The 239,669-nt window shown below is 33.2% G+C and overlaps 2 long non-coding RNA genes and 1 other non-coding gene across 13 annotated transcripts; 2 read left to right on the plus strand and 1 right to left on the minus strand.

Moving 5' to 3' along the window:
* Window positions 1–381: 381 nt before the first annotated feature.
* On the minus strand, window positions 382–157,343 carry LOC118193129 (uncharacterized). 9 transcript variants are annotated; one of them, XR_015038677.1, is made up of 5 exons: window positions 75,915–76,113; window positions 60,420–60,463; window positions 45,955–46,144; window positions 35,445–35,506; window positions 23,113–26,133 (listed from the first exon to the last, which is right to left on the minus strand). It is a non-coding gene; the product is annotated as an uncharacterized LOC118193129 (long non-coding RNA). The 9 variants fall into 9 exon arrangements; XR_015038678.1 differs by lacking the exons at window positions 23,113–26,133; window positions 35,445–35,506 and adding an exon at window positions 382–858; XR_015038679.1 differs by lacking the exons at window positions 23,113–26,133; window positions 35,445–35,506 and adding an exon at window positions 20,695–21,768.
* On the plus strand, window positions 47,439–130,153 carry LOC118186765 (uncharacterized). 3 transcript variants are annotated; one of them, XR_015038684.1, is made up of 4 exons: window positions 47,439–47,704; window positions 82,416–82,565; window positions 113,811–113,885; window positions 129,892–130,152. It is a non-coding gene; the product is annotated as an uncharacterized LOC118186765 (long non-coding RNA). The 3 variants fall into 3 exon arrangements; XR_004757831.2 differs by lacking the exon at window positions 47,439–47,704 and adding an exon at window positions 64,265–64,409 and having other exon boundaries at window positions 129,892–130,153; XR_015038685.1 differs by lacking the exon at window positions 47,439–47,704 and adding an exon at window positions 78,465–78,616 and having other exon boundaries at window positions 129,892–130,153.
* A 48,566-nt stretch (window positions 157,344–205,909) lies between the features above and the next one.
* TRNAT-AGU (transfer RNA threonine (anticodon AGU)) lies at window positions 205,910–205,984 on the plus strand. The gene has a single exon. It is a non-coding gene; the product is annotated as a tRNA-Thr (tRNA).
* The last annotated feature ends 33,685 nt before the right edge of the window (window positions 205,985–239,669 follow it).

Raw genomic sequence — 239,669 nt, forward strand, 5'->3', positions numbered from 1 at the left:
TAATTGATCAATTCAAAAACAGAAATTGTTCTTAAATCACTTAACACTATTATTAAAATGAAATCGAATTCTATGTTGTATTACAACATTGTTCTTAAAATTTAACAACAAATTAAACGAATTTTTGTTCAAAATCCACTTACCTCACAAAGTGGATAATTTTCACCAACCATATGCAAATTTGAGTTGTTAGAATACACTTAGAACAGTCACTATCTTCACTAGCTCTCCGGCTAGGCTTTTGACCAACAATATGTGTTCTATTAAACTTAATATGTTTCACAAACAATAATCAATCAACAAATGGACTGTATTCCTACACTTTTATTTCATTACACTAATTATAAATAATATGTCAGCGATGCGAAATAATTGATACAAAATAAGCGAGCCATTCTACATGGCTGTCACAAACACAATTCTCTCAATCAATAATCTTGTTGCCACACATAAAGTTCAAAACTAAAGGAAGAAAGCAAAAGGAATTTACGCTGTTTGCAGCAATAAAGTGAAGCAAACGATACTCACATAAACAATGATCAAGCTTCTAGAATGTTTAGAAAATATTATATTGCGATGGAACAGCACATTTAACCCTAATTATAGCTGAGGCTAATCATAACTGATCCCTAAAGCAAGCGAAAGAAATATGAGCATTATTTTCTCCATATTTAAACATACCTCAATACAAAGCCAAATTCCTTTAACTTTTAATTATTTTTATTTTATACATTTATTTTTATGATCAATACATCAATAATTCTTCTTTTAAATGCTTCCCAATGGTTATCTTTCTTCTGATGATCCTACTCATCTCTGTCTCTTTTTTAAATGTAGAATCTCGAGAGAGCTGATTACCTAAACAGGTGAAAACAGGATAGTTTGGATAATTAGTTTTAAAGTTTAAAAATTATTTATTTTAAGTAAACCATTTGTTTTAGAATAACATGTTATTTATTTCAACAAATTTATTTAAAAATCAAACTTTTCACGCTAGCATTAAATTGTAGTTTTCATCAAAAGAAAAACATATAATAGCCATAGCACATATTTGTAACTGTTAAGCTTTGCTGAATTTTTAATATGTCTTTAATTCAAAGCAAAATTATTTTGTACGTAAGTGCTTAGGAATAATACGCACATAAAACAGACTATTTTCCCTACTCTCAAAGACTGAAGTCGATTTCGTAACAAGACGTAATTTCTAAATGTTAAAAAGAATTTGTTTAAATTAAACTATTTTGGATAACGTATACTTAAATTTGTCTAAATCATGTGCAAAAAACGAAACGACTCTATTTAAGGCATAAATGTGACCGAAATTCAAAAATATTTCTATGCGTGATAAGACATTAAAGTATCAGAAATTTCTCTTCCTTGAATTTCATTATTAAAAAATTAATTTATGTACAATAAAATGTATGTTGGATGTTATTAAAATCTTGATTCAAACATGACTGCCTGGAAGTTGTAGTAGTTAGTGCAGCTTGGTTGTCAACTTGAAACAAATATAGGTTTGACTCCATACAATTAGTCGTATATAATTAGCATTGCAATGACTCAATGAAGAGAATTTATACACGTTAAACATTTTTTACAGAAAATATTTCAGAATACAGTGTTTTAGTTCTGCAACGGAAAGAACGATTGGTAAAATCACACAAAATCCATTAACTGCCGAGCAGAACCAACTTATAATGCTGTACAAAATTAAAAAAAAGCATCTGCTGGTTGTTTATGTAACATTTGCTATTTTAGTTTATGCAAAATGTTATTAAAATGTGTTTAAAAATTATGCAATGATCTGATTGATGTTGCGCTTTTTAATTTCTAATTTAGATTAAATAAATAGCTTCGCGTTTTCAATAACAAAAGCCGATAAAGTTTCCGCATACTTGAAAATTCCATATTAAGTCCTTCGAAAAAGACTCGTTGTCAAAACGTGCAATGAAAATTAATGCAAATTATCACATTGTAAGGCAAAAGTTGATCGACACACAAATTGCATTTCTCAGTAAGTAAATAAGTATGATAAACGGAAAGAAAATAGTTCTAGGTTGTTTTAATATCTGAAGTACTCCGAAGCAAAGTATTTAAAATGATTAAATGCAATGAGGGGTACCGATGTGATATAAACTTTTGCACTTTAAATGGGTGTACTGGTGGCGCCACTAAGAATTTCGTCCAGGGCAGAGACAAGCTGGAGACTGCATATATCGATTATGAAACAATCGATTGAAATGTACCATTGTTTCTGGAAATATATATGTATCTTTGACCGAGAGGGTTAAGAAATAATAGTGACGGCACAGGTAATAAAAAGAGAAAATTGCGGCTATAGATAACAAGAAGAGTGTCATTTTTTGTGGCCAATAAAAAGAGGCAATTATTTTTGTTCCTGCGTATGCTGACTATAAAAATTTAATAACTTATTTTTCAATACTTATGTAGTATTTAGTTAAGAAGGTATACGTGTGATTCCCACTAACTTTTATTATATATCTACGGTTTGCAATTTCGTTAAAAAATATGCTATAATGCTCTCATTATAAGTATAGAAAACATGCTCTCTAGAGATGAAATGATAATTTTTCTTAGAAGATTTAAATTAATTTAAGAGTTTACATCAAGAAATTTCAGATATTTTTACAAACCTGCATCAGAAGAATGAAATTTCCTGTTGCATTTCATTGCAGCTTAAACAATGGTTACTTAAAACAGAGAAGTTACAGGATACAAAAATTACTATTTTTTACTTGGACATAAAAGTAATAACCATGTTACGCTTTAGCATGAAAATGTATATTGTTTTTTATTATTAAAGTAAAGATATTTCTTCTGTAATATTCTTGCAGTCTGAAGTTTTGCTTGTTTTAGTTGTTTATTTAAGTTTTTACATATATAAAGTTTAGATATTTTTATAAACTTGTATTAGTGGAATGAAGCTTCCTGTTATACCTCAGCAAAAATTACTTGAAACAAGAAGTTACGCGGTGCAAAAGTTAATGCTGTTATTAACTTGTAAATGTTTTAATAGTTTTATGCTCTTCAGCATGTAAATGCACGTTTCTATTTAAAGATAAAAAGAATGAAAGTTTCTTGCAATCTAAAGTTTTGTTCATTTCAGAAATTTGTTTTAATTTAGATGTCATGCACTATTCTGAGATACGATATTATAATAAACTTGATTTACGTACACTATTTTATGTTTTAAATATTGCTATTGTAGCCGTAGCGCTTTCTAGGTAGTCATGGATATAAAAAAAAACTTGCAATCAGATAATGAAAACGAATATTAAAAATGTTTAAATAGTGCGTGCGTCCATAAGAAAGTAAGCGAGATAACTAAATACTTATGGTGGGAAAAGAGTACTGAGTATTTTTTGCGTCCTTTCAAAACAGAATCATTTCATAACAGGAAGAATAAAGTAAATGTCCGCAGTCTTTTCATTTTATACTAATATTTTCATTAAAGTTATGTGGGTTTTAGTGAATATCATGAATATTCAAGTAAATATTAAGAGTTTGAAACATTTTCAAGTTTAAGCAAGTGATCCCAATTTATCTGCCTGAATGCGGCAGATCATATGAGGATTATCTTCGAACTTTCTAGAGTAAACTGGGTCATATTTATGTAACATCACGAGAAAATGGGTATGCAATCAGTCTTTCACTGGGATTTGAAATTAAGTCGAATTAACAAGGCATAATCTCGCCATGAAATCTCACAGCGAACTATATGACTTTCTCTGTCAGTCCCAGAACCCAGAATTGTGTATTAACAACAATTAAGTGAAACAGTTTACAATACTTAAAATAGTTCATCAACTCGTAAATCAATTATGAGTTTATTTTAATAATATTAGATTGCTGACAAAAGATGAAAAGAATTCCTGAATTAATATCATTAAATTGATAACTGTTTTAACTTAAAGTACTTATATTCACCGATAAAAGCACTTACTTTGTATCGTGTCTATTTAAATTAGTTAGATAATGATTTGCATTGTTAAACTTTATTCTGAAGCAATGCATTCAAGAATCTTTTTACTTTAGAGGTTTCTTCCAGCATAAACCTATATTTCAAAACATAATGTATAACAGATGAGTCATTTGTTTTCAAGGTAAAAATTCACAATCTGTGGTATCAAAATAAGATTTATTTTTGTATGGTTAAAGAAATTCATAGATTACACTAAATAAAAGCTGTTAGTATTATTGTACTGGTAAGAGAATTATGTTCCACCAAAAATTCAATTCGCTCCAACAAAGACATTTTGGCCTACTCCCCAATGGTTGAATAGTGGCTCATTACCAGCGACTAGTGCGTTCCAAGAGCTACTAGGTTTACATGATACAACGGATAGTCGCGAATACGATGTAAGTTTAAAGGATCTAAATGTCGAAAAATGTAATTAATAAATTAATTCGAAACGATTTCATCAGCTCTAAATAAACTAATAATAGTAGTAATAATATAATTTTTCACTAATGATATTTTAAACGTATTTTTCCTTCCTCTATCTTGCATGTATAAATATGCCGCCCTGGTCTGAATGATGGTTAATAAAGCCGTCTGTCATATCATTAGATCGAAGTTCGAATCCAGCTAAAGGCATGGATGTTTGTAAATATCTAATGTTTTTGTCGTATGGAGGCACTTAAAGTTGGTCAAGCCGAAAGACTCCTCCAGGGAATAGTGGCAGGGAAGGAAGGGAGGTACGAGACTCTCGGCTTTCGTAACACAGGGTATCCTCTGTCAAAACTGGTTGCGAAATATACGCTTTGACAACTCTGGTTTCTCTTCGCACACCAGTTAATAAATTTTTCGCCTTACACTGACTAAGCATCTTGACAAATTCAGTGAAAAAAGGAATACATATTTCAAGCATACTATTTTCTGAACTGATAAAACTGTTAGTAAACGTTTCAAATGACTTCTTGACATCTTTCCTGCATAGTTTGATTAAAAGTTATTATCTCATCACAAAATTAATTTTAAGAGAATTATAGGGTGATTGAAATAAATTTTACCGAAACTATGCGTAGAATACGAAGCGTAAAGTAACATAAATAATACAACAAGTACATAATTTCGCCTTTTGAAAATACACGGCCCACCAGCGGCCGAGCGGTAAAGTCGCTGAACATTGGTAGTTTGGTCCGAGGTTCGAATCCCGCGAACGGGCTGGCTGTATTGGCGTTTTCGTGGTTTTCCCCATGTGTACCGTGTATACGAGCCAGTTACCCTTAGAAAATCCTCCACGAAGGCGTCCTTCCCCTTAGGCAGATAGCCCTAGTGTGTTTTGCCATAATTAAATACACCTTTTGAAAATACTTTGTAATCCGCGATATAGTTGAACCCTAAATGTATTGCTCATATTTTCAGTCTGAAAAAAGGAAACTAATTAAGCAATAAACAAATAAAAACTCGATATTTATGTCACCTTTGAGGGAAACGAAAACATGCACAAATAAAACTGATGGAACCAAAGCGTAAACATACAATTTAGAAATAAATTCTTCTCCGTGTCACATGACACAGAATAATAAAATGTGAGGCGGAATATTTTTATACATAAAATCCCAATTCTGAAAATGTAACCTAATACCTTCTTCTTGCGAAATTTTGCATACCGAAACTTTCCACAGTAGAAACTTCAATTTGCGGCATTTGACAGATGGGAAAACGGAGAATAGTCTACTAATGCCAGTTTATTCGCTTCCGGGAAATGTTTCCAAAATCCTTTTTAGTCACAGATAAAAATCTAACCTTTTTTTCCCCGGCTAAATTCGGACTAAAATGTAAATATTTAAGTAGTAAAAACAAATCTGGAAGTTTTATATGTAGTACTGATTTTCATTCATGAAAGAAATACTTAAAAGAGCTTACTGCTGTCAAAAGGAAATGTTAGAGGCACTCAGTTTTCATTCATGTTTGACCATTTTATCGTCTGTTTGAAAAATATTTTGAAATGAGGTATGAAGCTTGGCAGGAAAACAAAAAATGTTTCGGACAGCGTATAGAGGCTGAGAGCTTCATAACGTACAACACTTTTAAAAACCATTTAAGCATACTGCATACTAAGTACCTTACGTATTTTGATTTATAGCCCTATACAGATGATATTTTAAGAGTACTGATCTACTTGGAAGCAGCAGTATTTTTACTTTGATGCAGTAGCTATTTTTATGTTGTTTAAATAGTAATAGGTTAATTAGGTACTAATAGAAGTTATCGTAAGTATCAACTTATTTTACCATTTTCCTGGCGCATGGTTTTCCACATCCAGCAGCTATTTAGCGTCAGATTCTGAAAATAATAAAAAAATATTCACATATTTTCCCCCTCCCTCAGTGCGTTCAGAGAACGAGCTCCCCTAAATTTTAAAATAGTTCCGTACACTTAGTGATCGTTTTCGTCTTACTAACGAAGACGAATCATCGTAAACTACCTACGAAGGTCACGCCGAACCTTTCCTTTCTAGCTGTTGGATTTTATGCCAGCCTTGTACAGCAACCGACCAATCAAAGCGAAGCAAACGTGAACTGACATTCAATTTAGGATTTTGCTGAGAAAACTACACATTCACCTTCTTTAACTATCTAAGACTGATTTGTGGCTTATAAGGAAAAGCTTAGACAATAATAAGAAAAAGTGAGATTCAAGTTACAGGTAAGTAAAAATGAAGGTATCTTATTAGATGTTATGCGATGTTAATATTACTATGCATTCATATTGGAATGTAGGTATTTTATAAAGAGATAATGTTATGATAATTACCTGTAGTTTATTCATGCCTACTTTTCATTTGCTTTGCTTGTACTGTAATCGCGTCCTTTGGAAATTAAATGATTCGTATAATTTTTCCCTCTCGATTTTCGGACTATAAAATTAGCGAAAGAAAGGAGGGAGGAGAATTTTCGGGAATATATGTTTTTCATTTAGATTTAAGTTCTAAAACGGCAATAACTTAACCGTAACGGCTAAAAATAACCTATCAGTAACATATTTAAGTGCATCTGTATGGAAGACTATATGGAAGTGCGTTTGTATGTATCAAGGGACAGACCTCGCAATGTTGCAGATGATAATTAGATTCTATTTATTCATTCATGCCAAAAAGAAACTATAACGGGGATAGCTAAGATAAAAGGTGTCCTTGTGAATGATGCCTTTATGAAAGCTAGAACACGATGAAGTACTTGAAAGTTATTGTACATAAGAGATTACGAAAGCGAGTCGTAAATAAAAATAGAATTTTAGCGTATATATGAAATATATCCTGAAAATTTTCTTTTGGTATTTTTCCCTTGTCTTTTGGGAAAAGTCATAACCTCAATAAATATATACATTTTCGTTGAAATTTGAAGACCCAGGTAATTCTGTAGATATTCTTGATGGCTTTTTTCTTCAATTAAAAGAAAGTAAAAGTTATCAAGAAGAATAATTTAAGAAAAATTTATTTCATTAACTCTAAAATTTAATCACTTATGGTTTTAAGCTACTCCATTAAATGATGAAACATCTTTATGTTACATTGACATAATGTATAGACTTAGTTTCTTTTGATAATGCTCTTTCATTTTGGCCTCTCTTAAAAATTCAAGTTGTCTCATGCATGATCACTTGCAACCATTTATTTAATAAACAAATAATTTAAATACTTGGCCTTCAGATAAAATGCAGCGCATCGACATTGTTTTCATCTTATCGAAGATTATGACGGGTTAGGAGTTGTTAGCTTGAGCGTTACCCATTTCCTTATTGATGACGTCATATTAATTATTCGGTCACTATATACGTAATTTTTTTCCTGTGACAGTAAATTGTGGCAACGGATCCCGGAAGTTATGGAACAAGCACTCAATTCGGTCAACAACGGGCGCGGCCACTTTTAAATATATGCACAAATCGACGTGACAGCACTATTCTGGTTTTGAGATGATTCTAACTTACCCACTGGTAGGTTCAAGGTTCAGAAGAGGGAATAAACTGTATTATTTTGTTTTGTGATCTAATTATTTAACTTATTGGGGTTTTAAAGCAAAATAAGGCTTTAGATCTAAAAATAAAATGAAGACATGAAAACACAATCATTGGAAAACAACATTCAGAAGTTTCAGATGATAACTGCCTTATTTGGTTCACGGAAAACATGTCCAACAAATATAGCATATATCAATAATTATCTTCTCATGCGCTTGCGTATTTCATTGGTTGCAGCAAACCCTATATTCCAAAGCAGATTTAATCGTTATTAACTGTTAACGTTAGTAAACATTATAAACCAATAAAAGATTAATTTTACGTACAATTCTTAATACCTTTTACTTTGCTACATAAAGAAATAAAAAAAATAAATGAAATGCATAAAATCTGCATTAGTAAGTTATTGCATTTTAAGAATTAAGTTTTATTAAATTTAGATTATTCAACAGTACGCTATTGATATGAAATGTGACTTATTTTCTTAAAAATTATTTAGTCCTTCTGTCCGTCTGTCACTTTAGTCATTCGTTCTTTGTAAATATGATTTTAAATGTATTCGCAAACTGATAAAATAGGCTATCCAGAAATCAAAAGATGCATTGATTGCAATAAAATTCTGAATTTATGCAATGAAACTCCAGTTTTAATCAATTATGAACTTAAAAAAATATGTTTTGCAGATTTCAGTCATGACTGGCATAATCAACTCCGTACGTATAATTCTTTTATTCAAAGCACAGTAAGAAATGCATTAACTGCGATCTGAAATCTTCAGATTACATGAAGAAGACAGAAAAATGATAAACTTCAGAAAATTTAAAAAAAAAAAAAAAAAGATATAAAATATATGAAAAAGTGTAGTGTTTTGCTTCTAAACTTAAATAAAAATTATGCCTAATTTTAACCAAATGAGTAATTATATGAAACAGATCACAGAGAAGTCAAATTTTGTAAGAAAATTATTCAAGACAGTGAAGTTATGTAATAATAAAAGCACAAGGAAAAGCCGGAGCAGTGTCGATGCTTGTTTAGATCCATATTGAAGAAGAATTTTGATTGCGTAGTATGTTAATAATGTTAACTTGGTAATATCTAAAGAACTTGGCTATCGAGGCAGTTTTAATTCCATTTTTATTTGCAATTGATATTTGTGGCCGCAATCACTTGGCACTCTAGTCGTGCCTTTCCACAGAAGATTTACATTTTTGATATTGTTGAGATAGAAAGCAAGCCAGCGAAATTACATCTTAGCACAGTAGAGAGCAAAGCTGAAGTTCGTATTTATGAAAGATAGAAGCACGCGAAGAGAAAAGTTTTAGTTTGCAATTTGGTAATTGGTCAAGAGGCATCTGCATTAAGGGTTACGTAAGATCGCATGATTAATTTGAATGACACGGTTTAGACGTAAGCGCTATTTTTAGGACAGACAGATGAAGTTTCCAAATGAAATAGAAAATTAAAGAGGTTATAGTGAATTAAATTTAGAAGTTTGCTTTCATATTTTTAATCTTACATATATACGCATATGATTTAGGATATTTTTGTTGCAAAAAATTTCGTTCTAAAAAATAATATATATTATATAAAACATACTTAAATTCAGCTTGTCACACAGATCTTAGTTACGCTTGGGACCAAAAAATATTGAAATAATAAAAGAACCAAAAGTTAGCCCCGATTTAAACATTCATTATTAACATTTATCAGAAAAATCAAGAGAAAAGATATCTTCATAATGATGAGCAGAACTTTGAAGACTGTTAAGAATAGTAATCTTGTGTGCCTAGAAGCAGATGTAAAAAATGTGTGCTGAAATTCAGAAGAAAAAAAATCCTGTAAGACATCAATTAAACATAAAGTAGGTAAAATCAGATATACTTGCAATAACAACAAGACTTGAAGATCTGTTGTTTTTTAAAGTTGAATATTAGAGTTCTTAAGATTGTTTTATAGCCGGAATCCTGAAGTGCTGTTATGAATCATTAAATTAGAAACTGCCATGTACAATTCCCTGCTACAAAAGATTATTATAATGTTTTGTACTGGTTAACACTGATCTCAAAGAAAAGTCTATTTAAAATCAACTGGATTGTCAATTTGCAACCACCGCGTATAAATTTCATTCAACAGCATTAAGGGCCATACGATATCATCTACCAAAAATAAAAGGCATGGTATAATAAAAGTAATTTAAGTGAAGCAAGCTCATTAGATCTTTAGTATTCTGACAAGCTGCTTAATTACAGAAGTATTTTCCTTATAACAGCGAAGAGTTGGTTATTTTTATAATCTCTATTTCTAATGAAACTTGATGCTGAACTACACGCGCCTGTTTCCATGGGAACGAAAGAATAGTTTTTTTTTTTTTTTGTTTTTTTTCATATGTGAACCTTGTATTTTTTTATTATTCTTATTATTTTAGAACTAGATTTTATTACGCATTAAACTTTTTCCATTTCCAAAAGAACTAAAATTTTGTTTAAAAAGAACTGCTATTTCTCTCTTCAATAATTCTAGTAATTCATAGAACAGAAATAAAATAACTGTTTTCCAGTAAACATTTAATTTAGTTTTTAAGGCACGTGGATGAAGCGCTAATTTGGCAAATATTGTGTGGTTGTCTTTCATTCCTTGTTCGATAGGTTCATTTGCTTAATTTATCGCTGATGATCGCTATCGTTAGTGTTAATTACTTAATGATTGTTTCCAATTACTATAAGAGCGTTAATTAAGAAATCTTAGAATTAATACTTATAAGGGCAAATAATATTAATGCGATGCGTTAATTTAAAAGATTTATGTTAGCTAACAGGTTATTTTTATGTTAATTCTTTATTTACTTTCCCTTTCTTCCACCAGCCTTCACCAGAATACAACTTAGTTTGAATTCAAAGAGCGAGCAAATTTGTGGTTTAGGAACAGTATTGTGCACTCTCTCGAACTACAATATGTTATCCTAAGATGATAAGCCAGCCAGTTAGTCGGATATTGGATTTGGTGAGTGAATTTTGTATTAGAGTGCCTGGTTAGAATGGCCATCAAGTGGAGCCGAGTCGGTTTTGTTATCATTAACTTTCTGTTTCAATAACTTAAATACTTCAATTCTTGACACTCCACAAGTAGCTTTGCTTTAGCCACTTTTAGTTGTGTTGTAAGAATAATTTTAATAAACGTTTTCGCTATGTTACTCTTGCTTATGAAGCTTACGTTTTGATTATGCTATTACTGTTACTTATGAAGTTTCATATCCTCCTGTCTGTTTGTGATAGATGATAATTCATCGGATCGAGGAAGATTAAGGAAGATTTGCTTTATTTAATTAGGCAAAGCACAGGAGGGCTATCTGCCTAACAGGACGGATACCTTTGTGGAGAGTTTTCGTTGGGAAGCTAAACGTTACACATGGAAAAAACTACGGAGACGCCCATGCAGCAAATTCGTTTACCGGGAATTTAACCATGGTCGAACTACTAGTGTTGAGCCACTTTACCGCGCGCCCGCTATTGTGTAGCTTAATTAAAGTATAGATAGTAAGTTTACTCTTACAAACGCATGATACTTTTGAGTTATTCCTTACGGTATAAAAAAATACATGCGCACACAACAACTAATACAGTTAGAAATTTATCTTAAAAGAAAGTTTAAACGCGAACTGTCAAAATCTGAAACTTGAAATTCAGTGATGTAAAAAAAAAAGGCGAAAACAGAAACTAATGTTTAAATATATTTTCAATTCGTCTCTTAGAAAAAAACAGTAAAGGCTGATGGAAAATGAAAATAGTGATTCTAACCAATTCTAATAATTCTATAAAATAATAATGATAAGATTTGCTTAACTTCTTAAATTACGAACAATGCTCTTTCTAATCCTCTTGATAAAGTCGTAGTTACAATCTATTGTTTTCTTACATGTTATATTATTTAATTTTTGAAACAAATAAAAATTAAATACAAAACAACAGCAATAGCTATATTGCAAATAACAAATTAAAAACGAGTTCTGAACTATTTAATTTATTCATTTTTAATCTATTCGTTTCTTCAGCAAGTTATTAATTGTAACAAAAGAACAATTAAAAGAGAAAAATTATTTTATTTATTTCACACTAAATATTTAAAAACTAACGCAAGTAAACAAATTTACTGCCAAGTATAATTCTGTATGCAGGAAAATAGTTTTTCTTTATCACTGTTCACGCAGTTACATACAGAAGCATATTCTTGTGAAGAATATTAATTGCAAATAATTTTAAATATCTCATTGCTAGAAATGTATATATATAGGAATTTTTGTGAAATATTTTAAACAATAATGGATTTGCAAATCAATCAAAACTCCATCTTCTAAATGCTATTATCATTATGGTTAATATAGCTTTTATTATTTGACTTCTTAATGATATGATTTTTTTCCAAGCATCGTTAACAATAGCAGAACGTCTAAGATGGCCAAAGAGCAAGTTTCTTTTCCATTTTCTGAAACCTGAATTCAGTATTTCTGCTTGTAACTGCATAAATTTACGATAATTTTCTATATTGCATCTAATAAAACCCAGTTTTGTAAACGAATTGCTTTGGTCAGGAAGAAGTGTAGTTACATTTTTCTGAAAATTGTTAAAAATTATTATTAATAATAATTATAAAATATCGTAATCTCTCATCCAGATGTAATAGTGATTAGTATCTCTGACTGCCGTGCCAAAGGGCTAATGGTTCGAATGTCGGAGACAGCATGTGCTGCACGTCTGTCTGATCTCGATCTGAAAAGCACTAAGTATGTATTTCTTCCTGCTGATACAACTTCTATCATACAGTCTTTAAACCAAGATATATGGATGTTTATAAGCGTATAGAGTCTGTGTGGCAAAGGGCCATTCATAATATATGGAAGCCGAATCATCTCGAAAGGTTTGTGGTAAGAAAAGAGGGACTCTTGGACCGCACACTGGGGTCTCTGAGAATTTTAAGCGGAGTAAGCAAAACCCGGGGGTATTTTATATGACTACTTGGATTCACGGGTGTCAGCCTTGTTTCAACCTGTACCTGTAAGCATTATAAGCCAAAATATTAAAGCTTTTTTTTGAAGCAAAACTATAAAATCTCTTGCAGTCTATTACCGCTATATTTTAAGAACATTATTTTACGAACAAAAATTTACAAAAATTATTTTTTTTTACCACAGCTTTTTTTTCAGTATCTGTCAAGTGATAAAAGTGCTCGTTGTTTTCCACAAAAAAGAGGAAATACTATTAATTAATGGTTCTGCTTTTTATTACGAGTAAAAATAGAACCCGATAACTAGGACTTACGATATTTATGTTTTGTGCGTGTTTGCGTTTTAACCGAAAAAAAAAAGAATGCATATATTGCTGCTGCAGAAATAAAATGGATTATCTATGAAACCTATGAAGGGAATGTTGTAACCATCGATGTTTGTGGGAAATAAATTTAAATGTTTCGAAATGGCGAAATTGATGATAACGACTAACTGCCCTCATGGAGAGAAGAATAGGAAAGATTCAGTTGAAATACACAGCTGGCGGTTGCATTTGATAAACTGTGAAGAAAAGCAGTTAGCAGAATGATATTTATTTTAAATTTCGTTATAATGGAAGTATGATATAACACTTTAGGTAATTTTGAAGGTAGAGCACATACAGAAATCAATATTCTGAGTATCTGCTTCTGGCATCAACAGCAACTAGTATATGGATGGACGTGAAGTCGAACAAATATCGGATGGCAGTTACGAGTATTACAGTTCACACGACTTCTCATGTTCTGTGCGAGAGTTCATTTGTCGCAATGATTGATTCCTGTCGCCTGTTGTCGTTCCAGTCTTTCTGCGACCATTAACCAAACACTTTCAGTTGGTGAGAGGTCTGGAGAATGCGCGAGGCTACACAAGAGTCGAACATCTAGTGTATTGACGCTTCAGATATCATTTAATGGAAAGACCATTGCCATAACCTCTCTTCGGAATAGGCTCTGGCAACCATTGTTCCATGTAATATGGACAAGACACCAACAACCATTGCCATAATAACAAGCACGAAAATACTTAGGATGACTCGCGTTTTGTTTGGAGCTACATCCAGCCCATTTTTTGGTTGCCGCTACTATCAAACATCACATAAATACCTTTAAAGAAACAAATCAGAAGCTTTTCAGGCTGAACTGTCAGTCATAAAAGCAGCAACTGAAATTGCCCTTCTCAATAATCTCAACGAGTTTACCTCAAAATTTGACTACCAAGCAGCTATTTTAGCGATTAAGAATCCACTTTCTTCCTCTACAATATTTTCTTGCATAAATTTTCTACTTGCTTTAATTCCAAATACAAAATTGGTCAAAAGATGTAGTGGCCATTTCGGTAATGATGAAGCATACATTAGCAAAATAAGCAGCTGTTAGTCAAGATGGTATTGTGTAGTCTTCCCATGGCCTCGTTCAACACTAAAATACCAAGCAAAACAAGTCGCTTTAAAATATTGGCAATGCATGTGGAGTAATGTTTCCCAAGGAAGACGCACAAATAATTTAATTTCAAATGTAAGTTTCTGTACTCGGATTCTTCATTAAATTACTATATAACAGGTCATGGCCGCCTCCCCACCTATATCTACTCACGAAATGTGGCAAGCTCCGAAATCTGTGTATATTGGGAACAGGACACTTCTGATCATGGAAGACTCTTTGATCGGTGTCCGCCGATAACATCGCGGCAAAATCATCGCGGGCGAAAACGTCGCAGAGAAAACAACGCAAGGCGAAAACGTCGTGCTACAAAACATCGTGGGAGAAAACATCGCAAAGAGAAAACATCGCAGTTCTAAAACATCGTGGTACAAAATATCGTCGTCGAAAATAAAGCGGTTCAAAAACTTCGCAGTTTAAAAACATCGTCGTCGAAAATATCGCGGCAAAAAATAATGTATCAACAAATCATCGCAGGACGATAACATCGCAGACCTGCTTTTTTCAGGCTTTAATAATTGTAAATGGATATTCCCATAATGATTTGTGAGCGCGAGATGGAAAGAAAGATAATTTTTACTTTCATATTTTTTATTAACTAATCAATTCTTGCTAAAAAAGTAAGAAGGAAACTTAATACTTAAGAATAAACTAAAGCAGAAGAAGAAATAATTTTCATTAAGAGTATTAGATTGACAAAAGTGAAGAAAATAATCTCATAATTAGCAATTTTTTATAGATAAGTTCATGCAGTTACGTAGCTTCCTTTTTCTAAACATTTTTAGATTATACTTTTAATGAAAAATTACCAGTACAAACTTTATAAAAAATGATTTATTAATGACCTTTGTTAGTTAACTATGTCAGTTTAAAATTATATTAAGTGCTATAAGTTGCCTTAATTTTCTATGCTTAAATTTCCTTCTTACTTTTTCAGCAAAAATTTATTAGTTAATAAAAAATATGAAAGTAAAGAATATCCTTCTTTCCATCTTGCGCTCACAAATCATTATGGAAATATCCATTTACAATTATTAAAGCCTGAAAAAAAGCATGTCTGCGATGTTATCGTCATGCGATGATTTGTAGATACTTTATTTTTTACCGCGATATTTTCGACGACGATGTTTTTAAACTGCGAAATTTTTTAACCGCTTTATTTTGGACGACGATATTTTGTATCACGATGTTTTAGAACTGCGATGTTTTCTCTTTGCGATGTTTTCTCCCACGATGTTTTGTATCACGACGTTTTCGCCTTGCGTTGTTTTCTCCGCGACGTTTTTGTCCGCGATGTTTTTGCCGCAATGTTTTCGGCTGTAACCCTTTCATCAGCCCCCGGTGCCTCTCCATCAAAACTGGGTTAGAAATGTACAGTTAGTGCCGTGGGAATACCTATACAACCACTGGTATGCTCTAGTATCCCGCCCACTTCTGTCTGTTCTATGTATTGAAAATTACAGAACAGTATGAGCAGCATGAAGTCTTGCAATGTCCTGCTGAAATGTGGGGAAATTAAAGTCCTCGAAGATATAACACAGCTACAGGAATTAAAAGCTCAGCAATTTTAGAATGACTGATTAAAGTACCACATACGCGTAACTGAGGTGAATAGGATGTGTATTCAATGACAATCAATCCAAATAACTGGCGACGTGGTATGACGATGAAGAAAGCAAGCTTCCAACGTTCAAGGTTCCTCCACATAGGGATTCGACCACCATGATACTTGTAAGCAAAAGCCTGATTCATTAGAAAAGACGGCGTGGTGCCACTGGTGTGCGCATGTACGTCATTGAAAGTACAATTACAGGCATTGCTTTCTGTGCTGTAGCGTCAACAGAATCCGAAGCAGACGTTATCGCAACATACATGCTCATACTTGATGTTGTCCAACACTCCTAATTTCATGACCCAGGGTACGTGACGTAACTGTACGATCTCAAATACCCTGCGTAGAAGGTATTGTTTGTCTGTGGTAAGCAAACGCCACTAAGATCCTACACATCATTCTGTGTGCCCTCTTTAACCAATCAACTACAAATTCGCATAACAGTCACTAGATCTCAAACAATGCAAACAGCGAATGCGCAATGCAATAAACCGGAATCTCAGTATGCTACGATTTTCTCACCATCGAATTTTGATATGTGCTGATATGAGCTGCTTCTTGCACGAGACATTTCACGAACTTCAACTTCAACACTATTTCCAAATGAAAAATCACCATTTTAACCTAGCTTTCCATACTGCTTTCGAGTTATCAATTACTCTTGCTTGTAATGCATGCATGCAGTGAAATCCTTGTAATTTGCATATCCTAGTATAATCTATCTTTTAGGCAAATTTCAGGTTTGTTGTGCATTTACTTCAATGGTGTAGCAATTTTAATGCTCAGCAGTGTACTTGAAGACTTGAAAAATAAATATGTATATCTCTTATGGTACTAATTAAAGTAATATTTTCTTAGTGTATTACTTCGAATTTAAACCTTAAATTTTTAAGACATAAATTTATAGTGGCACTCAAAGCGAATATTTTAGCATCTTATTTCTTGAAAAGTAAGGTAATTAATTTTTATAAATATATATTAAAGAAAATAAAATGTTTCTTACTTTTCACTACCTAGTATTAAACCTATTATTATTATACCTATTTTTAAATGTTATGCATAGACATTAGGTTATTTCGAAACAGAAGACGTGAAAAATGAGCAGTACCCTCGCCGGGACTCGAACCTCGGACCTCTCGAATCCGCACCGATTGTGGTGGCTATTACACCACGAAGGCATGCTAAGAAGGCGGGAGAAATACCTTATAATTATTATATTTTCAATTTTCCAGATTTAAAGTTCTACTACAGCTTAAGTTCAAGGGCGGCTTAGATTTGAAGTAATATGATATTTAACATTTTCAAGCACCTGATACACATTAAGTACGTAAGAAACATAAAGATGTAATCGAGATTCTTAGATTATAAATTCGCTGAGGGACAAATAATAGCTTAAGTCTTAAACATTCAAACTAAACTGTACATTCTTCCTCTTATTCATTAAAATTTTGAACTAAATCCAATTGTCTCATGCTTTTACCAAAGGGATTCTGTGACAGGTCAACCGAATTTAAAAGCAAAATAAATGCTATACGTGCTGAAAAGATCCTGAAGCGTATTCACTTATTTTAATCCAACTGTGGGAAAAGAAGGGAACTTTTGAATAATTGATGTTCAAATTAGTCTTCGCTAAAAATCCTTCATCAAAAATTCATTACCCTTATAAGCCTTGTCAAACGTAATTGATCAGAGCTCATCCCAACGAAGTCGGCGCTCAGATTACCGAAGGAACGCCCCCTCACGCTGTATCAATTTCTTCTCCATCTTATCAAAGTTAAGTCGCGTGTATTTGTTTTCTGCCGTACTATCACCAACTGATCAACATTAAAGAGTTTATCACTTCATTCCAATGCATAAAACCGGAGAAAGGAGAAAAGAGTTAGTCGAACAAAATGAAAGGAGTAGACTTCCGCGTGAGTAGCGAAAACCATATCTGAAGGTATATGAAATTTTACAAGTTTAAATAGAAAGTATCCAAAAAGTTAAAATTATGCGGAGAAGAAGCTGAGGTTTTCGAACCTCTATGCCCACTTCGAAGATCATACCTCTATACCCTCTTTGCTACTAGAAAAGTGACAATTAACCAGGCCGAAATACAAAGCAGTATATTAGTTCAGTGAACGGAAGAAAAGGTGAAAGTTGATTTCGTCTTGAAATTTAGAAATATTATCTTTGTGCGATAATTCCAAATCATTAATTAAATCTATGCTATTTTTTGTCATTTATTACATATTTTTAAATGAGTAATACTGGAACTTATACTTTTAAAATTAAAGGGCGACGACTACTCTGTTAAAATATTAGAAGAAAGTCATTACAATATCCTACTCTCTTTGTGATGCCAAGTTTATAAATTTATTATTTTTTTACATCTCAAAACTTGAAAAAAAATTTTTCATTTATTTATAAAAATAACTACAGTTCACCAATAAAGCTAGTCAGTCTGCCTGTCTCTGAAATTCGGTCTTTGTTTAATTTTCGATTATATAGAAATGTGCTGCTTACCCTAAGATTAACGTTGCTAGAAACAGGCATTATATTTTAACCTTAAGACCGTGTTTAAGGCATACTGAAAACATTAGGTAAGGTATAAGGTATCAATTTCCAAATTAACTGATATAGATCAGAAAGTATTTCCCTTAAAACAAACGCTGCAGCGTCTGTTAACATTATTTAAATAATGAAATCATATATTCCTAAAGCGTGGAATTTCAAATAATAAAACGTGTTTGTTAAACATATTTTTTTTTCTATTATCAAATATTCATAACACTTGAAATAATGCATAAACAAAGCGAAAGGGAGAAGTTAAGATCTATATATTTCTAAACAGAGAGATAAGAGAAACGAAATGTTAAACTTAAGTCACTAAAATATAAAGCTTAATATATATAAACTGTCCGCAGCAAATAACACTGAAGCAATTTTCAAATCATGTATATTAAGCACACGCATTTTACGATTTCAGTCGTTTTGGATAAAGAATCTGAGTTCACTGATTCTTAAACAATATTCAATGGTTGGTGTCCTTTCCTCATTAAGACGTTTCATTACTACCTCAATGATTACTGCGCGCATTTTGTCAGGCATGGTAAAGGATTATGACGGATACATAATTCAAAAAAGGATCGAAAAATTCCTGTTTCAAACCTCTTTAAAGTTTTCATACGATGACGCAGGTTTCGCTACCTCACGAATGTCTCTTATGTCTAATAATGGAAACAGTAATTGTGAATATTTTGCAGTGTAGTATCTATAGTAGCTAACAGAGATCCAATAAGCTACTAAGTTACTCTTTGACCTTCCATTTTTGACAATTTGGAAATGTCTTTGCTGTTTTCAGATTAGCCTGATGTATACCAGTTTCAGTTCTAATGTGATCTTTTCATGTTAGACAGCTTCTAATTTCGCTTTAATGTCTTCAATTTTTTACAATTTTATTTATTTAGTTAAAATTAACTGCATTAGTTAAAATATTTTTGCAGCGGAATGTGAATTTTTCAGAAGCATGGTATTTCATTCTAGACCGCATAACCCGTCCTCCTTTTCTTATGATATGTGTTCTTAGTGAGTTTTCATTGCTACATTTTAATCTGAACTCCTTCATCTTTTCCTTCACCTCAGTCCTTTCCAGAATATGCATAATAGAAGAGTATTTAAGGAGAGGACGAAAGGATTAATGGTAGAGATTTTATAGATTAGCCAATACAGACTTTGCGATAGATTGTTTATTACATCTCCATTTATAAATTGAGATTCGGAGACAGAGATGAACTTCAGTTGGCTGATTGCTGTTTAAGACAAAGCACGCGAGAGATCTTTACATTGAAGCCAAGCCTTTAGAGAACACTTTCCGAAGGAAAATGGTTCGTATTTACTTTACCAATGAGTTCGCAAGAAATCGAACATGGATTTAACTATTAGTTCAGTGATCTTATTTAAGCGGCAAGCGAGTAGATGATCTACCGAAATTAAAAATTTTATTGGAGAGAAAGTTTTTTTAGAATCAATGACAATTTTAAGAGAAAATTTGCGTTAGGTTACGAGAACAGAAAAATTTTATGTTAAGATAAAATCATAACTATTAATAAATTTTTATAGCAATAATTTAAATGTGGGTTGTTTACTTTCGTTAATAATGGTAAGCATCATTACTAAGGACTTTACCAGGAAAGGACGGAAATCTTGTCCTACTACCAACTGTTTCTAGCTGTTAATAAGATACTTAATTTCAGCAGTATTTCATTGTACCATTCAAAAGCAATTTCCTGACACACTCAGCAACTTCAAAAATATTTAGGGTAACTACAATAAGCGGTAGTAATTCAGCTCATCAGCATTTGCTGGTAGTAACTCGACATAAACTCGATTTTTGAAAAACACGACAAGAAAAGGAATCTGACGCAATAAGCCGTAATACACAATGTGCTTCATCTTCATTAACGGTAGACAAACAACATTTTCAAGTAGTTATGTGTTTTCAGTATACAGTCTCTATTGTCTAGCATAAATGGGCCTGAATGGTGGTCAGGTAACCGAGAATATCGGATAATAAGATAATACTTGTATTACTGAAGAAATGTTATTACAGTAGGTCTCCTGAGCAGAAAGCATTTAATTAAAACCTGGCGTGAAAGAAAAGACACATATAATAATTGCAGATTGAAATTGGTGTACAGTTTTACAATTTTAAACCTAAAAATCTACAATAATAAAATAATATCATTAGGAAAAAAAGATACATCCATTGCGATATACACTGCACAGCATAAAAGTTATACTATAAAGAAGAAATGTATTATGATGGATATTAAAGGAAACGATAGCATACTTTATAAAGTTCAAGAAATTGCTCTGCGAAAAAACTACTCAATATCATGGTCAAGGGAGTGGTTAGCTGATATTACACTTGCTATTTTCAGAATTGTGACCTATTTTAAAGAAACGCGAACAATACATCTTGAGTAAAATATGCAGTATAACAGTAATAATAATAATATTTCTAGTATTTTGATTTTCAATTTTGATGATATGTCGTATAAAACGAAGTATCCGATAGCCAAAGATCGAATAATGGGAGGGAATTGCATTAAAAAAATAAATGATGAATTTCACTACTCTATCAGGCACTAAATGTGTTCCAATACATTCTGACTCTCATCGGCTTTTGTATATCTTTCAATGAAATTCATTTCATTTTTTTCGTTCAATAAAATAAATTTCCATTATAATAAAATTCCTCCCCTGTTTCCTCTTTTCACTCAATTCTTTTGTCTTTTTCTGAAAACTGCATATACTATTGCAAATTCTTTTTATTGGCAAATTACATGTTGTTGTCGTTGTGACATATTCCACTTGTATGACAATGATATCAGATCAAATCAACGAAAGTATTGCCGCCAAGAACGCAAGTTTTGCGCCTATCGTTGGCTTAGGCCTCAAGCACCTTATAGATAATATTACGAATTCTCCCAACTCCGTTCCAGGTTTGAAGGAGAATACAGAAGGATCCGAAGGCTTTCTGAATCTCTTCTCCTTCCATCAACATCTTGAGAGAACTTTCGGCTTGACAGTACTTTAAGTGCTCCAGCGCCGCAATCATACAAACATCCATGCCTTCTCCTGGATTCGAATCTGTGTCTAAGGCTAAGCTGCCAGCTCCTTTATCACCATGCCAATAAGGCTGCTGTAAATCATATAAACAATAATAAATTTCGCTCCATGAGATTACATTACTATCTGTTTTGAAAACTATACAGAAATATAAATACATATGGCAGTTATATAATTTTTAGAAATTTCGTAACGATGTATCAAATAACTACATCTGGAACAATTTGCTTTCTTCTCAGAAGCCATTCCTACTCATAGTATATTTCAAGTCATAACATTCACAGATATTTACACAAAGCCTCATGATTTAACTTTCATCAAGTATTTTGTCCACAAAGTAATTTGGAAGATTATTGCAGGAGTAAAAAGCAATCGATAATACTGATTGCATCCAAAGTCAACGGCCCGCCAGCGGCCGAGCGGTAAAGTCGCTGAACACTGGTAGTTCGGTCCGAGGTTCGAATCCCGCAAACGGGCTGGCTGCATAGGCGTTTTCGTGGTTTTCCTCATGTGTAACATGTATACGATCCAGTTTTCCTTGGAAAGTCCTCCACGAAGGCATATCTCCCCTTAGGCAGATAGCCCTCGAGGCTTTGCCATAATCACACACATCCAAAGTTAACGATAGTTATGCTTGAAAAACACAGAGAGGGGCTAAGAGCCACGAAATCTCATGCTATTAACAGTCCTCGGGCAGTTTTTAACATTAGTCTCTGGAAGGACTTAATTTTTGCCATATAGTCAATTACCGCTTAATTGGAAGTGGATTATTCGAGTTGCGGTTTAATAGAACTATCATTTTTTCCTAATTTATTGCAGAATGATAGAAAAATTACTCTCACAAACCGGTAGCGTAAAACAAAACTGTCTACGGAAAGTGCAAAAGGTAAAGAAAATGCGTAATGTAGCAGCAAAGATAGGAAATAATCTTATTGTATTTGGGAGTTTTTTTATTCACAACAATACATAGTTTAATTTTACTTAAATCTGAGTCTATATATGTATATTATGATTCTAGTTTAGATAAAGTATTAAATGTAGGTGAAATAAATTATATATATGCATATAGCTTTTTACGCGAGTTTGAGCTCGAAGATATCGTTCACATGGTGGTACAAACATTCTTTTTTAATCGCCTTTACAATTTAATTTCTTCATTTCTAATAAGGTTTATTTTTTTATATACAGTTATTTACAGTTTATGTTTTATTTACATTTTCTTTGAATACTTATTTAATTTGCTCAACTAAATGAAATAAACTCTCCTGATCAAATATCCCTGCTTGAAAAATAAAGTTAAAATGTAAGTAGTATGGATTATTACTTTTAATTCGTGTCTTAACGGCCCTTGGATTAAGTGTAGACGTAGATTTTAATACAACCAAGTAAATCGGGAGTTAACAAACATTGTACTGTTGATTGCTTAAAAGCCGGTCTGCTTTGGATCAGCAGTATGCTACCTTTAATAATAGAGGAAATGAGAAAAAAGACAATATTACTGAGAAAAACGGAAGGAAGAGAAAATAATGAATTTGTCAGTATGTAAGTTTCCATTCTTCTTTGTTGGTAAGCTAAATTGTTTGCTTTTGTCAACAACAACAGTATCTTATTCAAATATGACAGGAAATGTTAAAAATGTTATGCTACTATTTAAAACTGTTGTAAGAAATAAAATGTTCCCTTAAAATATTTACATGCATTTTATGGTAGAAAATGGGAAAAATATAGTCACATATATTTTGTATATTTATGATACTCGGATTTCTTAAATTTTACAATATTTCTAACCTTCATGATTCAACTGCAAGTTCTTCAAACTATAGCAAATTTCAAAAGATTTTCCAGTACAATTATAAAACAAATTCTTTGTGAAAGTGAAGCTACGCATTTCCAGCTCTCGCTAATTAAGAATTTGTAATATTCTAGCTAAACTCGATTTCCTTGTAAGCTAGAATACTGAAGACCGACTACCGACTGTTTGCTGAGTTCTTGTAAGTAACAAGTCCATAGAAGGGTTAAATTACATTTTATTCCAAATCAAAATGAATTAACATTTGGCCCATCTCGAGCGTACAATAAGCCTTCAGTTCGGCTTTAACTCAAAATAGAAAATGTAAAACTTATCTAATGCTAAATTAAATTAAACAAGCTGCACAGAATCAACTAACGGAATTGGCCCTTATTTAAAGGTCACCGGCTTGTACTAGTAGGCATGTAGCAGTACGCCATAGAATAGTAATAAGCTTAGACTAGCAGCAACAACGCGGCCGAAGGGCAGAACACGCTTTCCTGAAGCGACCTAGAATTCAGCTTATATAGCTTATATACTCGTTTCTACCACCTCATTTGCATAAATCGTAATCGTAAAAACTCATTCTGGTAGGAAAACGTAGGTGTGAAATTAGAATGCATAGAAAAGGTTTCTTCCAAAATAAAAATAAGTGTTAGAAAATTAAAGTAAAACCCTACAGATTAATTTTACAATGTCTAATTTAAGATCTCTTGTTCATTAACAATAAAGCAAATCAAGAATAATTTTCTGGAGCCCATTATATAAAATGATTACGATCATTTGCGGACATTTGTAAACCGATATAATAATACTTTTAAAATCAAAATTATCCTCCATTAATTTAGAACCTTGACGCACGCTTTTTAAGATCAACTTTTCTCTTTTCAGTTATCTTCAAACCAAAATTTTTCTGTTGAAGAATTTCTTGAAGAATTTGTAATAGTAATTGTAATGTAAATCATTTTATGCCTAGAATGGTGAAATAGATAAACAAAATTCTGAGACTTTTTATACATTTGAGAGCAATATATAATATTTTGAACTGAAATTAATTTACAAATTAGATCGAAAACATTATGTCATGATAGCGTCTAATTTCGAGTTAAAATATTTATAAATAACTAAGCAATATTTACTACGCGTTGGGAAAATAAAATTCATTATTTAAGTGTGCATAAAAATAATTTGTTTCGGAACACTAACTTCTTTACAGTTCTGAAAAATAACTATGCTTTAAAACTAACTTTTTTTCTCTTGATCTTCTATTTTTATATTCGAAATTTATCTTTCAAATATAGAAATTCGTACCACAAATTAAATAAAGACACATCGACAAATAAAGAATATTGTTAGGCATTGCGTTGTCGACCAGGGAAAGTCTTCCAGTTAAAAACTATACGCAGAATAAAAACGAAACAGAATTATCAATGCAATGAGCATTCTGCTGGAGGATGGAATAGCAATGCAGAGGCATTTTTTAGTCGAACGATGTATAAAACTAAAATTGTGGAAACACTATTGTCCAAAACTAAAAGCCAACGACAAATGCCGAATTGTGTTTCAGAAGTTAACGGAGTGTCAAAGGACTGTTTTACAACTAATCATATGATATGTGACACTAAGAACATTATTTATTGGTTCTACTAAATAATGTAAATATTTATAAAAATTATCAGTTATGATACATTATGAAATATAATTAGCTATAATTTCAAAATAATAAAATTAAAGTGCATGCAATATTTTAAAATCTCTAAGTTTTTACACAGATAGCCCGAGCCAGCACAAGTGTGAGGCACTTGCTTCAGGTGAACAGATAGAAGGGGCTTCAGTTTAACCATGAAAATTTTAAAGAAAATTACAGTTGTTTAGCAAAAATCGCGATACAGTTTGAAAATCAAAACCATCAAGAAGCTTTGTTTCAAGACATCATGTTTAAAGTACCAAAACTTCATTAACATTATCTGTGATAGTTTACAAGCATTATACTCATTCTTGATAAATCCTTAAGTTTCTAGGTTATGTCAAATACACTGGTGGACAATTGTTAAGGACGGATCACAAACGGCTGTATAGCGAGTTATAAAGTGTGTTTGGATGCCAAATGAAATAAAATAATGCAAGAATACTAGGGCATAGCAATAAAGATATCTGTACATTGTGTCAAATGCTAGAGAAAAAAAGCAGTTAACGAGAAGCAGTGTTAAATACTAGTATATTATGTAACATAATATAATTTAATCTTAATATAACAATATATACATATAACAACACAGAATCAACATAACAAACAGAAAAATTATTCTTAAATTCTTCAGACGTCTTAAAATACATACGTCTGAAGATTATTCAATAAAATTATCAAAATATTATGCTATTATTTCACTGCAGTCGTTTTCTACAATGTATGTTTTTATCCCAGAATTTCCAATGTTTGGTTTGGTTAGTTGATTAAGCAGCACAACGGATACTTTCCTCCTGGGACGGACACCTTCGTGGAGGAATTTTGGAGAAAAATTGGTTCTTATCCACGATACATATGGGGAAAATCACGAAACATTCCATGCAGCCAAAACCGTTCGACGTAATTTGAGCTCAGGTCGAACTATCAGTGTTCAGCAAATTTACCGCTCAGTCTCTGGTGGTCTGGAAAGAGATTAAGAATTTTGGATTATAAATAATACAACTGAGTTAAGAGAAAAATTAACGGCGCCAATTTGTTTTCAGAAGTTCTGTGGTTTCACAGTATTGTATACATTATGTTCCAACATTAATATTTATTATTGCTACTAAAGTTCTGAAATTGATTTACATTTGATAGTGAGCTTCATAGATTAAACTTACATAAGGAATAATATATTGATCACATCAGTCATTCTCTTCTATCTCTTTTAAATTTGAACTGCAGCTCTTTGTGTTTTTACTTAACCAAAATAAGCTTTCCAATTGTTGCCTAATATTTGTTTCAACAAATCTAAGGTACGGAAGTTTGCTGGATTGGTATCGGAGCATTAAACACGAATGTCTAAAAACTAAATGTACCTATATAGCAGGTCTCGAGCTAGGAGTTTTGCAGGCCCATGTTATCTCTGCGGGTTCTGTATAACAAAAAATGAAAACTAAAAACGTGTGTTACCTTAATAACGAATTCTATCAATCTAATTGCTATGTCAAAAGTATAATCCATTATCTGCATAAAATTATAAAGAGCGTCCCCAGTTGTTACAATTCATAACATAAAATTGTACAAGAATTTCGATTTCGTTGGTTATGGCAAAGCTAACTAGGGCTATTTGGCTAAGGGCACAGATGCCTTGCAAAGACAGGTTATTTAAAGCAGGAGAGATGAAAAATGAGTAATGCCCTCGCCGGCACTCGAACCACGGACCTTTCGATACGCGCCGATTGTGTTGGTCATTACACCACTAAGGCATACTAAGAAGGCGGGAGAATTTCCCCCTTTTAAAGAGCGACTGGGGATTAAGGGACCCAATCGCCAAATCCTGGTGGTGAAGAATCATCATCCATTACTTTTTTTAGTTTGGGCATAAATGTAGAGACATTAGGTTATTTGAAGCAGGAGAGATGAAAAATGAGCAATGCCCTCGCCGGAACTCGAACCATGAGCCTCTCGGTATGCGCCGAGTGTGCTGGCCATTACACCACAAATGTAATTCTAAAAAAGCAGGAGAAATACCTTACAGCCTTCGTGGAGGACTTTCTAAGGGAAACTGGCTCTTATACAAGTTACATATGTTGCAAACCACGAAAAGGCCCACGCAGCCAGCCCGTTCGCCTGGAATCGAAGCTACCAGTGTTCAGGAATTTTACCGCTCGGTTGCTCGTGGGCCCAGGAATTTTGTAAATCATTATTTAATTTATTATTTTGTAAATTTAATCTCTTGTTCTCATTAAAATAAATGATAAATTATTTTTCTTCTTTTAGTGCATTAATTATCGTATTAATTTTAAATAAAAGCTCAGTTTTCAAAAACGTTTTAAATATTTTTTTCGTACAAAGTTTGGCATGGGCCATTTTTCATTATAAAGTTTGCTGTGGGTCGAACATACACATTCAGATTTTGTCCCTATGTATCCACATGAATTTTCTTTCAAAACTCTGCACTTGGATTTATTCACGGTTATTTTTGGATAAACTGTAATATAATTGTCGCTTAGCAAGATAAATAGAATCACCATCCGAAATTTATTTTCTGTTGAGACGTAAAGAGAGAAGGTAAGAATTTTCGTGTTTGTTTCATTGTTTATAATGAAAAAACAAAATGATAAAATGATTCCTTTTTTAACAAAGATATAAGCAAGAGAATTCAAAATATTCAATTTTGTTATCGGAAGAATTAAAACAAACTGTCCCGGTTTATTCTCTGAGGCAACTCGTATTAAAATTGCAAAAACACCGATAATCACTGATATTAGTGATATCCAAAAAATATTTTTTCATGCTATTAATAATCAAGTAAATTCTCATTTTTTTATTAAACTATTACAAAACATTATTAACGTTTACTAACTCCCGTTGATACATTACTAACGTTAACTGTCATATTATACACTTTTCAACTGAAATTTACATTTATAAAATCAAATTTTAGACACGTATTCAACATTGTTGTTTCAGATCAAGACTGCCATTTAGCCTAACTGTGTTTCTATTTATTATTATATTCTTCATACATAAATTTTTCTTCATTAAAGAGCACAAATCATCTGATATAATGAAACTGTTTGTCGGCATGAGCAGTTAATGGAAAACGATTTTATCTATCTTCAGAAAAAGACTTTTACTCATATTCCCAAAATCTTATCAAACCTTAGAGTAATTCAGAGTTCTGGTTTGGATTTTGAAGCAGGATTATTCTACAGAAATTCCAACAAAAAGTTGCGTAAAGGAATTACTTAAATATGAAAATGGTTTAACAAGAATTAAAATAAAGAAAATTAGACAATAATAATAAAAATTGCAAATTTGGGCATTTATTAGAGACTTGCAGCATAATCGGATATTAGAGAAATCTTAGAAAATCCTTTAAATTTTGATAAAATAACTCCATAAATTAGCGTCGTATTAGTGTTACCGTACTATGTGTAATGCATACATAAATTAGCGTGCAGGAAAGAAAAGTGCTTGATAAGTTTCTAGTTATTAGCTTCCTACATTCTCTTCACACTCCCTCTTACACGGATATACCGATAAATCGCATAGTACGTGCTCTAAGTCAGCATTCATTAATGTTGCTGTACAAGAAGATCCAATTAAGTGGACCAAGGGTCATTCATCTTTTGAAATGATACAGCTGCTTTTACTATTCGGGACTTCCGTTTGCATCCCTCGAACATCTGGTGACTTATCAGTTTTGAAGCGCCGCACCTGAATTTCTGAATAACCTGCCAAAGATTGTCAGTTGTATCTTAACTTATAATCTCCTATTCTAGCTGCAAAAATACCAGTCATTTTTATGAATGACAGAAGAAACGTCATAAATGCAGACGCAGAAAATACTTTTCTGAAATTAAAGTAGAAGAATACTTTTTTATTTTTCTTACGGATTTATAGAACTCCCCTATTCTGATTTCGAAAAAATATTAAAATGTATATTCAGTTTTATGAACAGCAAGTGCCTTTAAATTAATACACATTGAAAATCAAAACTGGAAATTCGCTTTGTACGAAAAATATTATTCAAAGCCTTGTATGTATCTTCTCATTATATCTTAGATTCTTCGAAATAAACTTCTCACACTTAATAAACTTCTCACTTTCGAATTTCACACAAGTAAAATTTTCATAACAGTATCTCACTGTAGCTCATATACTGAGAACACTTTTCACTTTGCAAGTCATTTGCGTTCTCATTTGACGTCACAGCCTGCAAGAATTTGCAAAAATTCCTTATTAATCGTTTTCGCTTTTGATGTCGGAATTTTCTCCACCTGAATTAAAGCGTTCTCTTTAAGAAATAAATTTTATTCAAACCGCAATCTCTTTCACAATTTGGTTTTCAATTTTACTGAACATTTGCATATAAGTATCATTACTATTCCCATATCCTCAAGACACTTTATTTCATTTTCTTTGCCCCCAGGTTTGCGACAGTATGTGACTCATATTTGTCCTCAGACATACTATGACTTCAGCACCATGCCACCAAAAATACGGCCTTCGGTCTATCACACCCTGGTACTTAGTCGAAGAGGTCATAGCATTTCTCTGACTTAAGACAGTTCGAAGTCTTAAGAAATAAAATTTAGAATCGGATGAACGTTTCGGTGACCTGAAAAGCAGCCTTATTCATGCATCCAGTGTCTTGATTCTTACTGCCCACTACTCTCAGCTAGTTGACCGACAGGAACCGGACCCAGATACAAGATCCAGGTTTATCTGCTGCTGCCGCAAGGCTTGCCCAGCCGCTGGATCTGAATGCAAATCAATACAGAAATGCTGAGATAGATAAAACATCAAATGATTCCTATCTTTTTTTCTTACTTTTTGCTTGTGAGTGTGTGTTGCAGAACCAGTTGGCTGCACTGAGTAAATCTTATATAATAAATGGCGTAGAATAAGTATCAATTACAAGGTCTAATAAAAGCTGGCTTAATGAATTTCCATTTTAGATGATACAATTGCAGTCTGATCGCGAAGTTGATTCGAATTTCACATAGTTTACTTAAAACACGCGAATTAAGATACCTAATTAGAAAACGTGGTTGAAAATTCTTATGAATTTCTGAAATAAAAATGGATTTTAATAAGTTTTACACAAATAGTGACATTAACATTTTAACATTTTACATTATACACCAAACTTGCAGATCATAAGAAAAATTTTTAAAGTCGATTATGGAGTAAACTAACGCATATGGAACTTGAAACAATATGTATAAAACTATCACCACAAACCTTAAGAAAGCTGTAGAAGAAAGAATAGCTAACAAATCGCTTACCTTTTTAAATGGAATATAAAGTCTTTGATAGGGAATTCTGAAAATTTTGTGGGAATCTAAAAGCTCTCTCCTCCGATTTTAGTAAGGTTATGGAATACTCAGTAAAGCTAACCTAACAGCTTGCATGACGGCGGAAAGGACTGATTTTTGTTCACTGTTCGATGGAACGGAAAGCATTTGGTTTCATTAAGAAAGTCTCGGTTGAGAGCAAACTAGCATTTAACCGTTCAATATTCCCACACTATTTTGACAGTAAAAATGGGAAAAATATAAAATTTAAGAAAAGTGGGATTAACTAAAGATAATTTTAAAGTTTTTCATTGTTATTAAAATAAGATAGAGACGAACTGATGAAAATAGGACTTGTCTATTAAGACTAATGAATCCACTAAGGCATCAATAGCTCACATATCACCTTAGCAAATATTTATTTTTTAAATCAAAAACTGTTACGAGTCCTTTAAATGTGCTCACAAAGTTCGTCAAGCTTTCCCTCTAAGACCATTGTTTCTTAATTTATTAACGGAGTCTATCAATAATCATGCGGCTAAAACTCCGAAGTATCAGCAGTTCGTGCCGAGAATTCGACCCGGCGCCATCAAGTGGTTCATGCTCTTGAATATATCCTATTGAATAGGAAAGGTTCAGGATATGCCTGCATAAGATTTTAGTGGAATTGCTCATGTATAATGTATATACAGCCCAGTTTGACTCAGAAAGAACTCCACAAAAGCATTCTTCACCATAGGCAGATAATCCTAGCTTGTATTTTTTTTTTTTTGTCATATTCAAATAACTCTTGAAGTCTTAAATAATTTTAGTCTATGTTTTTGGATTCTTTTGAGTAGTGCAAGTGCTGTAAAGCAAAGAAAAAGTTTTTTTTGGAAACACTAGAGGGAAAAACCCTTATATTTGAGCAGATTTGCGTTTTGTTAAAGAGGCATCTAGATGTGAAACGTTATTGCGATATCAAACAGTAATTAAAAAATATGCTACCCATTCTGAATCGACACCAAAGATAAATATTTTTCGATTTCAGAAGCCTAGAACTAGAACCTCAGAGTACAAACTGATTGAAAAATATTAACAAATTCCATCGATTTCTATTACCCCCCCCCGTTTCTCATATACTATGCTTACACTCAGTGTAAATTCAGACATGGCGTTTGGTATTCATTTAGCAATGTTGAGAAAGTTGTTTGTAGTATCACTGGGTGAGCCAATCTAAAGCAGCCACAGAATGGTAATTACGTGGCGATAAAAAAATTAAAATGGTAAATACTTTTCGCCAGAAGCGGTAGGATGTACTATGTAGCGATGAAACATGGTCTCATAGAAATTTGTTAAATAGTTATCCGTGAGTATTGCTGTACTTCCGGATCTAAATTGTCTTCTATTGACGGGATCATCAAGAGGGAGATCTTCATTCATCCTAACCTATACACACAATTTGAAGTTTACCCTTCCCACTTCACAAATGTAGCATTTCTTAGACACTTGCAAGTAAGTTTCATCACGTTCATTTGTTCCCATGTCTGACAATATACGTTTCTCCCCACTTCTGGAGTATCACTTCTGACAACTAGCTCATCGAACTTCCCTGTCTCTAACAGCCATACTCTTTCCTTTTCCCTTCCCTGTCAACTTTTTGTGTTCTCTATGATCTTTCTAACCTCCCTACTTATAACACTTACGTACACACATATTATATACATACATATACAGACTCGCGCATGCAGACACTATTATAAAAGGAAAGGGTTCGTAGTTTCTACATTTGAACCGTAAAGCACGCAATGGAAACTTAATGACAATGTATCCATGGTTACAGGAAACGACACACGATTACGTCGATATGAAAACATTGTCCAAATCATCAGTATCACGTTGTTACTTTTCGACACTATTATCTTTTGGAATTTTTTTTATTTATGTCGCTATCGTTTCTGCTCATATAACGGCAATGTCAGTGAAAGTGCTCTTCTCCAATATCATATCATGAACTTGTTTCCTGATAAAGAAAGTAGGCGCCAAGATAAAGAATGGGCCCGGAAATCTTAGGTACAGGTTTGGGCTGTCACTATCTTTGCACACCTCTTTGTCGCGGGAATGAAGGAATCTGATTTTGGAACTGTATTTCCAACCATATAATTGGAATGTTTTTCTTTTTTTCCGAAATAATTTTGGTTATATAACATCCATTTCGGATTGGAAAGTAGTTTTTATATTCTCTTAAGAGTCAAAGGGGAAAGTATAATTTATTATCCCCTTCTATGTTGATTCTAAATTTAAGAACAAATTTTCAAAGCAGGAAAAAAGATTATTCCGATTTTACTAAATTTACAATAAAACAAAATAAATAATAGAATGAGTAGTTGGAATTACGCATCAAAACCTTTGATTAAGTACAAATGTTATTTTTTGAAGGAAGAAAAAATAATGTGATTAACATTCTTCTACATAATATAAATTATGTATATTAATATCAATTAATTTTACTTAACATGAACGTTGTTTCCTAATTAATAAAATTTTAAGTTTTCATGACAAAAAATAAATATATAAGTAAAATTTTAATAAAAAGAGGGAATATAACTCAGCGCTGTATTTTGCATAGAGTAACTTACGACCGACTAACGACAACTTCGGAACGAGAAAATGACAAATTCGTTGCGGTTTTTGCCGGAGAAATACAAACTAGTAGCTGTCACGAAACGCAAAAGTAACGGTAGAAAAAGTATCATTTTTACAATTAACGACACCGTATAGCAAACATTTCTTGCACAAACACTGGAGTTTTGCAATGGCGCGAGATTCTGCATGGCAGAAAAGAGGATAAGACGTTAAAACTCTGTATGAGGACCAGGAAAAAAAACCCCACATAGATGAAATATTTCGAACATCGAACATTGAAGCGGCGGTACAATGACAAAAAAAAAAGCAGGAAATGAAACAAAAGACGGTTCCTACTGGAGATTGAAACGGATCAATGTCTCATACCAAAATCGAGCATTAGTCTTTCAATGCGAGCATGCCACCGAGCTACATCGAACCATATTAGTAGCATCGAGCCATACTAGCTATATGATATTGTTATGGTAGCAAATTGTTAATTTTCTACCATACTACATCGACCTACTATATCTACCTACGTACTACCAAACTACATGTACTAATCGACCATACTACATCGAACGGGGTTACAGAGCTTTTCTAATACAAAGTCGCTAACCTCCAAGATAATGGACTTCGAGCAGATAATTTATATGACTATTTTACTTGGGCAAATAAAACTGCGTAGTAATGCGTTCTTTGACTCTTTATTCTGAGATGTTATTCTTTGTTTTGTGGCTACTTTTACATCAGAAAACCTGCAGAATCTGTCAGATCAGATTCGGCCTTTCTACGCAATGTTTAAATTCTGCTAAATGTTGAAATTCATGCATTCACCATTCAACTAAATATTCACAAAATTTGACACATTTCAAGTGCCTTTAATTAAACATCAAGATCAAATAGGAAAATTAAAATAATTATCTGAGAATTTTCTTATAAGTCTAAAAAATAATTCCAAAGAAATAATTTAATTCTACTACTCAAACAGAAATATAGTAAATACATTATGCAGAAGAAATTCCTTTTACACCCTTTTCGACGTAAGTAAAAGTTAAGCAAAGTAATCAGCAGATGTATGAAAATACAAACTTCAATAGAATTGGAAAAAAAAAATAAAAATCTTGTAATCATTAGAGCACTATATACACAGTTCCTAAGATCGTTAAGGGAATTTTAAACTCAGCTGTTGACCTTTTTAATTTGGCTTAAGAAAACCTGACATTTTACTTCTTCGTTAGCACTTTTATACATGGTCGTATTTTCAATAATATGCTCTTTGTTTTCATCATTTAGAGTTAGTGATATTCACCTGTATCACAAAAAGGAAACTAAGAATTTCTTGAAAGAGTTTAAATCTGCACTTGCCGTACTCATTCAAAATTGATCATTTATTCTTTCTGAGTAACGTTTTTGAAACAGAATAGTTGTATATTTTTACCATTACGTTAAGTATTAATTACTATCTGTTTTGTTTTCAAGAATATGAAATTATATCTTCATTGAATAGTGTCACAGACTCATCGAGTAGCTCAGTAGTGTCACAGTGTTCATTACAGTCTTTTCCTAAGTTGCAGCTATCAGTAACGATGAATTGGATGCCTCAGCCAGTAATTGTACTCTTTCAGATTTCAATCTAGACAAGTAAGAAAAAAATTTGTTGTTATTGTCAGATTGATTGTATTAAGAACGAGATTCAATTTTTGTTTAATTCACGATAGCTTCTTTTCTTTGAATGTGTGACAATATTCTGTCTCCAACAGCAGAAGGCTGTGACGTTGTCTAAATGTTTACTATGACTTTCAAATCATAATCTTTAACTTACGATTCGATATGTAGCCTTTTCTGTTGCTATTTGTTATAATAAAGCCAATATTAAGCTAATCTGGACGACTAAAAGACAGTTAATTATGGTAATTATGGACGACTAAGAGGCATTTAATTATTTAATTACGGTGTTTAAAGTTGATTCTGAAAACTTTATTTAGCATTCTGACTTGCGTTTTTGAATACAGAACCTTTGTGTTTCTAAGAAAATGGAAGAATGGAAGATATTATCTCAGTTCTTATCAAAGCACCTGAAGAAATGTTGTATCGACTTCCACTTCTCTCACGATCAAAACTGCACCTGCGCTTACTTAAACTTAAATCGTAGACTCAAAGGGCAAATTCGGTCGATCAAATACGCCTAAATTATTTTTCTTTCGTGTTGTGAGATGGGTTTCCGTACACTAAGTGACTTAAAAGTAACTGAAATTGAAAGCATGAATTATTTAACCATAAAATTTATATAGTTCCGCATTCAGATCAACTAGAGTATATTTATTGCGGAAAAGAAGCAAACATAAAATCGCTTACTTAAATTATTTGTAACATATTACCTATAAATCCCTAGTCAATGGCTGTAAAAGCTGTAAAGGGTAGTGGATTATCTACCTCTTAACTGAAAAAAAATTAAATATTGTTATTGGACTTGAAAAATTTCTACAGTCACTATAAACACTGTACATTTACAGACGAACTCTTTTGCAGAAAAGTTGGTTGCAACGAATTTATAGCTTTACTAGCTTATTTCAATGTTCCATGAATTTTAATTTAAATACAGTGTTAAGCCCACCATAGATAAGACGCCTAAATTTCAGTAGTTGCACGTGAGTGTGAATCTCGAAAGATTCTGGCTGGCTGCAGAACTGCTTCATAACATTTCATCACAACGTGGCTTGTAAATCGGCTAGTATTCGAAAAGGCAGAAACCTTCATAAAATTGTCCTAGCATACAGATGCTCTTTTTCTTATAAAGACGGTTGTCATAGACTATTAGCCTGAGACTAAAAGGTGTCCACCTAGCTCACTTCTGATATTCAGAGAGTGAATTTTATTTATTAAAGCATATAATTCCCTATTTGCTTTATCGAGTTACTTAGCAGTTAAAAGTAGACTGTGTGTTGTATTTGTTCAAACAGAAAAGTTACTGAAATTCAGCAAACAGAGATGTCTAGTTTTTGTTAAATTTTAGTTGTAAGACGTGGTTTAAATAAAACTTTTAAAGTTAAGTTTAACATTTTGTTTGTGTTACTGAACTTTATTTTCTCTTTATTTGTAAAGGCGATAATTCGTCATATTAAAGAAAGGGTAAACAGGTGTAGTTAGATATATAACTAGACTTAGGTACTAAATCAAAGTTATGATTGCTTTATTAGCATATTCTTCTTAGTTCTTTCATATCTTCTTATGCTCATGTCTTCTTGAGAGAAACAAGCAAAACGTATTATATGATGATGAAGCTTTATTTACTGAACCTACAAGTGTTCAAGTGGGTCTGGAGGATCATAAGGTCATTGCTAGCTTGGCTTGTGGACTTGAGTGAGCTTTGCTGAAGCTCTTTCTAAATTTTCTCTACTTTTTCTTCCGAACAACGTAGCGATCCAGGACTTGTTCCTTTACATAAATAAATACCCACTATCTTAAAACTGTCGATAAGTTAGATTAGGTTAATTAATTAGGGCAAAGCATAAAATGCCACCCTGACTAAGGGAAGGAATGCCTTAACGGAGGACCTTCTAAGGAAAACTGGCTCATATTAACATTGTACACACAACAAAAACTGTCATGTAGTCAGCCCGTTTGCCAGGAAACTCGGGAATTACTTCCGCATTCCTGACAGTTATGATTTGTAAATCTGAAACACCTATTACGCAAATGAACTACTGTCTGTTAATATAGGAATAATCTGATTAATGAAAATGATACATCAGGAGAATGAGAAAAATCTGAAAATTATATAGTTTTTGGCTTGTGTTAGGGGCTAAACATTCTGGGCTAAACCGGTAAGAATTCGTTCCAGAAGGTTCTCCATCCGTCCATGGCATATCCAAACTTTTGTCGCCAAATGGGCGATTTCTCGCCAAATGGGGCAACCCTGCCTTCCTTTGTCATTTTATAGCAACTCTAAAACTGCTTTGCTGGGAAGCTATCTTACCGCGCCTGTACATTTCGTAACAATAACAATATTTTCAGAAAAGTCACTTCTAAGGTTTTTTTTTTTTATTGTTTTATAGCACTGTCCCATTGGAGATTATATATATTATAATGGAGCGTGCACTGTTTGCCTCTATATTTTTTACGAATTTTACACTTTCGGTTCATTTCAGTACCATCTTTTTTTGTATTAATTAATGCAAGGGGTATTTTGCATTTTTTCCCACGGAAATTTTTTGCATCCATTTTTAGATGTGGTTCATCAAGTAAACTTAGCATCAATGGTCTCTTTTTTTAAATTTTATTTCCAATTTACTGTTGAAAAAAACTCTTTAGTTTTGCTCTCCATGAGTCTTTATATAAAATGTATTCCTCTTTTACCTTTCTTTTGTTACATAATTATTTCCTACTTGCTATTCGCAAAATTGAAGAACTTGTAAACGCGTTTTAGATAAAGTTATTACCTCTTTCCGCTTCCGAATTTTTTATTATTGATTTTTGTCATTTCTTGTTGCTTATAAATCCTTTTTATGCAACGACAGCTTTCTTTAAAGTTATTTATTATGGTATATGTTTTAAACTAGCAACATCTATAACACGACAATTCTCAGAAACCGAGTTTGCCAGAAAACTGGTGTTCATACTCTCAATCTGTAGATATATGTAAATATACAGCAATCATTGCTGCTATATTAATGAAGATAGTAATCACTGTGGATATATTATGATGGGCAAGAGTTGTAAAGGATGTTTTAGTAAAATCTATGTTTACTGATACCACAACAGCTCACGAACGTCAAATACAGAATTGGCATTCCAGACAGTTGGGCATAAGCATCTCTGCAGCTGTGTGTTCACGTGATAGCCACGTTTTGTGTCATCCAGGTGTTCTCCGCTTAGCTGAAATACACTGAGATTTGCGCGTTCGTTTCAGGTGGAATTTAGGCGTATAATGTTTTCTTTCCCTACAAATGCTGATTATAAATCAAAATTAGGCCCTTAGTATGCAGCTGAGTGTGGCATATGCTTTTATTTGATGCAATGAAGACTAATAGTGGATAGCCAGAAAGTATTCTTGACAAAAATCAGTTTAGAAACATATGAACATAAATGTTAGCGATCAGGCTGCTGAGTTTTTATATTTGAGATTCCAAGCTTCTAATTAAGAACTTAAACAAAATTCGAAAATATTAACTGATGATCGTTAAATTGCATACATTATGATTTTCATTTTTTTAATAAATATTGAGATCTTAGTGTATTGAAGTGTATTGTACGATTATGAAATGAAATTTTTTGCTTTGATTTCATTACAAGGAAATCAAATACTCAGTACAAGGAAACAAAAATAGGAAATGTAATTTGTTTACTTTAGGTTAATTAAGAAAAACTGCTGATTAATGAAAATTTTCAGCTTTGAGCATTAAAACGACATTTAAGCAATAATCTATTACTTAAAATTTAGACATGGTTTAGTATAAATATCGCTAAATGTTAAAAAAAATGTAACTCGATACTTCAAAATTGGTTAAGAGCGGATGAACCTGGATGTTTTTAGAGTTAAGTATAGAGACATGTTTACTTGTCTCTTTAGGAAAAGAGAGAGAGGAAGGGGAAGAGGGAAAAAAGGGAAGAGGAATTACAATAATAAAATAAATAAATAAACAAAATAACATTCGAATAAACAAGTAAGCTTTTGGTATAGACTCATTTAAGGGAGTTAGGGCATTTAAAGTTTCAAAATGTCATCATTATACAAGAAGTATGTCTTCCTCGGTTCGGCTGGTTAGCGTGATCGACAGATTTCTGTCCTTGTATCGTGAAAAGTGAGGTCTCGAATTCTCTCCTCTCTTGTCTTGTTGTTTTATATAAACTGCAGAATGTAACATTATAAATTTTTGAAATTTACAAAAGGAATGCTTTTCTCTGCATAGCAATACATACGCACAGATAAATTTACATTAATAGTTTAGGGTTAAATTATGCCTAAGAATAGCTAAATGGTATTCACTTAATAATACAACTAACTAATCACTAATTTTACCATACTGAACACTAATACAGAGGTTAAAAGTAAAAGTCGGACACTTGTATTCTTATATTTTATTTCAATTTTCAGCGTAAAAAAAAAATAAAATGTAAAACAACTTTTATAAGCAAACGCTTGAATAGATATCGATTTATCATAAACAAAAGATTATGCCACTAATTAAAAACATTTTAAAGCTTATAAAAAGTGAAACTCGTCTTAAAATATAAGTTGGGTAGCTTATAATTTTGTGATTTTCTTTCTTAAAATGCAAAACTTTCTAATTTTTTTATGAGTTTATTGTTTTTTCTTAATCAGTTTAAATTTTCTTTGCTTGCTAATTTTTGTTTTGATGGATTTTAATAGGAATAGAGAAATTGCAAAATATTAAAACGAATTCATTCAGTAGTACATGACGTAATCGAGACATTTATGACAAGAAAACAGAATTGAAAATAAATTAAAACAGGCAAGCAAAGTATATATACAGACTATGAAGAGTGTTGAATCGTACAAAAAATTTAAAAAAAAATTAAGTTCTAAACCAGCTGTGGAAGTAGAAACGCATTTTGAAATAGGAGTTAATCTAGAAACAATAAGAATGTTCTAAGTAAGAAAAAAGTAATTTCAGTGGATGAGTTGCTAGAGGAAAAAACTTTTTGCGAGCAAGATCAACTGTCTGAAAGATTTTAATTTGCAAAACTTCATAAAAATAAAAACGTTTAGTTTTGGAGGACAGTTTTATTTGAGGGCGAATGCAAGTTTATTATCACCTGTTCGAATGGGCAACCTATATTTAGAGAAGGCTAAAAGAAGAGTTAAAAAAATTCAATAAAATATACTCTTAAACTTGGTATTGGATCGATATAATATGGAGATCAATGTCAGCTGCTGGACCACGTAAATTTCAAATCGTTCGTGGCATAACTGATTAAATAAATATTTACAAATTCTGAAAGGAAATGGGAAACAGAATGCTTAAAAGTTGGTATAGATGGTTGTTTTCAGTTTCATGAAGACAACGATACGAAACATAAAGCCTTCAATATTAGACCATAGTTGCTTTATAAATGCCCATATGTCATAAATACACTCTCTCAATTTCCAGGAATAAATGCAGTTGAAAATTTATGATCATATATAGATCACAAGTTAAAAAACATCATGCCATATCCAATTCAAAAAGCATTAAAAGAGGAATGGTCAATATTATTTTTAATTTTTAAAACTTATTCCGCTCAGTGAAGAACATATTAAAAGATATTAGAACGCAAATAAAGATTTAAGGTTTACTGACCAAGAAACAAATTTCTTGTAAATAATTCGAATCAATTTTGAACATAAATTATGTCCGTGTTTCGATTTTGAGATTACTTTTCATTGTTTGTTGAACTTTTGTTTTTAAACTGAATGCAAAAGATTTTATTTTACAGTTGTTTTTGAATTTATGTGTATAATTAGCTCATAGAGTAAATAAAAATAACCAAAATTTTGCTTTAATCTTTTTCATTTTATTATAAATCTTTTCATAAAGTGTAAAAAAGTAGGTTTACGAATTTCACTTTGAGCCATTGTATGTCAGATCAAATTGCTTAGCAGTATTGAAGATCCGTGAAAAATATTTGAATATATGATCCTTGAATCGATGATTGGTGCTGTAGGTGATGATTCGTGCTACAGACTGGGAAAGGTTTATCAATTACTACAATACAAATTCAGTCGAACTTCCACTCAGGGCGCTTCGCTTTAGCGGACACTTCATTATTGCTTCATTAAATTACGGCAAAGCACTGGAAGGCTACCAGCCTAAGGGAAGAGGTGTATTTATGGAGGATTTTTCTAAGAGAAACTGGCTCGTACTCGTATTATACATTAAAGTCGAAATACTACGAAGCGTTCAGCAACTTTAATGCTCGGCCACTGGTGGATCTACTCTCCGGACTATCAAAATAGGAAAGTAGTGCCTTCCCCATTTAACGGATGTTCTCTGATGATGGACAAATCCTTGTTCCCGCTGACAAGAGTTTTGATTGTATTACTTATACTAATTTTTGATTGTATTACTTATACTGATTTTAATTTTTATGACAATTTTTCTTTTAAATAATTTAAATATGTCACATATTTTATATTTCTCATTTATTGCCTAATAATGACTTTTTTGTTTGTATTGCAATATCTGGCACAAAATCTTACAAGGTTATTTGCACCAAACCAATGGCTTAAGCGGAGATTAAGTTATACGTTAAAAGACTGCGTGCATGCAGTTTATAGTTTAGGGTGGATAAAACGAGAATAAAAACAGATTACAATTTATGGTAAAAGCACTTTTAAGCTCTTTTAAAACTGGAAGAATTTATGATGAGGTTGTTTCCTATTAAGTTTTCTAAATCCACTTTGAAACAATTAAGATGTTTTTGGGGAAAATATTTATAACTATGTCATTCTAGTAAAATACGATGAACTGTCAGAACTGCATTGCATGTTTCGCAAAGTGGATTCCTTTCGCCTTCCAGAAGATAAGTCATAAGTCAGGCAACAGTGATCAATTCTCAAACCGGTTAAGAGTACTTCTTCCCTTCTAATTGAAATAGACGGCCAGCATTCAATAGTGGGTTTAAAAACTCATACTTATTGTTTGGTTGGTCATTCTAATGCATCTGTTATTTATTCAGAATTTTATGTTTGATCAACGTTCTGATATTTCTGAGTAGGATCTGAAAATTAGACTCGTAGTAGCAGCCTTAGCTGTAATATCTGCTTGTTCATTTGTAGAAACATTAGGTATTTTTTGGAAGCAGACAAGATGAAAAATGAGCAATGGCCTTCGCCGGGAATCGAAGCACGAACCTCTGGAATACCGGCCCAGCAGAAAAACTACAACACGGAGGCACGCTAGGAAGACGGAAGAAGCATTATACATTCTCTTTTATGATGGCGTGGCCAAGATCCAGGCATAGAATATCTGATATCCCCGACATTTTAGAATCTGATACTATACGTAGGATCTTTCAATGACGTTAAAGCAATCAAAGAACTTGTGCAGATAATGAAATTCCTGCAACATTGTTTTGAGAGGAAGTTAAAAACTTGAAAAACCACAGTAAATTCAGAAGTGAAAACCAAGCTTGTGGGTGTAACCAAAAACCAGCAATTTTTTCCCCACTGCAAAAGTTGTCCCAACATGATCTTGAGATTTTGATCTATCTGTATAGAGAGGGATATAATTTCTGTATTTAGGTCTATGTTTCGCAAAGATATGCCTGTAAATGATATTACTTGTATCAGATTTATCCCAACGTTGGAAAGTATCCAAGAGGTTAAACTTTCCAGTCCTCTCAAGCTGGAATCTGAATGAAATTCTCCATTTGTGTATCGACAAATGTATTTGTGATCGTGTGTGATTTGTGTATCTCCATTTGTGTATGTTTTGGTACATCCCATTAGACATATTGTACTGCTCTAGTAAGGTGCCTATTCTTAGAACAAATGATGGTATACACGATGAACGTGCCTGCTACATACGAGAGTATGAATCATTGAGTACATGAAAACTAATAGGATTCTTGATTTGCGACATGATTTTAAAATACTGTTTGAGATGTTCAAGTCTTAAATGCAGTGAAATGAATCGTTGAGTAAGTGAAAAAGGATGGGAATCTTGATTTGTGAAGTGACTTTAAACTAGTTCTTGAGATGTTCACGTTTTAAATGCAAGGGAGTATCATTGCATTTCACATACAGGCTTTCCACGGGAGTTGTTATAAAGGCACCGGTGCAAATCCGTAGAACTTTGGGATGTACAGGATCAAGTTTTTCCAGCACAGACGACCTTGCCGACCCGTAATGACTGACTCTTTAGTCAAGTAAGGATAAGAGCTGTAGAGCGGATAAGGGCTATAGGTATACGAAACACTGAGTTGAGATTGGCTCCCCAGAAAGTATTCGGCAAGACCTTTCGAAGTATTCATAATTTTAAACATTGCTTTTTTAGAGAAATGATGTGGGGAAAGTAAGTAAGCTTGTGGTCGAACAGCACTCCCAGGAATTTTATCTTCCTTTCTACAGGAATCACTATGTCCTAGAAATAAAGTTCGGGGTTAAGGTAAAGAATTTTCTTACGATAAAAATTGGCCTACCAGGAGTTATGCTTCCGACATTCTTCGCCTATTCCACCCATTGACACCCCCACCACGTTGTCGCAACAAAACAGGACTTGGGGTTATAATGAAACACAGTTTACAATTTATCAGCATGTTAATTAGATATAGAGACACTCATTAAACTCATTTAGTGATCTATGTCGCCTTCGCATCCAAATTTAGATTAAAACTGAATCCTTAAGTTTGAAGCCGTAACTTAATTAATTATATTTTATTTAATTAGTTCAGCTAAAGCTTTCCTAGCATAATATTTAAATAATTTGAGAGTTTTAGTCAAAAAATCTCAAACTGTCAATTTCGTTGTCCATTTTCTCTTAAACACCACGAAATCCACAAAAATATATATTTAACATCAAGAATAAAGAAGGCCCATCAACAGCCGAACAGTGAAGTCGCTGAACTCTGATCGTTCTACCTGGGTTCGATTCGAAGCGAACGGGCTGCCTTCATGGACGTTTTCGCGTTTCCCTCGTGTGTAACGAGAATACGAGCCAGTTTCTTTTAGAAAGTCGTTCACGAAGGAATCTCAGTCCTAGACATATAGTCCTCGTGTGCTTAATTCGAAACATGGATTAAAAAAAGGAAGTTAAAATATGTTGTTTAATGGTACTGGGATGTGTTCTATTGTACAGTCTGTCTGGTGAGATGTTTGTTTATAACTAAATATCTAATAAACCTTAAATAAGGAAACATTACCCATTAGCAAATTTTGCTAATGTTTGAACTCAAAGATTCTTATATGAGTAAGACGCGACCACGTTCTTAACGTTATATTTGTAAAATATATTTTAAAGTACCTTTCCCATGTTATGTTAAAGTTTTGGTGATTTTTCATTTGCACTGTCATATTACGCATCAGTGTCGAAACATTTAAAATACTGATGCTTGTTAAGTTATTGGATTTTTTTTATATTGACACCAATATGCGGGTTACATATGTGAAATAAAGGCATAATTGTACATTATTTAAAAACGTGCTTTTGAACCTTACATTAAGAGCAATTAATTCATTAAAAATAAGTTAATTAAAACTAAGCAAAAACTAACATTTGAAATACTGCGGACATTTCGACATAGTTATACATTTTTATTCTGACTAGCCGTAGACTCAATTTAATTAACTACATTCTCAATGATCTTAAGAATCTTGTAGAGACATTAGGATGTTTTGGAAGCATCAGATGTGAATAATGAGCAATGCTCTCGCCGGGACTCAAACCTCAGACCTCTCGAATACGCGTAGAGTGTGATGACTATTACACCACGAAGGCATGCTAAGAAGGTGGGAGAAATACTCCCCCTTTTAAAGGAGACTGGGGATTAGGGGACGAATCGCCAAATCCTGGTGGTGGAGAATCATCATCTACTAACTTTTTTACTTCGGGCGCCACTGTACAGACATTAGGTTATTTCTAAGCAGGACAGATGAAAAATGAGCAATGCCCTCCCCGGGACTCGAACTACGGACCTCTCGAATACGCATTGAGTGTGCTGACTACTACACCGCGAAATCATACTAAGAAGCTGGGAGAAACAGCTTATATAAATTGAACTGGTGCACAATTTGAAATGTCATAATAGAATTCAGCGCATTAAAATTAACTAAGCTGGCTGCTTTGGGATTATCATTTTGCTGCCTTTCAAGGTAATCGATCAATATACTATTCATATAAGAATGTCTGTGCGTATATATCGTTACACAGAGGAAAACATTCCTTCAGAGCATTTTAGAAATTTCTAAAATATGCTGCTAGTATAAAAATAAAAGGTAAGAGGTGAGAGGACTAAAAATAAATAAATAAAAAGTGTTGAGAGTTTTCAGATTTTATAATACGCACAAACGGACTTTTTTTTCATTTACAGACACATACATGTTTCGAGAGCATTCGCGCTAACTCTACATTGAACTAAAAATATTTTAAAACAAGATATCTTTAGAATTTCCGATAGAGAGTCACGCGCGCTGGAGATAAAAATGTCCCCCCCCCCGTACGGTGTTGCGACTGCTTGCTTTGAAATTGTTGAGTTTTTTTTAATCAAAATGCGCTCAAGTTTTACAAAATATGAAATAAACAGTAAAACAAATTCCAAATTTGGTGACCATGTTTTATCACAATGCGAGAAACTTGCATACATTCATGTAGCTTCTTCATTATTTAGTTTCTTTAAATATAATACAGGAAGATAATATTTGGTGGCAACAATTTGAAAAGTGATACAGCCATTTATAGTGATTCGACGCAAAATGCTGTTTCAAGATTAATAGCCTCTCTGGGCTAACGCTTATTTTGTCTAATAAATAATAAAAAATAAATTTAAAAATTTTTTAAATATGATCCTTTCGCAGTTAAGCGCACCAGAACGAAAAGCTACCAATAGTACCAACCAGCTGTGATGGGAAGGGCACTGAAATACATTGCACAACAATATTTTGAAACTTTAAGGCCTTGTAATTGTTATAAAAGGACCCATTGAAAAATGCTTACGAAATGTTTTTGGTAAGGCCTACAAGCAGAGATAGGTCACTACTATTAACTCTAGGAACACTGAGGTTCCTTTCCTCGTTACGGTATTATGTTAGGTAAACCTAATGTATTTTTCCCACAATCTAATAAATGCAATCCACTCTATTAGAGTACTCATTTGCGAACCATTTTGAGCAATATTCAACATATTATTAAAAGTTAATGATTGTTAAGAATACCATAACAATCTACTCACCTAGTCTGATACATTGCTAATACTGCTCACCAGTGGGGAAGCAGGAAAGTCACTAAACCCTGATAGTTCTGTTCGGGGTTCGAATCCTGGCGAACGGGCTGGTTGCATGGGAATTTTCTTGGTTTACCCCATGTGTTACATGGATGCGAACTAGTTTCCCTTATAAAGTCCTTCCCGAAGACATCGATTCCTAGAAAAAGTACTCTAATGATAAAATAATAAAAAATAAATATGTATAGCTATTTAAACAGCTAACTGATAGTTGCAAGTTAATTCATAATTATTGGAATAATATACACACAGTTATATAGCGAGAAAAATAATATTTCAAAACTTTTCGCGACCCAACAAAAATTGTCTCCCAACTCACACTTTGAGAACCACTGATCTACAACATCTTAAATTAAAACCTCACATTGTCCACAATATTTGCAAAGAAGAAATCAATAATAAAACACAACGATCTAGTAGCTTATTTTAATTTTTATTAAAAATTCATTTATAAAATTGAAATCTTTGCAATAATTATTAAATCATTTGCTATCCTGGAGCAAAGAAGGAAGATAATCTGCTAAGAAGCTAAAAGATAAAATGATTAATGAATGTAAAGATTTATCTTTACAGCCTTATGTTGTAGAATAGCTTTCTTGGAAAACATGTATATTCTAATCTCTCTCTTATCAATAACGATTGCCCAAACTGTCCCTTCATTTTATTTGATGCTAAACTATTGCATGGATCAGATGAATGCAGCAAAAGAATCAGCGTTAATTACAGACGTCGCTGAAAAACATTATTGTTCAGTGAGTTGTTATAATGATGATTCTAGATTAAAAATATTCGTTAAGTTAGAACAAAACATACAGACCGCAGGATATGGCGAATTTTCGCCTGAAGTTATAAAGCATTCTGTTAAAAGTTACGGCACAAAATTCCCTTCCGTGCGGCTACTGAAAAAATGAAGAGTTTCCGAACTATAAAGACTAGATTGTTTTTTTTAATTAAGACACATATAGAGACTTTTTTATCACCTGAAAATTTTCGTACCCGTCATCTGCATCACCTCCTTCCTAATTATTTAATAAATCAAACAAGGATTGTTCTGAGAAAATATATCTTTCCAATGTCATATTTATCATAAGTGAATGAACGATGCTTAACATGCATCTCAGCCGAAGCTTCCAAAAATTAGGAAATGAGAAAATAGAAATTAGGCAGTCAGGAATTTATATAAAATCAGAACACAGAAAACCTTGAGAATTACGAAAAGAAAATTGAAAAGGTTATCGAAAGATGAGACATCTTTGAAGAGAAGTCGATAATGACGGTTATATCGAATTTGATTGCAGCCAAAAGAACATGATACTAGAAACCAGAAGCAGTATAACTTATTAAGAATTTGAATTTTATGTTTGATTGAAATTTCCTTTGTTTGCCGAAAAATAAATTTCACGAATCTCTTATGTTGATTCTAATACGAGAAGAGCGATAATTTTTATAGGAAGGAATCTGTAAATCCACCCTCTTCACCCCGCCCCCTTACTTTGCTTTGGGAGACCATGTGCCACTTCATCATCATGCGGCAACGGAAAGAAATAAAACAGCTGCCTGGCTGTGATCAACATTCTACACAAGGCATGTCAAGCTCGGTATTTCAAGTGGGCCAAATAGTTGTCAGTTCACACTAGTGCCAGCCGCAGTAAAAAAAATAATAAATATTTTCATATTTATTGATGTAGTGAGTATAAAAGTAAGTAAATACTACATAAAATCTTATTTAATACAGTAGTTGTTTTTAAAATAGAAAGCACATAAGGAAAGTTGGATAGTAGATGGGTACCTATTATTTCTTTCCCGACACCTGCCATCTTTCTCTTACAACCAGCTTTCGGACGCCTGCAGACATGCTGCTTTCACTAGCATTTTCGAGAACAGATGTCAGATGAATGTCTGCTAACCTGGATCTCGCTGAGGACTTGTTCCTTTTCATGAGTGAGAAAAAGCTGCTCACTCTGATACGTACAACCGAACAGGCAAATCATATACGACACAAAATTTTCAGCTTTCTGGGAGACCGTGAAGGCATGTATTTGTAAATTTTAAGAATACCTACGTGACTAAAATTTTGCTTTAGTTTTGAGCTGTACTGAATTTCTGTTAATTCCATCTATAAATGGGATGACTCTTTATCAGCATCGGTCGAAAACTTGTTTTTTTAAGGAGAGCATCTTAAGTTTCTTTAACACCGAAGGTTGTATATATGCCTTAATATTCAGTGAAATTTCAATTTTTATTAATATGTTATAATTATATACTTTTTATTATTTTTGTCGCAGAAATGGAGGGCGGCAGAAAAGAAGGTCTGTTCGTACCTGCGTCACTTCTAGTGACTACAATTTGCTATTTTTAATGGGCTGGCTTAACATTCATGCGTATTTCATGAAGCTTAACATTCATGCGTATGATTAGGATACATTCCAACTTTGCTTGGTATCAATATTACGCTTTCTGTGGCAACTGTTTCTACCGTTTTGTTCATTCTATAGATATATTTATGATGTGGTGTATTAAAAAAATATATAAAGAATGGATTTCCAGACTACATCTATGTATCATCTCTCGTGCATGCATGAGAGTTATTTTAGTTCTTTAAAACAATTTGGAAAGCGAAGTTATTTCCCATTATCGATATTATAAGAGTAGAAAAACACGTTTGAAGGTCCAAAAGTCTTCCAAGCAGAATTGAGTATAACTACCTTGAAAGTTCTTTTATCCACTGAAGTTTGAAAGCTGTGATTCTAGTGAATTTTTTTTTATTTGCAGATGCTCACATTTGTAATCGATCTTGTATGATTTTTCATAGTAATATGAGTAAAGCAATTCAGCATCATTAAATGTCAGTTTTTGTTTTTAATCTTCTCTTACATTCCTTTTATTTTTAAAACAAGAAGAAACTATGTTGATGTCCGTTTTAAGTCACATCATAGGTGTCATGTATTTTGTTATGCATTTTTACACAACATTAATAAAAAAGACAAAGCATCACGTGATAAGGCGATGTATTTATTAACTTTTATTTCTTCAATATTAAGTTCCCAAAAAGTATATTATTTAATTATAGTTATCTGAAGAATTTGAAAAGAAAGATGAGATGTTGGGATTTTGAGAAGCACTCTTTCTCATGGATTTAATTAAATTATATGCTTGTTAAGGGTAATTTAATGAAACATGTAGCCTCTGTTTACTCAAGAAAAGCAAAAAATTAGTAAACATTTTTCCTCAATATCTCCAGGATCAACCAGTTTATAAGTCAAGAGATCATTTTAACTCCAATAAAAAGCAAAGAAGATAAAAAGAACACGAGATTATGAACTTTGGATCCCACATTTTGCAAACTCTACCTATGAGTTTTCATTCATTCATTTCTTATCATGGTACTCACACAACTGCATACACATAACACAAGCGAATCAGATGCACAATATCAACACTTTTATTGTTTATCTGATAAGTTTCATGTAGCAACATCTCTTATGTAATTTCTCAGATCATATTACTGTGTTAAAATTATGCCGCTACTGTATTAATAAAAATGAGTTGTTCTAAGGGACAGTTTTTAACAATTTTAAATAGATAGCTATTCAAGACGTAAGAGCAACAAGCCGACGTGGAAAATAAAACAGACAAATTGACAACGCCGAATACAAGGTTGTCGATTTGTCTGTTTTAGATAGCTATTCAGTTTATAAGGTATTTTCTCCCTCCTTCCAGCATGCCATCGTAGTGTAACCGGTAGCACACTCGGCGTCCAGGTTCGAGTCTCGGCCAAGGCATTGCTCATTTTTCATATCTCCAGCTTCAAAAACACCTAATGACTCTAAACGTTTTTATTACTGTTTATATCTAAATATATCATTTTGCGATTTGAATGTGCTGAATGGTTGATAGATAAGGTGTTGATCTATATGTTGCCAGATTTCTGCTGTTTTTGGGTCTATTAGAGTGCTAGAAGTGTAGTTGAAAATCATGAATTTTCATATGTTGTATTCTTAAACAGTTAAAAACGATTTTTACCTTAGAAATAATTTAACGAATTTGTATATATGTTAGATGAAGATTTTTCTCATTCAATTTTGACATAAATTCTTGTTTACGCCAATATGGAATTCTGGCATTTCAAAGCGTGATCATCTGTTTAATTCTAAACTAACGAAACAGATGTGAAGTATAGCAAAAATAATGAATGAAGTATAAAAATAATACTATTTTAGACAAAGCTCAGTTGAAAGCAAGTTAAAGGAAAGAATATATATATATATATTTCATATAAGGATTTTTTTTTTCTTTTTTTAATAAAAGCAACTACAGCCATTTCTTCGTTATCAAGGAAAAATGCATTCTAAGCGAGCTGTGATTTAGAGTAAGATGTAATGAAATAAAAGATTTTGAGCTCACCTTAAATATTAGTTACTTAAAAAAGATCGCAGCTCAATTGGGCTTAACTTTTTGAAGAATTTCAGAGTGCATATGATTTTTTTCAAAGAATGTAAGTAGCTTTAACATACGTATAAAATGAACTTGAGAAAGTAAGCTATTTAATACAGGAATAAAGACAACAAAAGACGTCTTTTTTAAAAATATTTTTAGCTGTTAATAAAACAGAGTGAAACAAAACTGCAAAAGCTTGGTATCTTTAATTACTTAAATTATTCTAAAATTTTAAAACTTAATACATTTTTTAACTTTATATATTGATTTTGTCAAATTAGTATTCTGATTCAAATCTCTTGAACTAAATCAGGGAGTGGATTCAGTTCAAATGGATTATTTGATTATGACAATGCATATTAGGGCTATCTGCATAAAAGATGGATATCTTCTTGAAGGATTTTCTATGGGAAATTGATAGTATTCACATTACGCAAATAAAAAAACCATGAAAACATCTTTGTAGCCAGCTCGTGAGTTGGGGCTTGAACCTGGGTAGAACTACCAGTGCTTGGAGGTTTTATTCCCTAGTTATCACTCAAATTCAGTTGTAAAGTTTCCTAATACTGCAGATCTTGAGAGACTATGTTTCCAACAAGAGGAAGCAATTCCATACATTACCAAAGAATCTATGACCGTTCTTCAGCATATGTTTTCCGATGACATGCTTTCTATATGAGAAGACGTCCCATGGCCGACATGTTCTCCATATTTGTCAGCATGCGAATGTTTCCTCCGGGTTTGTCTGAAGTTTCAAATGCATAGTCGCAAGTATAGGAGCCGTGACGAAATAAGAGTTATATTAAAGGAAGCAATCACCTCTGCATTCAATTAACGTGGTCCAAAGGACGAAAAATATTTGAAAAAGTTGTCATTCAAAATATAAGAAACTGAAATAAAAAATTATGTTGGTTTCAATATTAAAATTCGCTAGTTTTCAGAGTATTTATTAAAATTGCTGATTAATATGCTTACAGGAATAGTAAAATGTTCCTGCCGAAAGAAGAATCTAACTCGATTCTATTCAACCTACTAGTAGATGAATCCTCAAGTCATTGATCTACCGAAAGTATCTTATCTCATTCAATGTTCGTATCATTTGTAGAGTTGTTAAATACTGATTAATAATAAACTCATATTTTTAACTACAATAAAATATGTCACTTATTCACTCAGTTTTCAGTTTTAAAATTTACTCAGTTTTCAGTTTTTGTCATGATTTTAAGTTGAACAGTTTGGCAGCGTTTTACCAAATAAATAAATATAAGACAATACATGAAATTTTTCAATAAATGCTGCTTTGAGAATTGTGAAAGGTGCTACTGAATTCAGATTAATCCAAAGCAGTTTAATAAAATCGACCTAAAAGTGGTTTTTCATGCATTTTCACCAAACTGCCTCAAGAACAGCCCTGGAACCAAGAAGTAAGTTTTAAAAATACTATCTAAACTTCTGAAAATTAATTAATTACAATTAATTATGTTTTTAATTTTTCAATTCGTTAAACTATATTTTAAATATTTATTCATTTTAAATTTCTTTAATTCATTTAATATAGAAGTGACTGACTTTAACACACAAAGCACGCTTACTTTCAATAGCTAATATAGCATTTAATATGTAGTAGTATTATTAGGCTTAACGCCTTCAGGTTTTTAACTGCATTCCTTATTCCCAAAAATGTCAAAATTAATTCTAAAAATTCAGGATCCCGAAGAGGCACCTAACGGGCCAATGATATGATTTCAGAGTAGTTGTGCATTTAGAATCAATAAATATTGCTATGAAATTTTAATACATACATTCTATATTCGAATTTGTTAATGTCATTGAATATGATGCTAACAATAGCAAGCAAATACACTGTTTGCAAGTAAGATATGTTCCCTTAAGAATTTTTGCACACATTTTTATGTATTTTCATTCAGGAAACAGTAATACGAGTCCCGTTACTGAATTTTTCTCGCAGATCTATAAATCACAAAATGAATATGGAATTTTTGTATCAAGTATTTCTAACATTACACAATTTTTAATTTACCCTGAATTTATAGGTCATCTCTATTGCATCGCTGCTGCTACTCTGTACTTCTAGATAGTAATATGCAACTGAAAATTTATCAAAACTACATAATATTCTTTACACATAAGTATACCATTTCTCTTCGCTTATTTTTCGCACTTTTGACACAGTTTATTACCAGTTTAAATTCAAGGTGCTAAAAATATGCCTTTTATTTTTTAAGCAGAACTTCCAAAAATTTTTAGATTTTTTTTTGTGATAGTAGTGCTTATTTTTAAAGGACATCTTAATCAAAAGAAGGCGTCATGATTTTTTAGCATGTAAGTGTTTCATTTATTCTAGGTATAAATACCCTAAAAAAAACCAAAATTGAATAAGAATTTATACTGAAATAATCGAACAGGAAACACTGAAAACTGGAATAATTAATTCTGATTTCTGCTATAATAAATCAAAATATTAGCATTCCTAATTTTCTTGAGCTATATATAATCACTAGTACTGTTCTACTTAGCGGATTCATAAACCTCGTCTTTTCCAGCCTGTTATCAGATTAACTGAATCAGAACCATCCAAGGAATTAAAAATTCCATTCTTTTAAAGTTTCTCATTTTCTGTAGTGAAATTAGTTTTCACATCTTTATGATCTATTCATTAATTCTTTAAGGACTTATCTACTGCAATTTAAGTCATAGTGTTGCTACCTCTGGGTACCTGAGGGAATCTTTGAACTCCATCTTTAAAAGGTTTATTAACTAAAATATATAAAAGCTAATAGACTGAAGTTAACCAAGGAACCATAATATATTCTTTCGTCCTCCTTGGTCAGTTTCTTTATTCCTCCATTTAGATGGCTTACTTAATACATCTAATGTAGTATTTTAGATGAAAAGAAAACAATCTTGATTATAATCCCTCCACGAAATATGTCACGAATCTAAACGTGGAAAAAATACATTTAGAAATATGGTGCGTACAATGAATAGACTATAAATGCATGATAAAATAAGTACAACAGAAACGGACTATGTACTGGGTGTGTGGGTGCGCATGCATTACTGTTAGATTTTCTTAAATACTCACTTAGAGCATGAACAGCAAAAAGAAAATGTGAATCGAAGAGTGTAGAATGCATGGATAGAGAATCTAGCTATGTCAAATGGGCATCTCAAATTCTTACCTACCAATAGTAATGTGAATACGAGTCGGTATAGTTTGAAGAGCTACGCGCTTTGCCATAATCGAGACAATTCAGATCAGTCCAGTACTTCAAGGAATCCTTTTGGTATGAACTGGATTGAAAAAAATTTACAAAATGTAAAAATATATAATCGTCTTGAAGAGCAATTAATCCATCGGAGATTACTAGAGATTTGAGCTAAGACACCAACGTGATTGCAGGTTAATCGAATATATTAACTGTCAGACTGTCCATCTAGGAAGTAAAGATGGCAGTATTAGGTAAGGTATTAAATCCATCAAAAGGCTGAACTAAGAACCTGAAAACTCTGTATAGGAAAGATTTAAATTACAAATGTCAAATACGACATAAATTAACTTATGTTACACTAGCGAATTTTCTCTTCCTTAAAAATGGTCTCTGATAGATTAAAAAAAAGTTTTCTAACTAGCGGAGCACGGAGATATTAGCTTTACTTTCCAAAATTTTATTCATTCTTCATCAAACTGGCTTTTAACCCTCCTGCTTGGGAAAAAAAACATTGACGGCTCAAAAAATAAATAAACAAATAAATAAATAAAAATAAAATAAAAAAATAAAAAATAAGATAAAATAAAATAAAATACAACTAATTGCTACGAAAATTATTTTTGAAAGTATGAAATCTTAATTTCTTCTTATCTTTCTAATTTGAAATATTACACAGAGTATTTAATTAAGATGTATAAGATGTATAAGGAAGTTGTATTTGAAGAGCTACAAAGTGCTGCAAATTTGATTCCGCTTGATCGTACCTCGGCGAGTGTTACTAAGAGGCTATCGAGAATATGTTCACCCCTCCCCTTTTAATGTTAAGGATGTAACGATCAACCCGCTTCAAAGGAGTGGCCTTTATTATCTCATGTCTTATCAAGAGTTAATAAATTATATGCGAATTCTTCTAGAGTGTCTAACTGTCAAAAGTGTTTATTCTGCTTATTAACATTTCTTTCCTAGACGCTGCATCTCTATTACGAAAATGCGAAATAGTCTAAGAACCTAAGCAAATTATCAGTTTAGTTTATTATTAGAACTGGGTTCAAAATGACCGGTAGCAATATACTTCACGGCCATTTTATACTCTGCTACAATGTTACAGTAAATATTTACAAATGCATTAAATAAAAGTTTCTTCGTGATATTTTTATATGAAAATATGCAGAGTGTAACATAGCTCTATGTTTGCACTTTTTCATTCATATGTCAGCTAAAATTTATAATTGCAAAGTACTGAATTATTTTGTCTTCGGAATTTCTTCCTCCAGACAGCCAAGCTCTGTACAAAAATTAAAAATGAGATTTCTCATTTTTAATCTAAGTTTGGTAACCTAAATGAAACAATCTGAATACGAGAAATTTATAGTTTTCACTTTATAGTAATCACCAAAATAAATAAATAATGTGTTATTATTTATTACGTAAAAGGCATAGACAAAGGTGAAAAGAGTGACATATGTCTCGAGTAGGCACCAGATTATCTAAAAGCGTAAGAAATTAATTTAAAACTAGCACATTGTAAACAAATAAATCAATTATTAATGAATATTTAACATAAATTGATTAAAAAAGTAAAAAGATAATAAGAAAGCAATCATGCTCTATCCATTTAGAAAATCTGCAGCTCTTCTATAGGGTGTTATAAAAAATTATTATAAAAAATTATAATTCTTATCTTTGAAACAAAGCTCCAAAATTTGATCAGAAAATTTTAACTCAGAAAGTTCCAGAGCATTCTGTATTTGTAAAACCTCATTGCATTTTTTACACGCATGGTGTCACAATACAGATAATTACTGAACCCATCTAGCAGTTGAAAAATCTGTGATTCGAGTCCTGGCGAGAGCACAGTTGATTTTTCACACTTTCTGGCTGCACGAAGTCTAAACAAAATGTCTGTATAGTGGCGCCCGAACTAAAAATTAAGTCATCAGCTACCTACATATGGTCGACAGGGTCTGGTCCCTTACCCCAGTTGCTCTTTAAATGGTGGAAAATATTACGATTCATCGCTTCGTCTCTTGTTTGCTCTCGTGGTGTAATTTGCTATCACGTCAAAATAGAAACTAAAAGAGGCATAATTCCAACCATGATGGGGACAAAGTTCAATTTGCAGGTTTCCTGCTTTGAAAATCTTGAAACCTTTACATATTTAGTAATTAAAGATGTGCGGTGTGTAAGTATACAAATATCTCCTTCGTTACTGAAATGTTTCTAAATGACACAGGAAGACATTTTCATGAAAAAATAATAAATTATATATTACTTTGACCCTATAAATCATGACAGTTCTAAATAAGTTAAACATACTGCTAGTAAAATCCTTACTAACAGTACTTTGTATTTTATTGTTTTACTCCGTGAACTAACAGTTTTAATCCCTGAATACTGTTACGTAACAGTATTCAGGGATTTAGAATTTTCATGTTTGAAGTAAACAATAAACATATGAAAACTATAGGAAAATGCAAGATATCGCATTGATGCAGTCCTTTCAACGAATGGCTAAAAGGTCTACAATCTATAAAACGATTTCGTTTTGTTGCCACATAATAAGATGGGGGAAATCACAAAAACGTGTTTATGCTGAGACAGTTTAATCAGTAATGAGGGACAGTTTTGCATTCATAAAGCTGAGAAATGTTAGGTTATAAATTGAGGAAATAAATGCATTTGAAAACAAAAATTGTTTGCTGAAACGGACAGGAATGAGCAAGTATCTAGTGAATGATTTCGTCGGATATATTGTCATATATAACTTCTGAATAAATTACTGACCGGTTGTGTATAAATTACTTGGTTACAAAAATTTTACACAATAATCGCAGATGATAAAAATGTGAAATCTGTATCATTAAATAGTTTTCTTGTTATAGTTTCTAGCACCATGTTGTAGAAAACGTCAAAGATTAGTTAGTAACGAAAACGTGTCGATGAAAGAAAAAGCTAAATGTGTTTTGAGACTGGATTTGAATTTACACTAGCTCCAACCGAACAGAACGCAATTAAAAGGGTTTTTCAAACAGATTTTCAGGAAACAGATATGAATTAGAGCCATTTATAATACAGGAATGTATAGACACCACTAGCGTTTTCTAGTTCCAAATGAAAAGAACAAGGGGCTCGTGCGAGCCTCCTATAGCTCACTAGTAATTAAACAGTCATGACATACTTTCGATTTTTCATTTTTAAAGGCTGGCTGATCACGCAAAATATTTTAAGCTTTTTAAAGTTTCGATTTCCTGTAAACTACTTCATGTGTGCCTGCAGTGGTTACAGAAGCATAAAAGATCTTGCTGTGTTTTCTAAGTTTTCTTAAATATTCGATTGTTCGAAGAACCTAATATTTTTACCGCTAAACCAAGTAAATATGTTAAGCATGTTAGATCGGTAAGTTTTTACAATCTCAAAATTGCAACTAATAAACTGAGGATTTTAGAGGCTAAATGTTAACTACTAGTCACACAAAATCATAAATCAGCGAATAGAAGATGCACAATTTCATTGAATTTGAAATTTAATAGAAAATACTAAATAACTCTGATCAAAAAATAAAATTGTTTTAAATTTTGTTCTATAAGGAAATGCTTCTGTTTTAACTACGTCATAGTATTTTCACATATTTCTTGTATCTTAGCAGAAATCGTTGGGTATTCATAACATAAAGCAAGAAAGACTTAATATGATGCATTTACATCTTGTTCAATAAAAAGTGCTTAAAGAGGTCGCAATTTACTAAATTCAAATTACTTTTAGTATTCAAACGTAGTTTTAAAAAGAACGTAAGGATTATTACGGCGGACAAGGAAATAAATCTAATTCCCCCCCCCTCTAGATTTTATTATTACGCTTCTGCGAATAAAAACAAGCTATACAATTTTTATCTGTCGCGACATTTATAGAATTTAAAGTTATCCTATGACGCATTCGACGAACAATTATAGCACTTAAGTTTCAGTGCAGAATTCGGAATGAACTTAAGCGTCTTTGTTGGAATGCCGCAGACCACTTTTACTGCCAGTGAGACAGAACTTATGAGGAAAACATATTGTTAACTCTTCAGTAATAATGTTGTATTTTCTTGTCAGTTCTGAATATTTTTCTTTGCAGAGAAGATGACATTTGAAGTTCTGATAAGCAGGCAATTTTCAGAATTTCGTGCTTATGAACGAATAAGAAATTACATAAAGTGAAAAAAAGACAAGAAGTATTGTTATTATATATTAAATGATAAGCTTACAGCAGGCTGGAAAAAATGAAAACGTTTGCTCTGGCTGCAGATTAAAACGTAAATTCTCAATCTGATTTTATGTGAAGCATATGCATATTCTAATCCAACAAGAACTATACGAAAGTACGCGAATGATTAAGGTTATTCACAGCAGGAATCAGGGCAAAGTACTACTGTAAAAATATACATAATGCGTAGTATATTACGCCTTTTAGAGAGCAATTAGTATAGAAGAGTCTAACATGGTAGATTTGACAATGATAGCTTTTACACACTCCTTTCAAGATCTAATATCACTAAAAGCTGGTATTTTCTGCAACCCATGAAACCTGAAAAATTACCAGATTTTTTCTTGAAGAAATTTTTGTTTTCAGGGAATCCATAAAGATTTAAGCATCTCATATGTTCAGAAATCTAATAAGTGCTTTTTTTTTTTTGTTTTTTGTAAAAGTACAGAATATATCCCAGTTTCTTAGTAATACCCCAATAGTGTGAGGAAAGCAGTTTAAGCCACGTATGAAATTTGATGTGTCCTACCTTCCATTTCTACAAAATACTTCCAGGACGCCTTGATCGGTAGTGGTTAGTGGTGTTGGCTGCCGTATCGTTGAGACCGTATTCAAATCTCGGAGAATGCCTGGATGATTTTAGTTTCTTTGCAGCAGGGAGGTACTTAAAATACATGGCAAGCCAAAAGTCCTGTAGAGTAATTTGGCGGTAGGGGACCCTTGGATTCGTCCACCGACAGATTTTCTCTCAAAAATCAGGACGGACTTGACAAAGGCGTACTGTCACCTTTCAGGTGCCGAAGGCTCATACCAACGAACAAGTAGACAATACCAAAAGAAAAAGGGGCTCGTGCGAGCCTCCTATAGCTAGTAATTAAACAGTCATGACATGCTTTCGAGTTTTCATTTTTTCATTTTTCATCACGCAAAATATTTTAACCTTTTTAAAGTTTCGATTCCCTGTAAGCTACTTTACGTGTGCCTGCAGTGGTTACAGAAGTATAAAAGATCTTGCTGTGTTTTCTAAGTTTTCTTAAATATTCGATTGTTCGAAGAACCTAATATTTTTACCGCTAAACCAAGTAAATATGTTAAATATGTTAGATCAGTAAGTTTTTACAATCTCAAAATTGCAACTAATAAACTGAGGATTTTAGAGGCTAAATGTTAACTACTAGTCACACAAAATCATAAATCAGAGAATAGAAGATGCACAATTTCATTAAATCTATATATATACAAGGTAAAAAGAATATTCATAATGCTTCCGCTAAAAAATTGCTTTGATACTGTGGTTCCAGTGAAAAAATTTTTCAGTGGTTCCAGTGAAAAAATTTTTCAATATAAGTAAAATAAAGTGCAATGAAAAGTGTAAATACTGAATGTACAATATTATCACTAGAATATTTACAAACAAAAAGCGTATTAAAAACTCAAATCTAATTGGAAGTTACATGTTGATCAGTGTAAGGCAAGCTTTAAAAAATAGAATAAAAGTGTGACATAAGACATAAGCAAAAATAAAAAAAATAAAAAAGGGGCAAATGGTAAATTAGCCCAATTCGAATCTCATTACTGACTCTTCAGGGGAAATTTATAATGATTTTCAAATCCAGATAATTTCATATCGCGTTTCGTCAAAACAGACAATTGAAACTGTACACGAAACTTTTTGAATATTAACAAAAAAACTTATATATATATATATATATATATATGCATAGTCAAATAATTAGGCAACCCCCACCAGCGGTCAGATGGATAAAAAATCATTGACCGCTGGAAGTTCGACCTTGGTTTAATCTCCTTTTATAAGCTGCGGTAAGAGAAAAGATGAAGGGCAAGAGTTAGTAGCCATTGATAGCCGAGGGGTAAAATTACGGTACACTGAAAGCAGTTTGACCAGCTTTCAAATCCGAACTAACGGTCTGTATGGGATATTTTGTCGTTTTTCTTATAGTTAACGAGAATATAGAACGGCTTCTCGTGGAAAATCTCAGCTCTGGTAATGACCATGTGCTTAAGACCGCTGAATATTTCTAGTAAGGCCCGATTCGAACGCAGGAGAAGTAGCTGGTTGGTTGATTTTCGTGGCTTTGCTCCAAGTGTTTCACACGAATACGAGACAGCTTACTCTAGAATATTCCAAGTTGTCCTTCACCATAAGCAGCTAACCCTCGTGTGCTTTTTCATATTCAAATAACCCCAGAAAATCTTCACAAACGCATCCCTTCTTTTAGACAGATAGCCTTCGTTTGCTTTTATATAATCAATCTAATCTAACCCATTAAGATGTAAGATTTTACGAAATATTCAGATATTCTCTACCTTGGTCAGAATATTTTAAAATAACTGAAATATTTTGTAGTAAATGTGGCACTAGAAGTTTTTGCCACATATTTTAACACCTTAGATGGAATCAAATTTTTGTAAGTACTTGGTTCATTACCAAATAGTTTGAAAATATTTTTAAAGATGCATACAAACTCTTAACTATACCTCAAAATTTCGAACAGCTTGTTCTCAGCGGAATACATGTAATGCTGAAAAAAAAAAAAAAAAACAGGTTATCATATGTCAGTGAAAACTACTAAATTCTGATTACCAGGACGATGCTCAAAGTACCTAGACTGAGAAATTTATTTTTCAAATCATTCATGAAATTCAGTTAAAAAAAACTTCATTTGAAAATACGTTCTTAAAATAGATGCAAGTTTGAAGTATTAAAGTTGAATTCCAAAAATGTCCTTCAAATATTTTAAAGTCAATAAAATTTGTATGAAATCAAAATTTCTAAATTATTTCTTATTGGTCTGTATAATAAAAATTGAAATTCAGTAAAAATGTAAGAGGAAGAAGAGGTTAACAAGTGAATTTTGTATAAAATAATATATCATGCAAAAACGTATAGTTTATTAATTTAAAATTGAAACAGTTTACCACGTTATGATATTGCCGATAATATTGCAATTGATTTTGAATCCGTTTGTTTATAACTGGCATAAATCAGTTAGGTAATCATCAGAATAAAAAATTTGCTCCCATCAAATTTTGGATAACAGCATTAGTTATCCTAAATTTCTGATTTTGCTTTCTGATTTTTGATTAGCCAAGCTTTCTGATTAGCCAAAAGGGTATGCTGAGTAGTTTAAGAGTGTAGATGTACTGTTACTTATAACCTTTTTAATAGTGACCCTTTTAGTGTAGAGTGAGTTACTTGAAAGCCTTTTAATAGTGATTTGTGCACATTGTGTCACATTATACTCTTTTTAACGTACATTCTTTTTCTGCTGCTTTTGTTCTATTAAAAAAATCACTTCGAAATCCTCATTTATCCAAGGTATTATGATTGATTGTATTATTGCTTCTGCACACAAAGAAATAGGTCTCATTTTGTTAAAATACTAGTTAATTTTTATTTAGATTTTTAAGGGACAACTCTTAAAGCTTACGATAATATTATGATATTCTTGCTTTAAAAGTTAGCGTAATAGTCTTTGTCAGAACCTGCTTTTATTCCTAAATCAATTTTACGAAATGCTGAACAGATTTTATATATTTTGTCAGAATGGTAAATGTTTAGGATTACTATCGAAAAATGTTTTTGAAATGTATTGAAGAGAGATTTAAAAAATCGGAATAGTTTATTCCCTATTCCTTTACTACATATATTTTTTAGGTTTAATTCTGATTTTTTTTGGCTATTTATTGAATTATTAAACATTAGTTTATAAGTTAGATCCGATACACACCATTTAAGTTCCTCTAATAAGATGTCCTTTTAATTTTTTCAAGAGGTGCTCCCCCTGTATTAAAAATTTCACCTCAAAAGTAAGTCAGTGCTATCTGTGCTTTAAAAATTCACAAGAGAAAGTATCTTTCTCCCTATGAGCCCTTCAGAGGCCGAGTCGTAAATTCGCTAAACACTGGTAGTTGGACTTGGATTCGATTCCGGGCGAACGGGTTGGTTACAGGGCATTTTTGTTGTTCTCCCATATGTTATGTGGATACAAACCAGTTTCCATCAGAAAGTCCTCCACTAAGGCATCCCTCCTGTTAGCATATAGCCCTCACATTCTTTACCATAATCAAATAAACCAAATCAAATTTTCTCACTATGAAAAGTGCAAAATGTCATGTGTTCGACGAATTGACAGGTACGGAAGAAGTTACTAAAGTATATTTTTTTCAAATACAGGACATTCTTCAATGAGTTGATAATCTGTGACTTCATACAAAGATTTTTTTACTTGGGTTGAATGTTTACATAATTTTTCTCATAACAAGTTAAGAATAGGTATATAAAAACTAAATAAAGTATTTTTAAATACACCGCACGCTCGAGAAGATTCGCTGTTTGATAATTTGAAATGCCATGAAGCGTTTCATCTCAGAACGTATGCTGAATGTTCACTTTTCCAAGATAAAGTAATTTAAGTAGACATAAGAACTCATAAAAGTGCTTGCTTTTAAATTTAATATGAGTAAAAGGAGTTTAATCAAGCAGATAACTTCAAGTGTAATAAAACGTCTCATCGCAGAAACTTGAGCTGATGGTTCAGAAATATTTTTTAGAAAAAAAGAACCTTTCACTGCACCACATTCATGTCTAACATGGAATCTTACGAGCACAATAAGCTCAGAAACATGGGCCCACACGACACATGTTTCTTAAAATAACGAACTCAGAGGTATGCTATTTCTCTAACGAATTTTCTCAAAGCAGAGAATAATCAAAACATAGTTGTTTTTCCAGATATCTGAGACCGCAGCTTGTTGAAAAATTGGAGAATAATTTATCTTTTTTGCAATAGAGTTCATCTGTTAAAATGAACCAGTTAATTCCTGACGGACAAGCGCATTAAGCTGATTTTCTTTTCTGAAGAGCGCCTTGGTTATTATGACGGGGGAAAATTAAAAACTCGGAAAAAAAGCCACCATGTTGTTGTAGTTGTAGTGACTTATCTCACTTGTCTGACTGTAGCATCAGCCCAAGCCCACAGCCCACGAAATTCATCCTGGCAAGGAGTGCTAGATTGCGCCCGTCGTTAGCAAGAGCCTTGAGCCCCGTACAGGTGACAGTACGACTTTTGCTCAATACCGCCATTAATTTTGATGAAGAGCGCCCCAGGGAACGAGTCCGAGGGTCTCCCAGCCCTCTTCTCCTCTCAAGACGACTTTCGACTCACCGCATGTTTAGAGTGTCTTCATGCAGCGTAGACTCTACATTTACAAACATGCATGGCTTTTCAGGGATTCGAATCCGGGCGCTTCGGTACGGCAGTCAGCGTCGCTAACCACTGTACTGGTTGAGCGGCTGTTGTTGTTTGTTGATGTTACTTATCCTTTTGATCTACATTAGAGTGTAGATCAACACCGCGAATTCCCCTGGCCAAGAGGAAGGGAATACCTGTCTTTGGTCAACATGTTGAGGATCTTATTAGTGGTATGGTAGTATGACTTTTGCTCAGCTTCATCATAATTTTGGTGACGAACAACTTAAAGGACAGAACTCGAGGATGTCTTATTCGCTATTACTAAACTTTCAAGGTGACTTTTAGCTGGATGAATTTTTAAAACCTTCCACAATACTATACATTTACAGACATCCATGCCTTCAGATACAGTTACAATACACATCCCTTCTTTTTACGAGTAAAAATGGGATGGATCTTGAATTATCGTAATTGCAAATAATGTGAAATTACAGCAAAATTTTGCTTACGGAAGTAGATTTTCTTTCACGTCACACAAATACTTCTAGGTCTATAATGATAGACATTAACATCACTGAATGTACAGTATTTTGCGTTATTTGAAGGATCAGCCATTGTTCAGTGAAGTGAATAAACAAATATGTGTTTCGTCAAGAATGATTTCAATAACTAGCCTTCAGTTAAATTCATTGGCTTGAAAGCTAAAATGTACTCTTTCCTAATTTTGAAAGACTGGGGTAGGGGAGTCTTTTGGTAAAAGCATATTATGAGGAAAAAAAGACTATTAAAATATGAAAACTAGAGATTACTATCTCGAAAGAAGCCTACTCAGAGAAAATATATATGTACAGATACATACATATTATATATATATATATATATATATATATATATATATATATATAATATGTATGTATCTTGGGAGAAGCACGGGAGATTTACACGGCAAGAATAAAAAATTACATTATCGCTTTATCGCATTATCTAAGAGATAATGATGAAAATCGTTACCTCATCGACGATAAGTTTTGTTTATCCCATTATGACGTCAAGAGAAAGTCGGAAACATGCAGTTTAATATTATTGATTTAAACTGAGAACTTATGATTTTCTCCGCGCATATTTTGATCTTTAAAGTCTTCTAATATCAGTTTCTTGCATATACTTTGAAATGTAGGTTCTTAAGGCACCTGTTTAAGTTTTCTTAACAACTTTTCGTGCTTGGGTCTATGCTTTCCATGCATTATCTCAATTTAATCATTTTAATTTTCGTGTACGTATTTTTTTTGATTGTTTAATTAAAACAACTAATTTAATTTTTGTTGTGTATATGCGATTTTGATTGATAGAAGTCGTGTATGAGATTTTGCTAATACTTTTTTTTACTAACTTCACTTTGTGTTTATTTAATTCTTTTTTAATGATTTTTCTTGCTTGTATATGGATTCTTACGGATTATAATTTTGTCTCTACGCCATTTCCTTGATTCTTTAAAGATAGCAACTAATTTAATTTTTCTTGTATATATGTGAATTTTATTGATATAAGTCATGTTTGAGATTTTGTAAATATTTCTTTTTACTAACTTTACTTACTGTTTGTGTTTATTTAATTTTTCTTTAGTGATTGGTCTTGAGTGTCTATAGATTCTTACTGATTAGAATTTTGTCTCCACAAGTCTTTAAGTTTTGCCTATGAATTTAGATTTTATAATTAAGAACTTTAACTACCTTAACTGATTATTCTCGTAAGCATACTAAAATTTAGGAACTGTCAATTTCTTACACCAATTTATTGTACTTAATACAATTCTACAGACTCTTTTTTCCATATAATATATTTGATTGATAATTAAAAAAAGCAACCGATTTTTATTTATACTAGTCCCAATTTTTTAATTATAAATTTTTAATTTTTTGTGTGCTATGAAGTGCACCTAGATAGCGGCATTGGCAGTCCAAACAAAAAAATAATGATTCATACGTGTTGCGGTAAAGTTACAACAATATTTGTTATCAGTCTGTTACCTGTCTCTCGATTGCTCCATTTCCTCACTTGATTCGTTTTCAGTTTACTGTGCAACTTCCTTTAGTTAAATTGCGCCACTCTTCATTTGTATGTGTATATCATTAACTGTTAGTTATCTGAGATTTCTTCCCTTCTCATTACAATTCCATTACATATATAATGTATTTCTCCCCCATTCTTAGCATGCCTTCGTGGTGTAATGGTCAGCACACTCGGTGCGTATTCGAGAGGTCCGTGGTTCGAGTTCCGGCGAGGGCATTGCTCATTTTTGCCTAATGTCCTGCTCTCCTGCCTAAAAATACCTAATGTCTCTACACATTCTTCTCATTTCTTCTTTCTCATTACATTAATGGTACTTCGAAAAATTTCAACCAGTGTTACTCATGATAGTGCAAAATTCAGTTTCTTACTTGAGCATCCAGCAGCCAATAGTACTTGTATAATGTTTTAACAAACAAGAGGATTCAATCAAATTTCTTTATTTTGGCAAAGCTCACACAAGTCATTTTTCATAGGATTTCTTACTACTGAAATATTTACCAAAGGGACTTTCATAAAATCGTATATCTCCCCACTTTGAATTTAAACTGTATTAAAAATGTTGGAAATATTTCCTTTTCTTTGGGTGTTTGCAGAATCTTCCACATGACGAAGTGGCTTAAATGTTTGAGACACATTTTCATTCTGATGTTAAAAAGAAAACAGAGCAAGTACTAAGCACTGGTGCAGTGCAGAATTCATTTGCACTAGAAACGGTCAAGCTCAATATTGAGACTCTAATAGCTAATAACAGCCATCCATATAGAGAAAGGCCGGAATAAAGAAACATCAGTCTTTGGATAATACTATCTGTAGGAAATATTCGCAGCTGGTTTAAGACCTTTCTTACGCGAAAAAAAAAAGCAAAAGAAAATAGTGCCGGGAGCAGCCTGTAAAGAAAAATCAATAACTTTGCTACATAGGCTTACACTACAATCGTGTTATATTTATGTGCTCAGTTGCCTTACAAATAACCTTTGAATAAAATATGTTTTCTATTTTTATTTGTTTATTTACTTGATTTATGTTGCTTTGTTGTAGTTTTAAGGCACTTTTTGCATAAGGGATTTCTAATACATGCAAGCTGCTTGCTTCAAAGAATTTAATTTATAACGTGTTCAAGATGCATTTTGTTCTCCACCATTATATGAAAAAATAAGGAATTAGGCTGTACAGTTACTATTATTTTGCATTAATGAGATACTTATAATTTCAGCCTAAAATCAGTTAGAGAGCATTTAAGTTGAGGCTTTGAGATTGTAAAACAGGACGCGTTTCTGCCTCTCGAGGCCACATTACTTAGTTTTGACAGCTCTGATAAGATTCTAATTAATTTAGCTTTGCGTTATAGCTGCCGTCATTTAAATTGCTACGACGGTGAAAAGTTCTGAGCCAACTTAGATTTAAATTAAGCTGTGTATTCTTTGACTACTAGGTTAAATTTTAAATTTTAAATTTGACTGTTTCTTTAGTTTCATCGCTACAAGTGAGCATAAGAAGTGTCTTTATATTCAAGTTATGTTTTAATAAAAAGGTTGTTTTAAACTTTTTCAAGTCCATGTAGAAATTTTAGACACAGCGATAATTCTCTTAACGTCTGTTAGGAGTACTTTATGCTCCCAAAGAAAGTCAAACCCTATTAAAAGGCAAGGAATACTAAACGTGTTTAAAGACACATCTTACTTGTCTGACTGCTTCCTAAATAAATAAATAAATATCTTACTTGTGCCCGCAAATAGGATGCCAACTTTGTTATGGCATGAATTTCTACAAATTTTAAAGGATTTTATAAGATTTCAGGAGCATCATATTTTTTATCGGATTATGTATATAATTCTTAAGTTGTTTTCCGTTAGAATTTCTGAAAAAATACTATTTAAAGTAATCTAAATTAGAACATTGTACTTTGATTAACTTTCTTTTTTGTTGTGCTTAAAGTGTACACGAAATTATCATTTACAAAATCCTTTGTTGTTTATCAGTACTAATAAGAAGTTTAGGCACCGAACGAATTTTTTATAAATTAAAAAAGGGGTTTCCTTTATGAAGGAAATCTTTGTTCATACAAAATAATGTAAAAAAAAGTTTTCCAGTTTAAAGGTCATCTTGACATAAAATAATGGTATTGAATACTTTCCAGAATTTGATAGTTTGTAAAAGTAAATTTCAATTAAATATTTTACTAAAATATAAATAAATAAAAATATTTTTTATTTACTTACACATTAAAAATTAACTTGTGCTATTGTTCGTTTCTGTTATACATTGTCTTATATATCAGAGTCACACTTCAACTGAACTTCAGATGAGATTTAAAGAAAATGTAAAATAAGTGAAAATGAATTTATAAACAAAAATAATATTTATAAATTTGACCATAATACTGTGCACTATGAGAAAAATGCAAACGAACAAAAGTATGTAACCATCAATCTTGAAATTATTACATTGGCGTTTGAGCTGAGATGATACAAAAAGAAAATATTATACGAAATGACATACGTGAATTAGGCAATAACTAGTATATTGATTATATGAAATGAAATACTTCCGCTGTACGAAATGAAACCATTAACTTTGAAATTTGCACTGAGAATCATCGAAAGTGAAATCACGAAAACGAGTTATATTAAATGAAATATGTACTAAGATTAAAGCTGTGCAAATCAACTTCTAGAACCGCACTTATCAAACTTTGTCAGTTGCACATGAATGTGGAAGTAATTACATATCGTATTTAAGCTTGCAATTTTATTTCGAAGAGATAGTTATGTTTAATATACTTCGTAAGTGACAGTTAAAATTTTCCATAAACCTCTGGATCATCATTGGTGGGGAAACTTTTTCCCAGATTCGGTTTTCGCGGTAGGTGGCTGCATGAGAATTTCGTGCCCTTATGTTGTGTGTTGTTGTGATTTCTCTCATTTGTCTGACTGTAACATCAGAACAAGTCCACGAAATTAATCGTGGCAAGAAGTGCAAGATTACACTTGTCGTTGGCAAGAGCTCTGAGCACTATGCAGGCGACAGTACGACTTCAATTTTAATGGTGAGCCCCCAGGGGAGGGACGGGCCCTAGGTTCTCCTACCCCTCTTTCAATACCAAAACCTCTTGAGAACACTTTCGACTCGCCGCATATTTTGAGTGCCCCGATGCCGCACGAACGCTATACATTTGCAAACATCCATGCCTTTCACGGGATTCGAACTCGTGTCCTTGGGTATCGCAGTAGGCTCATCTAATCACTATACCGTCTGGGCGACTCGTGTTCCTTATGCGTAACGTACGTACAAGTCAGTTCTCCGTGGAAAGCCCTCCACTTAGGTACCTTTCTCTCAAGACAGAAACCTTCGTATGCTTTCCCATAGTTAATAATAAAAATCTGACGTGGACACCATTCGACTTCCTGGCCCGGCCTTCTAAATTACACTTAGTTTTTGTTGCAACAATAAACTGATATTAAATATTGTTATATATTTACAACAATAATAAACTGATATTAAATATTGCTAGATATTTACAACAATAATAAACTGATATTAAATATTGTTATATATTTACAACAATAATAAACTGATATTAAATATTGTTAGATATTTACAACAATAATAAGCTGATATTAAATATTGTTAAATTATTTGTTGTTAGACTAATTGCATATATAATCTGTCAGTATGCGTGTAGTTAGATTTATTTGTCGAAAATTAATTATTTTTAAATTTGACTTTACCAAAATATGAATATTTTCATCATTTAAAACATTTTTGTAATTGAAAGTAAATATCTATAATGAATGATTGAGAAAATAAAGGCCGGGTAATCACTTTTAAGCCGAGTAAGGGAGTGAGTATGTACATAATATATATATATATATATGTGTGTGTGTGTGTGTGTGTGTGTGTGTGTGTATGTGTGTGTGTGCGTAATATAGTATGAAAAGAAAATAAGAAACATGTAATTGAAAAATTCCTGCTCTTAAGCTGCAAAGGATTGAATTAAAAGCAATTAGTATAAAACGAAATATTAAAAAAAAATTTTTTTTAATATTTCTTTTTGTAGTTGTTGCTATATATATATATATACACAGACATGTCTGGTTCTACCAAATGCAATAAAAGAAGGAGGTGCGCAACTAGATGCTATAGCAGTGCCATATACAAAATATCAACTTTCTACGGCTAATTGTTTTTGAGTTATGCCAGATATATACATACATACGAACGTACGTACCGAAGTCAAGAAAAAAAAAAACTCTTTTGAATACATTTTACAGTCGATTTTGGAAAACAAAAGTGTCCTTTAGAATGCCCGTACGTACAGAAATCCCGCAAAAATCGTCCAAATGGATTCGGGAATTGTCAGAATTGATATTTCCGTTGAAATATGATACCCGAAAATTTTCGAAAATTACGGTGCTTCTTTACTTCGTGCAAGTAAATAAAAAAAATATACAATTCGAAACATATTAACAAAATCTGAAATTTGCAAACTGAGTTGAAGTCAAGAAACTGGGCAAATTTAAAAGTATAAAAATGAGCAGCAAAATGACGGCATTATTTAAAACTGCTTTAGAAAAGAAGAAATTGAGCTACTTCTTGTTGGGTCTACAATTCTTATCATTAAAGTTTCCATTAATCAGATTTTCTAATGAGTTAATCAATTTTATCTCACTTCGTTGAGTACGCTTTGATTGACTTGACCTTACTTAGCTTATAAACTCTATAATATTTGAATTGTGTAACAGGAAGAACCCGTTGACGTATTTATTAGCATGTCAAGATATAGTTCGAAGGCCAAATAAGAGATCAAATGTAGCGATAGCTTTGCAATGTTGTTATTCCTTCCCTTCTCGGAATTGTCACTAAAACCACGGTTAGAGTAAGCCGACAAACGCTAACGCATAAGAAAAAGGGGTTATCAATCAAAATGGCAGCATATCTGAAATATTTCTCTTAATGAAGTGCGAGGAGAATAGCATACGAATAGCGAAGGTTAGAGTAAACATTGTAATGTTATTTCTACCACTCAATTTGCATGGATACCAGATAAAGTCGTCAAATTGGACTCTTTTTCATTTGCCCCCTCTTTGATAACTTAATTTCGTAAATATGTCTTTTAAGCAGTTTCATTGATAATGTAAACACATTCCGTGAAAGAAAAAATCCACTAAATTACCTATACATGTAAACTGGGCCGGTTTAATATTTTTAGAGGCCCTAAGACTTTGCTGACCTTACATGCATTTACGATGTAACGGTTGTATTTTCTCTATCCTCTTCTCGGTCTTGGTTTGTCTGCATCATAAATTTGTGGCGCCTCGTTTCCTTGTGTCTCTGAGCACTTGCTTGTTTTGCTTAATGATTAATTCAATTCTGAATTTAATGTAATTGTATTCATGTCAATCTAGATTGTCAGGGAAATACTTGTATGTGTTTCTATAGTTATCAAATCATAAATGTATATTTCATTTTAGTAAATCTTGAAAAATAGATAGCGTCAATTGTTGTAGTTGATAAGCAACTGATTTCATTTATGAGTGCTTATTATCCAGAAATAGTTTACTTTGAGAGAAGATAAGAGAATGAAATAAATTTAGCATTTTTAATAAGAGAACGAAATACATTTAGCTGTATGATTTAATAAATATTAGTTGTAAATAAATGAGAAGAGATTTTTATAAACATGAAAATCCTTTTCATCGATCTTTTCTAAAACATACACATATTAATCTTACATTCCGTACAGTTCCGAGAATCGTCTTTAATTTTGTTTTGTATATGTTAGGCTAAAAAAGCGAAGTTATTGCGAGTTTTACAGAAAAATAAAACGCGTTTAATTAAAAGTATTTCTTGTTTATAATTAAAACAATATCTCATTTTAAACCAATGGCTAAGAAATATCTTTCCTTGTATCGAAAGTTTTCCGCTGATTTAATGTTTTAGTGTAAAACCGAAAATAACTATTAATGGGAGTTCCTATTATTTATGTAATCTAACAATTTAGAGAACTCCCGTTTTTCTGAGAGCCATTAATGAGAGTTTCCAGAAATTATATAGTTAGAAAATGACTTGTGAAAAAAACCTATTTCCAGAGAAAGTTATCAAGACTCCAGGAAGGCGAACTGTTAATTGTTTGCTTTCCTCAGAGAAATTCAGTCTGGTGAAATACATAAATCGCTAAAATACACTGAATATTTTCATAGATGAAGCAAATGAAGTTTTGCAAGTTGGGGGGGGGGTGAGAAAACGAAAGTGATTATTAATACTTCTTAGCTATTACCTCCTTGCCACTGCTCAGACCACTTCATTTTCAATTTTACGCAAACCAAAATTCTTTTCTAGGTCTTCGGAATAAAAATTAAAGGTAAGACGCTTTAAAAATAAAATTATTTTAAATGTTGTCTTTTCGAATTTGACAGGTACTTAAAGCATTTTATTGTCACAGTTTTCAGGGAAAAGTATGCTATATCAAACTGTGAAGAATTTTTTCTTGGGGTGGATATCATTTTCTATATAATCTGATATTTCGTCCAGAGCGTACGTTTTGTTGGACAGTTTGTATCCAGAAAACTTATTCCAAACTATGCCTGATTCAGCAGAGAGGGGAAAAGTAAAGTAATTCATAACAACAGGATTACTGAGAAAATTAGGATAGCGATTTTGACGGAGATCTTGGTTAAACGCGGATTTATGGATCTTCATTTTAAGTGCATAATAAACAGCAAACAATGATGCCAGCGTACATAAAAAAGAACATAATGTAGAAAAATGTTAATGAGACACAGAAAAGATTAGTGTACTGTGCAAGAAGAGAAGTAGAAATTTCAAATTTTAGACAAGAAGTAAAGAGTTATTATAGTCTATAAACTGTCCAAAGCAACAGATTGGCAAGTTCTACAGTTGAAAATAAGAATATCAGAGTAACTGAACATGTCAAATCAATTAGACTGACCACAGATAAGAAGTTAAGCTGGATATATCTTAAAACCAGAGCTTAGACTTCAGCTCAAATTATCGGAAGGATGTTAAGAACAGAACTGAAATCTCACCAAAAATCACCCTTCTCACCATTATTATTAATCATTATCTGAATCTTAATGTCAATCCAGACATAGTTCTTATGTGAAACGGTACGTTTCAGAACATGGAGCTTCAGAACACGGAGTATAATTCTATGACCAAAATATCGCAAATTCGTATAGATGTGGGAGAGGAAGTAATAGTAAATATTTCTTTTAGATGTACTCTCACGGCACAGTTCCACTACCTGTGCCTTCAAAATACACTGCTAGCCATTAAAATTGCAACACATGGAAGAAATGATCTGAGTAACGTCAAAATCAGATGAAAGGAAGAAGAGGTTCTTATATGCAAATGATTAGTATTTCAGCGAATTTAAACAACGCAGTAGAGAGAAACGACATCTGAAGCACCGCATAAAACAAAAGTTGTATAGTAGATTTCTTATTCGGAAAGCGCTAAAGCGCTTTGAAGGTCGGAGTTTGATCTGAATATCGTGTAAAAAGCTCGAGTGAAAAGACGAAATGCTTGCCAGCAAATGTCGGATCGTTGTCTATCGAGAGTGTGGATTATCGTTCCGTGATATCGCCCGTCGCACTAGTCGACATCCAACCACTGTCATGCCAATATGGAATCAGTGGATGTCATGCGAATATGGAATCTGTTCATTCATACTGAACAGAGTTCAGGATCTCAACGCCCTCCCATGAATAACACCCGAGAAGATAGGTATATTGTGAGGTCAGACCTGCAAAACCATACAACCACATCACGGACCATTAGTCAGGAAATATGCATGTCTGCAGTACGCCCAGTAACCGTTCGTACGGTTCGTCGAAGTTTGCAGCAGCGTGAACTATCAGCACGGCGACCATTACTTCGGCTTCCCTTGGGAATGTAGCATAAAGAGAGAAGGCTAGTCTGGTGCGCCGACCGACAAAGCTGGATTCAGGAATGGCATAATGTCGTCTTTTCAGACTAGTCCTGGTTTTGCGTGCAGTACTCTGATGGCCGTATACTTGTCTGGAAGCTCCAAGAGACCACATTTCGCCTGCTTGCATTCGATATCGGCATAGGGGCCGTGCACCTTGTGTGATGGTTTGAGCAGCTATTGGGTACACAACAAGCACATCGCCAGTTCCGATCGACGGTAGTTTGAACGCAAATTGGTCCATTTCTGACATCTTTAGTCCAGTGGTTGTTCCCCATCTTCGAGGCCTGCCAAACGCCATCTTCCAACAAGATAATGCAAGACTACATGTTGCACGTCTTTTCCTGACCTTCAACGATATACAAGTGACAAGTGACATTGGACGTGGGCACTGTCCCTTTACCATAACGGTTAATCAGTACAGCACCATGTTCACCATTATATAGAGCAGGCCAGATGGTATGGCCATACGTGGGCCTCGCACATGACGCCCAGACCCAGCTCCCGGACCATCCGATGGGCAGTCGAACAGACCAAAAATGTCCCCGGGAATGCACTCCCACTCAACTGCCCGGACCCAGCATATATTGAGTTTAAAATTAATAGATACATGTCCATACAAGTGCAAGTGGCAGAGTGTGTTATAAAATAATGGCATTGCTTACATAGGCTTACAGTGCTATGGCTTCAGGTTACATGGGAGAACATATCTGGTAGTAAACAAACATATATGACATGACATATGACATACATACATAGGATTACCTAAATACATACATAAACTTGCATTAAGTTACATTACTTACGTTATAATTAACTGAGGATATACACTATACATATTGCAAAATTAACATAAACAATGCTACAGTACATTTACATTTCGCTGTCATAATTGCATTAGAAATTTAATCTTACACATTATATATTATACTTAAATTTACGCCCTAATCTTATACCATACATCTGAACATGCATTGTACCTATGGCATGCATACATATTATTGCAGAAATGCCTACAAAATCTTGCAGTATATTACCTAAAGAACTTATTTACAGAACGTATTTTCAGTATTGTATGCTGTGCTTATGTTCCCCAGGATGGGCATTATACATTGCTATTATACATTACTTACGTTATAATTTACGTCATCGATATACAGGATACTCGATTGCTGCCCCAGTCTGCACAGTCTCCAGATCTTTCACCCATTGAAAACTGACCCATCAAAGCTAATACGGTTGATGAAGTGTGGCACAGACTTGAAGCAGCATGGAATGAGTTGCCCGTTTCTGTCATTCAAGCCCAGTTTGACTCCACGCCTATCCGTGTAAGGGCCGTTCGAACCCCTGTAAACCCCCAAATTGCTTACAAATTTAATCATTTTGTCTTCATGCCATAACGTACATAAGATATCTTTTTTGTATTTGCTTTCCTTCATGGTGCTGCAATTGAAATGGGCAGCAGTGTAATATAAATATTTTTCTTAAGTATGTAGTGAAAAGGAAGCAGTTCTATAAGCGAAAAATAAACATATTAATAAATCATTCGCCAAGAGAGAGAAATTTTGTTCCTTATGAAAAGAGAAATGGTTTCTACTTCTCTTTTCATAATAAAAAATAAGGAAATAAAATTAGGCATTTTATTTCGCAGCAGGAGACGTGAAAAATCATCGATAGATTGGCCAGAATTCGGTTGCTCGCTGATTCCGAGCCTCCCGATTGCTAGCTGGACATGACAATAACACTACGAAAACATGCGATAAGGAGGGAGAAAATATCTTACCTTGTGTTCCATTGAAAGGGCGACTGGGAAGGCGGAGACTGGTGGTGGCTAATTATCGTCCACCATACCCTCTTTCGGGTATTATTGTAGAAACTATCAAGCATTTAATTTCGGAGATAGGGTCGTGATTAATCTGAGATACCCTCGCTCAGATTCGAACTCCTGATTTCCCAACTGGTAGCCGGACATGCTTCCAATTACACCACAAGGCATGCAGTAAAGAGGAAAAACATATCTGCTGGTCCAAGATACACCGAATCTACAGTAACAGAAATCGCTCAGGTTCAGTTTATCTTGAGTAACCCTAATATCGCCTCATTTACTTTGGGCCCGGTTTATCTTGGGCCTCCTGTACCTTACAGAGAAAGCATTAGGCTCTCAGTTTCAGCTGGGCTGGCAAAATATTTATATATGCTGGTCATTCATACGAGAGATCTAGGCAAATATTAAAAAACTTTTCTGAGCAATAATGTACTTAAGCTTATGTAAATAAGAAAGTTACAAATGTGAAAACTTATTAGTAGCTACTTGCGGGTATATGGTATGTTCATAATAATTTGCTCTCTGTTCAAATAATTATCTATTATTATAAGAAATGTTTATGAGGTTTCGACGGAAAGATTAAAGTAGATAAGACCTTAACGGACTAATCGTAAAATGGACTGGATGTGACAAACAAAATAGGACTTTAAGTATTAAATAAAGTAATGAATGACAGTGCTAATAATGTGAATTAAAAACGGACTGAAATAATATGTGTATTTAATTGTGTTATGCGTCTGTGTGTGAGTGTTATACGTATTTAATGTATGCGATGTGTATTAAATGTCTCTGTTTATGTGATGTAATGCTGCAGTTAATGTATGTAATAAATACTCTATTTTTGTGGTTAAGTCTGAAAGTCTACGCGGAGTGCCGGGGGGGGGGACCTCTTCCAGTAGTAAGGTCTGAAGAATGGAGGTATGAAATATTCTTACCTCCAATGGGAGCAGCGTAGTGATGGAACACTCCGATCGAAGTAGGTTATCTACCTTTGTGGTGATGGTTGGAATCGCAGGGCTGAGGCGGCTTGTGAGCTCCCTGGGGTCCGTTGGAGTGCCGAACATTTAGATATGTGGCAATACGGGGCTATACCAGGTCTCATTATCATTATCCAAAACTTATTTGAATCTTAATCTTTCTACGCTGATTCTTCGAATATCTTCTCTAATAAAAAATGCTAATGGCGTAGTCATTGTCATCGTAAAATCTGTTTACAAAATTACATTGTATATTTTTATGGGTAATGTAGCAGCTGTTTAAAGACGTCGTAAACCGTAAATTTCAAAAATAGGTGTTGTAAAACAGTAATGGTGAAAACGTAACAGGCATGCTAGTGCGACACACAAGATTTTATGAGCAGCTGATACCAATTATTTTTCCTATTTGAATACAGTTCTGTTTTTGTAATCGTTCTGTGCCTGAACAGTCGGTGCTCTTTGCTTTGACTAAAGTGCACAAATTAACCTATGCCTTCAGTTTCAGAGTTATCCGTTAAAGCTCAGCAATGAAATGTTATCCATATTATATATTATTATTAATATGGATAACGTTAATGGTTAATATTGTTTCTTCCAGTTTATTATGAGACTGTTATTAAAAACAGAGATATTTTTTTCCGGATTGTTTTTAAGCTCAAAGGCCATTTTGCATATCGTTTTCTCTATTGAAAATAACTGATATTTTCTTTATTTTCATTCATTTCATAATTTTTGCATACTTGAAATATCCCGCGTATTTAATTAATTGCATTCTGAAATTATTTTAATGAATATTTTCATTATATTATTATTCTATTTCTCTTTCCTTCATATTTCACACGTGGAATAATTTAGCATTTCTGTGAAATAACAATACACATAGGTGAAGTGTTGTTCATTTCACCTATGTGTAAACACTTCACCTATGTGTATTGATTTAATAAATTAATTCAAAGAATATTTCTTTTTCCTTACAAATAAAATAAAGCCATAATATCAGTTTAACGAATTTTCCGAATTTTCGCCATACCAAAAGCAAGAGATTCGCTAAAACAGAGCTGAATGCTATGCTAAAAATGCTAAAACAAAGCTTGTTTAGTATTATGAATTACAGTGATATTTGCGTTACCAATAAACAAAATACACAATGAATAATAAATAGAGTAAATTATATAAGTATTATCACTATGCTAAAGCAAAGCATGCTTGAAATCGCTTTGAATTTCAGGGACGTATGCACTGTATTAACAGTAAGTTACATGTACAGAAATTAATGACATAGTAAATTACATAAAAAGAAAAGACTTGAAAACATTAAAACATAACATATTACACTGACTCTCACATTTTTTCTTATGTATTAATTATTATTACTATTATTAATATTATTATCATCTTCATTAGCCGAGCTTTAATTTTACTCGAAGTAGAAGGAATCCTAATTTTCTTGAAACCGAGAATCTTTAACCCATTAGCCGCTGGTGTTGCGTTGACGCAACGGTCAAAACAAATGCATATATAAATATAACTACCTAAGATATTTTATACCAGCAGATGATTCTGTGTAGAGAATATTATGAAGATTATTTCTGTAAAAAAAATATTTGCCTTCAACAATCAATTTGTTTATAATAATTAATCTCATACTTTAAGCAAAATTTAATCAACTTTTTCGACCGGATATTTTTGCTGAAAATATTTAACGAAAAAATTGTCGTCTTTATGAGTGATCTATTTTTAGACAAGGTCACCGTTCATCAGAACATTACATCAGTCAGATGTTTATATTTCTGTTGCGAAGGAATGGAAAACAGGTGTTGCGTTAACGCAACGTCAGCAGAAAACGGGTAGTCAATCTTTTTTTTTTAACTCATTCCTTTCGATGTTCTGGTTGTTTAAAAATGCCTAGAATGAGGTATCTTACATTATAAGAAGCCCTTTAAAGATTTTTTGATGAAGAAACAGATGATGATAATGTTAATAATGACCAGAATGAAACTGATATTGTTGTTCCCCCAGAAGTTGCAGAGGCTAGTGACGAAGAAGAAAGGAATGGCAATGTTTTAAATAATGATATTGATATTTTACCAAATGATACTGCTGTAAAAGTTGAAATTCACGTATGAAGTAAGTTTCAGCCTTCTAAAAGCAGTTATAGTCATACTAAAAAGTTTAAAAAGCAGACGACTGAGATCTTGAAGTGGATAAAAAAAAGGAACTGTTAGTTATGTCTCAGGAAGAACATGAAGAAAGAGATAGAAGAGAAATTATAAAAGACAAAACACGAGGTAAAACCAGTGCACAGATTTTCGATTTTCGTTTTGGTTTAGACATTTAATCTCTTCTCGTTGAACAAACAAATATATACGCTCAAAAAAAAAAAAAAAAAAAAAAGCCCAGAATTTATTGCATCTGAAGCCTCTATATGAGAAGATTTTTTGGAATATTATTGCTTACAAGATAAAAAGAAATACAATGTATATTTTAATATTAAATTAATTACAAGTAAAGTGATTTGTAGATTTAGAAAACGTTATAAAGCTGAAAAGTAATCCTGCGCTCCACTCAAAAGAAACATCACACGAGTACAATCCTACTCACTAGACATCCGTAGTCTTATTCCGCTGACGTTGCGCAAACGCAACACTCTTTTTCCCCAGGTAAAAGCATTTTTTTTAAATTTTCAATGTAAATTTATGTTATAAATGCTTAATTTAATATTTGTTATTATTTTCATGAGAAAAGAAACGTTTCTTGTAGTTTTGGCGGTTAATGGGTTAACCCAAAAATTGTTTCCTGAATGCGAATCATGAATTTTCAAATTTTGAATCTTCCGAATCATTGGTATAAGAATGGAACAATTAAAAAGAAGTAAATGTAATAAAAGTTTTAATTAAAGCAAAATTTGAAATCTGTATTTGATGAAAAACATATTTCGGATAAATTAAATTAATAAATAAATTTATTTAGTGTTTCATTGTTCTTTTATTGCTTTAAATTGTAGTTTAACTTAAATTCTCTTGAAGTACTAGGAAAGTCACTAAATTTTAAACATTTCCTTTTATTTTCGACAGTGAAATGTGGAATTCCTTCATTACAAAAAACATTATTTTTTAAAATTAAAACCAGCTCAAATGGGAACCGGTGGCCCCCGCCCCCAATATCAAGATTTCATTCACTTACTAACCTTACTAATAATGTAGATGTCGTCTGAGGATAAAATATCTTAAAATTCCAGTTGAAACGTTTCAGCTGAACATTTCCTGTTGAAATTCCCAGAGTTACAGCACTCTATATATTAAATATTTCGTTTCATTTTTCACATCATTTATTAGTCCAAAGGGACAATTTGCCTATTATTATCGTTTTGGCATTTTGCGTTAGTTCACTATAAATGTGCGATTCGCTTTTCACCAAATATTAGCACCCTGTATTATATTTAAAGAAATTAAATAATGAAGAATCTGCATAAATGTATGTATTTTTCTCGCATTGTGATAAAACGACGGTACCTAGAGCCATCCAATTTTGAATAAAGTACGTTTCCACCCGAATATGGACATCTGGAAACCCAAATTTGGAATATGGAATTTGTTTTATTATCTATTTCATATTTTGTAAAACTTGATAAAAATAATTGATTGTAACTAATTTCTGATTAATAAACTCAACGATTTAAAAGCGAGCAATGGCAACACTCTACAGGAAAAAAACACCTTTTTATCTCCAGCTCGCGGAACTGCGTATCAGAAATTCTAAAGATATGCTCATGTTAAATTTATTTTGCGATATTGCTGTTGGACTGAATTTTATGGTTTAAGTGCGAAGAACATGATATTTAATAAATAAAGGTAACACACAAAACGTTAAAAAAAAGCCCCTTTGGACGTAATTTAAATCTGAAAGCTTTACATTTTTTTTACTTTATTATTATTATCTTTCACTTTCTTAATTTTTGGGAATAAAAAGAAACTAAATGTTGATCTGCAGCATCGAAATTCCTTACTATTACCAATCAATGTGTCTTTCTTCATTATTGTTTTATATGAAGCAAGCTCAAATGTTTGAGTATCAAACAGGTGTAAAATATTTCTCCCTCTGTAGCCAAAAACCCCAAAGTCGCATCCATGCACGCAAATAATTGTTTGTAAGCGTGTCTGCAAAGTCTCCACGAAATGAATCTGGTAGCCACGAACTAAAAATTCAGAAAAGAGGTCATAACGCCCATCTGCACGCTATATTTACGAATATGTTTGTCCTTCTTTTCGACTAACATCAGTATTTCTACGATTTCAACAATATTAAGTTCAGTGAAACAGAATTTTTCAACCAGTCATAATGAAATCTCCTTTGTTTCATGAAATTTTAATGCTTGCTACTAACTAAATTTTGTTTCCAATGATGTAAAAAGAAACATAATATTTTTACACGGCAGATAGGCTCTGAAAACATGCAAAAGTAAACTATTAGGGCATTCAAAAAGTATGTTAAACTTGAATTTCAGTTGTAGGTAAAGAAAATTTCATTGAGCATTGATCTGCGATACAGCATGACAAGGATATATTACACTACTTTTCAGCATAATTACCCCGTCTCTGCTGACACTTATCTGAACATTCAACCAATCATTCAGTTCCTCGTGAACAGAAATCTACTTTCTTGTCATGGAATCATCGCATGAATTATCAGCACAGTGTGTTCTGTTGATGGTCTTCCTTGTGTTACCGGCAACAATTCAGCCGTATTAGAACCGCTGAAAACATTTAACTAGGCTGAATGTGACAATGCTTTTAATACACTCTCATAATTTCCATACATTTCTATGTATATTTAAAATGTTTTGGCCACACAAATCACATTGTTTCTCTTTCTTCAACCTTAGTTTAAACAACCTTAGTTTAGAGTAAGTTTCCAGTTAATATGCCAATTTGCTATTGTGCTATGATGCACCTCTTATCATTCCTATTATGAAATTACTTCTGCAGCAAGGGTGTTGACATAAACTTTATTCTGTACACGATCTGTTCTTTTGGAATTCTTTTAGCCAAGAATGATAACTGCATCTTAAAGCTGAATCTCCCAAAATTAATAAATAAATAAATAAAATAAAAAAAGATCAAGTGGGATTTTAGGAGCAGGAAATCTTGAAAAAGTTATTGTACCATCTCTCGGTGTCGAGCACGAGATCTTTAATGTGTCAAACCGATATGATAGCTGTTAAAACCCAAGAACACATGTGAGTAATGTGCTAACTCCTTACATTCTTCACAAACTTAAGAGCGGCTGAGAAGAGATGGTGCCCCCCAGTGGATCAACCCTATCTTGGAGACGAGTTATTATTCGATATTTTAATTCTAAAGCCAAACGTAGAGAAAAGAGGAGGTTCTAAAAACGAAAAACACTTGAAAATATATTGTGTTTTTGCTAGGAGTCAAAAGAAGAAATCTTCTGTAAAATGTAGCGGATGAAGGCACTCCTTCGATATGTTTCTGCATTGCAACTGTTACCATGTCGATTCGGCACACCGAAGATCCTGTATTTAATTTCAAGATAAGTCACAAGGAATTCTTTAAGAATCTTTACACCTAAAACTTCTTAAGATCTCTATATCTTAGAAAGAAGAAGTCTTATTTAACAAAAAAGTAATAATTAAATGCATTTATACCTAGAGTATTATTACAAATTCCCTTAAAACTCAACTTCATTTCCAATTTAGAACTAAAATAAGAAGATCCTTGCCGCTGCGAAAAATTAATGAGGAAGTTTCAATGATATGTTTTGTACTCTCACACTTACTATACATTTAGCATTTAGTATCATTGCCCATAAAGTTTGCGTGCCTGTATTTAAGTATATAATGCACATTATTGCCATGAAAGCAGTCCCTTAATATGAAGTTCGTTACTTACTAACATTTTCTCGATACACATTATATTCTTGCGTGTCTTTCGAATCATAAATAGTCTGTCGAAGTAAAGGAAACCACTTACTGTCTTCCGCAACTTTATTTTGATCGGAGAGGTAGACGCTTTTTTTGAGTAAATATTATGAAGTCATGGATTAAGAATGTTACCTTTACGTTCAATTCGATAGCAAAGACACGTCATTTTTCTTTTAATATATAGACGTTCTATTGGTTACTTGCATTATAGTGACAGAGAACGGATAACCAACTTCCTGTAAATGTCAATAACCGATTTTTAGAGCTGAACAAAGTCTGAATCGAACTTTTTATGTAAGACGTGGGTGGTTAAAAAAAATCTGTTCATACAATAAAACCGGGAAAATAAAAATCTGTAAATGTCAATTTAGCGTCACTGAAAACCATAAAGCATTGAATCGTGATTCATCGTAGTTTTAAAGAGAAAATGAAGAGCATACTGATGTGTAGTTTACATTTTGATTTCATTTTTCTAAAAGTAATGTTTTCTAAAAGTAAGTTTTTTTATTTCCTCATAGAGTCTGTCAGATGCAGTTTGAAAGAAGCCAACTGACAGATTGTTGCATTCTTATTACAGAATCACTATTAGAATTATTATAACTTCTACGTGTGAAATTCAACCTAGATGTTATCCTAATGGCTCATTACAGAGTCATCTGAACTGCTTGGTAAGTTAACATCTTATAACTACATAACTGTAAACACAAACACAAGTTAAATGCTTTTAAATATTATTTATTTATTTACTGCTGGTGAATAACTAAAGTGATTGACTTATCGTTACACAAAATTACAAGATAGGCTACTTGCTGTGGTTACTAAGACTCAAATTACTTACAACAGAATCTTAAATTCAAACCTACAGCACCTAGTCAGCTGCACTATCAATAAAATTCGTAAACCACTTATCATGGGGCAGCGATTACTAAGTTTAGTCACTCAAAAACATAGCCAGGAGATACTGCTAAGTCAAATACGGTGGAAAACGCAATAGCTTTGCGGCCAAGATTAACCTCATACTTTTAAATTATGTTGCAGGCCATTAAATTTGCATAAAATATTGGTCTGAGAAAATATTATATCAAGAGAAAAGAAAGATAGGATAAAACTTAACTTAAATCTAACTATTAGTTTAACTTAATAATTGTCATATGGGTAGAATTATTTTAAATGGACTAGAATTATTTTAAATAATTTTAGTCTGTAAGGAATCATCGTATTACCACAGAGAGCTGTCCTGATGTAAGTGGTAGCATGTCCAGTAGGTATTGAAAGATCTCTGGTTCGAATCCCTGTTACTACTGTGTCCCTGTTACTGGGAACTGTGGATTTTTCACGTTTTCCGCTTCCAAAAGCCTAGTACTCTCTAAACGACTACGCTGTAAATGAATAAAATAGCAAGCAACGAATGTCACCAGAATCTAGTCACTTAACTTTGATACGACTTGGTTACGAATTGCTGAAGATTTAAGTCCACTTTGTCTTATTTATACGCTTCTTAACCTAGAACATATTTGGAATAGGTTCTGCTGAAAGGAGCAAAGGATAGAAAAACGAAAAGCAAAATCGTTTGGATAGGAATTTAACGCAAACGAAACTAGCTTTAATATAAACAGTTTTATCATGCTTCCGTTATACGTGAAAAATCACTGTTTACATATGTTCTTGCATCGGTTGCCCTGGAGTGCTTAAATTAAATTCCTTGTGAAGTCTTCCACGCCGATTCTGAAGCAAACGAATTGCGATGCGTAATCAAAACTAGCATCAAAAAAATTTTTGTTTTCGGCGGAAAACTTTACCAACAAACTAAAGGCCTTGCTAGATGGGAGAAGTCAGTAACTTTCTCCCATCTTCTGTGATGTATTTACGTGCAATAGCTATACTGAGCGAAAGATTTTACATATGTTTAGTTTTCCCTTTTGGGTACAGCATATTAATGTCAAATTTATTGCTTGGGATACTGATCTCCTAAATTCTCTTTTTGCACTCTAGTCCCAAATTCACAAATTTCTTTTTAAGCCGAACCCGACCTAAGTTTCTTTTCTTAGAAGTAACGGTTAGGAAATCTGATAACAAAATTCTCAAGATAGTTTTTCGAAAGCCATTTGCTTATGCTCGCGTTCACTTAACCACTAACTCTGCTACTTTGACAACCTTCTTGACCGAGTCCATAAATATTGTTCTTCCTGAAACAAATGTTTTTGAAATGGCATATTTGTTCTTCATGTGGTCAAGCTTTCCCGCTTATTTTGCTCTTAGAGGAAAAAACAACCATACTTTCAGTAGTAAATATCAATGTAAGTTTTACTTACTCTGAAAGAAAAACTGCATTTAACAGAATTTTACGTTCCTATTACGAAACAGCTATGCTTAAGAAAAATGGTGAAGATAAATAAATAAATAAATAAGTTGTAACTTCTAAGGTGTTTAACTAAGAACCGCTTGTCGCCATACTTAACGGCTGACCTTAAGAAATTATCTGTGATGTTTGGTGGGTTATCGGCTTTGTTAATGTTTACTATGAATACACAAGATAAACTCATGATAAAATCTAACACAGAACTTTATTAGTTACTGTTTGTGGAAATACAACTGAAAGCAGTAACAAAATAAATGATACTACTTTTCATAGACTGTCAACTACAGTGACTAGCTTTAAGCTATAGTTATGACATGATTTCAATTCCAAAAACCTATTCAGATTTACAACACAGTTTTGATCATAAGAAAACAAAACCAAGTAACTTTCTAAAACTTATTGTATAACATTTCATTTAAGATGACTAAGAATTGAATTTATGTTGGTTCTTCCCTTTGCACCTCTTTTCGTCACGTCCTCTCTCAGTCCAGAGGGCTATGCAGATTTTATGGCAAGAGGCATAAGTTAAAATGAGAAGATGAATCGTAACCGGTATGAAATGTAGTAGAGACTTTGCTATTTCCACAGCTGCTGCTTACTTATAGAAAGAAAACTACCATATTGATCAGAATACACAAGAAATAAAAAAATTTCGCGCAATTATTAAATGCTGTAAATTAATTGAGCTGCATCTGTGCTACCTACTTATGTTGCAGCTTTGTTGGCTTATTATAATGTAAAATTTGAGTCAGCTGCAGTTATCGAGAAGACTTTAATGTGTGCTGTATTATTTAAATTTAATTTCACTAATGGTGAGGAAATAATGTTTTAAGTTAACTTTTCATAAAGTTGACTTTTGTAAGATTTAAGTTAATTTAGCGTTGTCTTGGGTCCACAGTCATAACTCAGCAAAGGCGATAACTCGCAGACACATAGAGGTAACTTCTAAGAATGAGCAATTAACAGAAGTAGTTAATTAGATAGATGAATATACATAGATGGACAGACATCCTTGTATGTTTAACCGAACTCTGTAATTTTCGGCCGCATAACCTTCTACTCTGTGAGAGGCGGCGGTGCAACGAGGCGAATTTCACTTCGCTGGCGGTTAAGATTACCGACAGATTAAGCCGTCCATTCATCATAAGTACTGTCGTAAACAAATACAGTAATCTATAAAAAATTACTGAATTATTTACTTTATTTGATAAAGTTTTAAAAATCATTTAAATAATTGGAAAAATTAAGAATCAGAAAATAATTAAAAAGTGCTCATTACTTTAGATATGGTACTAAACATGAGTTAATTACTTATTATGAAACTTACTGTCAGAAAGTTTTAAAAGAAAATTATAAATAAATCAGAAGAAAATGAATATTTTTCAAGTATACAAGCTTGCACACCGAGCTGTAGACACCGAGAACAAAATCAGTTATTGCTCGGTTTGTTTTGAAACATTCTGGAATGATGTATGAAAGATCCACAGGTTTTCTTGAGGACTACAATAAATTCCTAGGCATCATAGTTTCTAAAATTTAAGTATACTTTACGAACGTGCTTTATATTTTATTTCCAAAAATACATAACCATGTAGTTTTGGAACCATGCAAAGGTAAGAGAGAGAACTACAGAGCTATGTAATTGCAACTTAAATTATTTTAAAAATGAAAGACTAGTTTGAATTATGTAATCCTGAAACGTAAATTAAGGCTATCTGGTTATATAAAAGGATGGCTTCGTTGAGAACTTTCTAAGGTTCAAACACGAACTGCTTGAGCGCCGAATGCACGATCTAAAAGGAACTGATAGGCCAATTTGTTTTCCTTAACGAAATGCTTTTTTTACTAAATTTTAAATTATATTTGCTAAATATTCGTCAAAAATAATTAAACACTAGTAATAATGAACCAAAAGAAAAATTCCAATTTATATTTATTTTCAATCTGAAATTTAAAAGTTGTTATATGCAAGAAATTTCTGTTGGTTATATTTTTCTAGTTCATGCACATTGGCAGCTAAATATTATATTTTCAGAAAAACATTTATTTCAAATAATTCTAAAACATTATATTACTTATTCAGAAGTCAAACAACAAAAATCAGCGTTATATTTACAAAATAACGCTGATTTTTGTTGTTTGACTTCTGAAGTAGTATTTATTCGGCGTGTTATTGTGTCTTAATTATTATATTACTTACTAAACAATTTATATAAACTAAAAATAAACAAATTACGAAAACTTTCCAAGTGGGACAAAATTTGAGAATAAATAATAACAACCTATTCTCACTCTTTTATTCATTAAATTTTTCTTTGACGCATTTAAAAATGCATTTGTATGTCAATAATTATAAACTTCTTGATTTCTTACAACAGCTTACAGCTACACCATTTCATGGGGTTTCGATTTTGATGACGTTTGTAACCTTGAAGAAAATTTTCTAGAAATTATCATCAGCACGAATCGTAGATGTTTCTCCGTCATTCCTGTTCTTTTCTTAGATTTATTTAGGTTCAACTACGGTAATAATAATAATAATAATAATAATAAATCTGTTCACATATAAATATACTCCCAAGCAAAGCGATTATGCTTTTTTGAAATATTTGTAGCTGATGACTATTTATTTTTTAAGTACGAAAGAATTTAATCAAATCTGTATCTTCCGGCCTTTGAATAAGATTTATATCAGAATACTTGTAGATTTTCTGCGGCGTGTCTTGCGTTTGTTTTAATGGTAATGAAAATAATGTAAAAATGGACTCCAAATTATTGAGTTCTTAAAATTCTTGTAAGGATAATGCTGATTAATTTACGGGAAATGTATTTGCGGGTCGTGTAAAGTTGCTTCGGGGTCGCATGCGGCACACGGATCACCAGTTTGAGACCGCTATTCTAAACAAAACTCTTCCATAGAAAGCCCGTTAAAACTTCATTTCTCTGTAAACTACTGTTATTCATTCCCTTTAATCTACCGGGAATATTTACGAGGTCAAAACTAATTATTGCATTAAAATAAAATATTTAAAAAGCTGAAAATAATTTTTAAGTTATTTAATTTTGGTTCAAACCTGCGAAGTAGCATTCGCCTACGGCCACTGTTATTAGCGATCCTGATTGCAAGAGTCGAAATTTGAATTTTATTCAAAACTCGGTTAGGGCAAGGGAAGGAAAAAGAGAAAAGAAAAGACGTACGTTAAGCATATTTCCATTTGGTAAATAAGCGTATGTGTAATCAACATTAAAACGCATTTTTTTTACTATCCTAAATTCTAAATTTAATTTCAATCCAATCAATTCTAAATTTCAAACCCAAATCTAATTTATTCTAAAATATGCATCTTTGCATACAGACAATGACTAGCGATTAATGAATCTCGGTGAATGTTCCATAAATCAAACTAGTGACCAAAGCTGAAAATGGAAAAGTAAAACGCAAAATACTCTGTAACATTCATTTGCAAGATGAAGAAGATAGTCTTTCAAATAAATTTCACCATCAAAAGTTTTCATTAACACATTAGCTCTGGTCTTAACAATGCTTAACCTCTCCACATGTTAACAGAGGCTAAATTAAAGCTTCTGGGGGTGGGAATATGAAACTGATATTCTATTGAGTGCATATTTATCATGTACAAATTTTCTACATACCATAAAGTGAATGCCTTGAAGAGGGATACTTTTCATTAAAAAAATATTATAAACAAACACGCAGTATACTTAAATATACTGGGTGTTTGTTTTTAAACTGACACTGCTCAGAGCCATCTGTAAACTCGATGTAGAATGCCACAAAATTTGATAGGGGAAATAATTACGACATGGGAAAAATGATTCCATGAAAAAACAATTAGTTTCGAAGGTTGCTGATCGGGTAAAATGTTGCGATTTTCTAGACTACACTGCCGAAAGGTTTCATTGTTTGGTTTATTTAATTACGGCAAAGCACTCGAGGGCTATCTGCCTAAGAGGAGTGATGCCATCGTGCAGGACATTCTAAGGGAAACTGGCTCAGATACACTTTACGCATAGAGTAAACAATGGAAACGACAATGTAGCCAGCCCGTTAGCTGGGATTCGAACTCCGAGCCGAACTACTAGTAGTGGATTTTATCGCTCAGCCTGTGGTGGGCCCTGAAAGGTTTCATGCAGGTAAAGTTTTGAATTTCAGATGCTCGGCTACGTAAAGGATTAGAGTGTCAGTAATTCAGTCTCTCACTTTCCCTCGTATTACTTGTGAAGTTGTTTTATCTTCATCAATCAAACGCAACTATCGCTCTTGTTTAGTTTAGAAGTCGTAACAACCTATGTAAAGGTCCCTGTATCAATTAATACATTGAAAGGCATGATTCAGATGTTTAGAGAAAAAGGATCCTTAGAAGTTTGTCTCGGGAGATTGCGGTAACCGGTGTCAGAACAAACAGTTACTGAAGTCGTGACTGCAATCGTTGACGGCACCCATGGGATCATTGCTGGTAGCAGCAGTACTCGGGGAATGTCGCGACAACTGGATTTGAATCTTTCAACTGTATGGCGTGGTATCTTCGTGGAAAAATTTCACTTCTATCCATACAAGATAAAACTAATTTTCAGCTGGTCGCGTTACAAACTGAGAAGTCTACAAATTTGACAGTCTTTTTCCCTGAGGAGGGGAGAGGGGTGAAAGCTAGTCCTTCTTTTCTCTACCCTCTCCTCCTTATCTGAAGGGAGAAATGTACTATTTTATCTTGAAGTAGTGATAAAAATATTTTCTTGATTTCATATTATGACCTTTGAAATTTTTGAAGTACGTGAATAAAAATTATATAAAAGAATTTAATAAGGAGCAAAAACATTATTCCCCCTCTGTTATTCAGTAATATCTACGTAGTTCGTCAAAATGAAGATTTAAAAGCCCGATCTTATTCGTCAGATTCTTGTCGTGTAACTTTCGTTATTTGCTATGAGACAGGTGTCGAGATATTAGAAGTTCTGTTTGTTTTGACTGTTCGAATGTAGGTCAAAATTTGCTTCAGCTTGCGTTACCAAAATACTCAAACTCCAAAACGACCCTGAAAAGAAAGATGATTTTCATTCTTAGTAGCTTAAAACGTATAAGTAAAGTAGTAATTAGTATTCTCATGGGACGTTAGGTATTTTGGAGTAAGCTCACAAGTACTTAAAGTAAATACGTTGCGCGTTGTAGAATAATGATTAGTTCAAGAAATTAAATGTTATTTATGAATGAGCTAATCCTGCCTGCATGATCTGCAGTTGATACAAAAATGTGGCTTTGTTGTTGACGTTGTAACATTCTCAAGGTCAGAAGTAGCAAGGACATTTCAAGAACATAACGTCAAGAATGTCTTAAAATGACATTAAAAATATCGATACAAATTATTTCATGAAAATATTTTAAACATTTTAAAATAGCTCGTGTTAACAGTTAAGCTGTCACTCATGATGAAGATCCCATTGATTATAAAAAATTGTGAATATTGTAAAGTTAATGATTGTTTATTTCTATAGCATGGCTATATCATGTACTCAGGAAGAAATCATATAAAATAAATATAAGGAAAAATACACAAAATTATTTAATAACATTTTTAAATCAATAATATTTTTTTAAGATATGTAAACTTTTTATGGCGAAAGGGCAATATAAATAAGTAAAACTCTCGAATGCAAGAAAAAACAATAAAAAAAATTACGAAGCATGCAAAATTTCCTTAAAAGATATAGTATAAAGAAGCCACTCGCAAAATTTAAAAGATTTTAATTTTCTCTTCCAAGGCATTGAAAATTTGAATGTGCCAGCATAGCTTATAGAACCGCTGGACTGCGATATATTTCATCTTGGTTTTATGATTCACTGAAGCAGGAAGTTCAAGCACAATCGTTATTCAGAAGACATGCGTAAGCTACGTTTTATAATTTAAAAGTCTTCTGTGGGAAATATACCAAAATAAAAGTTTTTACTGAACAACATTACTAACGTTTTCCTCTTCTTACCTAGCAGAATCAAGCTTTAGTCAAGCCAACAATTTAATAGGGAAAACAAGAAACGCGTTGGATATTTTTCAACTAGGTTATTTAAAAATTAAGGCATGCAATTTTATGCCTAATATTAAAACATTGTGTCAGTACATAAAGCATCACATTAATTAAAATCGAACTTATGTTCAGTTAGAATCTGTGATTTGGTTTCTAAAAACTTGTTCATATTTGTAAAATTAAAAATTATAATAATACAAAAAATATTAAAATTAAATTAATAAACGATTTTTCTCAAAACTTTTGTTCGTATTCTTAGCCTAACTGTTATTAAGTATTTTATGTGCAGTTATTTGTATTGTAATTATGCTGTATATTACAAAGAAAAATATAAGGGGGTTCAATGGAAAAAAATCATTCTTTTAAAAGGCGTCGATTTTAGGAAAAGGGTTGGGAATCCCTGCTGCAGATCATAAAAGATGTCTAAAATAAAGATTAGAGCAGGGGTGGGCAAACGTTTTCGGTCGCGGGCCAAGAAATATTTTTCTAAAATTTTAAAAACAATATACAAGTATTACATATTAAATATGTTAATGAGATGAATGAAACTGGGATTTCATTTTTATAATTTCCTTATATTGAGGTTCGAAGTGATATGTACTGATTCTAAAGAACGAGGCTAAATGCTCATCTTTCAATCTACTTCTGAAATAATTATTTCTGAAGTTTATAGTTAAAAAGACTTGTTCACATATATAAGATGAATCAGACATAGCACTGATTTTCTGGGCGTGAGATATTAAATTTGGGAAACTTACATTCGATAATGATTTGTAAAAATCTAACTTAGACATATTTAGAAACAACTGCTTGAGATGATTGTTAGATTGCAACTCAATTAATTCAAGCTGCAACTAGGACCTCACTGCTTCACAATTTACTATGAAAGGTATGGTAAAAATATCCAGTTCTGTTTGAATGGCGTTGAAATCTGCGTTCGAACTCAAAATGCAGTTTTTTCAAGTCATCTTCATAACTCTTAAGCTTCTCTTCATTTACTGAGGGTAGAGAATTTAACCTCGGGAAAGGAGACATGTCGCTCTTAGCTAGCTGCCCAGCAAACAGATTAAGTTTTAAGTTAAGATAATTTAAACTATTAAGTTTTTTCTAAGAGGTCTAATTCACCTATATTGGATTCCCATATGTCTGCTCGAGAAAGAGGTAACACTTGTTGGCGCCAATCTACAGCTATAACTAACAAAGAACTTCCCCTTTTAACATTTTACCGATTGAAAGCTGTCTGTGCTTGCTATTTCCGTCGATTTATGTTTTGTAGAACAAAAATAGAGAAAGTAAAAAGGATGATCAGTCCTTTGAAAAAAAGGAAGAAAAAGGTAATATTTAAACAAAGTAGAAAAGAATATGGATATATAATACATAAATAATATACTTCTTTTGATTTGCCTCGGACCGGCAAATTAAAATTCTATCGGCGGGCCGGATAGAAACTTTCGGCAGGCCAGAGTTAGCCCGCCCCTGGATTAGAGCATAAAATCTTATTATTAATATGAGATTCTATTTTTTCCAATAGTTAAGTATTAACAGAATTATTTCACGATACGCAATGGAACAAATTTTTAAGATAAATTTTTTGGAAAACTAGGGGTTTGGAGTAAACACCCATAAATTATTATTGACTTAGGAGCTATTTAATACTAAGCGTATACGGATACCGGAAGCGTATTCGGTACACATGTGCACATCACTTTTCAGTTTCACTTATAATTAGGTACTAAATGTCAAATTTCCAAAAAGCACATTAAGTGCCAAATTCGTGTACAAGATTACTTGTAGAGACAGTTGTATATAAAAAATGGCCTTCGTTAAGGAAATTTTTAACCTGAGGGGCTTTCAAATTGTTACTGAGAAAGTTATTAAAGACGCTTATACAATATATTATCAGAAGTAGCAACTTCTTCGAATCAACCCAGCCATTTGCATTTGAGAATGGTGTTGCTATAAATAAGCAGCATAACAATGAGAGAAAATTTTTGAGCTTTGTAGAAACTACAGATAAGATGAATATAGATATTAATCGTGAAAGACCTAACTGTACGCTTTTAATAACAAGATATAAGGATTAAATGCTTATAGAAATTTGTAGTTAATGAAAATAGACTTGGAATTTAAAAAAAAAAAATTGCCATAAAAGATAAATAGGGGAGAAAAAAGTTCGGCAGTTTGAAGATCTGTTCCTTAACGGCAATAAGCGCTTACTTAATTTAAGATTTCTTTTTGGCCAAAATTAATCAAGTCGAAAACTAATTAACTGTTTTACAAATTTCTTGTGGAAGCTTTTCGGGTGTACGCATTTAGAAAGCATATTATTTTCTATGCAGATGATTAAGTTCTCGCCATAATAAGTGAAACTTCTGAATGCGTTTCAGAAGCTTCGCTGTAAAATCAAATGTACCAAAGAGAAGTTTTAAATTTTTTAAGAGCCCGATGTGTTTACACGTTTTTAAATTAACAGAATATAATTAATTTCTGTAGTAATCCGAATGTCGGCCTGAAAAAGTTTTTTTAAGTTATCATCTCATTTCATTTTTAATATTCCAGAGCTGCCTAAGAGAATGAATGCTGTTTGAAGATCAAAGGTGAAATGGAAGACGATTTTCAGACCTTGCAAAGCAAAATATTAGAGAACTACTGCCACTGACAGTTTGATCTTTGCTAGTGTTTGTCCCCTGCAATGATCTTATGAAAAATTAGCCTTTGGCTGAGAGGTACTACTTTAGAAAAAACTAGCTAAAAATTTGAAAATGCACTGGGCACGTAATAATTATCTGTCCTGCGTGTTTGCAGAATAATGCTTTAGATAGAGACTTAGACATCAACTATGTCATTGGTATCAAAATCATCACGTCTCATAATTTCTAGCAGAGTCTCGAAAATTCGAAACTTTACGAAATTAAGTAAATCATAATTATATTTTTAGACTATTCACTCAAACACCCATTCGCATTTTTCTTAGCTGTAAATGATGAAAGTTTTCTATCTCTGACGAACTCCTTTCCAATTTTCAAGATTTCGTGTACTAGCAGATATAAGAAAAACAATCAAGCAGCGTGTCACTTCTAATTTTTCTTATGTCGAGACATAACTGCGCCATGCAGAGTAGAAACGGAGTTGTGCTATAATTGTTTAGTATGAGTGCTGTAATTGAGTATTTCATTCGTTGATATCCTGCAGTTGACTGCAAGCGAGACATTAAAGTACTTATGCAACTTCACCAAATTCAGTCTGACTTTCCCAATCCGAAAAATTTTTTTAATCTTTGAATTTTGAAAAAATAAAAACAAAAACAAATAAAAAATTGAAGAGCAAAATTAACAAAATTAAAGAGCAAAATTAAATCGTTAAGATTAATTTCAAGTTAATCCCATCATATGCTTATATACAAAATTCAGAACGAAATAGAAGAGCTGAGCGTAATAATTGCAGCTTTTATTTAGTTAACTCAAGTTGTTTGCCGCTATGATAAAAAATTTGCCATCGATTTTTAAGCTACCTAATGATAAGATTTCGAATTCAAATTTTGTTCACACGCTTTGACTGTTGATGACAATATAAAATTGCTGATGACAATAATATAACCTTTTCAAAATTCGACTTAGTTTCTAAATATGTCTTTTTTTTCTTTAACTTAATATTAAAACGATTTAGCACACATACCTTCGTTTAACGCACAAACTAAAAATGCAAATTTTTTTTGTTTGCACCGTCGAACAGAGTCGAAAACAGCTTTTAAATGAAAATTTGAAAGTAGGTTCTGATGATTTTACGAATGCTTTAAATTCGTTACATTTTTTTCAACTATTTTTTTTTAAATTTCAATATATAAAAAATGTATCAGTTAGAAAGCTTTGAAATTTTTACAGATTATGCGATTTAGTACAATTTAAAAAATATATGCTAATTAAAAAAGGAAACTATCTGTTCTTCATTAAGACACAATAACACGCCGAATAAATACTGATTCAGAAGTCAAACAACAAAAATCAGCGTTAATTCACAAAATTTTCACAGGACTAGTTTCGATGGTTTTACCGAACCATCATCTTCAGCTGCAAAACCGCAAATGAACAAGATAGGAAATAATGTTTAGATAAGATAAGAAAGCCTGGACAAGAATAAGCAAGTGGCGCCATCTGTTGGCGAAACCAGAACTAAAACATAATTTCTCTAAAAGCCGAAGGCAAATTTGGATTGGAATTAGGATCGTTAACTAGAACAGAAAGATTTTTATGAATGTGAAATGCCTCTAGAAAATCCAGTTCTCCAATGGAAGATGTTTTTTGAATAATTTTGGCAGCAGAAAAATTGAAAGTGTGATTTTCGGACCAACAATGTTGAGCAACAGAAGACTTCTGTGTTTCCTTTTTTCTAACATATGCCTCATGTTCTTTGACGCGAAATTTTAAGGCCCTCTTAGTTTGGCCAATGTAAATTAAACCGCACTAGCAAGGAATCCTATAAATACCCCAGGAATTCATATCCGGAATGGGGTCCTTGAGTATAGAAGTTGGAATTTTATTGATGGGAGAGTAAACAACCCGAAAGTTAAATTTCTGCAAAATATGTGCAACTTTATAGCTAATTGAGCTATAAAGCTCAATTAGCTATAGCTCAATTAGCTATAAATATAAAGCTCAATTAGCTATAGCTCAATTAGCTATAAATAGCTCAATTAGCTATAAATAGCTCAATTAGCTATAAAGTTGCACATATTTTGCAGAAATTTAACTTTCGGGTTGTTTACTCTCCCATCAATAAAATTCCAACTTCTATACTCAAGGACCCCATTCCGGATATGAATTCCTGGGGTATTTATAGGATTCCTTGCCAGTGCGGTTTAATTTACATTGGCCAAACTAAGAGAGCCTTAAAATTTCGCGTCAAAGAACATGAGGCATATGTTAGAAAAAAGGAAACACAGAAGTCTTCTGTTGCTCAACATTGTTGGTCCGAAAATCACACTTTCAATTTTTCTGCTGCCAAAATTATTCAAAAAACATCTTCCATTGGAGAACTGGATTTTCTAGAGGCATTTCACATTCATAAAAATCTTTCTGTTCTAGTTAACGATCCTAATTCCAATCCAAATTTGCCTTCGGCTTTTAGAGAAATTATGTTTTAGTTCTGGTTTCGCCAACAGATGGCGCCACTTGCTTATTCTTGTCCAGGCTTTCTTATCTTATCTAAACATTATTTCCTATCTTGTTCATTTGCGGTTTTGCAGCTGAAGGTGATGGTTCGGTAAAACCATCGAAACTAGTCCTGTGAAAATTTTGTGAATTAACTCTGATTTTTGTTGTTTGACTTCTGAATCAGTATCTGTTCTTCCTTTAGCTTGGAAAACAGTTTCAAGTCATTATATCATTATGTCACTTTAATCAGTGAATTCAGTTTGTTTTTCGATTTCGCGCAAGTTGTTAAAGGATATAAATCAGCGAACACAATGATTTGAAGTGAGAGTAATTGTTTGCTGTTCAGTTTTGCTTATAGTTTAGAGCATGTTTGTAGACTTCTAAATTAAAGAAGTAGGGATTAAAACTCATTCCTGAGGAATTAAACTTGACGTAACAGAACTTTTGGAAGTAAAAGAATGATTAATCTTCATTCAAAAAAGATTTTTCAGTTGAATACTTTGACTAGCAACGTGTCTTCGAGACTAAAAAGATGAAAATAAATTAAAAAATAAGAAAGGTTTTATAAAATAAGCTTTTATATAAGACCCATAAAATAATTAATGAACTAAAAGTAGAAAAGTAATTTGTCACAAAGTTTAATGGGTAAAAGACATTAAATGTTTCTCTTTATAAAATTCATCTACGAATAATAAAGACGTAGGTGCCTAAATAACGAAATCTAATAATCGAATTGCATTGTCAAAAGTATAAGCCACTAACCTTTCAACGGTGCCCCACGTTCTTTGTTTTTCGTGCTACAAAGCTGTTAATGAGTTTTGCAAGGAGAATTGCTTAATATCTTAGTCCCATTAAACTACATGATAAATTCATTTTAGTTTATTGATTATTTTATGAGTTTTAAATAAAAGCTTATTTTATAAAAACATTTTACTTATTTATCACATATGCGTTCTAGATTAAAAAGACAAAAATCGGGAGAAAAAATATAACAGTAAATGCGCGCTCTGAAGATTGTCAGTTGACGCAGCTGATGTCCTTGACTTTCTATATGGATTTCATTATTGCTGCTTATTGGCGCTTTTACTGAAGTCTATATTCGTTTCACTTCTCGAAAATAACTGCTGAAGAGTGCTTCTATAACATACTCTTCTGGCATTCAGATATTCTGAATTTTTATTAGTTTGTAAATATATTTGTGCTTTCGATGAGTTCAAAATTCATGCTTCATCAGAACAAGCAACGGAAAACAAATTTCAAATGAAAAAAACTAATAAAATTTGCAAATTTATCTTTATTATTTTGTAAAAAAAAAAGGTAAATATGAACCATGAAATTAATAATAAAAAAATAATGCAAGTTTATGTATAAGCCTATTCAATTTGTCAGCAACTGCTATATAATATGGAAGCTCTAAATATGTACCCCACTTTATATAAAAATATACACACTTAGTCGCAAAAATGTTTATACGGTTAAAAACTTAAAAAAAAAAAAGAAAAAAAAAAAAAGAAAAAAAAAGAAGAAGAAGAAAAGGAAAGAAAAAGAAAATCAGCTTTTTCGAAAAATATTTATTTGATTGTTTAAATATTATATCCTATGTACAAAGATTATCACTAAAGTAATTAAGCATTCAAAACTCCTAATGAATTTCAGATTTCATTCTTGTGATCATCAATAAAGTCTGCATGCGGCTAACAAAAGTGAAGTAATTGTAAAAAACAAAAGGCTGATATCTTATTTATGCGTTTATATCATTTAAAGTAGTGTGTTTCAGATACGGAAGCTTAAATATTTCAGATGTTAAGCGAATATGAGAAATAAAAGAGCAGAAGGGCCAATTGCTGTAATGAAACTGATAACTAAATTACGAAATCAAAAGCTTCCGTGCAGAAAATTGAATTAGCACTCGGCAAAGACTGCTGTGCAAACAGTAAGACAATTTTTTTTAAAAAAACTGGTATTTTTGAAAGCAATCCACAAAATTGAAGACCGAGAAGTTAAATGATCAAGAAAGGACGCAAACAGAAAACGCAAAATAGAAATGTAAACTTTAAACTAAACCTAAGGTAAATAATCAGCCGAAGCTGCACAGAAATATTTAACGCGTAGTTGGCTCTTGGCCCTACGACCGACGTAGACTAACCGGCACTTAATATGCATGGCCCGTAAAACAGCAAAATTAAATGACAGAGGAACAACGTGGTCAAAAGGGAGGACAATCTCTGTCTGAAATAACGCAAACAACAATTTAAAATAGTATCTTTCTGTCCTTACTTTGCATAACACTCGAAACTGAAACCTCATTCTGGCAAGAAAGCGTGGGATGAAAACAAGAGCAATAGGGAAGATTTCTTCAAAATAAAATTAACTGTTAAATAAATTAAATAAATCCCCACAACTTATTTGTAGTAAAATTGAAATCTTACGAACAGCCTATCAACTTCACTAAATTTTGTCTTGAAGCTGCGAACAAGCTCACAGAAAAAGAAAATTCGATATTCAAATTCACCAGCTTGGAGCACCACGACAGTTTTCAGCACCTCAGGAAAGCTCTTTAAACATTCCTTTCTCACGCAGGCGGTTAAGAAGAAGTGGGCCCACTTTTTGACTACCAAAAAGTGCTGTCATAAAACTCCGCAATGCAAACATCTGACGTTCTTTCTCGTCAGTGGGTCAAGGACGAACAATAATTCGAAATGCGCTTGCTATATGGCGCAATATATAAACATTGCGATGCATTTTAATGCTCGCCTATGTAATGCGGAGTTGATTGATGCATCCTTGAAAGTAAGGATTTTATAAGAACGGAGTAGTCGCTAAAATTTCCGGATTTCAGATTGAAACATGAAGGCTAAGAGATCAGAATTTTGAGAGCTTTGGAGAAAACTGAATTGATTTTTTTTTTTCTTTTGGTTTTTATTTTGCTGTATAGATGGTGCTGTGCACTTTATGATTTCACGTCTGCTATTTATTTGATTCTTCTTTCCACCCTCCTAAATATGTTTTCTCTTTGAAGGCGGGAACTTGAATCAATTGCCATCGAAAGCGGCCGAGTTTTATACACAAAAAATATGCCAAAATTAGTTTATCCCCTTATATTTATACTAAAATGATATTATACTACAGAAAATTGCTTACGTAGTATATACCGAAGAGGAAGAAAGTCTTCTTGAAGGACTATCAAACAGAAAGGATAGTTATTCATCCTATACATGGGACAAAAAAAAAAAAAAACATGCAGCCTTGAGAACAGGCTATGTTATGAGAAACTGATAGAACTACAATAGATAGAACTACAACTAGGCCAGTGGTTGTCTTAACGGAAAACGTTGCACATGCTAATGGCTTCCCGGTAGGCTTTTGTGTGAAGAAGCTCGCAATTTCATAAAATGTATTTAAATTCGAATATTTCACTACACGCCACACAGCATACTAATGCATCGTGACATACCGATAGCAAATCGCCGCCCTGATAGTCGAAAAACAATTCAGTAAAATTCGACTTTACTGAAATTCCCATAACGAAATTGTTCTTAACCGAAAACTGTGAAGTGAACTAAGACAGAATCGAAATCCGATCATTTTACTACCGGGAATTGCAATTTTTAAATAAACTCATTTTTCAGTTTCTCATCATTTAGAAGTAAATACATATTTTACAACATAAATAAATAAACACAATATTACGCAAAACTTTTGTGGAATGAAACTATCCTGGGAAATCTCCTGAGTCTCTCCTCTCCTGAGAATTTTCAGTACCAATATTCTGTTCTGAATTATATCGATTAAAACTTTTACTGTAGTATTTTGCCTGAATGAGACTAAACTAATAAAATGGAAGCATAAGTTATTTAAAAAGTATCATGAATCTTACAACAGATCTCAAATGAATATTTGCCATTCTGAGAGTAACAGAGCTTTCTTATTTTTCAAGATGGTGGGACAAAAGTTGTCAGGTGCCGCTTAATTGTGTTCTCTCACAGAAAAAATCGAAATTTTGTGTAAATATAGATACCTATTACTTCCATTGTGTGATTTAAATTATAAAGTGTAAATTTTAAAATTTATTTTAATCTAAATGTATTGAAAATAACCTTATCACCAAAAATAATGTGTACAAGAATAATGATTTCTTCCTTTTGGGGGGGGGGTGGCTATAACCCTGACCATGGCTTATCCAAAAAAATTTAATATGCTATCCAAGATTGGTTTCTATGAGTTAGTTCGGGTAAAATGGTTTACTATAGTGTAACCATATCATGTGTGACATCGCAGCAATTTACGTGTAAAGATCGTTTTTGAAACAGTATGTAAGAAACATTGTTATAAATCGGAATGAAAAATTTTATTTAAAGAACAAAACTATTATGGGATAAGATTTTTTATTTTAAATCGTATTGTTATTTTGTTTCGTATCTACAAGGGTCAGTTAGAAAAAAGTTCCGTTGACAGAGGACATTTGACACAGAAGGCATATAGAGAAAATCATATCATATTAATAAGTCTTTCTATGGTTTAAAACGTTCAAGAAAATTGAGCTTTTTTCAGCATGTAAGGTATGGTTTTTATCCTTTCTTTGAATACAAGGATCATGAAACCTGTAAATGTCTTTTGTTAATTTTTTATATTGATGAAAGAGCTTGCCATTGCATAGAATTGCAAGAAATTTCTGCAATTCCATTGCAAGAAATTGCCATTGCAAGAAATTTCTTTTTGTGAACCAGTAATAGTTATAGGCGATGAGACGTGGGTATTCCAAGTGAACCATGAGTGAAATCAGCAATCCATAGAGTGGAGCATGTATCACCATTAAGCAAAAAACTGAATCAGGCATCTTCTCTCAGAAGCTTATATTTCTGTTCTTAGAAAAACATATTTTCTTGTTCAACTCTTGGTTACAAACTAAATATCAACTAAGACGTCTACCAGAAGAAACCACATCGGGCGATCCAGAGTAAAAGGCGTAATCAAGGCATTGTGTATGGGTCAAACTGATCACCAGCAGGCAACTCAGAGCCAAGCGATTTATATATTTTCTTACACTTCAAAGCATTCTTAAATGGCTGGCGTTTCTTCGGTGGAGTCGTTGTCATAGAAAGAAGACTATATATGGTTTAAGGCCCAAATATCCATTAAATATTATGTAGTGCGAATATAGAATAGGATCTCCTTTCAGTGGTATCCAAACATGAAATCGTGCACCTTTATGCAGATCAATCATTATTTGTCAATACAGAATATTGTCAACAGTGACTTAGCATAACAATGTGGGCGCTTTATGAAAAGCTGCCCTACGAGGTTAAAAACTGATCTTCATAAAGGTGCTGATACTTTAATGTAGGAGCACCATTCTGAAAGCTGTTAAGGATCACTGAACAAACTACATAAAGTAGTCCGCATGTTATTGACGGAATATCGTTATATGATTTTCCCTGTAAAACCTGGAGCTTCTGCCAGACATTAATGCCGCTTAGACGGGATAATGGTTGTGACGCTAACTGACGTGCCGAATTTCAGAGTATTTCGAATTTCAGAGAAGGCATGGATGTTTGTAAGCGCATAGTGCCTGCGCTGCAAGAGAGCATTCAAAATACAATGCGAGCTTAAATCCTTTTGAGAAGTCTTTGGTAGAGAAGGAGTCCGAGGGGTGGGAGTCCGTCGGATTGCACCGGGAGCGTTCTCCCTCGGAAAATTAGAGCTAGCAAATCCCATCGATACATAATATGCCTACCTGGGAGCTCAGGTGCGAGGTTTACTTCAACCTGTACCTATCAGGCATTAATAATAGTTGAAACTACTCAGAAAATAAATTTAAGATATTTCAGAAAGAAAGAGAGAAGGAGAAGGTTAGGTTACATTATTTTAATATGGCAAAGTCACGAAAGTTATTTTCCTAGTGGAAATGATGCCTCTTTGGAAGATCTCTGTGGAAAACTGGCTCGTAGCCATGTTAGAAATGGGGAAAATCACAAAAACCGACCATACAGCCAGTCTGTTCACCTGAATTCGGACCCAAACTAGGTTGAACTACAAGTAGATAGTGGTCTTAAACGGGGCTACTGATAAGGCTGAGAAGAAAAGAAACCGTTTCGCCCTTCCCAAATCGTCAATAATAAATTCACCTTTTGAATGTCTTACATATATATCCTAAAATTATTTTGTCTTGTATCTGTTCAGCATGCAAAACTCTATATAAAGCGAGAAGATAAAACATTTTCAGTGTATGGAAATATCTTTTTGTTGTGAAGCTACCTTTTACCTTAGAAGGTATTTTCTCCCGCCTTCCTAGCGTGCCTTCGTGGTGTAATGGTTCTGCACGCTGAGCCGGCATTCCAGAGGTCCGTGGTTCGATTCCCGGCGAAGACGTTGCTCATTTTCATCTCTTCGGCTTCCAAAAAATCCTAATGTATCTGCAGTGGCGCACGAACTAAAAGAGTTGTGGATGATGACCCTCCACACCCAAGATTTGGCGTTTGGGTCCCCTAAAAACCCCAGTCGCCTTTTAAAAGGGGGAGTATATAAAATATTTTCTCCCGCCTTCCTAGCGTGTATTCCTGGTGTAGTGGTTCTGCACGCTGGGTCGGTATTCCAGAGGTCCGTGGTTCAATTCTCGGCGAAGGCGTTACTAATTTTTTATCTTGCCTGCTTCCAAAAATATCCTAATGTCTCTACACCCTCATCCAAAAAAAGGAAAAAAAAAGTGGTCCTAGAATCTTATACACCATATTATTTCTTCTGCTACACTGTGCAAAATAACTTCGAGTAAGTGGTTCAGGGATGGAAGAAGAGTGTAATGCGGGTGAGAACAGTTTCAGTTTACACGTGTACAGAACCAAAGATGGATAAATACAACTTAAATACTGCTAATGGACTTCAAACGTGAACAGTTAATGAGATAGTAGGTATTTACAATGCAGGTAAAGGTATACTTTGTACAATCAGTTTTATAATACAATAAGTGTGACAGTAAACATTTAACAGAGTTACAGATGCCAGAAGTTAACACATTAAGTAAGGCAACATACACAATTATTCAAAGCTAAATTAGATTACATTATATTAATGTAAAGCTAAGTAATATTTATATATGTATGTATGTATATATATGTGATGTACCAGCTTTAGTCGTAGCTTAAATTATCAGACGATAAGTTTAAAAAACAGGATCCATTTATTATTATTCAGGAGAAATAGCAGTTACAAAATCAGATATCCGGAGTAAATAAAAAGAATTACTAATAAGTTTTTGTATGAAGTTTACTGCGTCTTGTCATTTAAGAAAAAGCCCCGATATTCTTTTGCGAGTCTTTTTATAGCCTCTGGAAAGGCGGAGCTTTCAAGAAATGACGTCAGCCAACACAGTTCGCTTTAAATAATTCCAGAACATTCTATAACTGTACGTGTACAAAAGGCGGGAAAAACAACTTGACTACGGGCTGTGGATTTAATTCCACGTACTTTCAAATAAGAGAACGTCGCCATTAAAAATGAAAAGAACATACAGTTAGAATTTTAAGTGTATTCTTGACTATCGAAATTTTATTATTATATATATATATATATATATATATATATATATATATATATATATATATAATGATCTCCGGAATGGTCCAAACCCACCGCAATCTACACTGATATGTCAGAAGGAGAATGTGGCCCTGGCAGTGGATATTGTACACTACATAGAAACCAGATCCAAAAGACCTGTAAAAAAAAGCTCAAGGAGCGCAACTCAGTTTTCCAGGGTGAGTTGGTTGCATAAAAAACTGAATTTGCCTATGCATTGGTTCTAATTATTCCAGTATATACAGACTCTGGCTCTAACTTTCAGGTAATCAAAGTACCTACTGTAAAAATCCACTCGTGAAGGCCACACAAATTCTTCTAATAAATATACCAGACTACCGTAGGACCAAACTTTTTTCCAGCGGGTACCTGCCCAAACAGGAATACTAAAGAACGAAATGACATATGCAACAACCAAGAGAGCATCAGTCACCAAGCCCCATGTACACACACTTGATATGCCCCTCCTGGGCTCTTTCTTAAAAGCCTAATTCGAAAGAGAATTATTGAAGCGTTGGCAACATATATGGGAAATAGAGAATACCGCAGAAGAGTCTACGGAATTTTTGAAATAGTAGATCAGCTTCTAAGAAGTAATTCACTTTACTCAGTTTCTAACAGTGTATGGGCCCTCCATAACTTACCTGCATCGCTTTAGACGACGTGAAAGAACCAGTGTTCATGCGGGATGGCAGGAGGTTCGGATCACTATGCATTCATTTGCAGAGCGACTGTAGAACATCAGCTTAAACAGTCACCAGTGAGCATGTTTGTGCATGGGGTAGAAAAATCGTTATGCTTTGAAAAGCATACGCTACCGCTTCGGTATTTAACATAGTATCTCAAACAGCCTGGAATAACTTTCAGCCGAAGCAATTGTTCACGTTGCAATCCTCGTCGTCATATATATGTCATGTACTTGCGCTTAATGTATGTTATTTAAGTTAACGTTTTCTGTTCTTTTCTATTTATTATTTCCATTTGTCTTATTGCTTTTTCAAGATTTTTTCTTAAAATTTTTATATAACATGTGTGTGTGGGGGGTATATATATCCACACAAACATGTTATATAAAAAATGCATAGTGATCCAATTGTCCGAAGTATGGAATGACCCTTGACTCTTTTGTTATCGTCAGAGATCAACATTGGACTCATTGTAAATCAAAAGTAGCGTCAGTCACCATTACGAGATTATTCCGTAATCTCATTTGGAACTTTGCGAACTCTCTGGTTGCCGCCAGATCTAATGGAAGAATTCTTGCTAGAACTTGCATACTGTCCTTCAGATTATAGCGAAACCAGAGATGAACTCTAGTGTATAACCTGGTATATAACCTTATGATCCAGTATATAACCTAGTACCCTAATATATGCCCTAGTACATAACCTTTCAGAAATTAGCATCCAGACTCTGGAGAGCATCCAAGCGGGCGCAGACCCCGCGATCCCAGTAAGATGAGAACATTCAAATAAGTAATTTTATCTGCCAAAAATAATATGCCTTCGGATTCACTTTCTATCAGCAACCTTTCTCGCTGCCGTCAAAAGGCATTTTGAGCAAGCAGGAAGAGTTTCGATAGCATTTGGGTCCATTCGAGCGCCACTATACATTTCAAATATTCCGAAATGAAAAAACATAACTTTGCCTATTTAACTCTACTACTCACTAGCTCATTTTGAGTTGCTGGAACCCAAGTTATAGCCTTAGCATAAATCGAAATATTTTATGAACACATAAACAGATGAAAAAAATTAAAACATTTATTGGCAACTTTTGATTTAACAACTAGGTAAAATTATTTCAAGTTGAAAGCTTATTCAACTTGAAGGTCAGTCATTTCTTATGCTTAACTTCTAATAACCATTGGCTATACACAAATAGTTCTTTCCGCTTCTATCTTTGGAGGCACGATTTATTAATATAATTTTAACTGGTCTTAACCAGGAAAGTATTAACCAAATCTTGCGTAAAATAGCAGCAGTTTTGTTATGTTTACACTGCTTCACGTCTGATTCTTCACAGTACAGCTGAGTAAATAACTTACGTAATACCTCAGTAACTTAGGTGACATTGGCTACGGTTACTATGTTTACGTTTGCATCTTCTTTCATTTATGGCAGATCATCAATATACTTTTGAAGTGGATAATACACTTTAGAAAATTAAACCAAAAATGAATTTAGGAATTTGAAAACTTAACTGGTTAATGAAATTCGAAATGAAGGCTCACAAATTCAGATGCAAATATGGGACTGAAATTCAGCGATGCCATCGGAATATATGACACAAATAAATAAATTAGTTTAATAGAGCTTCTATCTTGAATTGCAGTTAACTTAATTAAAAAACTGTTTGTTTTAAAATAAATTTCTGAAGAAAATTAAGGTGAACTTTTTTTTTCAGTAGATAGTTTTCCATATATTTACATGTCTTTTGAAGCTAACATTCTTCTAGTTCCGTACTTCCGTTCCATAAATCTTACTCCGTTTTTCATAACAGTACTTAAGCATTATTCTGTCAACCGTGAGAATTGGCTACCATCCTAGTTCGGCTATCTTCGTGAAAGTCACCATAGTTAGGTTACCATTGTAAAGGCTATCATCCTGAAAGTGGTTACCCTCATGAAAGTTGGCTACCAGCGTGATATTTGCGGAGATTTCGCAAAAAATATGCCAATCATTTCTGTAGACCTGCTGCAGGAAATAATGCCTACTTTATCAGGTTCAATGTTTCTTCTAACCTTCTTCGGAAACATACAATGACCTGACTAGAACAGAGAGCTTACTAAAGCTATGTTCACTAATTGTAGTAAGTAGACAGGATACAGACGAAGGGTATACAAAACCCTTTATTTTTTTCTTTATATACAATGACTTCCGTACTTCGGAATACAATGACCCTCCACTCGGGGTCTAACTTAAAAGATATCAAAATAAAACTAAACTCTAATTTAACTTTAGAATAAGATTGGCCTTATAATAACAGAAAGCGTATGTAGCACAGAGACTGTGAACACTACAATACGTTTAATTTATCAAGAGGATTAAAACCTCTGGCCTGGAAGGCAAAGTAGCAACTGCGTAACTTCTAAGGTAAGCGGCCTGCTTCGAACTCACGGCTTCCTCTCCTCTCTGCTTGGCAAAAAGGCCACACTTAAATACTTGGCGTTCGCCAGACAACTTTGCATAAACTCCTTCACGCTTATAATTCTGGCCGGAAGTAGAAAATAAGAAGTGATAGTAAAGATTTAAAATAAAATAAACGTTAGTAAAACTTAAGATCCTTACATACTTCCCGCCAGAGTTAATTAGTTTGAAACTGAGGTCTAAAACGACCTTGTTGAAAACTTTTAGCTCTAGAAACTAACGCGAGGCCAAACTTTTACAAACATAACTTAGCTAGAAACTAGAAAATTTTAAAAGAAAGAAATTTGTTACAATAGCAGCTCCCGGAATATACAACAATCTTTTTTCTTTTTCATCTGTACTGCATCAAAACAGGAGCTTTATTCAATTCTGGTTCCTTCCAGAGATCTGGAAGGAAAACTAGTTTAATGAAATGTTACAGAATGACATTGCAAATAACATATAGAATATACTTTTCTTAACATTCTTATTTCATTCATGACTATTTTAATTATCTCTCCCCGTGCTCTCTGACATGTGTTGTAAAAACACCAAACACGAATGTGTTTCTGTCTATGTGTTCAACACTTCCTCCTACAATCAAAACACTAATGTGTTAAAATTCAACATACGAGACCTCTTAACACACCCTAATTTCAACTCTAGACCCTGAGGTACTATTCTGAAAGTGGCTAACTCTAAAGTGTAGCGTCAGAGAGCCTAACTACATCATTCAACCTTTAACACATATTCACCATGATTTAATCTTTACAGTCACACGAATAACAAATTTTTTTAACATTACTTTCACTTTTACCATATCACGGTATTTCTAAACATTCAAAATAACAGTTCACATGTATACAAGAACATATCAAGATGCCGTTAATTTTACACATTTGAAAACATACATTAGTAGTACATTGTTAACTTCTATTCTTTTCAAAGCAAGTGCCAATTCTTTCTACATTGAAATAATACTACATTTCAAAAAGTCTTTCAAACTAAAACTTCTTTCTTGTTAGAATGTTTTAAATAAAATTTATACAATAACTTTTTACAATATTTAAGTCTTTATACAACGCTATTATACATCAACTTTAGTTTTACGCGCGAGTAATTGAAAAACATAATAAGAAAATCGGTCACAACTCATTTCTCGCCCTTTTGGCGATAAAGGTACACCTCGCATGAGGTAAAACTTCTTGATATCTGCCACTTGCAGTAAGAATGAAAGATTAACTTAAGTTTGTAAAGTAACATAAAATTTTACTTATCTTTGTAATATTCAGACATCCTTTTCTGGGCCCAGTCTTTAAAGGTGCTGCAGACCGTAGCTTGGTTGATCCTCCTTCTTGTACGGGCTCGCCCTTCAGTGCTTTCCTCTGGAAGCTTCCGTTTTTCACCACTACGGCCACCCTTGAACATCTTCCTTCTGTCCTCTGCTTGTGGTCTTGGCCGTTTGAAGGCAGCTGGTCTTGGTGGAACCGGGAAAATTCTGTCGTGATCCTGCTTGGACCTCGTTGTTGGCCGTTCAAATTTTTCTTGTACTTTTTCCTCCGCCGCTGATGGCCCTTCCGCAGTTCGGCGACTTTTGCTGCGGAGAGTTCTGTCGGATGAGTCAATCTTCCGTTTCACAGCCGGGTTATAGTTGCCGTCCTTTCTCCCGGTCTTTTCCACATACGTCGTCCTTCTCCCTTCTTCATTCTGGGGGTGTTCGTGAACTCTGTTTTTTGGACGGTGGAACGGCTTCTTTTTCTTTGTACCTTCAATTTTTCCGCGGGGCAATTTTCTTTTCACTTGCTTCTGTCTCTCATTGGCTTGCCCTTGTACTTGTCGTTTTCCCACCTCTGGAACTTGTACCTGCGGTGTCTGCCGTCCCGGATCCTGCAAAAGATCTGAAAAGATTTGCATTTTATTACGGTCATAGAATGGTTTTATCTGGTCAATGTTTGCGGAACAGGTTTCACCATTTCTTGCCTTTAATACTACAACAGCGTGAGTTATTTTTTCTATAACATATGGTCCTTCAAAGCGTGGGAAAAATTTGGCAGTTTTATCTTCTGGTGCTGAAGAAAGTGAATGCTTAATTTTTAGTACTTCATCCCCTACTTTATAAGTTACTCCCCGTCGTTTCAAGTCATAATACAATTTTTGTTTTCTTTGTGCTACTTCTGTATTCTTTTTTGCTTCTTTTATTAGTTTTTCTATATCACCCATTTTAAATTCTGGGGCTCTTTGTTGCACATAAAATAGTTTATCTAACGGTGTTATAATCTTTCTGCCTAGAAATAACTCAGCAGGAGTTTTTCCCGTTGTATCATGTTTTGCGGTCCTAAGGGCGAAAGCAAATTCATTGACATAGTTATCCCAGCTTTTATGAAAATTTTTAACATAACTACGGATAATTTTCACTATATTTCTGTTGACCCGTTCCGCTATATTTGATTGCGGCCGATACGGGACCATTTTTAAATGACGTATGCTTAGTTTTTGGCACATGTCTTCAAATATATTACTTACAAATTGAGGACCATTATCCGATATAACTTTTAGGGGCGCCCCGTATTTTAAAATATATTTATTTAAAATAGAATCGGTAACTAATTTCGCGGAGGCTCGTTTTAAGGGAACAATTTCGGTCCATTTACTAAAATGATCAACTATAACAAGGAGATAGCGACTTTTGTTTAACTGACTTTTTGGGAAAGGGCCCAATAAATCGATGCCGATTATTTCATTTGGAAATTCGGATTTAATACTATTTAGAAACCCGGCCGGGCGGAAATTAATATAATTAACGGCTTGACATGTTGGGCAGGACTGGACATACGCCCTTGTTAACTTTTGCAGTTCAGGAAAGTAGACTGCCTCGCGTACGCGTTGAGTAGTTTTTCGAATACCAGCATGAGAAGCTAAAGGGCTGTCATGGAGCTCTTGCAGGATATTTAATCTAAGACTAGCTGGGATAACAGGTCGAAATTCGTTGTTGGAATTCGTAGTTTTTGTATAAAATAATAGACCATCTATTAGTTCGTAATGGGCCGCCCTATTTCTTATCGCCACAATATCTTGGTGGCTAAAATTTTCAGGATCCTTCAAATACTCATAAATACTTCCAAACTCAGGATCCTTACCCAGTTCGGTTATTACAGTTTCTCGGGAATTTATTGTACACGCTGTCAGCATTGCAACTTTTACGGTATTACCCTGTTCGTCTAATTTAATTCGTGACAGGGCATCTGCTACGATATTTTCCTTTCCGGGGGTATGCTTGATTACCAGATTATATTCTTGCAGCTTGAGTGCCCATCTTATTAACCTTGGGGATAAATTTTTTCCAGAGTACAATCTAGTTACCGCCGCATGATCAGAATATACTGTTATCGGCGCCTTTCCAAAATAGACTCGGAACTTTTGCACTGCTAACAGAACTGCAAGTGCCTCTCTCTCGGTCGCGGAATAGTTTCTTTGTGTTTGATTTAAAGTTCAGCTAAAAAATGCTACTGGCTGCTGATTTTGCGAAAGTACCGCTCCTACCGCATAATCCGAAGCATCCGCTGAAATTTCTAAATTTTCATCCTTTTCAGGAAATTTCAACACAGGGGCTTGCGTTAATGCTTGTTTTAATTTTTCGAAAGCACTATTGGCTTCGGCCGTCCACGAGAATCTTGCCTTTTTCCTTTTTAATTTTAACAATGGCTCAGCGATAGCCGCAAAATCTTTTATAAAGGACCTATAATATGAACAAAGTCCTAGAAAAGAAGAGAGCTTCTTTGCCGTGTTTGGAGTCGGATACTTTTGTACAGCGATTATTTTTGATTCATCTGTCTCGATCCCTTTTTGCGATATTTTGTAACCTAAATATTTTAATTCAGGGGCTGCAAATTTGCATTTTTCGACATTAACTTTTAGACCGGCCTCATTTAATAAAGAAAACACCTGTCTTAAATCCTGTACATGTTGGTCTAGATTATCACTAGTAATAATGATATCGTCTAAATAGATAAATGTGGACTTTCCGAGAACAGGTCTTAACACAATGTCCATGCATCGCTGAAATGTTGCTGGGGCGCCTGAAAGGCCAAACGGCATTCGCAAAAATGCATAAGTGCCAGACTTGGTTATAAAAGCAGTCTTAGGCACGTCCTCAGGCCTGATCCCTATTTGAAAATAACCATTCGTTAAGTCTAAAGTTGTCATAAATTTGGTTGATTTTATGTTCCTTAAAATTTCTTCTATAATCGGTAAGGGATATACCGGATATTTCGTTATGGAATTTAATTTACGGTAATCAATAGCGAATCTCCACCTTTTTGGATGCTCCAAAGGATAATCATTATTTTTCTTACATAAAACCACCGGACTAGCATAACTACTTGAGATAGGCGTTACGATCTTTTTACGTAGCATATCGGTAATATGCCATTCTATAATTTTTTCCTTATTCTTATCATACCGGTATGGTTTTTGACGAACCGGCAATGCATCTCCGGTGTCAATACTATGGTTAGTAACCTGGGTAAATCCTGGAATATCACTAAATAAGGAAGCAAATTCACTTACCACTTGTCGGATTCTATCTTGCTCGTCGTTAGGCAGGTGGTCGAGATTTAACCTTGGCGGTTCAACCTTTTCTACACGCACTGGTTTCATCGTCAGCTTAAGAGACGCTTCATTAAAATCCAGTGTAGCTTGTGCGTCTGAAAGAAAGTCTATTCCTAGTATTAAGTGTGCTTGCAAATTCTTTACTATAAAAAACATCACCTTTACTTGTTCGTCCTTGATACGGATGTACAAAGGTACTTTACCTACGCACTTACATTGTTCTCCTTGCGCCGCTAATACTGTTGTATTATCCGCATTATATATGCGGTATTTGCGAAAATACTTTCTAAAAAAGACTTCTGCCACACAGGAACACTGCGCGCCGGTATCCAGGAGTGCGGTGGCCGGGATATTATTTACCAAGACTTCAATCTTCGGAAGAGTTAAATTTTTCACCATTACTGTATTTAACTTGTAGGAAGAGGGGTTTTCGTGGCCTTCGGATTTCCGCACCCTCTCGTCAGCAGAAATCCGTTTTAGTTTAAATTATTTTTTCTTTCGGTGCTTTCCTTCTTTCTCCACTGGCCTTGAGACTTTTTTTCTGGGTTGCTATTGAACTGTCGACGTTCGCCGGCTGTTTTTGAATGCTCGGGTTTCCTTGCCCACTGATTCGCTTTTTCTCCGTAGCCATGTGCTTGAGTTTGCTGTAGTCTTGGCGTACCAAATTGGTTTCGCTGTTGATATTGGCGTCTTCTTTCGACGTCCGCCGTTCTTCTACTTTCAAACTGGATTGCTAGCTCAAATAATTTTTCCAGTGTAGTCGGATTTCTCAATTCAATAAAGTCTTGCACTTGGGGTAGTAACCTCGGCAAAATCACTTGAATTATTTCAGGATCCGGACGGTTTCCATACAAGAGCTTGAAAACGTGAATTTTTCTTAAAATAAACCTGGAGAGGTTTTCCATTCTTTGTTGATATATACTGAAAAGTTCTGTTTCTAATTTCGCACGATCCCTTACAACAGGGAAGGCTTTTAGTAGGGCAGTCTTGAAATTTTCGTAGGTATAGGTGGGACTTCCTGCTTGACCCAAGAGACTTCTGCCGATACATTTGAACCAGTTAAGCGCTTGGCCCCTCAAAGCGCTGGTAGCTAAGGTAACTTTTTGAAACTCGTGCACGGGGTAGAGCATGAAGTGGTCATCCAATTTTTCCAAAAAACTGGTTACCTGTGAGTTTCCATTAAACGTTGCTTCTGGTTTCATCGAAGCGCGCATGGTCTGGACAATATACCCAAATCCTTCCAGGGCGGCAGCTGGCATTTCTGGATTCTGAGCTGTTTCTGCAGGCAGCACAGGTTCTTCTTGAAACTCGGCCATGGTTATTCTTCGTCGGGCGCCACTATCAGGTTCAATGTTTCTTCTAACCTTCTTCGGAAACATACAATGACCTGACTAGAACAGAGAGCTTACTAAAGCTATGTTCACTAATTGTAGTAAGTAGACAGGATACAGACGAAGGGTATACAAAACCCTTTATTTTTTTCTTTATATACAATGACTTCCGTACTTCGGAATACAATGACCCTCCACTCGGGGTCTAACTTAAAAGATATCAAAATAAAACTAAACTCTAATTTAACTTTAGAATAAGATTGGCCTTATAATAACAGAAAGCGTATGTAGCACAGAGACTGTGAACACTACAATACGTTTAATTTATCAAGAGGATTAAAACCTCTGGCCTGGAAGGCAAAGTAGCAACTGCGTAACTTCTAAGGTAAGCGGCCTGCTTCGAACTCACGGCTTCCTCTCCTCTCTGCTTGGCAAAAAGGCCACACTTAAATACTTGGCGTTCGCCAGACAACTTTGCATAAACTCCTTCACGCTTATAATTCTGGCCGGAAGTAGAAAATAAGAAGTGATAGTAAAGATTTAAAATAAAATAAACGTTAGTAAAACTTAAGATCCTTACAACTTATTTAATAAATAGCCAGTATTTAACCCATTTCGTTTATGCTGCGATACATCACAAGCGATTAGAAATATGACGACCTGTAAAACTAACATTACTAGGATATGTAAAATATATCCTAGTTTAACAGATCTTCATATCCTTAATCGCTTGTTTATCAATTCAAGATAATACAAATACCTCATCCAGCAACTGATTCAAGCTATCGAAAAGAATCCTATACTCAGAAGTGGACACGTTCATAGTGGATGTTGCTGACACATTACGGATACTAAGCATTTATCTTGCGAAAGCCAGCAGTGTGCTTTTCTAAATTTGATTTAGATTTTTGCAATCATTTCTTACGGTAATGTAGTTCAGGAGTACTAGTTATAAATTACATTATGTAAAACATAGAAAACAAAATTCACTTTGTTTTAATCATTTTATTTATTGATTAATATGATTTTAATTTATATATTAATCATTTTATTTATTGATTAATATGATTTTAATTTATATATTAATCATTTTATTTATTAATTTAAAAGCGTTTCGCTAAGTGGACTCGTGCATCGTAGCTTAATAGAATTTTTTCCTCATAATTCCACTTTCATATCTTAGAACTTCGCTCAGTTCTCATATGTAAAGATTAACAGTGCGTATAACATAGTCATTTGACTTCTTGCTCATGTTCATTGATGACGTAAAATTGTATGCTATAAAATGATAAACCATTATAAAAGAACAGCAGACGATCGTCTTTTCCGTTAGTCATGCATATGATGTATTAATTATTAGGAATTAATATTTAATTTAGATGGCTACCTCTAAAAAGAAATACAAAATGTTTCAAATTTTGTTTTTAAAAAAGTCTATATTTACCTTTATCTTATTCTAAATCAGTTTCTTTCTATTAAAAAGCTTATACGTGCGTAATGTTTAACGCTTTCTTTGTTCCGTAATGTAGTTTCATAGTTTAGTCACTGAAATAATTATAAAAGTGATAAATTTAAAGGCTTGTGCTAAAGTTTGTTTCATGAAGAGAAATTTGTATTATGATATTAAAGAAATTTATTTTATATTTTACTGTTTCATTTTATCAAATGATTAATAGTTCACACACACACATATATAGGTATATATCATATACATATATATTTTTAGGAATTTGGAACTTACAATTGAACATTTTCGGAGTAAAGACTAGTTCATTGGGATTGTTCCATTCAACATCTAAAGGTAAGAAGAAAAAAAAATTTTTTTTTTGGGGGGGAGAACTTTGAATACTTGTTAGATTTTAAAAAGTGGAATTTCAGAAAGAAAAGTTTTTGAAATTACCTCCTTATAATATAATAAAAAAATAATATTAATACAGGTGATGAACATTGATAAATAGCGAAATGTTAATTGACATTCAATAATCAGTAATTAATGTATAAAATATTAAGTTTGAAATACGAGACGATATTTGAATAATGATTTTGTAAAGATGTTATGAAATATGATGCAAAACACTAGTTTTCTCCTCTATTTGCGACATTATTTGTAGTGTATTACGTAAATATTTGAAATAATTTAGGAGCCTTAACTTTATCTTTAGGCTTGCAAGATGTATCTTTGTGATATTTGGAAGAAAACATTTGGAACTAAACGAACTTTAGTGTGACACAAGAAAACTCATGACATAAAACCTGTCCATTGTATAGAATGTGATGCCTCGTTTCACAGAATCAGTCATCGCGTGCGTCATATGGCGACTGTACATGGTGATAGTAAACTATTTTCCTGTAATAAATGTGTAAAGTTATTTTCTATAAAGGATCATTGCAAACAGCATCAGAAATCATGCGTTCCTCATAAGCAACAGAAGGCTGGTGGCGGAGATTCGTTGAAGTGTAAAAGGCCCAAGTCTGACAGTGGAATACATTTTGAAAATCCATGCAATTTCACTAAAGCTCTGATTGATACTTTAGTTGTTCATCAAATAAATCCGAAGGATAATGAAAACGGAGATGTGAATATTTTTCTACAAAATTCAATTGATAAAGTACAGCAGATTTTACTTTCTGAAAGACAGGAAAAAAGAAGCATTAAGGGGGACGCCGCACTTGAAGCATGTTTGCAGAGACGTAGCTCCAACGAATTTGAATACTGCATTTCATTTTTTAGGAGTGATTGTTTTGTTAGTCTACCAGAATCTGAATTCAGGGGTAATCTTAGTGAAGGTTATGAAAAGATTTTGCCAAGCTTTAAAAGCTTTAAAAGAAAAGCAAGTGGATGAGTACTGAATTACATAATCGGTTTCATTGTTAATGTCGCTAAATTTCAGCCGCTTTCTGCATCTAGTTATATACCCAAACCTCGAAAGATTTCAATTAAGGGAACGGTTATTGATGTTAAAAATAATGACCAAAAGTGCTTTTTATGGTCCACTTTAGCAGCAATTCATCCTTTACCTTCACATGCTGAACGTATTACACAGTATGAACAGTATATGGAGGAGATTGAAGTTTGATGAGCTTTATTTCCCATTGCCTCTACATCAAATTGAAAAATTTGAAAGAATGAATGGTATATCTGTCAATGTGTTTGGTTTTGAAAAAGAAGGTTTCCCATTATAAGAAAAGAAGTTTTCCCATCATATTACAAAGAAAGTGAACAGCATTCACGTGAACCTTCTTCTTTTGAGTGAGGAAGAAAAAAGTATTATTGCTACATAAAAAATGTTAGTAGACTTTTAAGTTCCCTGCCAAAGCATAATGGAGTTGCCTTTTATTGTCCCTACTGTTTGCATCGGTTTTCGAAGCAAAATATTTTGACATCTCATATACGAAAAAGTCAAACTCATGGCCTTCAGAAAATCATTATGCCTTCAGAAGAAGAAAAATAGTTGCAGTTTGAAAAGTATGAATTTCAATTGAAAGTACCTTTTGTCATATACGCGGATTTTGAATCGTTCATCGTTAAAGTTGACACATGGATAAACAATGCGAATACTTCTCATTCAACAATTATGTCTCACCATATTGCATGTGGGTATTGCTATATTGTTATAGGTCCTGATGGAAGAACGTTCAAAGATCCAGTAGTTTACAGAGGAGATGATGTTATTGATCACTTCCTTCAAGACATGTTTAAAGAAGAGCAATTAATAAGTGATATTTTAAATAATAAGATACCAACGGAAATATCTTTCGAAGAGGAAGTTCTTTTCCAACAAGCTAAAGTTTGTCACATATGTAAAAGTACTTTAGGCAAAGATCGTGTTCGAGATCATGATCACATTACGGGCAAGTATTGCGGAGCAGCGCATAGAAGATGCAATCTGAATTTTAAACTCTCTAAAAAAATTACGGTTGTTTTACATGGGTTGAAGAGTTACGATGGTCATCTAATCATGCAAAGACTTGGTAAAATGAAGCATAAAAAATTCAATTTCATCGCACAAAACATGGAGCAGTACGTTACATTTTCGATGGGAAAACTACAATTTTGGAATTCATTCTACTTTATGGCCACATCATTGGAAAAACTGGCAGGAAATCTTGAAAATGAACAATTTCATATCCTGAAAGATCACATCGAAGACAGTAAGAAAATAAGCCTTTTGTTGCGAAAAGGTGTTTATCCATACAATTACATCGATTGTCATGAAAAATTTGAGGAAGAAAAGCTACCCCACCGTGATGCTTTTTTCAACAATTTAACAAATGAAATACTTTCAGTAAGTGATTATGACCACGCTCAAAATGTGTGGAAAACGTTTGATAATAAAAATATTGGAGACTATCATGATCTGTATATGAAAACAAATATACTGTTACTTGCCTGTATTTTCGAAAACTTCAGAAATCTTTGCTTGAATTACTACGAGATCGGCGCTTGTCATGCCTATACAGCGCCTGGATTAGCTTAGCAAGCTTGCTTAAAAATGACTGAAGTTAAATTATAACTTTTAACTGATCCAGACATGCATTTATTTTTTGAAAAACCTTTGTGCGGTGGTGTAAGTGTTATTGTTAATCGTTTCAGTGAAACCAATAACAAATATGTGAAACTTTGTATTCTAGAGGATGACAGCAGATACATAGTATACGTAGACGCTAACAATTTGTATGGTTGGGCAATTGGGGGGGGGAATTCAACCACTTCTAACTTTTGAATTTAGATGGTTATCTGAAAAGGAAGTAAAATTATTTAAAGTTACTGATATTGATATGGAAAATATGGCTATCTCTTAGAAGAAGATTTGGGATATCCAAAACAACTTCACGAGCTACATAGTGATTATCCTCTAGCTCCTGAAAAATTACAAATCAGTTCTGACATACTTTCATCTTATTGCAAAAATATGCTTGAAAGTCGAAATGGATTACTTCCTACAAATGTTATGAAACTTGTTCCTAACTTATATGATAAGAAAATGTATGTACTGCATTCTAAAAATTTAAAGCAATTTTTTAAAGTTGGGAATGGACTTGAAATAAATTCATCGTGTTATCAAGTAAGACACATGGATGCAACCGTATATAGAATTTAATACAGAACAGCAAAAACTGGCTGAAAATGATTTCGAGAAAGACTTTTTCAAATTAATTGTTTCATTTGTTAAATCGTTGAAAAAAGCATCACGGTGAGGTAGCTTTTCTTCCTCAAATTTTTCATGACAATCGATGTAAATGTATGGATAAACACCTTTTCGTAACAAAATTTGAGAAATCGTGTCGATATGCGATTGGTAAATAATGAAAAATGCTTGAAAAAACTTGTAGCATCTCCCGCGTTTAAAGGTTCTACGATTTTTAGTGATGATTTTGCGGCAGTAAATACGAAGAAAACAGCTCTCAAATTAAATCGACCTATATATGTTGGATGCTTTGTACTACACATTAGTAAAACCCTTATGTACAGTTTTCACTTTGATTTCATAAAGATAAAATATGGTAATAATGCTAAATTACTTTTTACTGACACAGATTCTTTGTGATGTATGCGACATCGAATAATGTTTTAAAGTTCTTTCGATAGAAATAAAGTAAACAGTTATTTAGTCTACCCAGATTTACTTTATTCTTAAAATATATTTTTGATCACTTTTCTTCATAGAGCTATCATCTCATCCCTAAAGTTAAAATAAAAATTTCAGAAATTTAACAATTGCTTTCACTTCGAGTTACACTAATTTAAAAATAACTGACTTTCAAACAATTTTATTTGTAGTTTCACTGCGCATTTAGTGAAATAAAACGTCATTCTTAAGCTATTAAAGTGGCTTAAAGATTTCAGTAAGCGTTTAGAAAATACATTAGTGATGGAAACACACAACACAGACACAAAATTTCGAAATGATTCCTATAACAAGCGCTGTTTCAAAATCTCTGTTTGACATTTATGCACCTGGTTTCACTATTTTTAGTGAATAATCTAACGCTTTCTGTCTGATATTTTAGTATGAATGCCGTTTTAGTTATATCTTGTTTCACCATTTCTGTTTACATTTGGTAGTAATGCGTGAATTTTATTAGGCATTAAAAGCTTCTTTAGTTTCCCGAATGTTTCTTGGTAAGATGCAACTTATTTCCACATTTTTAGATGCAGCTTTATATCTTTCAACCAAAAATTTATTTCATAACACGTATGTGTGCACAATATGCATAGTAATAAATAAGCTGGGGAATTTCTGAATGTTGATTAAACGCGTTTGAAGTTGCTGCTTTAGAAAATTTGTGAATATAAAAATAATTGAATTGCGGTATTTTAAAGTATCCCTAACGGTTACTACAGTTCTCCAGGTTTATGCGTAATAGTTGCTACATCTGTTAGGGATAAACCATAAATATATTAAAATAAAGTATAAAAGTACGGAAATAGTAAGCAAACTATTTGGCTAGAAATGACCCAAGTAACAAAACCTGTTATGTAACGAAAACTTTCAAAGTGTCCAAATTTTCATTTGTAATGAGGTAAATTTTTCCTGAAGTATGTAGCATGATATATGGTAATGTTTATTTTAGATAACGCCTTGTTTTTATATTTATTCTTTTCTTTACTTTTTGTTTCTTCCATCGCCTTTCACCAGAAGGAAAATTAGCTTGGGTTTATTTCACAAGCGAAGTTATAATTTATAGAGTACTTTGGCAGTTATACAGTATTATTTGTTAGCCAGAGAAGACGAGTTATCCATTTGGCCAACGTCTGAATTTTGTGTGTATTAGAGCATAGCGTTCTTATCATCTGAAGCCAAGTTTCTAGGTTTAAAGAAACTATCACATTTCTCCATGCATACTCTCGGGGCATAAGTGGTAGCACGCTCACGTGTGATTCCATGGATCGACTTTCCACGGAAGCATGGCTGATTTTTGATTTGATTTTTATAATTTGATTTGATTTTTATAATTCCTGCTTCGAAAGAACTTAAAGTCTCTACAAAAGGGATTCGTTTCACTATTTAAAAAATATATGAGTTCTTGAAACCTCGAAGTGGTAATGACTATTGTTTATTAATTATGAAATTTTAAATTGTAAATTCCAAGGCGTATAAGCCATCTAGTACACTTTACCTCTTGTCTATGATACTGAAATTTAGTTAGGCTTCTCTTACTCGACAACATGATAATTCATCAGAGGAAAGAAAATTGAAACAAGTAACTTGACTAATTAGGTTTAACCTAGCAATATTATATAAATATAGATTAAAATTATATTTATAAGTTTGCAACTCATTATACAGTGTGTTCGCAATTTATTTATGAGATTAAAGCACACAGTAGAGAAATAATTGCAGCAAAAGGGAAAAAATAAATAATTTTACAATGTTATAGTCGTGTCGTATTAGTAAACTGTAAAGTATACTTTCTTCTTGCTTATTAGAGCATCAAGCCTTTTTGCCTTATCTAATTGTATTTTGAAATTTTGAAGTACCTATGTGATGTTAAAAATTGTATTTCAACACTCGCTTCATTCCTTTTGCCCATTTTGACTTTCGTATAGTACTTGGTTCTCAGCAAACAGTTTATATAAGTTTTGCTCAGGCAGTTCTTTTGTGTATAGTATAAATATTTACAACGAGTTAAGTTAAGCAATTGACTATTATTCTTTGATAAAATGTTCTTTTCAGTACGGAAAATAATATTTTTAAAAACAAATTTTGCCATTAGGTAAAAAAGTAATTAAATATCCGCAACTATAGCAATAATTGAAAAGGTAATAACTTAAAATAATAGTTTAAATTGAAAAGTAGTATAAATTATCATTTTAAGCATATAATCGGCAGAAGATAAAAACAATCGCGTTCTGGCCATGGCCGAGAATACTGCTGCGTAGATGAATGGAAATTGCGAGGTAGTGGAATGACCGGTTAGAATTTTGGAAGAAGCACGACTCACCTTGATAGTAAAACATCATTTATTTTTGGATGACGAATTTCTTAGCTCATATCTCCATATCTTGTAGAATATTAGGGGTACTAAACGCGACCCATAATTTTAGATATGCAATTACATTTTAAATAATACTAGCTCTCTACTAGCCTCTGCTAGCTATTCGGCAGGCGAAGAGGCGAAAGAGAGAGAGACTAAGCAGTTAGTAGCTATTTATACTAGGTAGGTGCATGTGTACAGCTAAACTGCGATTGGTTAATTTTAGGTTTTAGTTCCCTTTACAAGCAGCGCTGTGTAACGTACAAAGATCTTGAATTTGGGAGAAAAGATGAACTTAGGGGAAGAACATAAAATGTGGGATAGTAAATTTTGAGGTCGCCAATAATTTCTTAACGTAGCCCTCGTATTTTATTATATTTTACATATATATATATGTCGCTTTAATTAGTGAAATTTAAAGAAGTATGGGAAAATTCCGTTTAAGAAAGCGTCCAAATGGTCATTCGTTTTTGAGTTTTCAAATTTTTTTAAGCTAAATTATTTTAAAATCTCTTCTTAAGTTTACAGAAGTGTCGTTTTTGAGAAGAACACTGTGTAAACTGATTTTAGTGTGAAAATTATCTCTTTTTTATTTTAATTGAATTCATATCTGGTAATTTCTAAAATTCTAAGATTGTAAAATTCCGCTTCGTCCTATAAAAATGACAGGTTCAAACTTTCTTTAATATAGTATAACTAAACTATAAGATATTTTCTCCCTCCTTTCTGCATGCCTTCATGGTGTAACGGTAGCACACTCGGTGCGTATTTGAGAGATCCACGGTTCGAGTCCCGGCGACGGCGTTGCACATTTTGCATGTTGCTTGCTTTCAAAAAAAGTCTGATTTCTCTATAATGGTGCCCGAACTAAAAGATAGTGGATGATGATTCTTCATCACCAGGATCTGGCGACAGGGTCCCTTAATCTCCAATCGCCCTTTAAAAGGGAGGTATAGAAAGTATTTTCTCCCTCCTTTCTGCATGCATTCGGGGTGTAATTAGCAGCATACTCAACGCGTATTCGAGAGGTCCAGGTTCGAGTCCTGAGGAGAGTATTGCTCATTTCTTCAGTTTCCTGCTTTAAAATAACCTAATGACTCTACAAAATCTGTTAAAATTAAGTTTTCCATTAACTATTCGTAATATATTTAGGGGACCTCCCCCCTAAAAAAGAGGTCTATTAAGGATGCATATCCTATTCAACTTTTGAAACTGGTTTCTAAAATCAGAAGAGAGGTTCGTTACCAACTTGAGAAATAAAAAAAAATAAAGGAAGTACAGAAATGTCAGTTGAAAGTACGTAAAATACGGACTTCTATAATTTGGTTAGAAAGCATAACGATATCTAAATTATTTTCACTTTACATTCTAACCTTGTCAAAAGAAGCCTAACTTCTTTAAAGGGAAGTAATCGTACTTCATCCTGAGATTCTTGATTAACGGGATATTTAATAGCAACGTTGTAATAAAAAACGAGCAAGCAACAAAGAATTTATAGCAATAGAAAGAATTTATGTTTATCAAAATCCAGAAGTGATGTCTTAATATTTAACTTGATCCATAAATTTATCGGGTGGAATGATAATTTATCCGTGACTTTATAAACGAACACTAAATGACCTAAATAACAAATATCTTAAACAATATCTGAAGCTTAAACAATATCTAATCTTAAACAATTTACTGAAACGTTTAGCACGTAATTGATTCCATGAGCAAGTCGTGAGGTAATTGGACATCTACAGGTTTTATAGCCTTTTTTTAAACCATCTTAACTTTATGACAAAATTAAGTTCCTCTTATCTTAAATCAAGTTTATCTTATAAAAATTAATTTTCTAAATTTCATAATTAACAAAATGGAAAATACTACTTCATGAACTTATCTTCAAATTACTCGCAGCACATACTATTAATTGAACAGGTAACTTCAACAAATGCTTCCGGCTTTCTAGATTCAGCGCCCACCAGCGGCCGAGCGGTAAAGTCGCTGAACACTGGTAGTTCGGTCCGAGGTTCGAATCCCGCGATTGGGCTGGCTGCATGGTTGTTTTCGTGGTTTTCCCCATGTGTAACGTGTATACGAGCCAGTTTCCATTAGAAAGTCCTCCACGAAGGCATCCCTTTCCGTAGGCAGATTGCCTTTGAGTCTCTGCCATAATTAAATAACCTAACCTAACCTAAAATCTAGATTCAGCAGATACATCACTTCCGATTTGACTATACTGAAGCACAAAATGATGTTGCAAGAGACATTTTTCTGCTCCTTTACTGCGTATGACTTTGTGGTGTACCTGGAAACACATCGGACTAGCATCCGAGAATTCAAATCCCGTTGCTGAATTTTTTATTTGTTTGTTTCTTACTCCGATAAATACCTAATTGTTCTACAGCGTTTCGAACTTTTTTACTCAGTAGAAAATGTTTCGATTGCAAGAATAAAAGTAAACTTTATTTTAGTCTAATAGACCAACGTTTTTGTATTATCTTCTTTAATATCCCAAATTAACTCCTATTTTTTGTTATTTTTAAGCTTTTAAGAAGCAGTGAGCCAAGAAAGTACTGTGATTCAGATGTCGGTGATTTAACGTTTGTTTAGAATATTCAGTATCGAATTCTGAGTGGCAAAAGGTGAAGCTTTTGTCTAAAACTCTCTCAAAATATTATAGTCAGCTGCTAATAAAAACGAAATCAGATTAAATATATAACAATGACGCGTAAATTCATGTTAATAAGCTCTGATGCCCATCTAATCCTTGTTTCGCTTTCAATTTATGTTGCAATTTTATTGACTCGCAATACAATTTTTTTTTATCCTGTAGCCAAATAAAATTCAGTAAAATCTGGGAAGGTATTTTCTCCCCAATAAATGCCATCTCTCATCTTGAGAAGAACAGTACAGAGTTAAAAAAAAAGAAAAGAAGAGGAAAACTTCAAATTTTTATTAACAGCGTCAGAATAAACCATATGTAAAATTTTTTTCTTATGAAATGCAATTGATTGAAGAAATAAAGAAGAACAAAAGATCTATGGTGGTTTTGAATAACAAAATAGATTACAAAACTAAAAATATGATTTAGTATTCACATTCATGCCATCACTTCTTCTGTGTCATCAACTACTGGAGTATTAACATGACCTGACCTTTTAATCAGATATCTATTTATATTAAAACTAGTTTAAGAAAGCTGGTTTACGTTTATATTTTCATCATGGAACTCAGTTTATTTCTGTATGGGAGAATGAACATATATCCTTTATTATCAGTTTTAACAGCTGCTGTCTTCTCTGAACTCGATTTAATCAATAAAGTTAGAGTCAAATTAAAACATTACTATACAAAGTTAATGTAGAGTAATGCGATGCACGCAAGTAAAACTAGTAAAATTAGTAAAAAGTAGTACAAAGCTTTCATGACAGGCTATGCGGATATTCTATTTTATTAAACCTCTTTCTAAGGCGAGTAAATTACACAGCGTTACTGGCTGACAGTAGACCTCAGCGATCATTAAAATTAAGAGATAATAATACAATCTAATAAATCCCTAAAATCTAAAGGCATTTTCACCACATAACTGGTACTATATCAAGCAACAATACTTGGTTAAAATTTTTAAAGACATCCATATGATCTTTCTGAGCACTGTGAAATCAAAATAGCAACGGGAGAATTAATGACTAAATGAAATAAATTTTCCTGCAAAACAGCTGTCTAATTAAGTATAAGGATGTAGAGACATTGGTTTTTTTTATGCTGAGAGACGTGAAAAATGTGCAATGCCCTCGCAGGTACTCGAACCTCGGACCACTCGAATACGCGCCGAGTATGCTGGTATGAAAGAGGAAGAAATATCTTATTTATTCTCGCTTTTAAAGGGCGATTGGGAATTAGGGGGGAGAATCATCATCCCCCATCATTTATCCCAACCTTTCTTTTGAAGAGGGGGGAATATGTAAGATATAAGAAACTACGACAACTGCTTTAAGAAATAATTGGCAATTTCAAAATTAACTATTCTAGATATGTTCTCCCCCCTAAATTCATCTGCTCTCCCAAATTCGAGATCCTTCTATGTTATATAACAACCTAAAATTAACCAATCGCAGATTAACTGTACTTATACATCAAACTTAATATTAATACTAATCCATCCCTTTCCCTAACATCCACCCTGCAAAGAGCTCTGTGCAGCTTATGCTGTCCTGTCCGAAATGCTTACGTCGTACTTTTAAAAACCGTGTCATTTTAACAAATGGAAAAAGTTGAACTGTATAGTTTATGAATGGAATAATTTGTAGTGTTTAAAACCAAAATAATTAAACTATATAAATCTAGCGAACGAGAAAGGTGTAGTGCAATGTGAAAAAAATCAAAAAACTGTATAAGGTATTTCTCCCACTTTCCTAGCGTCCTTCGTGGTGTAGCGGTTCTGCACGCTGGGCCGGTATTCCAGAGGTCCGTGGTTCGATTCCTACTTGTCTGCTTTAAAAAAAATACCTAACGTCTCTACAATTGAAGAAGCTAAAAAACAGTGATGAAGTTAGGGTAGTGTCAAGTAAAGTGGAAGCAAAGTTGGGAGCAATCTTAGAGATGCAAAAGAGAAATTTATCAAAAATGTTGTAAATTATAAGTAACCTAAAAGAGAATAAAGGCAGAAAATGAAAAGAGTTATCAAGTGTCACAGAAAATAAAACTTACTCAAGTGGCTGCATCGCAACGAACGTTTACTAATTTCATTACACCAACCCCCAGATGACGATACAGCAGAAGATGAAAATTTCTTACTTAATTTTTGGTTTTGGCATGTTTTCCCCTTTTTCTTGCAGTTTGCCATTGTGCTTCGTAGTATTTGGATTTTTGCATATGCTTATTCCAAAGTAAATATGGGATGAAGTTTAAAAGTGCTATTTCTAAATTTATTTTGCTTTATATATATAATTTTAGAATTAGAATTTAAATTAGCAATAGTCTAAAACCTTTGTAGAGACATTAGGTATTTTTTGGAAGCAGGCAAGATGAAAAATGAGCAATTGCCTTCGCCGGGAATCTAACCAAGGACCTCTGAAATACATGCCCAGCGTGCAGAACCACTACACCATGAAGGCACACTAGGAAGGCGGGAGAAATACCTTGTATACTCCCCCTTTTAAAGGTCGACTGGAGTTTTTAGGTTACCCCGTTGCCAAATCCTAAGTGAGGAGAATCATCATCCCCCATCATTTTTAGCTCGGGCGCCACTGTAGAAACATTAGGTATTTTTGAAAACAGAAGAGATGAAAAATGAGCAACGCCCTCGTCGGGACTCGAACCACGGACCTCTCGAATAAGCTCCGAGTTTGTGTACTGACACCATTACACCACGAAGGCATGCTAAGAAGTCGGAAGAAATACCTTATAAGGATACTAGGAAATTAACTATGTTTTTTTTTTTTTTTTTTTTTTTTTTTTTTTTTTTTTTTTTTTAAGCAACAGAGGCAAAAAATAAAATGTTGTGAGTTTTCAAAAAATTGCGAGTATTTTGTCTACAGGGTGACTTAAAAATAATGGAACAAATTTTAAGAGCCGATATAGCACACTGAAATCTTTTTATATAATGTATGGTTCTACCTTAAGCGATTAGGGTTCGGAGGGCGCTTTCCTTTCCCACACATGTACCATCTTCCACAAAGCAAAGACTTAGGTAGGTTTCAGGCGCATGCATAAAAGCAGTGGGTTTTCACGTACACCGACTTTATTCATTTCGTATTTGAACATACATTTTGTATTTTCCATGTATTTTCTTTGCATGTTCGCTCTCAGTAAAGGCATGCATTTGCTTCTTCAATTGATGATTTTTATACTGAATCATTTTAATTCATTGCGGAAATGGAGTATTCTCAAACCGATCAAATAATTTTTGCCTAAGAAATAATGATCTCATTTCATTATTCTTTGCTTTCTAATTCCCTTAGAGGTATTTCTCAACTCCGGACTTAATTGAGGTTATGCGTCTTCAATGATTTTATATTGTTTGAACAGACAGTTTCGTGCTATCTTCACTGCTAAATTGTCAGGATCATGTATCATGTACCTTCATTTGCGACTTGAAAAGGATATAAGGCGAGAAGAAGGTGTGTAGGTTTCCATTCTTTGATTAAATTAACTTGTATCCTACTGAGATTGTCAGATGAATTATCGCCCCATCAGTTATAGTAACAACAGAATCCGAAGAAGGTTTAAACAAGTATTTTTATTTAAATTTTAATTTAACAATGCACGGCTTGTGCTTACAAATAATCTCCCTCTTCTTGCGGGATGTTAGGTAACGTAAATGTGAATCCAGATTCGAAGTAATTTACTGATGGAGATTCAAACTGCAAAAAGCTTAAAGTTACTTCGGTAGATAATGAGATATGCGTATATGAAAATGTGGTTCTCAAAAGTTAGAAAGATAACTTTGGTAGTGACGCTGACCGTTATTATTATTCCCTCCCTGAGCTCTGAAAATTAAGTAATTCAGCCTTTCAGACGAATCATTCGCTTAAATTAATCAGAACTGAGCTAGCGCTTGTTAAATAAAAAAAGAACTAGCGAGGGTTTACAGGATAACAAAAATTAACTGAAGCGCATGCAAGAAAACTTTCAAAGCAATGCTATTATTTACTTTACTTTCTGGTCCAAGTAAGACATTGTCTGTGAATACAGTGCAGAAATATCTTCTAGAACTACCAATAGTAACTTAAAGCCGCTTAGTATCAACTTACATTTCAAACATTCCACAACATAATATTGTTAGAAGCATTATAAGTGTAATCAGTAAGGTCCAATAAGGCAATAAAACTAAGACTGAAGGAAAAACAGATATTTAATACAAAATTGAAAGTTGCTGTAAATGTAAACTCAAAATATCATCAGATACCAAAATCAGCAGTATTTACTATTTCACTTCACTCAAATGGCGAAATAATTCAATTAGAAATAATTTAAATGAATGCTAAATATGTATCAAGTAAAACACGCAATTACTTGAGGAGGAAGCATAAATCGTGATTATGTCCGAAACATTTACATTTTCAATATTGTTGCGATAGGAAGAAGACAGCGCGACAGCGTCTCAGCGCCAACTGAGGTAGTACGTAGTTATCAAATATGGCAACTTATTAATAAAAGTTTAAATTATTAAAAGAAGGTTATGATCAAAGATAAGTTAAAAAGCTGGAAATTTTAAGTTGTGAAAGGAAAGCAGGAAAGTTTAAGTTCCGATTTAGCTACGTCATCACCTTACGCAAAAGACATATGATATGGATTAATCTAGAAATGATGCAGTCCAGAAAAAGATATTAAGCCATTGCTGGTTTTAGAACATAGAGGTTAAATACCCAAATTAAAATGAAGTTATAAGGTATTTGTCCCGCCTTCCTAGCGTGTCTTTGTGGTGGTTCTGCACGCTGGGCCGGTATTCCAGAGCTCCGTGGTTCGATTCTCGGCGAAGGCGATTGCTCATTTTTCATCTTGCCTCCTTCCAAAAAATACCTAATGTCTCTACAGTGGCACCCAAACTAAAAGGATGTTGGATGATGATTCTCCTCACTTAGGATTTGGCGACTGGGTAACCTAAAAACTCCAGTCGACCTTTAAAAGGGGGAGTATACAAGGTATTTCTCCCGCCTTCCTAGTGTGCCTTCATTGTGTAGTGGTTCTGCACGCTGGGCATGTATTTCAGAGGTCCTTGGTTAGATTCCCGGCGAAGGCAATTGCTCATTTTTCATCTTGCCTGCTTCCAAAAAATACCTAATGTCTCTACAAAGGTTTTAGACTATTGCTAATTTAAATTCTAATTCTAAAATTATATATATAAAGCAAAATAAATTTAGAAATAGCACTTTTAAACTTCATCCCATATTTACTTTGGAATAAGCATATGCAAAAATCCAAATACTACGAAGCACAATGGCAAACTGCAAGAAAAAGGGGAAAACATGCCAAAACCAAAAATTAAGTAAGAAATTTTCATCTTTTGCTGTATCGTCATCTGGGGGTTGGTGTAATGAAATTAGTAAACGTTCGTTGCGATGCAGCCACTTGAGTAAGTTTTATTTTCTGTGACACTTGATAATTCTTTTCATTTTCTGCCTTTATTCTCTTTTAGGTTACTTATAATTTACAACATTTTTGATAAATTTCTCTTTTGCATCTCTAAGATTGCTCCCAACTTAGCTTCCACTTTACTTGACACTACCCTAACTTCATCACTGTTTTTAAGCTTCTTCAATTGTAGAGACATTAGGTATTTTTTTTAAAGCAGACAAGATGAAAATTTTTTAAAGCAGACAAGTAGGAATCGAACCACGGACCTCTGGAATACCGGCCCAGCGTGCAGAACCGCTACACCACGAAGGACGCTAGGAAAGTGGGAGAAATACCTTATACAGTTTTTTGATTTTTTTCACATTGCACTACACCTTTCTCGTTCGCTAGATTTATATAGTTTAATTATTTTGGTTTTAAACACTACAAATTATTCCATTCATAAACTATACAGTTCAACTTTTTCCATTTGTTAAAATGACACGGTTTTTAAAAGTACGACGTAAGCATTTCGGACAGGACAGCACAAGCTGCACAGAGCTCTTTGCAGGGTGGATGTTAGGGAAAGGGATGGCGTAGTTATTGGGCTAAGAGTATTTATATTAAGTTTGATGTATAAGTACAGTTAATCTGCGATTAGTTAATTTTAGGTTGTTATATAACATGGAAGGATCTCGAATTTGGGAGAGCAGATGAATTTAGGGGGGAGAACATATCTAGAATAGTTAATTTTGAAATTGCCAATTATTTCTTAAAGCAGCTGTCGTAGTTTCTTATATCTTACATATTCCCCCCTCTTCAAAAGAAAGGTTGGGATAGGAGTGTGGCAGAAAAAGCACTAGTGAGTTAACGAAGGAACAGAAAGTTTATCATATGAGGAAACATCAAGGTTTTCCTATGTCCCGTCATGATTCATGACCTTTCTCATATACAGATTACGAAATACATATAATTTACGAATATTACAGAAACAATATAATTTCTAAATAAAGCTAAATAATAAATTAACGCAAATATAATTTTTAAAGCCCCAAGTTGTTAAAATGTCTAGTGTGTTTTGAATGTCATGAAAAATTTTTTGTAAAGTCTCTTGATGAAAATAGTTCCACAAGGTAAATGTTTTCATAAAGTAAATGTTCACTGAAAAGTCTTTCGAATTTGTGTTGATGAAAATATTTTAATTATAATACAGAGTGAGCTGCGAACTTTCATGTATAAATATAATACTCAATTTATGATTTATTGAATAATTTTTTCTTATTGTGTATACACATACTTAATACAGCAGAAAGGTAACTGATTTTTAGCATTATACAATTATCAAAGTTTTTCTTTCAAAAATCGTTCATATTAGCTCTTAAGCCTGTACATATAATATATAATTAAACAAATTAACGTAATTTCTTTAAAAAATGTAAGTACAAAATTAGTGTTCTTTACTATCAGTTCTTAGAAGGTATTTTTTACAAGAGGCATAATCAGTATACATGTCTTAAGGAAATCAATCAGCATGTAGTTGGTATTATAGCACAATGTGTAATCTTTTGTAATACTGATTTAATAGATTTACTGAAGGAAAAGATATGTAGTTTTTTTTAATGGGCTGGCAAAATAATTTTTTTCACTTTTTGGGTCTTAAACCCAAAACTATAATCTTTACAAATGCTTTGCTTTTCATAATGGTATTAAGTTGTACTTTTTTGTTCAATTTTCTTTAGAAATATTTCAAATTAAATCAGTACATTTTTTTTTAATTTTAGGAGGAATGTGTAGAACGCTCCAAAATTTCAGTACAACAAATTAAGTAGAAGAAGGGCAAATGTGTTTGATATATATTGATACACAAATGGAGCTTTTTAAAAGAAATCAAAGAAGTTCATTGCTGTTCAATTCATATAATTACTGTTTAAATGTAAGATATTTTAAGTCATGTAAAAAATATGAATATTTTCAATAAAGCATTTAATGTGCATTTATATATAATATCTAATGAATTAATATTCATAAAAGTCATATTTATTCTGTATGAGTACTATTTGAGCATATCGTATTAGTTGACTATATGAGGGACAAAAGTTTTAAAATTTTGATATACTAACTTGATACATGTAATAAAATATGTATCTAAAAGTGCAAAATTAAAAAAATATTTAGAAAAATTTTGATATTACTTAAATATTGAAAACGTAGCTTATATGCTATACCAGTACTTCTTAAACTTTTTTCAGTCGCGACCCCTTTTTATCACTGAGATTTTTTTCTCGACCACAGGGCCCCATAATATTTACGAAAATTTTGTGGGAACCCATAAGCATTGCGCAAATCCGACACAAGCGTGAGTGAAACCGTCAGTGTTTTCACTTGTACTGTAATATACTATTTCAGCTTTAGGTCATTAACTTCAATTTCTAATTTTTAGACATAGAACAACGTGAAAACTTTAAATAAGTAGCAGACGAAATGACAGCGTCACGTACAGAGCAAGTAAAATGAATGTTTATATTACAAAAAGAATGTGTCGAAACATTTTCATTTTTTCTTTGTCTGTATTGTCTTATCTTTATCTATTTTCTGATACATTATGAAAAAATATTTGGTAATTGTAAAATTATTATAAGTTAAAGAAATATCAAAACTGCTAAAATTTTTGGCGACCCCTGCTACAGGTCCCGCCACCCCCATGGGGATCTCGACCCACAGTTTAAGAAACTCTGTGCTATACTATAAAGAAAGAAGTTTTAAAAAGGATTTTAAGAATAGGCAATCTTTAAACTTTTATTATAATTACACTTTTTGACACTTCTCTGAAATTCTATTCATTATGGTTCTGAATTTTGGAATGCATTTGTTAGAATTTAGAAAAAGTACACTAGAGCTACCTGCATAAGAGAAGAGATACTTTTATGGGGAAATGTCTAAGGTAAAATGGCTAGTATTCAGGATACATACGAAGAAAACAACAAAAGCTCATGCATCCAACTTGTTTGCCAGAACCTGAGCCCGAGTCGTTTGCTTTATTTGATTATGACAAAGCACGCGAGGGCTACTTGCCTAAGGGAATGTATGCCTTCGTGGAGGACTTTCTAAAGTAATCTAGCTTCTATGCACGTTACGCATGAGAAAAAGATAAACCACGAAAACGCTCCCCAAATCAGTCCATTAACCCAAAATCGAATATAGTGCCCGAGTCGATCATTGGTGTTCCTTTACGAAACACCAGTAGTTAGTGGTCTGACCGGCTGCTGCTGGGCCCTCAGAAGTTTAGAAACTCTTTCTGTGTGCAGTAATATTTGAGGTAAAGTTTAACATTTTCATCTGAGCTTTGAAAGTTTGATCATTGCTATCCGATGAAAATCAAATGTAATGCTTATTTCTAACATTAGTTTACCATTAGATTAAAATACGCAAGAAAAACAGTTGACAGAGTTCAATACTATATTGTATAAGGGCGTGTATGCAAATCTATGGATTAGGATAGTAATTCTTTGCTTTTGTATTTTCTTGTTCGACAATCCTTCTTCTTGGCCGTAATGCAATGGCTAGATTAGGTATAAAGTCCTCATCTCATTAATGATAATTTGGGATCGAACTGAATAAGACTATAAGTAAATGTCCTAGAGGAAAGTTACATAAATAAAATGCCAATTGCATCTTCCTACTACTTGATAAATATACTTTTTCTTTTACTTCCTGCCTAACACTTAATATAATCATATATAGAATGTAAAGACGTAAAGATTTAAATACGGCAGTATTAAGAGTATATACTTCCATATAATAATATGCACAGCATGCTTCAGCATAGTGTCTTATAAATTCAATATTTAAAATACAGTTTTATAATTTATACTCTAGGATTAAGGATGAACAAAATTGATATATGAGTTCATGTGAAATGAATGATATTATGACTAATAGTTTTACGGAACAAAAACCAATAACAAACTCACCAATAACAAAAGAGCTGGAAATGAATGCAGTCCAAACGTAAGTTATCATCTGTATAAATGAGCAATGATTTGTGAGTTGCACTGAATTGCAAATTAAAACATGCAGGAATAAAAGATGATCTGAATTTGCCTAACTCACATTAGTTGCCTAACTCACACGATCGAAACAATTCAGAATTTAGGGGTTTCGACCCAGACTGATTTACGAGGAAGCAAGTTGATATGCAGAGATTTCTTCTCAGGTGCAATATAAATAACAGGGCTTTGTTTCTTTATTGCTGTCAGATGGAAAGGTTGCGCTAGTATGCAACTTACTCAGCATAATGTTAAGCAAATGAGTAATATGGTTGCTCCTTTTATCACATGTAACTTCGTTCCATGGTTTTGAGTTAGAACGGGATCTCTGCCTGTAGAAATTGGCAGCCTGGTTTAAACAGAGCTAAATCTGATAATCTCTCTTACACATCAAATGAACATAAATCGAGAAACTAACTTCTCTTAACATTTTTACCTTTTTATCTGAAATGAGAAAATTATCTTACAATTATTTTAAAATGTATCTTCAAATAAATTATATTTCGCTGTGCGTCCTTGTAATCAGTCATTATCTTCTGCTCCTCATGATGAAACGTTCTTTTGAATTGTGAAATAACATTACACATCAGAAATTTTATTTCTCAAAGTAAAATAAAATTCATCCTGTTTGAAAATGAGTAGAAAATGAAAAGTACTAAAAATATATATACAGTGATACGTAAAATTTTAAATAGTTTCACTTTCAAGCTTTGTTATCGTAACTTCATTAATTCAAAAATATGTACTTTAATTGGCATTCCGTTTCTGTTTACATTTCTTGCTACTTTAGATCCAATGAAATTCAAACTTTAGAGGTTCAATATTTTTAACTATTTCGCATATGAATTTATATTATATAGATTGCGTAACAGTAATTGCTAATATGATAACCAGAAGTATCGGCGCTAAATTGCCGGTAGGGTAACAACACTTGACTTCTCTCAATAAGGCAACATTCATGGTTGGTTATTTGAATACGCGAGGGCCTAGGGCTATCTGCCTAAGGAATTCCTTCGTGGAGGATTTTCTAAGGTAAATTAACTGTATTTATGTCATACAAGGTATAAAATATAGAAGCACTCATGTAACCAGCCGTGTGACTAGATTTGAACACAGGTCCAACAATCAATGTTCATTAATCTCAACACCTCTGTCTCTGATAGGCTGCGGGCAAAAGTAGCATTGCAACAACTTTTTTTTCAACACAATAATAGGTTCTTATCTTGTAAACTGCAGCCCTTACTTTTATTTATTTAGCTCTGGGGGGGGGGATATTGGCCTCTAACTACTATAGGCATTTTATTTCATCCTGAACTTAACCTAAAATCATTGAATGAACCCGCTATAATTAAAACATACATCAGTAGTTTTTATTTTCCAAAAGGGAAAACAACTGTGGGGATTTTTGATATAACCGTTACTGACAGAAATGTGTACAAATGCAATGCAGTTATTTGTAGGTAGCTCCGACTGCAGATGTAATATTACGCTATTCATCCCTGTTTCTGGAATATTACTGCTATGTATAAAATGATTGGCGGCTAACTACATTTTCAGGATTAAGTAAATCATCAAGTCAGTTATGTAAATTTTTCGATACAATTTTGACATTCAACTTACTTTAAATGCAGAGTTTCGCTTGAAATTAGTTTGAGCGTTTCTAAAGTTGCTAAATGTAAAATGTTATTTACATAAAAATTTATAAATTATTAAAAGGTAGATCACAGAAATTAAACTATACGGATAAGAGTTCTGGTTTTGGAGTCTCCACCATGCACTTTTCGAATACTACCCATTCCAATTGAGTTTGAAGTTTCCATTATGTATAACAGCTTCGAGTATTTACAAATTATTCATTACTTTTTAAACATAAATAAACTCAGTTTAGAATTTCAGAACAGTCTTATAATTGTTTAAAAGTTTTTGACAAAATCGATTCCATGATCAAAAACTTAAATTTTCAGGAATCGTGTCTTGAAATAAAAAATCAGCCCAAAATGTTTGAGTTGTTTTTCAACTTCTTTTCGGAACATGAACTTCAACTAACAAATGAAGTCAAAGAGAACATAACAACTGACTTAGAAAGCTTTCAAGGGTCATATAAAGATTATTTTCCAAAACAAAGTGAAGAGGACAACTGGATTTCAGATCCTTTTAATAGGAATTTCTACAAAATTATAATTTTTTTTAGAAAGAAAAAGCTATTAATTAGATTTTTCTGATTTTATAAATTTAACTTTGTTAATTTTTTATGATTAAATACTGTAATAGTAAGCTATATTGAGGAAATACTAGAAGAAGAGTGAGGGGGTCAAAAATTCTAAAGGGGAAGATTAGAAGTACTATGAAATTACAGTCTTATTAAAGGGCGCGAGGAAAAAAATGGGATCTGACTGATACTTAGAAAAAGCAAAAAACGAAATATCAATTAATACTGCATATTCATCGATGCTGATTTCCGCCAAAGAACTATCAAAGTATGTTGTAATATCATAAAAAATTACACAAATTTTTGACACATTTTAATGAACATTTAACATATCTTTATATTTTATACAGTTTAACACAAAACACATTTTATTAAGCTATAAGCATACTAAAAATATAATTCCTGCTCTACAAATAAGTTTCATACAGAAGATGAGCAAATTTTCATTCAATATTTATTAAGATGTACAGAAATGCAAAGTGTTTAATTTTTTTTAATATTTAACAATCGCACCAAAAGATGATTCACTATTATAAGTGCATATACTTATTCCAGACATTGACTGTTAAGTAAATCAACTTTAAAGTCAGAAAATTTAGAATACAAGTATATTCCCATGATAAGTTCATCTTTTGATGTGAAGTACTTCACTTGGCTGCACGTTTTCAGCCTACCTTCTTAAACGCATTTTCTACCATAAATTTACATGCATTACTATGCCTAAAATTACGCTGTCAATTTTAGCAGTATTGCTAATACATTCATGAATTTTTAGTAAATTTAACAGATGTTTAGTCTTTCTGTAAATTACATACCTGCTTGACATCATAAATTTTCACCCTTCAAATATATTCATTCAGATTTCTTATCGGAAGCCCCATTTCTGTAACTGATACAGGAAGCGCATCGAGCCATTTAATACGAGTTAAGTAAATGGTAAATATCTCTAGATTAGTAGTTGGTAAAATAAATTATAAAACTTAAGGCTAGATAGCATTGATCAAATCATTGATCATTCACTATTATGAGGTAAAAATCATTGATGATGATAAAAATCATTGATCATTCACTATTATGAGGTAAAATGCTTTAACTTGAATTGAAGAAAATATTTTACTTTATATTGATAAATAATCCTGTATCCACAGTACTTCAAACGTGGGCATCAACAGGAGTCGTACATGACCCTAAAACTGTTTAAGTAACTAGTACATGAATATTACATATCATTATTTATATGACATGAAATTTGTGTACATATACCATGAATTATATATATATATATATATACATATATTTATGTAGATAACATTAATTAATCTGCTCCATTATATCAATTACATAATTTATGTAGTGAAAGTTAGGATTGAAACGTAAAATATCTTAAGTTTCATAAATGCACTTACCTCAAACTTCCAGGAGTACGTTTTCTGCTACCTTTATGGACCAAAACTCCATCAAGAATGCTTATCCATTAAAAATGAAGTTTGCGGTCAATAGAATCATCAGTGAAACCGTAATTAAGATTAACTTCTTTCACGAACCAACGATCGATCGACTTCTGTTTTGGAACAATTTAGTTAACGACCCTTTCCGTATTCAGTCAGTAAATTTATGACTTCGGCTGACGCTGTTTAAATGCACAATCTAGAACCAATTTTATTATGTTATTAACGAACACATTTTTGTAAAGTGATTTGTCAGCTTTATTAATTAAATAAGGATTCCATTTTCCTTTCACATACTTAATTCGTAACTGACAATAATCTATGAGCAATAAATTACTCCATGAATTGATGCTGAGTTTCTTTCTCTCCTCATAAACTTGAAAAGTCCTAGTCTTTAATAACCCGTAGAGTTTTGATTTCTGATCAGTTTGTAGAGGCATTAGGTATTTTTTGGAAGCAAAAGGATTGAAAAATTCGGGATTCGAAACACGGACCTCTGGAATACGGGCCCAGCGTGTAGAACCACTACACCACGGAGGTACGCTAGGAAGGCGGAAGAAATACCTTGTAAGTATTATTCAAGTTATTTGTCTCATATAATTTCTACTGCTTTACTTCAACTTTTACACAAGTAAAAAATTTTTATAATAAGATATTTAAGGTTTGGCATTTGTGCAATTTGAGGTAGAGATAATTAAGAGCACCTGAATGTTTGTTCCTTAGAGCTAACATACTCGATATTAGTTTAATTGTAGTTTAATTGTAGCGATATTTATTAAGTTTTGCAGTTTGTAGAATCGCATAAAACTCACACCTCATCCATTTTTTTGTTCAATGACATTTAGCAAAGGAATTCTGAGATGTACTCATCTGTTGTTCAAGCAAATTTAGCGTGTTGCTAAAAATCATTGATCATTCACTATTATGAGGTAAAATGCTTTAACTTGAATTGAAGAAAATATTTTACTTTATATTGATAAATAATCCTGTATCCACAGTACTTCAAACGTGGGCATCAACAGGAGTCGTACATGACCCTAAAACTGTTTCAGAACTGCTTCGCATCCCGGCTTTAGTTTCCATTAAGCAGCTTTAAAGAAACTGACTGAAAGACTGAAAACTGCACGTTCTTACTATTGTAACATGCGGAAGTATTTTCGTGGTTTGCATATCAATAGCAACAAAGTTTTCGAGTCTAGGAAACTTGATTCACATTTAACATTTCTGGTAGTAGAGAGCCAATCTTGTGATTACAGGATTAAAACAAAGATATAGAGAATATAGACATTTGCATATTAGAAAGGTAATTTTTTCTTTGGAATAGTCACCTGTGGTTAAATGGCTGCTAAAGCGATGAAGTTTCTGTGAGGTGGTGAGACAAAAAACAGATTGGTTGCAAAAGATTTATCTCTTTCTATTCTCATTTATTTCTATGTGGAAACCATAAAAACACTTTCAGGAATCTTCTACGTGGTAACCCCTTTTCAAATCGGTGCAATACTCATATTTTTTTTTCTGTAATTAGCCGATCATTATGTAACCAATCTTTCTGTTATTAACCAATCATATTAGGTAAGAGCAATTAGTAAATTTAATTAATGCGTAAAGAAAAGTGATTTGCACATACAGTCTGGGAAATAATTTTAAAGCTCTTTTGTATTACATCTTAATATGGTATTCTAACTTAGTATTAAGAAATTAATATAACCAGAAAGAAATTAAAACTGATATTTAAATTACATAGATTTTTGAGGGACTTCTATAAGGCTGCGGAGAGGAAAAAAAATCAAAATATTAAATTTTTTTCTTTCTCGATTGTTATTTTCACTATCAATAATTAAAAATAAAGATAGCTGCGATAATCATGAGTTAATGTTTACAATGATAGTTATCATAGGAAAAAAGTATTCCGAAATTAACGAAATTTGGCTCATTTATAAGTTTTACTGGTGTTATAAAACCTCTAATATGTAACTTTGACTTCAATAGCATTTCCTTTTTATCATCCAGCAGGAAATGCTAAAAGCTGCGATGTTTTCAATTCGGATTTTTTCTTTTTTTCTTGGCTGCATTAACAAACCTCTCTTCCTGATACAAAAAATAAGTTAGCATACCAGAGGAAAATCAGAATGGATGAATGAATGAGATGGCATCAGTTTGCTCAACGATAAAGTTAAAAGCTGTCAGTCCAGTTCAAAACTGTCTTTGCTTGCCATACCTCTTTTAGAATGTACGATTCAATAACTTCCTGAAAAAGCTTTTTCTTATAATTTTATTTGTGTATTTTTGCGATTTAAAATTGCAGTTGCAACTGAAAAACGCCATTCTGACCGATTCTGAAGACATCTGAATGACTGAAATATTGAGTATACCCTAAGTACTGTATAAAGACAAGCCTAGACCTTATTAGATCGTGGTCTTCGATCTAGTTAGTCAAAAGAGATATAATTCAGATATAGGACGTCATTTCCTTCTGTTTGTTCTTTGTTTTATAAATTCACTCTTATTGTTTAATTCTTAGGCCCCATAACAATTCTGCCGAATGCAGCTTTATACACAATTTTTTCAAGCAATAATGGGTATTAGTAATAAATTTTTCCACCAAAAGTAGCTATATTAAAAATTAAAGTTATGAAAAGGACTAGATAGTATTATATTACTAAAATTCGAAAAGAAATTCGAGCTTGAACCTGTCAACTAGCCTTTTGAATAGACACGTAATGGATTTGAAGAATATTCATCTATTTTAATTGATAAACAAATTGATTTCAAGCAGATTCGAGCTTAAACCTGTTTCAGGCACAAAAAGGTTTTAAATAGCATTACAGAAGCTCCAACTAGCCTGTTGAATAGATAAATAATGGCTCTGGAGAATATCGATCTGTTTTAATTGACAAACAAATTAATTTCAAGCTGATCCCCATTTAAATTTTAATAACTTGAAAAAATTTGATTTTCACTTGCCCTCATTAATATCAAATAAAAACGTTCAGTGTAAGATTAACAAAGTAAACGACGCCATCTTTGGAAGCATGTTTTCTTGCGTAAGAATATTAGTTCAGAGGGTTCAAGTCGGGGTCTTTAAGAAGTTCTTATGTAGCTTTAAACATTGATAACTCCAGTATGTAAGCAAGTATTATAGAAATGAGCAGTAAATTTTATGGAAACGTTTTATTTACGCAATGTTTAGACATTACTACAACTAAAAATAGTTTCATCGTGTAATGAGTTTTGAATGGAATAGCTGTCTTTCCTAACTAGTGGACTGAAAGGTGTATCAAATTTTTGACTGCCTTTCGGCTGATCATATCTCATCGAATTGTGTTTTAAGAAGATGTGTCAAAACAATTAATTGACTACTTATCAAGGCAATATCCTTTAATTAAGTTTATGAGGAGGATTATAGAAGCAGTCATCAAAACCATTGAGCGTGAACGTTTTCAACAATTTGGAGTTAGTTTGAATGATATACTGTGAAAGACGGTGACCGTGTTGAATGTTATAAAGATAAGTTATATAATTGCAAAACGTTAGATATAAAATGTTATGTGCTGCTTGCAGTGTACTTCTTTAATGGTATTTAAAAACTGCGTATGGATTTGGTATTTAATATGATGGATAATTAATGCCGCTTATTGCTGAAAATTGAAAAGTAGTACTTGAAAAAAAATTTGGGGAGAAACGATTTGTCAAAACTCAAAATTATAATTAAAACTATTCACTAAAATAAAAAATTTCGATGCGAAACTACATGCCTATTTCATTTGATAACTATTAGTTGTTAAGGGTTTATTTTAATTTCCTAGTAGTTATTTTTGTTTTTCAACATGCTTTCCTTTACTTCCTTATTTCCCACCTATGATTTCCTACTAGAATGAGTTTTCAGGATCGCTTTTTATGTAAATGAGGTAGAACCTGGTATTTAAATTGAAGTCTCGGTCACTTCACTAGAAGAGTTTAAAAGTACTGAGTACAGCCTGTTCTGCTTTCTGGCCACGTCGTTGCTTTAAGCCTAATCTCACTATGTTTGGCCGCTTTGTTACGTGTTTGCTAGTATTCGCCTGTGACCTTTAATAAAGGCCAACTCTGTTAGTTATTTCTTTGCAGCTTCAGTTGGTTTTAGGTTAGTTAGTATTAGATTAGTTTCTTATGTTCTATCTTAAGTTAAATCCTAAGTGACAGCTTATTGTAAACCCGAAAGGGGCCGCCTGTTAAATATTTTGTTCGAATAAAAGAGTAATTGAACCCTTCCTTTTACTTATTATTAAAGCATTAGAACTAAGCGATTATTCTCTGCATAGTTCTTAAGGATTCTAGCAGCTAGAACATTATATAGTATCACTTATACATTTTTCTTCTCTCTGCGAAGGTAAAGCGTTCTTGTGAAGACTTGTGTAACAGAAAATGACTTACCATTAGCTTACACACAAAAAACATTAAGTGTTCCTATATTTCTTGAAATAAATCTTTCAAACTATACAAAAATAACACCTAAAAGCAGGAATGGTGTAATGAAGGCACACGCCAAAGAAAAAGAAACAATACACGTAATATAGTTTCATCTTTTCCAAATTGGAAGACAACGAGGTAAATGGCAAGCTTATGAGTGATTAAAATGATGTTGAAGCATTAAGCTGAATGACCGAAGATTAGTTAATGACGATTAGAACATGACGGATATTATTAACGATAATCTTTCTTCAGCTATAGTGCACCAGAGAGAGGATTGATGGATATAATCAAGTTATCACATGTACAGTTTCTTTGCATTCATTAATGCCAAAAAATAGAGGTTTATGATATAATCTACTTCATTCAAAAAGTTAAAATGAGACAGCATGCTTAAATTCTTAGACTGATAGATTATGCTTATTGTATTATTCTCCTCAGACAATCAAAACAAACTTGCAACTTTGCTCTAAGCCTCTGAGCTCTTTCACGATTAAAGTCACATTTATCATCGCATAAAACAAACGCCAACGATATTTTCCCTTTTTTGTAAAAGAAATAATCGTGTTAAATTTCCTACGTAAACAAAGAAAATTACTAATTTTTCTGTAAGAGAAAAGTACAGTCTTAAAGGAAATGGATACCTGTAATACGAAACCCTGTATGTAAGTCTATCAAACAAAGTGAGGAAATTCAAAATTCCGTATCAGACTTCTTCGAGAGCATCTGCATATAAAAATGACAATTATGGCCAAGTTTTATTTATTTATTTCTAGCATCAGCTAAGACCCCCGTGAAGTATCTGAAGCAAAATATTCGTAGTGGTCTATTTTTTACTATGTTGATACCATGACTTAGCGTTTTCTCTCTAGATTAATCGTTCAATAATACTAACTTTTAAACAGCGTCATTTATCATCGGTGAAAAGATAAACTGTATATACGCCCAGAATTCTTCGTTTCTTCCTTTGAATTCAGGAAAGTCTGTCAAACTAAACGCACTGCAAAAATTAATTTGAAATATTTTTAAAAAATTATCCTACATTAAGATAATTATTTCAGATACATAGAAACGAGATTAACAATTCCTCTTTTATTTTTTAATCTTTATCCTCGGTATCTTAATTAATTTAATTCAATGAAACAATCGTCTGATATTTCCGGAGTTTAATTTTATACACTCTTATTGTCCTTTAAGTTCCTCTGCCGAAGTCTGATACTTTAATTGCAACGGAAGTAGTAAAATCTAAATCTGAATAGCGCTCATAGTTAATATCAAATTACCAGATTCTTAAGTGAGTTATGCTGTTGATCCGATTGTTTTGATATTATGAATTGTGTCTTAGAATGCAAAGATTGTGTAATTGAAAGCAAGGATCCTTAATTTGCTAGCTATGAACTGGAACGGAGGATAAACTACTCCTGTCAACAGTAGTAATGTTTATCACTTTTCGTGCATGTGATTTCAGTCTCACGATCTCAGAAAATGAAGATTTAAATAGACTCTATAAGCTGTCGTATTTATGTCAGCCGTGACCTTTTAAATACGTGGTCAATAACGAGTGAACGATAGTAAATATAGGTCAGAAGGTAATTCTCTTTTCAGTAAAGAAACTGTAAGATATCGTGCGCTTTCTAGTGCTATGAAACAAAGGAAGGAAGTCCTCGACTGGTGTTTCTTATGCAGTTTCTTTATTTAAGAATTTCCTTCTTTTCAAGAACTCTCATATCATATCTTATACCCCGTCTGAGGCACTGTTAACAATAGCTTACAGACACAAAAATGTTAGTTGCAGAGTCGGAAATAATGCTCAGTGCTTTTCATGGTCATTGTGCTAAAAAAAATAGTATTATGATATACACTCTAAAATATTAATTAAATATTAAAATATTCCAATTATTATCTCTCAGTGTGTTCCATTATTAAAACTGGTTTTGCTTTTTATTAGACTTTCACACCGAAATTTTAAATCACTTACTGGTTGTTAGTTTATGGCTGTAAGCGAAAGAAAAGGCAACACAAGAGAATTTTTGAGTTCATGTTAACACTTATTTAATGTTCATGTGTTATACAGTATAAATGATGCTAAATGCTTTGACTTGCGATTGGCCTTAAAGAATCATCTTTCGCACGTTCCGAGTCGAAGTTAATGTTTCTGTACTGGTTCCAGACTAAAATTGTTAAGGGCACTTGATTATTAGGAAGCTTCTTATACCGTTATTGCATTTGCCTGAACACGTCCTTCAGAAGGTACAATACGGACTATAAAAGGATTCCTTAATCCTGGAAAAGTTGAAAGAGTTCTTTTATATTCTTTGCTCCAAAGAAACAAAAAAGCTTTAGGCGTAATTTTTCACAGTAAGCTCAAAACTATACGATTATGTTTTAGGCACACTGAGTAACATTTATCAGAATAGCAGTATTTTAAATAGTGAAACAGGTTAAAGTCTACCTTTAAATTATTTTACATTTGGTCACGAAATAAAAGGCTAATTTCGCATTTGAAAAACTAAGAGAGCTCCCTACCCCTATCTGAATTATTGACCTGTGTATAGCAGATTCATCATAACACTTATTTAAATAAAATCCTTTCTTATTTTTTCTTTTTTTCCTTTCTTACTAAATAACAATCCGATGCTGTGTTTGCCTGCTGCATGATTATGTGTGTCGATAGCCACCTAGTAATTAGATAAAATAAAAGAATATGCTTAATAAGCGCAAAATTCAGAGCTGTCAAAGCAACAGATATAATTTGAAAGCCTTGGAATTGCATTTATGGCACAGAACTATTATCAGTCCTCCAGCAATATATGATTATACATGCTTCTTTTTTAAACTCTGTTTCCAAACCGTCTACTTCCTGAATTCGAAAAGATACCGAAGAATTTCTATGAATGATTTCTATGAAAGAATTCTATGAATTTATATGTGCAAGTTCATCAAATATTTCTCGCGTTGTATCTTAGAGTATTCAAGCATTTTCTGTGATTTAATATTATTTCCTCATTCATAATTGTTTTTTCCATTTAGCTTCGTGTACAAAATTTAAATATACATTATCTGAAGTTTAAATTTTTTTTAGATCTTCTGGTTAGTAATCATGACAGATTTCATGTTTCACACATAATTGACGTAACAATACAGGGATTCTTTTATAATTATTTGCATTGATATTTTTACTTCTTTATATGCTATATTTGATGATATTATATGAATCGCGTAAACGTTAAACGCTTCCGATTCAGAATCAATACAAATTCGGCATATGAAAATAAATCTTTTTTAGTTATTATTCATTCATACTTCGAAAGATTTTACTTTGTAATAAAACGTACGTGCTTTTAATAAGAAATAATATATAAGCTGGATAATATTAATTTAAAAATTAATTAGTTTATTCATTATTTTTCATAACTTGTATAGTAATATCAGAATATTCTTGCACAACATCTACCGTTGTTTTTTTATTACGAGCATAACAGATGTTAAATTAATCTTCAAAATATAAAAATTTCTCTATAAGCGCAAAAACTTAAATTTTCTATAAACACAAATTACTTGTTCTTTTCAAAAGGATATGAAATTGAAAGTCATAAAACTGAACAGCCTTGCAACTCATATATATGATTTTACTGTTTATCATATACACTCAAGAGCCAAAACATTATGACCACCTGTCAATAACGAGTTAGGCCACCTTTGGCGCGCAACACAGCTTCAACCCGCCTTGACATGGATGCCACAAGTTCTTGATAGATGGCAGGAGACAGATTGTACCAGATGTTGTAGCAACGGTCACGCAAATCCAAGATATTGCGAATTGGTGGTCTTTGACCTCTGAGCTGCTGTCCCATTACATCGCTAAGAGCTTACATCGCTAAAGCGAACATTACATTGCTAAAACGAACGCTAAGAGAACTAAGCAAAGAACAGTGGCAACAGGAGTGGGATAACTGTGATACAGGAAGAAGGACACATGGATTCTACCCAATAGTAGATAACGAACGTCTCCAGGCCATTGCACCCTTGACAAACTATATCATGGGGCACGGCCCATTTCCATCCTATTTTCAGAGACATGCAATTTCGATGACAGATATATGCGTCTGCGGGGCAACTGGCTCCCCCGACCACTACATATTTGAATGCAGCCTTACATCCAACTTACACCTTCCACTCCCAGCCACAAATATAGAATCATATAAACGATTCATCATTAAGCACCCACCAGCGGTCAAAAAGATGTGCCAAATAATTAGGCAGGTCAACGACCTAGGGCAAGATATCTGCCAACCAAACTAGCGTCAATTAAGGCGTCTCATAAAGCAACCACAATCAGCTTTCACTACCAAATCATCAACAGAATTCTGACAGTCTCTTATACTGACAATCAGCTGAATGCAACTTACAATATGTTTAAATTATGTGCTGCGCTTATAACATAATTGTACTGTAACATAACTGCAGACATAGCTGCTTACTGCGTACAGTACTCACTTACGGCGTATAGAGCAAACTACTGACTATGAACAGACTGCTACCTGCATTGTGTCTCTGTAGTAGTTACAACGACTGAAATATCTATAGAAGTATTTCCTGGAATAACCACAGTTATTACAACAACTGCAAGTTATATATCAGAGTATAAGGTACTGTGCGCAGAGTAATTGGAACGCCCTGACAAATCGTGTACAGAACTTATCAACAGTGTACAGAGCTCAACACTGACTAATCACAGGCTACTACTTGCATGTCCATGCTAGTCCATGCTTAACTGAACAGTGTAAAACAAATGTGTATCCGACTTTGCATTGTGTAACCATTCTGTAAGCATTGTGTATACAACAAGCATCATGTATCTATTACAATACTAATATGCACTGTGTATTCTACAACATAGTGTTTCTCCTACAGTCATTGCCAGTACTGTATTACACAAACGCGTTATACAAACTATCTGCAATAAATATGCACCTCATTCTGCACTGAATTTGTCAAATTCTGCACAGTATCTGCTGTATATAAAGCATATAATTACTATGCAACTATCTACATTGCGTGTGCATTACCTGCAATACCTTACAACCTGTTGTGTATCTGACTTTGCACTGTGCATTTGTTCTGTGAGCAATGTATATATAAAAAGTACTGTGTACCTACTTTAATCCAATAAACACTGTGCATCTAATATAATACAAAATACGCTCAGCGCATTCTATAACATAGTGTCTCCACTACAGTTATTGCCTGCACATCATATCTGTATTACTCAAACTATCTGTATTATATCTGAACTGTATCTGACATATGCATAATGTATAATTCATCTATATCTATCAATATTGTATCTGCATTACCTGTATAATCTCACAGCTTCGCATAGAAATATATAGCTTGGCAACATAGCATGCATGGTGCTGCGTACTATAATTGTGTGTATACAATAGTATAGTTTTTTTTAAATCTGTAAGTATAATTGTGTTTATATAATTGTGCACAATTGTGTTATATACCGTAGTATAGTGTTTTATTCTGTGTTTTAATACGTTAGTATAATTGTGTTTGCATAATTGTACACCATAACTGTGTTGTATATAGTAGTATAGTGTCTTATTTCGTTTGTACAATTGTGCGCAGTATAAATTCTAATATCTAATGCTTTACAAGCATAGTGTATCTGTTTTTACATTGTGTATCAATTCTGTAAGCATTATGTATATAAAAAGCGCTGCATATCTATTCAAATTAAATAAGTATTGTGTACCTGATATAATGTATTGCATAATGTATTCTCCAGAGTAAAATTTCATCTGTAATTACTATATCATCTAATAACAAAATTTAATATTCTACAGTGTGCCTGCATGCTTTATGTATGTTTATTTGCGCATTTTACATGTGATATATGATCTAAATGTGTCTTTAGTGTAAGTGTATACTATATATTAGCTTAAATATGTTTCATTATAAGTATGTGTTTTACTTGTATAAGTGTGTGCAAACTAGTATCTAATTTCTATTTTTATATAATGTGCTTACATGTTTTATATGTGTTATAAATGTGCTTTTATATGTGTTTTACAAGTGTTTTGTATGTATCTTTATATGTGCAAGTGTATGTACTTGTATGTGTATGTATATGCTGTAATTAGTGTCTAACAGTGTCTAACAAACCAAGATGTAACAAATCATCCGCCTATCGATCAAAACTAATGTATTCCTAAGACGCCTCTGTATGGCCATGTACAATTACATAAAATTCTTCAATAAACTCCCAAGGTGGCCTCATGAGGCTCCTGGGAGTTGCTGCCACTAGATATGGGAGGGCACGGGACATATGCCTGTTTACCTCTGTTAAACATCAGGCGTCCCCGTCCTCCGTCACCTGTCACCTGTCCCATTACATCTCAAATGTGTTCTATAGGATTGAGATCCGGTGAGTTAGGCGGCCAGGACATTAACTGGAAATCATCATCATGATCCTGGAACCACTCCAATACAATTGTAGCCTTGTGACACGGGGCGTTGTCCTGTTGGAACATTCCATTTCCAGCTGGAAAAACAGAGGCCATGTAACTGGTCCGCAAAGATGTTCAGATACCCTGTAGCATTCATGGTCTACTCTATCACAACCACGGGTCCCAGAGACGCCCAAGAGAATGTCCCCCAGAGCATAATACCGCCACCACCAGCCTGTGTATGACCTACTGTGCATTGAGGGAGGAACTGTTTGCCTGGAAGACGGCGTATCCTGACACGGCCATCGGCGTGATGAATGACAAACCGTGATTCATCTGACCAGGCAACTCTCTCCCACTGATCCATGGACCAGTCGCGATGTTCCCGGGCCCAGCGCAGGCGCAGTTGGCGATGACGCTTGGTCAGCAAAGGCACACGAGTGGGACGTTTGCTGCATAGCCCCATATCCAACAGTGTCCGCTGAACAGTGTGCTCCGATATTTTCTACTTGGCCCTGCATTATATTCGGCTGTCAGCTGAGCCACTGTCTGGCTCCGGTTTTGCTTCACCATGCGAGACAGTCTCCGACGATCTTTTTCTTTGATAGCGTGTGGACGTCCAACACCATGTCGTCTACTGCTGGTTTCACCGTCATTCATCCAATTTTCATACGTACTAACAACTGTAGATCGCGAACAACCGATGAGTCGTGCAGTTTCGGAAATACTTGTTCCGAGCCTTCGAGGCATTACAATCTGCCCTCTATCAAAGTCACTTAGATCCTCAGCCTTTCCCATCACACACAGAAGTAAGTGAAAGAATGATTCTTCAGATTCTCCAGCAGCAGTTTAATACCACTTCCACCTGAGCACGTGCCTTCCACGTCATCCAAGCGCGTTCATCGCAAAATGTAGGGCTGGTCATAATGCTTTGGCTCTTGAGTGTATATAGGTAATATTGTGGTAGGCAGGCACAAGAATGACGAAGCTTGGCATCAGAATCCGGACGTAGTTGTGACTGAGTGTAAGTAAGGCATCCAATGACGACAAAGAAGAATTTAACTTTATAGCTTAAACTTTATTCAATGCAAATGACAGATCATTATTCTTTAAGACGAAATTCTCCAAATTACATATTCAATAATGATTTCAACTAAAATAAGAATAAATTTACTGCGTCATACTATTCGAAAAAAGACAGATGGGAAGAGCGGCAGCAAAGGTCTGATAGCAACAGGAGGAAAAGCAGTCTGATTAAAAAATGGCGCAACTCTGCATTTATACTAGCATTTACATAGCACGCCAGAATGTTCTCGAAAGTGCTGGTCTATGGTGAAGATCCTGAAATTCCGGAAAGTTAATTAGAAGTTGCCTGTTCGCGCAGAGCAAAGGCATTGTATTTTTTATATTTTACATCCCCCTCTCAAAATGAGAGACCGGGAAAGCAAAGCCATTGTATTCTTTATATTGTATATATATATATATATAAATATATATGACGCATTCTTTTTATCATTATGCAATATCACTAGTATGCATACTTTTTATACAGCCTTATTATTTTATTTTTTCATACCAACAATTATTTTCTTTCATTTTTCTGATATTGAAAATTAAACATAATATTAAATATAACAAATGGCATAACTCTAATAAATAGCTCAATATAAAATATTTTTCTTGTTTAAGTTTATAAACATCACACAAACTGTATATTATTTTGCCAAGCACTGCCACATGAGAAACATTTTTCTCGATGCTAATTAAGCTTCAGACTGAAAGAATTATTGAAAAAATTCTCAGTCACAGCATCACCTAAACACACATTCGTTCTCTGTAATATTTTCGTAGTCATGAATCAAATGATTTTTATATACCATTAATTAAATATTTACCGCATAAATATAGGTGAATGAAAGCCTGTGAACATGGCTTGATAATGGAACGAAACTTATTTATATTAGAACTGGTCGTTCTTGTGCTTTGTTCTTGCTTTTATACTTACTTTACTCCAGTCGAGAATGTGCTACTGATGGTGCTATTCAGCTCCCTCTTTTTCGGAGTTATTTCCTGCTTTAAGAAAACAGAAGCAGTGAAGTAGATTTCTAGGTAATGTTAAATGATTCACTACGGTTTCTAAGATCAGCTCGCTTATATGCCAAAAATGCTCATTTAGTTCAGAGGGTCTAAGTGCCTACTTGAACAATAATATCTCTACAGTATACTGAAAAATCAGTTGTTCGGCTAAAACTATAATCCTCCTAAATTTGAGAATGTTCTAAAACAACTACTATAAAGACTATTTTTTATCAAATGTTCCCAAAGAGTTTTACGGAAAGAACATTTTGAGATTATTTGCGTAGTAATCCTAATTAGGTTATCTTAACCGCAAAATTTTTATAAAGGATTAGTCTTATTAGAATTTACAATTTAAAATCCATTTGGAAGAATTTCGTAATATCATCATTTAATTGTGAAACTCATTTTGTAGAGAATTAGGTATTTTTGAAAGCAGGGAAGATGAAAAATGAGCAATACCCTCCCCGGGAATCGAACCACGGACCACTGGACTACGCGCCAGCGTGCTGACCACTACACTACAAAGGCATGCTAAGAAGGCGGGTGAAGTGCCTTATAATTGAACGAGAGCAATAAAACATCCAATATTAAATACGCCTAAAGAAGCTCAGCAGAAAGATTGCGGTAGTCGGTTTTTAGAAGAAAATGTAGTAAAATTAATGAAAACATGAGTTATTAGATGTGTGTTTTTTATTATTTTGAAAGAGTACGTAAAAATTAGCGTTCATGTGTGACGCAATACTGAGAAAGATTCCTGAATCTGACTGAGAACTTAGTACCGTTCATTATCTTTATGAACCACAATTTTCATTCACGGCTTTTGGACATTATTAAAAGTTTTTTCAATTGCTCCCGATTTCATAAATCTCATCTTACATTTGCCATTCATATTCTGTCTTTAAACACTCGAGGTTTACTGCAACATCAGGTTGAAGTTAAACAGAGTTCAAATATCTTCAATATACCCATTTAAAAGTCAAGAAAAGAACTTCATAATGAGTTATCTAACAATATTTGAATATCAAGATCTGTATTATTTAGTATTTCGGCCACACTACTTTTTTAACTGAGAATTACATAAGATATTTTTTGGGTTAAAATAGGTGTCATTCCTCAATTTTATAATTATTTCTCCGAAATGATTACCAAAATCTCCGAAAAAACTCATCAAGCTTGACAGTTGTTCTCTTGCACTTGCTTCAAACTAATATTATTTATTTTCTGAGAAAGACTATTCGGTATATTCAAAACACAGAGTGATGCTTCTTTTCTTTAAAAGTAGAGTTATGCAGTAAGTAGAGGTGCGTTGTACTCTGTGTACAACGCACCTATTGCCAATTGCAATTTTGGGTATGTATTACACATTTGCAAATAAATTCATAACTGTAACTATCCCATGATCGTAAAAGGTGTTTTTCTGTATTTTTTAGATAACAGATCCGGAAATACAAACTGTTCAGAAATTAAATGGTATGGATGAATTCTTATTTCGTTACGAGTAAGGCAAAATTTCTTTTGAAAATTACAGGGAATTGTGCTTTTAAAAAGCTACAAAACTTACTATATTTGGCAAAAATTAGAAATGACGAGCTTATTCTTTGTTGCTATCGACTTTTAAAAAACAATTAGGAGAGAATTATCCCCATATTTTTTAATTACGAGTTAATAAATCATATAAAAAGCACTTAAAGGTAAGGGGACATGAGTAAAACAAAATGTACATGATACGATAAAACTCCTACAGTATATATATTTCAATGTTACTTTTTTATACATATAAAAGTGTTTTACTTGACGAATTGTCGTCTATCTTATTTTAGTTCAAGTGTTACTGTACAAACTGTTAGGATTTTTGGAAAACGAAACGTGAGAACTTAACTGTGGCTAATCGGGGTTCAAGCCTCGGATGTTTCTGTTGTCACTTGGACCACTACAGACACACTTTCATAGCATAAGCTTAAAAAAAGGAAATACGATAATTCTTCATACGATGAAAAAACAATCTCTTAGAGTCAAGGGCAGGGACCGGGATAAGCATAGTGTACACCAGTCGTTAAACACACTTGAAAGGAATGATTCCTTCATTTCTCAACTCGCAACTGCAACTTTTCGAACGAAGCTACCCAGCCGTAAATTGCTCCGCTTTCTATATACCTTTCCTTCGCACCTATGCTTGATTTTCCCCCATCGGTGCAGAAAGACTTAGCGGGTGCAAAACTAGACATCTGTCTACTTTGCCTGTCTGTCTGTCGTATAGTGATTAGTGACCCTGACTGCCGTAGCGATTGGCCCAGGTTCGAATCCTGAAGAAGGCATGGTTTAACTGTCCGCCTCTTCATAGGAGGCAACAGTGGCCACCTATTAGGTGCTTCCATAATGAAATGGCCACAACTTCCGGCCCTCGTAGTGGCGCAAGGCTAATCGCTATTAAATAAAGCGCGCGGCCAGTTAAAAAAAAAAAAAAAAAAAACTTTTGAACAATACCCGCTCTAAAACGTCGGTTTCAAGAACAGAAGCTACACATACTTGGTACGGGACAAGAAGTTACAAACAATGAATTATTATGTGAGCTTAAGCAATGAAATGCTTTTGGGTATAAAATAATAATAAAACTTATTACATCCTAATTTTCTCTGCTTAACCTACTGTAATTCGAACTGAGGAAATCTTCGTCAGAGAACTTAACTTTTTAGGAAATAAAAACTCAATATATTCAACTCATCTAACAACCTCAAAATTATCGGCACAAAAGCCGATTAACACAACACGAGATAATCATTCAAATTTACAACTTTATATTTCAACTTAGATACACATCTGTGCATTTTCATCAGATGCAACGGAATTCAAAGACGTTTTAATTTTAAATATTTGAAACACGCTTGGTACAGAATTTCGGGATTTCAGAACTTCTTTAGAATTTCAGAAATTCAGGAAGAAAATTTATTAATAAATAATTTGAAATCCTGACACAGCTCAATCTCCATTTAGAAAAAGAAACTATAAAACAAAATCTAAGGTTACGTGTTACCTATGCTGGTAGTTCGATCCGAGGTTCGAATTCCGCGAACGACTGGCTGCATGGGTGTTTTCGCGTTTTTCCCCATGTGTAACGTGTATACGAGCCATATCCCTTAGAACGTCCTCCACGAAGGCATCCCTTCCCCTAGGCAGATAGCCCTAGTGTGCTTTGCCATAATTAAATACACCACCACCACACCATCGTGTTACCTATAGGGAGTCAAATATCAGTTTGGGGCCAACCAGCGGCCGAGCGGTAAAGTCGCTGAAGGCTTAGTAGTTCGGTCCGAGGTTCAAATTCTGCGAACGGGCTGGCTGCATGGGCGTTTTCGTGGTTCTCCCCATGTGTAACGTGTATACGAGACAGTTTCCCTTAGAAAGTCCTCCACAAAGTCATCCCTTCCTTTAGGCAAATAGCCCTCGAGGCTTTGCCATAATCACATACACACAAATATCAGTATGTAAATGAGTGACTTTCGGTGACCTTCAATACATACAAAAAAAAGTAGTAAATATTTTATAAATTTTTATTACTAATATCAATTAATTTATCCATTTATTAATTTAAAATAGCTTGTAGAATTAACAGCACGTTTGAAACTCTTTTGTTAACATTTGAGACTTGAAATGTTTTCGCTAACAAAAGTCAGTATAAAAATAAATACTAGCAATACACTTTTTCTTAGAAATCAGAATACGGTGTTAGCCGCATACAGATTAGACATTTTTTATCTCCCATAGTTTTCCTTCCACCTTTAAAAAGGAAAATCTGACAGGCACAAAAAGGTTTTTTGACATTTGTAATATCGATTCATCATAAAAGTAAATAAAAAAAAGAAAATAAAAAAAAAAAAATAAAAATAAGCTGTCTCTCGAAAACGTTTTGTGATCGACGCCTATAATGTTGTACAGAAGAAAATCGATTGCGAACCGCTATCGATACTGTTTTTTTTTAAAGATCTTTTACACTCAGAATCATGTCCGTGTGGTTATCTATACAAAACTGGATTTACATTACACCAGCGGAATGGAGTAAAGATTTTCCTTCTTTTTTAAAGAAAATATTATTTTAATCGAGCTGTTTACAAATTTGCTATTAATATGCCAATTGCTTTAATTAAACAAAAGAATTATCAGATCATTATTGAACAAAACTTTATATTAATACACCATATTAGCCCAAATATTAGATGGCATCACACATATAAAGACCTTACATTTTTAAATCTAATCTTAATAAATAAAAAATAAATAAAGAGAGCTTGAATGTAAAACAACCCATACATCTGAATCAGATATACTGCAGGTGTACAAGAAATGTAATTAAATGGTTTGTTCCATAGTTTAAAATAAATTATACGTATGTACACTAATATAGCGTATTTCCTCGCTTCCAAAATTCTAAGATTACGTGAATCATTTAATTTACTGAAGAAGAGGCTACGGTAACTACATAATACATAACAAATGAAAAGAAGTCTTGGATAAACTAGAAGCGGGTATCCCAATATCATTTTTATCAGAAACCTACATTTTGATAAGAATATATTAACGTTATAATATCCAATAAGATATCTTCCTTTTTCACTTCCTGTAACTTGACTTTTACTTATTCTTATAGTTTGTCTCTGCTGCTTGTTAGGGCACAGTTCCACATGACCTTTGCAGGTAGTTTACGAAGGTTTGTCTTTCTTAGGAGGTCGAAATCCATTTTAAAATTTAAGGGAGCTCGTTCTCTGAACGTATTGAGGAAGAGGAAAATTACTCGAATATTTTTAAAATTTCAGAACCTGACGATAAAAAGCCAGGTGGGAAAATACGCGAAAAAACACAGTATATGTATAAATATAATTTTCTTTTGCTTAAGAATTAAAGGATAAGTGATAAATTATCTCAATATAATTCATATTAAGTTTATGTTATATTTTTATTGATTTATTTATTGAGATTACTTCTATTTTTATTAAAGGATTGTAGGTTGGTTATTCCTGCCTTGATGGTGCTGACAATATAAAATGTTACTGGAATGATTTTTCTCCAAAAAAAATCTGAAACGTTTATAGCAAATAAGCGTGACTGGATTTTTCAGCAAGATAATGGCTCATACCAGTCGTCTGATTTTACAAACAACTGCAACTTTAATAACTTGAAACAGAAATCAAAGGGAATACTTGATGGCATAGGCAGACTGTCACGACCTTACTAAATCCAACTGAAAATGTCTTTTAAATAGCAATAATAAATAACTTTAAATTATACGAATAAAGTAAAGCATTCGAGGGTTTCTGCTTAAGGGAAGGAATGCTTTCATGGAGGGCTTTCTGAGGAAAACTGACTCATATTTAAGTTACACATAGGAAAAACCATGAAAACACGTATGCAAGCAACCTTATTGCCAGCATTCAAGCTAATAACAAATTACCAGATTTCAACGGCCTTACTATTGGGCCACCGGAACACCAGTGGGCCATTTTTCTGAAAGCGGCTTAAGGTTATTAATTTGAATACGATTTAGTGCACGAGGACTACCTGTCTTAAGGAAAAAATACTTCTTGGAGGTCTTCTAAAGGAAACTGACTCGTATTTATCTTAAACGAAAAACACGAGAAACAATTATGTAGCCAGCCTGTTTACCTGGGCTCGAAATGAAGTCGAAGTATCAGTATTCATTCTAAGCCACTTGGCTACTGGTCGGACTCTAAACGGATTACGAAGAGCAGTAATGTAGCTGTTGGTATCAATAGCTATTAAATATCCAGAACTTAGTTAATCACAGCCTAAACGGAAATTATTTACTCAATCAAATAAATACACAATCCATATTTAAATTTGAAAAAGATGAAATTGTTTACTCCAAACTTGCAACAGTGTTTGTAAGTCCCAAAGCAACTAAATGCGCTGAAGCTTTTATTAATATACCACTTCCTAAGTCAGCTTTAAACTCAATTATAATATTGTGAAACTGTTTAGATTATTGCGGGTTGATCTGTTAATGGTGTTCTTAAGAATCGATGAGTATATTAGTAACTTTTACATACTATATTACGTATTATAAATAGAAAACTGAAAATTTTCAAATATGAACTAAATGTTTCTCACGTACGCATTACAAATGAGACACAATCAGAGAGCAAAACTGTTCTGTATTTTGGGAAGAAAACAGGTAAGCAAAAACTGAAATGAAAGAAACACAAGTAAAAATTTAAAATAAAATTTAAAAAAGTGAAAGAAATGTTAAAAAATGAAATATATAAGAAAACAAAAATTTGAAACGCTTAGAACGAAAAAAACTACTTAAGTCTCCGCTCAAGTAGATAAATTTGTAACTACGAAGCGAATCACTTTTAACTCATATTTGGCTTTTAATATTCTTGCAACGAAGCAAATATTTGGAAGATAAAAGGTAATTTATGTTTGAGCTTTGCTAAAATTCCGTGTAAGATCCAATTTCACCAAGAAACCAGATCTCATCTGCAACATATTTCCAAAAAAGCTTTGTGGGAAAAATTAACCTAATTTTACCCCTGCGAAACCAAGCATAATGGTTGAATGAGCCAAACATCTCATATGTAAGCAACAATGGCTCTCAGGTTGTGCGTGTAATATTTCTTTAATTAATCTCTTGAGCGTTTGCGCCTTGGAATGACAAAAAATGCGGCGCTGATTTATGCAATGATAAAAAAATCCAGGCGGAATTAATCCACAGTCTTATCTGGATATACCACGTATAGGGTGCGGCACAAGGATCTGACGGTTTTCCTGCGACTATATAACGCGGCAATGGGGCAAAAATATACCCAGTCAACTCCGGATTTACTCGAGTAATTACGGGAACGACGTCCACGGTTAACTCAAAATCACATTTTATTCGACGGCAGCTAAAAAATGCATGAAAGAGGAATAACCCACACTGTAATTACCATAAAAATTATATTAAGAATTTACCAGTCATTTCAAGCAGTTTAATCCGAAGCGTAAGTTCATTTGTTACGTAAATTAAATTTACCTTTAAAGGATGATTTAACAATGCTTATACACTTCAGATTATTACCTACAATTTAGCGACTTCGCAACTTCCAAATACTACGACATCATCTGCCGTCGTTGCTGTTATCTCCCGCATTTTCTTTTCGTTTTTTATATCTTCAGTACACAGTTTCGTTTTACGTTCTTTGTTTGAGGTAGTAATTTTTTCATCATGTCACCTTAAACAATCTCTTCCTTTGACAGGGTCCAGTTAATTCCTTGGAGAGGGTCCAGGGCTTATTGTAATATCTGATATGACAGGCATATTCCCATTTAAAAAAAAAGAACATTAGAATGGCAATTTTGGGTCCAAACTAAGCTAAGTTCGTTATCTGGCATGAATATTTTTCATAACGTAATATAACACAGAGACATCAGTTTGGAGAATTTCACACGTACTGTATCGTTTAAACTCCTAGATAGAGTGAGGCTAAATAGCAAAAATTTGGGACTTGACCTATTCCTGCAAAAAGAGGTCTGAAGTCTTTTAGACCAGAAAATTCAAACCGTGAAGTCAAACTGCCAGGGATCATCACTTGAAGAATATTTGTTGCTTCCCTTTCTGATATATGATATAAAACCATCTGTTGACATCAAAGATGTTCAGATTTGTTGCTGCATTATGCGAAATTTTCAGTTTAGATTGGTTTATTTTATGATGACAAAGTATGCTGGGGGCTATATGCCTAAAAGGAGAAATGTTTTCGTGGAGAATTTTCTAAGGAGAAAATGGCCGTATCCACGTTACACATGGGGAGAATCACAAAAACACCTGTGTAACCTACCCGTTCGATTCGATTCGAAACAAAGTCAAACTACCAGTGTTCAGCGACGTTACCACTCCGTCGCTATTGAAGACGTGAAATGTTTGAATGCGATTGGAAGACTGTATTAATTGCATGAAGATCACCTTTTTAACGTTATTCTTAAAACGGGAATATCCTTCTTCAAATAACAATAATCCCTCTTCCTATTAATAACGGTACTCGTTTATATTTCTTACTTGTTTTCTCGCAACATTTCCTTGAAAACTAGCAGATTCTGGCGTCCAACACATTAATTACGTTTATGGAAAATAAGTTTTTATGTACAAAACAAATGACAAGATAAAATATTTTTTAAGAATGGTTGTATCCGCTTCCCTTCTGAGGATTGGTAATTTTTTTACAAAATCATATAGGTTTTACAGAAACAGTGCTCAGTAATAAATTAAATTGAATTAACGAACCAAGAATACTATAATTTACAGCCATAAGAGAAATTAAAAAATGCTTCCGTAAAGGATAAGGAGAATATTTTCTGCTCTAAAAAGTGATACAAATAATAGACTAGCAGAGTTTGCAAAACGAAATTACTTACATGCTTACAGAATTTGGGTACATCGAAGTCCAACTTATGGTGTCTTTATAAAGACTATTGGGTTTCCGAAGCAAGGAACATGAAAAATCCTCTATGCTCTCTCCAGGATTCTAATCACGGATCTTTAGCATACCAGCTGGCATGGTGACCACACGCACGACAAAAATGGAGGGAGGAACCTGATAAGGAGGAATGGGAAAGGAGGAATGTGATAATTCATTGCATTTTCCATCACGTTAAAGGTCGTTAGAGAGAGGCACGAAAGTCAGTCGATGAAACCAAGGAGGCGGCGGATGGAATTCCATCGCCTTTTCATTTCGAGTGACTCTGTTCATTGTTTTTTAGCAGGAAATGTGAAAAATCAACTTCATAAATTCTCCGGAATCAAACCAATGACATTCAGCTCGCAAGCTGGGCAAGTTTAAGCGATGACTGTGATAATTCCTAATAACCTAAGAATGGTATTAAAGACTTCGTAACATTTGCGTTCGGAATCCCCTACGTTAACAGCCCATGCTAGATAGATCTTCGAGTTTATGGTTATTTTAATGGTACTTTTACATTTTTGATCGGTGATATTTGTCACTAAGATTTAACTTTGAACGAATACTTAACATAATAAAATAGAAAGCTACGTAAAATATTTATTTAGAGATTTAAAATTAAATTCTGTTGACATAAAGCTCATTAAAACATGCATATCATCTCAAAAGTTTTTTTTTTCTGTTCAACTTAAGTTTTCATCAGCTTTTTTTCTCGAGTTAAACTAAGCAATTTTTGCTTTCGATTCCTTCTTTGCTTTAAAATATTTCTCTTTATCTAGACCTTTCTTTAAATATTGTATTTCAGTAGGTCCTGCAAATTATACGTATGAACATTTCTTTGCTCATAATGGATCAAATTTCTGTTTTTTTTTTTTTTTTTTTTTTTTTTTTTTTTTTTTTTTCCATTTTATAAAGAATAAAGAAGTTTTCTCCTTTACAGCGAAGTTACTTTCCTTGTACTTTTACAACTCTTCTTCACATCCTACGTGTAGATGCTTATCTCGAGAAAAACATGGCTACTTTTTTTTAATTTTTAACTTGAAATGCTGTATGTTTCTTAGTTTCTTATTTCTTATTCTTTAGTTTCCCTATTCAAAAGTATATTTCTTTTTTATAAGTTGTTTCAATTGAAAGAAATTCAGTAATCTCCCAGTTTTTTGTAATACGAACCATCTTAACCTTTAAAAAGTATGTTTTACCTGTACCTATACGTTTATGAATTTTTTTTAAGTAGCAATCAAGCATGCTTTCAGCAAACCATATGAATCAAAAGTCACAGATTTGTACTATAACTGGATATACAGATATTTTTTAAATGAAGTTTTCCAGAAAATTTATTTTGAAAGATATATTTTTCATCTTATAATCTAGTGCAATACGAGTAATCTTAATGCCTACTAGCAATACTCCCTTATTTTCATTATTTCAAATCAAGAAAAGGAAAAAAGAAAAAACCATTAGATATAATTTAGGTTACTTTTAAAATGAAATAAATGCGTAAAGCGTTGGATATTTAAGTAATCATGCGAAAAAATTTTATTTAAATAAAAACAAGATCCCTACATAAATGTTCTGAAGTCAAATTAAGATGAAAAGTTTGTAGAGTTCCTCACTTTGTAATTCTAAGTTAATGTTGGAAGTGAAGAATCTTAAGAACTGATAAGCGAATAATCGCTAAAGTTCGGGTGACAAGAAAAGACAAGATAGAAGGGTAACTAACCCTTTATTATTCCAATAAGATTTAACAAAACTCCGCCTGGGAGTGTACAAACAAAGCCCTCACTTTGGCTTGAAATTAAGGGACTAAGAATTAAACTAAAACTAAGATTAATTAAAGAAATATAGCCGAAGCTATCAAGATTCAAATCGAGTTGGCCCCTTAACGTATTTGACTGTGAAGCTTAGCAAGGTCCTGAGTACGGCCGAGCGTAATAACAGCTTTGAGAGAAAGAGAGGCCAAAAAGGCAGACGCGCGTAAATCAGAAACTCTGATTCTCTCTACCTCTGTAAGTAACTTCGCGGTTTAAATACCGCTCCTCCTCATTAAATATTCAGCAAGATTCCAAAACTACGTTCTGGCCGGAAGTAGTAAGTTGAAGTTAAGAATTTGACAGGAAAGGAACTTTAACTTAAAATTTAACTGTTAATAAAATTAACATAATCCTTACAAGTTATTTAAAAAGGGGTTACTGCAAGCTGATGAAAAAAGAATCCCTTAAAAATTCTGAAAGCATAATTTATTAGTAATTTAAAAATAAGGGGCAATTTATCTTATTACCATCTTCATATAACCTAGGAAAGAAAAATGCAAAGAGGAACTGAAATGAGATTTGTATTGTAAGGGCTGCTGTCGTATGTGTATAAATACTCTTAACAAACACTAAAAGATCCCTGGTGGTTTTCATCCCGGCGAGGGTACAGTAAAATATTGAATATATCCATACAGTAAAATAATCATGCATCTTCTTGCGAGAAAATTTAACAGAGTCTATAGTGGCACCCAGACTAAAATGTGGTTGATCAATAACACATCTTCATCTTATTTCATTGACTGGGTCTTGTGACAATTCCTTATCATTCTTTAATAGAAAAAGAATGTAAAAAGCTACTGCATTTACCCTTGCATCCTGTCTTAGTGTAAGTGGTTAGCACATTCACCTGGAAAAGAGGATATTTGGTTAGAATCCTTGTGAAATTACAAGTAATCATTCATATTTCCCGGACACTGAAAAAATAATACTTTGTAAGGCATATTTAAATTTTAAAAATGCATGTCTAACACTAGAATAAAAATCTCTTTAAATCTTACACTAAACCGTTCATGAAACTGAATACTGACATAATGTGATTGTATTCTGAACTATGTCTCTCACGCTATGTTATGGAAAAACCGCAGGTATCTTAACACATTGAGAAAAGACTGCTCATAAATACGCAGCATGTATTTGATTCAGTGATACGTGCGTAAATTGCAAAAGATATAGAAAACATTTTGCTGTAAAAACGTAGAAGAACATGAGTGAAACTTGTGAAATAAAACATGAGATAGTTGAAGTATGCTTAAAGCTTCAAGGCATGTCCCTTAAAAGAATTGTAAAAGCAATTATATTTATACGAAATCTGACGAAAAAAAGGGAGAAAGTTGTTTTATTATTCTAATGTCGTGCACTACAGACATTGAAATTCATATAACTTTTTCTTGCGTCGCACTTAACCGTGGATAAAAATCAAGATAAGAGAATAAACCGTTTTTGGTAATATATTTTTGATGCTCCTAATTTTTCTTTATAAAATTACTTAAAGTTCTCTACAAATATTTTTGTTATTTTTATTTCCATTTTTAATTGAATATATGCTGTACATGATGAAATATAAATATATATGTATATGTTACCGTGAAAGACCGATATTGGAGAATGTCGACTTTCACCGGAGAATATCAACATTCACCAAATACGTCGGTGAAAGACCGAATATTTCACTACATTCTTGTATATTCGGACTCTCACCGGTGTATGTCGAGAATCACAGATATGCTCTGGTGAAAGTCGAAAAGAGAGGTCATAAAGTGCCATAATAGTGTAAGTTGTTGCAATAAATAAGATTTGAATCACATAATTTAGTAAGTTTTTTACTACTGTTATTTTATTTTCTCATTTAGAACGTACTGTATAATTAAGTAAGTTTTTAACTTCTATTATTTTCCTTTCTCATTTTGAATGTATTGTGTGTTTTAGATTCTCATGTTCTTAAGTTCTTATTTCAAGTGCGTTTATTCGCGACTGAGTTACGGAGAAGAAAATATAATATTGTTATATGTTCAACATTCACCATTAGTACATGGTGAATGTCGAAATTGACCGGTGTAAGTCAGAAATAAGAGTATTTGGAAAATATTTCGGACATACACCAAGAGACTATGTGAATGTTAACATTCACCGGTGAAAGTCGACATTCTCCTGATTTCGGTGTTTCACCGTAACATATATATAAATGATGAAATTTATTTGTTATTTACTCTGTATGAAAAATTATATTTATCATCATAGCTATTTACACATGAATGCATATAGAGAGAGAAAGTGCAAAGTGAAAGCTGGTCTCAACTTTAAGGGATGACAGAACGTGGCAGAAGTAAAAGTTTTCGTAATACAGTGCGTGGTGGAATGTGAAATGTAAACGCGGAAACACACTGCAAAAACATATAAAACGAAAAGGAGTAGTTCCAGAAAATATCTGCGACGACAAATTTGTTTCAACATAGCGGTGCGCGGCCACATAACATAACAGAAATGAGGACAACCTTAATCTTTAGTTTTCGAATCGATGGGGTAGGATCTAGCGGAACCATCCTTAGAAATGCTAGGTCTACGGACGTCTCTTGTCTCGATTTCTTTCTTTCTAAAAGGCGTCGTTTATGAGATGCAGAGTGACTCTCCTGAGAAGACCATGTCGCCAGAATTAGTATCACTGTTGCAGATATACGTGACATGACGGGTACTTTCCAAAGTGTACGCCAGTCACACCGTCCTCATTGTGATTCTTTTCCTGCAGTTGGTGGTCGTTCTTGTCAAACAGTTCTTGTTAAATTAAAACGAATTTTTTTCATGCTATTCCTGTTTAAAAGTTTTTCGTGTACTCATTTCTCCACGTTTTTATTTGTATTACGAAAATTTAGTGGGAAAATGGGGATTTTGTTAGAAAAGCTGAGGGTGAGACCAATCATGTCACAGGTGCAACATGCAACGTCATCAATGTCATCACAACAGAGAAGGTAGAAAATGACGTCACAAGTGGAGTTGTTTCAGTGTTCATAAATTATTTCAGGCTGCTGATGAGTTGTAGAGTTCTTACTGAATTTCATGTCTGAATATAGTTTCTTTTTTCAAAATTGGCAACGGATCAAGAGAATATGTACTTCATCTTAATTTTGGAGATATGCCCTTGCTGCCCTCTGTCGCCGAAAAGCGAATTGTATATTTTAGAGTTTTTTTTAAGTCTATCATCTAAAGCATTCAGCGCCCGTCTCTGAAAGCAATGCATAAGAGAAAAAATATGAAAAGGCCTTCTCTCTAGTGACAACTCATCATGTCATGATATGACTATATGAAACTATATGAAAAAAACATTAATCTAGTATTCTACTTAAAATTTGTTTTGATATTTTTCTTTCTATGCTTCCTTCTTCCTTTTTTGTTTAGTTTTCCACAAACTTTTAATTTTAACTCATTTCTTATATTTTCTGTTCATAATAACATATTTGTATGAATGTAGAAACATGTTTACAAATGAGTAACGTATGATAAGGGTCTCTTCCTTATCACAAATCAGCTATGGCTTGAAGAGTGTGTTTATAAGGTATTTCCCCCGCCTTCCTAGCATGCCTTCGGGGTGTAGTGGTTCTGCACGCTGGGCCGGTATTCCAGAACTCCGTGGTTCGACTCCCGGCAAAGGCATTGTTAATTTTTCATCTTTTTTTCTTCCAAAAATATACCTAATGTCTCTACAGTGGCGCCCGAACTAAAAGGGTGTTGGATGATGATTCTCCTCACACAGGATTTGGCGATTGGGTCCCCTTAAAACAATATTTAAAAAAACCAGTCGTCCTTTAAAAGGGGGCGTATATAAGGTATTTCTCCCGCCTTCTTGGCATGCCTTCGTGCTGTGGAGGTCAGCACGCTGGGCCGGTATTCCAGAGGTCCGTGGTTCGATTCCCGGCGAAGGCGTTGCATATTTTTCATCTTGCCTGCTTCCAAAAATGCCTAATGTCTCTATAGTGGCGTCCGAACTAAAAGGGTGTTGGACGGTGATTCTCCTCACCCAGGATTGGCGAATGGGTCCCTTAAAAACCCCAATTGCCCTTTAAAAGGAGAAGTATATAAGGTATTTCTCCCGACTTCTTAGCGTGCCTTCGTGGTGTAGTGGTTCTGCTCGTTGGGCCGGTATTCCAGAGGTCCGCGGTTCGATTCCCGGCGAAGGCGTTGTTAATTTTTCATCTTTCCTGCTTCCAAAAATGTACATAATGTTTCTACATTTTAAACAGAAGAAGATAATGTTTGTGAAAATATACTATTCTATTCTGAAATGACTTATTATAATTAAATATTCGCTTTTTTAATTAAAAATTTGTAGTATTATAAAATAGAATGTAAATGAAAGACATTTTAGTTCGATAGTGAATTAAGCTGATACTGTATTAAGTTCGAATAAAGAGGTTAAGGTTATATGCTAAAATTAAAAGAAAGCTGAATTCGAAAAAAGGTATATTAAAATTAAAAGCAAGGTGTTAAAATAAAGTTCCAGGAGCTAAAATTGAGTTACACAACTAAACACTGGTAATTCACATTTGAAAAATGGTAAAAAGGTTGGTTTTAAGAATTTCTTTGTACATGCGAATTGCTACTTTCCCTTTAAAAGGTTCTCCATGAGTGTAGACATGTACGTAATTAGCGCAGGAAAGGGGTAAAATTAACATAGTCACTGCATTTAAATATGAAAAAGCAATGGTATGAATAGTGTAAATTAAACTGAAATATGAAGTATACTAAATATCAGAAGCAGTAAGAAATATTTAAATATGAGGGGAGAAAACAGTGAATATTGCTGCAAAATTAGAAATCAAAATTATAAATGCATTTAAAGGTAATCGGTATTTAAACCTAAACATGATGTTAGAAAATTTCGAAGACCTTAAAAATATATGAGAAATCAAAAAAAACAAAAACAAAAAAAAAAAACATTCAAATATAAATTATATTAAACCGTAAAGCTATGAAAGGAAATTTCTGAGTAAAACTAAGTCAAATCAAATCACGTAGATGATCAATTATGATCGGTGAATATAACAAGCATATTAAAAATTATAAAAAAGTGTCTGAATGCCCAGTTAATTAAAGCAATTGAAATTGTTAAATAAATTATGTTAGTGTCTAATATGGAATAAATATCTTAGAACTATGTATTATGAGACTATGAGAAATAAAAACAGGACAATATGTAAGTTAAACTCGAAGGAAGAAAACTAAGGAGGGGAAAATGATTAACGTAAGAAAAGTAGTTAACAGTTATATATTTAAACTGCTTAATTTTATTATTTTATAGTTATCAGAAACTCTGTGTAAAATTAAGTAAAATAACTAAAGTAACTGTGTAAAATTAAGTAAAGGAAAGATAATTCTAGGTGTTTTACACACGATATTTATGCAAAATAGGAAAAAGTGAATAGTTTTCATATAGCAATATCAACCTGATAAAGAAGTAGCAAGTTGCATCATAAGCAATTTCAAAATCAATCTTATTTATCTCTTTAGAAACATTTTAAAACGCAGAGTGTAACAAATCACATTAGAGAAATTTTGAGCGAAACATAGGCCAAGTGAGTCTCTAGCACAGTCGCAATTTCCATTTACGCTGCCCAATCTCCTTCACCATATTACTGTAAAATTACGTTTTCGTCTTATTTTATCTGCTTAATATTGTTCTTATCCTTTTTGTTTTACATTTGATAATTTCTATAGGTTATGAGCTTATGAAAAATGTACTATTGTAAAGTTTAGAAAAGTAATTTATCTGTGGTTAGTAAATTAATTAACACATTTTACATTAAATCTTATGATGAAAATAGGTTCCATTTACGAATATTTCTAATGACTAATGACTTTCAGAAACGAATTACATTTGTGAACCGAGGTTTTGACATCTATAATTTTTAAGAAGTAAGCCTTTTTTTATGCTATTTTTATAAAACTTTCGATATTATTCATGTTACATACCAACTGAAACTTTTCATGCAGTCAGCTCATTCATCTCTAGAATGAACTGATATTGTTCCAATATTTTCATGCATTTAGTTTTCGCTCTTGTATGTCTAAGCAGAGAATGTAAATGCTGATAAATACAAACAAAGGAATAAATTGCATTCAAGTTCGGCTTTTCACTCCACTGCTCGACACAAAGTGCCTCAAAATGTCATCAAGAACTCAGTTCAAATAATGGATGACTGAACTGTCTTACTACAGGTATTTTCTGTTTTGGTATATAATCCATTTTTTAACTTGTAAGAGTGATGGGATTTAAAAAACGAGAATGAATAGGACACAAATTAAAATTTCATTAATAAAAACTCTCTAGATTTTATACTTTTTCTTAAGCCTATTAAAGCCATAAGACTATAAAATGTTAAATTTGATTTAAGGTCTTAAAATAAGGATTAAATGAAGCATACGAGAAGAGGATACACCCCCCCTCTTAGTTTTGCAAGTATTCAAGACAAATTTGTCTCCAACCAGGAGAGGGAAAATAAAATTAGAATGAGAATTCCTTACGATACTGACGATTATTACTTTGCATGATGAGGCAATACTCGTACCATTGACTATGTACTTTATGTATAAATCTCTATCATCATTTTTCATTTAAAACTAGAGGACACATATACCAAAGAAAAGTATAAAGTGAAGGAGGAAAAATGCTGCTTTAGACTGGCAGAGAATTTTAATAAAACTCTGCTGATTTCCAGGGCAACTGAAAACCTACTGTATCCTGATATATGTCTTTCTTCAAGAAGCAAAACATTCTGTGTTAAAAGCGGAAAAAAGAGCTAAAATAATTAGAAGATAACGAGCGAATAAGCAAGAACGAAGAGAAAATGAGCGTAGAGGCATCTGTTGAGAAAAATAGAAATAAAAAAATGAAAGCTGTTTTACTTCTTCATTTTTATATTTTCCCCTTTTTACGTTCTTTAGCCCTAACTGTGAGATTAAGATAATCTCATGTACTAGTTCTTGTAGCACATTCAGTACTGCGTCGCAAGCAGTGACGTCAGTAAATTTTCTGTTATACACGATTACAAAGAAGCACTGGGGTGTGTGGCGTGGGCAAAACTTGGAGTGAAATGCCCTTGGTAAGTAGCTGTTTCGGGAAGTATGAATCAGAAGAGGCCCCGTATAACCTGGAGTATTCTGGCAGAAATAAAAGGATTATAGTTCATCTCAATGTGACATAATTTCATTTTTTTAACCAACACCTTATTACATTATTTATTTGTATGACTGAAACATCTTACTTAGCTTAGCGTATGTGTGCATCATAAGTAATACCTATTTAATATTTCTGACAATCAGAGAATGACTGTGAGCTAAAAAGAACTAGCTTCCTAACGATTTGCAGTTTCCGTCAGTGTTCTAAATCTGTTGTTGTTGACTAATGCTCACTTGTCTGACCTCTATTCAACCCAAGCCCACTAAATTCCTCGTGTCAAGGAGCGGAAGATACGCCTGTGTTTGGCAACAGTCTTGAGCACCTTACAAGTGGCAGTGCGATTTAGCTCAGTTCCATTTCAAGTTTTGATGTAGAGCACCCCGGGGGAGGTGGAAGGGTCTGAGGGTCTAAAACCCTTCTTTCCTTACCACCACCTTATAGAGAGGACTTTTGGCTCACCGGAAATTTAAATTGCCCCCATGCCGCACAGACACTATACATTTACAAACACACATGCCTTCTCCGTGATTGGAACCCGGGCTCTTCGGCACGACAGTCAATAACCTTAATCGCTCTACCAGTTGGACGGCGTTCTCGACCTAACATGGCATTTACGCAGCGAGCGCTTACAAGTGGCAATGTGGATAAGTCGGCTGAATACTGGTAATGCAATTCGGATTCTGGTTCCGACAAACAGTTCAGCTGCATGCATGTTTTTGTGATCTTCCTTATGGATAACGTGAATACGAAAGCAGGTTCCCTCAGAAATTCCTCCACGAGGGTATCACCTTTCTTATTCGAATGGTCTCAGTATACTTTGGCATAACCCAATAAATCTATTTCACTTAAGAGGGATTTTATGAGTACACAGAATAAGTTAAAAATTTTAATAAAGAAAGTATTGTTCCTGTATACAAAATTCAATTAAAATAAAACATAAGTGCGTTTAGCTAATTTTATGAATATTTGGGAAGAATTATTTGCTTTTACTGTTTTTCCAAAACTTATTTTAAACTCATTTTTGTCTAAATTTTATTGGCTTACCATTATTTTGCAAATTAAAAAGACACCATAGCCTATACCCTGATCCCTTAAAAAAAATCAAGAAAGAGTACGTATAACTCTTTATTCGATGAACCTGTTTCCAATCCTTATATTCTTGAAGAGCATATGAAAGGCCAATTCGAAGAGATGCTTATTATCCCAACTGTACAATTCCCCGCATAAAGTAAGAACCTTTTGACTACGATCAACTATCTTGACAGATTCCTAATATCAGGGACCATTTTTCGGTAACGCATTTCAGGTCTCAGTGGAAGCTGGATGGACCATGTGTGAAACTTAACAGAGCCTGAAGAGAAATAATTCGTATTGGATTGTCAGGAGTAAGAGGAAGCAACGTTTTCGGCCATTGGCCGATAAAAAGACCAAATGGTTGTGACATTGTGAGGCTGTGACATATTTTTAAATAAGTATTCTCAATCATTCTCTTTCGGTATGAGTACTTTCTATTTAATTTATTTTAGAAAGCTCCAGCACGCTTTCTGAAAAAAAAAAAAAAAAAGTTTTATATTTAGCTATTTTTAGTCCACGTCAAATTCCAAATTAGAAATAAGGAAAAAGAAAGGACTTTTATATATTAGTCGTTCTTCTTTGGGTAGAACCTAAATTAGTTTCAAGTAAGAATAAATCAGCTGTTATTTTCATCTTATACTGATTCAAATACAGCAAAAGAATGCGACAGATGTATCAGGAAGGTGCATTTTATTAAAATCAAGCAGACGGGGGCTAAAATTGTTCTGCTTCGTAAACATTTAAGATAATTAATTCAGATACACCAACAACACTTTAATAAGAATTAATGATCCCTCTGTAGAGATAAGATGAATGAAAATCTTATACGATGGCAAAAATGAGACTTGAATTTTAGATGTTCAAATGGCCTCTTTTTCCATGAAAGGCAACAACTATTCTTTCTTTTACTTTTATTTATTTTTCTTAGACGATAACCTCTTATGAACTGCCTTTTAACTTTTATGCTAAAATTCAAGAAAGACATTTTCCATCTTCATAGTATCAAGCACATTTATAAAATTAATTTAAAAAAAATAAACTTATTCACACACATTATGTGCATTGAATTTTGACAAAGCAAGTTTTCCAAATGATAATTAATTTAAATTTTAAATTTTTTACTTTTATTTTAAATTTTAAAATTAATTTTTAACCTCCATTTCACTTAGTTTTCTTGGATTTTTAACTTGTCAAGTCGTAAATCAATGGAATGATTAAGTAGAAGAAAATTTTAGAGCTTCAGTCAATTTATAAGTAGTCTCATCCTATTCCAATGAAGCAAAATGGACTAGTTTTGAAAGATGACTTCTTCTGCACTATGGCAATGCTTTTCATAAACTTAGTCAAATCTTGATGGTTAACCATATCATTTAAAAGCAAAAATACAACATAAAAAGATAAAACTTTAAGAAGCATTTTTTTTTCTTTTCTTCTCAGTACTTCTAAATATCTAAAAGGTTACCACTGCATCACCTGAAACTGAATGAGCTGTTATTGTCATTTGATGTAAACAGACTACGGTGATCAGTTTACTTATTTGCTCGTTAAAAAGCATCAGAAAAGACAAATAACGAAATTTCTTTCCAAGTCAATTATTTAGCAGTTAGGTAAATAATAAAACTTTAGTTTCCATTTCGAGCAAGATGGAATTCACTTAATCAGTCCTACCTTAAAAGAAATGAATTTTTCGTAAAATCGTTTTATTGCATGAATTTTTTTAAGAATTTTTATACACGTTTCATCAGTTTCATTCATCTTTAGCTGCAGGTTATCTTATTGAGGTTACTGAGGCAAAAACCGATTGGCAAAAATTCGTAGTTATATGCTATTTCCCAAATCTCAAAAATTTTAGCAAGCTGGATTCTTGACATCAAAGAAGTCGAACTTGTACATACAAAGAAAAAGAAAGACTAGAATGTAAACTTACGATGTAATAGATTTGGTTTTTGGAGTTCATGCTGCATTACTGACCTCTGGAGAAGATCATCCAGCTTTTAGTTCTCGAGTGTAGCAAAATATTTCTTAGCGCGTCATTAAAAACGAGATGCTTTCGCAACCTAAACTACTTCTGTCACAGAAACATTTATTTCCATATGTTTAAACATTAGTAAAATCTAACATATTATGTTCCTGAAATTGCATGAGACGTCCTATTTACTTATCAGATTCTACCCACCTTGTCCGTATCACACACACTCAAATCACGTCTAATTATAAGCGACATTTTCAGGTTGTTACTCTAATTTATCACGTGCAATTTGATCAGTCAAGTTTTAAAACAAATTAAATGCTAAGTCGATTTACAAATAAGAAACATCCAAGATTTAGATTGAATTAATATTTTTAATAATCTTTAGGGTGTTAAAATGGAACCAATACATAAGGGTGCCAATATTCGTATAACAAACTACATACAGAAATTCCAGTTACGATAATATCAATTGAAAACTATTACTGCTTAGCTGGTTAGCGCATTTCTAAAGTAAAGAAATTAAAAGATAAACTCTTTTAAATTCAGTAATTAAGAAAGACGTATCTGAGTCAAGCCAGCTAAAGATTTCAGACGATAAAATTTACGGGATTCCTAAAAATATAGCTATATATTTGTAAGCTACAAAGAGAAGTACGGATTCATCATATCAGCAGATTAAAGGCACGTTGTATATGATTTTATATTTTTTATTTCAAGGTAAAACTGTCCCAAAAGTGCAACATCATATTTCTTAAAGAGTTTATCTTCTAGAAGAGAGAGAAAATTCTTTCAGATCGTAATTTTCCAATCTCTTTTGCTTCATCGTCACCTTTTTTACCTCTTTATTTTCGCTTAATGCCCCCTTCGAGTTTCAGCGCCCCCTACTTTGCACTGATGATGCATTAGAGGTCTTCTAATTAATCTGTGTGTAACGAATGGAAACGCAGGATTTGGATAATCTGTACTTCATCAATTTATAAGGTATTTCTCCCGCCTTCTTCGCATGTCTTCGTGGTATAGCGGTTCTGCATTCTGGGCCGGTATTCCAGAGGTCCGTGGTTCGATTCCTGGCGAAGGCGATTGCTCATTTTTCATCTTGCTTGCTTCCAAAAATACCTTGTAAAGTTGCGCGCTTCCAACCTGCACGCAACAAAGTGGTGACTGCTGAGAGCTGGAAATAGACCAAAGTCTTAAGAAGGGTTTAAATCCCTTTTATTCCACTTTCGAAGTTACAAATGCGTGCTCTTGACGCTCACAAACTACGCCGACCCGGCGGTAAAATAAAAATAAGAAACTAAAATGAGATAATAACAAGTGACTAACTACGAGGCTCTCTAAACGTAACTAACCTCACCGCCTTCTAAAATACCGCTGATAATTCAGCAAACTCTGAATATTACGTTGAAAGATTAACAATTTGCCGAGGCAAGCACACAGGCCGAAACGCGTGGTTCTTCAATTTCTAACTAGCCACCTCCACACTCGTGAAGCAAGAAAGCACACTTTCGAACTCGTTTCCTTTCTATTTAACTCAGAATACTTCCGCTGATAATTTGAATCCTTGCGCGTTCTACTAAAATTTACATACTCTGGCACTGGCAATTTTAGGGGAAAGTAAGGCTTGACAGGAAAGATAGTTTAAACTTAAAATAAATGTTAGTTAAAATAAATATAAACCCTACAACCTAATGTCTCTATAGTGGTGCCCGAACTAAAAGAGTGTTGGATGATGATTCTCCACACTCAGGATTTGGCGATTGGGTCCTCTAAAAACCCCAGTTGCCCTTTAAAAGGGCGATATATAAGGTGTTTCTCCCACCTTCTTCGCATGCATTCGTGGTGTAGTGGTTCTGCACCCTGGCCAGTATTCCAGAGGTGCGTGGTTCGATTCCCGGCAAAGGCGATTGCTTATTTTTCATCTTGTTTGCTTCCAAAAATACTAATATCTCTACAAGCTTATTAATTAAAATTCGTCATACAATAAAGTAAAAAGCTGGTAACGATACAAGACTACTCAGAGGATTTACAGACCTGAGAAACCACGCATAGCACTCGCAATGGCTTATATTGGGGAAACATGTTACTGGAATATATTGGATATTACATTTGACGTCATGTTTTCAGATTATTAGACTGAGAGTTAAAACTTCAATCACTTGGATCAGAAAAATGAATCTGGATGTCTCTTAGATTAATAGATGTAAACGATCGACAGACATGATTTAGTATAATTCTTGTAAAGATGCGTAACTGTAATATTCATTATGATCGAGTGAATGTTTAAATGTCTTCTCAAAATGGTTTAAGCAACTAAATTTTTGAAGCGTGTTCTTACTGCCCACTTGCTTTTCAATGGCTCGATTACTTCAATGACTTTGAACCAGTAATGCTCTCTATATCCCCTCAGAGCTTATTGGAGGGCGATGACGAAACACACTGGAAAATTATCCTTTAGAACAGCAGTTCTCAACCTTTTGACTAACGCTTACCATCTAAACAAGAACTGAAAACCTGTAGTACCACCACTACAAAGTACTACCACCTCCACCACTCTTGAACAAAGCTCAAATCGCATAAATTTACGATTGTTAGAGAAAAAACTCGATCTGGATGATGGGGTTTTAAGTTTTGAGTTTAATAGTTAAAAATACTTTGCTTCTTTGCATACCACCTATTTTGCTCTTGCGTATCACCAGTGGTACGCGTACCACCGGTTGAGAACCCATGCTTTAGAAGAATTGTAATCAAGGACATATTATAAATTATTTCGACGTTTAAGAAAATTAGTAACATATCTCTTCCAGCCTAGTATACTTGCCTGCTAGAGCTGAAGCTTTGAGCTGCTTAATATACATAAAAATTTCCATATATTCCCTTTCAAAAGGCTTAAGTACCAGTATCTTTTTTTGCGGTGAGCTTTTTTGATTAAGCGAACTTAATGAAACAGTATACTTAAAAATTCTGTATAATACATTCATATTTAATTTCTGTGAACAACTTTCTTTAGCATGTTATCACAAATAACGTTAAAAGAATTCAAAGCGAAATTTCTTCCTGGCAAATACGAATGATGTTCTTCCTTACCCTTCCTGTAAAGAAACTTTCTATTTTGTATTCTACATATCTGATGATGTTCCTCAAAAATTAAAGATGCATATAAGCTTTTTTTAAACATTAAATTCTTACTGTTAAACTAAACGATTAAACGAAACTGTTAGACAAAATTTGCTAACACTTTTAGAAAACCATGCAGTTTAAATACTGCTCATGAAATTTATTGTGACTATCTCCTAGCACTCTAGCTGTATAAAATAATATGCCTCATTAAGATAACTTGGCCTGCTTCCTCCGATCGCACCCAATTTTTAATGTTAGAATCGGTTCTATCCGAACATTTAGTATTAGTTAATAGTTTTACTCTTGAAGCATTTTCGCTGATCTCCAACTTCCTGCCCACCAGCGGCCGAGCGGTTAAATCGCTGAACACTGGTAGTTCGGTCCGAGGTTCGAGTCCGGCAAACGGGCTGGCTGCATGGGCGTTTTCGTGGTTTTCCCCATGTGTAACGTGTATACGAGCCAGTTTCCCTTAGAAAGTCCTCCACGAAGGCATCCCTCCTCTTAGGCAGATAGCCCTCGAGGCTTTGCCATAATCACACACACACACGCCAACTTCCTGCAAAACATTTACCAGAAGTATTTTGCAGCTTCAAAAATGCGAATAATTTCTATCAAATATATATACTTATAGTGCTAAAATGTGTAACTACAGAATTCTGCAATAAAACTAGCGGCTAAAGTTAGAGAACAGAGCAAGGAATGTAGAATACACGCGGAATGTATATTTAATGCGTGCCCGTAACTTTGAATATTTTACAGACATATTCATAAAACTGGCATTTGTTAGTCTTAGCAAAGTTTATCTCTACCTAGTTTTGTGATCATGACCTATATTTATTCTTTAGTTTGATTTGGTTTTATTTGATTACGGTAAAGACTCGAGGGCTATCTGCCTAAGAGGAAGGATGCCTTCGTAGAGGACTTTTAAGAGGAACTGACTCGTATACACGTTACACATAAGGAAAAACCCCAAACTCCCCATACATCCAGCCCGTTTGCGGGATTTGAACCTGGGACCAACTACCAGTGTTCAGCGCCTTTACTGCTTGGAGGCTGGTGGGCGTATTTATTCTTTAGAGCATGACGAGATATCTATTTCAATTGCTATGAGTTCAGAAATCTTTCCTTTGTATCATCGGCCCACCAGCGGCCGAGCGGTAAAGTCGCTGAACACTGGTAGTTCGGTCCGAGGTTCGAATCCCGCAAACGGGCTAGCTGCATGCGCGTTTTTGTGATTTTCCCCATGTATAACGTGTATACGAGCCAGTTTCCCTTAGAAAGTCCTCCACGAAGGCTATTAGGTATTTCTCCCGCCTTCTTAGCAGGCCATCGTGGTGTAATGGCCAGCACACTCGGCGCGTACCGAGAGGCCCGTGGGTCGAGTCCCGGCGAGGGCATTGCTCATTTTTCATCTTTCCCGCTTCAAATAACCTAATGTCTCTACATTTACGCCCGAACTAAAAAAAGGTAGTGGAGGATGATTCTTCACCACCAGAATTTGGCGATTGATTCTCCCACCTTCTTAACATGCCTTAGTGGTGTAATGACCAACACAATCAGCGCGTATCGAGAGGTCCGTGAGGTCCACGAAGGCATTCCTCCACTTAGGCAGATAGCCCTAGTGTGCTTTGTCATACTTAAATAAACCAAACCTTTGTATCATATCATCATTTGTAAGGAATTAAATCCTTGTATCACTTTTCTCCACGTGTGCTTTTGTGGTGTAAGTGGCTAGCAGATCCAGCTAACAAACAGGGAGATTTTTTTTTCATTTTCCGATTCTAAAATGCCTAACAGTCTGAAATTTACCAACGAACATTTTGTAACTGGTATCGCTGTATAAATATATGAAGGAAGATATAGAGTCAAGTAAATTGTAGCAACTTGAAGTTATACGTTTTTCTGTTGTAAGTGCTACTAAATGTTTGTTAACGATACCTATAAATTTATCACGAAAGTCATGTGAAAAAAATTTAATACTTCCTCGTTCTTTTAAACCTTTATCTCTTTTCATGTACTTCATACTGCGAAAATAGTACTCATTCTGTGTAGAGCTAACTGTTTCTTTAACGTGTAGACAGGCAATGCACTTTTGACAATTCCTCACAACCCAGAATTGTACGAAGTTCTAGTTTTGACAGTCGTTAACTGATTCAGATTTCGGTGCGGAAAACACTATGCAAAAGCTATACAGTTATTTCACTCATGAAAACAGTTAATAATTTTTTAACAAACTGCTATATAGTTTCTCTCCCTCTCCTCTGATTCTCTTTACACGGTGTCTTATACGGTTCTCTCTCTTGTTATACGGTGAAAAACGATGGTATGAAAATTCTGTCTTACCCACCTTTTTCTTCACCTTATAAACCGACTTTTAAAGTTTCGACTTCCGATTCAATTTTTTCCTCTCTGCATTCACATCTTTCCATTTAATAGTGTTAAAATACACTAGAACAAAAATAATAAATAAACAAATAAATAATCAAGAATAATTGAAAGAAAAGAGAAAATCCCATTACTTTCCAGCCAGAAGCATAAATTTGCAACAAGTCTTTAAATTTAACTAATGAAATCTAAAAACAAGTATTTCATAAATTTGATACTGTTTTTCAATGATTCAGTTCAGTTGTGTACTTGTGCTCAATTTCTGAGAACCAGAAAAAACATCAACTGGCTATATATAACACACAGAAATATAAGAACACGAAGCAAAATTTTACTAAAAAGTATAAATTTTCTTGACAAACGAGCAGACCTGGCAACGGTTTTTCATGCTTTTTAATACTTTTCTGAAAAATATTCTGCAAAAGCAAGTTCCATTTCTTCGTAAACGTACAACTTATTTGTAGGTAGTGAGACACCGAAGTAGACCATTAGTATGCCATTCCATAGGCATCAAATGACATTCATGTCCTAGAAGTAGGTAGGAGATCTGTAAACATGAGACTTAACGTACCCCCAGTATGTTTAAGCCCACTGAATAGGCAGGGAAGTCCATTTTCTGGATACCCGTATTGAGATAAAATTATCACATGAAAATGTCATGCATAATTGCTCATCAGTTTTAAATTCCTACGCATGCAACAGCTTTAAATGCTTAGATTCGAAAATTATTCTTTAATTTGCATTTTATATAATATGTAATTCTAATAATAACTTTAATTAATAATAACAAGTATACTCCTTTAATTTAATAATAACAAGTATACTTCTGAATTTTTTCCATAAGCCTCACAAGGTACTGAGGGGTTAAAAACTGCTGAATATTGGTAGCTCGGCCCGGGCTCGAATTCAGACGAACGGACTAGTTGCATGCTTGTTTTTTGTGGTTTCTTCCATTTATAACCTGAATATGAGCCATTTTCCCTTAGAAAATCCTTTAGGAAGGTGTCCCTTTTCACAGGCAGATAGCTCTATGTACTATGCTATATGCAAATAACCAACCAGCCGAATTTTTAAAGCTCTTAAATTTCTAATATGCTATTTTTTATTCAAGAAAGAATGAATCTATTAAAAATACAAAAAAAAAAAAATACTTTATTAAAAACAATAGAAATAAATAATTAATAAAACATAAATAAAATGTATATAATCAATCTCCTACACCAGGGGCCGCCAAAGTGGTCTATATAGACCCCTAGGGGTCTATTTAACAAGAGTAGGGGTCTGTCTGACCCAAGGGGTCGAATGGGGGTCTATTGGGACTCGAAGGAAGAACAGTTCTTAATACGCAAATCACACATATCTAACTGCGTACGTAAAAATTTTAAATATTTTTATAATTAACTTAATATTATATTCTTTATAAAAAATAAAATAATAAATCAGAAAACAATCTGCCCCTTTTTTCCTAATGGGTTTTCGTATGTATACCGTGACGTCACAACTTGACCTTGTGACCAGTTTGTAATTTGCACGACTCATAGTATGTAGCCAGAAGAGCGATTGAGGCTTATCCGTGTCTCTTGCTGGCGAACCCATCAACCAATTAGGAGCCTTTGGCGCAGTCTTGGGTTATAAATTTTCGGCGCAAATTGATAACGTCGACATCAACATACAAGATGAGCTTGCTGAACTATTGTCCGATCTTGAAGCAAAAACGCTTATTAAAAATTTGACAATACATAAATTTTGGACTAGTATAAATATAAAGCAAAAATATGTGAAACTTTACGAAATGGCTCAGCCATTTATGCTGGCGTTTCCAAGTTCGTATATGGTTGAAGCCGGTTTCAGTCACGTTAATTCAATTTTAACTAAAAAACAGAAATAAATTAAATGTGGAGCTTCGAGGGGATTTACGGTTAAAATTGACTAATTTCGAACCCAATATAGCGAACCTTGCCAAGAAACACCAGGCACACTCATCTCATTAAGATGTAAAAAATCTGTAGCTACTTTACTTACTGATTCTGATTTATTAAATATTTAGACTACTATATAGTTTTATTTTAATTACCTGAAAATTACCTTTGTGGGGGTCTATGGAGATTTCGAAAAATTATATAGGGGGCGATGATCAAAAAGGTTTGGCGACCCCTGTCCTACACTGTCAGTTTTTTACATGAATAATTAAATTATGAACATCTCTGGTGTAAAATAATGATGTAAAGTAGTTCCTGAAACGGAAGAAAAATAAATTTTAGAGAATGAAAAAAATCAAGCTTTTACAGATGAAGAATTTGATGTCTTGCAGGGTATTTTTCAATTTATAATCCAGTAAAAATCCAGTTCTTCTGAAATTTTTACTGGATTACAAGCCCGATGTCAATCTGCATACTGCTGCAGAAATTGTTTTTCCAATAAGTTGCACTAGTAACTGGAATTCTTAGAGAAACGAGAAATTATTTCATACAAAAAATAATGAACGACGAATTTTGTGGAAAGAACATGTAGAATTTCAATCAGCAATCTCTAATAAAGAATCATTATCAAATATAAAATATTTCCTTAATTATGTATGATTATTGTTATATTAACGATAAACGATCATCCACTTAATTCAATCCGTAAATGAATAATTTTTAAGCATATGATATTGAAAGATATTGAAAGATTAACATTGTAAGTAGAAACTCAATTTCTTGCAATTTTTTTCGAAATTGATGCTTTATTTCGGGGCTACGAACAGCATTTGAAAAACAATAACTGCTGTTGTTCGTAGCAAACAAGATTATAATTTCCAGTAAACATTCACCTAAAATCAACCAACCAACTTATATTATTACTGAAAAAACCTTCAGTTCGTCTTAATACTAACACGTTAACAATCCTGACTCCTTAAAAAACAGATTTTTTTTTTCCAAATGATTAAAAAATTCCTTTTATCATCTGCTAAAACTGTTTTACAAGGAAAAGCTTAGTTTCTGAAAAAACTTGTATTTCGTTTTATCAACTGTAATCAAATTTGTTTAAGCTTTATAAAATTGTTCCAGTATTCTAGTCGTTCTTCACTTTCTACTACTTAATTAAATTTTAAATAAAGATTTATGCACCCATAATGGGTAGTTTTACATACAAAGAACGATATAACTTCTTCCCTTCGCAGTTTAAAGTAAAGCAAATAGATGCTTGGTAAATTTTAAAATTAAGAATTGCAAATTATTTTCCACAAAAGATTGCTTCACTAGTTTTAGTAAATAATCATAATTAAATTGAAATCTTGTCTCATTCTTGGACGGTATTTTATTACAAGCACTAATATTAATAAATTCTAGTATAAAAGTATCAAAGAGAAACAAATTAATTTTAATATTTCATAGAAAAATCTAACAATCTGAGTGATAAAAGCTAAACATAACCAGAGTAGAAGTTTCAGTGACGGAGTCTATCAGAATAGTGGCTCTAGCACCAACTATCATTGACGATTATTGCGTCTGGAATGAGGAATGAGAAGCATACTAAATTATTAAGAAGAGAAAATGGGAAGATGTAATTTTTTTAAAGACTATTTCAGAGTTGTAATAACGTAATTCTTTCCACTCTTGATATTTTATTCATAACAAATTAGACCGACAGATAACACTATTATTTTATTGTATTGCTTTAATAAAACTATGTTAACACTTATCTGTCTTTAACTCTTTAGATGGGTATCGATTCTAACAACTTAGTACTAGTTTTGTCCCCGCTTAGGCCACAATAAAGTCTCATGCACCCTGTCAAATCTTTTTATTTTTTCCTATTGGCAAAAGTAAATTTGTATATTCTTCTTTGAACAAATGTTTGCTGAAATCGCAACATGAACAAAGAAAATTTAATACTTTGCGGCTGGATTTATTTGGGAGTGAATACAAAGCACTGACTTTGTTGTTATAACATGTCTCACTTGTCTGACAGGAACATCAGAGCAAGTCCCGCAAATTTCCTCGTGGCTAGAAGGCCATGATTGCGTCTGTCTTCGGCATTTCACAGGCGACATTAATTTGTCCAGTTCCGTCCCAGTTTTGAAAGTAGATTCCTAAAGAACATATCCGGGAATCTCCAACCCCTCTTATACTACCACCAAACCTCTCTCGCCTCGCTTTTTATTTTAAGTGTCCTCATGCTACAAAGACGCTGTACACTTACAAACATCTAAGCCTGCTCCAAATTCAAGACAACGCCAAAGATACGGCAGGCAGCATCGCTAACCCTATGCTGATCTGGGGGAGTAGTACTGATTTTAAATCAGAAAAGGCTTATTTGCATAATTCCCAGAAAACTTCTTAAACTGTTCCATTTCCTTTTATTTATATGTGCAGGTTTTTTGGTATATAAAAATGTTCGTAGAGCTACCCAGATGCACGATTTTTGCTTTTCTTAATGCCCTTTCTCTGAATTTCAAATCCTCAAACAAGAGCACGCAAGCCAGAAAGTCGTTTATTTCTCTCTAAACTCGACGTTTAAATGAGACCATAAATCGCTATTTCCTTCATTCAGACGTGAAAATTTTGCAAACAGCGTACATTAACCAAAATTTCGGCATGTGTTAAAACAATTAAAGTGAATTATGTCAGAAGTCATGTTATACTTAATAGAATTTTAAAAAAATCATATATCAGAATGTTTTGTTAGCGTGATTGTCAGTGGGATTCAGAGCAAGTTCAAGGGCAGGATTACTTGAGCAATACATAACTTAGCATCATGAATTTCCCCTTGTAGGCGTTTTGGCATTATTTTAAAAGCACTGAATTCCCATTCCTAGCTTCAAGTGACTTGAAATTAAAGGATATTTATTGCAAGAGACCATAAATCGCCATTTCCTCCATTCACATGTGAAATTTTTTCAAACAGTGGTCGTTAAAAGAAATTTCGGCATGTGTTAAAACAATTAAACTGAATTATGTCAGAAGTTATGTTATACTTAATAGCATTAAAAAAATCATATATCAGAGTGTTTCGTTAGTGAGATTCGGAGCAAGTTCTAAGGCAGGATTACTTGAGCAATACATAACTTAGTATCGTGACTTTCCCCCTGTAGGCGTTCTGGCATTGTTTTAAAAGCAATGAATGCCTATTCCTAACTTCAAGTGATTTGAAATTAAAGGATATTTATTGCAAAGAAGGATTCTTCAGCCATAAAATTTCAAGTGGAGGAAACATAAAGCATTTTTCAAATTTCAGTATAGTTAAAAGTAAGGAGGTAAGACGCTTCTAAGACATGAAAAGAGATTCATGAAATTTACACCAAGGATCTTGCCTTAATGAATTTTTATAAAATAACGATAAATTATGAATTCAAATACTTTCGCTAAGGTTTAATTTAGTTTCCACTGAGCTCTTTTGGAAAGTTAATTTAGTTTCCGCAGAAATATTTTTGAAATATCTGCTAGAATAAGTTATGTACAGATAGACAAGTAGGATATTTAAAAAAAAATGGAGAAGATTTTACTTCTTGCAATAGCGTTATTCCTAGCAGTACCAAAATGCGTCGACCTACTACTAAAGATTGTATTTTCCATGTCAAAAAATATAGTTAAGTTCACAGAATCGTATTTTGCATTCGGCCGCCGAGACCTCCATACATGAAGTACTGTTAAATCTTTTTTTTTTCGAGGATTTTTCAAATATGTCAAACATATTCTGCCTTTATTGTTCCTCTTACATGAACTTTGCAGGGGATTGTTGCAGTAGAGCATTTCATAGCATTGCACAACTGGAACGCATGGGATATCAAATACTGGAATAATCCTAGATTATGTTATTAGAGGAGCAATATGTACAGTAATTATTTATTCATATTCAGATCACCTCTAACTGAAATATTTAATTTCTAATATCTGTTGCTACTGATACGTATGTATGTTGAAATTCAGATTTTGTAACATTGCCTAAGGCGCCCCTGTGCAGCTGGCGCTCATGTGCCTTGCATAATCTGATAACTATGCTCCGCCGGCAGTGTACTGCGTCGTAGAGAAGCTGTCACCATAATTTCAATCTTCCAGCCGTCAATTCAAGTAAGAATCCGATAACTTAGTTGGTACCACTTGGAGTGCCAGGGAAGCAATAAATTCGGGTCTAAATTTCAATCAAAGCCAAAATTCATAAATTTATATATTAAAGGCAGAGCTTTGGGTAACTGAGTTCTGCAAAAGGAATCTGACCTTACACTGCTTATAGCATTAAAATGCATATGCTTGGATATATAAATGGTTTTTATTGAGATGAGTTTAAAACTAACAATCTCTAACTTTCGAGCATAATTTTTATTATTTTATTAGTACTGAGTCTTTTCTCTCAAAAATTGCACATCTTCAAGTGAAATAGCATCAATGTTTTGAAATGAAACAAATGACTTTCAACGGTAGAGCAACCGGTTACAGTATGATTTTAATATCTTTCAAAATCAAAGATACATGTACAAAAAGTCTTTAAGGTATTATTTCCGCCTTCTTGGCATGCCTTCGTGATGCGGTGGTCTGCACGCTGGGTGCGTATTTCAGAGTTCCGTGGCTCGATTCCCGGCGAAGGCGCTCCATATTTTTCATCTTGACTGCTTCCAAAAAATACCTAGTGTCTCTACAAGTCTAACGTTAACCCCGTCACTTTTTGTGCTTTCAGATTATTTTATATTTACATTCACATTATTATCACGTAATTCTCGCTTTATAATTTCACATTACTATTCACTTTCCTTTTCTAAAATAGAAAGATAAATTATCAAATTTTCAGCAATATACTATTTTAATTTGAAAGATAAATTATTTGCAGAACTTTAAGTGGCAGCAACTCTGAAAAATGGCACTTTTACTAAGCCGCGAGTATGGTCAACGAAAGATCTTATACCTCAAAGCAAAACTTTTCAAGCTACTTAGATAAAACTACTTGACGCATTCCCCATTGATATAGTTTCATGTAGCGTAATGTAACGTAACACACTGGTAGAAAAAAAGGACAAAGAAAAAAAGGGAAGAGAGTTAAAAGAAAGAAAGAAAGAAAGAAATTTAGGCTGTAGATGTTTTAACTTCGAAATCAAACAATCTGAAAAGTTTTACGTATGAATGAATGAATTTCTCCGATTTTATGACTTCATTAGCATTCGGAACATGAACAAACGGTATGAAAATGAAGATAGCAAAAAATTGCTGTTACATTATTAGTTGATATATGTGAGCTCTTTCAAAAGCCTTCTTTTAATAGAAAAGCCAAACAATAACAACAAAGAACAGCAAAGGAAAAAATCTTCAATTTACTGATACTTGTATCAGTATACTTGTATCAGTAGGAAAGTATATTTTTCAGTAAGTAAATAATAAAAATGTGATTTAACAATTAATTAATAATAAATAAAAAGTGTTTGTTAATAATTTAAAGTTTGAAAACTGTGAAAAAAAGAGAGTTTACTTAAACCTTTAACCTTTACAAAAATTGTTCTGAACAATATGTCCATAGATATAAATTTTCGAAATTTGTAATTAAATGTATTGATACCTTTTGTACACTATGTTAGGATATCAAAGAAACATTTGAGGAGAATTTATCATACAAATACGTCCCACCAGCGGCCGAGCGGTAAAAACGCTGAACCCTGGTAATTCGGTCCGAGGTTCGAATCCCGCGAACGGGCTGGCTGCATGGGCGTTTTCGTAGTTCTCCCCACGTGTAATGTGTATACGAGCCACTTTTCCTTAGAAAGTCCTCCACGAAGGCATCCCTCCCTTTAGGCAGATAGCCCTAGTGTGCTTTACCATAATTGAATAATCCTAATCCTATACAAATACGTCAATGTATATGTATTTTTAATTTTGTTTCCATTACCGAGTTTAAAATTTCAATAAAAACCGCAATAAGTAAAAATGTAAAGGATAATAATTAATATTTTTGTCATACCATTATAAAACCTATTAGGAAAACAGCAATAAATTTTATCTGTACGTAGTTCAGTTATTACGCCTAAAATTAACCATAACTACAAAAAATGGTTTATCAGAAAATTAATGTAAAAATTTCCTAAAGATATTAAAAAGCTAAAGACTATTCTACTGATTAAAATACTTCTCCTCTGACAGCCACATCTTCCTTTTTGTCATAAATTTCATACTTGTTTCTTTTGAGCAAGTCATATTTTTTTTATTCAGATTTTTCACATTTTTTATTCAGATTTAATTCTTGCTATGTATGACAAGAAGGATGCATAACGAATTTACTTCCTGAAAACCTGGAAAACTGTAATTAAATAAGACGCTTCTATTGGTTCCAAACATCGAAGATCAATGATTGACTGCCAGATCTTTATTAGGACTTATATCAAATGTTAGGAAGCAAAGTTTTGGAGTGTCGGCTTATACCTTACGCTTTAATTTAAAGTCATTTAAAGTGTTTCGAGGGTGTTGGTACCCATAGGCGCTTCTTTTCTGCAGACTGATTAAATTTTTATTTGTGCATTATAATTATGAAAACCGAATTCATTTTTTTGCAACTTATAGAGAAATCGCGTTTAAATATTGCAAAGCCAAGAAGACCCCAAACAGAAAAAAGAATTAAGCAGCTAATTTTTGTCGTAATAAATACGATTGAAATATTGTTGTCGGGAAAAATTTCCTAAAATTCATTTTAAAATGCCTTAAATAGTATAAAATACTACGCTAAAACCAATCGTCACAAACAAAATAAAATTTCTTATAGATTTGTCCTTTTACTATACATTTTATGTCTGAGATATTCGAATTTTGCTTTGAGTGGTAACACAAAAATGTCTATAATTTTGGTTCTAATCAACATATAAACAAACCAAAAAGTTTATTTGAGGGCCAAAGAGATAGTCCTTAAAAATAAAAGAAGGAACTTTTTCAGAACTTTAACCCAAGACAACTATTTGTGGGAGATCATATACAATATGAGCTTTGTCCAAGAAAATTTAAAACATTACATAGCTTTTTATTAAAGTACAAAAAGAAATTTTATAAAAATGAAATTCAGTTATTAGAAAGGCCTTGTAGTCTTTTAAGTAAAGACAATAAACGGCAAGTTGATATGAAGAAACAAAAAGCATGATAAATAAAGATCAGCTCATAATGATGAAACTGTATTAATCGGTAGGTCTGTTATGAAGATTCAGATGTTGCGAATGAAATTCCTCTCTAAAGACTAAAAATTATCTGATTTTATCTTAAAATACCTACATCGTAGTAAAAACGTTAATTAAAGTTCACATACTTCCATCTCTTTTTCTATAAATTAGAAACTCCTTCATCTTTTATAATCCTCATTTAAAAATTCCAAACGTTTCCTGCCCAAGACACAGGCCCCGTACAGGATTAAGAACCCAGAATTATTCGGACCAAACCTGGACGTATAGTAATGCTACTTATGAGGCAAAATATGATAGCTACTTTTATATATAAGATATGCTGTACAGGATACAAGCCTATTATGAATACTACCAGAAAAATAAGTAATAAAAATTCTGTTAATTATGTCGTACTCTTACGTTTGCTACAGGTAATTATCATTTATGTTGTTATGATATTCAAGGGAAAAACGACATATAGGATGGGATTCAAGGTTTAGAGAAAGCATATATCAGGAGAGAAACGTTGTTCTTCACAAATTTTCTTGCAGCTTCATGGTGCAGAAAATGAGTGCATAATCATAATATATCGTTCGAGTTCTTATTTAAAGATTTTACTCGTTTATTCGTAAAGATAACATTTTTGTATCATTGTTATTCTTCACCGTTGCTCAAAGTATACAGAAATTATTTGAATGGTCATAAATGTTTTCCCAGACACCCTGCTTTCGGCAACTGCGTGTGAGTAGGAAATAAAAGCACCTGGGTAACTTCCCAGAGGGTCGCCTATTCGGCAGAGCTAACAGATAGCTGCAGGGAAAAGCTATCGTTCAGATTTGCAACTCTTGTAATTACCATTTTTTTTTAAGCAAGAGGAAAATTAGATTGCAGTCTTAGAATATTTTTCTTAGAATCTTCCTCCTCACTAAGAAATTTTCATTTTACTTCGTTTTAAAACTTTAAATTGGAGAAGTTTAATTAAGTTTCTTCAAAAATTTTCCTTCCGAAGTTCAGCATCTTGTAACAACACAAACATTATCTGTAGGGTTCCCTCGAAAGTAGAAAATAGGCAGAGAGAAGATGTTTGTACGAGAATTAATTGTTGTTACAAATACATTTTTCGTCTTCCTTATAGCAGAATCAAAACAGTTTCCCTTTCCTTCTCTCCAAACAGTCAAATAAACAAGTAACGGTAAAGCGAAAACAGAAAAAAGTCCCATAACGCCGCTGAATGGTGAATTCTCCTCTCAGCTCAGTGAGCAATATCACCTGGAGGTTAATAAAGCGAAGAACACGTAAAAGTGTAGCAGGATATTTTAAAATTTTAAATCTGCAATAGCCTAAGTAAATATTTGTCCGAATAAATATTCCATCACTTCTACTTCAAAGATAACTTTTGATGGAGTGAATATCTTCGAACATTGCTAATTATAGCTACTCTATGTATCTTCAAACATATTTTGCTCAGTTGATTTGAATGTGCATTTGAGATATTAAGTTTATCGCATGTATTTCTCAGTGTGAAATCTCGTATACTTGAAAACGAAAGAGCTTACCTGTTAAATGCGGGAAAGGTGAAAAAATGTGCCGAAAACATTTCTCTGCATGTGATATACTATGACTGTTTATTAAAAACCCTATATGTGTAGTTTTTATGATCCATGAATTCTTTACTTCATGAAAATATGGTTTCAGTCAAAACTGCATTTTTTTGCATAGCAGCGGCCATTTTGAACATTTTCCTACGTAAACATATGGAAATACCGATGTTCATGTTTCCAATTATTTTTTTCCTTGCACGGGATATGATGTCATACTTTTCTTTTCCCATTTATCTCGAAAACTATGGGGCCGTACAGATGCAGTTTTTTTGCCTTTTTTTTTTTTTTTTTAATTCCAAGTGTAGAGTTTAGGGGACTTAATAGGACACCCTTTGCGTGTATATCTATATATGTAATATTTTGGCAGGTAGGCATTCTGGAAATGATGAAACTTAACAATCTGGTCACTTCAGAGTCCGGGTGTGGTCGCGGCAAAAGTGGAAAACATCAGAATTGAAGACACAGAAGAATTTAACTTTTTAGCTCCATCTTTTTATTCAATGCAAATGGCACATCATTCAAGATTACATACGCGATAGCAATTTGAACTAAATAGTATTAACTTTAAATTTACTGCGACATATTATTCAAACAAAGGAAGGCAGATAAGAAGAGCGGCAGCATAGGTCTTAACAGCAGTAGAGGAAGAAAGTGGTTCCCTTGACGCAAAATGGCGCAAATTCTTGGTTTATAGGAGCGGTTACGTAACATGCCCGAATGTTCTCGAAAGCACTGGTCTAGGGGAAAGATCCTGAAATTCCGGAAATTTAATTAGAGGTTGCATATATATATGATATACATTATAAGGTATTTCTCCCTTTGTGACAGATAGCAAATAACACTGAAATAGAATAAACAGTAATATTGTAGAGATCGTTTAGAATTTTTCAAAGCCAGGAAACCGAAGAAATCCGCTTTGCCATCACACGGATTCGAACTCCAGACTTCCTGGCTGCTAGCTGGACCTGCTTTCCAGTTACCCGCTAAGGCACGATACCAGTTAAACCCGCAAAGGCACGAGATAAAGAGGGAGAAAAATGTTACAATGCAATTGCTATAAAAAGTTTTGCTTTAATTTTCGAGCATATTTAGTTAATATATAGTTTGATATATTAGTATATATATAGTTTGATTTTTTTCTTTTAACTATGCAATCATGATTTTTTTTTTTGAAAATCTACTTCATTACTTTATTTATGTTCTATAGACATAATAATCATTCTTGAAAGTTTTTCTTTATCGACTGAAAATCTAATTTATTCATTATTGTATGAAGCTTCTCTCACCACTAGCAACAGATAATTAGCAACTTTAAAATATTCTTACAGCAGCTTGCAAACACCAATATGATGGAACTTAACTATATCGGGGAATTAGATTTAAAAGTTCTAAACTTGTAGCTGCTTTAACATCCAAAGTTATTGAAATAGCACGTTTTTTATGACTAGACGTTTCTGGAGGCATTTTTGTAGCATTAAGATATTCAAGTGCCAAGTCGTAAACGGCTCCTTTTAAATTACTGAATCCATTTGACTTTTAACTTTTTTAATAGTAAAAGACTGAAAATTGGAAGCGAATCATTTATTTTTCTTATTTTTATCCCATTTGTGAGATTGAAAAATCTGTATCTTCTTTCAATTCTGCTACTAAAAAGTATTTTTTGGAAAATTTACTGTGTTTCTACTGATTCCTGAGAACTTGATTTACATTCATGGACAATTTCTAAGGACGAATCACAAACGATCCAGAATACTAGGCCATAATAATAAAGATAATTTATTGTACTGTGAAATACAGGAGGCTTTGAAAATTGCTCAAGGGACAAAATGGTCATTTTGCGCTGAATAAGTAAAAGTGAAAAAAAAAAAAAATGCAACTATGGTTCATGTCCATTCTGGGATAAGATGTCAATACAGGATATGGCCACCATGGAGGGCGATACAAGATTCCGAACGTCGTGTTATGCTTTGCATAACATTATCCAGCAGCTTTTGGAGGCTCTTTAAAACATCGCAGGCAAAGCTTAACAGCATAAATTCTGTATTCCAAGCTGAACTGTTAGCCATCAGAGAAACTGTGAAATTTGCCAGGAAACAACAAGAAAAAAGCGTTATAATTTCCGACAGTGCCTCAAGCCGGATTCGCCAAAAAACGGACTGAACGATAATCACCAATAAGCCGGATTCACCAATAAACGGCGAAATCACCAATAAACGGACTGAGCCGCTCACCACTAGTAAGGGTAATTGAACACTTGCTATCCTATTTTTCAGAGAAAGGCCGTCCTAAGCTTCACTGGATACGCGTTCATGTGGGCAATGAAGCAGCCGACCAACTGGCAAGAGATGTGCAAATGGACAACTTGTCTCTCTGCAAATTCCATTATCACATCTTAAATCAAGACTGGAACGAGACCTTATGTCCATGTGGAAAACTAACTGGACACAAGAGCTACAGGCAGGAGGACATTTAACTTCCTCCCAGTGCCCTCAGAGGCAGAGCAATGACATATTTCCTGACGGCGCATGGCCCTTTTTCAGCCTATCAGTTTCACTTCGGATTGCACCACACTGATTCATGCATATGCGGCTCAACAGATACCATCGATCACTATGTGTTCAAATGCTAAATCACCAAAGACCTATATTTCCAGCAGTATACATCTGAAAATGCGCTGGTATGGCTGAAACAACTCCAAAGGAATAACTTACTAACGAAACAAACTTAAAACTCTCATAGACTACCTAGCAATGAACTGCGAAAATCTAAAGCGATCTAAAAAAATCATTCAGTACAGTCAAAGTCTTGATAGGGTCTCTTTAATAGCCACGAGTCACAAATACCCATCTTCCAAAGTAACTTTATAAATTCCGCTACAAATTTTAATATTCTACAGATATTTTTTGTCAGGCCTAGCGACAATAGAATGCTCCATCAATTGAATACAAATGCTGTTAGTCATATAACAGGTGGTACAGCAACTCAGCTGGTGGTAAGTAAGTAAGCAGCTGTTGGAGTAATTTATTCCCTTTCTCCGTCAGTGCACGAATGGGTATGTACTCCTGGACAGTGACCGTTCGATGCTATGTTTTGTTGTCATCAATAAAAACAAATTTATCACCGACAGCACCGCGTACATGAGAACATAAGGCATCAGAATATAATTAATGTATCTCCGGCCAGATGGAAACACACAGAGTGACGCACGGCCGTTGATCATGATTCCAGCCCATACCATGACACTACATGTAGGATATCGGTCCCTTTCCTATACGTCTGCCGGACTATACGCAATACCACTCTCACGCCTCATCAGGTGTCGACCCCAAACAGGCAAGAAACTGGACCATTTTTCATCTGAGAACAGCAGACAAGCCCAGTCGTCTTCCCTCCAATTGCGATGCTGACGACAGTATTTCAAACGGAGAGAAGGGTGACGTCTAGACAATGGAATACACACAATAGGAAAGCAGGCGTATAATCCTCCTTGATGCAAACGTCTGGTTACAAGTTTTTCGGGAGATTCGCTTGCTAGTAGCAGCAAGTAACCGATTTGTTACTTCAGTAGCTGTGCTGCGCCGGTTCCTTTTCGTCGAAAGTACTATGCACCTATCTTCAGCTGGTATCTTCAGCTGGTATTGGGGATTGAGTCCTTTTTCATATCATAATTGAAAAAGAATTTCACATATTGTGCAGCTATATAGGCATATCCAATGCAGGGGCTAAGAATTATACATCTTGTGAGTATACAGAGACCATTTGCTTTAAATATAACTAAAGCCTTTCGAACAACATCTTCAAATGCAATAAATGTCCTGGCCGGTTTAATACCACTCCATATCAGCACAGGACTAGAAGCCACAATGCAGCAAGTAAAACTACTGCGCCACGTAGCTACTTTTAATGATACTTGATTCTCCCCATGTGTTTATGAATGACAGCCAAATCACCTAGAAACTCATCCATCAATACAAGGATTAGAGATTCGGGTCAAAACAAGTAATAAATACCTTCTTACTGCTACAGAATATGAGAACTATACTGATGGATCTAAAATTAATGAGAATGTTGGATGCGCTTTCGTGACACTTCACAATAGCATCATAATTCACCAATGGAAGGGTCAGCTTCACAAAAATAATAATGTATTCCAAGCCAAGGCGCTGGCAATAAGTAAAGCAATAAAATACGTTAAAGAACATTGCAGATATAACATAACTATAAAATCTGACAGCCCTCTACACAATTAAAAATCCGAAAACTACCTCATCTATTATTGAAGCAATTCAGAAAGATTTACAACTTAATGTTTCATTCAAAATAACTCTAGAATGGATAAGAGGTCATGCCAGAATATACGGCAATGAAATAGTGGACCAACTAGCTAAAGAGACTGCTATAGGCTAAGATGCAGAATTTATAAATATCTCATGGCCAACCTCTCCTCTAAAACGGCATCTTATATCAACTGCCATACCAAAATGGCAAGACGAATGGAATAACAGTGAAACGGGTGAAAGAACACATCAACACTTTGCCAAGGTAAACCCACAACGGATAAATGTAAAGCCACAATTAGTGCGCTTTGTTTCAGGCCACGGACCTTTCCCCGAATATTTCGAAAGGTTTGGTATTTCAAACACGAGTACCTGTATTTGTGGCTAGCTGGGAACGCCTGAACAATACATTACTAACTGCCCAGTCACTAAAGATTTTCATATTAAAATGCCAACAACAAATATTCAAGCATTTGGTAAATTCTTAGTAAAACAAAAATACACAGTGCAAAAATTCACAAAAATAATGGACATCCTAACAAAATGGGGCACAGATTTATGTCAAGTAATATAATTTCATATAACAAGTTATAAAAAAGATGTAATAGTGCAATAAATAAAGAAGTAAAGTAATAAGTGCAATCTGTAATAGAGTAAAGCAAATAACATCAGTGCTCATAATTTGAAAAAGTGATTAATTTATAGCAAAAAGTATCTATCATATATATTATATTTAAAATGTACATGCATTTAATATGTACATGCATTCAAATTACGATAAATAAATACTGACTTTTCCCGATTATGAAGGCATGACGCATTGGTAGTTAAATTGTCATGAAGATATTATAAACTAGAAAATCAAGTTTCAAGAAAGCATACTCATGGTAATTCGGTGTGATCAAAGACAGACAGGATTCAGTGACATACAACGGGAAGGGATGAAAAACTTTTGAAATAAAATGTACTCTTCTGGAAGACATTAGCACAATATATAAGGTATAATATGAGGAGTACAATAGAAACCTTCAAACTGAGAAACTCATGAAAGAACTGCAGCAAAAGGAAAGGAATTTTGAAAGAGGACTTAGGCAACATTCTAGTTGAAATGGTACAAATAAAAAAAGAGAAACTTCACGATAACAAAATAATATATAGACTGTTTAAAATAAAGAGAAATTACAAAAGAAAGAAATTCATTAGAGAAAATTCTCCAATCAAAATTTATGTAATAAGTTATGTTAATAATGCGAATACAATTATTGTAAACTTTATTTGTAAATCAGCCACAATATATGGCAATGTAAAAATTTTAGAATTAATAAATACTAGACAAGGGCGGACGTGGGCAGAACTGATCAACTGTAATGGTAGAGCGCTGGTGCCCACTTGGCTCCGTTATTACTACTACTACTACTCATTCCATTTGTTTGCAATTATATCCAAAGCTTTGAAAAAATACTGTGGCTGACGTCGAATTCCCTAGCAACAGCTATTACTTTTCGCCCTTCGTCAATCTTCCCAATAATACGGTCACTAGTAAAATCATCTAAGTGATGTCAGGAAGACATACCAAAAATTGCAAGTTCGATTTATTATTTCCTGTTAAATTTTGCTTTCGAACAGCAATGGTCAAATATACGTCAGTCCCTTTATATCAGCGCTATCACGTGACGAACAACTTCGAAAATCCAAAATTTGCATGTGCACAACACATCTTACTGTATTCCCGTACTTATGCTAGTTTACACACTTTCCTGCCTTTCATTTTGTGGTTTTCTATCGCTGCTACTCTCAAAACTGACCATTCATAAACTTACCGGTTTTCGTGTTTTAAATCACTTTTCTAAATCAAGAGAATTATCGCGTTCTTGCTTTCCTTTCTCCACGTTTCGATCTTTTTGAAACTGTAATTCTTTTTTGAAGAAGAACAGGTCATGTTAAAATATATTATTATATTAGTTATCTTACAATCAATGGAACGAAGCTAAACTTTCTAAAATACATCAGCATATAGCTTTAAAATATATTAAGTTAGATATGAACGCGAAAAAGATTGAAAAAAGCATTTAGGGGGCACAATTTCGTTATTCCCTTACAGTACTAAATTCTGCAGGAACTGTTCTTATTGCGGCGACAGTGAGTTTACAACAGCTTGTGATGCAACCAAGGCTTGTTCCTGGCACACGCGATGTACATGTCGCTTTTCGGAAGTCTGCAACTTTGTTGTTCCCATGAGCAACGTCTGATGAAAGGTATATTTCGCTTTGGATTGCTATTAATACGTCTAATTTATATGGAGCGGCAAATATACTGAACGCTTAAGGCAGCGGTGCCCAACCTTGTGCTCGCCGATCGTTTTGTATGTGCTCGTCAGCCCGATTAGGTACTGTGAACAAAAAATATTTTAAAAATAACCATTCATTTATAGTTCTTTAATTGTTAAAATATGGTAAGCATTTGTAGTCATAAGAGATATCTTGCAAGACGTTATAAAATAATTGATTGTTGACTGATGAACTGATAGCGAACATGGAATCTTATTGCTTCATTCCGATGTTAGATGGCTCAGCAGGGGAACAGTACCTCAACGATTTGTAGAACTTCTTTCTCCAATAAAGCAGTTTTTGGAATCCGGAAACGAAAGTTATAAAGAATTGGACGATAGTAATTGGTTATCCGATCTGTATTATCTCACGGATATAACAGCTAAACAAAACAAACTGAACGAAGATCCCCAGGGAATAGAAAAACCTTTTTTCAATTGACTGGGACTGTAACTGCTTTTCAGATAAAGGTAAATTTGTGGATAAATCAGATGAAAAAAAAAATGTCGCTCATTTTCAGAATTTATCAAGCCATATTTATAATCACAAGGTAATTGAAACAGAGAAATACTCGGAAAACCTAAATGCACTGAAAAATAATTTTGAACTTCGCGTCTCTGATTTCCATAAAGTTCAACCAATATTATTATTCATCTCAAACCCATTTGCCGAAATTCAGATGTATGACATAAGATTGGAAATATGTTTAACAAAAATGTTGATGTATTGGAAAGGTGCTCGCGATAGGCCAAAGGTTGGTCACCACTGGCTTAAGGCATTAAGATTTAAGAAGCAGGACCTAGGTATAGAGTTCTGTTTCGTTGATTCTGACCAATACAATTGCAACTAAAAAGATAGAACGCTAACCGGAACCCATATGACATCTTTACGATCATGACAGGATGTTATTTGTAGGTTGATGCTAATATAATGTAAATCTGGCTTAATGATTAAACCAAAGATTATCACAAAACTGGAAATTTAAAATCAATATAATGCTAAACATATATTTATAAACTATGTGCTTTTGTATTTTATTTCTGAGCTTGTGAAATATTAAGTGCATCCTTTCTTTTAATATTCAGATTTTCCTGTAAAATAAGTTTAATTTTTTTAATCAAATCTGTAGAAGTTTCTTCATTTCGAGTTCTGGTCAGCACGAAAACACTAAATATTTCAATTCTAAGATAAATATTGAATACGTCTTTCTCCCTACCGTTTCAGGTGCTATCATAATTCAGTAACATCAGTTTTCCGCTGTGGTAGTCAAGTTAATGATTCCCTTTCAAAGAAAATATCTGAATTTTTAGATGAAACATTTTACCAAAAAAAAAAAACTGTTCATGACTGTAATACACTGAAAAATAAATTAAGCACAGATAAATGCATTGGCAAATTTTATCACATAAAAGGGGGTTTTAAAATGCTTCGTTAAACATTAAAGATACAAATAGAATAAGAATTTTTTTCTACTGAGGACGCTGTTATTTTTAAGAAAATAGAGTTAACTAGTCATTACTTTCTGTGAATTCTCTGATACGGCTGAACGCTTTCTTTCTCTTCCATTTTTTCCGTTACTCAGGAACGAATAAACAGTATATCGAAATAAAACATATCGGGTTTACTCCGTTAAATTTATTAATCTTATCGTTCTTTAGACTGATTCGATATACGTAGAACACTTGCGTTGACAAATTCGAAAAGCGAATGTTATTGACAAACAACTTTTAAACGGCCAGCCCCCCCCCCTTATCGGTAATGCTGCTTCATCGCAGTCTTCTTTGAAAGGGCAATACAGTGAAAACTACATTTCATAAATCTTTCCTCATCAAGGCCAAATAACTGAGGATTAGACTAGAAATAACATAGATTGGTTTTTTTATTGCATAATACGTTTTACGTATGGGAAATCTAAAAATAAATATCACCAGATAAAAGTTTCTGAAGATTAAGAAATATTTATATCAAGAGAGTTTAATAATATCTGCAAAGGCAAAGTACTAATGCTTTAAAAGATAAGGAACATAAAAATCTAGATCAATGTTATCTTTAAAGACGTCTCTTATACATTTCTTCACTTTTCCCAATGTAAAATTGAAAACAAATTGAACTTATTTGATTAACTTTATCTGCTTCTATGTATCACATTAACGGCAAATCAACGAACGGGGTTCGAACAAGAGATATACGTATAAATATTGACATGTGAGCAAACAAACAACAACAACAAAAAGAATCAGTGAGTGAGTGAGTGCACCTCTATGATGGCTTCCGATCACGGACATGAACCAAACGGAATTATATACCATCACGGCGGGGATGACTCCAAAGTACCAAAGTTGAATATTACATACTAATAAACAGTTATCGTTCATATTATTGGCCCACCAGCGGCCGAGCGGTAAAGTCGCTGAACACTGGTAGTTCGGTCCGAGGTTCGAATCCCGCGAACGGGCTGGCTGCATGGGCGTTTTCGTGGTTTTCCCCATGTGTAACGTGTATACGAGACAGTTTCCCTTAGAAAGTCCTCCACGAAGGCATCCCTCCCCTGAGGCAGATAGCCCTCGAGGCTTTGCCATAATCATACACACACACACACGTTCATATTATTAGCAATACTAGACTACAGTGGAAAAATACAAAAAGGCTTTTCTACTTTATTTCAGTTGTAATTAATGAACGCATATTAATAAATTGAGTACAATGAAATACTAATATTTAGGTTACCTGAATTTATTAGTTACATTTAGAATATTATTATAAGATATCAGTTGCCATAGGGTTTCATTTATTGTCATTAATTAGCATCACCATCTTTACTGTATGTGCGTTTATTCTGACTTAGGAATTGTAATTGTACATGCATTGCTATACATGCGTAACGATCCAATTTACGAATGCTCTCAGGAACGTATCTCATGCGTAACCCAAGGATTTTCTATACGGGAAATATAACAAATGTGACATTAGTTTCAATAAATTTAAGCATTTGAGGAAAAAGACGTTTTATTAAGAAAAATTTTACAAATTTGTTTTAGATAATTCTGACTTCATCTGTTAACTTTCTAAATACAAGCTTTTCAGTTGGTTGCGAAAGTGGGTGAATTACCCTCCAAGTGACCTTGACCCACACCTGTTTCTTCTTCAGATCGCTCTTAACAAGAAAAGGAAATTCATCTCTGCATGTGGTATCAGGAAATGTTGTGATGCAAGTCCTTTTTATACATTAGAACTGCAATAAAAAATAATTAGTAGTAAAAGTAAAAAGTAACTTTTAAAATACAAGTAATACAGGAAACTTCAGGTATATTGTTTTAAAACTGTAATAGTTGCAGGTACTAAATTTTACCAAATAAGTATTTGCTGCATTTGCTAACAGCTGAAAGATACTTGTTAATAAAATATAATATAGACTTTCCGTAGCTTATTATCAACATACATATTATCGCTGCTCGAGTTCTGTTAGGATAATCATTATAAAATTCTACTTCTATGTAATTTCATATTTTTCATATTTCATTTCATTCTGTTCATTCTGAAATCTTATTGCGAAACTATTTTACTGTACCTATGAATGGGAAATTTTCCCCTTTCCTAAAAGTTTTCGAAAAGGAGAACTCGGTAACCTTTTAATATTAAATGTTACACTGCTGATTAGAATTTGTAATAAATATGTTAATTTTTAAACCCTTCATCACCGAAGATGGATTCTTGCACATTCTTTGAAGTTATCAAATTGACCCATTTTCGACCCAACCCGTATAATTACATATTTAGTTATTTCAAATAGGACGTACGCAAGTGGGACATTCTTTCCAAAGTCAAGCAGTACTATCACCGTCAGCCTCAGAGGTCATCGTACATGACGAATGAATACCTCGCATATCCCGGCGGAAATTAATTATATGTCAGATGACGAATCAAATAACAGGGCTAACTGGCAAAAGAATTGCATTAAATTTTATTTAATAAGCACTAGAGATGGGAATAAAGAAATCTAAATATAGCCTAACTCCTAGTTACACTTTTCAGTTTTTGGAAGTGTTAATATCAATCTAATGAACACTCTCTGACTTCCTTTCTTATGTTAATATGGAGACAAAATATAAGACAAAAGGAAAAATAAAACACGTTATAAGTAACATTAATGATATAATAATAAACAATAAATAACCAAGGAATTTCGATAATTAATAAATAAATAAGCATGAAAAATAATAAATAAATAATTGTTATCAGTAATGATGGAATGCAAAACAAGAAGTAAAGAAAGAGAATATAAACTGCAAAAGCAAAGTTACGTAAAACCAAAAAGCAAAGTAAAATTTCAAGCATATAATAAAATTTGAAAAGTGTCAGTAAAGTCAAACAAGAGAAAATATCGTATATTCAAAGCCGAGACAAAAGAATCTCTAAATGTGCGGTGTAAATTATACGGTTTGTTTCAGATTATACTTTTATTTTTATGGTAATGCTTTTCTGTATCTATTATTTCTTCCGTTTGTCTTCACCAGAATCCGAATTAGTTTGAGTTTAAATAGTGAACAAATATGTTTTCAAAAAGATTACTGTGGCAATCACCCATTATTGCATGTCAGATGTGCATCCCGTTTAGCCGACATGGGGTTTTTGTAAGCAAGCATTTGTATCTGTTGGAATCTCCACTTCATGAGCACAGTTAATAAGCAAAAGTTACATTTTATGCTTTACTGTGTTTTGCTATAACTACTAATAATTAATGTTTAGTTGAGCTACAAGATATAGTTATAATAAACTTTTTAATTGCTAAATTTTCTCCTTCAGTGTTGCTGCTGTTTAGTTAGATTTCTTTACACGGCGAAGACGGTTATTCTTCGAAACAAAAAGGGTTAACCAAATGCAAATTCGATAGTAAATTAGGTTCCATCTCATAAAAGAAAAGAAAAAAAATTAGATAATGAAACTGGAAGGACACTAAAGATAACCGCGAATTTATAAGGTCTAAATAAGCTCCTTAATTAGCATGAAAACGAGAAAAAGTAGCTTTTTTTTTCAATCAACAATACTATCCTTAAAAATAATTAGTAATCAGTGCGGATGGGATAATTTAATTACGTCGTATTAAAACAGAAATTGTTAAACGGTCTGTTAAAAAAGAAAAAAGTTAAGCTAAAAATAATACTCCTAAATTGTCAACTAGGCATATAATTTTAAAATTTACAATAATAAGAAAATAGAAATGAAGAAAGAAAACTTTTATATTTTTTATTTATTTATTTTGTTAATTTTACCATTTAATCACATTAGTTACTTGCTAAATATTTCTAATGACACGAAATTCCTTTGTCAGTTAAGAAGAATTTTTATGAAAAATTCACTTCTTTCATCCGCTGTAATTTTTTTATCTATCTTCATTTTTACGTGTGTGTTATTATTTATTCTTATGCTTAATTCTTAAATGCGAATTACTCCATGAATAATTATGAGTTACTAAATGATAATTCGTTGAACTTAAACTAGAGTAATGATTATATATTTTGCCCATCTCTATCCGATTGTGATCTAGAACATCCTACGACAGCGATTCACGAAATCCTAAGTTTCCGTGCTACTGCTCTAAGAACTCCGCAAGTCAAAATCAAAATTCGAGAGAATTTTCTAATACTGTGTGAGCCACGGAGCTAAACATCGAAAATTATGAATTAAATAAAACTGCTCATTTGTTACTTGTACTGTCATTATTATTTAAAATATTTATTTTATTGGTAAAATTATAACGGAACAGTTACCTTCTTTACGCTTATGACTTAACGAGGAAGCAATATTTCCAATGATATTCTTAGCTTTTCTAATGATGTAAGAATTCAGAATAATAAAAGTTAAAGTGTTATGGGTTTCTGCAAAATTTGAAGACCGCTGCATTAGTAACATGAAATTCGATAATCTTGCAATCTTTCAAACCGTTCGGAGAAACCACAGGTAGACGAATTTTCCGGTCTCCTACTTTTAGTTCAGCATTTTGGAGTCACAAACGTCTGTCTATAATGCCTTAGCATCCGAACTCTGTCATTGTAGCACCGATAAAGTGGCATTTATAAATATGTATATCATCATACATGTTCCTATAAACATACAATATTAAAACTAGAAACGATAATCCTCTTGTTATTGTGGGTTCAAACAATTAAAGCATAGATGAGCTTATTCTAATCATTTATAGCTTCCTGATTAAAAAACGTATTCGGGTAATTTAAGCTATAAATTAAATATTTACGACAACCTTCTTTACTCTGGAAACTAATATTTTCTCATATTTATTAACATTACAAGGAATTATCATATTCCCCGTGTTTGCTCTTGCGATGTAATTGTTAGAACATCCAGCTAGCAACTGGAAAATCCATGGTCCCGATTAAAGCATAACTGATGTATTTTGTTCCATAGCTTTGATAAACCTTAATGGTACTCGCCCGATCCTTAACCACAAGAAAATCCATAAACTTGGCTAACTAATTTACAGTGTGATATAAATCTCATTCATTGACTTGGAGATACAGGTTTGAATAACTTTAATTCGTATTTTTCAAATAATAAAGACCTTCAATTACAAATTTTTTCAAGGAATAATCGCTTAGTTTATGAATACATATCTAAGAGCGTTTTTTCAGAGTTTGAAATTTATAAGGAAAGAACCCGACGGACCACTGAGCATCTAAAATACGTTATGAAGATACTTTCTATTAATTTTCCCCCAAGACTACAAACTTTAGCAGAATCGATACGCCATCAAATATCAAGCTGTGGTAAGAAATAAAATAGTTTATAATTATTTAAATATAAATATATGTATTTTAATTTTTAAGTGTCAAAATATCTAATACATGAAAGAAAGACCCTAGGCTGTCATTATTTATCCTCAGGTATGGTCCCACTTGGAAAGTTTTCTCTGAAAACTTATCTAAGGATTAATTAAACATATCATAATTATTTGAAATAAATGTCAGTCTTAAACATTAATATTTAACCGTCAGTATGCTTGAATTACAAGTGTAACCAACAAAAATGTCTTGCAGGAACCAAACCAGGACTTTGGGTGAAAAATAAATATAAATTTGAATTTTTCCCTTTGCATTGTTATTATTACTGTTTAAGTTTGATAATTATTTAATAAGCGAAATTTAAAATTTTCTTAAGTATTTTTTATTTTGTTGATAAAAATTTAAATTTTATTAAAAACAATTCTGACGCGTCATTTGTTTTTAAAGCATGCATTTGACCTGAATGCAATTTGAGTTTGAGACCACTACTCTATATAATTTGATGTTTTACAAGCCGTAAGAATCGTCGAAGAATCTTGGAATGAATTTCCCAAAAAACCTTGAATGTTATCTGAAAGAAAATTTCCCCCCCCTTTTTTTTTTCAAAAACAACACGAAAAAAAAAATGCCAGAAAAGCAGAATTTTTGAATTTTGCGAGACAATTAAATTTAGAAGCTGATAGTAATAATGTCAATGAGTTGTTGGATTCACACAGGAAAGAGCTGACCATCGATGAGCTTATAGAGATACGTTAGTTGAAGAAGCCGACACCTCAGATCATGATCCACCAGAAAAGCTTGACAAGTGCAATCTTGAAAGAGAACCTCGGCTTAGCTGGGAAAGGGTTACAAAATTTGGACAACATAGACAGTAATGAGTAATACGATATAGCTACAAAACAAGGAATAAAAAAAATATTAACTTATGAATAAATTTTACGAGATAAAAAAAGTCAATGTGTCGTCAGGAGAGTTTGTTAAATTTTACGAGACCTTCGGCATTGAAATAACTCCGTTTATATGCAATACATTTATTTTAATACTAAAATGCCTACTGCTTAGTAAATTCGCTGGTTAATAAACTCTGCTGCTTATTATGTTAAACTTTTTAGGAATTGAAACAAATATATATTAATTAATAGAGAACTGCCTTTTATTAAACTCACCTTCACCGCTTTAAAACTCAAACTAGCAAAAGACTAATTGATTCTTCAGATCCAGAATAAACTCTTTGAGGCTTATAAAAGCTGTTTGTGGTTCATTTATATACCTTTCAGTTATGCACTGCTTCAATAAAACGGGTTTGTCAACAATTTCGGCCAGTGTAGTTAAAACCAGGAATCACTTGGGGGAGGTGTTGGATACCCTTTGCTAATCCCTGTCAAACATTGTTTGTAAATCTCTTTGTCTGACAGAATACCTTCCTCTTAGGATTAATAAAAGCGGTAATCTAAAGGCATTGCAAACAAGCTCTTTGATTATAAATGAGTGAGTGTTTCCCAGGATGAAAGGAAAGGTGACGCTTAAGTGAGCGTTAGTTCCCTTTCTAGAGCACCAACTGACAAGGGATGGAAGATCCGCATCACTACAGGATGTTCTCAAAAAACATCAGGAAATGCTTCCTTGCATTGTTGTACATATTCAATCCTTTAATGGAAAAAAGAGAGATTGTTGTAGGCTGAAGATAAAGGAAAATAAAAGTATACATTACGGTACGATAACCATGAAGGACAGGTCCATTTGACAGACAAAGTGCAATCTTCCTGCTGGCTAGAAACGGGAATTTCGGATTTGAACAAGTCATTGGAAGAAACATTTTTTATTTGTTATGTGCGTGATTTGTTAACTCGTCTAAATTGCCAAAATGAAACGATTTAAAAAAAGAATTAATTGCTGAAGATAGGAAATATTTGGATAAATGCAGCCAAAGAGAAGCAGCATTTAAAATGGGAATTTGCCGAAGAGCATTGTGCAATTTACTTAAAATGTAAAAATGATTAAAAACTGGTAAAAAATACAGATGTTTCAAGAAAATGCAAAAATGACAGGAACTCGACAGACGTTGAAACCGCTCTTCTAGAATAGTTTCAAGCTATGAGACTAAACAATACTCAAATTTCTAGATATCTCTTTACCACAAACCCTGTAGAATTCGTTAAAATGCTAGGAGAAAACTTTGTGCCAACTGGTAGTTGGCTCACAAGGTAACTCTATTTATCAGAAAATACATGGTGAGAAGCAAGGGGCAGATCATCATGCTGTTAAGAAATAAATAAAAGGCTTTTTATCCAGGCTTTCTAAACGAACAAAAGCCACACGAAATTCATAACACAATAAAAACTGGTCAATTTTACAGAGTATTTACCGTAGCACACATTAATTTTTAAAAAAGGAAAAAAAGCTGGATTTATGAAATTAAAAGAACAAGTTTCTATGCTGTTAATGTGCAGCGTGGATACAACAATTGAGAAGACACCTTGGTTATTGGAAAAAGCAGAGAACCTCAGTATTTAAAAGTAGTCAAGAATTTATCTTTAACTTACTATAATAACAAGACCCCATAAATGACAAGCAGTATTTTTACTGATTTTCTTTTGAAATGGGACAGAGAACTGAAAAACGGAAAAACTGCACACTTTAGTTATCGGTTTGAAAAGCATTAAATTAACATTAAATTTCTGCAAATACAACTCTATTATTCAGCTTTTCGACCAAGGCGTTATAAAAGCTTTCAAATGTCATTACAGAAAAGGTGTCGTTGAATATAAGAAAAACAAAATTTGAATCTTTTGAAGGAGGAAGCACTTCGATGGGGATATCTTTGCTAGAGGTTATGCATATTATAGCAAACGCATGGGAAGTAGTCTCCCAAAACACAGTTAGAAATTACTTTAGAAAACTTGGTTTCTATTTCGAAGAATCCACAGAGGAATTGCAACCTATTTCTAATACTTAGGACATCTATGCGGCGAATTATGAAGATTCGTCTTTATAATACGTTGTAGTTGATGACAGCATTGAGGCAGCATGCGAAAACACTGACCACGATGTTATAGAAAGTGTTCAAAGAGGTAGAGCTGCAAAAACTGAAACTTACAGTAAAAGTGATACGGAAGAGGGAAAGCGACTGCATGCTAACCTCATCTAAATCGGGAATCTCTGCAAACACAACAAATGCTTGAACGGAAAGGTGGAGATCAAAAAAGCTACCAACAGTTTTACGAATTTGAAAATACAGTTAAGAGATAATTGATGAACTATCCGGAGCAAATACGGATAGAACAGTTCTTTGCAAACTTTTAAAATTTCATCAACCATATAATTGTAAAAGTTTTTCACAAATGAATAAATAAAAAATAAATTTCGAAATTTTACACATAGTTTAATTGTAATAAATAATTTAGGTATTAATTGTTAGATTACTTGTTAGTAACTATCTTACTAAATAAGTTCAAAGTTCATATCATATTTAGCAATGTTGAAATCATCGTTTACTAAACTCACCCTCTTAATAAACTCTAATATGTTTGGAAAGGAAGTGCTTTTAAAAATCGGGGGGGGGGGTACTGTATTCTGTATTGATATGTAGGAAAACTAGGTTCTTTATTACATACTTTTCGTCATACAGACTTATACGCAAAGTTAAACTCCGACTTATGTGCATTTCCATCGGTTCCACCTGTCTCGTAATTTATTAGTGTACCCTGTTTCATCACACATACACTAATATTGTGTCTTTTTTTTTTATCTCGAGAAGGCAGCGTTAGCACACACACAAAAGAAAAAAGTTATAGATTCTTTTCATTTGCAAGATAGCTATTTTTAGACTTATTACATGAAGAAAATTTTCACTTCAGACATCAACATCCAGACATCCTAAGTACACATTTGTATCTGTGACTGACATTTTATGATCGAAGTTGTTCTTCTTCCACTGCTAGTTTCAAATCTATATCTTATTCCAGTCCCATGGATTTACGAGAATTATTTTCACTTCTATCTGACGGCCGGATTTATCGTCATCTTCAATGCCCTCTCACCTGCCTTTAAAGCTCTTATACTGCTCAAACAAAAGACTGCGTGGCAAAGTTTGTCATCTATACGCTTCTTAAAAAGCGTATTAAAAGTTTGTTAAGTCTTTTGTTTTTTCCAATAAAAGAGAAAATGTAATTAAATTTCTTGTTTCAAATAAGGTCACATTTAAAATGCGATATTAGGGAAAAAGAAATTAAAGAAATTAATGCTTTTGGCAAATGCAAGAAAATTGTCACCAGGCCTTTGCTACGATTTAAAAGAAATAATTAAAAATACTATATGTTTTTAAATTATAAGCAATTACTAATAATGTTTTGCATTTCTAAAACTAAGCGTCCTCGAAGATTTTGGTCTTGCCTTGTATGAAGTTTTTTCCTATCTCTGGTAAAACTTTTATGGAGTTCCTAGTTCTAGAATATTAAATAAACATTTTTCAAGCTTTAATTGTGCATTAGTTAGCCAGTACTGAAAAAACCAATTCTGTGTTGAAAACTGGTAATTTTTACAAAGTTTACTTCAAAAAATCATGACAGATGTTATATTTTAGTTCTTCCTGTTTATTTGTACCTTACTCGTTTCTATCATTCATAAAATTTAAATTGCTGCCTCTGTAATAAGAATGTTTTCCTTGATCTACATGTTCAGATTTTTAAATTTAGTATTCTTCCATGCCTTCCCGACAAAATAATGCGTTTTCAATTCCATGTTGCAAATTCAGTCATTGGTACTTAAATTATAAAGAATCTGTCCTGAATAATGTTAACATGCATGCAATTCACGTCCTCGTGCCATAATTCTCATCTTTTAAGGAAATTAAGACTGAAATTATTGCATATAACTGCGTACTAAAATTTTTCCCAATTTATTTTCTAAATATATTTTTACTTATGTACATGTCTTGATTTTATACCATTTCATCTGTATATTAAACGGTTTGCGATAGTCGTGCATCAGACCAGTCGATCAGCGCTATTCTGTCAGTAGTTGTTGCTTTCTTCATGTCTGTGGGTCAGAATCTCATCGTACCGTAATTTCTTCAAAACTCCATGCAATTTGCAATGCATTTAATAACATATAAAAATTTAGCGTTTAAAAATAACATATGAAAATTTAGACTTATGCACTTAGTTTTTAAGCAACAGTCTTTTTTACCGAAGTATATGTAACAATGAAGAATGGAATACTTTTCTAACCTTCTCATTCAGATTATTCTGCTATTATTGTTTAAGCTAAACCATATTGATTGCTTACAAAACCAAAGTCGCCGTAAATGAAAACAATCGCAGGAAATTTGGATTCCTACCAAAAATTACCTCTGAAGAGCTTTTCCGAGTAAAACTTACATAGGACCTTCGGCGTTATTCAGAAAATCCATCGCCATCTCGACGTCTCATTGTTTCCGCCACTGCAGATCCCACCGGAAGTCGTCGTTTATATCTTCCGGCTGAATACGAGTCCTGGATGGAGCTTTCAGCCGTTATTAATTTAGATACGCTCCATTGTGATTTACCTCTGTGGGAACTGGCGGCTATTGCTGTCACTTGAAGGAGAAGTGGCGTTCTGTCAGGTACTGATGTCATTTCTACTGAGCATTTTAGCTCATTCGCAAAGAAAGTATTTAATGGAGCCTTTATTAAAAGTAACGCTCATGGCTCATGTACATGACAGTTAAGATGTTTTTCCGTTCATGAGTTTTTCAAATACGGGTGGGAATTTTTCTATCATGTTCTGCTGAATGAGGACGGACAGCTCCTCTCTCAGTTAGTAATTTTGTGTTAAATTTATACTTTCACTTTTACTTTCCGATCACAATTCAATTTGTAAATCAAAAATCGCTTCAACACCGTTATCTCTTGTGTTGTCTACTAGTCTCGATACTCACTTTTGGGTGCGTATCACATTTTAAAGCAAAAGTCGATCATGTATATACGCATACAGAAATTGACCACCTTTGGGAAACAAAATCGATACGATAATGTAATTTGTAAATTTCTGAAAATATTCTTCAATTATGTCAATGATACTTATAATGCCTGTAACTCTTATAACGTACTTTTATAACGTTTATAATGTATTTTTGGACATTATAATATACGCTTTGTATGCTCAAAAATATCATATTGTCGAATGTTTGCATTTCGAACGATCTGTACATCGCTTATAACGCTTAGAACGCATATAATTTTTATAACTTATCTTCATTTTAGCGTCAAATCACATTTGCAGTGTATCACTTTCCAAATAACGCCACGGGCGTTTATGATGTTTATAGCTGATCTTCACTTTTGCGTCGAATCACATTTGCGGTGTATCACTTTTCAAATAACGCTTATAACTTATCCTCACATCTGCGTCGAGTCATTATATCCCATCGGAAGGAACGTATATATATATACGTTTTAAATTTGAATGATCATTTTACATATTGATAAAAATAGCATTTAACATCCCGATTTTCTCTAAATTAATAAAATTTTCGAAGTAATAATGCCATATTTTTGTGTATTAAAGCAGAACAATCTGATTTTCTGGTTAAGTATATCTTTAAGTGTAAAAGATTTTAAAATCGCCTTTTGACTAATCAAGAAATGTAGTAATTAATATAATAAAGTATACATGTATTCTCGCTTACATTCTAATAACATTCACATTTAAAAAGTAATAACCTTATAAGGTTATTCCCCCGCTTTCCTAGCGTGCCTTCGTGGTGTAGTGGTTCTGCACGCTGGGCCAGTAATCCAGAGGTCCGGGGGTTAAAAATAAAATTTTCGAAGTAATAATGCCATATTTTTGTGTATTAAAGCAGAACAATCTGATTTTCTGGTTAAGTATATCTTTAAGTGTAAAAGATTTTAAAATCGCCTTTTGACTAATCAAGAAATGTAGTAATTAATATAATAGAGTATAAATGTATTCTCGCTTACATTCTAATAACATTCACATTTAAAAAGTAATAACCTTATAAGGTTATTCCCCCGCTTTCCTAGCGTGCCTTCGTGGTGTAGTGGTTCTGCACGCTGGGCCAGTAATCCAGAGGTCCGGGGGTTCGATTCCCGGCGAAGGCGTTTGCTAATTTTTCAATCTCTCTTGCTTTCAAAATACCTAATGTCTCTAGAACCTCATTTTGAATAATAATAAATTTATTTTAGTTTGATAAGCAGTTTCGCAAATGTAGAATAGTTTAATGGAAAAGAAAAAAGGTTAGTTCTACTTTTAAGTTAAGGAAAAAGTTAGTTTTTAAGGAAAATGTTAGAACAATTTTCCATTTTGCTGTGCATTTCAGAAATTCTGCGTCATGTGTGGCACATTTAAATTTTACCTCATGTTAATCTGTAATGCTAGATACTTTTTTGTTTAGCTGTTATAAAAAATTAATTCATTATTTTTTGACAATTACAGAATAATTCTTCTTTCTAAATTTTATTAACAAGTTATATATAAATTGCTTTAACTTTCACTTCTAACTCTTCTAAATGCTATTACTCATTCCAGGAATGTTAAGACTAATTAAGTATAAAACAAGATGATGATGATTCGCAGCTGTGTTGCATATGTTATAATAGTTACAGTCAATTTTAATCTAAGCTTTTCGTTTATCTTGTGAGTAAGCATATAAGTACTTCACCTAGCTTTTACTGTAAAGAATCAAAGAAAAGATTCTGTAAGAGAAATTGGACTTGACTGCAGCGAATGAGATTTCAATCAGCTACTGGTAGATTAGCGATTGTGAGAATTAAGCCATCAAATTACCACTTCAGTTTAAGAAGCTTAGTGAACTGTACATCACTGATGGCGACTGTTACCTAGTTGTATGTCGCGCCTTAACTGGTCTGCAAAAGTAAGAGAGTTTCTAATTTAAAATTATTTCCGGTTGATTTAACTTAGATGTTACAAGTTACAAATGACTAATAAATTATTTAGTTCCCATACACTTATTTTTGGCCTACTAGTGGCAGAGTGGAACACTGGTATTTCGAAGGAATTTCTCTTATAAATTCTTCTATGAAAGCATCCTCTCCTTGGGAAGACAGCCTTTGCATTCTATACTCACTAAAACCAAAAGCATTTACTTGTGTGTTTAGTGATCCAGGTGAAGTTCTATAAAGATAACAATTTATACGTCACAATTGATGGCTAATCAGTTGTAGAAAGTGTTACGTCAGATATTATAGTATTACTATAAGAAAGGAAATAATGATATTTTCTTCCTTTATTAATATTTGATTTGTACTGACTGATTTATTCCATAAATTTCAGTAAAAATTAACTAATGGGACCTTTTTACAGACTATTCTTAGACACACCATAAATCTAAGATGTTAAAAAGTTAAATCCAAAAAAATATATGAAATGTGTATCTAATTAACTTTTCATATTAAAGCATTGCATTGATTAGTGCTCTAATAGGGCTGTGATATACGAGCATCTAATGCAATGTATCTAATGCAATGCATGCTCGCCATTACATGGATGGAACATCACATTAAGATAGAAAGAAAAAAATCCTATTATGTTTTACATCTTTATGTTAAGTTGAAAAATTCTGTGAAAAAGTCCAAAGAATTCCGAGATTTTTTTTTTTCTTTTTTTTTTCTTTTTTTTTCTTTTTCTTTTTTTTTTTTTTTTTTTTCCTAAGCACAGAGACTGCTTCCTATACCTAACCGATTTAATTACTCTTCTCAGGTTACGATACTGTCTGACATTTTGTATGAACTCTTAAAAGTTTTTTTTTTTGCATGCTATAGAAGAAATATTGTTTAGAAATGTTGTATAAGCCCATAATTAAGCCACAGACTAGTTGAGTGGATAAGAACACTGAACAATGGTAGTTCCATCCGAGATTGAATTATGGTGAAAGGGTGACTGTATGAGCGTTTTTGCTGTTTTGCCAATATGGAAATTAATAAGAGTTAGTTGCCCTTAAAATATAGTTCTCCAAACCATTCTTTCTATTAGGCAGATAGATCTCCCGTGCTTTGCCCTGATCAATTATGTGATACTTCTGCCACTTCACTATCAGTCTTAACGATCAAGATTTCTTTCTCTGGAAAACAAATTCTTAAAGAGCTCATTTTTATCAGCTCTCAGTCATAATAATAATCATTTACATCCCGGAATATATTTAACAGTCTTAAGTGACCTTATTCTATAGTATTAATGCGAAGTTCTTTTAACTTTTACGCCTGACGTGTAGAATTGGAGTGATTTTTTTCTCCCCATCTACAATTCAGTCGTCAGCTAACAACGACAACTCGACTTAAATTTTGAAAAAAAGTCCAAATAAAAGTCGCTACGAAACATTTGGTTTGTAAATGATACAGTAACTGATACCTATCTGACTTACTGGTCTGTACCTCATCTAAATGCACCTCTCATGAGACATGAATTCGTTGCTTTTGTTTAACGCCCCATGCGTTGTCAAACTGTCTGCATATCAATTGCAGTTAACGGGGTGAGCGTTAATCGGTAAAAAATATTAAAGAAGAAACGAAGTATTAAGCTGTAGGCTAAAAGGATTTGAATAGTGAATGAATGCAAAAGTTTTACAAGTAGATAACTATGTCAGACTGTTTATTTGAGGTTTAAATAGGTCGAGTAATCACTACCAAGTACAAAATAAAATGTCTTTGCGAATAAAATACAGAAAGTAAAATTAACCCCAGGCCAAAGTTTGGTCAGTCGACTTGAGATTATAACCGATTGAGATAATGAGGATTATAACCGATGACACTTTGTCCCCCCCCAAACAAAATTAAAATGAATCTGATTCTTTAACCCATGTACAGTAAAACTTCACTTAACGCGATTAATTAATCCATCACCTAATGCACAATAAGCGAAATCACATTAAGTAAATATAAGAAAGACGAAAGGTCATCTACGATAGCTTATAATTATATGTATTAAAGTTTAAAAAAGAATTTATTAAAATCCAAACTAATTTATTAAGAGCCGCAAACCCTCGCCCAACTGGCTCTAAAACCCTAAATTTTCCAAAACTATCGTGAGAAGAGGTATTTCTTGATTATTATACCAAAATGCCTCTATTACACCTGGAGTCTTATTCTTTTAATATAATGCCTTACTTGGACTTATTTCAGGATACACGTAATATATACGCTTACTTAAATGTGTTACAAAAATTATTGTATAGGTTTATACATGCCTGGACGGGTTTTAAAATTTTATTCTATTCCTAAACCTCTGTATTAATTCAATTTTTGAAAAAGTAAGTTACATTATTTAAAGATATCAGAGTAGTGCTTGATGTTTTTGTTTTGCCATGCATGTTTACTATATCAAGATTTCGAAGATCAGCAAGAAATGAATTTCTCTTAGCATTCTTCATTATGTTTAAGTATCAGTTCAAATTATTTTTATAGTTAGCTATCTATGGTCTGTTTTATATTCAGAGTGAAACGAGGTCACAGAAGACAAGTAAAGGTAATTTTTATTCCTAAGGAGAAAGGACCTAGTGTTCTTTGACATTGATTATCATGTTTTTTGAAACTGTTGCAAAGAAGGGAATTTCGCTGTTTACTACATTCTTATGTGAAAAAAACTTTCTCATAATAAATTTTTAAATCTAGACTGAGTAGATAATATTTGGCTTTTCGAAGCCAAGAAATGTGAGAAAATCAGTTTTCCTCTCTAGGCTTCGAAGCATGGATCATCCGTTGTTTAGCTGGGCATTATAACCACTTACGCTACAAGAGCACGTTTGGAAGTATGAGATAGTTTCTTAAATTCTCTCTCACGTATTGGACACACGAAGAGACTTGAGACCCATATGACCAAATTCAGATGGTGAAGAAATATTGTCTGCTACATTTTAGTTCAGACGCTAGTAACTGTCAGGTTTTTCGAAGCTAGGAAATGCAAAAAAATCAGCTGTGTACTCGCCGGATACGATCCATGGACCTTCCAACTGCTAACTGGGCGCGCTAGTCATTTACGTCATGAGAACACGCGTGGTGGGAACGTAATAATTCCTTATCACTGGAGTTCAGAAATAAGTAGAATTTTAACATTTTACTGAGAAATCTCAATTACGTATCATAAATATCGGAACCTGCATCTTTTTTTCCAGCATGATCGCTTTTTCCTCTTTACTTCCTTGTACGAAGTAAAAAGAAAGTATTGTAATCGCGAAAAATCAACTAATTTCTGATAAATAGCGATAATTACTTGTTTTTTTATTTTATTTTATTTTTTTTTTATTTTTTTATTTCTTTTTCAATGTTTGAAATTTTGTTATTCATGATTTAAATTCAAGTCCCCTTAAAAAGTGTTTTCATGATTTACATTCAAGTTCCTTTAAAAAACAATTTTTGGAATTTAACTTCCTACTTATGGGTTCCCTCATTTTGATACATTTTTCTAAATTTATATTAGGAGATAAGATAATCAATATTTCTTTAGTAAATAAACTATTATTATCTTACTTTGCAGCTATTGCGCAAGTATTAGGAAAACTTGTTTTCGAATTCAATGTTTTAGATCAGACCTATAATTCATTGATATATATATATATATATATATATATCCACACCGCATTGTTTATATATATATCCACTCTGTTACTCGGCTCAATGAGCTCAGTTTCTTTATTCTTATATGTTTGTAAATTGTGCATTTTTTTGTTTCAAAAATGATTGAATTATGTTGTTCTGGTTAAGATTTTTATGCCTTTAGTTAACATGCGTGCAGCAATAATTTTGAAATTATCAACAATAGAAAAGTCTTTTTAAGTGCGGCTAAGCCTTTTTTTAATGGCGGCCATTGATGCTTACATTTTTTTATTACCATTGGCAGCCATGTTTGTTTACATTTGAAACTTAGCAGAATAGTGGATTTGTTGCCAATCTATAGAAACTAAGCTTTGCAACAAAAAAGATAACGCCTTCATTTATTATTGCGAATTAAACCATGCTTAATCCATTCTTGAATTTATTAGAGGAAATAAGTGTTTACGATGTACTTCGTAATTTTTAATATAGATATTTTGAGTTTTTATGTATTTTTGCTTTGTCACGAAGGGAGAACTGAATTAATTGAAAGAGAAATACTGAATCGTCTGTGAAAAAAACTATTTCTTTTTTTATTATTATTATTTGTTTAATTTCTTTTATACATCGTTTCAGATTTATTGTAGTATTTGAATAGAATATGTGGCAACGATTAGATAATTCTTCAGATAATGTAAATTTTGTGCTTTCTGAGTTATAAAATGAATGAAATATAACGCTGTTAAATAAACCTAGCGCCAGAGTGTCACTATGATAAATAAATACAGTGAATTTTAAAGAGTGAATTTATTCTGTTGTGGTTTATGCGCTATCGACGAAGTAGATTTAATTCAATCCAATATGTTTATTTGAAATCCAAGAAAAAGAGCGTATAATTTAATATTTCGTACAAGGAAGTCCTGTGGTGAACACATCAGCTTTTTTAGTCTTATTTCAATAATATCGCAGGATTAAATTTTTTTCTCTTCAGATTGGCGAAAAACTGTTGCAGTATAACAAATTGTATTAGTTGATTAATCTCTCGCAATATTAGATTAATTCAAGGGAAAGCACGCGAGTAACTAGCTACCTAAAGGAACCTCCTCCTCTGGAAATGACTTCATGAAGTGGCTTGTATTTACTATGTTGCATATCAGACAGACTATTCCGGGATTGACTGGTTTTACTCTGCCACTGGAGAAATTTATTCGAATAAAAAGCGGCATTGTAGTCAATAACTCTAGCTAATTATTACGCCTATCAAATTTGCACGAACCTCCAAGTCTTGTGTAAACAAGACATTAAGATACCTCGAGATAATTATTTTATCATTTTCTTCAGAAAATTATGCATTTTAAAATGAAAAAACAAACTACTAACTGTTTAATGAAAGTAAGCTAATTTTAATTACACATCAAGTGGTAACAATTTTCATGAATTTAATCCAAATAATATTTTCAAACAATCCTGTAAGAATGTAAAAATAAACATTTGAAGTAGGTAGCAGGTTAAATTTGTTTAACTTAAAGCATAAAGTGCATACACTAAAATTAGTGCCCGTATTATATATTTGGTTTACATATATTTTAATTTTAATACTTTTTGTAAGACCTAAAATAATGGGACGAATTAACAAAGCAATCTGAATTGGTCTTTGTTCCATCGTAATGGCTAATGGAAAACGGACTACTTGAAGAACACTGAAATATTTAGGTCATTAGTTTTATTGGTATTCCTTTGGTATAAAAAACATAACGATTTATTGACGTCTCAAAAGATAAATCTAAACCCCTAATCAAAAAAAAAAAAAAAAAAAAAAAAAAGAACTATGTAATCTTTACATTCTCCGCAGACTTGCCATTGATGAACACGAAAAGAAAAAAAAATGAACCTAAAATAAGGAATCTTCATTAGGAAATAAAGAATTAAAATAATCACTGAGCATTCAGTTTCTGCTTTCAGCCTTACTAAGGATCGGCTATTCAACTCCCACGAATACATAAAAATATTCGAGATTATAAAATTCGAATCTTCGCCCTTTTTTCGCCATTCGAACATTTCGAATCTTAACTCCCCAAAACATTTAACCCCATGCTTTTTAAAGTATGCAATTAAATGTTTTAACTCCAGTCATGAAAAGATCCGATTTATTAGCATTACAAAAATTTGATAAAAAATGAATGCGGTTATTGCAATCTAAATCTCGCCTGGGTTACCAATACCATTTACCGTGAAGGCCCTGAGTACGCAAGATGGTCAGAGTCCTCATTGCAGCTCGAGAGATTTCGGTTTGGAAATCTTGGTGATGGATTCTTTTATAAGCAAGATATCACAGAACCCTCGTATCATAATCACATCGAGACATCCCAGCTGAAAATCACTCTTTTGATTTCTTCTTTACGTTACTGGCTGGATAGCCTAGATTCTCCCCTTACGAGAACTTAGCTGTATGTTTCTCTCTACGTATAAAAAGCGATACAGTCACTTCCCATCATGTAGCAAAAATTCAGTTTTCGTTGGGCGCGTTATAAAAGTTTATTACTATCGGATATCAGATCCAAAACCATTTAATTCGCAGATAAATATGATTAAATGAGCAACCAAAACCGTAGACTTTCCTCGTTCTTTAAATTTCTTATTATCATAAAGAATTAGTGCATTTCTCTCCGTAGATGCTCTTGTAGTGTATGTAGCTAGCACGACTAAAGATCTATAGCTCGAATCCCAGCAGTTGATTTTTCAGTTTTCCTGCTCCGTAAAATCTGATGTACCTTATAAGTTGTATCATATAAATGATAATCAAAAGTACCTTATAAGACCACTACAGTACCATATAAGTTGCCTCCAAAATTTGAATGCATAAGTGAAATTTTGAAAACAAGGAATGCAAAAGATATATTATAGATTAATTTAAGGATTCTTTAAAGCTAATTAAGAAAACGAATGTGCATTGTGAAGATTCTAGGAATTTCAAAAAGAATATTTTGATCAAATATTTCGTTTTTAATAACATTAAATTATAATATTTATCCAAAGCATACGAATAAGTTTCTAACTTCGTTATAAATTTAAACAAATAAGATTTAATCACGATGATGTTTCAAAAAGCATCCTTATCAGGAAATGAAACTGAGCAGAAAAACTTCCTGTTTCTTTTTAGTTATTAGTCTATTGTTTTAGGTTGTCTATTAGTACATGGGTGGGGGACTGAACGTCATCATTAGATTTTGTATTCTACTCAAGCATTCGGTTCTTCATTACGCGAACGAAACATGACCTTATTAGAATACGAAAGAATACATTTGCATTGGGTCACAAATGCGTCGCTGTGGTAAACGAATGGATTTTACTATTGCTTTTAAACTCAAGTAGGACGGTTATTGTACAAATGTGAGGTTGCGCTCAGGGACCTGACTGCGAAATTTTTACACGTGCAGTTTAATTTAAAATATAAGGCTACACACTGTGTTAATCTGTCAAAATCACAATTTTAAAATCCTGAAACTTATTGGCCCTGTTAGAGTGCCTAATCAAAAAATGAAAATATTCAGTCACAATGCTCTGAAAGATTATTTGCTATTTGAACTTATTTTATAAAAGATTATACCTATCTATTCAAAATTAGCAGCTTCTAAATCTACACATATTTTCTGGTTATATAACCTTGAAAAAGAATCTGTTAGTTATAAAAAAGTATTTGGAAAAATGTCACAAACTTGCAGCAATTTTATGATGATTCAAATTATTAGGATGATAAGAAACTAAAATTTAGAATTGGCTCAAAAGAGAAACAACAGAAAATTTTTAGCTCTTTATTGTATTCCCTTTACAGCTTGCAGTCTTTTGATCACATCTAGCTTACAATTCAGATTAGAAACAAGTTCTTGCGTTCATGATTGTCTCTTGTAAAAATTTCCTTAAGATAATTTTTTAATAATTTCTCCATGACTGTCTACGGGGTTCAAACAAAGAACTTCCAAGGAGAAACGCTAGATTGAACCAAAAAAAAATCTCTCTTTAGAAGTTCTTTGGAGTTCATTGGCTAGAAGGCTTTAGTTCTTTGGTTTTTGATCTTTAGAATTTCATCAGTTGTTCTAGCGAATCCCGGGGCCAAGCAGTTTCAATGATTTGTCTTTGCTTGAGAGACCTATTTACGAACTTAAAAGTACGAGAAGTTAAATCACGTTGAAAAGGAAATCTCCAAATTTGCACAAGTTTCTCGATACTGGTATTATAACGCTTTCGATAATAACTTGCTTTAATTTGCAATTCATGCCTTTGTTAGCCTCTATCACCAGCCTACGTCAATTTTTGTAGTCACTATAACAGAGGCTGCAAATTTCACTTAGCGTATTATGCTTTCCTCAGACTATAAATACTTATCACTTAATGACTGTGGACAGATTAAATATACCTTCAAAGCTAAAAAGTATACTTTTGTAATTTTCTTAGCTCAACAGCAGTCTTTGCTCGCCCTTATTATTATTATGTTATTTTTGCACTCTTTTTTAGAAGTCATTAACTAATTCATCCTTGTCATATGTAATTTGAACTTGGTTTATGTGGATTAGTTTATCTATGACAAATCACGTTAAGACTGTATGTTTAAGGGAAGACATGTCCTCATGGACGACTTTGTAAGGTATTTCTCCCACTTCGCTAGCGTGCCTTCGTAGTGTAACGGTAACATGCTGGGCCGATATTCCAGAGGTACGTGGTTCGATTCCCGGAGAAGGCGGTTGCTACTTTTTCATCTCTCCGGCTTTTCCAACTAACCTAATAGCTCTAATAAGTGGCGCCTGAACTAAAAGGGTTGTGGGTGATGATTCTCCGCACCCAGGATTTGGCGACTAGGTCCCCTAAAACCCTAGTCGCCCCTTAAAAAGGGGAGTATATAAGGTATTTCTCCCACTTCCCTAGTGTGACTTCGTGGTGTAACGGTAGCACGCTGGGCCGGTGTTCCAGAGGTCCGTGGTTCAATTCGCGGCGAAGGCGGTTGCTACTTTTTCATCTCTCCGGCTCTTCCAACTAACCTAATAGCTCTACAACTTACAAAAATTGGGTTGTATTTCTATTGCACCTAATGAAAATCACAAAAAAGCTCATGTAATCAGCTGTTTGACAAGATTCGAATCCCAATCGAACTACTAATGCTCAGTTGTCTAACCTATTCAGCCACTAATGGGTGCAAGATTAATAAAATCAATAGATCTAAACACATTCGTGTCTAGTTTGTAAGGATTGTGTTAATTTTATTAACAGTTAAACTTCCATTCCTATCGATTCTTACTTCAACTTACCACTTCCGGCCAGAACGTAGTTTTAGAATCACGTCTGAATGCTAATGAGGATGAGCGATACGCGAAGTTCTAAAGTCTTAGTGAGAGAACTACCAGATATTCTGGTTGCACGCGTCCGCCTTTTTAGACTACTCTCTCGTAAGTTACTATTACGCTCGGCCGTACTTTAGGCCGTTGGTAGCTTCGCAGTCAATTAACGTTAAGGGGCCAACTCTGTTAGAATTTTGATAGCTTCGGCTATATCTCTTTTGTTAAGATTAGCTTATATACTTAGCTTAGTTAAGATTAGCTTAGTATTATATCAGCTTATAATTCTTAGCCTCTTAAGTTCAAGCCCAAGTGTCAGCTTTATTGTACAACTCCAAGACGAAGTTTTGTTAAACTTTAGGTGAACTAATAAAGGGTTATTTCACTCTTCTTACTTGTTGGTTCCTGTACGCGAACTCAAGCGATTATTCGCTTACTAGTTCTTAAGATTCTTCACTTTCAACTGTAACTTAGAATTACACAGAGGGAAATCCTGCAAGTTCATTCCAGCTTCTATGAATATACCGCAAATTTTAGAAGCTAATCTGTTTCATTTTAAGATATCTTTCGATATCCTATCCTCTCATAATCCCTTATAATAATGCAGTTTCTTAACAACATTATCTCACATAAGCAGTTATTCAGGCATATTATACTTCGCTGCTTTTGTCAAATAACGGTTATTTAAAGACCGGAGATCTAGTGACCTATTAAGAGCCCACCAGCGGCCGAGCGGTAAAGTCGCTGAACACTGGTAGTTCGGTCCGAGGTTCGAATCCCGCGAACGGGCTGGCTGCATGGGTGTTTTCGTGGTTTTCCCCATGTGTAACGTGTATACGAGCCAGTTTCCCTTAGAAAGTCCTCCACGAAGGCATCCCTCCCCTTAGGCAGATAGCCCTCGAGGCTTTGCCATAATCACACACACACAATGCTAGTGACCTATTAATTGAGATGTCAATAAAAATATTTAAGACCTGAAAGCTATTATATTTTCTTGGTTCATTTATAAAATTTTAAGTTACAGCTGTCATTTTCCTGAAAATTTATCATTTGATAACAAAAACGTAAAAATTATAATACTGGAATCCGTATACGTTTTGATTTATGTTAGCTGCTCGATTTTATAATTTAGTAAAGTATGTTTAGAAAACTACTCCTTGAAAGAAGTTTTTTTCTTTAGCATATTTGCTTCTTTTATTTTTCTCTTGTACAGGCAGGAGCATTTAGGAAAATTATTCTCACTGGGAGAAAATTTATAAAATTTTTGATAACTGTCATCGACCTTAAAGTAGGCTAAACAAGGTAACAAGCAATAAAAGGCATTTAGTCATTTGTTGCGCAACAAGAGAAAACATTAGAAATTAAAAAGAAACTAATCAATTAATTGTCATTTTATTGAAATATGCAAGTTTATTTATGCTACAACACAATTTTTAATGAGCATACACAACATGATGCGCACCGCGATAGTTTAATATTTCAAAGCCTTAGAAATATTTGCCTTTTATCAAGGGTAAGAAATATGAGCTACATAAGCATAGTGACACAAAAAGTACTGGGGTATAAGAAAATGTTTAAAGATTCAGTGATAAAAATTCTACTACTATTCCAGAATTAAATATTTTCGTCTTGTTTTGTAATACAACATGTTTTTATTTGCCTAAATACCATAATCCTATATATATATCATAAATCTATTATGATAAATAAAACTGAATAACGTAAATAAGATATTTTAAGTAGTTTGCCTTTAACAACGAAATAAATATTAGGGTATTGCGTTACAAAAGTAAAAAAGAAACCAATTTCTTCAGGCGTTTCTTGTAAGACGCCTGAAAGAAGAATTTAAAAACTAGAAAAGTTCAAATTTACGGTTGAGAAACCACTTTTTTAACATTATTCGAAAAAGTCTGGGATTTCTTTTAACGTGAGAAAACTCATAATTTTTTTATTAGAATCGTGAAAAATCTTTAAGAGGAGGAGATGAATTACTGAATGTAAGCAAATCTAGTATTTGTAATATAGTTTCCAAACGCATAAAAACAATTTTACTGAAATGAAACCACATACAGGGTGTCCAAGGTATTTCACTCAAAGTAAAGAAAGGTGAGTCGATAGAAAAGTTTTCAATCCTACAAATCAATGCATTCAGATTGACTTTAGGAACCTGTATTTATAAAGCTCGCTAATGTTCGGAATATTTTAAGAAATACAACTTTTGTGGTCAAAGTAAAACCATTTCTTAGTAAAGCGAATCGACCGGCATAGTTACAGTTTGCTAAAATCAGTATTAGAAAGCTTCAGAACTTTGGAATTCGATTGTATCTGTAGATGAAAGTAAATTAAATATTTTTGGAAATGATTAAAAGCAAATCATGCGGCGAACACCCAGCATTGAACTTAAAATGGAAAACCTCACTTCTTCAGTAAAGCATACTTGAGATAACCAGATATTCTCTGGTTTTTTAAACGCCCCCTAATTTGCAGTCTGTTGAGGCTGAAGGGAAAAAAACTAAAGGAAAGAAATTGCATAAAAATAACGTGTTATTTAAAATACGTTTTATCAGTTATTGTGTATGTTCGATTGCGAATTTACTGCTTTAACTATTTGAGTTTTTGACTAGAAATAGAGTTGTCTAATGTTTGTTAAGTTGGTAAACTAAAAGGGGTAATCTGATAAAGCGTTAAGTTTCATAGCTTGTCAAGGGAGATTTCGCAAGATATTTTATTTGAAATATTGTTAACTATACTCCTGCTAGCCTTACCGTCAAAAAACGTCATAACTAATATTCTCAGAAAGTTTTCATGTAGGTATATTCGACTTCCATGACTAATCATATTCTTTCCTTTGTATACTAGTAAATCATAATTCAAAAACATGCCGATGAAAACCATTACTCAACACTTTTCTCTTTGCGATCGCACTAGAGCCTAAATTCCCTCCAAATTCAATGCACTTCTGTCAGAGATTTCATCTACCTTAAAATGTGTGCCACGCTTTATTCATATCTCCTTTGCCCGAGAGCAGGACTTTCAATACATTTTTCATTGGTGGTGATCAAAATTCGAATGGTGTGGCTGGGAGGACGATAAATTGCCCAATTTCCTTGCCGAAGTCGTCTCATAGAAGATCGATTTTTAGTCGCCAAGGAGTGACGGTTGACAGGAACATGCAATTTCCAGTTCTGTTTTGAAGAATGATCATTTGTCCGAAAGGATGAGAAAGGATTTTTTGAGCAGTAATGTTACAGTCAAAAAAGATTATTTGACATACAAAACTGTTTTTTAGAGCGTGAATTTAGTAATCAATCTCTGCAAAGTAAATGTCTAGAACCTTAGTACCCCTAAAATAAAATATGCAGTAAACTCGTATTTTCCATTTCTTTAAAGCATTAAATCTGAGAAAACATATTTATTTATCTCTAAATATGTGCACAGTTTGCATATGGTTTTTTGGCTGGATTTACATAATCTTAGTTAAATGTTGTGTTGTGTGGGTATCTGTATAATCGGCTTAAAATCTAAAAGCAGCACAAATTCTTTAACTTCTTTCAAAATAAATTGCTAATGTCTTTTTAATTTTTGCTTGAAATATTGAAGGACTTATTAGACTATGACGAAAAACACTAAAGCTATCTGCCTACGAGGAGGCATGCCTTTGTGGAAGACTTTATAAGCAGAACTGGCTAATATTAATTTATGCATAGGGAAAGCAAAATTTATTCAACCACATGGTTTGTTCTTGTGCGACGTCACTGACCCTCAGTTCAAAAGCAATTTCTCCCTTTACGTCTCTATTTCTCTTTACTTGTGTAAGTAAGTGACGTCAGCGTTGCGAAGAGCTTAACCTTGTTTATTTAGTAATTTTGGATAAAACCACAAAAGAATCCATGTAATTCGAGTCATATTATCAATGATTAACAATATTATCCTCCCGGCCACTGATGGATTCAAAAGTTGCAGAAAACTTTAAAATACTGCAGTTTGCATTTAATCTTATACATAGTTGTTACTTAGTTACGAGGCGTGTTTTTTTTATAAAAGCCTTTTTTTAATACTTTAAAGGAAACAGCATAAAAGTGATACTTTTGTGTCTTTGTGACTCGAAATAGCTTATTTTTAAAGATAATTTAGTGCCCTTCTTCTTGTGAATAAATTTTCATCATTACTGTTATGAAATTAAGAAAATCTGCAGTAACTGCGTTTTAATTAATATATATGTTAATTAATGAGTAATTGCGATTAAAGTGTATAATACAGAATACACAGAATTTATTATCTTTATATTTTTATTTTGGTCGTTTCAGATTGTGATTTAATTGTCAGGACGTACCCATATTCTCTATGCTAAAATTTTCAGCTTTCCTTAAAAGCTACTAACTGCAGCTGAGGAAGAAATTATAAATGAAACGAAATAAAAATTCTGTTCTAAAGATCCAAATAAAATTCTGTGCTAAATACCATTAAAGTGTGGGAATAAATCTAGTATTCCCAAACTTTAACTCGGAATGCCCGTAAAAAAATTTTAATTGTGAAAGTCACTCATGCTCCCTAAAGTTACTTTAATTCCTTTCTTATTTTTTGGCCCGAGAGTTCCCGACTGTAAAAATATGAATGCAATGGTAAATTAATTAACAGTACTTTTAACATGAAGTTTAATATTACATGCATAACCTACTGAGAGAGCATTTTATGACATGGAAAATTGCTTTTGCAGTATGAGTAGTAAACGAATGAAAATGTTTCAACATAAAAATTAATAAACATTAATATAAAATTTATTGCTAATTGCAGCTTCCTTTAAAACTAAATATGTTTTATAACTTAGAGATTAGGTCTTTAAATCTCTAAATACATAAGATCTGCATAAATGGCCTGCGAATGCAATTACACTTAGTACAATTTTTAGTACCTTCTGGAACTAACTCGGGTGTATATTTTCCATTATAATTCATGTTGTATAAGATAATATGCACATTAATTTAATGACCTAAATTTTCAAGTGTCCTTCCATTTATTGCACTGTTCCTACGTCTACGTGGCTATTGATGAAGGAGCTTCACTGCTGACCCTGCGCACCTGATACTTGGCAAGCATCAACTGGAGACATGACGGAAGCCGAGGTTAGTGATCGCGCCGTCTTCTGTGGACACCTGCCAAAAATGTCTACACGGAAATCGATGTCTTCTTTTTTCTAAACTTGGTGCAGTAGAAATTTTTGAAAGCTATCCTGTTTCCGGGATGGAATTATATCAAACTCACGATACGACTTATATATCAGTTGTGCAAATATTTTTAGCGCGATTGGAAGGTTCAAGGATTTAGATAAATTACAGTTGCGTAATAACTTCGAATAATGATACTGCTAAAACCGTTTTTAAAATATGTGTAATATGTCTGGACCTATATAAGATTCGATTATGTTCGTAATAATAATATAATATTACTATAAATTTACAACGCAAATAATGAATCTACTAACTTGTCAGCAAGGCTAGTAAATTCATATAAAAGTTAGTCATTAAAAGGGGACATATCTAAAATAAGGTGATGTATAAAAAGATATATAAATCTGGATGGATAAAATGAGTGAAAGTTTTATCTGTTTAATTCCATTTTAAGAATTAGAACAGAAATAAAATGCATGAGCATTGTCATCAAATTTTGACAGAAAAGTCAGGTTTCCAACCAGAAGCTGGGAATACAGAAGTTGGGAGTAAAATCTGTTGAATCCAAAACTGTTTATTCAAAAAGAATCATTCTAATATAAATAATTATAAGAAATTTACTTGGCACATATTTACCTGTGACATATGACATCTAACTTTAACTATCTAATTTTTGTAATACATTGCAAATGCTCTGTGGAAGATCCTTTTGTTATGCAGCACATATTCAGTCTATATTCCATTTCAGTCTGTGTGAACCATGATGTGGATAACGCAATGGTATGGATCATGTGGGTGTTTCAAAGTAAAATGGCCATAGTGTCACAAAACAATATCTTTAACATATGTCCGCTAAGGACCCTACTAGTGGCAAAATGGTTAAAACCCCTGAATGTTGACCCCTGAATGTTCAACCCGGATTCGAATCCAGGCATACAGGCTGGCTACGTGATTAGCTTTCGTAGTTTTCCCCGTATGGAATATCAAAAAGAGCCAGTTTCCCTTATAAATTCAGCCACAAATGTATCTCTGCCCTTAGGTAGATAGTCCTCGTCTCTTTCGCCATATTTAAATAACCTAACTTAACCTACCTCCTCAAAGAAAAATCGCAACGAATGGGACTTTGCAAATTTGCAGGCCTGGTGAGCAAAATATTATCCATTCGCTTTTTGGATTCAGTCTCAGTCGCTTCACCAAAGAATCTCACGCACGCAATGTATAATGTGTAACTAGAAACTGAGATAATAGTTTAATTTGACCTGTCAAAGTAAATATGTTCCACTTATATTTTCTGCTGTAACCATTTGTAATAAAATAATTCTTTATAATGGGCCCTGTACATTAATTTGAAGATTAAATATTTCATTTTGCGCCACATTACTATTGTATCCAGCTTTATGAGTAGCAGTTCATATATTTGTTACATAAATATGTGTTTACTTATGTTTGAAACATTTCTGTGAAAGTTTCTGTGAAACTTTTGAATCAAATTTGTCTTCTTTGTTTTTCGCTTCGATATTGCTTCTAGGACATTTGCATTTTCAATCAGTCTCCCCTTCTCTCTATATATACCTTTATTTAGCAGTCATATTGCACGCTTTTCCATTTTTTTTCTCAATCATTTCATACCTTCCATATATAATAGTAATTTGCTGGTTACAAAAAAAGACTTGTTCCGATGATGTTAGCAAAATAGGGAAGCGATTTCATCTTCTTTGATAGTCTTAAAACGAACTTTTTCAAACTAATACTATTTTCTTTTCAATATCCTCACACTAAATTCTTTGTAAGCCTTTTGCAGACGTAACAGACTTTCCTTGATAAGAATTCATCTTATATGACTACGTTTTAAAATATTTTAGAGCTATTAAAATAAGTTGAAAAATTTTTCCGAAATTTATTTCAGTGTTCTGACACTAAAATTTATTAAATATTTTTGCAAATTTTTCTCATTTATTCAATGGCAAATTATAATTTTTTATTTATTTTTAACTGTTGATAATCAAATGTCTAGACATTCGTGCATAATCACCAGGCTCCGCACATTTTACGGCCATTTCTATGAATTCATAAAAGTATTATATTAAACATGAAAGTTTGAATGTAAAGAAGTGTATTCTAAAGCCCACTGAAGTTCTCCAAATTGCATAGTGGAGATCTCTCTTGACTTACTTGTTCAAAATTAATAAAAAAAAATAACCCAAGGCAATATTTCTCCTCCCAAGGTTTCTCATCAAGTAATATCCCTAATATGACCAGAAATTCCGTTAATCACATGTGAGTTTATAAGGTATTTCTTCCGTCTTCTTAGCATACCTTTGTAGTGTAGTTATCAGCACGCTGGGTGCGTATTTCAGAGGTTCGTGGTTCGATTCCCGGCGAAGGCGTTGCTCATTTTTCGTATCTCCTGCTTCCAAAATACCTAATGTCTTTACAAGTTTCTACGGAGATTATTTACAAATACTATGAAGAAGAAAGAAATGCTTAACTGTCATTTAAAAGAAAAGAAATGCTGTTTGCAGTTGAGGAAGGCTATCTTTTCCACAAGCGCACATCATATTAAACATTTGCATTTAATGCATTACAAAGCTAAAAAGAAACCGAAATAGGAAATTTAAAGAGAGTATTGAAGTAATAACAGCAATCTGTAAGACTCTGAACCAAATAATCTACATTTTTTAAAATATTATCTCATACAACTTTCTTTTTAAACTGTACCGATAGCATAGCATAATATTCTTGCTATAATAATAAAACTACTGCTATGTAGTAGGGAAAAAAACATAAATTTTGCAGGTTTAAGTTTCTGATGTTCTAAAGTAACATAAATCATACTTCTATAGTTAAATGGTGTAATAATCCTTTGCATAGAAAAGAAAAAGAGCGAAGAACATATTTAAAAAATGTGAAAAGAAAAAAGGGGGTACTTACATATTAGCCCGTCGACTTCGAAATTTGGCTACTATCGAACAGAGATCCCGCCATAGTTGCACCAAAGGTATCTGCGCAATTATGTTTGAATTGAGGCCTCTTTATTTAATAAACAATCATTATCCGACCCTCATCATTTTTGTGCTTCGTAAAAAGGCTTTCATACATTTCTACTTTTTGTTAGGCCTTCCGATTTTACGGGAAACTTTGTTCAGAAAGCTATGAATACAAAGTAATTTTTCCAATCTATTACAGTTTTGTCGGCAGGCCTACCAGCGGTCAAACGGTAATATCGCTGAACACTGGTAGTTCGGTCCGAGGTTCGAATCCCGCGAACGGGCTGGCTGCATGGGCGTTTTCGTGATTTTCCCCATGTGTGAGCCAGTTTCCCTTATAAAGTCCTTCACGAACGCATCCCTTCCCTTAGGCAGATAGCCCTAGTGTGCTTTGCCGTATTCTCAATACACACACAGTTCTGTCGGCAGGGGCGTAGCCAGAGTTTCCAGCGCCCGGGGACAACTGAAGAATTTGAGCCCCTTTCTGTGTGCCAAGAATGGAAAACATTTCATTAAAAAATTTTGTAGCATCAATTTGGCGCCCCTTGGATGCTGCCCCGGGGAAAGATGTCCCCCCCCTGCTTCACCCTAGCTACGCCGCTGTTTGTCGGCCATATTCAGCTAAACTTATCGTGTCAATTAACACATATTTTTTAACGATAGGATCCCATAACTTTGAAAATAAGCTACTCCTTGTTGTTCTATAAATAGTATGTCTCAAATGTTAATCATCGTTCTGAATATCCAAGGAAAAAAACACAACAGTAACAGTTAATTCATATCCTTGTTCAAAAAAACAAAAGGTCGCTTACCGAGTAACAGTCGCAGTTACATTAAGCGAAAGCCCCGATATTATGAATCTGTTGTTATGTTTTAGCCATAACTGATGTTAAATCGCGCTGTTAGAGAATGTTACACGGTCAACAAAAGTTAAAAAAAGTACCTAAAAAATTCTCGCGTAAAAAAGGAAGAGTGACCTGAGAATTTCACTAAACAATTTAGAAATTTTAGAAGAAATGTTATTTGCGTACAAATAGACTCATTTCTTCAAGATTAATTTTTTTTTACATCTGCATAATGCCGACTACTAATGAAATATCTTTTAGTTGTCTTTCCTTTCTCCATCTTTTGTAAGATAAGTGTGATTTTGTTAAACTAACTACTGAATTCTTATTCAAAGTTTTTTCAGTCCCCGACTAGCTGTAACAATGCAGTAGTTTAATTAATCAACTGTCAAAAACTACTCTTAAAAATTTACTAAATTCCGACTTTCAGTACACAGTAACTAAAGATTTTGAATTAAAAGTGTTATATGTTTTTTTCTGTAACATATAATACAGTAAATAACTTCTAACAAACACAAGACTTACATTCATGAGAATATTCTCATCCAGTGCTAGAAGAAACGCTCATAAAACCCAAGATAAAATTTTTAAAAATATCACATGCTCAAGCGCTATGCAAATTTGTATATAGAAAATGCCACATTTAAATTACCTTTTCTCTGAGACTACAATAAAAAAGTAAAAAAAAAAAATTCCATTTCAAATCCTTTACAGTTGGTTGTTAGAACATAATATGTTAACAATGGTAACGAAATATATTACATTACATTATTAAAACAGTATTGGAACAAACGGATACGGATATATTATAAGTGTGCAAGCCATGTGACACAACGGAACCATCATTCGCTCAGCCAAAGAAATCTATGACTTGAAATTTCGATGAGGTAAATGCTCCAGTTAGGATAAAAAACAAAACCATGTATTAAAAATTACATTTAAGCGTTTGTTAAAGACTACAGTCGGGAAAAATAATTATTTATTTTAAAAGAAAATTGCTGAAAGAACTGGACTTGCGAACTTACTACCAAATTAGTTTTATACTCATTACTTACAATTGTTTAACTGGTCGTAAAAACTGTGCTAATATTTCCATCTGGCTATCAATTTCTGTGAACGAAACACGTTATTCTTGAATTTAAATACTTCGAAATGACATACATAGGTAGCTGCGATTTCTCTTATTTTAGAAAAGACTCCTTTGGAAAACGCTAAGCAAGTTTGGTAAATTCCCTTCCTTTAACTTTGTCTTTAGTTCTTCTCTGGTTTGCAGATCTGCCAGATTATATGTCAGATCAAAGGTATGCCCCTGCAATATGGGATTCAGGCCGTTTATACGAACAGAAATACCTATGATAAATACCAAATTGTTTCGGATTCCAAATGACACAGCCTTAACTTTTTCAACTTAATAAACTTCTGTCATTTATTAGAGCTAAAGAACATTGCTTTGGTCTTGCTTTGGCTTAGCAACCAAACTTAAAAAAATGTGTGATATAATTGTTTTTAAGTTACTTTCCACCTTAAAGCTTTGAAATAGCGGTATTTAAGTGTACATGATTGTCTAATCAACAATTAATAAACACAAATAAAACTCATTGCAGTAACAACGTCTTATCTTCATTTTATCCCATTAAGATCGAATAATGTATAATGCAATGATGTTTCTTAATTTAATTTGACTTCTTAATTTTCCATGTGTTTGAAAAAAAAGTTGATGCCTTTCCATTTTCTTGACCACTCATAGTCGTAACACCATTGGGTACTACGTCCATAAATTTTGATTTGTAACTTTCTAAACAATTGAGTAATCTTTGTAATAAACCTGAGATTTTTTTTCCTTTTCAGCGGGCACAATCCAAAAAGCTCTTCGAGAGTTTCAAAATCTGATGTAACATCGCGAAAAAATATACCAATTCAGAGAGGTAGTTGTTCTTAGTGTATCATTTTATGCTATTTGAAAGCCAAAAATTCATCTTTATATTTTCATATGCTTCAGAACAAATATTCACAAAATCTCAACCTGCAAAATGTAGTGATGATGTCCCAGTTAATCGAGATGTATCAAAACTTACTTCAATCTGATTTTCAACTGCATCAAAAAATGATCGAAATGTATTTTGGTGAGTTCTTAGCGATTTAAGCAGTGCAGCATCTTTTGTTACTTGTTGTTGTCGTTATTATGATGTTTTTCAGAATATTTTTTGTTAAAACGTGTGCGCTTGGTTTCAGAATGTAGTTTCAAGATGAATTTCCTCAGCAAGCCTATGCTTTGGTTACAAGTAATGCCATATTCACACTCAGCGATATGAGGTTACAAGTAATGTTATAACTTACAGCTTTAATCACATTAGTAATTATTGCTTTTAATTCGTTAAATGAATCTAGAACATCGATGTAATCTTTATCTTATCACAGTCTAATGGGGAAATAATTACAAGGAATAAGATTTACCTTGTAATAAGATTTACCTTTAAATTAAATCTTCAATACCACTCCCAGTGAATTTTTCAATATTTTAACCCAAATATTCTTTCACAAAATATTTTATACTATTTTCAGCCAAGGAAAAACGTCTTTAGTTTCCTAAACATGAGATCAATCCCGCGTTAACTAGTAATTACGAATCGTGTTGCGATATTAAGCTTTGAATATAAATTTCTAGTTTCGTCAACTGCTAATACTTCTGCCCGGCAACACTACCTATGTGAATACTGGTCAGTTATTCGTTTTAAACGATATTACACGCAATACATAATAGTTTTAAGCGCTCTGATGTTGAAGTATGGGTTCTCAGTCTCTTACTGGTGCCATTTCTGTTTGTTGATATAACCATCCGACTATAAATGAGTGTCGTCGTTAAATAAGATTAGATATCACTAATTTTTCCATTTCATTTCATCTCGACCATTGAATTTACAAAATTGTCTTTTCTTCTGATGTCCAATCCCACCACCAATCTCAAACATCTGAATAAAAATATTTTGTCCCTGGTTAAATTCGTGATAAAATATCTGACTACAGGGCGTTTTCATAATTTTGCCTCATAAAGGTGAGCCCGCTTTTCTTATGAATTCTTCCATGATGACATCCATCATAAATCAGACAGCGCTTATGTTCTTCGATATTATTAAATAGCTAATCCGTCACCGAATCATCTCTCCGAATCAATTTAATCCATTACAAACGTTCTCCTTGTCTCACATATGAAGGGAAATATCTTAATATTGGGTCTAAGTAATTTGTAAATATGTTAAATTTGGAACACCTTATGAAAATTATTGAATTATATTCCGATAACATTGGAATAAACTATTAGAAATGAATTTAGATGTAGAGTCGAAACTTGGTAAATATAACATCATACCTAGACAAAATATTATTAAAACAATGAAACATTTGTAAAAACAACATGATAGATAGTTATAACTTTGATGAGAAAGTGCTTTTTGATCAACATTATGTCAAAGTTTGCTGTCGATTTTAATAATGTTTAGAATCATAATAGAACATTCCGATTTTTGAGTTATGCCACTTTTCGATCAGACACAGTGATAACAGCTCGAAGAAATCAATTAATAATGGATATGATTAGGTCTAAATATTATACTAAGTATTATATTAAAATGAAATCTTTTAGGTACTTTAAATAAAAATAATCAGTAAAATATTATATAGGTTAGATATAGCATTTTACATAAAAGGAAAAACGAATATACTCGAAACCTACACTGTAACCATCACGTCAGTAGATGATTACTGTTAGAAGTAGTGTTTGCGCAGCAGTGTAAACTTTGACTGCTAAAGATTTGTGAAGCACAGGTTCAATAAACTAGATCGTTGGCATATTAGCCATCTAGAACAGAGCACTAATTCCCGAAGATAAAATAGAAACATCAATAATGCGGATGAGACATTTGGAAAATATATTTATCTTAGGCAATAATTATATGATTCGCTGAACTATTTAATTTTTGAATGACTGACACGAAATAAGAAACTGTTTTTGATTATTAAAAAGTATAACTTCAAATACTGGATCTCCATTATAGTCTTACTGTCATCTGTTGTATAAAAGTTTAACTGATTGTAAAAGTAATAGAAAGCTGTTGACCACCTTAGATTTTAGAGAATAAAAAAATCTCTCTTTTAAATTTAATTATTAATTTGTTTTAAATTTAGTAGATTTAGCTAAGTGCAAGATATTTTTCATAGTGTAAGGTATTTTCTCCCTCCTTATCGCGTGTCTTTTTGATGTAATTGGAAGCACGTCTGATTGGCAATCGAAAGGTCTGGAGTGAGAATCCCGGACAGGACACTGCATGATTTTCATGTTTCCCGCTTCCAATAAACCTAATGATCTAAACAAATGTACTGACTTATGACTTTCAATACGTACCTGGTAACCCATCTTCAAACATTGCGACGAATACAAACATGATACCAATAGACTATTACAGTTAACTTTTTCTTGATCCGCCCAACCAGTTGCTGAAAGGTTTAAAGACTACTGAATGCTGGTAGTTCGTCAAGGATTCGAACCAAGACGAAAGAGCTGGCTGCTTGATGAGTCAGATTCCCTTAGAAAGTCCTTCAAAAAAGCATCCTTCCTTTAGGCAGACAACGCTCGCCTGCTTTGCCATATTCAAATAACTTAAACCTAACCTAATCGTCTTCTTCATCCTCGACCCTGTTTATCACAAAATTATTTTAGTAATAACGCAATTAAACCAAGATTCATGGCTTTATGAAAAACTTCAACACTTCGAACTTCATACTTCTAACATTCATACTCGGCATACAAGGCCCGGTTTCAGGAACTGAAAATAAAAAAATTTGAAAAATAGGACAAGCATCTAATTCATGTAATTTTTCATATGGGACTCTGACAGTCATAAACAGAATGCAGTAATAGATAAAGGAATATTTCTTAAAAATAGAGATGTACATGATCAAACAGTGTAAAGAAGTGGGCCAAAAAATAATCACCTTATTTGCGCAGTGGATTAAGTCAGCTATCTATATTGCTACTCTTTCATTGTTATTGGACAGATGGTTACGTTGTTACGTATTTATTAAGTCACAAATGACGAAGTCAAAGTGCGTAGTGCGCTTAATAACGTAGTAGAGTAAAAATGTATTTGCAATGGCATGAAATTCTTTCTTACCTGTCATCAAGTTTCAGAATAAGTTTGCAAGAGTCATTATGTCCTCTATACGTTTCTGACGAATGAGTCATTCTGTACGAAAGAATTGGCTTTATTGAGTTATTATAATAAATCTTCTATGCGTCTATTTATATTGAGAATCATTTTAAATTAAATCTTTCGTAATAAAAGTTTATAAAAAATTACTTATATTAAGGTTACTTTAATAAATCTTTCATGGATATTTTTGTAACAGAAGTTAAATCTCGTCTGATAATATGAGAATATTCTTCCTTGAATTCTGACAGTTTCATGATTATTCATATTACAGCGTAAGGAATGCTTTTTATATGTTAAATAGTTAAATAATTATATCTTTAAATGTTAGTTCATTATTTTCATAATATTGTGATAATTTCAACTTACCTTTAATTCTTCATGCACGCAAACTCTTTAGGAGACACTAAAAGACTTTCATGTGCAACTACACATCGCGCTTGGGCTTGTCTTAACTGGTAGAGACTTACACATGTTATTGGTATTATCTATTTCTGTGGGTTTCTGATTTTATTAATTTGGGAAATTTAAGGATAATTCACCTAGACAGGTATTCTGGTTAGTGGATAGTTACCTTATTTAATGAGAACATTTAATAAATTTGTAGCCTAGAAATAAGCAGTATTTATACTGTTTAATATATTCATTAGACATACTATCGCCTTGGGTAATTTTGAATCCATTTTTGAGCTCGGAATTACGAAGATTTAGATGGCTTGAAAAAAATAATAAAAAATAAAAATACCTACTTTATATGCAACTGTTTAAAAATAAAATTTCACTTAAATTTTAGCTTCTTTATGTAAATAAACCTATTTATATTTGGAAAGAGAGCTTTATATTTTTAAATAGTTTTGTATTAAATATTTTGTTACATTATCCTTGAAGCGAAAGATGAATGGGAATTATTCCAATATTGTATTAAAATTGCTACTAATAAGAATATTAATAAGTTCATGTATTAATAAGTTTAGGTAGCACTGAAATAGTCAGTTTCTCTTATGACCCAATTTTTATATCCCTGTGAAATTTTGCTTGTGTGAGTTACGCTTGTTTATGTATATTTGTTCAAGAAACTATTGAGCAAAATTTTAAATTAGCGTTATATTTAGTTTTTTGTGTTATTTATGCAATCTAATTCTAAAGATATGCATTTATTACTTAGTAAAAATTCGTAAATATATAAACAGATTTCAATAAGGCCTTTTTGTTAAAAAATCCCTGCCTATTATTTGGATCTGAGAACTAACTTTTCTGTTGAATACGATAATAATATTCTCACACGTCACTGAAGACAAGCAGCTTCAAATGAACGAGAAGTTAGAAAAAGGCTGAAGGCTGACATTTTAACAAGGAAGTGGTATATTAAGGGCATAAAAAACTGTGGAACTTCGTAATATGAGAGTTCTTCCTTTGCTTATAAAAAAGAATAGGATGGGGGGAAGAGAAAGATAGAATTGGCTGTGGTTGCAGTTGTGCATTTCTTAAGAAATCGATTATTTTTGATTGACTTTCTATTGTTATTCTCAGTATAAACACTAACAAAAGTTGTGTGAAAAAACTCATGATGCAGTACAAGCCAAGAACTACGCAAATTCGATAAAGGGCTTTCGTGCCAGAAATAGAACTTACGAATCATGTAATCTTTGACTGAAGGTTAAAACAAAACCAAGCAATGAAGTATAATGTATATTTTCAGCACTTTTTATTTTTCTTGCTGTAACCTTAAAATGTAACATTCAATTTTGTTGAAGGAACGAAGATCCATATTTTATCAAGATAATGCTTGTCCTTATATTTCCTTTCTCATCCAAAGAAAAGAAACTAAAACATTTGCACAGGTAACCTCGGTCCATCCACTCTATAAGGGAATTCCGAAATATTTAGGCACACATGGTTTGTAAAAAAAAAAAAAAAAAGAAAAGAAAAAAAAAATGTTTTTCTTTAGGTTGTCTAACTTGGAAGGAGGCATCTAATGGTACATGAATTGTTTTCGCTTTTTCGTTGAACGATAAACTAAACTTGACAGTATTACTGGCTGCACAGTACATTTTTAGATGAGACACGCTGATGGAAAATAATACTACCAAAAACATTTCTGGAGATGGGTAGTTTTTAGTAGTGGAACTACATCCAAATTTTGAAATAAGTACTGCCGAAAGTACTTTTTCTAATATGAAAGCAATGAAGTCTTCTTGAAGAAATCGATTATTTGATGACCATTCTCCTAACTTCTTGAAATATCGACAACATTGTATGATCTTTTTACTTCTGATAAACGCTCACGGTTCTACCAATAATTTCTATTGCATTTTAAGCATTCAATTTAATGATATGAATACTTTACTGAAAAAATATATTCAAAATAACATTTCGAGTATTTCATGTGCGTAATCTTACTACATTTGATCTCGACATTGTCCGATCTCTAAGACTGTTTAAATAGATAATATTCAACAAAAATAAGAGTACTTACGTGCTATCGCTACCATCTCGGTAGAAGTAGCCAAATTTTCAGAAAGTGCCAAACTCTGGCAACCATGCGCATAACCATTCTTCCGGTAACCATGCTCATAACAATCGTTTCAGTCAAGCAATGCCGCCATTTACGTATGCGTTCTATTTTGTTGTAATCGAAGTACCAAAGGTTTTTATACATGATATATTTTGCTTTAAACTTAGTTTTAAAATATGAGATTGTGGAATTCGCCAGCAAAGGAAGAAACTACAGTATAATTTCGGCAGTAATACGAAATTTTCTCAAAATCTAAAGGGAACAACAAGGAAATGCGTTTTCTTAGCTGATGTTGCCGATGCACGAAGCCGAGTCTGCGCAATTCTGTTATGTTTTTTTAAGTGAAAATGGATCTCTGTATACTTCGGGAGAAGAATAACATACAAAAAGAAAGAAAAGTAAATTACAGAATTATTTGAAGAAGAATGTATTTTTATTCTGTGAAAGTGTTTTATTTTTTAATGTATGGCATAATCCTTCTTTAATAATTCAAAGTTGTATTTTAAATTGCTAAAATATGTTTTCTTTTGCTATGTTGATATTGTTTGCCAAACTTATTATAAGTATCTATAGTTTGGGAATCTTTGCAAAAAAGAAGGCGCGAAAACCACCAACTTGCTCGTGCTAAGTAACTTTTACATTTTCATTCGCACAAAATCGCCAAATTGCGCCCAAATATTGCGATAGTACATAATCTCTTTTTAGACTTATTTTAATATTTATTTGGACTCGTGGAATTCGTCTAAATAAATATTGTAGCATTTCGGGAATTAAAAACAACAACTATCTTAAAATAACCTTCGTTTATTACTTTAGAGAGTATTTCTAAATAGTGACTGATGAAATCATATTATGGGACTCTTCGCACAATATGTTCACTTCGTATATATAGAAATTTGCCACTTCTGGTCTAATTGTTTCTGAGTAGCCTTAATGATGTCATCTTCGTCCTCGTACCCTTTTCTTGCATAAAATCCTTGGTTTTACAAAAAAATAGAAGTTCGTATGAAATCCATTAGGTATATTCGAGAGCAAAATATATTAATAAAAGTATATTCGATTTAAAACTACGAGCCTTTTCTTCGAATGCGCTTTGTGAATTTACCTTAAAGGTAATTGGAAATTAGAAACTGTAATCGAAATGTATAAAAGTAATAAGTTTTTAAATCTATATGTACCAATTTTCTCATTAAAATTTCTCGCACTTATACACCTAGTAATTATGTTTAAAAAGTATGCTCTCAACTTTGATATTTAAAAAATCTTCGATGCTGAGCCCTGATAAGCGAGCCCTTCAACCCTTCAGAGGTTGCGAGTTCAAGCAATTCTTTCCTCCCAAACACACTTGATTTTAAGTCATAAATTTGTAATGCAAGCTTTGTTCGTTTACGCCCACTGCAATGCGTAAATAGAATGCGAGCTGAGCCTGCTGATGACCATCAAGAGGTTAAAAGAAGGAAATGTTCCTATGAAATTTTAAACTCCATCTACCTTAAACAGAATTTAAGGCAAATATAAAATAATTGTGCAAAATATAGTTAAAATTTTATTAAGATTCAGGTCTCGAGGAAATATTTTTATTTCAAGCTTTAACCTTAGAATAACAAAAACGCATAATATTACAAAATAACTATTTTAATGCATTTAAGGGGATAAAAAACCCTCAGAAATTATGATTTTATAATAAAATATTAGATGACTTAAATGGATTTAAAATATTAATTTAGCACTGCTGAAACAATAAGAATTGCTAAAACACATTTCGGTACTAGTCCGTTTTGAGGACCGTAAAAAAATTGCAGCGAAATTGTATGCGCAAAAGCGCCAAATCTAGCAAACGCGCCCATTTAACAGCGCGCCAAATCTAGTGTACGCGCCGATTTCAGATTGCGTAAGTTTATATGAGTTTATATAGTTCTGTATTACTTACGACGCCATTGAAATACTAGTTTAATTTTTAAATCCTTTTTTGATATCCTATGGATTTAACAATTTGGGAATTGCCCATGACATGTCTGCAATAGAATTTTGGGTAAAGTGCAGAATCACCCACTGCTTGACGCGTTTTCAAGAATTGCACATACTCCACTTTAACGAGAATTTTTTCAAAGAAAAGGCATCATTCATTACAGAAAATTATATTTGAACAGCCAACGAGATGAAATTATGCGTTAGCGATAACTCGGTAGCGAAATAGCGATGCAGGCATCCATTGAGTTTTGTTTAGCAACTTTTATATAAATTATAATAATGATCTGAAATAGTTATTTACTCTTATGCTTCCATTCAGTCATGTTTAGCCTTTTTATATAAATTATAATAATAAAAAAGTAATTTATGAAATTAACCTTTCATCTAAATTAAAACATCAATCTTAAATAGTTAGTTACTATTATACTTCCTTTCTTGGGTTAGGGTTGCCGCAATTATTTTTGGCAGCACTGGCATCAATAATTGTTTGGCGAATTTTTACAGCCCTCAAAACCGAATAGTACCCACATTTCTTATGTTAATTCTCCTTTTTTAAAAGCGTTCCCTTATGTACGCAATTCCAGTTCAAAATTTCTATTGTTTAGATTGTATTCATGTAGTCCAATACAGTCGCTACTAGACACATGAGGCGAATGAAGGACTATAATGCTGTTTGCATAGAGAACTTTGTAAGTTTAACTGTTTATTATTTGAACCAGTACAAAAGGTAAATGTTTTTCATTACATGTGCTTGAAGTTCCGATGTTTGAAACTTGTTTCCTTTTGCATTCAAAATGTTTTTTCTTTTCAGATCTTTTAGATGCTTAAAAAGATGGGATTTCTTGTATCTTCCACTTTTCCTCTTTCAGTAGATTAATTACTGTTTGTACTATTCAGAACAAATTTAATATAAACTAAAGAAGGGGAAAAAAATACCGTATAACTAAAAGACACAACATTTTTTTTTTTTTTTTTTTTTTTTTTGTCTATGATATTCTAGAACATTCATGATATGCCTCATAACGAATCAGCGAACCAAGTTTTACGGTACGACTTAAATCAATGTAATTAAAGTGAAGGCTATTGAAAGGCTTGTTAGACAATATCAGGGAATAAATTATTGGAAAATCAAAAGTTGTTACATGTTAATGTCACTTAATTGAAATTGGGGTGGGATACATTATACTTTTATTGCTGTGAACTCTATTACCTATTTGGATCCCCCTATGCCCCTTAATTAAAATTGGACTAGAATTTAGGCAGGTAGCCTTCATGTGCTTTCCTTAATGTAATAATATAATCCAGCACCAGTTTGGGAACTATGGAACTAAATGTATCTTTTTCGTTAATCCTATAGTTTGAACACTTCCCCTAATTCAGATACAGTTTAGTGTTGACCGTGTAATAGAAACTCAGTAAAATGCATTGAGATATGTACTAGAGTGTTGCAAAAAATTACTCGAAAACCTTAGAGTACGTTTAACTTAGGAAGAAGGAAATAAGATGCTGGTACGTTGCTCGTTACATTTTCCTTCTAATTCTTCAATGGGTTTGTAGGAATCTGTTGGAACCAGACATATGTGCTGCGTTCTTTGTTGGAGTTAGATCTATATCTTGTGTTCTCTAGAACACAACATGTAGGGCTTTAGTTTTAAGTTTTTTTAATAAATTACAATGTTTAGTTTAGTTTTAATAAATTAGATAAATTTAATAATTTTAGTTTTAATGAATTACGAATTAAAGACGCAAAAAGTTGCATAAATCTAGAAGCTTTAAAAACATTATCTCCGAAATTAAATAATTATTTTAAAAAATTCACTAACTTACTTAAAGCATTTTTAGTGATCTATCAACAGTCAAAATTCATCAGGCCAGAAAGAAGAAAGCGTTGGCAAGTTTAGAATTAAGATACGTCGCATTGTAATGCAAAACTAAGCTAAAGAGAGAATATTTCTTTCCCTGTATCGAGTGATGAATGAAATTTCAACAACGTCACATTTTTACTATGCCATCTTTATTTAGTAAGTCTTTCGAATGATAAATGCGAATGTCAGTTAAATAAGCACCACGTTGACATTAATAAGAAAACATTCTACTGAGAGAGAAATACTTCAGAATTTCATTTTCCTTGTAGCTAAGATAAAGTACAGATGCGAAGAACAGTCCCTTTGAAGTTTTGCAGTTTATTCTAAAATAGGTCTCTTCAGTAGTTCCAGATGTTATAATAGAGCTTCGAATTTTCTGTAAGGCGACTTTTTCGAAGAAAAATTTGATTTAATTTAACCTGACGTAAGATCTGCACATAAGACTCTGCGTTTAGAAATCTTGGTAAAATCCTAGTGTACGGTGCAGCCTTGGCGAGATTTTGAAAATTATCTCCAACACCAAAAATGACCCAAACAACGTCTATGTATATACTATACACTATAACTATAGTATATACAACACTGGTGTGCAAAAATTAAGGACGAAGTCGAAAAATTAGCATATCAGCTGAACGAAGAGGCAGAGCGGACAGAAAGACCAATCAGGAGATTAAGTAAGGTGATGTACGGTAGCACATGCGCAGATATTGCAGGTAGACGTAATGGGGGAGTGTCTGAATAGTATAAAGTATGTTGTCGGTGTAAGATCAGTATTTCTGGCAAAGAGATTGCACGCCGTATAGCAGTTAAAATCACACCGAGTTGCTGCCTCAGCGAGAAATGGCGAATAATCAATCTGTTAGACGACATCTGGATGCTTTTACCCGAGGTCGAATCATTGGGAAGTTGGAGGAAGGCCGCAGTGTGACAAATGTGGCTGCAGAGTTCGGAATTGCTCACAGCATCGTTTCACGACTTTGGAGACAATTTCAAACTACAGGAACAGCTATCCGGGGGTTTAGTAGTGGTCGTCCACGAGGAACCACACCCGCAGATGACCGGTATATTGCCTTACAGGCCAGAAGAAACAGGCGGCAGACAGCGGGAGAAATCGCTAGACACACGACACAGGCGACTGGACGACCGATATCCCGTTTTGCCGTGGCTAGAAGACTGCATGGTGGTGGTCTGTTTGCACGACGCCCTGTACGGTGTGTCCCTCTAACGCCTGCCCATCGGAGAAGGCGTTCTCTGTGGTGCCGGGAACACCGGAATTGGAGAGACAATGAATGGGGACGAGTACTCTTTACAGATGAGAGCAGATTCAGTCTGAGTAGCGATTCTCATCGCATACTCATCTGGAGAGAGCGGGAAAGCCGCAATCATCCCTCGAACATCATTGAAAGGGACAGGTATGGAGGTAGCGGTGTTCTCGTTTGGGGAGGCATCATGCTTGATAGTCGTACAGACCTTCACATCTTCGACGCAGGTTCAGTCAACGGGACCCGTTATTGTAACGAGATTCTTCTTCCATATGTGCGTCTTTTTAGAGGCGCTATGGGTCCGCAGTTCCTTTTCATGGACAACAATGCACCATGTTATCGCACAGTAGCTGCCGAACAGCTCTTAGAGAGTGAGGATATTGAACGTATGGATTGGCCGGCACGATCTACGGATCTCAATCCCATCGAGCATGTATGGGATTTTCTAGGCAGACGCTTGGCAGCTCGTACCTTACCACCAGTAACGATTCCGGAGCTTCGATTGGCGCTGCAAGACGAATGGGCAGCAATGCCTCAACAACTCATTGACACCCTCATTCTCAGCATGGGCAGACGCGGTGAAACCTGCCTAGCAGTCAGGGGAGATCATATCCCCTATTAAAGACCGGATGTTTCTTGCTGGACACCCATCACAGGGATGTTTCGGTCTTCAGTCCCATTGCACTCCATGCTACTTTTTCAATAAAGCTTCTTTTTATCCCTCTGATTTCTCTTTTAGTAAGTGTTGCTTACATTACTCATGTCCTTACGTATTGGGGATCTTACGGTATTAAATGTGTTGATTTGGAAAGCTTTTGTACAAAGTTATATTGAAAAAACCGTCTCGTCCTTAATTTTTCCACACCAGTGTATGTATACGATGAGTAGATTTATGTGTACGACGATATATATTCTTTGAATGACCCGTTTACTACTCATCGTATATGTCCAGTTTTTACTGCTCATCATAAAGTCGCCAAAAGTAGCCAAATCCCGTGTGCACCGGATACTAGGATTAAACCGAAATCTTACCAAACTGTGTAGAGAACAGCAAGCAATGAAACAGATTTCGATAATAGCATAAATGGTTTTTCTAACAGTAATGCGAGAAAAAAACATTTCATAACGTGCAAATAAATTATATATTTTTTACATTATATATATATTAAAAATAAATATAGTGTTTGACTTCAATTCCTTATAAGTCATTTTGACATTTTGTAACATTTTTGGAATCTACTGATAGGAGCAAGAAAATCAGGAACCCCAACTACACCGCTGGCTAGTATAATCATCTTCGCTGCCTGTAACATTTTTTTCATCTAGAAATAGGGTTTTAATGCCATTTTTGCAAAACTCGAATTCCTTAAGAGTCCAGATCTAGGTCAATATTTACATCATTAAATGTTTTAAATTTTTTATCAATTAAATGTATAGCATTGATCGAAACAAATGCAAGAGTGTTTGGGCTTAAGAGTAAAAAAAAGGGCTATAAAAGTGTAAGTAGTGAACTTTCATCTTAAATTCCTTAATTATTTTTTTTCAATATTTTAAAAGGAATGAGGCCTTCTTTCCTTTTAATTATTCCTTAGTTTAACAAGTTTTTGCTCTCATCTATAAAGCCAAGTGAAAAGAAAAGCAACCAACTAGTGGCCCTCGTTCAAGTATAACATTTGAATTTAACACTGTCTTTGAATCAAGTGAATATGGCATGACGCACACGATGAAATCTTTCTTGATACTTGCGTATTAACGCAACAACCTTGGCGCAATTTGGCCCTTTTTTTTTTTTTTTTTTTTTTCCAGGTGAAAAGGTAAAAATTACTTATCGGGTGCAAGTTGGTGGTGTCTGTGCCTTTTTTTAGAAAGATTCCCAGACTATTGATATTTATCGTAAATCGGTAAATATAATCAACGTATAAAAAGAAAACATACTTTAGCAAATTAAGATACAAATTTGAATTATTAAATAAGGATTACATGATACATTAAAAAAAAATAAAACACATTCTTCTCCAAGTCTTTCTGGGACATTTTTGGCGCTGTTCTTATCTTGAAGTACAGAGATCTGTTTTCGCTTAAAAACCCATCAGGGAAT

This window comes from Stegodyphus dumicola, chromosome X1 (genome assembly GCF_044657685.1).
Source record: "Stegodyphus dumicola isolate Sdum_Otavi_A_Nest chromosome X1, ASM4465768v1".
Taxonomy (NCBI): domain Eukaryota; kingdom Metazoa; phylum Arthropoda; class Arachnida; order Araneae; family Eresidae; genus Stegodyphus; species Stegodyphus dumicola.